General features: G+C 37.9%; 3 protein-coding genes and 1 long non-coding RNA gene across 5 annotated transcripts in view; 3 read left to right on the plus strand and 1 right to left on the minus strand.

The window, feature by feature from the left end:
* Positions 1 to 24,125: 24,125 nt before the first annotated feature.
* Positions 24,126 to 40,646, plus strand: lmo4b (LIM domain only 4b). Its single transcript, XM_083560532.1, has 5 exons — positions 24,126 to 24,650; positions 26,344 to 26,586; positions 32,230 to 32,326; positions 32,688 to 32,843; positions 39,702 to 40,646. The coding sequence occupies exons 2-5, from the start codon at positions 26,351 to 26,353 to the stop codon at positions 39,708 to 39,710; spliced, it is 498 nt and encodes a 165-aa protein (XP_083416658.1). The 5' UTR covers positions 24,126 to 24,650; positions 26,344 to 26,350; the 3' UTR covers positions 39,711 to 40,646.
* A 32,381-nt stretch (positions 40,647 to 73,027) lies between these two features.
* LOC310741811 (uncharacterized protein) lies at positions 73,028 to 217,664 on the minus strand. 2 transcript variants are annotated; one of them, XM_083570091.1, is made up of 5 exons: positions 217,369 to 217,664; positions 190,837 to 190,958; positions 185,954 to 186,001; positions 98,979 to 99,184; positions 73,028 to 73,842 (listed from the first exon to the last, which is right to left on the minus strand). In XM_083570091.1, the coding sequence occupies exons 1-5, from the start codon at positions 217,412 to 217,414 to the stop codon at positions 73,653 to 73,655; spliced, it is 612 nt and encodes a 203-aa protein (XP_083426217.1). In that variant the 5' UTR covers positions 217,415 to 217,664; the 3' UTR covers positions 73,028 to 73,652. The 2 variants fall into 2 exon arrangements, with proteins under 2 accessions (XP_083426217.1, XP_083426218.1); XM_083570092.1 differs by lacking the exon at positions 217,369 to 217,664 and adding an exon at positions 203,099 to 203,445.
* On the plus strand, positions 121,676 to 127,479 carry LOC310718571. The gene is made up of 3 exons (XR_014531186.1): positions 121,676 to 124,280; positions 124,330 to 126,579; positions 126,735 to 127,479. It is a non-coding gene; the product is annotated as an uncharacterized lncRNA (long non-coding RNA).
* Positions 217,665 to 248,889: 31,225 nt separating the features above from the next.
* Positions 248,890 to 288,358, plus strand: part of lrrc8c (leucine rich repeat containing 8 VRAC subunit C) — a 182,906-nt gene continuing 143,437 nt past the window's right edge. Inside the window, exon 1 of the mRNA XM_083569027.1 lies at positions 248,890 to 248,908. The gene's annotated coding sequence lies outside the window, so the exon portion shown is untranslated. The remainder of the gene's footprint in view (positions 248,909 to 288,358) is intronic.

Below are 288,358 nucleotides of genomic sequence, written 5' to 3' on the forward strand. Positions count from 1 at the left end.
TTGGCTTCAAGATGCATGTTATTCTATTAAAACAAACTCTTTTTTCTCTGTATGTATTTACATTTAAGATTTTATGTATTTCATTCTTATGAATAATATTAAATATTTATATTAGTATGAAAAGCCAATAATATTTTGTATTAGTGTGTAATGAGTAAGCAAGAGGAAATAAGTCAGTCTTAAACCATGTCTCAGCATGCAGTGACCTGATGCAAGTTTGTACTAACAGTACAAATGGACAACATACATAAAGTAGATTTAAATATACAAAACTAATTCAGTTCAATGCAATACATTTTTTACACACAATTCACAATTTAAATACTTTTCTATGTTTGCAGACGCATGGATGAATGCCAGGATCTTTTGCTACTCAGTGTTTGTTGGATGCACAACACAGTGATCAGTTTGTATTGCTAGGTATTATATACACATAAATAACCTTGAAGACTTCCTGCTCATAGCTACAGTATACTTTGCTGACACTATAGCGAGAGGAATGTGTGCCAATGCATCCCTTAAAAATGTATTTTGGAATTCATTGTTTCAAGATGAAATAACAGCGTCCTTGTCCTGTTGGCAGCCATCTTTGATTTTCCTCATTCCACAATCTTACTGTTTTCAGCAATGTGAAGAAAAAAAAAACCTGACAGGGACATAAATTCTTTCTGGGCAGGATCTCTCTGTCTCTCTCCCTCAAACACACATGCGTGCACACACACACACACACACACACACACACACACACACACACACACACACACACACACACACACACAGTTTTTTCATTCTCTTTCTCTGTCTGTTGCACACAATTTCCTTTTCTCAGTCTATTTCTCTCACAAACATCTATAAATATCTATATCTATATCTATAATATTTATAAATCAAATATTTGTTCTCTCTCTAAACATTTACTAATTGTTTTCTACTTCTAAAAAGGTTCCAATGTCATCTTTTTTTTTTATTTTATAAATTGTGGGGTATCATTATTATATATATAGTTTAATTCTGTCTGGTTATGCATGTCTGTTCATTATGTGTTGAATGTATTGGATAAAGTTCTTATCAGGACAGAAAGAAGTGTGCATCTGTCAGGAAGGAGGCTTTGAAGTACCACTAGTACCACTAGTACCACTAATAATAATAATATTAATAATAATAATAATAATAATAATAATAATAATAATAATAATAATAATAATGATAATAATAATAGTCTATGGTAGACTGCTAATGATCTCCAGAAAAAAATAAGCTTTTTTTAGCTATATTTATTTTAATAAATGTTTATGTATTTATTTTTTACTATTTATGTATTGCTGATACACATATACAAATACCCAAACTATCTGTCTTTCTCTTCCTCTTCTTTCTTTCCTTCTCTCTCATTCGCTCTCATGCTCTCTCTCATTTTCTCTCTCATTTTCTCTCTCATTTTCTCTCTTTCTCTTTCCCTCTCCCTCTCTCTCTCTCTCTCTCTCTCTCTCTCTCTCTCTCTCTCTCTCTCTCTCTCTCTCTCTCTCTCTTTCTCTCTCTCTCTCTCTCTCTCTCTCTCTCTTTCTCTTACACACACACACACACATGGACGCACACACACACACTCTCTCTGCTTTTCCCAAATGTAGACAGCAAAAGCATTTATCACAGCCACAGTTCCAGACCAACAAGGAAACTTGCTTTCCAGCTACTGGACAGGCCCCAGTGCCCTCTGCTCCATCCTTAATGAAAGCTTTATCTTGTTTAACAAGCAGAAAAAAAAAACTCCTCCTCAGATCAATCAGCCTCCCTTTCCTCTCTGAAAGCTCCCAAAGCTCACAATGCTCAAAGAAAACATTCTGTAGTACTGTTGGGAAAAGTAGTCCTCATTTTCAATCAGCCCCCGTATCCCCTTCCTAAAAAGGTCCTGCTGAATCCTGGCCTTGTCCTACTGACTCTGTGGTCAACAGCCGGGGTTAGAGGCCATTTTCCCATGCTATCCGAAAAAGTCATCATGAAAGAGACACACCATATCGAGAGAAGAAAGGACATCAGAGTTGGCCCTGTTGTCAGCAAGCACCAGCCTGATCCCAATTTGCCTTTCTCCGACTGATCCGTCAGCGAGCCCTGATCAAAAAGGGATCCTGAATCTCCCAGCATTCCTTCAATCCAGGAGATGAGTGTCCCTCGCTGTCCCTCTGCCACCACTTCCTGTCAGCCTGACTTGAAACAAAGACCCACTCATTCCTGCTTCAGCCTAGGAACCAGTGCTAAAATGCAACACAGATGAGCTTATCTTCTCACTCAAGTTTCATTTTGACATATTTAATAAGGAATAAATGAGCTTTATTATTCTGAGGAGGTCTGAAGGAGAACATTGCCATACTGCACTTATTGTCCCTTTGAAAAAATGTCACTGGGCCAAAACAAACAACCAAAACAAATCCTTCAAAAAGATGGTTATTAAGATTGCGTCCATAATGAGAATCAGGTTTGAATATTGTTTGGCAAAATGTTCATGTAAGCAAAATCTAGCACAAAACTCTTCATATCCCAAACACATCTACATGTGAGGGCAGTGAAAAATGAGAGAAAGAAAGAGAGAGAAAGAGTTGCGATTAGAATACTGTGTTATGTAGAAGAATGTATGTACTGTATGAGTGTTGGTGTAGTCTAAACCAAGACATTTCTCTGGGCTCTACGTAAAAACATGTGGTTCAGAGCTAACCATGAAAACAATCGTCTGCATTCATGAGCGTTTCTCCATTTGTTTCCTCTGGCAGGCTGTTTACCCATGCACTACGTAAAGAAGGATTTTCAAAGGGAAAACAAGCAATTATCATGTTAAACAGACTTTAATAAGGGATAAAATATTGTATATTTTAAGAAGGCAGATGTGTCTCTGTCCTACAATTAGAGACAGGTTTTGGGGTTTGAATCACCCTGAAATATCTCACGCCAGGGCAAAATGGTTAGTCGTGGGAGGTTAATATAACACACATGCAAAGCAGCTGATTATTTGTGTCAAGTAACATGTTTTGGACAGTAATTGCACTCTAATGATGAAGACATTCCAGATTCAACCATAAACAAACATCTCTCTTAGTTTGTTTAAACACATTTTATTGGCTACCAGCTGCTGTGGTGAGAAACTGAGTTAACCAATCATAATCCTGCATATTTCTGTTTGAAAAGCTACTATTCAGAAAATTTTTTTTTTATTTTAATGTGCAACTTCATTTTCTATGACTGATCAATAAAAATGTCTTAAAATGATTAAATGGCATTGTAGTTCTTCACCCAAACCCCTAATAGCAACTCTGTTTAATTCAATTACATTTGTTAAAAGCATTTTTAACACTAGACACAGTGCAGCTTCACAGAAATCCAAATTTTTGTAATATGTGCTTTCAAAACATAACTTAAACTAAAGTATCAAGCAGTAGATGAGAGAATGGAGATAATTTCGTTACTTAATCGAAGTTAAGTGTTTGGTGATGTGCAGAAAGTGTCGTAGAGTTCAGACCTAAAGTCTGGCACAGAGCACTATGGGTAATAAGGTTTTCAGAGGGCAAATGCAGGCAGAAGAAAAGCAACATACTGTACAGTATATCCAGACTGATCTTATCAGCAACACACTAAAAGGTCTGCATTATTCAGTCTACACCGATCAGCCATAACATTAAAACCACCTGTCTAATATTTTGTAAGTCCCCCCTGTGCCTCATAATCAGTTCTGACCCTTCAAGGCCTGGACTCCACAAGACTTCTGAAAGGGGTTTTGTGATATCTGGTGCCAAGACGTTAGTAGCAGCAGATCCTATAGGTTTTGCAAGTTGTAAGATGGAGCCTTCATTGATTGGACATTGATTGGGTGTTTTTGTCCAAAACTTCTCAAAAGATGCTTAATCAAACTAAGGCCTGGAAAAAGTAAACACTTTATGTGTATATTATGGGTATGTGGTGAATGTCAGAGGAACATCTATGAATGATATTATAATGAATGCAAAGTCCCAAGGTTGCCCAGCAGATCATCACATTGCTTCTGTAAGCTTATTTCTTTCCAAAGTGCATGTTGATGTAATCTCTTCCCTATGTAAGGCTGATTGTAGGTGCTTTTGGTGATGGACAGGAGTCAGTATGGGCCTTTCTAGCATAGCCAGCACAAACATTTTCAGTAATTTGTGCTACAGTGTTCTGTTCTGTGGGGTTGGACCAGACAGTAAGCCTTCATTCTCCATGTGAATCAATTAGTTTAATTTGCCCACAATCACAATTTGACTTTTGCCAAAGTCCCTCTGATCTTCCAACACTTCAATTTCAAGAACTGACTACTGCATAACATATCTAAACTCTTGACAGGTACCACTGTAACACTCTATTCAAGGTTCCTGTTAGTGGTTTTAAATTAATTTATGTTGTTCATGCCAGCTTTCAGTGGTTTTTATGGATTATCTGTAGCCATATGTTTTGTATATGTTCCATTTTATTTATTTGGCCATTGGTTCCTGTACTGGTTGATCTGTTCTCTATTTGTTAATAGTTTCCTGTCGTACTTGTTATTGATAGAAATCCTAATTTAGCAATTACAGTTCATTCTATTAATACACCTTTATATTACCTTTTGTTATTTATTCATCAACAATCTTTTTTATTAGTCTGTTAATTTTCTTCTTCTAGCTGTATCATCTGTTTTGCTGTAACATGCCCTGTTCCCTCTACAGGGTCTGTCTCTGTTCCTGACCTCTGAACTCTCACAGCATTGTTTTTTATGTGTTTAAAGCCCTAGTCTTGCATCTGACTTGGTTTCAAATAAAAAAAAAATCCCTGTAAAAAACATAAGTACATCCATAGACTACATTCATGGTTCTGTCATGCTTTTTATTTACTTTAGGCCATACCTAGAACCCTGGCCCTAGTCCCCCCTTAGGTAGTGCAGGGGCGGTCCGGAGGATCAGTCATAGTCATGCCCTTTTAATTGTACACAATGGGAGCTGCTCAACAAGGTCAGGCAAGAGGAAGTAAGGGGTTGACCTCTATGTCTTAACATACTATGTACTCCGGTGTGACCTTTTCCAGCTTTCTGGAAATGTAATTATTGTTTGCTACTGTGATACCATCTAGGATTGAATGGGTTGTGTGTAGAAAGGGATGCATGAATGTTGTATTGACTTGATGGAGGGTTAAATGTCTGCTGACTATTTGTGTGCCAAATATACTTTCTCTGTAAACTGTACATTTAATAAATGAAAATCTAATTTTATACAGTGCCTTTTTGTTAAAGTTTCAGAAGCTTTGATAGTTACTGTATCAGTGACTATTCTGCATCAGTGACTATACTGATACAGTATCGAAGAGGAAGAAGACTGTTTCAAACACAAGTTTCAAACACCGGTCAGATGTTTCACATGGATTTAATAGTTTCTTATCCATCAACACATTGGATGTGCTTATTTCACAGTTCACTGTGATACTCACAATCAATTCTGCTCATTTAAAATCCTTGAACATAAATGCTGATGGCTTTGTGGAGCTCTTGCTTAATCAAGATTATGCTATATCAGTGTTTACATTATGCGCTGTACATGGACTTCAATAAAACACTAATGAATATGCATAGTGAAAGCAGCACATATATGGAAAGACTAATATATGCAGTCTAAAAGGCAAAATATAGGGTCTGTTGAATAATCCAGATTACAAAGGACAGGCTTTCACTGCACTAATGCAACAGATAAGATCTCCATTTCCTGCAATCAGAGGCTCTTACTCTGCATAAGCCATTATAAAAATGGTACTTACAGTCCTATTTTCGCTCTCTTATCCTATTAGATATACAAGTCTTATTTATTTCCATTACCTCATTGTACACCGGAAAAAGCCCTCGTCGAAATTGAACCAAACCATTTTGAAAAGGAAAGACGAGGAGTGATTTTTAGTTTGAAATCACAGACCATAATTGACATGTAACAATCACAATTTGTCATTGTGACATGAGATTATGTGAAGCACCTCAATTAGGTGTTCCCAGGATTTTCAGTTTCTTTCTGTTTTGTTCATTGTGTTTCTTTTAGAATAGAAACACTGAAGAGCAAAGCGTAGCTGATATCTCCTGTACTTTTCCTGTATCTGGCACAATGGTTCACTGGCACCAAACTGTTTGTCAAATAAATGCATACTGTATGTGCATATCTGTATTTATGGCTGCAACTGAGTTTAAATATTTTTGTTGTTTCATGAAAAATGTGGAGTCATTTTAATATTAATCCACATACAGCCCTTAGTACTGCAATATATAAAAATCCATAGATCTAAATTTAAGAGCGATTCCATGTTTGGTTTGCCATTTGTGTCTTGTTGATATTACCTTTGCATACATATGTAAATGTGGATATTAAACAACAACCTATTTGCATATATACGTTGCATACCTTGAATCATTAACAAAGCCTAAATAAAATATACAATTTGTAAAATATAAGTACATTTTACCTTGTAATATAATCATGGAAATACTTTAAAATGTATTATTCTCATTAAACATCCTTTTCTAATAGTCATTGTTTATAAGCTATAGAAAATTACATTTTAATTGGGTCAATACATTCTACCCTGAACACCACTGCTCACTATGGATATTCCCCACTATGAATATTAATATTATATTATTTTAGTTTGAATATTCTAAAAGTGAGTTTAGCAAGAAGTTAACCATAAAGTAACCATTTATTTCTGCATATTTTCCACAATATTGTAACTGACTGCGTGACTGAAGTCACTTTGAATAGTTTCCAAAATTATTGACTGAAACTGAATTATTAATAAAATATTAGTAAATATGATTAAACCATTTAAAAGGCCATAATATTCTGATGGCATTAGCACAAATGGTTGATAACCACATTTTGCGTATTTGTAAAGATATTCAATGCAGTCATTGAATAAAATGGTTCAAAGTAACAGACACATTTGAAGTCTATCTTTACAAATACGCATTTTCAAAGAAATATTGAAGTATTAAGACTAACAAGGAATAGATTGCACTACAGATATAGTATAACCCTTTAATCTCATTCAATCCAGTCCTTTAATTTATTTCATTTTTTTTATTTTTAATGACATTGTTCAGTATTTGCCATTTTTGTTCAAGAAAATATTCTAAGATGTTACTGTGTATGTAATTTCAGTTTAAAACGCATGAAATGCATCATTGCGACTTATCAGATTCTATGGTAATTTCTTGGCATGAGATTTGCAGTGTATCAGAATGTTATGGATTCAGGAGGATCTTTTTCAAACACAGGAAATCTGACCCTTGATCTGCTCTAATATACATAAGGTTCCTATTGTTAATGTTTTATGCAATTCCATGATAAAGCTATTGCCATTCGTGAATGCTGCTTAAGAGTTCAAGCTTGTTTACCATCAACCCATTGATGCTTTCCATATCTGATAGCAGTCTGACTGCCAGTAATTAACTGCACATTAATCAGCGAGTGCATCATCTGCTAGCAAATTAAAAATGCAAATGAAATATGAAGCAAATATCAAAACATGTTAGACGATGGCGATGACAAATGATCTACAACTTTCCCCTCCATTATTTCTTCTGCTTTTCATGTTTTAAATAAGCATTGTCCTGGTAATTCAACCAGAGTAATTTGTTAACCTGACATCTCCCATATATCTTATGAACATTCACCTGAGTGCACTGTGGATCAAATGTGCATCTGTTTTCTTCCCTCTTTTGTTTCCAAGCTGTCTTTGTGGATAATTTAAATGTATACATGGATTTGACTTAGCAAATCAGAGCAAGCACATTCATCATATGTGCTACATCATGCGACCCAGACATACACACATTTAGCTCTTCTATTTTCTAGCGCTAATGCATCAGTCTATATTGATTATATCTGCAATTTCTCTTCTGTTGTTGATTCCAGCATGCCCAGCCTAGAAGAAGAAAGGCCCCTCCTCGAATTGCCCTTTTAAATGCATCCTTTTTTGGTCCTAGATGACTTTTAGAGAATGATTGTTTCTGTTAAATAAGGGGTTCAAATTGGACTTAACTGTTAATTAAATACTTTTGGTAAAAACCGAAACAAAAGAAAATTACTCTTTTCACTTGTCAAATGTGGTTAAATAAATTCAGCTATGTTTGCATGTTTGCTTTAATATTTACTGAGGCTACAAGGAAATAAAACTAGCAGATCTAACTGATCTAGAAATCTAACAAAAAATAATCTCATCAAATTTCTTATTAACATATGTTGAATGTGTGAATAAACATGTGAATATCAGCATTAAGTCCCGAACATCATTTAGGGCACAGTCCTGTATTGGGCAGCATGTAAAACTCAACAAGGCACCTATATTATAAGTCAAAGTCTCTTGGACAATGGTACATGGCCTATCTGATCCAAGTACATGATCCAGTTATATGCTCAAGGCACTTTGCTTTGCTTGCTATTGCTTGCTATGCATAAACATATTGCTGTAACAACCATGTTTGGAGCCAAACAAATTATAGCATGCATCATTTCATTACATTTACATTTTTTGAATTGTCTCTCCACATGCTGGTGGATCACAGACTAATCTTGAATGACTGAAAAGATTACAGAAGTGTCCACACTAAAAAGCTTCGTTACATATTTTTCTCTCCATTTTGACCTTCCGTCCACACTGAGACGGCATCAACAAAAATGTAGCTTTTAAAAAGATAATAAAAGATAAGCTCTCCAAAGATAATAAATTAAAAAATTCAGTTTTCTCGTATCAGTGTGGAATGTGAAAATGGAGGCTTTAGTCATACAGTGGAACCCACTTATTTCGACCTCGGTTAACTCGCTAACCCTATTAAGTCGACGTTTTTGAAGAGGAACCGCCAAATTCTCACTTTGTCTTAGCATTTTTTACTCGGGTATGTCGATTCTTTTATGTCAACGAACCCTAATATCTTGAGCACGACGGGGGGGGGCAAATTTGCCACTTAACGTCGGTTATCTCGATCCGCATGACCAATCGCCGGCTTTTGCCACGTCACCATCTCACTACCGTATTTACGCGTATATAAGACGCGTCTTATAGAAAGTTTTACATACCCCTCACCCAGGGTGCATCTTATATACGCGAAAATACGGTAGTGAGACGGCACTGTGCAGCCGCAGAAGAACTCGTGGAAGTGGCGAAAAAATCAAGCCTTACAGATGCTACAGGTGTAGGATACTTTTCAGAGCTGTGTGTCAGAGTGAAATGACTCGAGAATTAAATTTTGACACTGGTTAGCTTTTTGTAAAAACGAACTACATCCCGCACATTTTGTGAATGATCTTTGTGTTTGCAATGTTGGAGAATATAATAAAGGTTTGTTTTAAGAATCAACGGTGGTTCGTATTGTATACTAGTAAATCCCTGCTGTTAGTTGGTGTACATATGCCTTTTGGTGTAAACAAACATGTATGTAAATTTTTATAGCATGCCTTCATCAAACAAATCGCGGCAAAACGCTGTTGTGTAAAAAAAACCTCCAAAAACACGTGCATGTACATTCTCATTTGTTAACGCACATCATGTACATAAAGAAATTTCAAGCAGGTTAACATATTGCCACCATATTGGTTTTCGTTTATCTCGATCATCGGTTATCTCAACGCTTTTTGGCAACCCCCTAGGACATCGACATAACCGGGTTCCACTGTATTTAGTCATGTGATGGTGTATTTCCGCACAATTACGTTTCAAGGAGCCGTAAATAAGTAAAGTAAATAAACGGCAGCTGGAATTGACGCAGGTTGAAGCACCAACATTTCGCCCATGCACAGAACAGGGACTCAAATGTTTTCAGATGTTTCAGTGTGGATGAGCAACTTTTGGAAAATTATAAAAAATGATAGTGTGGACATCATATTTAGACGAACACGCCCAAAATGTCTGTTGTGTGGACAGGTTATACTGAAAGGTATTTGGTATTCATTTAATGTATGAAAAAATATACAGTTGATCTGAAATCTGTATTAAAACATAATTTTCATGCCATTCACTTGTCTCAAATAAAGCTGCTTTAATGATTTAATTAAATTTACGCAGGGCATGTAAAGGCCACTGGGTTTTGCTTGGGTTTTCTTTAAAGGAACTTAATATTACATGCAATGTCTCATAATGTAAATAGACACGAGTATTTCTGCAAGTGGTAGAAAGGAATTGGTCTGCTGCATAGTTGAAATAGCAGAAGTTGAAAATAGGAACACACCTTATGCAAGCCACCTGCACACACAACTATCTGTAGTTTTGTTTCTTGACAGATTTGCACTCAGTTTTCATTTTTCATCTGGCGGAAGATAAGTTATTAGGCTGAATGCTGAGGGTTATGTGAGCAATGAGCTCGAAATTCAGGTTGCGACACTGCTGTTGGTGGGCGACGCCAGCCAGTGGTGCTTTACAGAAGTAAATAGGATGGCTGATTGAAAGATTGGCACGTCTGGCCATGAGTGGCAGAGCTGCCCCAAAGTCAGGCATCCAAAAAGGTTTTAGACTCCCCTGATCATCCAAATGACCATGAAAAGCACCCATATCCATTCAAGCCTGAAGAGAGAGAGAGAGAGAGAGAGAGAGAGAGAGAGAAAAAGAGAGAGAGAGAGAGAGAGAGAGAGAGAGAGAGAGAGAGAGAGAGAGAGAGAGAGAGAGAGAGAGAGAAACACTTATCTTTGGGCAATTACCCTCCCACATGCACACAATGAATAAAATGAAAGATAGCCCAATGATCTGAGGTCTGGAAAATTATAGATAAGAGTCAGGGGATCAGATACTAGCACAGATAGATCTATTGGCAAATATATAAGAAATATTAGGTGTGTAATATTTAACTCAGTTTTAGGCTAGATGAAATGAATGATGCTTCGGCTTCCTCTGTAAAGTCTGCATTTAATTATGTGCTAGAACCACCACTGGAACTATCAGCACCAGTCCTCCTACATGCGATCAGGACAGCAGAAACTATTCTCTCTCTTCAGCCTTTTCATTATGGCTATGTTACTATCTTGTCTGCGGTTTCTAATGGACAATTGTGGAATTGAGAGCAACTTAACTCTCAATTACTGAGCATTGTTATTGACTGTTGGTCTCGCGTAAAGACGGCGGAAGTAGAGGGGCTCAAACAAGAAACTGTTGTGACCTGAGTGTTGAGTTTCAGGAAGGGCTTAATTAGAATCATGGCAAAATTCCCCCAAGAGTTGATGAAAGGCTCATTTCTTTCTCCTTTCTGTTGTTGTTGCTTTTGTTATGTTCATATTGTTTTGTTTTATTATTTTCAGAGCCACTCTAAATGGTGATAATGGTAGTGTGTGTCCATTGAGAGGAATGGCAGTTCAGTTCAAAATATCATCCACTCTGCTTGAAAAGGGCAACAAAAAGACATCCAGTTGATTGACTGTGGCTTTTTTTGTATACTTTTTGCAGAAAGAGATGAGTTGGAAATTACGTATGATAGAGCTCCTGGGAAAAGACTGTCATTTGATGCAGTATTGTTATCAATGTATTGTGTACAGCTGCTGGAAAAAAAACGATGTTTATCACTCAGTCAGTGATCTCAGGATCCTAATTCAAATCATTACCAAGGCATTTAGATTCATGAACAATAATTAGATCATGATTAGACCAAAGCCTAATGTATCTATTAATTCCCATATCATGACATTAAAGTGCAGTGTTATTTGTTTATCCATTAAATCAGTTTTTTTTTCTATGTGACATTTAGACTTTAAATTAGGCATATTTGATATGTGTTATTCGTTTTAAAATGTATCTGCATGTTTTTCAATGAAGCAATGTTAACTACACTATAATAAACAATACAAACTAAATCAGTTGGGTTTTTTCCAAGCCCAGAACTGTCACATGAAATTTATTACAGTATGCTGATGATGTATTGCAATCTCTAAATAGAATATATCATAATATATTTTCAATATATTTCATTTTTCTATGGTTGCCTAAGCAGCTGCTGTGGCATATATGAGATGGCGGTTCCTCCGCCTGCAGTGGAAGGGGGGCTTTCTCCATGGGAAGTTCCTGCAAACAGAGCGCACCCACTTTTTAAACCCCATTTATCTTGTTAATGTGCCCCACTGATTACCTGATTGCACTGGATGACTGTGGAGAAATCTGATTGCGTGAAATTATACAGAGCAGAAACTTTTGATTGGGAGGAATGGCTCTGGGATGCTCATTGCCACCGTTTGACGGGGGCCCCCATAAAATTTGGCCTCATTGATTTCAAATCAGCAAAGTGCCACGTGTAATTGTAATCAGAGCCAGTGTTCGGTGTTGCTGAGCAGCTCTATTTTAAAAACCTGACTTCCTTGCTGTGCAAACTTTTGAGCTTTACCAGCAGAGAAGTGGCATTATACTTCCTGTTAATTGCATGGCTCTGGATGAGCTGAGGTCTGAGGTGAGGTCTTCAGTCTTGCTTCGTATGATAACATGAAAAATTAAAAAGCTCCTGCCTGCACAATGTGCATTCATTAGTAATCAATCAGACACATGCTTGAAGTGCAATTACCAGTGGTCTAATCAGAGCAGTGCACTGGTCAAGTCCTTTCAATCGAGATTCATTTGCAATTTTTGGAGATGAAGTTCAAGATTGCAAAATCTTACAATGTTACTGAGACCCATGACTATGACCAAATTGAGTTTGTACAATGCCTTAAATTATTAGACTGTAAAACAGTATGTAACAGAAATGCTCCATTTTGTATGCAGTATGCACGATGCAGACCAAACCACAAAAGATTATTCTTCATGCAATACTAATATGCAATGATATTTGATAATTCAAGCAAACAAAAATGTGATCAACTTCACAATCCTTATTGTGAGAGTCAGATACAAACCTTATTATGTATAGCCTTGGTTTTATTACTAAGGCAATATTTTTTACATTCATTTTAGAACCCAGATAGAATCTTATAAAATTAAGCACATTGAATCTCCTGATTTGGACATATTTGAGATTCCTAAAACAAATCCATGAGCCGATCAAAAATTCAGATGAGAAAATTCTAAATTAATCGGTCAAGAGTCGGTGGTGAAAACCAGAAAGTGGTGATGATTAAAGAAATTTTAATGCATTTAAAATGGATAAAAAACATAAAGTATTAAACCTCGATAACTTTCAAAACTAAAAATGCTCACAGAATGTAAACTTACATTCTAAACAGACAGTTGTTTATATTTGTCTTCATAATATTATATTATAGTCACTAAAACATGCCATTTCTTTATTCTCCATGTTGAAATTCCTTTCCATTACACACAAGCGGTTCGGGCCTGAAAATGATGGGTTTTGCTATTCATGAGTAAGAATGATGGTCATCGATTTTCATTCGTTAATTTACTTAAAATAAACATAATCATCAGCAGAGGACACAAAATCCTTTACGACATTCAGTGTAGCAGTGACAATTGTGTGCTTGGAGCTCTGTCATGTGTCCCATTGAAATCTATAGCAACCAGGCATCCTACTCACTTCATTAATTACCTTTCTATTGATCATGCTCTGTGCGCTTTTGTTTTTCAGCTCAGTGCCTTCAGTGCTCTTCTCTCAATGTAGTAATTCCACTACAGGGACTGCATTATTGCAAGGAACACTTGTATTTGGAAAAAGGCTGACCTGACTGACATTCCATCAAGTTTAACCCATTTAACATTTTAAATCAGTAAATGCACAAATGTTTTCATCCTGAAATTTTTTTCCCACAAGAATAGTAATGCTTTCTATATTCAATTAAATAAGGAATGTCTCATATGTTTATATTCCACACATGGTCTGGGTCCAGTTTGGTCCTGCTTCTCTTTGATTGATGAAGCACAAATATGCAGTCTCTCTGACCTGTGAAACTATAAATAATAGTGCAATTCCAAATATCTGATTTGATATGTGAAGGTTAATTTTCAATAATAGCACGTCCCGGAGTGTTATACATTATAGTTTAGCAGCTGTAAACATCAGTTTCTTCACCAGCTTCTCCTTTTTTCTTGTACATTAAGTTGATAAGACAGAAATATCACAGATTGTTACATTACGCAGTCTTTAAGCCGCTCTATTTTAGGAAAACTCTGTAACCGATACAAAGCACTGATTATGGAAAGTCCTTCCATTATTGTTAAATAAAACTTGCTAACATTTTATTTGTAAGTAATACATTATAATACTATAATATTTTGTTATATGTATTATAACATGCTATTACATTTAGAATAAGTGGATTAATATGAACCTAGTCAGAGTTGCTATTATGGAAATTGTTCAACACCTTCTGACTATTCATATTTAAAAAACTTTATCTGTTGACTTAAATAAAGATTTAAATAAACAAGTAAATAAGATTTTATGTACAATAATAGTCATTTGAATAATCAGTCTTTTAAAAAAAGGTCTCATACTAAGGTCAGTTCTCCTCTTTTGTCTATATTACGGTGTGCATTAGGATGTCAGAGGCAACAACATGATCCTAGTGGGATATGAGAGCAGGTTTTTCTTTATGAGGAAACCTTCAGTCCAACTGAACTGCTGAACTTTCAGCCACCTGTGACAACTTCTAATAAAACCATCATGGATGAGGGAAACTTTGGCAGGGGAAGGAGAAGGAGGAGGGGGAGAAAAAGTTAACACAGATGTCCAAATAAGAGTGTGAATGATTCATTCTGTCGAGATTAGTGTCCGTCTCCAGAGGCAACTTTCCCAAGACTCTGGAACTCTGAGCCTTTCATTTCGGCGTCCGGGATTGTCATCAGAAATTGATTTTCTCTCTGAAAGACAAATTGAATCACATATGAAATACAACAGGACGGACAAGAAAGCGCCTGTCTTAGCATTCTTTCCGCCCTCTCCATCCCTCGTTCCCATTACTGCTAGCCTCCCCGTGCCTCTCTCATGTTCGTTTCCATGCATTCACCCTCTTGTCTGTTGTATCTGAATGATCTGAAGTGTTCAAACTCAAATTAAGATCTGTGGCAAGATACACGCTTAAGACCGGTTCCCATAGCTACCTCTCACACTGTGTTGTGATTGCATTATAATCCGTCAGTAATCAAATCTAAATGAAACAGGGATGATAAGGCTGCTATTTTCAGGTTGTGCGTGTGTGTGTGTGTGTGTGTGTGTGTGTGTGTGTGTGTGTGTGTGTGTGTGTGTGTGTGTGTGTGTGTGTGTGTGCGTGTGTGTGTGTGTGAGAGAGAGAGAGAGAGAGAGAGAGAGAGAGAGAGAGAGAGAGAGAGAGAGAGCGATAGTGATAGAGGGAGAATACACTTGTGTGTGTATGTGTGTCATGCCATTTTCACTCTTCCCTGATTTTTTATTACCTTCCAATCAGCTCAGGCTCCCAGCAGTCTTTTTCATTACTTTGAGCCATTGTTTTGGACAAACACAGTTGTAATGAGCTGTAAGAAGAGGAGATTAGCCTGGTCAAATGACACGGTCTGATTGAAGAGATTTTAAGCACACACACACACACACACACACACACACACACACACACACACACACACACACACACACACACACACACACACACACACACACACACACACACATACTGCAGTGCTGCTCAGTATGACTAGGCCTGGCTTCATCCTCCTCCTCAGCACCTCTCCAATCTTCTAGCTCATTAAACATTTAATGTTTGTTGGAAATTACAGGGCTATAAAACTAGGAGAAACCTGATAAATAAATATTTGGATGACCTTTATTTAATAGTGTGTGGCCTCACTGTAAGTTGCTTTTGTCAAAAGTTTAAAGAAAGTAAAACTCCTCTGGTCCTTTTGTTACCTGATACCTGATTGCAAATCAGCATGAGAGTTTGAACCGAGTTCATATTCAGTGTTAAGTGTCCATCAAGAATAAAATAGGGCAGGATTAGATGGCACTTTATATCATGGCTGTGAGGTGTTTGCCATCTTCGTATTCTTTTTGGCTTGTTAGCAGGATCAAGTTCGTACAATCATCTCGAACTCTTGTTTGAGCTGCAGTGTAACTAGAGCCCATTAGCGCTCAGACCACATTGTTTCTTATGAACTCACTTGTCCAAACAGGTCAGGTCATTAGCTTCGATCATTTTTTCTCCTCTCAGAGTAATGACAAATTATGACATATTAAAAAAAAAAAAATGAAGGGGGTAAACACAGACAAACTTTTTAGGCCTCTGCATTAGCTAGGAATGAAACTTCATTGCAATGTTATAAACGGAGTTAAATATTATTGTATCTAGTTTGAGGACTACAAATACATTCAGAAATTGAATCATTCAATCATGTCTAATGCTTACTAAATAATTTCTGTATACTAGCATCCTTTTATATACACTGACAATATTCTATTAATATGCTAGTCATTGTTATCTATGTGTTATAAACATGTTCATAGACAATTCAAATCAACTGCTATTTAATCACTGGTGTCTCCTGTAGTTTTTACATGATTCATATACTTTAACACTTATATATATTTAGATATCACACAATGTTTTTAGCATTTGCATGCACTTTCATAGGTCAAATACCTTCAGATTTCATGTATAAAATATATATGATCTTTTTACAGTCAGAGGAAATAATGTTCTCACTTTGTATAATCTCTTTAATCTGCTGATGATTAGTTTCCTATATTAGTGGACAAATGCATAAATCATTTACATTAGAAAGTTCTGGTGTAGATTTTATTTCACTTTAATGTCAGGGACCAAAACATTTAAAATTGATGAGCTTGATAATGCAGATGTGTGGTGATAAAGTAGGAACAAGTATTCTTAAATGTCTTCAAAAGGTGAAAATAACTAAAAATTATTTAAAGACATTAGATTGACCTTGTAGTGTTGTGCTCTACAAAGTTATTTAATCAATTATTTATAATGCCACACAAAAACTAGGTAACATGTATTTTGAAGAAAAATGTCACAGGACCTTCGGGCAGATTTTTTCCCCCAGTTGTCCCATTATAATCTGATGTATAAATCCAATGGTTATAAGCGTCTCTCCCACCCATGCTTATAGTAAGTATGGGTTTTTTTTCCAGATTTGCTGATTGACTCAAGATTTCTTGCTGTGATTAAAGTCACTCATGTCAGCAAGTCCGATGATCTGTCATGTCCACAGATTGTATGAGACAGACACAAAGAGAGTCACACAACTAAAGACACCCTGAAGCAGTCACAGGACAAACAAGGACTGTGTGTGAGGGGGCACTGAGCGTCTATCATCCTTTCGAAATGATCTCCTCGGCCTTCAGCCACCGAGCTACAGCCGCAGCGACGCTCAGAGCAAACCCCCTCTCCTGACGAGACAATGCACCTCTTTCATTCCTCCCTCATGTGATGGACATTAAAGAGTTGAGCAAGTCATATTTCCTCATCCTTTCCTGCTGTTGAGGCTCTTGGTGACAGGACGGAGGCGAAGAAAGGAAGAGAGGAGATGAGAGGAGGTAGTCAGCATGGAGTCTCTCCGGCTGAAGTCCTTAGGCCTTGTTAACAAAAAGACTTAAGCTGGCGCAAAACAATCGCATACCTTAGTCTAAGCTGATTTTTGCAAACGTGAACATTTATTGAAACTGCATCAGCTCTTCGCATGCTGGCAAAGATGAGGCTATGCTTTTTGTCAGACATTTCTGTTATGCGAGGCAAACACACAACACACCGAGCACAGACTTGTATGTATGTGGTACCATAAATCATAAGTCTCTGGATGAATTACGATCACACATCTGCGGAAAAGTGTCTTTAAAATGAATAGTATTTTAAAGTCATTGACATTTGATATTAAAGTGCGCCTGGTGATACAGATGTGCACTGATCCGCAATCATTTCGATTTTGTTCCTGTCGATATGAAAAGAAAATAGAATTTTTTGTCCATCAATGCTTTTCCCAGTTTGTTTGACAGTTTTTGCTCTGGTTTCTAAGGCAGCAGAGCACCCTGGAAGGCGTCAGGGTGAATAAAACAGATAAAAGCAGTCCTTGAATGAAGTGGGTCCACAGCCAAGTGAAATATGCCCCCAATTATAGAGATGGGTGTACAGGCCTAATAATGCGAGCGTCGCTGCAAGATGCCGCTGCTCTGTAATGGAGCTGGGATAATTTGCTTTGACTGATGAATTTTAGTCTCCCGTTGTGCTGGGTTGAATAATTATGAAATTTTTTTACAAGACGTAGTGACTCATTAAGGATTGGTATGCTTTCATTAGAGCGATGCTGTTTCAGAGGCTGCACCTTTTCTGATCAACATAATTAGAGGGGATTCAGCAGTGTGTGTGTGTGTGTGTGTGTGTGTGTGTGTGTGTGTGCATGTGTTTAATGCAACACAAAACAGCTGTACAGTTAAAGCATTGCGTTTCATAAGAATAATTTTTGTTTTTCAGATTTGTATTACTTATTGCTTATTACTTATATAGCCATCTCTATCTATCTATCTATCTATCTATCTATCTATCTATCTATCTATCTATCTATCTATCTATCTATCTATCTATCTATCTATCTATCTATCTATCTATCTATCTATCTATCTATCTATCTATCTATCTATCTATCTATCATGTGCATTATGTAAAATTTATTATGTTATTTAACAGTTTATTCTTTGTCAGATGGGTTCAGACAGCTAGTACAAAGTAATAAAAATAGTTATGACTGTGGGGGACAAACCATTACCTTCTACATTAATTACACATAAATAACAGAGCCAGACATTTTAATAAGCAGGTCATTAACAGCTACTAGCCAGAGATTGCTCACATTTTCCATACCACCTCACTGAACACGAATTCTACTGCCATGCATGCTGAGCAACACGTACCACAAATTATCCAGATTTTTTATATGATCTAATATAAGGTCTCCTTGTCTATCGCTGTACATTGCTGATCATACAGCATGCTCTCATGCATGTACATCCATAATAAAGTTACATAATTAATTCATATTCATTGTTAGGAAGGGTAAGGTTAGGTTCTGTTTTTATAATTCAGTAGCGTTTTGTTTATGTTAATTCTAATACCTAATCATGATAGAAAATTAGCTGGTAGTAAATATGGTTATAAACAATGCAACAAGCACTCAAAACACCAGCCACTGCCTTTTAAGTTAGCCCCAAAATATACATCAAGCACCATCATCAAGTATTATTAAATCACTTACATTCCATTAATAATTTATATAAGCGCCTTCTTTATTTGTTTGTATTGTCTTTCTGTGCCTGTATAGACTTCCTCTGAGTTCCTCGGTTTCTTCCCAGCTCCTGAAAGAATTGTCCTATGTGTGTGAGTGAAAGAGTACATGCATGCCATATAAGAAACCTGCTATCCAACCAAAGGTGCCCTGATCTGCAACCCTGACCAGGAGAAACTAGTTACTGAAAATGAATAATTGCTTGAACCTATTTATTTATTGTAATAATAAACAATCATAATGCAAGTGGTTTTATAGATTAGATAAGAATTTCCCTATGCACCTGGGGATCCGGATACCCGGGTTTTGGGAAAAAAATAAACACTGAATATGAATATTTGCAGTGTAGCTTAACAAATTAATCTGCAGTGTTGTGAGTAGCCAATTATCCAACTGCATGCACGAAAACACAGTTTTATCATTGTTTACAACAATCTAATTACAAACAAGCTTTTTTCACCCCCAAATAAATGGACTGATAGAGTAACGTACGAGAAAGCCTAATTGTGCTTTAATGACATGCGTAATGTATAATTGCACACCGTGGATGCAGAGCTCAGTTCTTGATGATGTCTCTCCTGAATGTGTAACTTTGCAAACGCTGCCTGATTCATCCTGGTCCTTCATCTGTTTTTCTGTCTGGCTTTGCTATTTATAAGGCCGTTATCTATTAGTATTTAATTAAGCTCACTTATTTGCTCTCAGCTGACAGCAGATTGATCAAAGCGATCGATAACAGCCTATTACACAAATGACTTCAGTTTTTTTTTTTCAGCCTGGTGAGCTGAGAAACAACTGATCCATCTTGCCGTAAGTTTTTTTTTGTGTGTGTGTGTGTGTCGCACTGCACATTGAGATGGTGTAAGAAAAGCTGTTTCACCTGCAAGGAGCAGCTCCTCTGTGTATAATTGAAAGCAAAAGAAAACAAGTTTAACAGCAAGTGATCTGGAAGCATGTTCTATAATGGATAAATTCATTGCTGGAAAAAATCTTTGAAAGCCATCATTCTCAGGTTCATAGATGCTTTTCAGTCTCGTTGTTTCAAATGTTCCTGGCTGGACACCGTCACTGATGTGGAAATCTATAATTTGGCCAAGCGCGGCATCCAATATATTTTAATATGCTACAATATATTTCGGTTACGAATGTGACATAGAAAAGATTTTAGATTCTTTATATGAAGAAAGACACTGTGCCTCAATGAGGTTAAAATCTTGAATTATTTACAAAGGAACATGATTACACGAGGAGAACTGTGACACATTTTGTTTAAAGTTTTCTTCTCGATTCCAACTAAGGCCACAAACTTCATTTCAATGTCACCCCTCTTGGGTACGAGTACAGCTTGATGTGTTTTAATTCAGGTCAGTTGAATCATTTAAACTGTAATATTGCATAGTGTTGCACTTTCTTTTCCCGTCTGCTCTAAGAGTCGCTATAGTACAGGGAATCAAAAGATTGTGTGTGTTTGTGTGTGTGCGTGTATATGAGATGAGGGGGTCTGCTTTCCCTGGGGATCTCCACAACACCCTCTCTTCCTCCTTTATCTAGTGAATATCATATTTCAAAAAAAAGAGAGTAATTTTTCCTTCCCCATCTATGAAAAGCTCATTAAAAACTGCTAAAGAACAAAGAATGCTTTTCCTTCGAGGCACCCATTCAGAGATGTCTCCTAATTTCCCTCTAGTTTTAATAGTTGAGATAAATTAATTATTGTTCTAGCAGGAGAGAATGGGGCCTAATCCTAGGTGGAATAGAGTTACCTTACCAGCAGGGAAATCAAACAGAGCTCTGCAATCAACTAGGACTGGGCACAATTAAACCATTAAGACGTGCTGCAGGAGACTCTTTACACACTGTATGTCTTACTAATGAAGCCAGAAGCAACTCATAATTATGTGGTTTTGTTCCCGAACTGATTAAGTGCCCACTGAAACTTCAACTCATTGCTGAATGTCACAAAACTTTTCTCACTTCCTGCAGCGTCAAAAATGTTTCTCTGAGAGCTCGTAGATTCCCAGACACAATTCAGGTGGAAGTAAAAACCATCAATGGAAGAAAATGTCTGTGATTTTAAGTGGTCGCATCTAACAGCTCCAACGCTCTCTTTAGATGTCTGCTCTCTTTTTACTTTGCACAAACATGAGAAATAACTTGCAGTGATATATGAGTGGTTGCTTCAGCAGATTTATTTTTTTGTGCGTACTGCGTTCTAGAACAATAAGCAGATCCTCTTCTTTTAAGGTAGATCAAAGACCTTGGAAAGCTAAATGGTGCTTAAAATAGCAGCATTTCTACATGACAAATAGTTTTCACAGTTATTTCAGTATCGGTGCTTAATATCCAGAACAATACACTGCTTACTGCACACAATTCACACATATGGGATAAATACATCAGTTATACTGGAAAGTAGATTTTTTAAATCTGATTTTCACTCATTCTTACTTTAACATTGCTTTAATTCATAATAAAAGGTTTTTTATTCTGCCTTGAGTCAATGTCTCCTCGTGTAATCACGTTTTAATCACATCTGTCTAATTACAGGAGTCTGGGAGTTTTCATATTTTATCACAATGTCACAAATGATTTTAAGTTGGTATTTTTTAAAGCAATTGGACAGATAGAACTCACTTGAAAGAAATATACAGAGAAAGAACGAAGCTATAATCTGTTGTAAACATTGAATTTCCTGTTTGTCAGATTGTATTTCTGATTGGCTGGTGAAAGCAAAACATTGTTTGTGCAGAAAAGTTTTGATTGCAAACGCTTTACACATTTATGATGAACCTTAAGTGGCTTACCATCAGACTGTTGTATAGCTGATGCAACTCCTGGTGTCTGGAGGGTTAAGGCTCTTGATTACTAAGCAGAAGGCAGGAGTTCAAGCCCTAGCAATGCTAAACTGCCACTGTTGAGCCCTTGAGCAAGCTCCAGGGGCACCATATAATGGCTGACCCTGTGCTCTGACCCCGACTTCCTAACAAGCCTGGATATGTGAAGAAAAGTATTTTACTGTAATATATATGACAAAGGCCTATTCAGTCCTGTTTCTGTAGTCTTAGTGCCCTCTGTATTTTAGTGGTCTGCTATGACATTCATCAAGAGGTTATTAATATTGAGATCATTCAGACAAGATGTATCAGGAAAACAGATGAAAATGTGAATTGCATGTCAAGTCCAGGTGTAAGACTTGTGTATGACCTGGATGATTACCTGCGTTGTTTCCCCTGTAATTCCTTTTGTAGACAGATGATGGTGCCACTGTGTAAGCACATCTGCGTGAAAGCTTCAATCTGTATTCACATGCAGTCAAAAATGGGGCCGCACCAGGCTTGAGTTTGTGTTTTCACTTTAACCAAAGAAAGAAAAAAAAATATTTAAATATATTTAAGTTTAGGAAAATACTGCTCAGTCAAGAAATATAAAAAGGTTTTCGTAGGTCAAACTTCGTCCAGACATAAGCGGCAACATTTTTATTTCCATTTATATACACCCTTATCCAGAGAGACCTCCAGAAGTGTTTGGTAGTCTGTTTTGGAAACCATATCCTCACACTAGCACAAAAAGATCAGTGTTCAGGAATATTATAAGACGAAAACACTGTTACGTAGCTGCGGAGAAAACAGGGAAAGTGTTTTTTATTTAAACAAGCAGGGAAGAGTTAGTGCTTGTTTAAGTGTTTAGAGAAGAGGCAGGACTTTGGGTTTTGTTTGACGATACTCGGTGACTCAGCTCTTTAGACAGATAAGTGTGCAGGTTTTCATGACCTTATGGAATGTGTTGCAATCCCCTGGTGTCTCATCTAGGATGTGTCCTGACAATGCATCCTGGGTTCATGCAGTGGAATAATTACAACTCTGATCAGGGCAAATGAATGAATTAATCAATCAAATTACAATTGGAATTGGACTTTAAGCGGGTGTAGTCATGTCAGTGTTTAGGTCTGATAAAGATGGTTTGTGTGTATCAGCATCAGCGTTAGTCCTTCACTTATTTACTCGGATTAACTGTAAAAATAACCCCATGAAAAACACTTTAAAGATATACTTTTTATCTCACACAGTCAAGATGTCAGCAGTGCTAATGTTATATGCATTACATTTAAAAAAATAACAGCATGGCTGCATGATTAAAGGGGTTGTCGGGGGTATTTTTAATCATATTCTTCTGGATAATTTTGTTTGGCTATAATATAAAGTTTGGCCTTGTTTTAGGTTGCATTTGGACGACTATAACTCGTATTTTGGTTGGAAAATTGGCAGTCGTGCGTAGCAATTCATTTAAAATGGTCATTGCAGTTTGGCAGAGTGCTGACAGAAACGTGTTCACACACTGGGCATCTTTTGAGTTTTGGTTCTAAAACAAAGAACTGTTCATAATTATAGTATGCAATAAAAAAAAGTATAAATCATGGGAAAAAATACAAAGTATAATAAAATCAACACTCCAAAGTAAACATTTTCTCAACTGCCAGGTTTCTTTTTCTTTAAATATTTTTTTTTTTTTTTTTTTTTACATCGTTTACTCGGTGCTCCTGGAGAGTCAACTTCACTGCACTCTGATTTGTTATTGCACTCGAAGACAAACTCGCGCTGTGATTGGCTGACGCGGATTGGCGTCATAATGAGAGGTGGGCCGCTTTGGTTTTATGTTGCCAGATTGTTTATTTTGAACGATTTATAAATAAATACAATTCGCGTCAATAAAATTAACAAGTTTTTGTTTTATAATTTTATTCTATTCAATGTGAAGTATAGAATATTACATAATACATCATCAGCAATTTATTGATGTCTTCGATTGAATCAACGACATTTGAAGGAAGGATGGTTCTTCCACAATCTGGCAACCAAGGTTTAGATTTGAGTTCTTTTTTTCCCCCTCCTGTCAGTGACACATGTAGAGCAAAAGCGCAGCCGGATCGCTGAGCAGGACAGAGAGGTGGAGAAGACAGAGCAGTGCGAGACGCAGGCATATACACACACAGACACACACACAGACACGCAGCGTCGCGCGGAATGATCTCGTCTTTCCTGGATCGTGTTTAACGACACCAAGGACATTTTTTAACACATCGAGAGGAAAGAATCCACGAATAAAACGTGACGGCACCAGTGGAAATACAATCTGAAAACTCCATTTGGTCCTCTGCGCGAGCGTGCGTGCCTGCGTGCGAGTTTTTTTTTGTGCGCGCGTTGGCGCGCGCCTGAATGAGTGTGAGTGTGTGTGAGCGTGTGCTTGCACAGAAAAGCTGATTGCACTGCATTGGACTTTAAAACCGCGCTGATCTCGGACTTTTCTCTCCTCCAGTGCTGTCTGAGATTGTATTATTATTATTATTATTATTATTATTATTATTATTATTATTATTATTATTATTATTATTTTGAAACACATTTTAATATCCCCGGAGGGAAAGATCAGCCTTTTGCATCTGAAAGAGATTAAAAAAAGAGGTGAGTTTGGCTTTTTTTCCTCGTTGGTAACTCATACAGCACTTGTCCCGAGGCAGAGAAACTGTAACTGGATACATTAGTTAGGATTAAAGCAGAATAAGATTCAGGTCGCAGATGGCTGCTTCATGTCCACTGATTAGAGTTCCAGTAAGACACACTTAACTTGTCTTTCCTCTGCAATGACATAAAACAATGCACATTCAATGCGTTGATTCGGTTGTGTGATTTCCATCTTTATTTATTTTCTTATACACGCGTGCTGCTTCTTACTGTATCATTCCCATGTGCGGAAGTGCTGTATGCAACTTTGGGTTTGAACCAATAGCAGGATCTGAGTGTCCTTTATTTTGGATTAAAATTCCCTCCTCCCTCTTCCTCCAAGGCGAAATGAAAGTTGACTGTGGTCTGATCTGTTTTATCTTCCTCCCCTCCTTCCCATTCATCTGCTCTTAGATGTGATCAGCACTGAGGTATTGCTAAAAGAGCCTCCACTAATGGGCTTTAGACTGAATGCACCTCTCTCTCTCTCTGTCTCTCTCTCTCTCTCTCTCTCTCTCTCTCTCTCTCTCTCTCTCTCTCTCTCTCTCTCTCTCTCTCATTACCTTTCAGTGCATAGTTGCTCTCAGACTGGAGAATGAAATCGGAGAAGATTAAAGTGAATGAAAATTGCGCCGATTAGTTGGGACCGAGGTGAAGGCAAAAGAAAGCGCGCGCGTCGGGTGCGAGCACAGCGCGCACGCGCGGAGGATCGCTGGCGCGAGCGCGATCGCCTCCGATAGGGTATTCATGCACTTAAAAAAAAAAAAACTTTGCGTGATGTACAGGCACATAATTAGTTTATTGATTACACACCATCAGTTAAAAAAAACAAAAAACAAAATAATCTAAACTCCCAGAGTGGTGCATTAATTCTCGGTGTGTCTGCACTGTTTTTATTTCGCTTTTTTTCTGTGTTCACATGGACTTTTATGAACACTGCAGATTTTGATACAACAGAAATTTGTTCTCATACTCTACTAAACAATCAAAACATCCAATCCAATATGTGCACTTGTGAACGGCTCATGCAACTTTAATAATGGCCATGATCTGCTCTGACTCCTTTCGCAATAACACTCTTAGCCAGAGAGAAAACATTGACCCGGCATGAAGAATGGCTGGGCTCAGGGTAATGTGCTATTTAAAAGCAATTTAAGGAGCTCGACAAAAGCCATGCAGCGCCTCTTTAATTGTTCCAGCAGCCCCAATGTTATCAGGCGGGCAGACATTCATCACCAAAGAGCCGACCTCAGCATTTAGATAAGGATCAAGGGCAGATTAGTGCTTCAAACGAGCCTGAAATACGGACGTGCGTTATGACTTCCAAAAAAGGTCCTTATAATCCAAATGATCTTTGAGGAAGCATCATTTTGGATCCAATTTATAGTGAAAAGTAAACTAGTTCTGAAAATGAAGCCTCAATAAAGAATATTTTTTTATTACTCTTAAAGAAAACTTTTTTTTGAGGATGGTTTAATTGTTGTGACTTATTTTTCACAGTTTTGCTATGAATAACAGTTGAGTTATTGAGTTCCTCAATGTCACCGAAAAAAGTTTTGCCCTCTTATCAACAACTGATCATGTCTTTAGCTGCAATGTAGATTAAAAAGGGCTGAAAATAAGCATTAACATATGTGTGTTTGTGTTTTATCAGAGAAACGATGGTGAACCCAGGAGGCAGTGCTCAGTCTGCACCAGTTGGAGCTGGTACCATGTCGTGGAAGCGCTGTGCGGGCTGTGGAGGGAAGATCGCCGACCGTTTTCTCCTTTACGCCATGGACAGCTACTGGCACAGCCGCTGCCTTAAATGCTCATGCTGCCAAGCGCAGCTCGGAGAGATCGGTACCTCATGCTACACCAAGAGCGGCATGATCCTGTGCAGAAATGACTACATCAGGTCAGACCTTGATTAATGTGTGTTTGTGTACATGTGTGTGGGCTGTGTTGAGATCTCAAGATATAAGATCCTAGAACTCATGGAGATGTTTGAGTAGAACGCATGACAGGATGTGTATCGTTTCATCTGATGAAGAGTAGCAAATGTTTGCATGTCGGAAGCATATAAGATATTATATTGCAGCGTAATGGACTGAGTGCCTCTTAATCTAAGTGTGTCTTAGATCTCTGAAGACGTCTGTCTGGGTGTTTGATTGCCATGTGAAATAACATTTGGAATGTAATGACGAGAAGGAGTGCGGGATATTATGGGAAAAGTCTTGAAGTGTTGGGCGTCCCAGGGAGGGCAAGCTCGGTGGAGTTTCCATTGAGAACATGTGCCTTGGATTCGGCCACAGCGGCACTTGTTAAAGCGTTATGGGTAAAGTCCTCTCGCTGAAAGAGGTCAAGCAATTGACATGCTGGCTGAGCCTGAGACGAAAGGGATTCTTTCTGCAGAACATCTGCGCTGCTGGTTTTTATTATAGAATAAAAGAAACCACAGCAGCACTTGCTTTGCAAGACATTAGAAAACTCAAGTGTGAGGCAGAGTTTGACGCATGCAGGAATTTAAAGGGGTTTATGTGTCCTGTCCGGCGTGTTTGCGAACCAGAAGGAGACAATTTAATTAGTGAAAAGAGCCTTTTTAAATATTTACATAAGGCTGTCTGACACTTGGAGTGAAGGCTCGGTCACTGTAGTCTCACTCACCTGGTGTTGCCTGATTTGACAGGGCAATCATTCAACAGTTTGACCTCAGCAAGGGCAAGCGAAGTGCTTGAACTCAGAAAGTTTAGCCTTTTTGATTTCTGGAAATGTTCATAGAATTGTTTCGATTAGGACAAGTAGGTCTTATATCTAACTGATTATAAAGTTATGTTGATAATGCGGCATATCGGAATGCAAATATTTTTTTTAATTCTTACTTAAGCTTAGGAGCATTTATTTTTCCCAGATTCTGATTTAGACATTTCGTGCAGAATTTCGTGAATGCACAAAAGTAACATTGACACATCATCTCTGATGGGCACTGATCTTCCAGGCTGTTGTTGAGTGAGAGAGTGTCTTTAGCAATCTAGTCATTAGCGAGTTTACCTTGGCTCATGATGTGAGCTGGATCAAGTGCCGCTTCCTGAGAAAGGCTAGGCCGTGACGAGCAGGTGTGCGCCAGGGGCAAAAAAAAAAAAGTGAGAGGATGAGTGCAAATGGGCGAGAGCCTCCACTCTTTCCACTGCACCTGATCTGGAGGGATCGAGTGCTAGCCGACCCCGGCCTCCAGCCCTAATTAAAAAGAACAGGGAGGGGAAAAAGTGCCTGCACCTTTCTCTTTGTAATTAGTGTGCAGCTCACACAGGCCTGTGATGATCTGAGGCGAGATAAGAGGAAAGGACAAGAGAGGGTGGGAGAGAGAGAGAAAAAACATCTGACAGCGAGTGCACACAATTAAAAGCTTTAATTAGAGTCCCCCTCCATTTTCCTTTAGTCCTGATGGGTTTTATCTAATGAGATCTAGTCCCTGGCTCCGATCCTCTCCCAATGACGTGTCCGAAATGAACGAGAGCCGCATCGCAAACAAAACATTTAATTAACCAAATTGGCTTTTGAGAGAGACAGAGAGAGAGAGAGAGAGAAAGAGAGAGAGAGAGAGAGAGAGAGAGAGAGAGAGAGAGAAGTGAAGGGGGGATTATTACGAAGGCCAATCCCCTTTGGGAGGGAGGGGGATTTAAAGGGGCCTGTCTTATTTTTGTAATGGATTATTAAATTGGCCTTGCAGTGTAAATAATGGAGTTATATATCCCGACTGACTTATATTAATGCCGCCTACGCAGGAACACTCAACCAATTGATTGGGACACTGCAAGTGAAAATGCATCACATTTCCTCTAATGGGAGATGAGGTGGATGGCCTGGGATGATGGCCATCTAATTTCAGTCAGGCAGATGAAACAAACGGGCGTCTTCGCTACACATTTAGCCCAGTCAGACTTTACTTTACATAATGTAAACACCTGGAACCGAATGAGTTCAGTATTTCGCTCGGCGTTAATACGGTTCACTTCTTACAGGATAATAATGGAAAGTGGGGCGCGGAAAGCAATTCAAAGTAATAACACTCACAATTTGAGCAATAATGTTATCCATTTGCAATTTAAGAAATAGCGTTAATATTTTCCATTTGCACATCGCTACTTATGTTTGCAGTTCTTACAGTCCCGGATGTTCCTCTAAGCTTTGGGTGTGGGTTATTTGTATAGGCAACAGAGTATAAAGTGATAGAGGGAGAATTAATTTTGCTAGTGAATAATCACATGACCATAAGGGGTGGGTGAAGGGAGAGGGGGCACTGTCTCTTTAATTGAATAGGCCTAGGTAATTAAATGGCACTTTTCCAATAGAACGTGCTAGGTAAATCTAATAGTTGGTTATTTAATATCACTTTGAAGTTAGCCCACTCGAGCACAGTGACAGCACATGAGCATGTGAACTATTAGGCTGTGAGGGGAAAAAAAATCCTAGGATCTCAGAAATTAATTAAATCGCATGCAATTTAGGGGAAACGTTTATCTTGATTTGTCATAACAGAATTAATTCAAGGACTTCAATCCACCAGGGACTAGATCTGTTACTCTGAATTAACCAAGTGTAATTTGGCTGCGCTTTTTTCCTTGCCCCCTCCCTTCTCTTCTCTTCCCTTTCTTTCCCATCCCTTTCCTTCCCTTCCTTTCCTGTCTCTCTCATTTTCTCTCTCCGTTTTCAATCCCCCCCACCACCTCTTCCTCTAATGTAGGCTTGCCATTATGCAAAGCCAGGCTTAAGTATCAAGCCCGGTGCTTTTAAGGTTCTTTGGCTGCTAATGTTGAGAGGCATTTTTATAATGGACTGTGATGCCGAAATCATTGTTGTACTACCTTACATCACTCTGCTCAAAAAGGTTCTGCCTAAGAGGCCAGCATTTGCCAGATGGCCCTAAATTGCTCCACTAGGTTGTAATTCACCTCACAGCCAGCGTCCAAATTAAATCCAGTAGACATCGTTCGATGGAGTGTAGACAGCTCCAAATATTTCTCTTATGAAAGACAGACGTGGTTGGGATCGTCTGTTTTTATCCTTCTGCTCCGCAATGGAAAACGTTAATAAATCAACATTTCGTGATGTCTCGTTGACAAGACCATCTTTTCGTTATGTGTGATTGATCGCCAAGGCGAATAGCCTAGAGGAAAAAAAAAGAAAGAGAACAACAACTAAGGCAGAGAATGGCACGGTTCGGAGAGAAGGAGGTGAAAACCAGCGGTGTCACTGCAATTAAAGAGTCCCTAGGCTTTAATTATACTGACCCAGGCTCGCTCTACTTTCCTCTGCCTAACACTGCAGCTCAATGGTGAGAGAGACCATTAGAGGCCAAGGGCAGACTGATAGCGACTTAATTGAGCACCTTACGCCTTCAGGCCCTTAAATCAAATACTATCAGGAGCCAACCCCTGGTCAAATCATTAACCCACCACATATAGCTCACACTGATAAAATGAAAATCCTGCTTCCCTATGTCTTCTCAGTTTTTCCTAAAGATGTCCACACGGGGAAAAAAAACACAACAACAAAAACAACCCTGCCCAAATAGTTGAATGTGTGTTTGAGTGCTGAAGGGTAGAGTGTGCGAAAAAAGCTTTTCCGAGCTGAAGCACTATCGGAAGATTAAGGTAGATGTCATTTGGCAGTTGAGGAGAATGGCATCATTTAAAGATATCCCTCTGACATTTTCCATGGATCGTCCGTTCAATTTACGCCGTCAAAGGCGCGCCGTTGTCACAGGCCTGGAGCTAATTACTTTTGAAATTGAGTTTTGATTGAGCCTCCCCAATCGATGCCACAGCAAAATTTGTTTCTGTGCTTGCCTATGAGCAGCTATCAGAGCGCCAATATTAAAGCGACACGCCGCTTTATTTTTTATTTTTTTCGTGTCACTTGAACACACAGCTGCAAAACATGCTGCAAATCGCAGAGAGATTTCCAGAAACATGAGAGTTGTGAAATCACACTGGTTTTCTCACATTAGGAATGCGCATACTAAGATTATATGGAATTAAATTACAGTCAGGTGGCAAAATGGATCTGCGCTTATAACGCAGTTTTTTTTATTTAACCATTTTCCACAATTTTTTTCAGAGCAAGTTTTGCGAGAGCAAGTTTTGCTATCCTGTTTTTGCACCTCTTCCTTCTCGCTCTTCCACGGAAAAATCCCACTTCCGCTCGTTCTTCCTTTCCACATTTTCTATCTCGCCCTCTCCCTCATTCCCTCCCACCAGAGCTTGTCAGATGCTGTGGTCTTATTTGATTGCATAGGAAAAGTGCACTGATAGAGCAAACACCAGTGAGATATGATGACAAATGGGTCCAGATCCCAGTAAATTACTTTCGGCTCAAATCGAAATTTCATTCAGTTTGTTGCTCAGCGAGATGAAGTAATCTAAATTGTGGACTCTGAAGGCAGATAGAAGAGAAGCAGGAGCAAGCATTTCATTATCAAGAGGCCGAGAGAGAGAGGGAGAGAGGGTTAGGGATGAAAGAGATGAGCGCCAGCAAATCTAAAGTGTTGACACCGTGATTGAAAAGGTTAACCCATGCACATTATATATCAAGCTAGGCTAGCCGAGGGTTTCTAATGGAAACGGAGCACGCGCAGTTCTCCTAATGGCTAAAGCACTACGTCTCCCCCTAGATGTACAATCAAATGCTCTTAGGTCCTGATTGCTTATGTTCCAGGTTATTATAGGTAGTGAAAAAACGAGTGCTGAAGGTAATACGTAGGCAAGCAGTGGTGCTACAAGCTTTTTTTGGAGGACATGACAGGATTTTTTCATTTGGACTCCTGGCATTACAACGATTTTACATTTTCCAATATCAGAAAAATTGTAGATGCCATTTGTTTCCGTGTGTGTGTGTGTGTGTGTGTGTGTGTGTGTGTGTGTTTGTTGCCATTGCTGCAGGCACAGGATTGTTCTGATATAAGCTTAGCTTTACTGCAGGATTTTATTATCACAGTCAAATGTAAACAGACGTCAGACATATTAATTTTGCTTTATTCCTTCTCAAGTTATATTAAATAGTGTAATAAAGTTCAGTTCAATAAGAACGGTTTACATTTCAAACTGGAGACTGGAGATTTCAGGACTGTTTTTTGGACTGTGTAGCTACTTTTTCTTTCATTTGTTGCTTGTAGTATTTCTCTCTCACTCTCTCTTCTCTCTCTCTCTCTCTCTCTCTCTCTCTCTCTCTCTCTCTCTCTCTTTCTCTCTCTCTCTCGCTCTCTCTCACACTCTCTCTCACACACTCACACACACAAATATACACACACACACTATTCTCTCTCTCTCTCTCTCTCTCTCTCTCTCTCTCTCTCTCTCTCTCTCTCTCTCTCTCTTTTCTCTCTCACACACACACACACTCACTCAGTCTGTATGTGTGTTTATGTTTTGAATATCAGTATCTACAGGCCATAAGTGTATTCTTGGGTTAAATGTCCTGCCATTTGCCTCTGTCTTTACTGCACTCTAACGTTTTGTTTGTGTGTGTGTGTGTGTGTGTGTGTGTGTGTGTGTGTGTGAAGGTTATTTGGGAACAGTGGGGCATGCAGTGCCTGCGGCCAGTCCATCCCAGCCAGTGAACTGGTCATGAGGGCACAGGGCAACGTGTACCACCTCAAGGTAATGCATCTCTCAATTTACACCCTCTACATGGCGATTATTACATTAATATTCATCCGAATGAACAGCAGAGCGTGAAATATTTTTATTTGCTGAGGTTTATAATCATCTACCGTGTTAATACCATCACAAATATAATTAATATAGTAAGTAACATGACACATTCGTTCTTATATTTCGAGGATGCCTAAAGTGTGTGTGTAGTTCTAACAGTTAAAAATTACACTAAAAATGATTTTATTCTATTTAGAAACTTTTCCCAAACAGACGTAGATGTGGTGTTTGTGTGTGTGTGAGTGTGAGTGAAAGTTAAACCTTTGCATTGTGGGTAATGAGAGCCTATTGTCACACTCTCTGGCAGTGTTTCACATGTTCTACCTGCCGGAACCGGCTGGTCCCCGGAGACCGGTTCCACTACATCAACGGCAGCTTGTTCTGTGAACACGATAGACCCACAGCGCTCATGAACGGCCACTTGAGTTCACTGCAGACGAACCCACTACTTCCTGATCAGAAGGTAAACATCAGCTGCTCTGCTCTACATGTTCATAAACATATTATTTAGATTCTTAGATTCGTCTAGGAAGCAGAAAGTTGGAATGTTGGAATGGAACTACTTTTCTCACAACTAAAATCAAACATGTGATATGGATATTGCAGTATTGGGGTCATTACACTCGCATATCACTGACAAACCGTTTTTACTCACAGTAACCAGACATGTGATAGCTCAGGCAAGGAATGGCGTTTACACGAGTCTACTTCTCTGAAATGTAGCAGATCAAATGACATATTTAAGGATTCAAAGCTTTGTCAGCTGTAGTACACAGTAAAATTCTTGCTTGGATGACTCTAATCCTCAATTAACCAACACGACCAGACAATCAACATACAATAACAATTAACAAAGATAGATTACTTTTTACCTTTGCATTTAATTAAATATTAATTACTGCAAAATTATTAACATTAAAAGAGCAGCAAATCTGCCTATATATATATATATAGATATATAGATAGATAGATAGATAGATAGATAGATAGATAGATAGATAGATAGATAGATAGATAGATAGATAGATAGATAGATAGATAGAAATCTAAATATATAAATCTAAATATATAAATCTAAATATGTACCCAAAGTCTTATGAATCTTAAAACGCATGTGCTGATTTCTTATTATCAAAAGTATGCTTTTGATGCTGGAGGCTAATGTTGCTAATAAGAAAACTTAATTTGCATGCACTGCTTATGTAAAGCATTACACACTTGCCTTGGACCATGATATTTCTGACACTGTGTAACAAACCTCTTCATAAAGGTATACCAAAGCAACAGTCAGTTCAGCAGTCATGAAGCCTGAATTTAATTTACTTCAGGTTTAATTGTGTAGTGCTTTTAACAATGAATAAATAGATAAATAGGTTGTAAAATATATGTTAGTGCCTATAAGTTTAATGTCCAAAAGTTTATCCTTTTAGAAACCTTGAGAGAAACCAGACTCAGAAGGAAACTCATACTCATCTGGGTGGCACCTAATAATCATTCATTATAGTTTTATATCATTTTTTAGATGTACCGTTCAGTGAACTGTTCACAGATGGGTGATTAAATGCAGAACTGTTTATGTAAGTTGAAGTCCTTGAATCCTTTTTATTGCTTAGCAGGCTGTTTGTGATCACTTTGTACAAATATTACACTGCAACCCAATGTGAAAGTGTAATAATAATATTGTAAAACATCATTAAGTCACGATAAGTTTTTCCAAAATTGTTACTACCCACGTCAGTTATGTAACTATGAAACAAAAGCAACAAAATTAACTTCAGGCAGTAAACATGTCTTGGCTGTGTGTTGACGTTTAGGTTAAAATTTGATGCCAATTTTGAAGAAAGTGTTACTTTTAAAACATTCTATTTTAAAAACGCACAAAGAGAGATAGACAAACATAGACAGCCGGATGTACAGACAGATTTTCTTGATCCCATGAGGGAAATTGCTATTTATAAATTTTTTTGAAATAGATATAATTTTATGTAATAAACAAGTTTATTAAATAGATTATGTCTAAAAAAAAAAAAAAAAGGATATAACAAATCATTTTAATTTAATATGATTTATTTTTTTGGTTGAAATTAAAGATATTTTTCATTTTGAAAAAATGTCCTCATGTATCATACTGTTATATTTCTTGGCACCCTGCCCACATCTGACATCTGGCGCTCATTAAAAAGCTATAATTTATCATTTCATTTGAAACTGCAGGTTGCAAACTTACACAACAGATTTCTTATCAGTCACATTTCTTATTAGTTTTCCCCGGTGCGAGCGTTCTGGAATATGCGCTCTTTTCTGTCGTCCACTTGCTCACCGCACCCGTCTCTGTCTGTGTCTTGTGTTGTTCATAGGAATGTAATCGATTTACATCCCCAACATACGCTCGCTCGCTGCATATGGACCCGACTGCTGTTTGTCACTAAACCCTTAGCTTAGCATGTATATTTATCTACAGTCACTGTGAGTAACTAAACGTCTGGTTGTTATCCGGAGAGGACGACACAGGAAGCGTGACAGCAGCAGAATTGCTTTTTAAAGGGGGAAAAATGACAGCGGATCTAAAAGCACTTTAACTCGCTTGCCGAAAGCCCCTCAGGCCCAAGGTCAGGCCTGCAAGACAAGAGCAATTCAGTCTCGGTGAAAGCTAATTTGTCACAATTAATGTCAGCTCCATAAAATGAGAGGACTGCTAACGCAAGCTCGGCGCTGGTTAAGTGAGAGAAAGGAGGGGTGATTGGAGGGAGGGTGTGTGTGTGTGTGTGTGTGTGTGTGTGTGTGTGTGTGTGTGTGTGTGTGAAAGAGAAATGTAAAAAGTTTTCCTACGTAATCCTGCTGCCTTCATATTTCAGACTGATTATGTATTGATGACATTGATTCATTTGCGCTTTGCCTCAAGAGCCGCGATAGATATTAAATCCTATTGACTGAAGACAAATTGTAATTTTGCACAGCGGATGGATCGGCCCTCGTTTCTGATGACACAGGTTTGAATTTTTAGAGCTCACCGATGCCAAACAGTAGATCCGGACGTATTGCCTTGTGGTCAGAATAATACCTGGCCTCCGCTGCGTTGCTGTTTTACATCCCTTGATTCAATATGTATCACATTTTTTAAAACAAAGGCCAAAAGAACAAGTCTTTACTTTATGTTAGGCAAAATGATCTTATAAACAGGAGCACAAGGTTTTTTTTTTGTTGATTTTGTAGGTGTTCTTACTGTCGAACTTAAATAAGACAAAAAGTGTTGGCATAGAAACTGTTGTTTGTGTTGTGGAAACAACAACAAATATTTTTGTAATTAACCCTTTAATATCTCTCCTAATCCTGTTTGATATCTAAATTCAGAAAAATAAGGAAAGTTCCGATGCAAGAATTGTTTAATATTAAACTATTGTTAAAGTCACAAATCTATGAAATTTGGGAAAATATGTGCACTTTTTGTATGAATTTGTAACATAATTTCTGAATATTGTACACAGCAGTCACTAGACTTCAACATACCCCCCCCCCACCCCCCAAAAAAAGGAGTTTTACAATAGGCTTCCATAAATCGAGAGAAATGTCAAATCTTATTCCATTCAATTTCACCAAATTTTAACAAACCAGTAATCATGAACTCATCACTGAATAATTATGATTTCAGCTAAATGAAATGTATTTATAATTTTTTATTAAATATAAACTTTTCTCAACCTACTGCTGATGCTGCAGTGCCTCTACACCAGTGTCTTCTCCAACGTTTTTTTTTTTTTTCTGTTATTGGAAGTATTATTTGTAATCTCACTGTAATGACCTCGGTTTTCGGTCCTTCCAGGCAGCATGCTAAGCTAGTAATAAATAAAATGAGAGATTTATTTATGTAATTCCTGCTCTGGCCTTTGGGACAGTGTGTAACCACAGAGTTCATCGCCATCCGACTGTATCAGCAGCAGCTTAGTGACACATAATGAGTATTGATACGCAGACGGCGCAGATGTGTGGGTGGGTGCGAGTCTGTGTGTGTTTCTGTGTGTGGATTTCACCTTCCAGAAAGAGAAAGAAAAAGGAGGGAGGACTGTGAACAAGGGCAGCCTGAGGGAGCAGAAAGCTTTGAAAAAGGAGTCCAGAAAAAAACTGGACTAGTGAGGAAGAAGAGAGCGAGATGACAAGAGATGAAGAGTGCACGAAGGAAAGAGCTCCATTAAGCTCGGTGTTCCGTCAGAAGGCTTTTAAGAGCTCATCACTTTTACAAATCAGTGCTAAGAGGGCGGCGTGTCTCAAATTGAATGCCTTTGCATTATCTAGCTTAATTTGAAATGTCTGCTTAAGCCGTTGGTCCCTCCCTCACTCGTCTCGCTCGACGGCTGCGGTGATAAATATGAGGCCTCATTGTTTATTTATGGCGCAACATCAATTGTAGTGAAAACAGCTGAATTATTAATGCTAAAATGCAATCTGAATATTGGCTGTGCTGCTTTAATTATAGCAAGAAGAGAAGTCTTAAATACACTCGGGCACCTCTCCCTGCTCACCAGAGACGTGCGTCGTGTCCAAGTGTCTTCAGCAGATGCTTGAGATGAATAATGCTGTAGAGTATTGAGTTATTACAGGCTTTGGCACGGCAATACAGTTCTTGATAGTAGAGATACAGTGAAGTGTGTAAGTCTGAGCCCTCCGGTACTACACTCGTGCACTAAGAACAAAATCGTGAGCACAATGTGATCAGCTTGGCTCCTAACAATTGCGCAAACTATGGCATGATGTTCTATGCAAAAGCGCTCTAACTGAAGAGCCGGAGAGGAGCTGAAAGCCTCCCATACTTCACTGGATATGAGGTCCCTTCTGGCCTCCAATGTTTTTATTATTTGCGATTTCATGGCGACATAATTGGCGTCGTGCATGTCGGCAGCTCAGGACATTTGATGCTCATTTATTAAGTGGGCTTCCTGGCTTCTCCCTAATCTCTTTGTTCAGGACAGACAAATTACCTTTCTCATGCTGAGGCCAAGCCCGAGGGAGCCAAACCTTCCCTGCCTTCTCCTTAATTAGCCCCCCGAAAGTGTGTGTGTGTGTGTGTGTGTGTGTGTGTCTGTTCAAGTCTGTGTGTGTGTGTGTATATATATATATATATATGTGTTGGAGGGGTTTGCAATTACTAATAGACTGAAACCCTCCTAGTAACTTGAGGAAGAAAGGGAGAAGTAAATTGCCCCTAGAATGTTTAAAACAAAAGGATCGGCAAAGAGAGAACGAAGTTGGGTTCGACTGTCTGTGAAAGCAGAGCGCCGTTGCTTAGACGTGCCTCTAATTGTCCCTGTTGCTCTGCTCCACAGAAGCCGTGCACCCTGGGGGCTGTGCTGAAGCGCTGCTCAAAACCAGACAAAAAGAGACTAACTTCATAAAACGTTCTTTTGGGTTAATGCGGAGGAAATAGGGCAGCAGATGGTTTCCAAAGGCGCGCCGATCAATAAATTAAGCGGGTGCTTTAGCAGAGCTGCCAGTACAGAACACCACCTTTATTTGACACAGAAATTTCTACAAAGATATTTTGGAGCATAAGTGACTTCAAGCATCTTCTACTTCTTCTCCTTTCTTTAATTGATTGATTGATTGATTTATTTATAGTTTTGTTACGTACACACAAAATATATACATATATATAAGGGGTGTAACTGTAAACAAAATTCACGGTTCGGTACGTACCTCAGATTTTAAGTCACGGTTTAGTTGAATTTTGGTACGGTGAGGGGGAAGAAATGCAAAACATAAAATTGCATGTCATTTTTTATTAACGCAGTTTATTATTGTTAACATTTGTGATCATTAACATTTAAACAGTTTACATTTATAAAACAATTTTAAGTCAAATGCCTGTTTGGTTAAATAATATATAAAATAATATTTTTTACATTATTTTATAAGAAATTTAATAGAATACATAAAAATTATTGCAATACACTTTTTATTATATTGATTAAATTGAGTAATCAAATAAATTGGCACAAATTTAATTGATTAAATACAATTAAATAAGTGTAAACATTTAATTAAATAGATTTGTACATAACAAATTGCATTTGTTTGACTCCATTTGGGTAATACATAATGTGTGTGTGTGTGTGTGTGTGTGTGTGTGTGTGTTTTACATTTAATATTCAATTTTCTAAAGATATGATTCACCTAACCTACTTATTTCAGCATACTTTAACAAATGTCTTCATTCCTTGCATCTTTCATTCATTCACTTCAATATGTGAAATTGTCGGGATTTTCTTGGGGAAAAAAAGCTAGACAGAAACTCTAAAGGATCAATAGGGATAGTTTAACTAATAATTTGTATAAAAAAAATAAAATAAAATAAAATAAATGCATTTAAAGTGCGAGGCAGAGACTAAACAAACTTGCGGTACGCCGCTTACATTCCTGAAGATTTTATCTTCTGCACGTAAAAAGTACTGCATTCAGTATATATATATATATATATCTTTTTGTTTTTGCTGGAAGCATTATTTTTATTATAATTTATTTATTACATTTATTATTAAGCCTAATTGCCTAAATACAGCAAGAATTAGGGACTAATTTAGCCCTTTGTTTTCATGTGTTACTTAAATGCCTGACATTTACATTTCAATTAAAATCCTCCAGACAATGAAACATGCAACAGAGCTATTTTAGTATATATTATTAATTATATAACAAAATTATATATATATTATAAGCTAAAAATATTTTTAGTCTTTGCAAACTCATCTAACAGCCCATCCAACAAAAAAACCATGTAGTAAATTTTCTTTCTAAAAGGTGGCATTTAAAGTTGCCTTTAAAAGTTACATCTCAAAGCACTTAACAGGCATAAAAATAGAGAATTAAAATAAAAATAAAAATTCAGTTTCAAGAGCAGATTTAAAAACACTAAAAGTTTTAGCCTAACTAAACTGATATGATCTATCTGATAATTCCAAAGTTTTGGTGCAGAATACAAAATATATATAGAATACTCATTCTTATGTAGAATATATAGAACACATTCCTTTAAGTGAAAGTTATGTAAATACACTGAATATTTAATCCATGCCAGCACCATAATATGATTTAAGTGTGTGTTATGATTATGAGTATAAAGCTCTAAAAGTATACAAGACCAAACAATATTGAAAATATAAAATATCCAACCTGTAAAGCTGAAAGGTTGCTGTTTAATCTAGAGCAGTTATAAGGCTGCCTGGTTGTAATTTAGCCCATCTGCTGCACACTGGCCTACTTTGGAATAATGGTCGCCCTGTTCTGAGTGAGTCTAATACGTTATGATCTCTTTCTCTCTCTGTCTTCTCAGGTGTGTTAGGAGGGAGGAGTTGCTCAAAGCGGGATGTGTGCCTTCATTCCAGCCCTCGCTCATTGTCACTGAAGATCTCTCAGTCCTGACCTGACCGCCGCCCACACCCTCCTTTCCTATTCACTTCCGGAGTTGCAGCACTACCCCAGTTTCCCCTTATGATATCCTAGAATTCCTCTCTAAACCCCCTCCTTACCTGACCTCTGATCATAGGCGGATTCCCAGCGTTGCGGCGCTTCCAATGGAAATTTGAGGACTCCATGACTTACAGGAGACCGATCAGACCCTGTGGGACTCAAAGACAGTGAAAGAGAGAAAGCGAGAGAGAAAAAAGAGAGAGAGGGATGCAGAGAAAAGAGAACTAGACCAAGCAGTAGGACATTTTGCATAAGCGAAAGAAAGAGAAAAGGAGAGCGTCAGACAAATGAAGCTAATCAGCTGCAGCTTTTCCAATCGCAGTTCCTACATTTGTTTGATAAATAACAGGGGCAAAACAGACTGTGTATTTTTTTTCCTTTTTAATTATTTTTTTTCTCCTTACTTCCTTATCTATTCTCTTTTTCTTCAATGCTCTGTCTCCGCTTTCTATATTTTAAATGTTGTAAAGGGAATGTGTTTCGTTTTTTTGGGTGATTCAAGAATCAAAAAGACTGGGTTCCAAGAAGTATCTGTGGCTTTTTTTGTGCAAATTGAATCATGAACACTCTTGGTGTATTTGTAAAACTATTCAAGTATGTATGCATGTAAATGTTTTTGTCCCAACGTGGCTACCGTACATCTTCCACGTGACCCCGCCCCTTTCTTCCGGAACCTGAAACCATGGCAACGAAGCTCATAGCTGTCCACTTGTAAATGCTGAATGAGAGAGAAATCTATTTGTGATATTTTCAGAGACATTGGCTCTAGTATGGTGTATTTAATTAATAAAAAACTTAAGATCTAAAAGCACATCTTATTTATTATTATTATTTATTATTATTATTTTTTTTTTTTTTCTAGATACACCCCACAAATTCTTGCCGGCAATTGCATCATGTCAGTTTTGAAATGTTTAATGGGGCGTGTAAATGTGTTTTATACACTTGCATAGCAATCATGTTTATCCAGGCAGCACACAATATAAGCATGGAGCTAGTAATTGAGGTTTGAGGGTCCTGCTCAGGAGTTCAACAGTATTTCTTTAGCAGTCCTGGGATTTGAGCTCACAGTTTTCTGATCGCAAGCTCTCTAGCTCTACAAATTCAATTTTTTTTTCCCATCAGGAGAGCTGAGTGCTTTGTATTATCACAGCGATTTATCTCTGAGTTTCTCTCGAGAAAAGGGCTCATTAGCAAAACTATGCTTTTCCATTAACCTTCCTGAATGCGGTGCCATCTCTGAGCATCCATCCAGCCCTCCATTATGTCTCCTCAGCTTTTCTCCACAGTAATTATGAATGCACATGATAGGGTGGCTAATTGGAAACAGATAAACATGTATCCTTGGTCCTTCTTTTCAGACGTACATGCTATTTAGTGTTGCGGACGCAGGGCCAAATGCCCCTTTGAAGATTCAATTACCGCTGGGAGAGAGAAAGGTGTTTCAGCGCAGCCTGAATGGACTATTTACAGAACAAATCGCCGTTTGAAGCTGTTGCGCGACCTAATGGGTATGAAGGGGATCTGATTAGCATAATACCCAGAAAAGCCTGGCCTGTTCTGCCTCGCTCATTAGACAGGTGGATCTTAACAACACATGAACCAAATCTGACCGTGTATTTTGCACGTTTGATCCTGGTCATAACACGGTCACCGTTACAATCCATGTTCTTCTGGAAATTTGCCAAGTAGCGTTCTCCCAGTTTTTTTTCCTTAGTCATCTCCAAAAAATTGGCACAAGCAAAAAAGAGTAACACTTAAAAAAAAAAAAAAAAAAGCACAAGTTTCTGAAAATCAGCATTTGTATCTACAGTTTTGATAAAGTGTATCTATTGAGACAATACCAGACCAGCCTTGTGTAACATCTCGCAAGGTTGGAGATACTCATAAAGGGTTTTTTGTTCATTCAAATCCTGTCCACTATAATTCAGACTACTTTTCTCTTAGTAAAGTTCAAACCCCACTGACTGAGACAGCTAATGCAAAATATTTTTTTTGGTCCATAAATCGTTTCTAAGTTGATTTGGGTCAGTGGGGTTATGATTGTGACCAAACTATGGCTGTGTTTTAACCTCTTGGCAGAAAAAAATCAGGTTCTAGGCTAAATATTTCTGGTACTTTGTGAAATACAAATACCAACTATAAAAAATGGACAACAAATAAAATATGGGATGTATTGATGGTTTAACTTTGAGGAAGGAAAGTTCCATAGTTGGAGAGTTTAGATAGACACATCGTAAGTATTTCTGACCAAAATCTGACAATCAGGGAAATAAGAAAACGCTGGGATTGCATAGGCTTTGGTAACTGATATAAAAAAAACCCACTATTAATACAGATCATGGACATGTATTTAATTAACAAAACTTGACAGATTCATTTATCCAGTGTGACTTACATTTATCTCATTTAAGACAGAGAACTTGAGGGGTAAGGTCCTTACTTAAGGGCCCAGCAGTGGCAGCTCTGGAATTAAAACTCACAACCTTCCAATGAAAAATCCAGTATTCTAACCACTGAGCCACATCCCCACATACTCTTAAATCCTATGGTAGTTTACAGTATGCCATATATACAATGCTGTAACATTTTTCAAATTAAAAATATTATCCCTGCTGAGTCCTAGGCAGCTTTCGATGGCAAAAGGATGACAACAGATGAGAGTGAGGTAAATTAGGAGAAAATTCTATCATGGTCCTAGCGTGGAAATGGGCTCTTTTTTGAGTCTTAATTAGAGAGATGTGAATTCTGTATGCCTACGCAGCAGGTGTAGCCGTTAGCAGTTACATGAGGAAATGAAATCAGTTTTAACACACACCCTGCTTCCTAAGTGCTTTAACAGTTTGCTTTAGCTGTAAAGCTCAAAAAATGCATCCCTTTTTCACACACTGAGTGGGAAGTGAAAGTACATTTTGACTCGCAGACTGCGGAAATATCCTTCCAAAAGACCATAATGTGTGTGTTTTGTATGATGGTTTAGGCAAATGCTTTGTTAAACTTTCATAACCTCTGTAAATAGGCTATTTTTACCATGTCCCCCCAAGCATTATGTGTAATGGATACAGTGTGGATTTCAAAATAATTTGATGAGCAACAGGTGATATAGTAGACAACAACAGCTGGAGCTGGGACTGAAAAACAGTATTAATCATACGAGCAATGATAATCACTCTGATGATAAGGATTAGGAAAAGGATGAGGATCGTTTAATCTGTTAAATACATTAGATCTGGACAAAAAAATTTAATATAATATAATTAAATTCTGAACCAAATAGCTTTTATTTTGAATGAAAATGGCATGTTGGTTCTACTTCTGTTAATTAAATACAGCTAAAATGAACAGGGACACTTGTGCTTGACATAATGCTGACAGGACAGTTAGGAGGCAGGTTTAGTCTTAATCAGAAGCCGATGGATTTAAGACTTATATAGGGCAAAATAAGGTCTTTCATTTTGTTTAATTGATTTTTCTCAACCTTGCAAATGCAATAAAGACAACTTACTACAACTCAGAAAATTATCCCTGGCCAGTTTGGCTTTTAGCTATCGTGTAATATAATAGGGCATGAGTCGTAACAGGTCATTAACAGGTCTATTAATCAGAGCGAAATCCATATTTGATACTAATAGAGACATTTTAAAAAGTTACTTGTGAACTCATAATCTTTAAGATGCAGCTAACAAAGATTTAGTAACAGAGGCCAAGCAAATAGCAGCTCCACTGTACCCTATGGCAAACAATCCTTCTATTCAATTATCTTTTGTTATCACCAAGTGCATGTGTGGATGTGAGGTTTAAATCAGATCTAACTGGAACACTTGCTGATAAGGAAACATACCTTAAGGGTTCAAAGAGACAACCAAAAAAACAACTTTATTTTTTTAAGTTTGCGACTCACAATATCTCTTATTCTCTCTTTGCTGTTATAATAACCTCTATTCTTCTGGTAAGGCTTCATGTTAGATTTTGAAAGGTATGTTTAGCTATAGGAATTTGCTTATTCTGAAACAAAAGCATTAGCGAAGTCAATTATTGATGTCAGGTGAGGAAGCCAGTGTTCCAGTTCATTCCCAAAGTGCTCAATAGGGTTGAGGTCAGGGCTCTGAACAGGCCACTAGCTTTGTGTACAGTTAAATTATAATTCTGCAGCATGCAAAGACATAAAATAAAATTTCATTCTTGCAATTTTGTGAAAAAAAAAAAAAAAGATATATGTCATATAGATGTCTGGCCAGGTAGTGCATCCCTGAGTAAAAAGCAGAAAAAGCATACAAACAAGTAATGCCTTAGAAGGTAACATTTCCAAGGATGTAGATCAGCCTGAAACACTGCACCAAAATAAGTCCTGTATCTTGAGCTAACACACACAAAACAAGAGACGGGTTTCATTATATGAGTAACTGAAATGTTCTGAAGATGAAGCATTAGTAATGAGGACAAAGATAATGTAATGGTGTGCTCGGTTAAATGTAATGTATTTGGACAAAAGCCATGAATAACAAATAAAATATTGAATCATATCCTATTACATTTAATTGAACAAAATGATTTTAGAGATTAGTGCTATATGTATTAAGCTGAGATTGTTTGACGTTATGATAATGATAACAATAATGGTTCAGTTGATTTATTTCTAATAAAAATGAAATTAGGTATATATATATATATATATATATATATATATATATATATATATATATATATATATATATATATATATATATAATTTATTTATTTATTTATTTATTAATTTTTTTTAAGGGGGAGTGGTGGCTCCAGCGGTTAAGGCGCTGGGTTGCCGATCGGAGGGTCTTGGGTTCAAGCCCCAGTATCGCCAAGCTGCCACTCTTGGGCCCTTGAGCAAGGCCCTTAACGCTCTATGCGCTGGGGGTCCCTTACGAAGGAAATATCAAGGTCCGTGACGTTGGAGTGACGTGGGGCGCCTTCCCGTGGGCATACCACCTGCAGGAGGGACCGTAAGGGACGGTGCTGTGAGGATTGGGCAGCAATCGAAGGCGGGGGCCTGCTTAGACTGCTGCCCCCGCGACCCGAATTACTGATAAGCGGGAGAAAATGAATTAATATATATATATATATATATATATATATATATATATATATATATATATATATATATTTTTACAAAGTACAAAATAATTACAACAGATAGTACAGTGGATTACTTTTAGGTTTCAAATGTGTGGAGGAGGGAGAAGGTAGGAGAGAGAGAGAGAGAGAGAGAGAGAGAGAGAGAGAGAGAGAGAGAGAGAGAGTCCCCCTAGGAGCAGTTGCGAATGCCATTGCATGTTTGGGCCTGTTGCTGTGTGATATTTAAACAGATTACTGCCTGCCTGCTTACAGTCATATAGATAAAGATAGAACATATAGAGTGATTAAATAAAATGGAAGAGACAGCTTGGTTAAGTGTTAAGTGTTTTTTTATAAAGTAAAAAATCTATTCAGCTTCAGTTCCTCATTTGATCTTAAAGTTAATACATTAAAGCATAAAGAAGCATTTATTTATGATCTTTTTTTTCAGCTCCTTTGAATTGCTGGCTGTTTGGCCAGGTGGTAAGGGCGTTGTGCAAAAGTGTGCGAGTGGGTGTAAACACTGAGCACTTAGCTCTGTCATTATGTAGGTCAACATTTCATCACTTTCAGTCTCTTCATCAGACAGGAATGTGACACATTTCAGCCCTGTTTCAGAGATATGCACTTAAAGCCTTTACGCACAGTGGAACGGTATGTCTCATGACACCTGCAAGATGAGACCCCTTTATTCTTTCTTTTTTCTTCCCATATATATCATTCGTTACTGATAAAGAAAAGGTTTAATGGATTACATTCATCTACAGTCTTAAAGATGTTGGCTTAATAAGTTGACACATGCGGCAATAAAAAAGACACTGCAGGAGAAAAGACTAAAACAAGGAATCCATGTAGGAAAGAAAAAAAAACACCACCACCAGGAAACATGAAACTAGGAAAGACTGTTAGCCTTCACTGCAGGAGTCCTAGTCTCTCATTACACAAAGAGCAACAGAGAGTTTTACCAGAATCATGTAAAGACGTCTCGTCAAAAATGCTTTTCCCCCTTCCAGTTAATATCTAAGCCAGGACCTTTTTTTCTTTTACACTGGACATGCATTTACCATTATGTCTGCCTGTGCTCATCTAAACACACTCCCGGTCATTAATAGTGCTACTGTGAGATGCCATGTGCTCTTAAAACACTCTCTGGAAAAGATTATCTCTCCAGTTTATTCCCATCCTCATATTATACACATTAATAATTAACTCAAAGTTTCAATAATTAAAGGCCCTGAACATTGTCTTCTCTTTTACCTACTCTAATGATGTCTGAAACATGCGACCTCCTGCATGGCAGCAACACTGAATTGGCTTACTAATAAACACTTGTGTTTAACCAAAAAGTTCTTATTAGCATTTATTCTTGAAACAAAGTGCGAATTCATGTTGGACAAAGCTTCTTTACGTTGGTTAGATTAATCATGCTAGTGGACAGCTAGCTGTTGAGGCAAGGTAGTTTAACCTTATGCCTTTCTACTTTTCACTGGATAGTGTACATTATACATTCCAAACAAGAATTCATGCTATTGAGCCTATTAATTATTAACAGTCTGCTAGATATCGAGCTAATTAGCAGTTAGCGATGACTGTACAGACAAAGGTCTTATTAAATGTCTTGTAAGCTAATTTTTAATACTAGAAATGAAGCTATGCCAGCTAATAATCTGTTTAATTAGTAATGAGCAGTAATAATAATAATAATAATAATATATATATATATATATATATATATATATATATATATATATATATATATATATATATATATATATATATATATATATATATATATATATATATATATATATATACTAATGCAAGAAAATATTAATTAGAAAAAAAATCATAAAAAGATAATAAATCAAAAAATAGTTTTGTGAACGTTGGCTTAAAGATGATGCATCAGGAAATTCCAGAAGAGACCTTCAGACTGGCATTTAGTCAAACAGGTGGGCTAAAGTTATTTCAGAACTGAGGGTATATAATGAGGGAAGTTTATGTAAAGTTTTTATATTCTACTACAGGAAATAATTCCTCTAAAACAGCTAACTTTTACTAGCAAGATACAATTTGTATAACCTGACTAGCAAGAACATCAGAAGTTAGGTACTAATAGCAAGTTTCTACTTTTGCCAAGACAGGCACATCTTTTACATAAAAATGATATTTTTATTTTTCAAGGTTTTGTTTTTTGGAAAATATCTGAACCACAACATGTAATTTGGAATTATATTGTGTTTGTAAAAACATGTAATAACCTTAGAAAAAAAAAAATGCTAAATACACTACTGTATAATTCCAATAATCACAATTCTTATTCAAATATTTAGTTTTATACTTGTTTTAACTTTTAACCATAATAAAGACCATGAAGAAGTTGAATTTTATGCAACCTAGTGTTCGACATTTTTCTTCAATTTGATTAAACAAACAAACAAATTGTAGCATTTAGGACAGATTCGTGATAAGCAGATTTTGAGGTCACGGCCTCTGTGCGTATTCACTGTGCGCCTGTGCCAGGAAATAAGCCTGGGGAAATGGAGAAAGCATTCATCCTTCCATTATGGTGTGAAATCTGGTTAGTAATTGTTCTGTTTTAACAGCCTTCTCCGTGGCATGTGCAAACAAACTAGAAATAGCACCTGGGCAGAGGTACTCAGTTACTTAGCATGGTGTTCGATAACATGAAGAGGGACATGCAAATATTGGTAAGGCAATTAAGGCCAGTCCTGTTCTCTTTAAAGTAAAGGGGTAACCCAATCCCAGGCCATTATGAGCATACAGCTAACGCAGTTGTGAGTGGCACCAGAAAGCCAGTGCTTCTTCCAGCTAAAAGGGTTAGCTAGCGACGACTAGAAGGCTCACTTTTCGCCAACGGCCATCTTCGCCCGTCGTGTAAATGCACTTGTAATGTGATGAGATTGAAAACACCACCCATCTCTGTTTCTCTCTCCCTTTCTCCCTTCGTTCACTCCTCCTTTTCCCCTGGGGGCTACAATGGACTTCTGGAAGGGAGGCGTTTACGGGATACTTCATTCTTTTTTCATCAAACAAAAAGAGGAAGACTCAGCCCCATTAGTAACTCTACTCCCATTTACTCTGAGCTCACCTGGGTGTACGAGCCTAACTACACGCACACATACGCACGCACACAAACACTCAGCTAGGTTTTATCTTTCTAAGTGCAAAAGCATTAAAACAAAAGGTTAATGGTGTCATCTGAAAATAACTCACTCCAGTGTGATGCATCACCTTCCATTAGTGTTACATACATTGCTGTTCATAATAATTGTTAATTTAACATTAAAGATAAATAAACACATGCTATATTTAGGCAGAGACATGCCTTATGTATGGACACACATATCTTCTCACACTGTCGATACAAATCAATGTTCAAGAATAAAAATTCAATTTAAAGCCAAAGATCAAAGACTGGGCTATTGAAGGCTGACCACATATACGTCACACGTCCTCTTAAAGATCGGTTCGACTCGCCTTCCTTTTACTACCTCAGGGGGGCACTGATGAAAGAATAAAAACATAACCAATCCATACCAAAGCCATATACTGTATAACTATTTCTGGTAGTAGGTTCACACTGAAAGGCCTTTTGAAAGACATTTCTAAGCCTCTTCCCCCTTCCGGAGCGTGCATTGAGGGAATGCAGTAACAATAATAATCCATTAAGTCAGCCACAACTTGCGACATGGCGTGTGTGTCTCCTCTTAAGTGCTGGCCTGAAAGCACGCCCGAGTGTGGATGGACTCCTGCAGTGAGGCCAAACTCACAGAATACACTGGATAGAAAAAGCTCTTAAAAATGGTACGCACACACTCTGACTCACTGTGGGATGCATTTAAGAATTACTCTGGTCATTCCAAACCTGGCAATTCTACTCCAACCATCCTAAACCTGACAATTTTACTTCTGTCACCCTAAACTCACCAGTTCTACTCCTACCATCTAAAACTCAATAATTCTACTCATATTATTCCAAAGCTCATATTACCACCCTAAAACCTGCCTAAATTTTACTTTGGTCACCATAAAAGGCATACATGTTCTTACTCCTAAGTTTTACTCCAGTCATTCGCAAATCTGAAAAATCATACTGTACCTCTACTATCATAAATATTACACTTCGGCTCACAAGATTCTACTCCTACAATTCTAAAGCCAACAATACTACTTCAGCCATTTTGAAATCCAACCTTTACCACTCCTACCATCCTACTATAAACAATTAACTCCAGCCTTTTTTGTGACCCGTTAGCTCTTAGTCCTACAATAATAAATCTGACAAGTTTATCCTTCAACTGAACCCTACCCATTCTGAGGTTTACACACTATAATTTCTATGACCCCAAAGTTGACAATTTTCTACAGGAATCCTGAGGCCTCAATCTATTTAGTCTTGTCATTCTGAGCCTCACTAGATCCTAGACCAAAAATCTCTACCAGTCATTTTGAGGGCCACAAGATTCTACTCCTGTCATTCTGATGGCCACAATGTCTTGTTTCATCCAGATTCTTTTTATGCTATTGTTTTATCCTGTGACCAACAAGATCCTACGGTGAGCAAGCCGGTGGCGACTATGGCAAGGAAAAACTCCCCGAGATGGCATAAGGAAGAAACCTTGAGAGGAACCAGACTCAAGAGGGAAGTCCCAAGCTGCACAGAGTGGCCTCCAGCTGAAGAGAACACTATCCAGAGGCAGGCCTGGACGAAGTGGGAAGATCCACGGAGGGGAGAGGGGCTGGAACGGAGGTCACTTAAATAGATGAATTAGGCATTGAAATCTATTGTAACTTTGAGAATATTACAGCATTATTTGAGCAGATAAAGTATATTCTATTTATTAATTTCTAAATATTATGAAATCATGATTGAAAGGAGATATAGCAACTTTAATTGGATTATAATACAGATAAATATAAAATAATATTTACTTTTAGCCCACAATTAAGTTTGGATTTTTTGGCAAGTCACAAGAAAAGGTTTTGGAATCTCTACTCTACAGCCAATTTTCCTTGGTGTCCTTGATGTTCTCACTTGGGTGATATCTATAAGCTGTTTTGAAACCATCTGCATTGTCAAATTGCTCCACACTTATTTAATTCCTTATTTTGTGATTATTGAGTGTAATGGCTATGGTGTATATAAGTGGTAGAAGAGGGAATAGGGCATATTGGGCTGAGTATGTGCCAATGATAACCAGGCTAAGATGCCCATTGTGAAGGCCTCAGCAGCAGGGCTGGCACTCATTCCGTTTGCTCAGGATCACTCCATCATCTGCCTCCTACTGCTCTTGATGCCATGTGAGAGAATGCCTGAAAAATTAGGACATCATGCAACCACAAGAAACACATGACAGTTGAACAACTTTGTTCAGTTAATCCAACCTAAAAGTCCAAACAAATTAGTAGAACTGCATCTTTATTTTCCTTGTGTCCTAGGTTTTTGGGAAGGAATCAGTTTTTTTTTAGCAAACAAAATAGGTAAAACAAGCCTTTAGAAAAAACTAAACAAAAAGGGAGTGGTTGACAAAATTAAAAAGTAAAGTTCATGAAAGTGAGTGGGAATGTACAGTAGTAGTAATGCAGCAGCGAGCATGATCTTGTCTGAGCTTGGAAAGGAATTGGAGAGGGCTGAACACTCCATAAGAACAGGGAAAGGTCACCAAATGCTTTCATTAATCAGCCAAACCAGGGCGAGACGTCGAGAAGAGAGCTCATTAAAAAATCTGCAAATCTCCTTCTCTGTGCTGGAGGAACCACATCAAGAGCAAGAAAAGCCGCCACTTCACCCCTGTTTGATTTCTTTGTGATTTGCTTAATGATTTAAGTTTTGAATAATGTCCTGCCGATCCCCAGATGGATTAATCGGGTATTGTGTGGATTACAGCTTTTCATACAAAATGATCTTTTTTTTTCAGTGGACAAATGGGCTATAAAAATGTTTAAAACTTATATTGCAGACAGAATATGTTATTATGAATTATAATAAATTGAAAAAATTATCAGTGACCTTCTCTGTTCAATTAGATATTGTTCTGATGAACAAAAGCAAAGAAGAAGAAAACGCAGCAGCAGTAGAAGAGTTATCTCATTACCTATTAATAAAGTATTTGAAATCAGTTCTTCAAGGCACTCTATCACTCTCTCTTTCAAGCACTGCTGCAAAAGAGAATGTGTTGGCAATGACTAATGTTTCACATTGTTAAATATATCTATTAATGATTATTTCGGCGAGACTTTGAAGCATTAGTGAGCTGTAAATCACAAAGTAGCCTGCTGTCTTTCCGTAGAGAGGCAGTGTGAGTTCCCCTTATCTGAGCAATTACATCCAGGGGAGTGGATCTATCTGTTCATTCTCAGCCCATCCCACACATGCACACATTTACTTTAGAGCGATTACTTGTAGTCATTTCTTATTTGCTTTAGTTGCCCATGCTTACACTTCATACCAGAATTTGACCCTGCCAGAATTCCCCAACCGGTAATGTTTTTACCCAGCTATTACTGATATAAATATTCAATGTAGTAATAGAGATAAACATCTATGATTCCTGGAAACATTTTTAGTTACAGTACATTAGATTTGTAATTTATTTGATTTAACGCACCCTGCAATAAAGGCAGTATGTAGTTCAAACACAGAGCCATTTCAGATACACATCATGCAAATTTCCACCAACTGGCTAAATACATTTTTTGAACAACAGATAGAGTCACATAGATTTGAGTGACTATATTCAGAAATGCTAGACACACTAGTCTTAAATCAGTCAGTCGAACTGCATATAAATGATCCAAGTAGACTATTGTGCCATAGGCATTTTTTTTACATATCATTCTTCCTTGACAGAGTCTGCTATAGGATAATGCTATAGAAAACCACTAGTAATGCACTGATAAGTGTTGAAGTGCTGAAGTGTATTAGGTAGAGGTCATGGGGTTAGGGGATTGGCTTCGGATTAAAATCCTGAACATTCTTGCAGGAACAGCAGTACAGACATATGCATAACAGTGCCTCCAATAGGCATGGTGAACTTCTAATCGCAGAGCAAGATAAGGTCATCTTTCTTCAATTAAATTCATTTATCTCTAGTAAGTGCTACACCCTCAATGGAATGCCAGTCCTGCTCAACACACACACACACACACACACACACACACACACACACACACACACACACACACACACACACACACACACACACACACACACATTGGAGACAATTTAGAGTCTCTAGTTAATCTTGGACAGTGAGATTGTGGGAGAAACAGTGACAGTGGGAGGAAACCAGAGAACCCAAAAGAACACAGGGAAACTTGATAACATGTGAAACACCCAAGCTCAGTTTCAAACCAGGGACAATGAAGCTGCAGCACCATATCTCAATTCAATTCTACGAGATAAATAATTTCTAAGTACTTTCTGGGACAGATGTTCTTGCCCGCTCACTTCAGTCTTATCTTGGCATGACTGTCAGTACATATTAGCTGCTGCTTTTAATTCTTTGGGATGGGCTGAGGATGATGGATGGGAAAGCAGTGTATGTGCTAAAGGTGGAATATGCTTTTAGGCACAAAACAGAGCCTTAACCAGTGACCCTTTCCCTGGCATTTCTTCCCTCTATCTACTATTGACCTTTACATATAATTAAGCAAGTAGTTCAAGCAGCTCCAAATGGACCCCAAAGAGCTTTCACTTTTTACCCATGGTTCATCCCGCTTAGTGCACCGATTTCTATATTTATGTTCCTCTGTCGGTCGTGTACGTTCAGTGCTCCCGCATTGCAGAAGCTCAGGTTTGTTTTTATAACATATAGTATATCTAATGTTCCTCTCCGTTGTTAGCAAAGTAAAGAAATATGTATGGAAATAGACAGCTCGTCTCATACCGGTGGCAGGTGTGTGAACAGATGGAGTGTAAATAAGTAATGGAGGGGAAGAGACAGCATTTACTGCATTATTTTAGATTTACAAACACCAGTCATTAAAGCTTTTCTTTCCAGATGCTCCTGCTGATCTCTGGACATACTAGAGCAGTTCTAATGAAACTGCCTGAAACCATGTAGACAGTTATCAGCTTTTAAACTCTGGCTAATTTGTAATTAAAATCTTGCTTGACTGTTGATTTCTACATGAAACTGTATATTTTGTGTCAAACATACATTGACAAACATACATTGACATCTTTGTGTATACTTTTGTTTGTCAAATGTTTGATGGACTTTTAATCCTAATCATTGCTCTCTGTCTGATCCGAGTAACTCTGTTCAATTCATCTGTGCTCATCTTACTCTAATTTCACTATCTATGTCTACCAGAAGAGTATAGGTTCCAAAGGTTCCGCTTTTTGAGACTCCTTCTCAAGATTTATATCGTTAAAGACCACCACTGCCAAAAACAAGAAAAGGACTAGCAGAGATTTTGCCCAGACAAACTTTTAGGGCTTTCAAGGGCAAGTCAAAACAAAGTTCACTTAAAGAAAGACTGAGCTGAGATTGAGACAAAAAAACATAAAATCTTTTTTAAGGCAATCTTTTATTTTCATTGCTAAATTTGTGCATTTCACCAACTAATGCAAATTAGGGTGCATTTTCTTGATTTAATTACTTCTCATTGTACTTTGTGCATGTGAAAAGAAAAGACATCACAAGCATTTTTTTCTCACAAATTCACAACCAACACTATATTTATTAAGACCAATGCCCAGATGAAAAAGCCAATAAGACGAGACTTGAATAGAAAATTGGACTAAAGTCTTGCAGCCCTACAGGGAAACATTATAACTGAATATCATTTAAAATTTCACTTTGTATGTCTCAGCATGAAATTTTAACTTCAGTCTAATGTCTATAATATAAATATGATTTTTTTTTTTTTTTTACAGTGAGCAGGTTTTTTTTGTTGGAGGAAAAATTAACATTGTTCTGCTTTTAGTACAAAAAAAATGTAATGGGCTCTTTTATGTTGAACAGAACATGAGGCTTAATGAGCACAGTCATAAATAAATGCATGGAGCTAATTAACCTCTTTGAGATATAGAGTAAGAGGAGGGGGAGGCGGAGGAATGGAATTAGCAAGTGGCCCAGGACGAAAGCTCAAAGTCTGGGTTTCTTTGGTGATTTTGGCCCATGATAGAGAAAGGTGGCCTTTGAGCAGATGCCCCTCCTGGTGTCAACTAGCTGGGGCCTTAGTTATGGCCTTCTGTTAGTTAATCTATTAAGCTCCCTCTCAGTGGGGCATGCAGGACAGATAGAACACAAGGAGAGACTTGAAGCTGCTTCAAAACTGGGATTAACACGATGGATCCCTTCTAGACTAGCTTGTCATCATGTGCCCTTTCGCAGAATTATTTAAAGGCACATATGACCTTATGTTGAGCTTTATTATTTACTAGGAACATGAAAGCCATGCTACAAATAGACCATATGAAAATATAGCTAGTGTTGATATTAGCTTGCTTATGTATGTCAGGGTTTTTTTTTGTTTACAGGCAACGGGATGTACTACTGGTGTTCTGATATTATTTGGACATGATTACTTACATCTGAACAGAGATTTATAATGTTCCTTTGTCAACTTGCAACAAAATCACATTCAAAATGCATTTCCAGGCTCTCACTGAAACATTATGTATTTTTCTGACTGATTTATTTAATACATTTTTCTAAAGGTTTTTTTTTTATTTTTTATTTATAAACTGGAATCAAAAGGCTAAATTCCATAGCAACATCTGTTTGTATTGTTTACAATATCATGCATTACCATTATTTTTGTGTTTTATTCACAATATTATGCATTACCAATATTTTTGGTAACTGTATTTCATTGGCTCTGTACATGTACCTTGCACAATGACAAAGTTAAATCTAATCTAATCTAATTTTTATTAGGTCAAGACATTATCTTCTTACCAGTTGAAAGACATAGACATATAACAATGCATAGTTTGTCTTAAATGATTTGGCTGAGTCAAAAGTGGTGCTCTTAAATAGCTTAATGTCATTGTCTCACTTCAGCTAATTTACTTTCATTGCAAGTAAATAAAAGTTCTGGCAAGTTCAAAATCTCAGCTCATGTAACTTCAGCTCATGTGTGAAGCATGTGTAAAGGATACCATTTGGAGGATGGCATTGAGTTATTTAAAACTCTCAGAAATCTTCCTGAACAGTGACAAATATGGTCAAGGCATCGAGAAAATGTAAATTAAGCATTCTAAGAAACACATATGACCCAGTTTTCTACATCTGCCCAAATCATCCTTGTTGATAATGTAAGCAAAACAAGTTTATCCCTAAAGGATGTTATGATTATATACTCTGACATGAACATGTTACTGTGTGATTATGTTATTCAACCAATAGTATGGTAAAATCATCTCAGTAGTAAAGTGCTTCATATTTGTCCCATGTACTTTTACAGTGACATTCTTTCTTTGCATATCCCAGTGATTTTGAGAAGCTGGGGTGAGTGCAGGGTCAGCCACATTACAGTGTCCCTGGAGCACAGAAGGTTGAACCCTGTCCTTCCGATCAGGAACCGAAAGCCTTAACCATTTAGCTACAACCTCCTCAACATGCAAAAGAGTAATAAACAGTATATAGTTAAAACTTTAAGATCAGACACTTTAGATTATTTAAATGGAGAGATTTGAATTAAGTTCAATAAAACTTTCAATAATTAGGTACTTATTGCTCACAACATATATTTTATTTTTCTACTGGATATAAGCGCCCTAAGTTTTTGACGGTTTTGGGTGAAAAGGGCATTTGAAGCTATAATTTGTTTATTTTCCATTTGCAGTGCTTGTGTTTTTGTGGCTATTACAGTAATAAATAAAGAACATGTAGGTTATTTAGCTGCCAGTGTTAATGGATACAAAACAATTGAGAGAAAATAACAAACCAACAAACAAATAAATTAATTTGTAAGCTGGTTTTTCAGACAGATTTACATTTTTGACATTTCTCAAATTTCAAAATAACCTTTATTCGTTTAATTAAATGAAATAATTAAAGAAACGAAAAGTAAATTTTTTTGAAAAAATTGGAAATATTTTTAGATTTTAGATTGTCGTTTACATTTATTTTATGGTCTATAAAGATACATAAAGGATGAGCAATGCTTCCGTCAGTATGCTTACAGAGAAATCACAGGACATGGTTATGAATGAGGCAGGAAATACATTAGCAACTAACATTACCTCTTTTATCCATTAGCCTGGGCCACTCGGTGGGAGTCAGACTCGCTTAGGTCACCTGGCAATCAAGGTCACCTTTTCCAGATGAAATTATGAAGTGGTTCCCCTTTAATCGAATGAGATGCAACACACACTTCCCGTGTCTCATGGCAACAGGCTTTATTTATAGCCCCCAAACCCAAATGACCAGTTGGTTTAATTTAATAGCAGGCAATGGGATTATACACAGAAACAAATTACCTAAGTGGGCAGACTGTGGCTACCAAAATCTTTAACCATAATGGAGACCACTGACATGATGTCTGGGTGTGTTATTTCATTAAGCCACTCCGCCCCTGCATATGTCAGTGGACAGGACCTTGTGTGTGTTGCCATTGCAGGACGGCACACAGCTGCTGCTTTTGAGCTGGCTTAGTGGAATAAACCGATACACACATCTCCTCCCTGATCTTCCGTCAGGTCTAAACAGGGTGTGAGCACCATCCTGGTGTGTGAGTGAAAACAAGGATGCACCTCTGCCTTATAGGTCTGTACTGTGTCAGGTTTAGTAACTAATCACGACTGAAATAGCAAGGCTTTAGTAAAGGGAACCTACATGAGCCCAAAAAAGTTCCAAGGACTTTTAAACATCTACACTCATTGTCAATTTTAATAGGAATAACCAACTCCTGATTTTCCCCTTATAATCATCGCCTTTCTTCTCTTGGGGAGTCTGTGCCTATTGCAGGATCAGTTTCCTGTTTTTGGTTGAAATAATGTGGCTTTTGGCCGTTGTAGCATATTTACCTCAGAGTTGCTTTTCTGCTCAACATGACTATAAAAAGTAAATAAGTTACTGTAGCCTTCCTGTCAGTTCGAACTAGTGTGGCTATTCCTCTCTGACCTCTCTCATCAACAAGGTATTTCTAAACATAGTACTGCTGCTCGTTGGATGTTTTTTTGTTTTTCCGATCATTCTGGGTAAACCCGAGAGACTGCTGAGTGTGAAACTCCATGGACATCATCATTCTGAAATACTTAATACAGCTCAACAACCAAGCCGCAATCATTCACTGAGATTTGTTCCTCACTCTGATGTTTGATGTGAACATTAACTAAACCTCTTGGCCTCAATTAATGATTTTATTCATTGCGCTGCTGCCACATGATTGGCGAATTGGATAATTGCATGAATGTGCAGGTGTGCAGGTGTTCCTGGTAAAGTCTAGTTTATACACACTTACATTATCATGGAAGTGACCCAATATAAAGGTTTTGCAATATTTGAATACAGTATATAAATATGGTAATAAGCAATAATGAGCACAATGCTGGAATCTTATGTCACTTTTAACATATTGCTGGACAGCAAGTCAGGAGACAGAAATCACAGGAGAGCTTTGTTATTTGAAGGTCCATGACACACCATATAAATTTACATGAGTGGATTTAATAAAGTTTAATCTCAAAGCTCTGTATGTGTCACTACATGCGCAATAGATCACAGGCTGAGGGGACTGCAAGGCCGGCGGGGTGAGAGAGAGAGAGAGAGAGAGAGAGAGAGAGAGAGAGAGAGAGAGAGAGAGAAAGAAAAGAGAAATAGAGAGAGAGATGGTGAGAAGGAGATGGAGAAGGGCTTCTCTCACTTGACTGAACCTGCCGTACCATTTAATCAGATAGAGCCCTGGACCAGCACACACAGTCCTACAGAATGTTAATAGCTTGAGCTCTAAATTTAAAAGAGTTGTGTTTGTGACATGTTTTTATCAAGGAATGCAATTACGATGCATCCGTAATATCTCCAAGTCTGTTGGAGTGCCACACAGCTTGCCAGCTGCAGTCAGAAATAACTGTCCCTTCAACTTAATAAAAAACAAGTAGTAGGCTATAAACTTGTAGTCGTCGTCTATCCAATCACAATGTCTTGAGTAATTAAAATGATTAGCTTAATTAGCTTAATTAACTAAATTTTACTACAGGACATGGCCATATGGCAGAGCAAAACAAAGATGGGAACTAATTAAAGTTAAAATAATGCAGGTTTTAATTAACTCAACCCTCAGGCATCAACATTTTCAAATTTATCCAAGCTGATAATTAAAAAGTCCTCTTTACCCAAGCAACATTTCTTCTCAGAGCTAATTAAATCTGGAAATGAATTAGTGGCACGACGCTCCAAATATTAATTCCTGCTAGAAGATGACTTCACTTTCTAATGAAATTAATTAGGTGCACTGGACTCTCAATCAGACCCAGGCTGTGTCCGTGAGCACAGACCTCATGTAATCTAACACTGGGCTGGAGGCCCTGGGGCAGAAATTTACAATTGTAATGAAGACTCTTCAGCTGTGTGCCTCTCTTAATATACCAAATGAACATGCACATGCATTTGTGCCAAGGGCATTCTCATCCTAAAACCCTAACGCTAAAAGAAAACCAGTTAAGGTATATACGGTTTAGTGGCTCTTTTCCTTCTCCTAGTGTGTGAGGTTTATTAAACACCTTGCTCCTGATTACAGACACACTGGTGTTTGAAGATCAATGGTCTGAATGTCTCGGGTGTTGAATGTGTGTGTTGTATTAGCGCTAATGGCTATTGGGGGAGAAAGCATCAAGCTATAAGTCGATACACCTTTTTTATTTGTATTTTTGCTTATCCACATCCTCTCCACCACTGCCTTGTCTGTAATTTATATAGTCTGGTCTATTTGTGAAATAAACTTCATTAGCTAATACCGTGTCACATAGTTAGGACTCTTTATTGTACCCATCACATTTCAGATATCTCCTTTGGAGAGACATCGTCAAATGCAAATGCTTGTAGACCAACACCCATTAAGAGATGACTTTACAAGATAGCTTATGACAAGTGGTGCAGCGGTGCCACGGCAGTTAAAGGCTCTAGGCTACTAATTGCAAGGTTGTGAGCTCAAACCTTGGGACTGCCAGCTAGGCCCTTGAGTAAAGCACATAACCTTCAACTTAAAGTCACTCTGGAAAAAAGTGTCTTCCAAATGAATAAATGTAAGCCCTCCAGATTTTTACACCTCTTTTGTTTCCAGAGACTCCAGATCTACATAGATAGCATCTTGAAATACAATATAGATCCATTCCAGAGAACCTGAGATTATCTGCTTTTTGGGTCTTAGACAGAGGACAAAGTGTGTTTCTCTCAGACATTCTTTTAAATCTATCACCATTCAGAGCACCGTTTTATTACATTTACCATTAGCTGAACTGTGAATGAATTGGACGAAACAATGCGACATGCACACCCAGCTGCCGAGCAAACAGATAAATGACAAGGCAGTATTTACTCAAGATTGTGTTTGATGTATTGAAGGCCCATGTGTGCTCATCTAAGCCTTATGGCTAATAATTGTCCATGCTCTCTGCCAATTGAAAGCCGTCTCGTCCCAGTTCACTGCTATCCATCAATGTGGCAGGCACACAACTGCTGCGAATGACACAAAGAGCACAGCCCAACTAATGTGGTTTGTCAAAGGAATCAGGTTTGGTCTAATGGAGACCTGCTGCATTGTCCTGTGAAATGTTATTTAGTTACGATTACTGTTTGTGGAGCTTATTTTCAGATTTCATTGACCATAGACTAACATTTTAGAAAGTTTAAATGCTTAGATTTTGTGCACATGTATTTTATTTTATTAAATTTTTACAAAGGGATAAAATATGATTTATGTGACAATCCTTTTTTCGTTTATTCTTGTTTATGGATCTTTGTATTGCAGAAAATGTTCAGAATTGAAATAATTGTGTTCATAGCATCACCCAACGCTTCCCTGTCAACAGGGACATCAAACTGCAATTTGAAAAAGCTCAGTCTTTTTGATTTTTGCGCCATTTCAATTATTAATGCTCGCTGGTGCCGAATGATTCCAATATGTAAATAGTTTCCGATCTCATTACATTGTGCACTGGTAAATATGACAACTCTTAGAGGGCTGATGGTCAAGCTGAGCACAGTGAACCGAAGAATGAGTAAAGAAAGGGAGGATCTACAACAAACTAATGGGCTCTTTTTTTTTAACAGCGAACCACACTGAGAAATTAGAGAATATCAAATTAAAGGTATAGAAGACACAACTACCGAGAGCGTCTCATGCAGATGGAATACTCATTTCAGTCGGGCTGGGTTTGATATGCTGCACAGTCGAGTGCCAAGCTTGTTAGGGCTCACATCAAAGCCATGTCAACGTGCCCAACAGCCACACATGCCATCGAAGGTCCCACTGAAGCTCTTTTATGTAGCGCCTCTCACTTAAATGACATTAAAATGGGAAGCATAATGTGTTTTGCTCTTTGTTTCATTATTCAAGTCCCTCCCTGTTTAAAAAGAATAAAAAAAGAAGGATGGCTTTACTACAACAATAAATAAACATGCTCTTCAGATTTCAGATTTTTTTGTTTTATTTCTTTTGTTTTATTTTTATTTCAGCTACAGTAATTAGTAAGGTCAGATGGCTTGAAATTTCAGTAATACTTTTTTTTCTGAGATAAAATCTTTTGAGAAATGCCAAAACGATCTTTAAATATTCTACAAAACACCATGTCTACTAGTTGGGCTGAAGTTAAGATGATTTTCATGAAACCAGGCAAGGCACAAAGCTAATCAGAAAGAATGTGAGCCTGAGCGGGGATGCTTGCAGTGCGAGAGCAAAGGCAACTCACACATTAATGTGATAAGAGTAAGAAATATAGATTAGAGGCATCCAAGCCTCGCTCATTCGATCAAATATTTAGCTTTGCTTAAGTTCAACAGGCACAAAAAATAACATCTTAGGAAATCTTGGACTGAGCATTACGACTAATTGATCGCTGTTTGAGGAGATACCAGACGGGAAAACTCTGATCTGCTGGTTAAAGTAATGATATCTGTTTGATATCTAGTTCTATGTGATCAGGTGGAATGTGTTTCCTTTGCCACGTTCTGCAGCGATCCTATTTTAAGACAGCCTGCTTGTGCTGAACTTGAAAAGGGCATTTTAAATATCTCGGGGCTGTCCTACACTGAAGCCTTGTTGAATATTTCTAAGTGATGCTCTCAAGCACGGAAGAGCTACAGTGTTCACTGACCCCAAAGATCCATTGTGCGCTTTAATAAGAGCGCCTGGAAGAAAGCACACGTCGGACGGAGCACCCTCATCACATTTACCTGAAGGGAGAGGAGAAAAAAGAAAGAGTGTGTCTCGTGGGAGTCTCTCCATGCTTTCTTTTGTGTAAATGAGTTCTAGAATTTGTCTTTGCCCACCCCTTCGGTTATAAAGGTCAGCGTGTGACAGGGTTAAAACCCCTATCAGTTGATTTTGACCACATAGCCCCCTAATTACTGCAGGGAGGGAAGGAGGAGGAGAGAAGAAGGGGGAAGAGAAAAAGAAAGAAAAAAAAACAAAACACATAAAATTCTGTCTCGAAGCAGAAGATAAGTTCTTATCTTAATCTACTGACTCCACTTGCTTCATTTGTCAGGCTGGGGAGAAAAAACAGATTTCTCCTTGCCAGTGTTAATAGGAACATCTTTCAAGTGTTGGAACAGGGAAGGAGGAGAGAGGAGGAAGGGTGAGGAAGGGAGGGGGTTTGGTATGATCATTCGGTGACAACGCCAACATGAGCTGCGTTCCTCACAAGTGGTATTCCTGCTAAGAGCCACTAATTAGCGCCTTATCACCCGCCAAATGGCGGCATGCTGCACACCGAGCCGCCCAGTTCAAGTATTTATAGCGTGGCTCCTGTGCCTGAGCGGCCTAAGGCCTCTTCTTTAGCCTAATGAGAGGTAAAGTCATGAGCACACTGTACAAATATTTCATGGCACTGCCAGCCCTGAGAAAAAGGAAAGTCCCCCACTTTGAGAGAAAACATTTAACAGAAGTTTTTGAGTTGCATGCGGATGCAGATGGACTGCCACGGTACAAACGCACACACAGAGTGAATTGAAATGTAAATGTATTTTCACCACACAGAGAAAAAGGTAGACCGATGAGGGAGAAACACACGCTTCACAGGTTTTTCTTTGTTTGTGTCATGCCTATCTCAGCATTTTAACAGACAGCAGATTTTTCTGACCTCAAGATTTGCTTTATGGCACACCCAATTAACATCACACTAAAAACATGCTTCCTTCTGACACATATCCTCATTCTAAGCAATTTCATCCTTAAAAGTAAATAATGCAACATTACAACTCCTGGAGGCATGGCACACAAATGTTACTCTGTCTGTCGAGCTTCTGTGTTTCCTCATGAACCAACAGCCCCCTCCCACTCTGAATAACACACACACACACACACACACACACACACACACACACACACACACACACACACACACACACACACACACACACACACACACATTTATGTCGTACTCATAATCAGATGTAGCACGTAGGTGACATGATGAGACAAGCTGTGTTATAGTATATATAGGCAAGACCAATGCCATACCTCAACTCCAGAAATAGCGCTAGAGAAGAAGAAAAAGATCATCATGATGATGAACTGTAATTTCCGCCATGCCCTAGATGTGAAAAACACCGTCAAATGTGTAAAAGAAAGTCTCCAAAGATTAATTTGAGCTGCTCACTGGATTGTGATTCCTTTAATTAATTACAGAATTAACCGCTCTGTTAAAACATTCCTGGTGGAATTGAGCAACTGGCAAGTTTTTTTTTTTTTTTAGCTGGGAACAAAAGAATTACACATCTCTTCTGACTTTCACACAACTCAAAATTTGCTGGTGTTGGCACACAATTGCTCATGTCAGGTGAAATTTGTCTCACTAGAACATTGTGTTACTTGGAGATGATTTCTGTGTTTGGGCGTGACAACCTGACAGAAAATCGTTGACATTTCTAGAATAGTAATGATGGAAGTGGAATTAAGTGTGCGTGCTGAAAGCTACATCTAGCCACTTGGAGGTACTTTTAACATATAAATTGCTGTTTCGTCCATTCACTCACTTGGAGCAAATCCATCAACGCTAGCTGCAAAATGACAGAGCTTGTGAAGCACCCGAGACACCACAATTTACAATCTGCTTATTTTATTTATTTATTTTTTTTATTTGTCCAGCAGATGAAGCATTTTCTCATTGACATTGGACATGATGCCCTCAACAGTGATATAACAGCACACATGGAATGTCTTTAGTCGACACGAGTGTAAAAGCTTTTCTTCTGTGGCCTGCACCCTCCATGTTTCACTGTCAGTGGGAATGCAGGGGAAAGAGCTGCAGGAACAAAGACACCTCACTTCAGCTAATGTGTTTCGAAAGGTCAGATGAGGTCCATGCTGGAGAGACATTTAGCCTCGGTCCTTCACACACACACTTTTTCGTTTTACGCTGCTTGAGCACTGAAGCCTTTTTTTCGAAAAAAAATAAAGAAAGAACGGTGTTAAAAAAAAGAGGCATATTTGCTATACTTTTCAGGCAATAACTTCATTAAAAAGATACTCCACCCTCAATTCTTGGTAAAAAATGTAGCTTGATAAGTGTACTCTAAAATAGCACTATTACATCAGTCAATGAAATTCTCACAAAATCATTATTAGCACTGTTTATAGTTACAAATCCAGTTTGTTATCTAATAGACACTTAGAACACTAAAAAAAAAAACACACAATACAGTATAATGTCATAAAAATCAACTTCAGGGTGATGTTATGTGGCCTGATGTTACAGTAAGTATATTTAAGGTTACCACCTGGGAGTTTTAACCCTGAAGTGTCATTGACATACCACAGCATCTTTGCCTGTAGGTAGATTTTTATTATTTAAAAAAGTCAAAAATTTTGTGTATTATTTTGTATTTATTCTGTTTTTCTGAATTAGGATGATAAAGGTAGCTTTTTAAAGTACATGGAAAGCATAATACAAAGAGATTCATTGTTAACAAAGTGAAGGCTCTGTCAAAAAACTCTAAGATTTTTAATAAATTTAAATAGAATATCCAATATACAAGTAAATATGTAAGCTGTTTCTATAGAAACACTAACATGTTAGAATAAGAGCATTAAAATAAACCTTGCAGTCAACACTTTTTCTAGTACAGAAAATTAAACAACAATCAGAACTGAGCTGTGGTGTAATCTGTGGTTAAATGATCCCAATTTGCAAAAAAAAAAAAAAAAAAAAAAAAATGGAAAGAGTACAGAACAGTAAACAACACAAGAAAAAAAAGGAAAAACTCCACACACCCAAATACTGATATACACACACTGTTTAAAATGGAAGAGAGGACACACATGAGGACAGGCGTCTTTTTACCAGCTCACTGCTCTTCCACAGCCTGGCCTTTCTGTCTTGCATGATGTACGTAACACTTTGGTATCTTTTCCCAGCAGAGCTCCGATTGTTCTGATATTTTATGAACATGTCCTCAATCATAAATCATGAGCAGAAGCTCCAGCCGGTTCTCGCTCCTCTACGTATCACTGCATCAGATTACAGGTGAAAGACGAAGCTGAAGAAGAGGTCACTTACGCATGACTCGCACACAAATATGGTACGATTATAAGGATCTACAAAGTGTCCCAATTTATTATTATTTTTTTTTTAATCAACTTGGATTGTGATGTTAAATAGACAGACATTAAAAGGAAGTGTACATCAACAGGATCCTGTTAAATCTTCTTAAATAAGCTCTGGATGACACTTGATTATTTTACACTTTTCCTATTATACCTAAGCAAGTTATTGTGGTGTGATGCTATTCAATTATTACTCAGGTAAACTCAATGCCCAGCTCACACAGATTGCAGCTAGGACAGTGTTACTGTCTCGGCTTTATTTGACAGGTGATCAGGTGAGTCAGCCCTTAAGTACTTCAACATTGTTGTGTGTCATGACAAATCAGTACAGAGCACAAGACTGTCAGCTTGTATCTCAAAGACCTCTGACGCTATGCATAATTCCCTTAAATCAAGGTCAGACACGTCTTTTTCAGCGTATAGCCGTGCTGCTGTGTCACTGTGTATCAGGGAGCGTAATACTGGCTAAGCATAATTTATTTAATCAAACCACAGTGGTCTTTAAAGCAACATGTTTGGATGTTTGCACCTGTCACCAAGTAACACTTTGCTTTTGTCAGGAGAATGGTTATTAATGACTTTTGTTGAGTGTGAACATATTTAAATCCGGAGTAAACTGATATTAACATCTGGTGGTAGTAAATAAATAAATGACGGGGGTTTTTTTTGCTCCTGATTTATTTATATCTGTCTGTCTGTCTTTCTAGCTATTTCTTTGCTGGAGCTGCAGCACTAATGATGTGGAATATCTGTTAACACCCTGAAAATCAATATTTTTCAAAACAGCATGTCCTGAAATGCTGCAGTCCACTTATATCAAACTAATTTGTCAAGACATTAAAAAAACAGTTTTTTATGCATTAACGAACATTTCATCCTTTTTTTTCAGCCATTTATGTACAGTTGCATTTAATACTATAGAATGTTCAGTTCCTGCTACCACTTATGCTATAACAGCTAAACATCTGCTTTATCGACAGGTTCTTCGTGCTGCTTTCTTAAACACAGCTTATAATTTTACAGATCCTGGTCCAAGAATTACATTTATATTTACGCCATTTTGAATATTTAGCATATATTGAGCCATTATCCAGTATCTATGAAGTCTCTATCAATGAATACATTTAAGACTGTTTCAGTAATTTGTAGAATTAAACTTTCATTAAGCTAAAACTCTGTTGGAAGGGATCATAGCACATTTCTTTTTTAAATACATAAAACAAAGTAAATAAGCACTAGTTTAAGTGTTTCAGAAAAAGGGTTGTTTGTAGATAGCCAGTGACTCAGCTGTTCGGATATCTAGGAAAAGATTTCATTCCACCACCTCGGTGCCAGTACAGAGAATTGCCAGAGCTGCTGTTCTTGAAATTTAATGAACAGCTTCTAAACAATCAGATTTGAAAATGTTAAAGTGCTGTGGTAGAAAAATAAATAACTAAATAAAACACAAAAAAAATATCATGTGTTCTAAAACTTTTTTTTTGGCAATAAATCTGTGAATATAGAGCTTTACAGAAAAGTCTGAACTCTTAACTGACCTCAGTGCTTTCATGACATTCATCGCTGATATTTGTTTGGCAAGCATTCTCTGATATCATGGAAAAGATTTAATGAGAGGTGACCTCTGTTCTAAATTAACACATTATCATGTACAAGCTAATCGTGTCAATGCATTTTTTAAGAAATGTTTTTATATAAAACACTTCTGCTTTGAATAAAAAATGATGCTGTTGCTATTCAAGTGGTTAAGCCAAAATAAACAGCCTGTTCTTTTCCCTGTTTATGTATTCTAATCATCTGTTTTAGCTGGAACTGGAGGTTAGCTATATATAAGAGTTTGGAGTGATGTCATATTAATACCTGTGGCATTAACAGCATGATGTGATTTTAATCGTTTAGGACACAATGCTCAGAGCTGAGCAAGCTATTAGAGTTCAGAGTAGATAAATGTCTTTGTAAGGCATGGAAATAGATTGAAATATTCTGCATTTTGGAAGACTTCAGTCAGGCGATAACAGCGGACAATAAACATGACTGCCATGGCAAAGAAGTCTCTGTAAGCAAACTCTGCGCATAAACTCCACACTAATGTGCTTCATAGATACTACAGTAATACATGTTTTTCCTTCAACAAAGTGTGCTAAACATACTGGTAAGTAGTAAGTAATCAGACGTGATTTACATGGGAATTTTACACACTATGTACATACAAAAATACTTTTGTAGAAGATTATTATCATTACAAATTTTAAGGGTAATATAGTTTATATTTTGTTCTTAATATTGACAGTAATAGGTTTCTAACTTGCAACATCAGATCACACATAACACCACATTTTGTGCATATTGATATTTTATATTACACCACACTGCAAGGTTTTTTATATTTAACCTAAATGATTCCAGGGTTCAGTTAATCCATGTGCTCAGATCTCTGTGCTGAGTTACAGATCAAAAGTCCCCCATGGTATAAGGTACCGGACATTTGGCACGGACACCTGTACTTCCAGGCCTGCTGTAGTGCTTCAAAGCCATGCACTGTTCCACCTGCAGTTAAAACCCAGCATGTTGTTCTTACCTGGAGAATCCATGTAGAGGAATGAGACATCTGTTTGACTCCTGGGTTACATTAATACTTTATACTGCCCTATTAGCACAGTGACAAATGGAAATAATCTGATGTTCTCTTCATTTAATCAAAAAGCAAGAAAATGTATATGGTTTTAACTTATATTGTGTTTCTGCTAATGTTAGTATATACCTTTTGTTAGTTTTAATCCGTGTCCATGTAAGTTTATTCAGGGTTCTATGGTTTTATTTTATCTTTTAAAAACATGCTGCTATGTGGACTGGAGACTTTATGTTTCCTGTATATTGTATTAGACTGGTGTTTTATCCAAAATGTATTCAAACCTTGCATGTTCTTGAGATAGACTCCAGATCCAACATGACATTGACCAGGATAAAATGTTTACTGGAGATGAATGAGAAGTAGTATTATGCAAATAAACAATAGATGAAATAAAAAATTACCCTCATGCAATCGTAATATGGTGGATGCAAGTGCAATGAATAAAGTCATGCAAACAGATACTGCACATTAAACCCTAGAATGGAGAGAAAATATGATCCGTGTATAATATTTATACAATATGTTCTACTAAACAAACATATTTAATGTAAAACAAAATTTAAAATAGAAATAAAAATTATTTTTTACAAATATTGGAGAAAAAAAAAGGAATATAACATTGACTCCAAGAAAAATGGACAGACGTGTGAAAGCTTTTAAGACACACATAATGCATTCTGAGTACTGTGAACACAGTCACCTCTGCTCAATAGTGCACTTATGTTCTATAGATTTTACTGTAGCTGCGGTCCCCATTGGCCATGAGTAATGTGACATGAAGAGTGCAAAACTAGACCGAAGCAAACCATTCAGCATGAATGAGAGCCTTGTTAAGTTCATGTTAGGTGTGTCATTAAGTCATACCTGAAGTAAGAATATAAAAATGCACTGGACTTCATCTTACTCCACAGAACCATAATTGTAAGCAATGTGGCATAATGGTTTATGTTAGTACAGCATAATTATGTGATATTAAGTGTTTGTGGGGGAAAAACTGGCCAACCTACTGTGCTTGTTAGTAGAATATACTACACTCATTCACAATGCAATGTGATTCTATTTTGTTTTGACACTATCTATTCCTGGATTTTACTTCAACTTTATCAGAGTGTAGCATTAGAAAAGTGTAATGAGGAAGCATGACACATTTAATGTAATTGAGTGGGTGTATGTGTATGAGGGTTAGAGGGTTAGAGGGTAGAGAGGACAGAAACAAGAACTGTTCTGTTTCTTGTGAGATTGTGAGATTGTGGGTTAACAGCTAGTTATGATGTGTGTGTTCATCTAATGGTAGGCAAAGCAGATTACTTATCTGAACAGCCGTTACACAATAAGAGCATTTTTTGTTCGTTTGGTTTCCAGGAAGTAAGTCGAGAATCTGTTCTTCATGAAAATTGAAAAGCACTTTAGCTACATGATCAGTCTACCTCATCCGTAATGGAGTGGAATGGCATGGTGGGCCATCCTACAGAGTTAGACGACACCTACTTAAAGTCAAACAAGTTTAATGATACATGATCATTAACTTGTAGATAAATTGTACTGTTACATGGTTCCTACACACTGCACTCATCAATTCACCCAAGAACAACTGCAAATCGTTTATCAAACATCACATGCCTCTCAGTTAATTTCAGCTGAAATAGCATATGAGATACACAATTCTCTTTTCCACCAAAACACCGTCAATGCTTTTTGACCCTATCATATAGTATTGGATCAACTTGGATTAAAACAGTATTCAAAAAGCACTAAGAATAGCAGTGGTGATTTAACTAAGAGCTAATGCTAAAGAGAAGTCAAGGACTGCATTTTAAAATAGTACTGAAATGTAGCATTGGTCTTTGCTTGTCTTTGCTATATTTGAATGTACTGATTAACACACATTTCTAATAATAAATTAAAGACCAAATATATCCAAATGGTTTAAGAAGCTACCTTCAGAAACAGTCAAGAGATATTTCCTATATATTTACACAAAGACCCAACACCGCAAGGATGATTCTGCATGATTTGGTGCGAGTCTTCTATTAATGCCGTGGCTGCAATTCGGGCATGTGACCTTTTCGGGTGGCATTTGTGCCAGCGCCATGTCGGCGAGCATGGACGTCAGCAAGGCCGCGGTCTGCTGTGCCATGTGGAGGCCCAGATGTAGCAAGCAGAGTAATCCACACTCACACACTCATAAAAATGCCCATCTGGCCCCATGTGCACACACTAAGCCTAGAGAACACACTCTCTATGCCTGGCATGAACTCACTGGAGACTCGCACTCTATAGCAGGAGACTCTTACTCTCCTTCTGATGCTCACTGCTGCTGTTTTTGTTGTGGCATTACCCAACCTCAGCGGCCAACTGGCACTTGATCCACACCCACACACACACACACACACTTGCCATGGAAAGACAGTGAGCCACAGTGCAGGATATCATAGAGGTCTGGCACAGGAGGAAGCCCACTGAGACAGGAAGTGCCACTGAGATACCAAATAAAAAGGATCCATTTATATCGCAGCTGCTGTGAGTGCACACAGATAAAGTCAAGGGCTCGCTGACTGCCCTCAGGCCGCTCTCTCCCTGCCCTCTTATCGCTCTGCTGAAGGATGGTATTACTCGAGTCTGAAATGAAACAAAACACAGAGAAATATATCCTCTGTCCTCTTTTTGCCATGTGCCAATTAACCACCTGACTTAGCTTTTTGATGTATAAACCTCACCTTGCATGGCCATTTACTTTCCTGGTGTTTGATGAATAGTTTAACTCTGTGTACTTTTGTGCATGGACATGTCCTAGTTGCTGTGAAACAGAAATAAAAGCCATGAAATCTAAAATAATAATACTTTCTTCCCCAATATCACAGTCAAATAAGAGAAGTATCCCAAATAAATACCAGGTAAGCAACATCAAAGTGAAAACATATGACTTTACAAACTTACATTGTATATTTTATGATAATTTTATTTCCATTGTTGTCAATAGCAGATAATTAAATTTACATGAGTGCATTTATGGACTCATGTAAATTATGGAAATTTATTTATAATCACTGTTTATAAAAGAAAGACAAAATCTGAAACCAGCTCTTGACAGTAAACAGCTGGCTATTGCAGGCATACTGCATATAATTTTACATTCCATGCTAAGTGTAAAAAGATATTATCTTACAAAGACTGTTTACCAATAAACAAAAGCAGTTCTTTATAAAAAGGCATAAAATACTGGAAATATTAATATCAAAATTGGAAATAACACAACACTTAATTTACTATTATTCTCAACAAATGTATTTAAAAGTAAAGATCCAAGTTTAGAAGCAAATCACAGATAAAACAACCCTATTCGATTCTTTTTTTTTTCTTATGCAGAGTCTATTGCTTTCAATTGTGCATGCAAAGAGTTGTAATGTCCAGTACTACACTGTACTACTATATAATACACTATACTAGAAGAGGACAGCAATTACATAGTAATCATGAGACCTGAATGATGAGACTGACCTGAAGTCCTTTTTTGGGGGCTTGTTTAAATATAAGTTTTGTGTTAGAGTAGGCAGGTAGGACCAAATGGACAAAGAGGAAGCTTGCAAAAAGAGAAAGGAATTAAATGGTTACTGTCTGTGTGGAATTTCTGTGCATATTCTCCTCTGGGTCAGAATGGGTTTCTTCCCACCTACCAAAAACATGCCTGAAGGTTGACTGCCTAATGTAAACAGGCCCTAGGTATAAATTTGTGTTGCCCTGTGATGAACCGTTCTCCCATGTCAGGTTTATTCCTGCTTTATGCCATGTTCCCAGGTTCTATTAGAACCATAATCAGACTGACTTTGTTACTGACAGTGAAAATCTAATGTAATAAATAGAAAGTTGCCTTGCAAATAGCACCTCATGGTGCAATACAGAAGCCTGAAAGTGCCAGCTTTGACTTGTGCCAGTAGTTTAGGGAATGTAGCGTGACCATAGATCTTATAACCCAGGGTTATAAGATTACACCTCCCACCCCCAAATAATTCCCCAATGCATGCACAGTTTCCTTTGTTTGTAAAAAATTGTGTTCAGTGTTATTTAAAACATTGCATCACTTATTGTCCTAAATGGATTTTTAGCTTCTGAATTAACCACTGAGCACTTAGTCCACATGCCCATTGTATATTCTTTTATTTTAAACTGTAGTTTAAAATCTAGTCAGATCTGTGCTTTTTCTTTTTCACTTTTCAAAACCAACATTCCAGCTACAGTGCTATGAAAAAGTGTTTGCCCCCTTCCCAATTTCTTGTATTTTTTTGCATGTTTGTCACACTTTAAAGTTTCAGATCATTAAACTAATTTAAATATTAGTAAAAGATAACACAAGAGAACACAACATGCAGTTTTTAAATGAAGGTTTTTATTATTGACTTTGTCAACAATAAAAACATGGAACAGTGGAGAACCTTCCCAGGAAAATTACCACAGGAGCACAGGGATGACTCATCCAAGAGGTCACAAAAGACCCCACAACAACATCCAAAGAACTGGTCAGTGTTCACGACTCCACCATAAGAAAGAGACTAGGCAAAAATGGTCTGCATGGCAAATTTCCAAGATGAAAACTGATGCTAAAGAAAAAAGAACATAAAGGCTCATTTTAGCCAGAAAACATCTTGATGATCCCCAAGACTTTTGGGAAAATACTCTGTGGACTAAGGAGACAAAAGTTTAACTTTTTGGTAGGTGTGTGTCCCATTACGTCTGGCGTAAAAGTAAGACCGCATTTCAGAAAAAAAACATCATACCAACAGTAAAATATGGTGGTGGTAGTGTGATGGTCTGGGGCTGTTTTGCTGCTTCAGGACCTGGAAGATTTGCTGTGATAAATGGAACCATGAATTCTGCTGTTTACCAAAAAATCATGAAGGAGAATGTCCGGCCATCAGTTCGTGACCTCCAGCTGAAGCGAACTTGGGTTCTGCAGCAGGCCAATGATCCAAAATACACAAGCAAGTCCACCTCTGAATGGATGAAGAAAAATGACCTTAAAAAGGTGTGATTGAAAACCTCACAATGTGGATGAATTACAACAATTCTGCATAGATGAGTGGAGCAAAATTACTCCACGGCGCTGTAACAGACTCATTGCAAACGCTTGATTACAGTTGTTGCTGCTAAGGGTGGCCAAACCAGTTATTAGGTTTAGGGGCGAACACTTTTTCACACAGGGCCATGTAGTTTTAGATTGTGTTTTCCCTCAACAATAAAAACCTTAAATTAAAAACTGCATGTTGTGTTCACTTGTATTATCTTTTACTAATATTTACATTTGTTTGATGATCTGGAACATTGAAGTGTGACAAACATGTAAAAAAAAAATTAAATCGGGAAGGGGGCAAACACTTTTTTCACACCACTATATGTTCTTTTTCACACTGTATATGTTCTGCTTATTTATAGTCAGGGAAGTAATGGCGTTTCACTGAATTTTACTGGGAAGCTGTCTCCGTTTGTCTCACAAACTGTATAGCTGAGCACCCATGCTCTCCTTCATGAGAATGAATAAATAATGCGAGATACATGTCCATATGAATACTACACAATTATTACTGTAACATCAGGTCAAAGTTTTTACAAACACAAATTAAACTGACAGAAATGTAAATTGGTTTACATCTTACTAATATTCAGAGAATAAAGAGTTAGAATTCATTCTCATTCATTCATTTCCTCCCGCTTATACGTAAAGTTAGAATTCAAGAAATTTTAAAATCATTAGTGGAGAACTACATGAATTCCTGCTCATGCTAAACTTTAGCTACACTTATATGGCAAGTCTAGAGTTCAAAGTAACTAAAAAAAGTGACAAGTGCAATCACATACTGTGCGAATACAGCAAGTGAATCAGCGCATGCTTTCTACAAGTTAGAATACATCATCAACTCGACTGATCAAGCAATAATGACTCATTAAGCAAGAGTTTGCTCAGCCAAATCAGGTGTGCTTCTGGTTGGAATGAAATTCTGGACCTACACCAGCCATGTTTGGACAGCATCGGACTTTGGCTAAAACCCAATTCAAGTGCAACAAGAGGGGAAATAGACAAACAACAAAGCCAGAAACATCTTATATCATTCCACACACAGGCTATTATAGCAATGTTATCAACACATATACCACAGTTTGAATGGTTAAGGCTCAGGGTAAGGGTTAAAAGAAAGCCAATAATACTATTCTCAATCAATATTCACATTTCATATTCAATTCCATGTGAGACAGGGTAGGTGATGCTCGGCTGCTTGCACCAGGTTGGTACTGCTGACACGTAGCCATCAGGGCAGCAGGCAGACGCTCCATCCTGTCCAGAAATTAAATGAATCACTGTGACTCAATCTGCTTTGCCTTTTCCACCACAGGACTGCTTTTCCAATGCCAGAGGGCATCTGCCTTGTGGTTGAGACGTATGACCCCAGCCTCCTGCTCCTCCCCCTCCAGGTTCCGAGGTTGAAGACTGAAGGATGCTTGCTGTGCTTTCCAGAAATTGTTGGTGACATACCAGTGTATAAACCTTAGGAGAGGAAAAAAGGAAAATAATGTCAAAAAATAACTAAAGGAACTTTACCTAACATAAATGACAGAAAACAATAGGGGGCATATAAAAGATTTTAAATGCAGTGTTTCATAAAAGCAAAGAAAGCAAAAGATACTCTTCTTAAACATTAGTACACCTCTTTTCTATATGGCTTCATGTAAAAAAGTTGTATTTATAAATGCATTTCCTCAAACACTCCATGGAGATTTTGATCAGGGCGATCGAGCTGAAGGAGCTTTTTTTCTTTTGGAAAGCAGATCTGTTTGAAATGCCACACACACTGTCACCTTGACACATTTAATTGGTTAAAATAATTAAAGAAAATGGAAGGTGTTTGAGATAATAAGAAAAGTAGCAAATTGAAACTGAATCTGATTAAAATACATTTTAAGGTGAGGTGTTCATTTATGAGGTGATATTAAAGTGTAAACTTTGAACCTAGCACGTTTCCCCTACAAAGGCAAACACTTGGAAAAATATTACTTTGTTAAAAATTATTATATGCATACTTGGAAGTGTAAGTCATATTTAACTAATATTTATATGAATCCTATTTATTTGCATGTATTGTATATGTATATATATATATGTCATATCTCATGATTTTAGTTCCATTAGCAAACAACATACTGTAGCAATTAGAACATTACAGAGTCATTGTTTTTAGTAATTAGAAAGTATTAATTAATTAGGTGGTATATTTGTAATTGTCACGCCGCTTGCCTTTGTGTGAGAGATGGTGTTCCCTGGCAAAGGCTTCAAAGTTGTGCAAAAACAAACAAAACAAAAAAGCTTGTGCCTTGTATTTTTATATATTTATTTACTTAATTAAACATAGATGCTATTTAAGGCTTTTGGAATTACCACAGATATGATATGTTTGATTGATCACAAACAATTGACACATTTCTCTGATCAGAAAAAAAGTATTATAATAATGTATAATAGTCAATAGTAGTAACTCTCATGTAACACTGTGCAGAAATGTAGTTACTTTCCCACATCTGAGCACTATATATATATATATATATATATATATATATATATATATATATATATATATATATATATATATATATATATATATATATATATATTAAGGTGAATATATATATTGGTTTTGGTATAGTGGTTTTGGCAAAGCAAGTTGATTTACAAAGCAACAATCTAAGCAGGCTAAATGATGAGACATGATATAATAATGAAAAGGCAGATAAGAATTAAAATTACATAAGCAAAAAAGTGCATCAAATACATGAAAAACAGAATAAGCACAGCTTTGTATCTTCATAACACCACACATTTAGGCATAGGCTAAAGAGAAATAAGTTTGCTGATTTGATTAATTTATTATGTAAATGAAGTATCATTTATAGTAATAATGTCAACTGAATAGACAATGTATGGTAGAAGCACAGATGGATTCTTTACTAGTTTTATTATCCTTATTCTCCTTTGAAATCTTGAATGATATTTTCTTTGCTTTCTCAGTTTTTTTTCGGTCTCCCACCCTCAGCTGGTCCAGTGCACTAGTGAGGTCATGTACAGACTTGCCATGTCATCAGTTATAGTGACACGTGTCACCTTGGTGTCTCATGAGGGCACTGATATCGAAGTATTTTTCAGATCGAGATACAACAGTCATTCACTTTGGCAATCAAGAACATCTTTGGTTTTAGAGAGCTGGGCCACTACCTGTTGCCAGGCAACCTGAAACAAAGAAATAGAGATGTAGAGATGGAGGGGTGTCATTTGGACGTGATCGCTCTTAGGTTACAGTTCAATCTGAGCACTCTGATGAAGCATTTACCCCCAGCAGGACACACACTGATGGGGAAAGAACACCATGGCACCTTATTGAGCAATGACTATCCAGTGGATGTTCTCGGTCATAGAGGTGCAGTGGCTTGTGACAATTGATTCTCACTTGATTAAGTAAGACATTTTCTGATACTACTGAAGAGCGTTCAACAGTGACATGGCGTCACATTTTGGGGTTCAAAAATATTCTTTTCTGCCACTGGAATGTGTTTTTATACCACTAATAGTAATCGTCCATATAAAAACACATTAAAAGACTTTCTACAGAGCAGATCATCAAAATACAAAGTCATCTGTCCTTCAGAAGAGGGTGCCAATTGACAGAAATTTCTCACATTTCTGTTTGGAAAGTGTTTGCCGAAGTAAACAGCCAATATAATCGGAATCACCGACCAAATCAGGCAATGTTCTGAAGTTATTTTTAAGCTGTTATTTGCAGCTATCTGGTCTGATCGTGCAGTTCTGTAATGAAGGTCTGCAGGGACAAAGCAGAACTCCATTTGTGCTGAATTGAAAAACACATTTCGTGTTCTTAACGGTAACCAAGCTGTCAGCAGATAAGAAAGTTCACAGTATCGCCTCACTGGTAATCCATCTTGCCATCTCACCATCGCTCCCCTTGTATTTTCTTTTTCCAAACAGCTTTAAAATATGGCTCAGGGCCTTTGCCCGAATGCCACTCCCGATGATTTCTCTAAATGTTTCTGCCTTTAAAGATTTGAACGAAATGAAAACTAAAGTAGACACATGGAACAGTGGGATATGTTGTGTTAAAAGTCAAATTTCAAGTGCCTCATACTGTAAGTTTTTATGTACTTCTGTGTGCAATACTATAAACAGTTAATTTACTACTACATGTGGTTTTTTTCTCAAGTGTGAACATATATAGGTAATGTACATTGCACAATTATTTTAGATTAAAATGTAAGGATTCACATAGAAGGCAATATTTTTCCAAGTTTAATATGACACTTAAGCATGTCTTTCTTTTGTTCAATAACTCCTGCAAGCCTGAACTGGATTCACTCTGACAGCGAACCTTGTGCATGCAGCATTCCGTCTCTAGTGATCTTTTGTGTTATGACCTCACACATGCAAGATGCTTGTTGACTTCTTGTTTTTTTCCCCCTATATGTGTCATACAAAATTGTTTACAACGGGTTGTTCAGCCTTCATATCCTGCACTGTTTACACAAACTCAAGTAGCATTATCAAACAGCAGCTGTGATGGCACTTGATGTGGCAGAACATCCAAGACTGGAAAGCATAGAATAGGAGATGCCTGACTCCCTGACGAACGAAGACAGAAAACTGCCAAGGGATGTTCATTGTGCATCACCAGCAAGTCCAGTGACATTTGTCAGGGTCGGGATCTCTTCGCAACTGCCATCATCGGTGTTTCATCCCTCTTTGCACCCCCCCCCCCCTTTTTTTTTTTCCACACTGTCACAGTGAGTCAAAACTTACAAAGATGAGCTCTTAAACCCCACACCCACTCCCCTTTCTCTACCCATCCCAACTGAGCAGCATTCCAGTGCACACTGTCATTGCCCAGAGCTTGGAATATCTCATTATGCCGCATGAGATTTATTAAAATAGATTATGAAAATGTTAATTAACTCATTAATTACATTATTTAAGCAGCAGTGACAGATAAGGCGGTGAGCATTATTGCGTGGGGTGGGGGGGGTGTAAATGAAACAAGAAGAAGGCAATGATGTGGAGCATCTGTGTGCATTGGGGTCTAGAATGGATGTTGTTGTAAAAGAGCTGATTTCTGATGAGATGCACTAATAAGGGGCTATTGGTGCTCATACATTTTAACCTGGAATCATGCTGCCCTCTATATGGCTTACTTCTAACACTAGGGTAAAACAAAAAACTTAAACAGTACACCTTCTGCAAATAACATCAGCAACAATGGAAAAACTTGAGAAGCAAAAATTCACCTCAGGCAGTCATAAATGTAAAGCCTTAAAAATGGGTATAATTGACAATTTTTGTAGAATATTTATCAGTCACCAGATTCTAGAAGATGCCTATATATTTTTTTAAATAATTTTTAATATTTGTAAAAAAATCTATAAAAAAATCAATGAGTTAAAGAAAAGGTGGAAACAACAAGGTAATATGACATCACAGGGGCAACAATAGGACTAGAACAGAAACAAAGGTACAATGGCAATGTAATCCTAATCCCATATCGTAAGTATCCAAAACAAAACTATGGAAAAACAAGAATGAGCATGTGACACATCAATGGGACTGAAGAACCCTTGTTTTGGAAGGCATGATTTTGGAAAAAATATATAAGGTTTATATTCTGTATAAGGTTGTAAGTTCTGTATAAAGTTTCAAATGATAAAAGAACCCAAACGAGCTGATTTGTCTGTCCTCAGAAAGCTGGCCATATCACACTATCGTTAGTTAGAGGTAAAATCTATAATTGCCCTTATCAACTAGAAACAAGGTAAGTTTTAACAGTAGAGCTTCTAACAGAATGATCACAAGGCCTAAGGATGTCTGTCTCTTGGTTATTTAGTGATAACAAGACAACAGTTATACTACACACAAGTCTAAAGACCAAAACAACACTAACACTGTCTAACTTGTGGCAGTGCTAAAGATAAAGGAGATTTCGCTAGAACATGCTCATTAAGGAAAAAGTGGGGACACAATATCAGTGAGGGAAGTGAATAAAAGATATCTCCAACGTTTTACAGCCACAATTTTAATATCTCCCTCCTAGAGACAAAAGCTGTGCTCTATTGTATTTTCCTCAATTAATAACCTGTCACAATAAATTAATAAGCATCTCCACTTCCTAAAAGAAACTGAATAAGAATACACAGCATGGAAAGGTCAGGAGGGAAGCTGTTTTCGTGTTTTCTCTTAAATGCTTGTCTGCGAGCATTTTTCCAAAGGTTAAGACGTCATAAGCATGGAAGGATGCTGTGCTAAGGAAGAGGGGTGGTGTGTGTGTGTCACAATGATTGAGACACGCTGTGACAATGGGCAGCACAGCACAGGAAAGCTTGACCGGAAAATACCTGACAAAGCTTCCTTTCTTGGGTACACAAAAGTTCAAATAAACACTTAGAAAAGTAGAAAATCCTAGTAGGCAGAGAGAGGAACCAGAATTTTACCATGGCTTGGTGAATACATGATTAAATCTATTTACATGGCATATATTTCTCACAACATAGTATTTGAGTTTTAAGGATCTAACCTCTCCATTTTCTTTTTCAAATACATTGTTTTATGTTTTAAAAGCTTGTCAAAAGGTTATAGGATGGTGTAAGCGAAGACTGGGATTCTACAGGATGTAACACAAACATTATGTGAACAGTTTTAACATCCATGCATTCCATTCTAATTGAGGTAAATAATGACCCAGAGTGATGTAGTTTACAAATTCAAAATTTTGAGAAAATGCTGACAGCACTGATATCTCTACCTTTTTGGGTTTCTGGGGCCATGATGGTAGGGTTTGTATTGAATTATTTAAAGGGAAATGATCAACAATTGTTTTCCACCAAAGCAGTAATACAGATCAGCTCAATATGCAAAAGTTACACCTGTATGATACATGGTGTGCCAAAAGGAAAATTACCTGACTTTAAATTACTTTATTTTGTTACTGGCCTATCTATATATATATTATATAGATGCATATTCACATAATTGAAAAAATACTCATCCTTTTGTTTTCTACTGTCCAACAAGACCAACATTCATGTGCTCACAGAAAAAAACCCCATCTAGGCACAAAGCCAAGGTAACAACAAATTGACTTTCCTTCAGAGTGAATATTATTTGCTCTTGGTCTGACTGTTGTTTTAACTGAAAAAGCAGAATGACTATTGCCATGTCAAGATGGTCAAGAATTAAAATGCTGAAAATAAACCGTATATTTTTGCCACCTATGCAAATGTAAGTATGTATGTATGTATGTAGGGCAGATATAAGTATATATTAGAAAGGCAAAATGATTTAGGAAGTTTTGATGACCTACTTTTGACCTAGGTCTCTCTCACACTCCATTTTTTGGTTTTATTAAGGTAATCAAATCAGAACTTCAGGAGAGGTTTTGCTGATTCCACACAGGATTTTCACCTTACTAGATTTTTGCTTGGTGATGTAAAAGTCAGGTGTAATAATAGAGTACAGTAATTCCGCGTTTATCGCGAGATTTGAACCATGGTAAAGCGAGGGATCACTGTAAATATCTATCTAGTTTGAATGTCTTTTGTTTTCTTCAAGTGTGAGTGACATTTTTACCTTTTGTTTATTTTTTCAGAAAGACTAAAGACCATATTCTTCACTCATTTTTACTTTTGCCTGAGAATTTTAAGTTTCTAAAATTTTATGAAAGAATTCAACAAAAAAACTTAATTAACTTTGAAGATTCCAAGTTAATTTATTTATTGAAGTCTTCTACCACCTGATGTTTTTTTAGTTGGGCAAATTAATTTTCATTCTGCACCGACTTGTCACATTCAGAACACCACATACTGTACATTGGCAGCCATGTGAAGACATCAACTAATTCCAATGTTCACATGGACAAGGAGGGAAAAACATATTTACTTGCATGTAAATAACTCTCTTGCGATTAATTAGGAGAGGTAAAATAAGCTTTTTGCACACACTATAGTGGCTGTTAATTTGCATCAAGTGTCTCTGGGGAACAATGCATCAGATAGTACTCACTGCACTCCGTCAAACAAGCAGCACATACAGAGCAAACAGAACTGTATGCAACGAGGACTGTGATATATGTTCCTTTATAGTTGGTTCTAATTAACCGTGTAACTGTAATGTTGTACCACAAAAACACTGCCTATGGGAGGTATTTGGTCATAGGCCTCCCCCCACCCCACACAAGCTTCTGCATGTGAGTGTCTCTGTCTATTCTGTGTGCTCAGCCATGACACATTCTCAGACTTTGCTATCACTTGCTCATGAGGTTACACTCTGCCTGTGAGTCAAGATCAATTTTGAGACTTTGGGATGGAAATAAGACAAACAATACTGCTGTTAAATCAATTCTCTTTCTTTTAAAAACAAACAGTGATCTCATTTAGTTTTTAACCTCCCAAAAGTCAGTTTTTAGCTATATGTTCTCATCTGATCAAAATTAAAAATCTACTTCCTGGTAACATGACTCATTCAAAATAACTAAGTAACTAAATAAATATGTTTTGTAATTCACTGAGAGTTTATGTAAAAGATTATTTTGTATTTATAGTGATCCTGCAGTCAAATACATCTTACTTTGCATTTACTTCAGTAGCATCTCATCATTGAACACAAACAATATGTATTATAAGTGGTAGGCTGACTATGCATATGTTTAACTCTAGTGTGTACCAATGACCAGTAATAACAATGAGGTATTTAAGAACCCTGCAGCAAAACTGCCTGACACACTCATACCAACATCGCACACTACCATGTCAGTAGAACTGCATTCTACAATGCAATGTAACAGATGTTAAAAAAATGTGAGTAAGTATAGTTTTAAGTCTTCAGAATCACTAATGTAATGTAGTCAAAATACACAGTAAAGATAAAACACGTACAGTAGAATTTTGTCATTTATTATATTCTGAAGTATTCTAAATACATAATTGAGTACTCTGAACTATTTCTATATGCATGCAAAGCCTCACATCTTCAATAATTAAATTTCATATCTAAAAAGAAACAGAAAACAAGACAAAAGTATTAGGACATTTTACTTTTCCAGCCATATGTGATTATTTTTCAAATTGTTATCACAAAGTTGGAGGCATGAATTTTCCCTTCATTTGAACTAAGAGATCCAAACCTTTTCCAGTTTGACAATGCCCCTGTGTGCAAAGCCTGTTTCATGAAGATATGCTTTTGGAGTGGAAGTGGAAGCTCTCCTGCTATAGAGCTGCTATAGAGCTCTGACCTCAATCCTATTAAACAGATTTGGGATGAATCTGAACGCTGACTGCACCCCAGGCCTCCTCACCTCACCTGACTTTACTAACACCTTTGTAGCTGAATGAATCTTTACAAATCTCCACAAGCACATTAAAATCTTAGTCAGGGGTGTCCACATTATTTTGTTCATATAGTGTATATATATTACAGGTTTAACAGTATACAAATTCATACCGAAATTCCAAATTCAATATTAATTGGTGGACCCCAAGTTTGCTTATTTATTGTTTTTATTATTATTATTACATTTGAAAGCAAATGTCATCGGCCAGGCCATGTTAGCCAAGGCCAGCATCAGCACTGAGACCTTTCGACCACGTTTTGTCGTGTCCATTCATACACAACAATGCCAGGGGTATATAAAAAAAAAAAATAGAGTTAGCGCAGAGTAACTGTACCGGAAATAAGATTTGCACATGCATGAAAACGCTAAAAATCCATAGCTCTAGCTTTAGCCATTAACCAGGAAGTGGCTAGCAGCTAATAAATTATTTAGCATTCCATGTCCAGCTTCAGGAAGTTCTCTTAAAAGAAAAAAATCTTGACAATTCCACATATAGCAGGAGTGAATGAATGAAGGATGAAAGGAATTAAGACATTTGTTAATGTATGCTGAAATATATAGAACAGTTAAATACATGCTAACATATGTGTAATGTGAAATAGGATTATAATTTGAATATATAATTGTAATGAATTATAATAGATTTATTTGCACTGAAGTAGGAATGGGTTCAAGGCATTACAGAATATACTTTAATGTCTTTCATGGGCATGCTTTCTTTATAGATGAGAACAATATTAACCAAAACATTAGTAAATTTATTCGACAACTCAAAATAATGAAATAATACTGTTAAATGTACCCAAATCTTGCAAACATAATGGCTTTATGACCTACGTTAGGTACATTAAGTTGTGTGCACAATTGGTTGTCAGCACACAAAAAAAATTTAATTGAATAAATGAAAAATACAGTACAAGGATGTGTGAGATGTGTTAAAAACAACAACAACAACAACAAAAAAAAAACATAAAATGAATATAAAACCAATGTTTTGCTCTGCAAAAATCTGGCAATCTTGTAGGCATTATCTTCACACAGGTAAGATGAATAATTTAAATGAGACACACAGACAATCAGTTAAGTTCCTGTGTTTCCAACTTTGAATACTTTCTGAGCAAGTACTGAGTAACTTACATTATTACTCGAGTCGTAAAATGTTGAAAAAGTCCCAAGATAATTTTGTTGTGAGTTTTGCTGATGGTTTAGGCTTGAGTTTGTCCCTGCTAAGAAGTAAACACTGGATATCTGGTAATCAGAGCCTATAAACGTACATACATTATATGCTTTAGGATTATCTATAGTATCAGAATAAACGTAATTACTCATTTTGTTCTCTGGTTGCTTTATTTTTCTCTCATGAGTAATTTTAAACAAGGCTAGCGCTATGCAATGCTTATTATTCAAAAGTCCTCACTGATGACATTAGACTTTGGCTGAAAACTGCAGAGTAATGTCAGGCCTCCTGCAGGTCTTCTGCACTAAAACTGCAAAGCATGCTGGACACTTCTTTGAGCACAATATCCTTAGTACTCTACTTGGCCTGAAACCCATCGTAGGCAATTACAAAATGAAGTCACTTCTAAATTGAATGTGCTATAACCCATGCACATTTCGCTTTGCCCCTGGAGGTAGATCTGTATACCGATTTACAAGTCCTCATTGACCACAACATTGTGCAATCATGTACTATTTAAAGTGTTGCTTAAACATAAACCAATTTCCTGACGTAAAATTACAGCTCACTAATGTGAGCACAATGAGGGCTAGAACAGCAGCAGATTAGCAGCACAGCCATGATATTAATTACCAGCTCATAAGGTACATTCTTTACCCAAAGAAAATGTTTAATAGGAGCATTTTGCCTTAATTACAAACAGCCCCCATGTTTGTTTTCTCATAAACACTGAAACAAGTTGAGAGCAGTGGAAAAAACACACGCACACACAAACCTACATGTCAAATTTTAATTTCCCCTGTTAGCAGGGAAGGACACCCCAGGGTGATTTTGTATTTGTATTACTATTTGTGTAAAGATCAACTTTCACATTGAACAAGTCGAACAACATTCTGTTTCCATCGTGAACATGTCGAGCAGTTGATCATGTTTACACCAAGAATTTAATGCATTATTTACAAGTCGGAGGCTAATAAAAGCAGACTGCTCATTTGTTAATGATGCAGAGCACCCGAAGCGTTATTCCAATTACTTATATTGCAAAAGACAAAAAACCAACAAGAGAGGCAGGGTGTGTGTGTGTATGTACCCAATTTTCAGTTTCATTGAAATGATTCAGAGATTACTTTTTTTATTTTTTGCACGGATATGTGTTTCTGTGAAAAAATTAACTGCATATTAGAATCAGTAACTTGGAGTTTGTCATTATAAAAAGTCACCCTGAACATGCACACTGAAACTGAGAATTAGGAAAAGTCAATTTTCTGCAAAACTATCAAGCACAACATCTTATTTTAAATCATTATATGTTGTGAGAGTAATTTGGTGTTAAAATTGAATGCATTGATGGATTCATTCTCAGAAGAAACCAATCTCTCAGGAGAAACCAATGAACCAGATCATTTCTTCAAATTCCTTAAAAAAAAAAAAAACTGTGGACAGAAAAAAAAAAATCAAGCAATAAAGCTGCTCTCATATTGATGTATTAAAAATAATTACATATAATACAACAAATATTATATAACCTTATGTAAAGTATATTGCAAAATGTATAAATTGTTGTATGTAAATGTGCAAAATAACATTCACTGTCCTAGTTACCGGTATATAGTTTATGTTGTACATAAACAAAAGGAACATGCGCATGTTTAAAAAACAGTGTTTTATATATATATATATATATTCCTTTTATTTTTTTTCTTTTATTTTTTTTTACATATTTTAATATATAAACTGTACACGTGTTCATACTGAAATTTTTCAGCACAGGGCTTTCGGTTTAGTACCGCTTTACTTCTGATTTTTACGGCAGTCTAGTGATATTAATCTGCGTTTGCTTCAAGAATTTCACTTAAAAGGAGAAAATCATGTAAATTCCACATATTAAGGGAGTGAACGAATAAAGGATGGAATGAATAAAGCGGATTGTTAAAGTATGCTGAAATAAGTAGAACGGTTAAGTGGTAAGTTAAGTATTATATATTTCTGTAACTCTCTCTTTCTGTAATGCTGCGCGTTGTTATATTGCGTTTTTGTATAGTATTCATAGTTTCTATAATCGTGATGTGATAGTGGTTGTATTAAGAGGTGGATTAAGTCGGGTAAATCCCAAGGCCCAGGTACCAAATGCACGGCCTGTCACTGATTTTATATATATATATATATATATATATACGTATACGTATTACAATATTTATATATATATATATATATATATATATATATATATATATATATATATATATATATATATATATATATATTTATATTTATATATATATTTATATATATATATATATATCGTAATTTCCGGACTATTATGCGCACCCAAATATAAGCTGCACCCACAGAATTTAACAAAGGCCTCACCTGTCTATAAGCTGCAGGTGTCTACATTGAAACTAATGAACTTTACACAGGATTTAATGAAAGACAGTGTCTGTTACATGGCTTGTATCTAAACAGTAGCTGACCAAGAAAGTAATTGTTCACTGTCTTCCTCCTTCCTTTCACAACTATTTCTCTCGAGAGTTTATCTTTTGGCATCGTCGTGCATTTAAAAATCACCATCGGTGCAGCTTTTCTCCCGATGCTGTGCAGCTCAGAACACAGGTGAAGTGTGTTTTTTCATGCCCGGTTGTTTTCAGCGTGACGAATGATTCGCATTTCCTGTTGACAGTCCGAGTGAGCGGCAGGTCAAACGTCCAAACATAATCCATATTTATGATGTGGTGCGGCCCGATTCAGTGGGAGCGCATCTGATTTAATATAAAGAGTTTCATTGGTTCACCTTAACTAGATCGGCAATTTCATTGGTCTAATGTTATGGGGCTCAGGCCTATAGTTGGGAAAAAATAAATACATTTTATATATACTGTATATATATAAAAAATTAAATTTTTTCCCCCGACTATAGGCCGCTACTTTTTTCCCTCTGAACCCCGCTTTGAACCCCGCGGCTTAAACAATGAAGCGGCTAATTTATGGATTTTTCCTGGGTTTTTCCCGATTTCACAAGATTCAAGCTGAATCTTTCAAAAGATTAAAAAAACTGAGCCCCATATATATATATATATATATATATATATATATATATGCCGCGGCGTACGACAGTGCGTACCAGCTTCCGGCATAATTTCAAAGTACTGCACATATAGCCTACTCTACTTATGACCAAATCGTGTTATGACTGTCTTACGCCGCTAGCCGCGGCGTACGACAGTGCGTACCAGCTTCCGGCATCATTTCACAGTATTGTATATATAACCTACTCTACTTACGACCAGATCGTGTTACGACCGGTCTGTCGGTCCCAATCGTGGTCGTAAGTCGATGACTACCTGTATACTTTTTTTCAATGGACATTCAAAGCAGATTTATAGAATTTAAGAATTAAGGTGAATGATGTGTGTTTATTCCTGATGAGCAGCCTGGGGCGAATGGGGCAAGGAAAACTCCCTTAGATGTTAAGAGGAAGAAACCTTGAGAGGAACCAAACTCAAAAGGGGAACCATCCTCATTTGGGTGATATCAAGAGTGTGCATCCTGTTTCCACTGATCATCCTTGAGATGTTTCTACAATTTGATTGGAGTCCACCTGTGGCAAATTCAGTTGATTGGAAATAATTTGGAAAGGCACACACCTTCCTATATAAGGTCCCACAGTTAAAGTGCATGTCAGAGCACAAACCATGCCATGAAGTGCAAGGAATTTTCTGTAGACCTCCGAGGCAAAATTGTATCAAATAAGACAGTCAGATATGATGTCTAAATTGTGTCTAATACAGGATACTAACTACTCAACTACTAAGGTCTTCCGAACTTTGCCATATTTTTTGTCTTACGTATGATGTGCCAATTTTTTTTCAATGGTAAAAGGTCTGGCCTGCAGTCAAGTCAAGTCAAGTCAATCAGGATTTTATTCTCATTCCAGTAGGGTTGTAGGTATAGATTAATTTAGTAATCGAGTATTCTACAGATTATTCCAACGATTATTTGAGTAATCGGATAAGAAGTACTTTTTATTTATTAGAGAGCAATACTAAATACAACGACGAGTAAAATAAACAAGTAATTTTTTTCTTTTTAGAATAAATTACATTTTACTGCTTAAATTGTATACAAGAATATCTGTGAAAACTAAACCCATTTAATAGCCATATTACATCAAAATGCAAATAAAAAAATATAAATAAAAATATACAAATAAATTCCAGATTATTCTAAAAAAGTAAATGCTTTATACAGTGTTTTCTTTGTTTTAGTTTGAAATGATCCCAAACTATGAAACCTTCGTTTTCTTTGGCCTGAATCCTATGGAAGCCTGTTTCCACCCCATAAAAAAAAAAAAAAGGTTTGCATAATTTCTTGCAAAAGTTTATTTCTCTTATTCTGACTTTTTTTCCCCACAATTTTATTTCTCATAAACATCCGTGAGAGTAGGGAGCAGGTGGAGAAGAGAGGTGGAGGTATGCGCTGAAGATAAGAGGAATGAAGGTCCCACATGTGTGTGAATAAGAGGGAGGGCAGTGGAGGGGTGCGGTTGCAGGGAGAAGAGGTGGAGAAGGTGGAGGAGTTCAGGTACCTGGGGTCAACAGTGCAAAGTAATGGAGAGTGTGTAAGAAAAGTGAAGAAAAGAGTGCAGGCAGGGTGGAGTGAGTGGAGAAGAGTGACAGGAGTGATTTGTGATAGAAGGGTATCTGCGAGAGTGAAAGGGAAAGTTTATAGGACTGTGGTGAGACCTGCGATGTTGTATGGTTTAGAGACAGTGGCATTGAGTAAAAGACAGGAGGTGGAGCTGGAGGTAGCAGAGCTGAAGATGTTGAGGTTTTCGTTGGGAGTGACGAGGATGGACAGGATAAGAAATTAGTTTATTAGAGGGACAGCGCATGTAGGATGTTTTGGAGACAAAGGAGGAAAGATTGGGATGGTTTGGACATGTGCAGAGGAGGGACATGGGGTATATCGGTGGAAGAATGCTGAGGATTAAGCCGCCAGGAAGGGGGAAAAGAGGAAGACCAAGGAGGAGGTTTATGGATGTGGTGAGGCAAGACATGCAGGTAGTTGGGTTGAAAGAGGCCGATGTAGAGGACAAAGCAGTATGGAGACGGATGGTGCCCTGTGGTAACCCCTAATGGGAGAAGCCGAAAGAAGAAGAAGAAGATTTCTCATAAACATCCAACATTTCTGGTGCATTCACTGGTAACCATGTTGTGGGGATGAAGTTTGAAGCTGTTTGTGTATGAACAAGGCTCCTTTGCTTCATCTGTCTTTATCCATCTCCTACATAGCCGATTGTTCCCTCCAGGGCTCGGAGGCTTAGTCTGATACTATGCAATTCTACTGATTGTAGCCTATTTAATTTTTAATGTGCACAGATTTCTGGCAATACAGAGTGGGGATGCGGGCTGATTGGCTAAAAAAGTTGGAATGGACAGGGGGGTATGTCGAATTAGGCAAACTGAATCTTCTCCTCTCCCCTGCTGTTATCTCCCCGTTCCTTCATTTTTTCATTCTACAGCGCATTTTGTGGTTACCTGTCCAGAGTGCTCCTGAGTTTAGCAGGTGATGCGTCAGTAATAATGGTCCGTGGGAAAACACTGCTTTCTGTGTAGTAAAAAAATGCTATGTGTGTAGTTAAAAGGTCTAAACGACGCATCAAGGCAAATGATTTGCCTCCATAATTATTTTTTGCATTCTAATTACTTAAGTCCTCAAGAAATCATTTCAGCCCTATATTCCAGTCATACACAGTGCAATACCCAGTGAAAGGAAACAACGTTCACCCAGGACTAAGGTGCTACATACAGTAAGACAACATAAATTAACAAAAAAGAACACGAAACCACAAATCTCAAAACTAACGACATAAAATATACATGTGCAACATTTAGTGCAATAGGAGAATGCTTTGCACCAGTCCATTAACCTGCACTACAGTTGCTGGCTGACCTCAGCTGCTGACACTTTGGTGCTGGACAGGTGGTGTTGTTAAACCGTGTAGCAGATTTGTTTGCCGCAAATTTTGTGTTTATGTCGGTGATTACATTTTTACAGTTTTCTCTAGCTCTTATTCCTTAGATAATATAAAATTATTGTTTTGAGATCCTGTATTCTCTACTTTGCGCCGGTTAGGTTTCTCTTTTTTCTTTTCTTTTGGAGGAGCGCTTTATTCCCTTTTTTAATGCAGTGTGTGTTTTAAACTGCGAACAAACCCTACAGTAAACACATTATGGTATGTAATTTCTCTGATATGGCTAGCATCCAGCTCATTCAGTGGGTGAAGTGTGACATGTATAGTCAGTCTTTCTCTGTCACTATAATTTTATCTGTGTGAAGTGTAGGTTAGTTAGCTCTCTAAAGGAGAAGATCCTAGCATTAGAGGAGCTCATCTAGAAGGAATTAGTGATTTTAAGAGCACTCCAAGTTCTGCAGGGGAAAGTCTGCATGCCCTAGGTGGAGTTAGCATTCCCCCGATTTCGGCATTAGAGCCCTCACAGCAAGGTGAGTGAGTGACAACTCCACGGTAAACTTGCAAAGCCAAAGCTAACGCGTTGGCTTGCCCATGGGAGCACAATTCCTCTCCGCTTCACGTGTCCAACAGGTTTGCACTGCTCAGTGAAGCACCCGTTGTGATGCAGCTTACAGCAGGTTATGGTCGCTGAACTGCTGGATGTCCGAGTGGTGCTCCGAAAACAATGTAGGCTTCAGAGATAATTAGAGCAATTTTGCGGGCAAGGCTGGCCTGTTAGGGCGGGACAGTATACATCCCACTCGGGATGGTGCTGCTCTCATTTCTTGTAGTATAGGTCATAGTCTCAGAACAGCACTAGTTAACCAGTGACTGTCCAGAGCCAAGTAGGGAGCAGACAAACAGGCAACTGAACGTCTGCTTGATGCACGGGGCTGTCACTCAGGGTCCACCAAATTCGGACTGTGTCTGTCTCCCGAGAGAAATCAAAATGCAAAAATTCTCAGAAAGTCTTAGTCTGACCCCACAGAGCTCAACTGGGCCACTGAATGTCTAGAATCAACGTTCCGTTACACGCTAGATGATGTAGCTCCCCTTAAAAACAAAATGTTTATGGAGAAAAAAAAGCACTGTGTTAAAATGATCATACACGCTCCTTATAAAAGACCACTCTGAAATAAGAATGTAAATTGCGTCAAAAACAAATTGACAGCATTTTAAATTACAGGGAAGGAGAACCTCCCGATTTATAGAAAAGCTCTTAGTGCTGCTACAGTAGATCAGCATATTTCTTTACCCTCATAGAAAATAAGCATAATCCTAGATTTTTATTTAGTACAGTAGCAGAATTAAGAGGAAATAAAAGCATTGCATTAACATGCACACAATCAATAGGTAGTAATGATTTAAGAACTTTTTCAATAATAAAGTTGAAAACATCAGGCAAAAAATCCAGACGATTAATATAAATCAAAACTATTTTATAAGTAACCCTGTAGCTAGCACTGTAATTATCAGACATTCAATTACAAAGTTTTACTTCTATTCAAGAGAATGAATGAATTTCATTTATTTCCACATTAAAATCAACTTCAAACTAGTAGTTATAAACCTATTTATTTAAGAAACCTGTCTTTGACCCTTGTCAGCTGTCCAACTATAGGCCAATATCAAACCTCCACTTTATCTCCAAGATTTTAGATTTCAAAGTTTGTAGCACAGCAGTTATGATTACATCTACTTAGGAATAAAAAAATGTTAAATGTATGAGTCAGGATTTAGGCCTCATCAGAGTACAGAGACAGCGCTAGTTAAACTGGGGAAAGTTGTAGCTCATTGGTTCAGGCATTAGACTCAGAAGGTCATAGCTTCAAATACCAGAACCATTAACCTGCTACTGCTGGTCCCTGTAAATGTAAATGTGGTAAATGACCTGTGATTGGCCTCTGATCAGGGTTTTTTCTCCTTACTTGTTTTGCTCGACCTTAGTGCAACTTTTGACAGCATTGATCATACTATCTTTCTTGCTAGACTAGAGAATGTTGTTGGAATAAAGGGAACAGCTCTCTCCTGGCTTAGATCTTATCTGACTGATTGCTATCAGTTTGTTTATGTAAATGGTGAGTTCTCCACACTCTGAGGTAACATTTGGTGTTCCGCAAGGACCTGTCTTAGACCCACTACTTTTCTCTTTATATATGCTGCCTCTGGGTGAACCTATTCATAAACATGGTATTTGCATCTATTGCTATGCTAATGATACACAGTTGGATGTTTCACCAAAGCCAGATGAGAGGGATCAGCTTAAAAATGTTGAGTGTGCAAAGAACATTAGACAGTGAATGCTTTATATCCTTCTGCTAAACTCAGATAAGATGGAAGTACTTTTACTAGGAGCACATGCAGCTAGAAGTAAACTGTTAGATTATGTAGCATCTCTGGATGGTGTTTCTGTCTCAAAGTTACAGCAGTTAAAGACCTTGGTATGATTATTGACCCTAGTCTGTCCTTTGATGCTCATTTGAATATCGTTACCAGGATTGCCTTCTTTCAACTTAGAAATATTGCTAAAATTAGAAATCTAAAGTTTCAGGATGCAGAAAAACTAGTTTATGCTATTGTTACATCTAGATTAGACTACTGTAACACTTTACTGTCAGGGTAAGTGCATAAATAAGCTTTAGTTACTTCAGAATTCAGCAGCAAGAGTACTTACTAGATCTAGAAAATACGACACATCAACCGTGTTTTAATCAGTCTACACTGGCTCCCAATTAAAATCTCGCATTGATTATAAAATAATACTTACTAACGTAGAAAGCACTTACTGGTCTCACGCCACAATATATGAGTTAACTTCTGTACCATTATGATCCCCCATGCCTTCATCTATCAAAAGCTGCAGGCTATTTGTTGGTACCTCAAATAATGAAGACTACAGCAGGGGACAGATCTTTCTCTTTTAAAGCCCAACAGTTATGGAACAGCCTTCCAATTAGTGTTGGGGACTCAGGCACAGTCTTAGTGTTCAAGTCGAGGCAAAAAAATAAAAATAAATTATTTAGTCAAGCCTTTTATCGTTAGATTTTTCGTAGGTAAGGGAGCAGATCTGGACGAATCACGGATATAGAGTGTTTGGTGAAGTGGGATATTGTATGCTGTCGTCCCCTCACTCCCACGTGTTCACTCAGGTTTCTTGACGGTGGTGTGGTGGGCCATCTCTTACCCCAGACATCCCTCATGTTTGTGTTTCCTCCTAGTTCTCCCTTTTAGTTATGCTGCCATAGCGAGTCTTGACGGAGTCACCAACTGCACACTGTCCTTAACTTTTATACAACAATAAGGATATTCAATAATCCTTAAATTACTCTCTCTTTCTCTCTCTGTTGAGTTAAACATACCAGTGACCACTGCTCCTGCCCCTCTCCTCTCCTCATATCTGCCAGCTTCGTCCTGGCCTGCCTCTGGTTTTCTCTTCGATTGGAGGCCACTCTGTGCAGCTGGGGATGTTTCTCATCAATGGCCTAGGGATCCATGAATTTACAGAGTAACACAGGAGCTTTGAGGATGGATTTGGACTGTAGTTAATGTCAACAGTCTGCTACACTTACACAGGACTACAGTTTGCATCTGATCACCATCATTGCACACCTCATCGTTTAGCTGTAATGGGGACAAACTTCCACTTAAAAAAAAAAAAAACTTTCTTATTCATTCTTTTTCACCGCATTATCTGTGTAAAGCTGCTTTAAGACAATATTCATTGTTAAAAATGCTATACAAATAAAAATTCATTGAACTGAATTGAACTTCATCGCTGTATGCTGACTCTTCATTCTTGCGGATGAGACCGATCATGGTCGTGATGTTGGCAAATCTGATAGTGGTTCATCTTGTGCATTGCTCATGAGTCAGCAAAGTGAAAAGCAGTGGACTGAGCACACAGCCCTGTGGTGCCCGAGTGCTTAGTGGGATTGTGTTGGAGGTGCTGTTCATGAGCCAGACTGCCTAAGGTCCAGTTACAGAGGGAGGTGCTCCGGCCCAAGAGCTTCCCAATTAGATGTTGAGGAATAATAGTGTTGAATGCTGAACTGAAGTCTATGAACAGCATTCATATGTATAAGTCCTTGTTTTCCACGTGAATGGGGGCTAGGTGGAGTGTGGTGGAGATATGCAAACTGCAGTGGGTCCAGTAAGTGGGGCAACAACATGCTGAGCCTCTTGAAGTGCTTCATGATGATAGGAGTGAGTGCAATGGGAAAGTAACTGTTGAGGCAAGACACAGATGACTCCTTTGGCATGGGGTCATGGTAGTTGTCAGTGAGCAGGGGTGGGACACGATGCATGGTCAGATTATTTTGTCAGGGCTCTTGTTGTTGAGTCTGGGTGAGTGAAGATTGGGTAAGTGAGGACCCAAATGCAGGACACTGAGCAATGGGGCAAGGCAAAAACACAGTCCAAAAAACAGTCCAGAGTCTAAAACACAGGCAAATAGGGCAATGCATGTACAAAACCAAAAACAGTCCAAGATTCAGAGAGGCGGCAAACAGAGCAACATAGGCAGAGCAAAAACAAAAACCGAAAACCAGTCCAGAGTCCAAACCAGAAGCAATGCAGAATAGGGGTCAGGAACAGGATAAGGAACAGGAGCAGGTGCAGGCGGGGTGGCAAGAATAATCTCAGTGCCTAGGGAGGTGGTAAAATAATCTGGACCCAAGATAAAGTCTTGGGTGTTCTTTAAAACCGGGAGGCGCGGAAAAAACAGCAAAATGGCCACCGAACCGGAAGTGCACTGCTTAAAGAGATGTTGCAGATGTCATCAAGAACATCCGCAAGCTGGTCTGCACATCTTGTAACCACTCTGCCAGGAATGTTATCTGGTACCGTAGCTTTCCGTAAAGAGCAGCGATGGCTTCTGCTGGCCAGGTTTTTTGTCTGCTTCAGAACTAATTTAGAATGCCTAATGAGTGGAGTGTATGCTAGGATTACATAACAGAGATGCGGTCTGAGCAGCTGAAGTAAGGGTGCGGCTTTATCTGGTATGCACCAGGAATGTTTGTGTACAACATGTAGAGTGTTTTCCCCTTTTGTTCCAAAGTCCACATGCTGTTGGAATTTTGGGAGCACAGTCCTGATATTTGCATGGTTGAAATATTTGGAAACAAATAACAGTCTGTCAGGGTGTTCTGCAGATAATTTATAGTCTGTAGAGTACACAGAGTGCCTCCTTAGCTTTAGCACTAGGTGGAATGTACACTCAGAGTACTATACCGGTGGTGAATTCCTAGGGTAAATAAAATGGTTTGCATCTGACAATCACAAACTTCACCAGTGATTAGCAGTGGGTGAAAATAAGGTCAAAATGGAGTGCTTGCACAATTCCGTGTTGCTGTAAACATACAGGCCGCCGCTACGAGCCTTACTGGGCTAGCTTCATTTTGTTTTGACAGAAATGCAGCTCTGTACAGTAAGGCTCGTAGCGGCGGCCTGTATGTTTACAGTAACATGGAATTGTGCAAGCACTCCATTTTGATCCATGCCAGCTAAATGGCGGCATCCGTCACTGAGCCACCATGCTCTTGAAATAGATCCAGTGAGCTGTTTAGCATTATTTTGCTAAAATATGATATATAATCCTTCCGTGAAAAAAACTTGTCATTTGGATTGTAGCATACAGTATGTTGCGCTAAACCTGTATATACCTTTTAGCATTGATTGTGCCTTTCCAGATGTGCAAGCTGCTCATTCCATATGCACTAATGCACCTCGATACCATCAGAGATGCAGGTATTTGAACTGAGCACTGATAACAACAGATGATCCTTTTCCTCCTTAGTCTGGAGGATTTCCCCCCAAAAAATTTAAATTTTAAACTGGTCTGACCAAAAACAATTTTCCACTTTGCCTCAGTTCATTTGATGAGCTTTGGCTCAGAAAAGACAGTGAACACTACAAATGTATATATTAGTTGACTGATGTGTACAATGAATGATATCCTTTTGCAATCATTCTACCAAAGTTTCAGTTTGGCTCCGGTTTTTATAATTTCTGACTAGGGATGGTAACTACAGTCTATTTTGTGGTGATTTGAACCTTCTTTCCAACAGAAAGGAAATCTCTGAGCCTTGTATAAGACCTGACACACTCATGAGAACTTCTATCTTACTCAGAGCATTGAGCCGGTTAACTGCCTAATATGGGAATCTTAATATAGCCCTTGTCCCCTCATTACCTCAGCACAATTCTCATTAAACAGAGTGTCCATGCATGGCCACATGGGAAAAGTATTAGAGAATTTTTTTTTTTTTTTTTACGTTTTTCCACAGTGTACCACTGCTTTCCTTGCTCTTTAAAACACATCTGTGAAGTGAGCAGATCAATTTATCTTAATGTTTTTACATTTAAGATAACTTTTTACAGCCTTCTCTACATGGTTCTTTTCTACACTGTAAGGAAAAGGTCATCGTTTGGAATGTTGGTTTTGTATAGATGAATACCATTGGGATAAATTGGAACACTAATTATGCACCAGACTTTCTAGCTTAACATTAGTGTCCAAACTTACTCATAGTCTTGTGGCTGAATGGGCACAAATACCAACATCTACAGAAGTGGAATGCCTTCCTAGAAGAATGGAGTCTATTATCCCAGCGAAGCAGAGACTAAATTTGGAATTTGGATTTTCAGCAAGTGCATTTAGGTCTGGTGTTCACACAGTCAGCCATGTACATTTATATAGACTTTGCTGCTCTCTTACTAGACCACATTATTATGCTCCCTTCAGTCTTCCAATGCTGCCTACTGATTTTAAATGTATATTCTGTTGCCTGCTATTGAGCTCTTCTGAACCTTTGCTTCACACCACGCACCTCATAATATCCTGTAAACAGCACGCTTGCCCGAATAATGACATCTCAATCACGTAGTAGGTTAAATTTCTATTTTAAATGCCACATTACACTGGAAAATGCAAAAGAAATTGTTATGCATGAAAATTGGTGCCACAGAATCACAGAGGTTGAAATAGAAAAGAAAAAAATAAAGGGAGATCAATACAGCTTTTAATTTTACCCCTCATTGATTATGTCAATAGCGCACACACCTTTCACAACTGGCAGAAATAGCGACTCATATTTCTGGTGGCGATGTGGCTGTAATGACTTGTCTGTGAGTGTGACGTGTATTCCTGGAAGGAAAATTAATATCTGTTCCGTTTTGGACAAAGAATTATTGTATAAATATGAAGCCAAGACATTTGATGCTTTTAAAATCATAATCATACTCACACTCACCCCCCCTCACCCCCCCCCTCTCTCTCTCTTTCTCTTTCTCTCTCTCCCTCTCTCTTTTTCTCACATGCATACATACACTTACACACACAGAGGGTCTGCGGGGTGTGTATTTCAAAGTGCTTTTGTTTCCTTGTGGTTGGCTCATTGTTTTGGTGATTGCAATGGCGAAAGCAGCGAGGTAAACTGAGCCGTTGAGAGGAAAGGGTGTTTATTGAAATCTAATGAAATTTAGCTCAACTTAATCAAACTTTAGCAAATACTTCAAGCAGCAGGGGTCTGTAATGAATACAGCACACAAGCACACAAAAATACATGCACACACACACACACGCACACGGTCAAGAGATTGTTAAAAAAAATTATTTTGAAAAGCCTAGAATCACATGTGCACGCATGAGCGCACACACACACACACACACACACACACACACACACACACACACACACACACACACACACATGCCTTATACAAGGACCTTCCTTTGACATGATTATTAATGTAGCTAATTAATTCTATTCCTACACCAACATCTCACCCTTACCTTAACCTCAGGGAACAAAAAACTTTTTGCCACATTCAGACTTTTTTTTTATTTAAGTATAAAACAAATTATTGCAAAAGGCTGCTTTCTTGTCCTTACAAGGACAAAATGATCTGCTGACTAACAGAGCAACCAAGTTCAAACTTGAATAAAAAACATTACTACAAGAATTTACCTAACACAACCCAACTCCTGGCTACTAGATTTTATTATCTGGTTTACTAGCAAACTAGGATCATGCTTATAATTACACAATGTAATCCTTTGTGCCATGTTGCTTGCTATTAAACCAGGCATCAAGTTTTAATTGCACAATACAGTAATTAATGTAACTGTAGCTAGATAACTGGGAAGCTAGCTACTTATTGGAAAAGGGATGTTACTGTAATATAAGCTGAATACATAGATGGCTAGCCTTGCTTCATTTAGGTAGCTGGGCTTAGTTAATGTTGCTAAACTTTTTCAATAATATTGTTTGAAATGTTCCATGAACTTACATTATTTACCGCTTTTGTTAACATTATTAAACACTGAACTGCAGCATTTATATCTACAGCATTTAAAATGGTTATGTTCCCAAACAAGCTACATATTTTTCTATTTTTACTTTCAAGATGTAAATACTGGAACTTTCTATTCAGCTTCAACATGTAAATTGTTTTTTTTTTTGTTCATTATTTGGTTTATCCATATGTCTATAATTAGCACAAATTTTAGTTTCTTTACTATTGACATTGTAGTATGTTAAATAATACAATAAATAGCCATATTTATGCACAATGTCTTTCTAGTAGCACAGGATTTTAGTCTATATATATATATATATATATATATATATATATATATATATATATATATATATATATATATATATATATATATATATATATATATATATATATATATAATTGCTTGTCATTTTATATTATTTTAGTTTATTATTATTAACATTTGTGAACAATGTGAACAATTTGGTTACATTTTGAAAACAATTTTACATTAAATGCCTGCTTTGTTCTATTATATTCAATATTTAATAAAATGTTAAAAGTAGAATTAATAAAATTAATGAAAAACACTTTACTATTTTGATTCAATTGGGTAATCAATTAAATTGACACAAATTAATTTGATTAATTAATTAATGTAATTATATAGTTTACATTTGTAAGACCCCATTTGGGTAATACAGTTCAACTTATTTTAGTATACTTTAACAAATGTCTCCATTGCTTCTATCCTTCATTCATTCACTCCCTTGATATGTGAAATTGTCAGGATTTTCTCCTTTTAAAAAAATTTTTGAAGCTGGACATAAAACTTTGAAGAATCCATAGTGCTATCATTAGCCACTAGCCACTTTCTGGTTAGCAGAACCTACATGTAGACACTGATATTTTAGCTACTTAACTCACTGTGTACCTCTATATTATATTATATCAGACAAATCATGGATTCTGATTAGAAGTTCATATATAAAAGGATTACTCAATCAATCAAGCTCTCTCTCTCTCTCTCTCTCTCTCTCTCTCTCTCTCTCTCTCTCTCTCTCTCGCTCTCTGATGGAGCAGTGTGGTGGATGCTTGTGGATGGTGTGAGTCACATGGTTTATTGTCATCTCTGCAATTAGACAGCCACAGATGTGCATACCTTCTGGCAACCACAAAGCCCCCAACCAACAAATTAATTTTAGATCGCCCGACCCCCCCTCCCTTTCACTCAAACAGGTCTAGCAGGGAACAAGGCTTCTTTACTCAACCCTGGGGCTTTACCCCCATTTAGGTGGCTTGCTGTAAAAGAGACCCAGTCGGTTTCTTACTATCAAAAAGGCATTTGTACCCTTTTTGCACATTGTGTAGCTGTCATGTCCCATTTTGCACATTTAGCTTTATTCATAGAATTCAGTAATGCTCATTAATTAGCTTCTAAACAGATTGTTTGCACATTTGCGCATTTTACACCCATATCACACCAATGCCAATAGCGTGAATATTCACAGTTCTAGTATGTACATTTTTCTTTATTTGATTTGACTGTAATTTGTATCCATACTTCTCTTTGAATTTTACTATATTTTATATACTTCTAGAACTAAATGTATATGAATACAGGTTTGAATTATATATCAATACATTAATGCACTTTTTTTTTACTTTGTGAAATAAATTTTGATTAATGCGTTTGGATTTCTTAACTCGCCATTATTCCAATTTCTTCCCCACAGTAAAACTGAATCATCACTATGAAGTCTACGATTATCACCACTCACCTGAGCAGCAGGATTTCAGAAAGGATTCCAAAGCAGATGGCAGCCATTTTGAAAAACATATGTGGAGAAGGGTTGTTGAAGGCTGTCAGCATGCGGTACACAGCATAGGGAACCAGGGCCACCAACACCATTACCACCACCACCATGGGCCACACACGCCAATGAGACACCACGACCTGCCATGATGTAACTTTCTGCTGCTGGTACTGAAAAAACAGATTGAGAACACAAAGGGTGAACACTCCATGGCTCATGCAACTAAACTTCCACAGACTGGTGCATAAAAAACTTTTTCTAATAGACTTTCTAAACCATAGATTCATGGTATTTCTTTTAAAGATGAACCAATTTGAGTATAGTATTACATTTTTGACATTATTTTCTTCAGTACCACCAATGTTCATAAGAAAAATACACAAAATGCTCTGAAGAAGCAATGCTAGAGTTGATTTAATTGTAGCCCAGACTGTAGATTAATGCATCCAGGTGGTGACAGATGACTACACAGATTGAAACAGTCCCTAGATTTAGAAATTAAAAGGGTTCACAGCTACTTTAATTCCTTTCCATAAATCTAGCATATCTAGCAAATAGTAAATATACAGGACATTCATCAAGTTGATTTGGGATGTAGATGGAAACTAAAGAACCTGAAGGTTCTGCTTCCACTCCAACCCATAAAAACTATATCTTTTTGGAGCTCGCTCGAGAGAAACATATATGGCTGGAAAAGTCAGGTTCCCCAATACTTTTGTCAATATAGTGAATAAACAATTGTAAATGCTGTAATTAAACTTTGATTTAACTGACAGACAGGTCTTGTACCAAATAGATGAAATGTTTGTTTTATGCTAGATTGTAGCTCTGGTTGGTTGCTGATGGTAAAACACATACCTGAAGAAGAATTTGTCTGATTTATAGCCTGATTCATGAAAATGTATATACATTTGGCAGGTAGCATAAAATGTTGTGAAAGCATATGATACCTTGTATGGTGTGGTTGTCATAACATGTTTTTATAATTTAATTCATATAACATTCGATAAAGCTGCTTTTATTTCTTCAACATTCCTATACTGTAAGTTTTGATGCCAATGCTTTCGAAAGGCATCAAGTTTTACGTTTTAAGTTTTATGTTTCACCAAGTCCTGCACAGAATCTGCGTCTCTAACCCATGTTTCAAATACTGCTTTTTTGTTCTTAGGCCAAGTCATTAGGTTTTTTGATTGGTAAAAAAAAAATGAACAAAGGCCCCTTTGTGAGGTCCAAACACTCCTCTGATGAGAGCAGCTTCACACCTGTTCTTTTAAATTACTCTTGCTCGCTCCCTCTCTCTTGCTCTCTCTCTCTCTTTTCTCCCTTCAGGCGTAGAGTGCTCTGTTGTTACAACACATACAGGTCTCCACTTAACATCAGCTCTAGCACCAGAGGGGATTATAAAAGCAGGGCAGGTTAGGCAGGTCTGTAGGTGTGTTTGTAGTGTGTATGTGTGTGTGAGTGTAAATGTGGATGAAGCTGAGTGTGTGTTCTTTATCAGTACACCCCTGAGGTGTTTCATTTCTGATATACCTGACTCAACTTACAGGTGAACAGTTTTAATGCAAAATTAGAGGCTATTAAAATGTGTAGAAAGAAATGTGGCTCGGGATTATATACGCTTAATGCTTCAGACCTGCAATTATAGCTTAGAGTTAACACAGTGTTAATAAAGATTAGCTGTTCAGTGTTCAGGTTTTTTTGGATGAAGGGCATTGAGACCTGTGGCTGGACAGAAAACAAAAAACACAGGCATTAAAGTTGTGGCATGATATTTGAACATATTTTAATTAGCGACTGGGTTTCATGTACAAATGCACAGTGCATCACCCTCTTTAGATTCACTATTCATTAATTAGATTCTTTGCGGCGACCGCCATCAAGCCAACCGCAATGTTTAAGGTTACATCAAACCGCAGTAAGTGGCTTCCTGATAGCAGGCCACATCTGTCTTCATTACTCAGACCGCTGTCAGGCTGTGCTCTTCAGCCAGAAACAAAGAGAGAGAGAGAGAGAGAGAGAGAGAGAGAGAGAGAGAGAGAGAGAGAGAGAGAGAGAGAGAGAGAGAGAGAGAGAGAGAGAGAGAGAGAGAGAAAGAGAGAGAGAGAGAGAGAGAGGGGTAGGGGTTGATAGGACCCAACTCAGACACTCTCTAAATGTTGCCTGCTTTTATTTCCACATGAAGCTTATTAGTTTTTCAAAGAGCAAGCAGGAACCTACTAATGGATAATTTCTTAAAAAGGAAAATCACAAGAAATGAAATCATAAAAAAATATAAATTACATACCAACCAACCCTTAGTAGGTGCTGTTTTCTGATAAAAAAAAATAAAAAAAAGAACATGCTTTATGACTAGTGTGCATGTCTATAAGCCTTAATACACTGTTTTGTTTGTATTTTTTTTAAAGGAGGATAATTATTTCTTTATGGTGAAAGTTTCATGGTTTCAGATCACCAGGTCACACACTCATGGAATACAGTACATGCAATGTCTTTTACTGTATATATACAAGAGGGATCCTGTTACTTGACTGTTTGCATTATTCTACATGTTTACTTTAAGATCATTGTGAGCACGTGTGAAAAATACTTAGTGATGTGAGAAAATCACGTGAAAAAATTAAACAACATGCCCTATATCGAAATGATTGATTAAATGCAAAATGAATAAAGCTACAAAAGCACATGCCATGCATGGGGGAAATTAATGTGTGAAAGTAAACAAATCGGAGGGGGAAAAAAGGCATACATTTCAAATGCTAATCATGTGTCTTCATGTGAAGTTCACATGACTCAAATAAGTGCATAAAAGGTCTAATAATTTAAAAGCTGAAGCATCAACAATTGACTTAACATACAACAATTACCAAAAACTTCCCACAGTGCTGGCATATGTTTGAATATGCATTCATGAAGACTTCTGTGTGTCCACACAGCAAGGGGCACAGTTATTCTCTATAGCACTTCAGAAATCCACACATCAAAACAAAACAGACATAAATGGACCAAAAAACAGTTAAGCTGTTCTTCTAGGAAACGATGCTCCCTGGGCTTTAGGCCTGTCCCAAAACCCACTCGTACTTCCTGAATGCCCTTCTCAGTCTCTGATTAGTTCCTCGGTACTATGTTTATCTACACCAACCCCCATTCCTTATCCAAACAAGCTCTCTTCATCTCAGCGCAGACACTAAATACACTGTACATCAGGGCTGCCCGCCTACATTTCTCATGAAATATTTTTGAGGGCCAACATTGGCTTTAAATACACTTGAGCAGCAAATAAATTGGCTAGTGGATGAAAGTTCAACTATTAATAGCACGGAATGTCCGGTTTTTAGTGCTGCATAGGTAATAGGAATTCAATTTGCCATGTAAGCGAGATTTAATGACAAGCCAAGCCACCGATTTCAATGGACTCTGTGTATTGGGTACATTTCAAGAAAATATTTACACACTGGCAATGGGGCCACTTAAAAGGATATGGGGCTCTTTGGACCGTTACGCTCACTAATCCCTTTTATCTAGACTTCTGATTTTGGTGATTTTGATCTCTCTACTCTACTGGAATTTAAAAAGCAGGCCCAAATTCAATCCCTCCATATCACAGTTTGTTCCCTAGACTGGAGTACTTATAGGTTTTCTGCTTGTGTAGACTTGTCTTTATTGGCTTTCTTAAATGTGTGGTTGTTCAAGGTTCTTGGCAAGGTGTTTTTTTTTTCCTCGTGAGGAGTGCATATTTCTAAGGAATCCTCTCTGAGAGTGCTATGTGGTCCTATGAGAATTCTCCTAGCCAAAGAAAACACATTTTAAAAACAGATGGAGCTTGATACTTATCGTGCAAGTAATTAGATACACATTGGCCCCTTTTGTCTTCTTTATGGACTCTTATGGACCAGGGGTCAAAGATCAGTGGCATTAGTATCTTGAAAAGAAAAGAGATGGACTTGTGCAAGTGGACCCCACACAGTTTTCTCCCCAATAATGCATCATCAGCGGTTTGAACAGTCAGGAGCAGTAACATATGGGGCTAACATTAATGTAATTTTTGCCCATGGTATAATATGACTATTGCTAGCAATAGAGTTAAGCCCTCTGTAAATACGCATAGACCGAGATAATCAGATATTAGAAAAATGGAGAGATCATAAGAGATTATTTTTCTGCTTTTATATTGCACAGCTGGTTTACCTAATGAATGCCTTTCAGTTCGCCCCATTCTACTGAAATGAAAGCAAAAGCGAACGGAATTTCAAACAAATAAATAAATAAACAACCAAACAAATAAATAAATAAATGAAACGCCACAATCGTGAGCGTCTCCAAGCTTATCGGACCAATTTCCGCTGTTGTCTCCTTGCTGAATAGACACAAGCGCAAGAGATATTGCTTTGTTAAAAGTAACATACTTTTCCATCTCACTAGATAATGGGCTCGACTCCCAAGGTAAAAACTCTGGAGGACGGACGTGTTGTCGAACAATGTCGCTCTGTCTTCTGATGGAAAACGCTAAAGGAGGAGACAAGCAGGGAGAGGAAGATAAGGATGTGAAGAGGAGGTCAGTCTCCAAGTCTTAAATAATCAGGGGAGAGATAACAGGGGCTGGTTAAAAGTTTTTTTAATGGCCATGTGCCGAATGGAAACAGTGCTGTTCCTGGAAGCCTCCTCAACCCAGTTTTTCAGCAGGCCCCTGCTATATTTATATTTAAAAATGAGGGCCCTACAAAGGCCAAGGCGACTCTGGTCAGGTTAAAAGCATCACAAAGAGGGTCATCACATATACCCAGGAAATCTAATTATCTTGTTAGACTCTGAGGAAAGCAGCTACATTATTGAGCCAAGAAAGAGAAGAAAAAGAAAGGGTTTTTTTCACTTATTTTTCTTGTTGTCTGAAAATGCAGGCAGCCTTGAACGTGCATTTGGAATATTGAAGACGAAAGCACTTTAATAAAGAAGATCCCATAATAGCTTGTTTCATCAAGTGAGTCAAAAGCAGTACAGCAAGGAGATTAGTAAAGTGTATCTGGATGAACCTGTTTGCACCTAAGGTTGCAAGACAAGCTGGTGGAAGAAAAGCAAATTAGACAGAATGTTACAAACTAACTACAACATGCAGCAAGTATCACAGTCAACTTAACAGTCAAAAAAGGTAAAAGCTAATTATAAGCTGCAAAGTATAATTTGATTAAGTGAAGGCACATCACAGAGTTGCTGTACATGGAGAGCTCAGAGACCCCAATTAATCGCTTTGTTCGTGTAATATATGATGCGTTCACAACAACTATATATAGCATTAAATTATCTCTCTTAATAAGCAATGGTTAAACATGAGCTAATGCCTCCATCAGCTTTAGATGCATGACCCCATTACATTTTTCCAACATGTTTGTGAAATCATATTTTAAATGATTAAAAAAATCCAACAGAAACCTGTTTTTGTTAAAGAAAAGAAGAAGAAAAGAAAAGTATTAGGTAAAACTTTATTTAGAAACATGCACTCGAAAACTTAAAAAATCTAGTACTAAGTAACCAGACCAAGAAAACACCATCTAACAACTGCCCCAATATATTAACTAGTGGTTAACAATTGCAGACAGCAATGTGTTTATCACTACCTAATGTTTTATGAATATGACCTTTAGGGGCCTCTCCAATCAATCAATATGCTGGCAAGAGGTCTGTTGGGATTATTTAAACCCCAAGATCCAAGAAGTAGGACACTGTGTACACCGGTGCAATCATTATTAATGAGCATTTGGTTAGCCCAAATACATTTTCTAGTTTTGTTCAGAGTTTTTTGTTTTTCCAGATGTACTTTTTGTCTGGTGGCTGAGGTACATGTGCATTATAAATTCTTTTCTGAATTTATGTAAATATACAGTATATGCAGACACACTTGCTGGTGCAGAGACGTGGTGCAGTTTTTATACACACTAAGACTCAAACTGTCCACAAGTAGGCCTTGGAAAGATTAGGAGAGTTGGAAAAATTGCAAGAATGTAATGTTTTTCTCAGAGGATCCCACAACTGCAGATTAAATCTACACGTTTATCTTTAACAAGTGGAGCCTAAATTACTTTCATGGGGGGGAAGAGAGAAGTGTCTTGGAGAAGAAGGATGATGGGTTTTAGTGAGAAATTTGAAAGAAGGAAAAACAAAGCGTTTTTCTCTTTCTTCTGCCCTGATTTTGCATAAATGGCTTCTTTAGAGTGGGAGGTCTAAGCAGATGCTGCTGTAAGCATAGCATTAGCATAGTCTGGCATGACCAAATAAAAGGCCTGAAGACTATATGCTGAGGGACTTTGTTTAAGAGAGATGTTTTTGAAGGAAGCAGGAAGAGAAGATGAAACCATTAAGCCTGACCAAAAAAAGTGGTACAAGGAAAAACTTAATGATTTTTTCTTTATAAGCATTGAAACATGCAGTAAGTGTGACTGGGTGGGAAATCAGGTTGCATTGTTGCCTCACACCTCCAAGTTTCATGGTTTGACCCTGATCTCAGGTTACATTTTCTCCATGTGTCCATGTGTATTTCCTCTATGTTCTCTGGTTTGTTTCACCTCCCAGAAGCATATCAGTAGGTGGCCATGTTCAACTGCTTTTAGATGTGAATGTGTATTTGTTTCCATATAGTGTTCTAAATATATTATAGATGCTAGGGCGTTTGTGGGACTGAGTTAAGGGCTTCTAATTTTATAAAATATTTGTAGATCGTTTCAATCGTCTGATTCAGTCACTGATGTGCTTTTATTTTCCTTTTTTTTTTTGTTTGGTCAAAAGACGATTCTGAGCAATTGGCTCCCATAATGAGCCATGGTTCGTTAGTCAACTTAATTTATAATTGAATGAAATGGATGTGGCTCTGTGCATCTGCAAAGTCTCACAGGGATGCAAATTTACTGCAAAGTTTGGAATCTTTCTTTAAAACACATAAAAAAAAAAAAAACTGTGCTCAAAAATAAAACATCAATAAAATTAATTTAACAGGCCATGCTGTGCAATGCCACTCCACAAATGCTGACCTCCTCCCTTTGGTGATGTGAAAAAAAAATGTCCCAGAAATTGTACATAAAAACTAATTGAGTTAAATATATCCTGAAAGAGTAAAATGTTTATGGAAAAAAGAGAGGTTTTTACAGCCCAGTGACTAATCTGAGAGCATTTATTTAGCCACAGCATTGCTGCTATTTGGAGGGTTTGGCCAGAATGAAACACAGAGACTCGTTTTTTTGTGTCGTGCTGTGTTTGCAGACGAGCAGGCTAAAGTTCCTGTTGCCCGAGAGGAGAGTCCATTAACTAATAGAGATTAAAAGCCTGATGCCTTTCGCCCCCTCCCTTGGATTACGCTTCCAAAGTGCGCCGGCTGATTGATGAGAACCAGCAGACTGACTGAAATCTACTCTTTCATTAAAGCCTCCTTCCCCCAGTCTGTTCATCCATCGCTCCGTCCTCTTTACTCTAGGTCTGTCACAGTAGGGAAGAACGAGGTAAACACACCGAGAGGTCTGGAGGAGATAAGTGGAAGCACTTTAGCATGAGCTGCAAAAGCGGACACCATGTGCTTTAGCTTCCTAAAGTTGTTTAGAATGGCACTACCTTTTCAGTATTACATATTCGTAAAACTTGAATTCTAGCAGGTAGCAATTTTATTTCCCTGATAATAGAGGGTGATAAAGCTTCATGTGACTTCTATTTCAGAGCAAGCTACAGGCTAGAGAGGAATTGTGGAAGCACAGAGTTTCTGAAGAGCATGCCAGTATAGCAATAGCAGCCACGTTATAATACTTCAGCTCGGAACGTGATTGTATGTGTTGTGTCAATCCCAGGTGGATAAGCACATCCTGACAAGGCAATCAGGTACAGAGCAATCCAGAGGCCATGTGGCCTCGGCGCTCTCACCCCTCACTCTGATAAGCTTTTCACAAATGGGGGTGTGACCGAAATTGGTTTTGTATGAGCGCTTTCACATCTGCCTCTTAGCAGGATTATTGCCACCTGTCTTCACTGGCTACACTGGGTCCATCTATTCATCTGCCTGTAGCCTCGTGCATGCACTACTTCAGGGACTTTCATTCTCTCACTTTCATTTTCAACACACATCGAACCCAATCCGGGTCAACAGTGCCACCCCAAACAAATCTGCTCAGCACATATCCACCAAATGTCAGCCTGCAGCAGAGACAGGAGGCGAAAGGCGTATTGCAAACCCCTCTTCTGTTCCCCCTGCCTTTTAAATTAACGGCAGATAGCGCTCGGCAATCGAGTGAACCTCCGTAATCGGATAAGTTACTCAATTCAGATAATGAAAGCTGGGAGACCCTTTGTCCTGGGCACGGCAATATCTCTCATGATCAATCACAAAGCGGCCAGGCGCCTTGAAAATTTTCTCCTGTCTGTCTGATCATTAATACAGCAATAAAAGAGAAATGGTTATGTTAAGCCTGGGAAGCAGGAGTCGTGATCAATAGGAAGAATGTTGGAGTGTGTCACATTTACAAAAGGAAATGCTAGGAGTGCTGGGTTTCAGATGGTAATTATACTCTCCATGTATTATTAGCACTTAGTGGCTGAGTGCAAAAGCAAAGTGCATGGTTGAAAGTAGACACTAAACAGAAATTGGTTTGTGATAATCAACTGACCCTAACACAAAACCTACATAAGGGGAAAAAAAAAGAGAAAGAATGAATAAATAAATAAAAATAAAAGAATCCTCGTTTACTGAACGGAACAACTCTTGCACAAGGTCGATGTGAAACTCATATTAGTCACACATGTAAGCGTGGGGCCTTTTTTTTTTAATTAAAAAGGAATGCCCTCGCAACAAATGGCACAGGACAGATCCATCAGACACAAAATTAATTAATACATGTCAATGAGCGATGTTTGGCACCCACTGTGCTTATCAAGAGTGCAGAGCTGTTACACAACCTTCAGCTGTGGTAAAAAAATAACAGACTGCTAACAGTGAGATGAGAGGCAAGGAGTGTGTGTGTGTGTGTGTGTGTGTGTGTGTGTGTGTGTGTGTGTGTGTTGTAGGCGTAGGTTGCCTTTGGTCAGTGCACCAGCTGCCCACACACAAACTGTTTTATTCCATCTATTTTCCTGACTGTTCTTTGCAAAAACACTTACGCTGTAAGTTGTCGTTACCTAAGATTTGTCTTGATAATGAATGCCCTTTACACCTGATTGGATAAGAAGTAATAAGTGACAAAGATATTTATACATGCAACCAGTTGCAAAAACTGAACAGTCTGTCATAGTCTAAGTTATATTTCGGTTACAACATAGCTATAGGTCACAACTTGAAATCTATACCAACCCTATAACAGTTGCAAAGTTTATACATACACCTATGCAATGTTCAGAGTAAACAATGCTTTTAGAATGTAGAAAACCATTTACAACAAAAAATAAATAGTAATTCTCTCTCTCTCTCTCTCTCTCTCTCTCTCTCTCTCTCTCTCTCTCTATATATATATATATATATATATATATATATATATATATATATATGTATATATATATATATATATATATGTATATATATATATATATATATACATACACATATACACACACGTATACATATACACAATAACCACACATTTATGTATAAATCGCAAACACAAGAGACAGATGAATTAATCATAACTTTGTTGTAAAGCACACCCTTTTTAGATTTTGTTCACTTATCTAGTTTTAAAATATCAAGACAGGCATAAACTGCTTCCCGTGTCTTGAGTCATCTCAGGCATGGACATAGGTCTAAACATGAAATACAGAAAGTGATTACTGTTTGGCTACTAGTGCATCACAAGTTTTACGGTCTGCACCCGGAAATCGGCACCTTGGTAGTTTTGAACAAAGTACTCCTTACTTGTAGCTTAAAAACAACTTAATAGCCTGACTTATGACTAACATTCAACTGGTGGGTTTTTTAATGCATCATTGATTATTACATTGCAATTTAATTTCATGACTAGGAATATTTGAGAAATATTCCTATTCCTATTATTCTATAATAATAATTAAACAATATTCCACTTCAAAAGCATCCTAAAAACTACTTTTCCAAATAGCAAATATGCAAGTTTTTTTTATTCTTCCCACTCCATAAGGCGCATTGTGCAGCAAGGGTCGGATCACTTACTTGCCATTTCCATAGCAGTTTTGTTACGGGGTTGGGATGCTAGCCCAATGCCCACCCTTCTCTATTCTCAGCCAGCCTTGGGACTGTCCACGGTGGAGTACTTTATTCCCAATCCCACAACCGAGCACCCATAGGAAGTTAAGGGCCTTGCTCAAGTGCCCAACAGTGGCAGCCTGATATGGCCATACTCTAACCCAAAACCCTGGATCCAAAGTCCAATGCCTTGAAATTCAGATATTTTTTCTTCTCACTGCGTGCCGTTTTCAGCCAATCAACCTATTTCTTGTCTTTGCATGTCCTTTTCAATCTACCACTGGTGTATCATTTCCTGGTTATCACACAGACAGAGGGAGTCAGTGATGTAAACACTGGGAACAGAGACATTTTTGATTACCTGATTACTTTCCTCTGCTTGTGTTCTATAGGGTGGATGTTCAGCCTGGATACATTCAATAGGTAACAAAATGTATTGTTTGTTCATATATTAATTAAGGCTGTCTAAATTAGCGCGTTAATGCAAATACATTTTAACAGCACTAATTTTTATTAACATGCATTTCTGTTTGACAATCTTTATAAAAAAATAGAAATAAATAAATATCATAGAGGCAAAATTAAAACCTTCAATGCAACACACGTTTATTCATGATGTCCTTTCTTTACTATATATAAAAAAGTAAATAACTTTAATGAAAAAAAAATTTTCATCGGTAAACATTTGTTTTACTGATGCTCCAAATCTCAAATCAGCACCAAAATCCAGCATGATGCACACATCTGGCAATTAACTCTCTGGGGTCAACAAATTTACCGGTTTGTGGAATCTTTTCCTCATAACGTCGAAATGAAATGAAATTACTGTCTTTTTTGATTCAACAGATAAGAGCAATACATCATTAATATCTATAAAGGTCAAAATATTATTTGTTTACACTCATAATAAGCTTTTGTAAAATAAAGAAAACAGGCAGGGGGTGCTTTCTCCTGTCTCTGTCATCTCTCTTCGCAGACATAAATAAAACTGAATCTCTGTGAATATTTGCCTTACAGGCAATAAATATTAATAAATAAATATATGAGTAGAGATCCCGATTGTCTACTTTTAAATGAACCAATTCACATCGAAAAAAAAATATTCTCCGATTATGTAATCCGTATGAAATTTCTCCAGTATCAGTTCCGTTTGGTGTTCTGCTGATTTACGTAATGTAAATCACAATAATTACTTTAAAACAATTGAAAGAATATTTTGTCTTCATGCTCCATGTTGAGCATTGTTTCATTTAATAATTACCATACATTTGCATAAAACATCCAAAGTTGTCCATGCCCATGTTGATTAGAGTATTAAAAACATTACAATTATTAATTTAAGGTACATTTAGAACAGATAGAACATGTGCAATTGAGTTATTCTTGAGTTAGCTAATAAAAATCATGTTATCAATTGTGATTAAATATTTTATATTGACGATTGACATTGCTACTATTAATTTGACGTGGGGTCCAGTTATCAGCGTGACACTAAAACAGGTAGTAGTAATGGCTACCTTTTACTTAAGTACATGTTGGAGCCCAAAGTTCTTTACTTTAACTTGAATAAAAAAGTATAATCAGTACTTCAACTTTTACCAGAGTCTTTTAAAACATGAGCATTTGTACTTCTACGTAAGTGAAGGATGTGTGTGCTTTCACCACCTCTGCTGGAGTGGATATCTTCGATTACTAGACTAACTGGTTAGTATTAGCTAAAATATGCTAATCAATGCTGATTTTGGTATAAAAAAAAAAAAAAAAATCCAGCTTCTATAGGGCTGTTAGATAAATCTAAAGTTTCATATACATTCTGCAACATACAACACCGATATTTCTTTCTGTAGGTTTTTGGCAATTTCTAGCTAGACATGATTAACTGTCATTTTTAATGTCACTAAATAATATTGTTATAGCATTACATTAATCATAATATTAAAAGGTTAATTAGCAAAACTGCATCATAGCCCCAAACCTCCAGTGCACTTTACATGGTGTCTAATAGTGACAGGAAAAAAAACTGTTTTTCAAAGCTTAGTTTTCTATCTCTTATCCAGACATTTATCCTAGTAACTATTAATAGCACAATACTAGAAAATTCCCTTGTGTATTATTGCAGAGTTACATGTACAGAATATACAGTAAGTCAAATGAACAACTACACTAACATGTCTACTTCAGCGAAGTCTATGCAATTTAACAGCACTGTGAACAGTAGTTATTTATTTACAAAAAAATATTTTCCCACAAACAATTCAGTTGAGCAATCGCATTAATAAATAACAAAGCAAGTAATGTTAAGGGCTACGTTATTTTTATTTCACTAAATTTCCCTAAAGAACTTCAGCATTCATAATCAGCTCTTTTAAGTGTGAGTTGATTAAAGTAAAAATGAGTTCTGTCCTCAGGGATGTCTTGTGATTCTCTCTCTCTCTCTCTCTCTCTCTCTCTCTCTCTCTCTCTCTCTCTCTCTCTCTCTCTCTCTCTCTCTCTCTCTCTCTCTCTCTCTTTCTCTTTCTCTCTCTCTCTTCTGCCAAGTCTTGTACACACCCACAGGTAAACTCATCCAGAAAATTAATAATAATTTTCCAAGACCATAAGACCATGATAAATCATAATGCTTTGGACAATTAATAATGGTGGAAAAGACCAAGCTCTATAATTAAAATACTTATGATGCATATAATCAAAATTTAAATCCTCCATTCCCATGTTTAATTTAATCCAGGTTGTTGGCCATTAGTGACTCTTCCACTTGACTTGCATGCGTTTCAATCAGATAGATTATTGCTTACTTTAAAGCATGTGATTCATTTTGTCAAAATAAGCCAAATGGAACAAGCTTGTTTTTTTCCCTCCTCAAACAGTCATGGAGAACATAGGAAAGCTTATAGGGGAAGTAACAACAAAAAATCATCATCTTTAGATAGACCTATTATAAGCCTTCATGATGATGCGCTGATGCTTATATTTGTGGTTATCTTTTATCAAGGCCATTCATTAGATGTTATTGTAGATCATTTCTGTTCAGCATTAACATGAGCTCAAGAATAGTTGAAAACATTGTAAACATATATATATATATATATATATATATATATATATATATATATATATATATATATATATATATATATATATATGTATATATATATATATATATATAAAATTACTTGTATAACTATCACTATCTTATCAAGATACATATACACACAAAACTCAAATTTATTAGCATAAATTAAATACTGTATATCAAGAAAACTGACAAAAGAAAAATGACCAAATAATCTTAATAAATGGATTGAATAATGAGGGTTTTTTTTCAGGGCTTTAGCATGGCATAATCGTGTGGTTATGCTGTTGATATTTATTTTACGTTTGACCACAAAATTATTTTCTTAACCATCTCTCAATAGCATGTTCTGTGTCAGCTTTGGTCTTGTGTCAGCTGTCTATTGTCCCATACAGAAACATCGTCTCACAGCACCGCTCAACAAATTGATTTCCATCTTTTTATGGTATTTGGTTAATGTCTTCACTTTGTTTTAGACCAAGAATGCATTTTCCCTGCTCTAAGTGTCCCTCTGCACCTCCATATAGTCCACACACACACACACACACACACACACACACACACACACACACACACACACACACACTTTCTCCTCTTTTTCTCAATCAAGTGTCTCAGAACAGGATGGGAACAGCACAAGTCAACGGGTCAACAAGGAGAAGGCCTCTGAGATGCTGAGTAGTTTCGATAAAGTCGAGAGCAGGCCCTCACACTGAGTGGCTATCTGTCCACCTCCAAACGGTAGCACAATCACAAGCTTAACAAACTCATTTTCTCACTGATCATGAGAGTACCAGAGAAGCTCACCACTCAGGTTCACAAAAATCCACCGTGATTACGTATTGTTCTTCAATCACTCCCTTCATCTTGATTGCAACCTTATACAACTGCTAATATGGCACTCCTGCAGCTTTAAGGGCTTATTTTGAAGAAAAAAAAGTTAAACTGACCTTAGGTTAGACCACCTATTTAGGATTTAAAGACTTAGCAATGCAATTAAAAAGAATATTCAATGCTTATATCCTCTGTGGGGAGTGCAGTTTTGCAATGTCATAATTATTTTTATTCTACATATTAAATAATGGCTCTTTTTGCTAATCTGCTTTCTAATTTTCCTATTGACTCTAAAATTCAAATAATAATAAAACATATTGTACAAAAAGCAGTACATATACAGAATGGTTGTTATGATAAAGTCAGCATGTATATCAGGTTTTGAAGTGCTGAAAACATCAGGAATTAAAGTGATACAAAAAAACATCCTTGAGATTGGGTCCATGTGAATAGTGCATTATGCCAATGAGTGGAGGGTGTCATTAAAAGACTTTGTGCAGGGTCTTTTAACATTCTCCAAAGAAAAGATATCTCTGGTTCAGGCAAATGGTGAGCCCTCCACTTTCAAAAGATCTATCTTACTGTTTTTTGTTTGTTTTTTTTCCTGGAAAGTATTACGGTTCTATTAAAGTTCCAGAAAGAATGACAAGGTAATTTTCTTAATTCTAATGTTACAGAAAAGTGATCCAAAAATTAAACTAAAAGATGTCTCTGTGGCTTTTATTTCTGTAGAAACCTTGATGCATTCCGAAAGCAACACCCACTGGCATTCAAAAGCACTATTCATGTGCTGGAAATCAGAGCCTTAAAATTGAGTTCCATCAATGTAAACATCAGTCAGTTGATACAGGCCAAATCTATTAGTCGATTCAATCCTCTTCACTTGATGAATAGATGTTGTGTGCCTAAGTGAAGGTTAATGGAGGAAGGTGAGCACATCTCATAGCTTTAAACATCTTAGCAAAGCTAAGGCAGTTTGGCTGTTAGTGTCCTCATGTATTTTCATCGGTTTCTGAAAGTGGGTAAAGATTCCAGTAAGGAGGGTGTGTTGTGTGTGTGTGTGTGTGTGTTTTTGTGGGGTTAGTGTAGTTAAGGGGTTGGTGTATTAGAGGGGCTGGAAGCCTTTCCTTTGCTTTGTGAGTCTGGCTTGTTTTACAATCACCGAGAGATCATGACAAGTGAAAGCGAAGTTGACGCCAACTATTAAAACAACTTTTCATTAGACCTGCCTTTGCTAGAATCAATCAGCAGTGGGCCAAGGGCTGAGAATGCCTGTGTAAAGGCAGAAACATCAAACAGAGATGCCGTCCTGATGCCCACGCCTTTGGGGAACATGTTTACCCTCTCTGAGCCATTCAAAATGTCAAACTTATTTATTCGAACATCAAGAGGGCTCTGCGGCCTTCCCGCTCTTTTCATTTTTTTATTTTTTATATTTGTCAGCATGGAGAGTCACTGAAGCGTTATTCAAAGACAGAGAAGAAAAAAAAAAGAAGGCATTCCAGATAAATCCCCTTTTTTCTTTCCATTTCACTGTGGGGAGAAACCACTCTGACCACTTCAGAGGTCGCATAATGCCCTGTAGGAGGAGAGAGCACCCCTAAAAGGCTCCGAAATACCACCCCAAACCCTGACCACACAATAGCACCGTCTGAGTCACTAACCATAGCGTACTTCTCGCAAGTCCATCTTCTGTAGACTACCTCCTGCTAGAACTTCCCCAACACATTACAGTTGCCACAATTGTGACTTTCTCATTTTCCTCTTTAAACCCCATGGCTATAATGGAGTGGATGAAGAATGCCGGCTCAATTGGCTCGGTAACTGTATTCATTTTTCTGTACACAGTTTTTCCTAAAGGTTTTGTCAGATTAAAGAAGAGTTGACAACCAAATCCAGTTCAGATATAAAACATTACACTTCTCACTTGCAGTGCCTTGGACATGCATTTGCCCTGCTTGACTTTTTTCAGATTTCCTAATGTTAAAACCTGAAATAAAATTGGATTTCTGTAGGGACTATATTTAATGAATCTACACATAATAGGTTGCAATATTAAACTGGGGAAAAGTAATGTAATTTGCAGAAAATAAACTAGGCATTAGTGGTAGCAGTAGTAGTGAGAGTAGTAGGAATCAGAAGTATTGAACAGAATTCAATACTTACATGATGCGGTAACATCATGCTGTGGGGGTTATTTTTCATTAGCAGAGACCAGGAGATTGTGGGTTGTGGGCAAGATGGATGAAGTCAAACATGGGTCAATAATAGAAGAAAACCTGTTCCAATCTGCCAAAATATTGAGCTTGAGGTGGAGGTTCTCCTTTCCACAGTCATAGCCATGTATAACAAGATTTGAAAGTAGGTCTCCATTTGACAGGGGTTGAGTAATTATACAGAGAAAGGACATAAATATCAGGATCCAGATGTGTAAAGCTAATGGAGACATATCCCGAAAGACTTGCAGCTGTAATTGCAGCCAAAGGTGATTATACCAAGTATTGCCCCAGGGGGTGAATACATATGCAACTATGTTTTTCTTTTTTTTAACATATCGGTCACAATGAAAAATCTTCTTTACCCTCAAATGTGAGATATGAACTAATTTAAAAAAATAAGACAAAAGGTGAAAAGATTAAGGGGGCAGATACTTATTCAAGGCATTGTACATCTAGGGCTAAACAGTGATTCATAATGTTAGCATCCTGCTAGCAGCACTGACTCCAGGCTTGGCACAAAGTGCAAATGGCAAGCACAGGAAAGAGAACATGCAGAACCAAAACAACAGGCCATATGTCACAACATATGCAGGAGGAGCAGCAGGAAGTATGAAGAAGGAGAGGAGGGGGTCAGATTGGAAAAGAGAGACAGAGCATTCTAGAGTAATTGAATAAATTAATGAAAAAGAAAGTGTAATACATGAAAGGGAAAGGTATAAGTAGAATAAATGAAGCAGGTAAAAGAGAAAAAAGAAAGAGGTGGAGGTGTGATACACTCTCCCAACCCTGCCACAGGCCCAGGCTTCTAGCAGGCAACTGAACAAACTCTGCATCATGATTTATTCGTCTGCAGAGTGTCGCAAGGCAGTCGGAGTTTGTCACGTTAGGATCCTAATTAAAACTGTTAATCACAGATTCCTGTTTGTTCAGCGCCGCGTGCGAAATGAAAAATGCGACCGAATTATTCACTAATGCTTCCTTTTAGACAGGTAAGCCCGCACACCCCGGAGCATCAATATGCGCAGCGAGTCTGCAAAGTTTTCTAGCTGAGCTTATGAACACCTTGGGGCTCAGCTTTGGAGCTTTTCTTTCTTGCTCCTTTTACATGCACATCTGCAGAGCTTAAATGACTTCCAACCAAGAGGACTAATTTGGTTTCTTATTTCACATGTCATTAAATGATGGGTCCTGTGTGATCCAAGGGAAGATTTTGTTACTTTTCCTTTAAAACAATGCAAAAGATTATTTCACATTTTTGGTATGCCAGCTGCAAAATAATTAGCTTCTCATAGTTCACATGACAAAGTGTATACATGGGTAAAAAAAAAATCACTATCCATATGTTCTTAAAAGCAATTTTAGCATCTAAGCTATTAGGTTTTTATTTTTAGTTCCCCTATGGACAAGTAGGTTCAAATTAAAAATTCCTACTCCCAATCGACTTAAAAAATTTTTTTACTTAGAACATAAAGTATGTTTTAACCTAATGTACTTTATGGTGCTTCACATCCATGCTAAAACTATACGGTATAGTTCGAAATTACACTGCCCGCTGCACTACACACATTGTACAGCCAAATAATGCACACAAAAGCTTAGCAAATAAAGCACCTTTATGTCTAAGATTAACCAGTTGTGTAATTATTGTAGAGTAATTTTAAGTAATAAAGTGATTTCTATATGAATGTATGTTTGTTTATGGGTTATATTTATTAAGATTGCTCTCCTGATCTTGATCAGAGCAGGACACAAATAATGGTAATAGAAAGGCAAAGCTCACAGTGGAGCTTTATTAGTATAGATTCCTTTTCTAAAACTACAGAATACATATCCTCAAAATGGCTTTGTAGTTGCTGTTAGCTGAGCCCAAATAGCAAACTGAATCAGTACAAATAAAGTACAGGAATAGTGACAGTGGAAGATTAACTACTGCGAAAGATAAAGTTGTCTTTGTCTCTATTTAATTTTTTTAAGAAAAGGACAGGAGTAAAAGGAGATAGCGGTACTGTATGTTTGATTTTCATCTTAAACAGCAGCAGTTATGATAACCTGTGTAAGAAAGCAAAAAAAAATTTTTTATAAAATGTGAGATAAAAAAAAAGAAATTCAGGAACTGGTCAAAAACAACTGTATAAAACCATAGAGAGGAAAGGTCTCGGAGTAAAAGTCATAGAAGTTAGCATACCACACCAAACAAAAAACTGCTACTAGAAAATGTCTGTCAAAAATGTGTTGATAAGCAGATGCTAAACACAAAAGTTCCAATCGTGGATCAATTTCTCATTTCAAGCATCTCTCTAATAGGTCAGAGTGGCATTCTCAGCATCCCGCCAAGTGACACAGAAGAAAAGAGGATGAGAAAGAGAGGGAAAGATAGAGAGGCACTTGGAAAACACAAATGGGTCTACACTGTCCTGCTGTGAGGGAATGAGGGACACAGCAGGCAGTCGATCGCCACACTGCTGCATGACCGTTTGATGCAGCTGACCGATAACTCTGAAGGAATATCATAAAGACATTCGACTGGGCAAGCACTTTGAATAGACAGAGGGGATGTTGATTGGCATTTGGAGCCCCATCATGTTGTTCCCTTCATTCTTTTGTTGTTGTATGTCATAGAAATCCTAACCTAATCCAAGCATCTGTATCATTCACTTTAATTTAGCTTTGCAGATCATGAAAGCCAATGGCTCTTATGCTGAAACTTCTATTAAAATTCTGCCCCCACCTGCTTCTCCCACCAACTTTTCCTTCTGTAATCCACACTCTCACAGCAGCACACCAATTCCATCCAGTCATATACACTAAGAACAAAAAACAGCTGAAGCTTAAAAACTTAAACCAGGCCAACGGGACAGACTTAAGCCTCTCCTCTCCCAGAAGACTTACATAATAGGTTACTAGGGCCCATAGCATATGCAAGACTCCAGCAGCCTTAATTTTTTTTTTTACTTACCAAAGGTTGGCACTGAAGAGTGATTACATACTGGTCTGTATTCTGTAATATGGAAGTCTTTTCACTGGTATAGACTGACACCACAAATACATCCTTTATACTGTGAAACAGGGTAAATACATCCACTGATTTCTTACTTTTAAATGACAGTGTTATAAGTTATAAGATTATTTCTCAATACACAGATAAGATCAAGAAGTTGTGTTTTGAAACATGAGCCAATTCCTTAATTCTTACAGATGAACCATGCAAAAAAAACAATCTAACAAATAATCAAATTCAAATATTCCTTTAAAACCTTATATGTCCTCAATGATGTATGTACAGTATAAAGCATCATTTGTAATTATATTGTAGTTTAAGCAGTATTTGCTTTTTATTGTATAGTCTTGTATAGTCTGACAGACAAGCAGATTTGTGAGACAGCAAATGTAGTTCCTCCAAAGAATGAATTTCACAAATATGAAAAAAGATAAAACTCATAATGTCTATAAAATTACAGTTATTATTATATATTACATTTCTTTCCTCTGAAAGAGCAATATTTGTTAATTAGTAATATTCTAGCATTTTTCCTAAACATATGATTGAAACTGAAATTTTGCAATGCTGCATTAATGAACATCACACTCTGTTTTTAATTATTATTATTATTTTAAAATAGATTTATTAACTTGCATACTTTATATCTGTACACAAATACACTGCCTCAGTGTATGATGGGACTAATCTTTGCTTATTTAAGCTTTATTGCTGTACTAATAGCCTTAATTAAAAGACAAATGGTTTCCGAGTACCGATGGTTCGACTTATGATTTTTCGATCTTTTGATGACGATAACGATACAACAAAATTGTAAAAATATTTAAAATTTCTCACAACAGGCACAGGCAGCAGCGTACGATGTACGATATGTTGGACATGCAGCTGGGATCTCTCGCCCTGTGAGATGCCCCACTCTCGCTAGCGGTAGGTGGAGTAAAGTTGTCATAGTGTGTATTCTTTTCTGTTTCAAACGATTCAAACAGCAATTTTAGTGATTATAGAATGTCCTCCAAGAGCCTAAGTATGTCTCCTGCTTGTAGTAAGAAAGAAGAAGAGGAAAGCCATTAGTTTGGAACAGAAAAAAAAAATTATAAATCAGCATGAAGCAGGAAAGACAGTCACAGTCATAGTACCATCTTCGACTTACGATATTTTTGACTTACGATGGGGTCACAATATCGTATCTTCATCGTGAGTAGAGGACTACCTATATATATATATATATATATATATATATATATATATATATATATATATATATATATATATATATATATATATATATATATATATAATGCTTGTGCAACTTAAAAAAATAAGCTAAAAGTTAAGAAGGTGGGTGCTGTTGAATTATGCCTGAAGTGAGCACTCGTGATGAAATAAATGGCAACCGTGGCTTTAAAGTCGGAGCAGGTGCAAGCAAGGCCCTGGCATGATTCATTTGTCTGCCTAATTATTTCAACTCTGGTCCTAGAGTTTAACCTACAGCCAGCTCTAATGAGCAACTAATTCATTCTGGTTAATGTACCCCAGTGCTTCTCTCAAACGAACCCCGGTCTTGTCAGTGGGTCAGTAATTGGCAGGGTTACTAGCCTTCTGTAATGGCCACACTGACCTCGAACTTAGCTCGAGTTTTGACAGAGCTGCTTTCCTGATGGCTGTCGAGGAGCTTGCTAATGGAGGAGGATAAATCAAAACATACTCTGTTCAAAGAGACAGCTTTTCAGGAGGCAGGACGTCAAGACTTCTGTCTCTGTGTAAGGACATTTGCAGGTGGACACGTTAACTCAGACCAGATCAAGTGGTTTTTAGAATTTGCATTCTTCCATGAAATCAGAAATGAGATTGGGTGACTATTTGATTTGGCTTATTGATGCAACTGATGAAGCTAGCAAGCTATAGCACCTGTGGTGCAGAACCATCATGTATAGCTGTACAGTAGCTATAGTAGGCCTGTTTTATTTTATTTCATTGGTATGTTTTGTCTCATTAAGAGTTTGACTGCTTATGCTTATGTCTGCAACCAGTTTTTACATTTAGCCACTACGCCCAGTTGCACCTAGACATAAATACAGTGGCGGACGGTCAGGGCCAGCAAAGCCTTCTCTGCTGGCTTAAACACTATCAGAAGCTACATTTACAACCTAAATTCTAATATTTGTTAATTCATAAAATTGTATTAATTTATTCCTAACAGTTTATTCTCTTTATTTCGTTGCATTTCTTTTGCTGCTCTGCTTCCAGTATGTGTATGTGGATGTTAGATTTTTTGTCTAATCAGATTTCAGCCTCTATGTCCTGCCATGTCAATCTAATCTGCCCAGGGCCTTCTAAGTCTGTACTGCTGGCATTTTGACCATAGTCTCCTTAAAATTTAGCTCTGTTTCTTAAACCAATCAGATTTCAAATTCGCCTCACAGGGCAGCCAGCTGGCCCACAATAGCGTCAGCATTTTTCCGTCCCCTGATTGGTTGGTCAGAGGGAAACTGTTACAGCCAAGTTTGACTGGCAAAATGTGTGTAGCACTCTGTACACATTAATACATCTGAGTTAAACATTTTTATGCCCACGGAGGAAGAGAAATTGTTTTGGACATACTTAAAAATACATATCCAAGATAGCTGGACATCGTGAGAAGAGGTCGGCCAACCCTGAAGCTAGCTAGATTGTCTCAGCCCGGAAAAGGGTTCTCCACTTCCAGACCAGTGAATATGAGCGGTACCACTGGCTTACATCCTCTGAGGAGCGGTGCAAATTATGAGAATACATCTCTGGAGAGTAGGTTGTATTTGATTTAATGTTTTTGTCATGTTATTAGACAAATATTCATTCTGAACTGCTCCAGATGATGTAGCTGGGACAGTTGCGGTTGTAGTGTGAAGGTTTGGAGTTTTCTTAACTGGGTTTCTTGCTTTAGTAAAATGGTATTCACCCTCCATATGTGAAACTCCTCTCTCTCTGTAATGCCACACATTGTTATATTGCCTTTTTGTATAGTATTAATTGCTTCTATAATTGCGACTTGATAGTGGTAGTATTGAGAGGTGGATTAAGTCAGGTAAGTCCCCACTGAAGGCCCAGGTACCAAATGCACAGCCCGCCACTGCATAAATATCATGTCACCTCATGTGCAGTTGCAAGCAATATTAGGCAGTTAAATCAAAAGTATTTGATTTAATCAAAGGGGGAGTATATGATGATGATGTTTATTATTATTATTATTAAATTGATTCTAATTCTGAATTTAGCGTATTCCTATAGTAATCGAGTGGGAGAAGAAGACAAACAAGCGCAAGCTGTGTATCTCAGTGGGTGATCATAATAAATGGCTAGTTTATGATTTGGCAGAGGCCGTATTCGAACTAAAATATTCACAGGGCCAAATAATAACCTGGAGCTCCAATTTAGGAGCCTGTCTAGTTTACAAGAATTACACTTGAGTTCAATTACTTTATTCTGATCGGCTTTGAGAAGACTGCAGTACTTGAATTTGTGCATGTTGAGGTGTTTAGTTTGTTTTACTGTTACTATGTTACAGAGTAACTTTTCACAATATGGTACACTTGTGTATGTGTGTAATTGCACAAAACAACAAGATGTAGATTAGATTGTGGAAAAGTGAATTAAAGATGTAAACTGGGTTTTAATACAGATTATGTTGAATATGAAAATCTGATACTTTGTGTTATGTATGGTAGAAGTGCTAATGTTCTTGAATGACTAAGAGTCATATAATCCAACAGTCAACATCTTCTGACAAATCATATTAAAAAACATAATGCTTTAAATGTGAAATGCTCTCGTTGAATATAGTCTTTATTTTGAATATTTTATATTCATTATATGTATGTTAATTATTGTATATAGAAAGTGTTAGTATATCTGTTTATGGCCTTTTTATCCTGCTCCTGCCTACAAGTTCTTCCCTTAATCAGCTGTTGCTTGCCTCACCCGTGCTTAGCTCTGCAAACTGACCTTTAATTCTACTCACACTGTATACAAATGATTTCAGCCTGCTTCACACAAACACACAAATATACACAAACACAAGCATGCACACACACACACACACACACACACACACACACACACACACACACACACACAGAAAGATACTTAGGCTCAGTTGTTGGCCTTCCACACTCCAGCATTATCTCCTCTCCTCCTCTCTAATGACTTCCCAGCGAGCGAGAGAGGCCGCTCCAGAGTTAGCATTAGACACAAGGTTATCTGGGCATTACACTCACCGTAACATGCAATTAGCTTGCCCCCTCCATTCCCATTACACAATTATTCATTAATGTCAATTTAATTTTATGCATTGTTCTACATGACCGAAGGCTGATTACGGGGCCCCTGCACTCCAATATCCCAAGTTAACCGGTGCCAGACTCACTCGCCGCGCCACTAATTGCAATTTAGCCCCAGACAGCAGCTCTGGCCTTAATGGAGGAACTGATTCCCAGACAGGTAACGATTGGCAAGACAAAGTGCCTTCCTAGCTGAATAGAAAACAAATGCCCTGCACTGCTAAGCTGTTTGCTTTGCGATAGCACATGAGGCAGAGCTTTTGTATTCAGACAGGAAGGACAAGTGGTAATACACTCCATGTTTCTGCCCGTTTGATATCCTATTCGTCTCCCCATTCCCTCCATCCTCCTTATAATAGGGAGATTGCAATATGACTCAAAATGGGAAAGTCGGCACTGAGTTATTATTGTAATCAGGAAAGGGCATATTGCTGTGTGTCAACTACTTAGAGTCATAAATAAAGCAGTTGGTATTGTATGGAAGTGTCTGCATGTTCCAGAGTGATTGTGTGTATCCACTGGTAGCTCGAAATGAGAAAATGTAGGCTGTAATATTGCAAAATCAGATTCGTGTATTGTGCCTGGAGCTGAACTATATGGACTTTCAGTATTGGATATCGCCCCTTCAATATCTTGGAAACCCACCAAGATACGATTCTGATTGGTTAACTTTAGATCCCAATAGAAAAACAAGTCAGATTGTTCAACAAAGTGTCTCATGATATTTAGTAACACATCAGTAAAACCAGGCCTAAAAAAGAGTTATAATGTACTTCATCTATGAGTGTGTAAATGCTATGATCTCACATCTCATGCATCTGCATAATCATATTAAATTCCATCACATAATTAAGCTGAGTGGCAAACTACAGTCTCAATTTGGAATAGAGTGCAGAAAATATCAGCACATCCCCATGAAGCTTGATGAAAAGTAGATCAAACAGCATGATCCTTTGTGTGCCTGTGGTCCAGTGGCGTTTTGACAGTCCCTCTCTCTGTTCTCGTTTTGATTTATCTCACTAATTTAGTCTGCAAGAGCGCTCCAACTGACATAAACAACACTCTCTTTCATACACCAAAGAGAGTTTCACCTGCCATAATGAACTAAAGCAGAGCATATCCAGCAACTGTGGCATTGCCTTAGGTGTGGCATGCAGATAAAGGTAAATCTTATCAGTTACAGACAGATGCATGCTTTTTTCCTGCCTCTCTTTCCTCTATTTCCTCAATCACTTTGTATCTCTCTTTGAAATTATCCTTATACTTCTCTCCAGCTGATGGCAATCAGATGATGCCATCTTTTCTATTATTAAAACATTAAAACAATCATTAACCTCCTCCCCTTTTCACTCGTTCCACCTTTTCTATGGTTTTACTCATCTCCACACTCATACCTGCACCAGAAGGCGAGAAGGGTGTGTCATGCTGATAATGAAATCTTGTTTCTAGAGCGGGAAATTATTTCACACCTTTCGGTTGCGCCAAGTTAGGAACCACCTCATGGTAAAACTGATGATCTGAAGGAGGTGTTCCATGCTACACACACACACCCACCCACCCAACACACACACACACACACACACACACACACACACACACACACACACACACACACCTGGGGAAAGGATGCATGTGCATAAATAGAAACCGTATAAATAAATAAAAAAAGACCAGCCAGACTGTTTTTCATGAGTTAAGAGGCAGAGCAAAGTAAAGCTTAGGTCTACAGATCAATGTGTTTGCAGGAAAGATATACAGAACATATGATTTTTGTATTAAAGAAAAAAAATAGCACATATTTCCTAAGTAAGTAAAAGACCATGGGACACATACATGTAAGGCAAAGATAGTATAAATAATTTTTGTGCAAATACAAAAAAATATATATAAATACAGAAATTTTGATAAATGTAATAAGAAAATGTGATAAACGAGGGTGCATATGCATTGATTTCTTATCAATGTTGCAAATATCCACATCTATGCGCATGACATGAACCAAAAAAAAAAAAGCTCCAGCTCAGCTACATGTCCCACATTTATTATTTTTGTTTCTACAAGCTTGTAATTTTTTTCAACAAATTTATTTGGTTTTATTTTCTAAATTTATAAGCAAATTAAAACCCTAAATGAAACCACCAGAATACAGAGTATGCAGTTACTAAAAATGCTGTAAATGCATTATGTAATTCTGCACTTTCATATCCAACCCCTTTTGTGCACCTACAGTATGTGAAAGTAAAAACCTCCCACTCCCAATGATTTTTTGATGTGTCCTTTGGGATCCCATTCCCAATGCACACCTTTAGTCTGAACAAGATGCCCTCTGAACCTTTCTGCCAGATTAGCCCATCCTCCATTTGTATTTGTGTTTGGACTGTGCATACAGTAAATGATGCCTACTGTAAAAATGTTCTGTGTCAGAGCAGGAATATAGCATATGTGCATACAGTATGTGATTCCTGTGTATAAAAGAGAATAGAGAATGTATAAACCCCATGTACAGAGAGACTAATAAGGTTGTAATCCATTTGAGAGATTTCCTGTATAAAAGGAGACGTCTGGAAATAGAAAGCGTGAATCATTTGCCCTCTTTGTTGTCAGGTGAATAAGAATGATTTTTCCCCTCTTTGAAACAGACCTTTTGTATGCAGTGGGGCAGTAATTATTGTCCATTTTTTAGATGAGGGATAATCAAGGCCTCAGAAGCAAAAAGAAACAGATAATAAGTAGCAAATATGAAAAGGAGCGGAATAGAGAGAAAACTAGAATCTTAATTTGGAATAAAAGGAGATTTGATTAGCGTGACCAAAGGTTTACAACATCGTGTTTGAATATAATAGGCCGTAATTACTTTCGCATTGAATCAAGTTCACTTCAGAGCAAATTATTTAAATGAGAAGATGAATTGTATCTGGGCTCCAAATGAGTACTGCAGTCATGCTCTTTCAAGTCTTTCTTTTTGTCCTCGAGCTTGACTAAATAAGACTCATTTGCAGATTGCATACATTATAATATATCAGCTTTATTCACACATCTAATCTTAACATATCAACATTGAAAAGGAGCACTGGGAAAACAATATAATGTATTTTATTACCAATCAAAGAAGAGAGCTCTGTTTTTGTTGTAATGAATACTTAAGAAATTCGAGGGATTCTGCCCAAAAGGAAACCCAAACAGCAAGGATGTGGTTGTCTTTAAAAACAAATATTGGAAACTTATGATGTTCTCTGTAGGGAAGCTCTTGGAGCTCAGAGCTTCCCAAATACTTTCATCCAAAGCTATTTAGCTTAGCAAGGACAAAGTACTCAAAAACACTTAAATAGGCTGACCTGTTTAAAAGTCTCCAGAGAGCAAACGGTATCCCAAAAAGCCTTGAAGAATAAACGCAGGTTAAATAGATTAAATGGGATGGTTGTAATCTCTGGCCCACCTTAGACTCAAATTTCCATAAATTATCCAATAAAGACACAATTATTGATGTCATAATCATCAGGACTTAATTGACTTGCATCTGGGTCTTATGAATAATAAAATAAGATGATGAAATGATGAATATTCTAATCTGAAAGGTTGTCTTTAGAAAGGGAGCATTAGAATAGCAGTATGTCTGCTCTGAAAACTATACAATATGTATCTAAATATGTTACTAATTAAATAAGAATGATAAACCACTGGCCAATAATTTATAAATTGTTTCCATTATGAGGCAAGTCTGGCCTTACTTTAAATCCATCCAGAAAAAGGTATTGATTCTGGCCTATTTTAAGGTGCTTTTGATTCACCTTGATTTGTAAAAAAAAATAGTTTACAATAGTTTGTTTCACATTAATAATCTTATTTGTCAACAGTAGAAATAGTAGTTCAGTAAAAAAATTTTTTTTTTTGGCCACTCATTCAAATTTATAACAAATATAAACTTTCTTTCGGCTTCTCCCGTTAGGGGTCGCCACAGCGGATCCTCCGCACGTTTGATTTGGCACATGTTTTACGCTGGATGCCCTTCCTAACGCAACCCTCCCCAATTTATCCGTGCTTGGGACCGGCACTAAGAGTGGCTGGGGATGGTTCCCTGACCGGGGATCGAACCCGGGTCGCAGCGGTGAGAGCGCTGCATCTTAACCACTAGACCACCAGGGGACCAAATTTATAACAAATATAATATTTATTAATATTATATTTATTTAATTTAGCAACCAATTACACCAGTATGATTTAGAAGCCATACTATATAATGTAATTCATGCTTTCTTCACTAGAGTTCAACATGTTTACTGAGAATGAGAAACGCAGAGTCCACAGAAGCCACACCTTCTTCTTTTACACGGAACTATAGAGAGACCACAACTCCTTTCTTTTTACACAGTAAGACACAAGGCTACACCTTCTTCATTTACAGAAACAGACACGGAGGTAACACCTTATCTACTCAGACAGACAGACACAGAAGCCATATTTCCCTCATTCAGACAGACAGAGACAAATACTTCCTTCTAGGACTGACAGGATCAGAGGCCATACTGTTTCCCTTTCCAGGGAAATCCATGCTTCTTTCCATGGAACTGACAGCAAACTAGCATGGCAATAACTAGAGAAGATGATACAAAAGTGTGGACCTTGATGTTTTGTTTTTTTTTTTCCTTTTACGTACCACATATCTCCTGTCAAATTCAATATGGTGACAACTACATTCTGATATTTTGGTGGCAAAATGGAAACTGCAAGCTATGCTATGCATAAACGTGTATTCCAATGCCTAAATATTAGAAATGACTGGATGATAGGAATGTATACTGTTCAGAACAGTGCTAGCCAAATCAGCTTGCTAGTTTGTGTCAACATTAGCCATTAGGGTACATTCCTTTTCTATTGTGCGTGTCTTCAGTATTCAGTGGTAAGAAATAAGAGGAAAAAAGGGGAAAAACACAGTGAAGTAGTATGAGCTAAATTTTAACTAAAATATTTATATTAATAACATTTACTTAAATGGCCTAACTAAAGTCAAGTTTATTTGTTAATATAAGTATAACAGATAATAGTACACATTAGGTATCATGATATTATAATTAACTATAAACTGGGTCAGTGTATGTGGTATTGGGTTGCTAAATTTGAAAGGGGAATGTTTAAATCTCTGGCACAAAATTGCTATAGATCATTAAAGCCCATACACTACTCATGTTTACTTTAGGAGGCCATGGATACGTGACAAAATCTTTGGTGTATTACTGAATGCAGTTCCTCAACAGACACAACACCTTAGGAATGTTAATGCCTAGTGTATAACATCTTTACTATTACAAGTGTATTACACAAAGTGTATTAAAGACCACCAAGTATACCCAATGAAACTGCAAGCGTCCTGCCAATTTACACATATTAAGCTATTGGTAAAATAATCATAGACCAGAAACCTAAAAAAAATGCATTCAAATACAGAGACAACTGTGAAAGAAACCAATTATGGTATGTCATTGTAAAAATCTATAATTTGTTAGCTGCTTATCTAAGATACACCTTACTATAAGCAACTGGTTATTTTTCAATTTCATTCAGAAATTGCCATGTTAAAAAACATGATTTCTTATTTGCAGAATTTTAGTTTGGAAGTTTTAAAGCTATAAGCCTGCAAAATGTACAGATTGTTTGAATGTACTTGGATAAAATTCTGCATGGCAAAGAAATGCAACTTAAAACTAAGGACTTCGCTTTTCTCCTCAGTTTGCCTCACCAGTCATCTCTGATTTTGATTCCAGTTGATTTGATTGTGCATCATTCCCTTACAGTGATGTCCTTAAAGTTCAGGACAGATGAGAAATAACAGAGGAATGCACAGTGCTATGGAAGCATTGTGTGCTTCAGGGTAGATCTAGCTTGTTCGGCAGGCAACGAGCTTAAAATCATCATTAACTCCAACTTTTCTTCCTGCTTGAGGAGAGGCCAGGCTGCATGATGGACCACAGTTAGCAGCCTGCGGTAGGCTAATCGGAGGGCAGAATGAGCATCCATCTCCTGAATTCGAGTTGTTGCCCGAGTCATTGCTGGAAGGGTCAAATTAGAGCAGCAAAACAACAAAAATCTTCTACTCCAATTATGAGGTGCAGTATTCCTTAATTGTAACTGCCATGACCAATTGACAGCTTTATGCTGTCTTCATATCACTGTCCTATCCCTCTAATTTTAATTTCTGTTCTCTGTTTTAATTAAAAGCTAGTTATGTTCACCTACCGGCTGCATGGAGCTGCTGTGCATTGAAATGAACATAGGCTAGCCTAAGGGAAATATCCAACAAAGAATAATAGGCAAGTAGCTTTGCTAATCATGAATTTATGGAGTTTCATTGTCAGGTTATTGCAGTTCTATACTACCTTACTGCATTTCTGGACAATCTAGAAAGAAATGTTCTTTAAAGCTGATTAAAGTGAATTCCCTATTGATTTATTATTAACTTGAATACATAATTTCCTATAATTTCTCAAAACTCAAAACTATATTAGGCTACTTTGCAATGTTGATTTTGCTGAATATTACCGACATATTTATTACATTTGTATAGACTTTTTGCTTTTTGATATTTATTACATTTGTATAGTCCACTAAAAAAAATATTGGCAAATCTACAGTATCATTTAAACTCTAACACTTGCTATTGGACAAATTACCACTTTTAATTTGTGTTTTTGTCATTGTTGTCATACTGCTTTTAGGCAGAAAATATTTGATAACATATTACAAATACAATTTAAGAAAAAAAATCTGCAAAAGTTTACTTTTTACAACCTCATGGACCTACACATGCACTCGCACTTACTCACTTATATTACCTTACTCATTCTTCCTTACCTATCATTTCCTTCACCCACTCATTTACTCACTTACTCACTCACCCAATTACAATCAAGCTTAAACAACTAACCCAAGATACCCACATGGTCATTCACTCTCTCACTGACTCATGACAATACACCAAAAAAAGTTATGCTATCACAACAAGTCAAGTACACATCCTACCCAAATGTAAACTAAACTTGGTTCACTTACCATTTCTGTACAAAAGCTGTTCTTAATTTTCAAGTCATAGTGGCGTAAAGTGTTCAATTAGTTTTATACTTTACATGTTGAATGCTAAACTAAATCACTGTTGAACATCTTTCACAGTTTTATCACTCTGACACTGTTGATATATTGCACTCATTAACCAAATGCCTACAGGCAAAATAGTTTCTTATATTAAAAATCCAGAGTTGTCAGACGTCTATAAACAGAAATATAGAACAGCCTCTTTTATTGTATTCACTTTTATTACAACACAGCTGTCAAGAGCGGAACAACTTTTGCACAAGGACATGCTTTAATTATAATTATTATTATTATTGCATCAAGACCTAGTCTGTTTAGACTTTAGATATTCCAAACTAGACCTGAATAATTTAACCAGACTGTGGAGATCAGAAAAAGGAAGAAAAAAAAAAACACCTGAATGGTCTGTAAAAGTGCTGATCCATATCTACACCAATGCAGTGAAATAAAAACAAATCTTGCTAGTTCTATATATTTCCAGTAATAAAGTCTTTCATGAACCACAGTCAACTGGCTGGAAAATTAATGTCCTCACTAATGGATGCCATTACAGCAGATGTAGTATGAGTCATGTCTTGTGCAGTGCTGCCTGTTTAGTAAAATAAAGCTCTTGCAGTGTATGGCTGAGCTCTATAGTAACATTCAAAAGCAAAGGAAATGAGTGAAGGACCCACACCTCGCACCTGCAATGCCTAACTTGAAGCTATTGGCAAAGGGACAGCGGAACATGAAGTTATGCCACATACTTTAATCAGGCATTACAGAGTGTAACAGGAAGGAAGTTGAAAAAGATTACAAGAGCTATAATTTTACCTACCACAGATTTAGTACGTAGCATTTTTCTTAAGGAACCAGGTGAGGAGTAGGAATGCGCTGCACATATTTTTGTAGAAAACTTGTAAAAGACCTGTCTGGGGTTTTTACAGTCAGATACTTATTCGTTTTCATTCATTGTTTAAAAACATAATAAATAAATAATATGAATTCCCCACACAGATATATTTTGGAAATATACATTAAATAATTTGTTTAATAATTAATTTTTTGTGATCTTTTTTAAATAACATTATTAAAATGAATCTAAAGAGCCCATACATTTCACATCTCTTATTTACAATTTATAAATTAATATTAAATTGCTGTTGATACAATATATGGACAAAGGTTGGAGGAAACCTGATCATTTATACATTTTATAAATGTATCATATATAGTTATATAAATTTGATGACTAATTTGACAAAAACACTTAATGTTATATGATCTATCGACATTCCAAACCAGCCCAAGTCTGTCAGCTCATTTGTAGATATGTGTTTGGGACTGTTGGAGTCAGTGGTTAGCATTGAAAATGGAAACATACACACCAGAGCATAGACTGTGGTGTTCAGCCAGTCAAACCAAGATGGCAAGTATTAAACATGACTACATGGATGTAAGAAAATTCAGAGTGCAATAAAAGTAATACACACAGCAATATGGAAACAACTCACCAGACATTTGTGGCTGAGCTAATCAGTGGGTAATAATAAATAAATTAAAAGAGTCATGGCTACTGAACAAGTATGATTTAAAGCACGATACAAAAGACATAGAAAAATGCTGGATTGCATTTGATAAACAGAATTGCCAGAATTCTAGGGTGTTTTCCACCTGTGTCCCCAGGAAAGCTTTGCATGCATGGTGACCCTGACTAGGACAAAGTGCTTAGTAAATATAAACAAATGAACGAATTTAGGTATAGCTTCTAGTATTGGGAACATTATTAGGTCCTGCCTAATTTAACAGAAAGAGGCTGTTCTCCTGACCTTGTAAATAACCACAGGGCATCTTTGACTCCAGTTGGAAAATGTGAGCCCTCATGTACTTGCCACCAACTAGGAAAATATTGGTGCATGAAATACACTAACTATGTACTTTAGTTAAAGTAGATACAGTATGTAAAATATTTCTCCAGTAAAAGTAATATTGAAATCAACATACTAATAAAATATTATGAGTACTAATAAAAGTATTGGCCTTCAAACCTACTTAAGTTTCCAAAGAACTATAATTTATTATGTCTATAATATCCCATTATCATTTTTGTCACAAGACTCTTGCTTAATTAACTCAGTTTATGTCAAAAGACTCTCATGCAAAACTCTTAACACTCCAATCTAAAATAATAATATTAACCAGTTAAATTAATCTATTAAAATTATCACGAGCCTAAACCCTTCTTTTCAAAAATTGCACAAATAAGGCGTCAGGAGTTTCTTCCATTATTTATTACTCTCAAAGTGTTCTGCTTACTGTTGAACTGATTCTGAAGTGTATTTTCATGCTAAGTAGATACCACCAAGCAGCAATCAAAACCAGTGTAAAACAGAGCACACACTCTACCCTGATTGGTGGCTTGCTGTGTGTTTGGCCAGTTAAGTTTTTATCCACTCATAAATAAAAATGAATGACTGATTTCGCAAAATGTAGTTGAGTAAAAAGTACGATACTTAACTTTGAAATGTAGTGACGTTAAAGTATGTCTACCCAAATGGAAATATTTCAGTAAAGTACAGATACACGAAAAAGCTACTTAAGTACAGTAATTAATTACATTTACTTATTTACTTTTACTGTTACTGTCCACCACTGGTTTGTAGTGTGTATAGTCTCCAGTCACATTGCCCTGGATTTTCACATTTTTAAGGGTTTGAAAGCAATTCAGTGCATCGGACGATCAAACCTGGCTTGTTTGTTTTAATTTATCATTCATAATGAGTGAATAAACCCCACTTTAATGTACATGTGAGAAGAAAACTATTCAGGAATGTTGTTGACAAATTAGAAACCCCTGAAACAATGCCTTTTTGATCATTAAAAATCAGAAGGGTCTGTATCACACAGAGTGATGATACATTTGTCTGAAAAAGAAAAAAATTTAATAACAACATGACAGATGGCAAAAAGACCGATGTAGCAAAAAGATTGACAGTCTTCCCAGAGTGAAAACGAGTGATGAGTGATGAAATGGAGCCGTATAAAGCACTTTGAGAGCCTTTTTTGTTGAACAGCAGGCCTGAACTCCTCCCCTGCGTTTAGGCCTGAGGACGCACCAATCGTCCGCTGAGGCTTGTTTACATTTCTTCAAATGCCCCATTTAGTTTCCTCTGACAAGGTGGAGTAAGTGAGGGAGGCAGAGATGGATGGAAACACCTGCACTAATGGAGGCTCAAACTGTGCCCACTAGTGCACGTTACATTGATAAATTGACAACAGTTGGGACATGCTCTGCTAGCATGGAGAATGAGGCTACTAGGACACACTGGTCTCTCTCTCTCTCTCTCTCTCTCTCTCTCTCTCTTTCTTTCTCTCTCTCCCCCTCCCTCTCACCATTTTCATCTTTGTGTTCCACAGGGCTTTATTTTACCATAGCACACCAAACCAACCTTTCCCAGTGCACCATGGAAAATAAGATGTTGCTCCACATTTGCCACAATTAATGCATACCTGATACATATATCTAGGTGTAAAGAATGGGACACACCAGAACTCAGGGCTGAAAGTAAGAATGAGCCATGAATCTTTAACAATTCAAAAAAAGAAAATCGAGGCCAAAAGCATCTGTGATGAATTAAGAAAGGGAAATATGTATAGTCAAAACAGTGCTGGATAATTTCCTCCGTTAAAGGGCAACAGGCTGTAAATAATAAGCACAATAATTTTTGTAACAAATGGAAACAGGAGTCCGTATGGTCTCTGATGAGAACACAGGTCAAAGGTCAGGAAACTGCTAAAGCCCGGAGCAGACGTGACAGAGACCGATAAACACACAGCTAAATGTTTTCTCTGATTAAAATGCTGCAGCCCTGTGTGATACAAGATCCTCAAGCCACAACCATCTCTCATTAGAGACTTTATTCTATGCCATTCCACAGAGCCACAGCTCCAAATCTGCAAGGAAAAAAGAACAAAAGAGCGAGAGAGAGAGAAAGAGAGAGAGAGAGAGAGAGAGAGAGAGAGAGAGAGAGAGAGAGAGAGAGAGAGAGAGAGAGAGAAAGAGAGCGTATGTGTAAATCACATATGCTCAGATTAAAGAGATCTGAAATGAGGGTTTTTTTGTGCTGGTGCACCACATATTGTCAAAGCAAGCCTTGTTGTGAAGTTCTTACCCAATAAGGCTCATTTTGTTTTTGCTCCCCAGCTGAGACATTGTAGAGCAGTTCCTGGCTCGGCCCCTCTCTAACTCTTGTCTGGTTTGCTTTAGCGCACTTTGGGTTTCTAAACAATCAGCAACGGTCTAATTAGTTTTGGCACTTGTGCCATTCTCTGAAGGAGAGAAGACCAATTTGAGGACCTTAAAAATGCCTTAGCCTTTTTGAAAGAGCCAATTAGTTAGAATATTCTACCATGTAGCCTGGTATGACTTGGCATCCGTGTCACTTCTTCGTGAAGCAACCAATTATTTACAATTACTGAAAATACCCTTGAACATGCACAGGCTAAATCCAACTGTCTCTCTCTCTTCCTCTCTATGTCGTTTTTCCTTCCTGATTATATTGATTCTTCCTCCCCTCCAGTCATACACTGTTAAAGCATGACCACAAAAATGGCTCTTAGCCTCTCAGAGATGTGCGTGTGTGAATGTTAGTGAGCCAAAAGACGACTATTTTCTCGGGGGCAAAAAAAAAAAAGGTAATTGGAGAGAAAGTAATTGCTGGATCCAAACATGATTCATAGAAAAAAAAAAAAAACATTTTTATTTCCTCAGCACCTGTTTCTGTTCTGAGCCTTGAGTTTTTGCCCTCTTCTCCTCATTTAATAACACAGTGGAAGCTGTTCAGGGCAAATAAATACATAAAACTTTTACAGCACCTTGTGCAAATTATCATATTTTATAGTGGGATACATACTGGTTGATTTTTCTAAAAAAAATGCTGTTAAGAGTGGGTCCAAAACACTGCTATGCATGCGTGCATAAGTAGGATTTCTAGCCAGTATGTAGACCATAGTACCCTAGGTGTAGTATGTAAGGTGCAGTATATACTTTTTTTTTATACAGATTTTATTAGGTTTGGTATGCAAGTTGCAGAATGTTAGCTCAATTAATATTTGGTGAATTAAATATGCTGCAGTATGTAGGCCACAGTTTCCTGGGTGTCGCATATGAAGTGCAACATGTAGGCCAATATATCCTGGAAGTAGTTTGTAAGGTGCAGAATGTAGGCCACAGTATCCTGGGAGTAGTTTGTAAGGTGCAGTATGTAGGCCACAGTATCCTAGGAGTAGTTTGTAAGGTGCAGTATGTAGGCCACAGTTTTACGGGAGTAGTTTGTAAGGTGCAGTATGTAGGCCACAGTATATTGGGTGTAGCTTGTAAAGTGCAGTATGTAGGCCACAGTACACTGGGGGTCGCAAGTAAGGTGCAGTATGTCAGGTTATCTATGTAAATCTTAAATTATAAGCCAAAGCTGATGCATAAGTAGAGCAGTAGGATGAATGAGGCAGGTTCAGATGGTAAAAAAAAGAGTATCAGAAAAATCCCCTTTCTCCATCGATTACTATTTTCTAGTGAAAGATCTAGATTCAAGAAAAGGTCTGCAAATTCTTATAGAAATTTAGAATCATTCCCTGGTGATAATAATTTAATTAGTTCAATCCATGCCCAGATTTCTTTGGATAATGCCTAGCATATCACTATATATAGTTAAAAATATATTACTAATAGACAAGGGTGGTGTATATAATTCAATCCAAGATTGCTAGCTTAATATAAAGCTACAATACATGTAATGTGATACAATATACAATGCTCATGTGTTTTGAATCTGAAGTTGGTAAAAATAAGTCATATTTTACACACTACACCATAGATACACTTTATCAGTGTTCTCATTATTGCAATTTTGAAAGAAAAATAGAAGGCTCCTCCTCAAATATTTTGATTCTAAAAAAAAATAAATATATAAATAAATAAATATATATATATATATATATATATATATATATATATATATATATATATATATATATATATATATATATATATATATATATATGCAAAACAAATAAAGAGAGGCAAGAAAAAAAAATCTATTAGTTCAATTAGGTCTTTATTTATAGCAGTTTGAACTGAATTGGTCTTTTCTGTTTAAAGTTTCAGTGAACAAAAATAGACATGACCAACACTTATGACCTTAAACACGTTAAACTTCCTCTCAGGAATTAAAGAAAAAAATTAGCTGAGCACAAAGAGCTATTTATTAAAAGCCCTTAGTCAAGTTCCTCCTTTAGTGTTCCTTATGAAGCTCTAGTGATGTGGAAGCTGTAAGGGTTGTGACTTCCCCATGAATTATATTGTTTTGAGAGCGAACTCTTCGCAATTATCTCACATCTGTGATAGTTTACCTGAGTTACTCTGGGCCGATGATGGTGGGTCCTGCGGCTTTACACTGATCAGATCCAGATGGAACCGCTCGCCTTTAGTTGAGGAGCTACAGCCACGGTTTCAACACCCACATCTAAGCTATCAACGCCACCTTTATTAGGTGTAATCCACTCCTCTCACCATGATTGATGACCAAAACAACTGAACTAGCTAGTGCTGCTGCTAGCTGAATCAGGGAAGCATGCTTCTTAAAACTTTTCACACACAAAATCATCGATGTATGAATTTTATAATGCGATCATTATATTATGCGATTTTCAACTTCAGAAGTTGAAGGTGGTGGGCAAAAAAAAAAAAATGCAAAAATACTGACACTTTGGACACAGTTTTGACATGTTCACTTGAGAGTGTACTCTTTGTTCCCAGTTATTTATACAATAATGGCTGTAAATTTGTACTGCTATACAAGCTGCACATTGACTACTCTAAAATATATCCAAGTTTAATTTCTATAGTATTGTCCCTTGAGAACATATAATAAATTGATGCTGAAATGTGATGGGTGTACTCACTTTCGTGAGATACTGTATGTTAAAGTATGGCTACTCTAGTCACAGGCCATCAGAGCCAGCAAGGCCATCTCTTCTGGCCTAAACACGAAGAATCACTGACTTATGTTTAAAAACAGTTTTCTATGAATATTTATCAAATTATTCGCAATAGAACATTCACTTCATTTTATAGTTTTTTTCTCTTTTGTGCCACTTCCAGTAAACCTGGGATCATTTTATGAGGTTAATTGTATGCTTTTGCTAGAGATGATGTATGCAGTTGGTGCAGCTGTGGCTACAGTGAAAGGGGACTTGCTGAATTATGTTAATTGGTTTTCCTGCTTTAGTAATGCCATGCATTCGTGCTGTTTCAAATATCTGTCTATGAAGCAGCGCTCCGATTTCTGTATAATATTGATTGTTTCTCTAGCCGTGGTGTCATAATGAAGGTATTAAGATGTGGATTGATTCAGGCAGGACACAACTGAAGGCTCAGATACACAGATTCAATATGAATGATAAGGTATGAGATATTAAACATTAGATTGTTGAAGTAATTTCATAAGAGCATAAGGTCACCATACTGAAAAAAATTTGGTTGTCAATATAAGCAATGTAAACAACCCCATAACAAAACATCCAACAAAATATTTTTTACTACTTTTTATTTCACATTAACTATTATGTACTGTATTTCCCAGCATTGCTATCTAGGTCAGCTAGGAAGCACGTGGGAAACATAGACAAATGTTTTGTTTTATTTTATTTAAATAATGCAGAAAGTCAGTATGAGTCAGTATACTATTGGAAAATATCAGACAGAAGCCTGAAAGGTTCAGTGATGAGCCCTGAATCTAGAGTCCTATGTGGTGTATTCTTATTTTATCTCTTCCAAGTCATTCAAAATCACACCTCATAAACCAGAGCTAATATAAAGGTATCCTCTCTATCTTTGTTTTTTCTCTTTCTTTCTGTCTTCAATCAAAGTGATGTTAGCCAAACTGATTAATCACAAACCTTCTGAACCCCAGACAGGTCCATTTGTCGCAAGCATGTACCAATTGCAGAGAGAATATTTATCTTTCTTACATGCCTCTAATATCCTTAAAGGCACACTGATTGAAAATAAGTCACACACATTATCAGGTAATTTACAATAAAGGCCTGTAAAATGTGATAAGAGGAAACATAAAAAAAAATAATTTAAACAATACAATTTTATATATATATATATATATATATATATATATATATATATATATATATATATATATATATATATATATATATATATATATATCAATCACAGTATAATATTTATCTATTCAGTTGCACTAACAAGTATTGTTTTAAGTGTAGGGTTCTAGTATTGAAATTAAATAGCACATTATATACACACTTAAATTGTCAGCGTAATTCAGAAACTATTACACTCCCATTTTCTCAGCATCCATCTAAATCTGATAACAGATACAAATTACTTTTTCAGATCCAGATGATTTAAACTATTCTGTGTAGCAAAAAAAAGGACTACCATGGCAGTTTCTAGTCTCAAACATAGTCGCCTGTATAAACTGCCCTTTGATCCTACACAATATGCCTTTATGTTTTGTTTTTTTTTCATAGACAATGCAATTTATTACACTTGACAGAAACAAAAAAATATCAGTTAACCTGGAAAATGAAGGCTGTTGATATAATCCGAGATCAATAAGCTGCACTCTAATAGTGTGGCATTAGATTAGAGCTGAATTTCAATGGCGTTGAAATGCGTTTCATTTACTGCTAAAACAGAGTAACTGGTGTAAATTAAATAAGCACAGTTTATTCTTAAACTGCGATCATTTCCGAAAGATCCCATTTTTACTTTCCTACCAAAATTTCAATCATTCACAGCATCATTAAAAAAAGATGAAACCAACAACAAAAGCAGATGAATGCAAAATGCAAGCAGGCAAAACCCTGAAAGCGTTTATATTATTAAAAATTTGCTACCTTAGCACGGGAGAATCTTGCCATTCCATGACTTAATTTATTATATCGTGCTTTATGTGACCACACACATAATGTAAACTGTATACACACACATTCCAAGCTGCATTAACCTCCATGTCTGAGGCAGGACCATAATGTTTAACATTTTGCTTAGTAGTGAACATATTGGATAAGAGCATTTAATCTGTATTCGAATAGCATGGATAGGTTTCATTTAAACAAAAAAAAAGACAAGGGGAAATGTTCAGCCACAGTTGACCCTTATTTAAGCAAGGCAAAAGAAGGAGAGACTGAATTTCAATTAGCTGCTGTGATTTCTCATATATTTATAACACCATCTTGACTATTTCGATAATTGTTATTTTTTTCCTGTTGAATATTTTAGCTGGGGTTTTAATATATATAAATAAGATGTTACAATATTATCCAGTGTGCAAATGAAGCAAGAGTGTGAGAGATTTTATACACAATATACATAATTAATACAGTTAGAACAGTCAGTTCAGTATATAGGTATAAGGAGGCACATTTTTGAGCTGTGACCTTTTTTTAAGGTGTAGTCTGCCAATCATGTCCATTAGTCAGCCCTGTTAAAGCAGAGAGAGCGAGCTGCAGGCTACTAATAAGCCACAGAGGAATTTCGAGTCATGAGGTCCCTGACAGTAATAATTTGACATGTCAAAGGGAGGCAAGTCTTTTTCATGAGGAGTCTTCTTCTCTTTGTTGTTGAGAGACAATTGAAACTTTTCGCACAGTGGCTCAAGTTCACATTCTGAGTGACAACACAGATGAATTTGGGCTTTTCTCTCATTCTATCATAGAATCAGAAATGAAATGTAAAACTACTAATGAATTGGTTGCACATGGAGGGCAATATTATGACCAGCTGAGTATTGAGCAGCAGCAACATCATTCCAGATGTAGCCAATTAAACCAAATTAGGACCAATACCATTCTGATTCAGCAAAGCATCTAAAATTCAGTCCGATAATAAAAATATATTCACACACAAACAATGGCTGGTTTACGTTCCATAATGCAATTTCAGCCCATGACCTGAAATCGATTGGACTGAAGCAGTTACACTCCCTGTAGTGGCGATATATTGATCATAAATCCTTCAAGCCAGCTGTTAGTGCAACAGTTTTGGTCATTCTGTTAATAATGGCATCTAAAAAAAGGCCTAAAAAGCCTCCTGGCATGTACACAGGCCATCCAATTAATGGTATTCACCAAAAGCTTCTAGTTAGAGATTGACTGAGATGTGGGCTTCCTGCTGAAAAGTGAAAAGCCCCCTATCATGAGAGCTAAAAAGCATTCAGCTAAGCTTAGAGTCACCCAGCACTAGTTAGGTCTAATAGTGATAAACATGATTGCGGTGACTGCTCTGCAACATAAATGGTACATATGGCTAAGGCAGAGGCTTTGGCAGTGGTGTGTGACTTCAAATCCCAGGATGGACAAAAATCCACAGTTAGATGACTCACTTTAAAAAAAACATTAAATATAATATTGTTTAGCCATATAGATTTGGCTGTAATAGCACTGCAGTTAAAATTCTAGGGAGCAGCAGGTTGTGAGTTATAGTCAAACTGCGAAAAAACGAATCATATGAAAAGGAAGAAAGTGCTTTATTGCCAAGTATGTTTGTTTTGGTGATAGAAAAAAGATTGCTCTTCCTTCTCTCATTTGTTCTTTTTCTAATCTTAATGAACCAAACTTAGACACTGAATTCAAAGAATGAGGATGCATGTGCAAAGTTTGTTTAGCTTACCAATTGTCAAATACAGTAATGGCATTAATCATCAAACCAAGACACCATTCCAAAGAGTAAAAAAAATGGAAGGCTAAATTAGACAGAATACAAAAGATGCAACTGGGGATAAACACAACTCAAAAAATTGGCAAGACTTTACACAGATAAACTGAAAGATATATACTTATATAGTGCAAGCAAGAAGTAAAAAAATTTATTGAACATCTAATTAAACTTTCTTTCGGCTTCTCCCGTTAGGGGTCGCCACAGCGGATCCTCCGCACGTTTGATTTGGCACATGTTTTACGCTGGATGCCCTTCCTAACGCAACCCTCCCCAATTTATCCGGGCTTGGGACCGGCACTAAGAGTGGCTGGGGATGGTTCCCTGACCGGGGATCGAACCCGGGTCGCAGCGGTGAGAGCGCTGCATCTTAACCACTAGACCACCAGGGGACCTTATTGAACATCTAATTAGTAATCTGAATATGTTGACCTCTACTGGCAGGGAGGAGTACTGTTTTGGGATGTTGTGACACCAGTGTTGGGGCCTTCCTCAGTTCTTTGATTTTCTCATTTGTTGCTTGGAGTGTAAGACAAGTGAGCTAAATGCTAGAATGCACATTAACAAACAACCTGTTTTACTATAACTGTACTTTTCTGATTAACTTAATTAGTATTTTTTTTTTTTATATAAAACATTTAATGTCCAAACTTCCAAACAAACTAAAACAGTATCCTGCCAAAAGTGTACACTTCAGGCACAAAAAGCTTTGACAGTGAAAACAAGTGAATATCTATGACCCATTTGTATATGATATCTTTAGATTCAAATGCATCAAAGGAAACAGCATAATAATGATCTGCAAATTACTAAGTGGAGATATCAACTGTTTACAGCTCAAAATTCTACCCGCAGTAACATGTATGGATAAGCTGTTAGCTAACTGACTGGGGAAAATTAGCTAGCCAGATCTTTCAGTCTTTTACATTGTAAAAGCTCTGTATTAAACATAAGATATTAATTTGATGTCCTGTAGAGTCTGCATATATATAATGCATATTAGGCATGTTCACTATATACCAGACTATAACTTGAAAACAGGTAATTATCATGAACTAGCTTACTACCCAATTAACCTAGCAGGCTACTAAAAACAGTATTTAACTAGGGAATCTAGCATTGCCTTCCTCTGGATACATATATTGGACAGTGACAGGCCGTGCATTTGGTACCTGGGCCTATAGTGAGGACTTACCCGACTTAATCCACCTCTTAATACCACCACTATCACGTCGCGGTTATAGAAACCATCAATACTATACAAAAACACAATATAACAACGCGTGACATTACAGAGAGAGAGACATTTTGCATATGGAGGGTAAATACCATTTTACTAAAGCAAGAAACCCAGTTAAGAAAACTCCAAACATCTACACTACAACTGCAACTGTGCCACCTACATCATCTGGAGCAGTTCAGAATCAATATTTGTCTAATAACATGACAAAAACATTAAAAATGTAAATAAAATACAACCTACTCACAGAGATGCAGACTCATAATTTGCACCGCTTCTTAGAGGCAGTAAGCCAGTGGTACCGCTCATATCTACTGGTCTCTGAAATCTACATACACGTACTGGAAGCAGTGCAGCTAAGAGAAATGCTACGAAATGAAGAGAATAGACTGTTGGGAATAAATTAATACAATGTCATGGAACAAATTTAGGATTTAGGTTGTAAATGTAGGTCAGTGCTTCTGATAGTGTTTAGGCCAGCATGGAAGGCTTTGCTGGCCCTGACCGCCCGCCACTGATATTGGATTGGAACATTTTCAGGTAGTAGTTAAAAGTAGCAATGTCAAATGCATAAGAGTAATAGTTTTAAATCAGACAATTTATTTACTTATCTTTTTGTCAATTTCTTGATATATTTTTACGAGTTAATGTTCCCTTCAGTAGAAGGTTTTTCAGTCAGGTCAGTGGATTTTGTGCTTTTATTTTACCACTGGTTCAATAATGTCTTTTTATCCAAAGACACTGAATATAAACCAGTTAACTGAAAACCATAAAAATAGGATCAGATTGTATTAGAGCATGTGAAACAAGTGTTGGTTCATTTGAATACACACACAGACACACAGATGGGCTCATCAGGGAATGACTAATGCCTCCATGTATTCTGAATTTGAATTTTTGTCCCTTCTTCATATATAATGGGCTTTAATAACCTTAATTTCCAAACTACATCATTATTATCTTTTGATATGCAGGTGCCATCTGTTCGATGTTTGACTGAGAGGAGATAAGAATACATAATGAGGGCAAGGTTGATTCTCTCTTAGTGGTCTGTGCTTACAGTGATAGGATACGCTAATTAGCACAGGGAGACCACAGAGTGAAGACTTATTCAATTCACTTCATCCACAGCTTAGCTTATTTACACTTACATTTGCGGCATTTAGTGGACCTGAGGCATGAGACACGAAGTGTCTCAGGAGGAGGAAGGTCTTCACCCTTCATGTCTGTAGCTGGGGTACGGCGAGTGAAAAACATTTTCTGGGGACATCCAGGTCTCAGTGAGTGCCAGAAAGTCTAAGGCATAGTGGGAAGCTAAGGCTGTGATAAAGTCAGCTTTTCTTACAGCAGACTGGCAATTCCAGAGCCCACCTACAGTTCAACCACTGTTTGAGATTGAGACAACAGAGGAGGGTAGATGAGGTTACTGGCAATGTGTCCTCTGTTCTGTGGATGAGAATGTCTGGGTCTGTAAGAGGTGACTACAGAGATGGGTTTAAGACACATGACTAATCTGCCAATTTGAGATCAATGTATGAATTTTAAAAATACAAAAGAACAATATATGTACTAATAAATATACGCTACGCAGTACTGTACTTCGTAGGTAAATAAGTAAGCCATGGCCAAAATTAACACCTCGAATGAGACTGGAACTACCCTTGATTAATCACCCAAAAGAACTAATAAGCACAACCAACAGTTAAGTAGATATACAAAAGTCAGGATCCTTCTTTGTGTATATGTATGTATGTGTGTGTGTATATATATATATATATATATATATATATATATATATATATATATATATATATATATATATACAGTGAGGAAAATAAGTATTTGAACACCCTGCTATTTTGCAAGTTCTCCCACTTAGAAATCATGGAGGGGTCTGAAATTGTCATCGTAGGTGCATGTCCACTGTGAGAGACATAATCTAAAAAAAAAAATCCAGAAATCACAATGTATGATTTTTAAACTATTTATTTGTATGATACAGCTGCAAATAAGTATTTGAACACCTGAGAAAGTCAATGTTAATATTTGGTACAGTAGCCTTTGTTTGCAATTACAGAGGTCAAACGTTTCCTGTAGTTTTTCACCAAGTTTGCACACACTGCAGGAGGGATTTTTGCCCACTCCTCCACACAGATCTTCTCTAGATCAGTCAGGTTTCTGGCCTGTCGCTGAGAAACACGGAGTTTGAGCTCCCTCCAAAGATTCTCTATTGGGTTTAGGTCTGGAGACTGGCTAGGCCACGCCAGAACCTTGATATGCTTCTTACAGAGCCACTCCTTGGTTATCGTGGCTGTGTGCTTCGGGTCATTGTCATGTTGGAAGACCCAGCCTCGACCCATCTTCAATGCTCTAACTGAGGGAAGGAGGTTGTTCCCCAAAATCTCGCAATACATGGCCCCGGTCATCCTCTCCTAAATACAGTGCAGTCGCCCTGTCCCATGTGCAGAAAAACACCCCCAAAGCATGATGCTACCACCCCCATGCTTTACAGTAGGGATGGTGTTCTTGGGATGGTACTCATCATTCTTCTTCCTCCAAACACATTTAGTGGAATTATGACCCAAAAGTTCTATTTTGGTCTCATCTGACCACATGACTTTCTCCCATGACTCCTCTGGATCATCCAAATGGTCATTGGCAAACTTAAGACGTGCCTGGACATGTGCTGGTTTAAGCAGGGGAACCTTCCGTGCCATGCATGATTTCAAACCATGACGTCTTAGTGTATTACCAACAGTAACCTTGGAAACGGTGGTCCCAGCTCATTTCAGGTCATTGACCAGCTCCTCCCGTGTAGTTCTGGGCTGATTTCTCACCTTCCTTAGGATCATTGAGACCCCACGAGGTGAGATCTTGCATGAAGCCCCAGTCCGAGGGAGATTGACAGTCATGTTTAGCTTCTTCCATTTTCTAATGATTGCTCCAACAGTGGATCTTTTTTCACCAAGCTGCTTGGCAATTTCCCCGTAGCCCTTTCCAGCCTTGTGGAGGTGTACAATTTTGTCTCTAGTGTCTTTGGACAGCTCTTTGGTCTTGGCCATGTTAGTAGTTGGATTCTTACTGATTGTATGGGGTGGACAGGTGTCTTTATGCAGCTAACGACCTCAAACAGGTGCATCTAATTTAGGATAATAAATGTAGTGGAGGTGGACATTTTAAAGGCAGACTAACAGGTCTTTGAGGTTCAGAATTCTAGCTGATAGACAGGTGTTCAAATACTTATTTGCAGCTGTATCATACAAATAAATAGTTAAAAAATCATACATTGTGATTTCTGGATTTTTTTTTTTTAGATTATGTCTCTCACAGTGGACATGCACCTACGATGACAATTTCAGACCCCTCCATGATTTCTAAGTGGGAGAACTTGCAAAATAGCAGGGTGTTCAAATACTTATTTTCCTCACTGTATATATATATATATATATATATATATATATATATATATATATATATATATATATATATATATATATACACACACACACACACACACACACACACACACACATATAAATATGTAATTGTTATATTTTTAAATCACCTATTTTGCCCCTTCCTTCCCTCATATCACATCTGTCAATGCAAGACACTTTTGAATCATATTGAATCATATTTTAAAAAAATTTTTAAATTACAAGTCATCATCACCAGTTGATTGCTTAATACTTTATCTTAACCAATTTATATTTATTCGTGTAAATAAGGCATCATCTGATTAACCATGCATCAATTTGCATACTTAATTAAAACAAAAAATCTAGTCTTTGGTTGATGTTAGAACTCAATATTTACTTTGGTCTAAAGATGCTCTCAAGTGAAAGTGAAAGAACAGTGTGTTGGAAAATAATTTCTTTATTGTTTAATCATCCAAGTGCTATAAGAATTTTATAAAAACTACAGTTCAGGGCCTCCTGTGTCATAGTTTTCATTACAAAATGCTAAGTTTTTTAAACGGTGACAGTTTTAAACTGTGGGCAGGCCTATGTGGCTCATTTACTCTGGAGCAATGCTGTTGAAATACATGCAGAAAGTGGATTGGCTTAGCCTTACTGTAAAAGGCAAATAAGGCCCTTAAAAATACATTGTCTGGTTGGCAGCATACATTTCATGTTGTACATTGCATTGTATGTTGCTCTAAAACCTGTATATGTTGTTATGCATTAATGCAGCCTTCACAGATGTGAAATTTACTTATCCCATGTGCACTGAAACACCTCCATACCATCACCAATGATGAATTTTGAACTGTGTGTAAGAAAAAGCTAGACTATCCCTCACCTCTTGTGCGGATACATCATGGTTACATCATGATACATCCATGATTTCTGAAAAGGATTACATTTTTTGATTTGTCAGATCACAGGAGAGTTTTCCACAGTACATCTGAAATGATCCCAGGCGTAAAAGATGGCAATGTTTCTGGAGGTTGTTGACGTATGCCTATTTCTTTAGATGGTAGCTTTAATTTGCATTTGTGGAGGCAGTGACAAACTATGTTAATGTTCAGTAGATTTTGGAAGTTGACTTGAGCCTATGCAGTGATTGCCACTACAGAATCATGTCTGTTTGTACATATGCTGCCTGAGGGCCAGAGTATAAGGGCTATTCACAATTGTATATTGGCCATTTTCCCTTGTTTAAAGAGATTACTCAGGATTCTATAAATCTTTTAAAGATACTATGTACCCTAGGTGATAAAATTCTTTGCAATCTTACATTGAGAATATAATATTCTTAAATAATGAACTATTTGTCTTATACAGTGTGTTGAACCTTTCTCCATATTTGCTTCTAAAATACTCAGCCTTACTGGGATGCTCTTTTTTATTCCCAATCACCTAATTAGATGTGAGATGTTGCACCAGGTGGGTTTTTTTTAAAGGAATTGCACAACTTTTTCAGTCGTTTGTTGTCCCTTTTTAACTTTTAAAAATGTTACTAGACTATTTGGGTACTAGACTACTTACATTCAAAATAACCATGCATTTCTGAGAAAAAACTATGAAAAGTTCATATTTTTAACATTTAATATGTTGTCTTTGTACTTTAAAAATAAGGTTTAAATAAATTCTATGTTTATTGACATTTTTCCACACCATCCCAACTTTTTTTTTTTTTTAACCTAGTTCAGTTTTTATTACAGTAGTCAAAGTCCCAAAATTAATGAGTGTTGCAATTAAAAGGGCACTTTAATTTACACAATTCTTTTTTAAATTATTTTAAAAACTAAAAAAAAAAAAAATTATAAACTCAATTAATTGATGAGTAGGGAGGCATAATGGCCAGACTCTTTTGCAGGTAAAAGAGATAAAGATACGTTCAACTTAATTACTTTGAAATGTTTGTTCAGAAATGTTTCGGCTTGTGGTACAAAAAAAAAAAAAAAACAGTTACAAGTCTAAAGACCAAAACTTGCACATATTAGGTAGAAGCTCAAAAGTTGTCAAAGATGAGTGCCTGAGATCTGAAAAAATTCAGAACAAATGTTCTGGAGCCATACATCTTTCTGGCTGGTAATGGTAGACACCCTGCAGTTTGATGTAATTTGCCCACATCCAGATGTTTAAAACACTCTAGGCTGTAATCATATGTTGGACTAATTTTTAATGTAGAGCATCTCTTTGTAAATATTATACATGTACCAATGCATCTGTAGTCAGTAACAGGCTCTAATAGGTGGTCAAATGTTAATGATTTGATTGACCAATTTTTTTTTTTACTTAAAACTATACGATATGTGTAATATATATATATATGACACATATCACATATTTTTTTTTTACATGTTTGTCACACTTTATTGTTTCTGCTCATCATAAAAGTAATTTAATTATTAGTTAAAGATAGCACAAGTCAACACAACATGCAGTTTTTAAATGAATGTTTTTATTATTGAAAAAACTACATGGCCCCGTGGGAAAGTGTTAGCTGTAAAACTGTGGTTTATCACACCCAAGATTAATTTCTCTAGCCACATGCAGGCCTGATTACCGCCACACCTGTTTGCAATCATGAAAAAATCTCTTAAATAGGACCTGCCTAAAGACCCTCAAAATCTATACATCATGCCGAAATCCAAAAAAATTTCAAAACAAATGAGAAAAAAAATTGTGATCTATCAGTCTGGAAAAGGTTATAAAGCCATTTCTAAAGCTTTGGAACTCCAGCAAACTACAGTAAGAGCCATTATTCACAAATAGCAAAAACATGGAACAGTGGAGGTTATGGTTATGATGTCATGCCACAGGTAGAAGAGACGCTAGCACGCTATCACTCCCTGGGTGTGGCATCTTGCTTGGCGGGCGCAGCCCCAACCCCAACCCAGCACTTCATACCACGAAGTGCAGAGACAGAGCATCGCAAAGCGCTCTCCCCCTGTGCGGGATCCCTGGGCGGGGCGCCCTGGGTCAAAGCCCCGTGAGGTGACAGATCTGAGGACTGGAAAGAGGGCTCCAGGAAGAGGGCTTTGGCTTAAAAGGTCCTGACCTGACCAGTGGAGGGATGACCCCTTCAGGGACCTGGTTTGTTAACCCTGCCATGAAATGTGCTTCAGGGCAAGCTCCACCGAGCTCCCTCCTTTGGTTCTGCCTGGCATCATTGCTGACCAGGGGTTCTTGTTTCCAGAGTCGTGTTTGGGCACTGCCCCAGCTCTAGACACACCGGAGATCAGTCTTGAGAGACTGATACCCTTAAGGGAGAACCTGGCAGCTTGGAGGGCTTTGCCAGATGTGTCCCTGCGGATCCTGCTTACTGTAGAGCCAGACTATGCAATTAAGTTCGGGTCTCGCCCGCCCCGGTTCAACTGGCTCTCTCTTACCTTGGTGAGAAGCGAGCAGGCTCTGGTTCTGGAACGAAAAGTAGATACTCTCCTAAGAAAGGAGGCCATCGAGGTGGACTCTCTGTCAGACAGAGAGTCCGGGTTCTACAGCCGGTACTTCATAGTTTCCAAAAAGGACGGTAGGTTGCGTCCTATCCTAGATCTATTTCAGCTGAACCGCTCTTTGAGGAGGCTCAGGATGCTGACCCTCAAGCAGGTCGTGTCTCAGATCAGATCTGAGGATTGGTTTGTCACAGTAGATCTAAATGATGCTTACTTTCACGTACCCATCCTCCCTTCTCACAGGAAGTTCCTGAGGTTTGCTTTGGAGTAAAAGCATTTCAATATCAGGTCTTTCCATTTGGCCTTGCCCTGTCACCCCGCACCTTCACAAAGGGTGTTGATGCGGCTCTGGCTTCCCTGAGACTTCAAGGCATCCGTATCCTCAATTATATCGACGATTGGTTGATATTCGCTCAATCAGAGCAGTTAGCGGTCTGGCATCGAGATGTCGTTCTCGTTTACATGAAGTCTCTGGGGTTTCGGGTGAATACTGGGAAGAGTGCGCTTGCTCCGTCACAGAGAAACACCTATTTCGGCATCATTTGGGATTTGGCGACTATGTGCACGCAGCTGTCCTCTGCCCACATAGCGTCCATCCTCACGGCGGTCAGGAAGGTCAGAGAAGGGCAGTCACTCACTGTCAAGCAGTTCCAGAGACTGTTCAGGCTCATGGGAGCAGTGTCAAGTGTCATTCCACTTGGCCTTCTGTACATGAGACCCCTTCAGTGGTGGCTCAGAGCCCGGGGTTCTCTCAGAAGGGCAATCCCCTCCGCACGATTAAGGTCACACGACGATGCCTATGTGCCTTAGTTGCTTGGAGAGATCCCGTGTTCCTACTCCAAGGCCCTGTGTTGGGAGTTCCCGGTCGTCACATTGTTTTAATGACGATGTGTCCCTCACGGGATGCGGAGCGGTCATTGGTGGCCGCTCTGCACAAGGTCTATAAGACAGTGCCAGTCTGTGCTGGCGCATCAACTGCCTAGAAATGCTGCCGGTGCTTTTGGATTTGAAGCACTTCCCCCACGGACCTCAGAGGCCATCACGTGTTCAACACCTCGGTGGTCTTGTATATCAACCACCAGGGGGTCTGTGTTCGCAGCTTATATCCCAGGCCACTTGAATGAAGCAGCAGACACCCTGTCGAGACAGAGGTCCAAGCCTCCGACCGCAGGTAGTGGAGCAGATTTGGGAAAAATTCGGCACAGCCCAAGTAGCCCTGTTCATGTATTTAGAGACATCGCACTGTCCACTATGGTTCTCCCTAGATCCACCCCCTTATTGGGACTGGATACTATGGCGCCAACCGTGGCTGAGGCTGCGTCTTTACGTCTCACCAGCCCCTCCTCCACAGAGTGGTAGAGACCATTCTCCAATCCAGAGCTCCCTCCACGAGCAGGTCATATGCCGCTAGATGACGTCTGTTTACTGCGTGGTGCTCTCGGCACCAATTGGACCCAGTCCACTGCCCAGTTGGTTCAGTACTGGAGTTTCTGCAGGAGCAGTTTGCAAAAGGATTGGCTCCGTCCACCATTAAAGTCTATGCGTCCGCCGTTTCAGCGTATAACGGCCCAATGTCCGGGCATTCACTGGGCAGAGACCCACTCCTGATGCGTTTTCTCCCAGCGGCACCAGGAGGCTGAGGCATCCGGTGAGCATCCCAGAGTGCCTGGTTGGGACCTGGCCGAGACTTTGTGGAGGCACTTGTCCATCAAGACCACTTTCTTGCTGGCCATTTGCTCTATGAGGAGAGTAGGTGATTTACAGGCCTTCTTTGTGGCCCCCTCTTTTCTGGAGTTTTCTCCAGATATGACCAGTGCCTTCCTGCACCCTAGAGCGGGTTACTTTACTAAGGTGCTCTCGGTCATCCCACGACCTGTCAGGCTCCAGGCATTCAACCCTCCTTCATTCCTGACCCCAGACCAGGAGGGATTTAACCAGCTGTGCCAAGTCCGAGTGCTGGGCTGTTATGTCCACTGTACATGTCTCTGGAGAAAGTCAGAACAATCTGCTACAGCCCTCCGTGGAGAGGCCTTCCGGCTCATAAGCAAACGCTCAGCAGGTGGATTATTGACGCTATCGCGTCTTCTTGCGGGTCTTTGGTCTCCCCACTGCATTCGGGTTCAGAGCTCACTCGACCCGGAGTGAAGCAGCCTCTAAAGGCTTGGTCCTCTGCGTTGCTGCGGGTGGTCCACCCCATTAACCTTTGCTAGGTTTTCAACCTTGACCTCTATGCCACTCCTGGCACCTCTGTCCTTCGACTTAGCTGTGCTCATTCACACTAAATGTAAATTTGGAGTTGCCTAATCAAAGTCCTGACCTGAATCCTATTGAGATACTGTGGCATGACCTTAAATAGGCAGTTAATGCTTGAAAACCCTCCAATGTGGCTAAATTACGACAATTCTGCATAGATGAGCGGACCAAAATTCCTCCACAGCACTGTAACAGACTCATTGCAAGTTATTGCAAATGCTTGATTGCAATTGTTGCTGCTAAGAGTGGCCCAACCAGTTATTAGGTTTAGGGGGAAAACACTTTTTCACACAGGGCCATGTAGTTTTGTTTGGTTTTTCCCTCAATAATAAAAACCTTTATTTAAAAACTGCATGTTGTGTTCACTTCTTATCTTTTACTAATATTTAAATTAGTTTGATGATCTGAAACAAAGTAAAATAAAGCAAAAAAATAAGAAATCAGGCCTTTTTCACACCACTGTGTGTGTATGTGTATGTATGTGTATGTGTATATATATATGTGTATATATATAACTCTAAGAGTTATTTCACCACTGACATTTATGTATGAATTAAAAAATAAAGTGACATGAATCCTCTGGATGTGTAGCTCATTGACAGTTGTAGCTTTTCTCCAGCTCAGCCTGTCGCTGGCAGGATGTTCACTGTTATCAGAGGAAACACTCATGAGACGGCGAGGGCTTTGTGCTTTCATCAACTTTTTTTAATTAAATCTACCCATCTCCAGGCACTTCTGTGCTCTTTGCAAAAAGACCAAAAACTGAGCACACCTCATAAAAAAAGTGACAGTTGAAATGACCACACAAGCGTCAGTCTAAAAAGTCTCTGCGATATGATGGCAGAGGTTTTCTTCTCCCGGTGTGGAAATTTGAGCCGCTATCTCTCACTCTGCTTTACAGTTGGTTCATGCTAAAATTATGTGTCATTAGCAAATTACACAGGTGCCAGAACAAGTTTATCATCTTGAGCATGGAAATCTAGGCTGTATCCGGAGGTGCTGCTTATAAAAGCTTGCCTATCTCTTAAGCCAAATGAGAATGCCACACTGATAGCAGATTAGCATGCTGCTGCTGCCCTGCAGGCTTGAGGAAGTGAGTTAGTACTCACTCGTTCCCTTAATCTTTATGCAGCTCTAACGAGGAGAGACACAGAGCTAAACCAGGAGCTGCAGGAACAAGAAAATTGCGTTTAGTCAATGTTGTTATTATGATGACATACTTTTACTGTGTAAAAACATTCAGTTCATGTTCTTTCATTTACATTTATTCATTGCGCAAAAGAGTATTTTATCCAGTGTAGATTACTAACAATGTACCAATTTCAAGCACAGAAACAAGTACATAAACTCATAACCTCTTAGAAGCATACAGACCTATGACCACTGAACTGTAAACTCTGCTTACACAGAAAAACATATTACTCAGAATCTAGTTTAATCAGTAGCTACTGGCCTGGCTTTCACCATCACCTCATTTTTAAATTATGTCTAAACTTTTTGGGCATTACTGATGATGGCTGTTTTACTCTCTGAGGTCAGGTGTAAATAAACACACTGTACAGATGTAGATGTTCTTTTGTGCTGGCTATAAGAAATTCATGCTGTGAGCATCTCTGTGAATAAAAAAAATTTGCACAGCTGGTCATTTGTACATTTATTCACTTAAACAGAAGCAGTTTGTTTCCTCCTTCTCTTAATTTCTTCAGAAAGCAATAACCAATGACCATATACTGTATATAAACAGATGTGGAAAAAAAATGTACAAGGTTGCTGAAATAACTTGAAACTGACAAAAGTAATAAATAAAAAAAAATGACTGAAAATTAACTAATGAAATTCAGATGTTGCTTTTGAATTGTGGTTCAACAGAAACATAAAAAAAAACAAAAAAAAAAAACAATGAAAAAGGCCTGGAAAAAAATTAAAGTACCACTAGAAAAGCTAAAAAAAAATTATTTGACCATATTTTGACCACACGTTTAACTAAAGTGTGCCCTTTAATTAGCATCACAGGTGTCTTCAAACTTCAGTCAATCAGTCAGTCTGCCTATTTAAAGGGTGAAAAGTATTCACTGTGCTGTTTGTTATCATTGTTATCATGGTGTGCACCACACTGAACATGGCTCACAGAACACTAAGGTGAAAGTTGTCTCAGGAGATTAAGAAGAAAAGACCAGCATCCAAAGGTAAAGGCTATAAAACCATCTTCTAGCAGCTTGATGTTCCTGTGACTACAGTTGCACATATTATTCAGAAGTTTAAGGTCAACAGGATTGTAGCCAACCTCCATGGATGTGGCCGCTAGAAATTTTTTTATGACAAATTAAAGATTAGGGGTGGACGCCAAGCTCAATTTACATCAGTGTTAGATCGTACCATCAGTCACTGTTTGAGCCAAAGTGGACTTAATGGAGGGGTCCACTGTTAAAAACAAATTATATAAAGTAAGACTAGAATTTGCAAAAATGCATATTCACAAGCCACAAAGCTTCTGGGAGAATGTCTTTTGGGCAGATGAGACAAAACTGGAGCTTTTTGGCAAGTCACATCAGCTCTATGTTCACAGATGCAAAAAATTAGGCATACAAAGAAATGAATACTGTACCTGAAACATGGAGGAGGATTTGTTCTGGGGCTGTTTTGCTGCATCTCGCACAGGGTGTCTTAAATCTGTGCAGGGTACTATGAAATCTCAAGACGATCAAGGCATTCTTGAGCGAAATGTGCTGCCCAATGTCAGAAAGATTCGTTTCCATTGCAGGTCATGGGTTCTTCAACAGGATAATGACCCAAAACACACAGCTAAAAACACCCAAGAATGGCTAAGAACAAAACAGTGGACTACTGATGTGGCATTCTATGAGCCATGATCTAAATCCTAAAAAAAGCTGAAATATGCAGTCTGGAGAAGGCACCCTTCAAACCTAAGACAGCTAGAGCAGCTTGCTCATGAGGAGTGGGCCAAAAAAATTCCTGTGGACAGGTACAGAAGTATCATTGGGAGTTGCAGAAAGTGATGGCCTCAAAAGGCTGTGCAACAAATATTAAGTTAAGGGTACTATTATTTTTGTCTAGGGCAATTTCATTAGTTTTTTTTTTTTTTTTTTTAAATGCTTGTGTTGAACCACAATTTAAAAGCAATGTCTGATTTTCAGCAACCTTTGGGTTTTTCTTTCTACCTTAAATTTTCCATGTCTGTATATAAGTGTGTGTGTTTAACATTTAAATGTAAAATTTTCTAAAGATATGATCTACTTAACTGTTCTACTTATTTCAGCATAACAAATGTCTTTATTCTTTCATACTTCATTCATTCACTCACTCTATATGTGGAAATTTTCTTCTTTTTAAGAGAAATTCTTGAAGCTGGACATAAAATGTAAAAGAATCAATATCGCTAGCATTAGTTGCTAGCCAGAAAGTAAAAATACTCTGCTAGTTTTATAGTGCATATTACTGTTTGTGACAAACTTTGGGAACGCCTCACATTGTTCACACTCTGAATCATGTGTAAAATCCGGCCAATAGGCAGTCATGACGTCATTGGCGGGCGAGGTCGTGCAAACCAGAATGCTACAAAATGGAAGCGTGATGGCTTCTGAAAAAGGAGAAGGAATGCGCTGCAGTTTTGCAGGGAGTTTGGCCCATTGACGCATTTGGGAATGAGTGTCCAATCACACCATACTGACCAGTCCCTGCCTAGTGTGTCTGAGCACCGGCATGCAGTCAAGTCAAGTCAAGTCAAGTTTATTTGTATAGCGCTTTTCACAACAGACATTGTCTCAAAGCAGCTTTACAGAAAACAACAGTGAAGGTGAATGGTGTGCGTTTGTCCCTGATGAGCAGCCGTGGCGACAGTGGCAAGGAAAAACTCCCTTAGATGATATGAGGAAGAAACCTTGAGAGGAACCAGACTCAAAGGGGAACCCATCCTCATATGGGTGACATCAAAAGTTTGGTCATAAATCTTTCAACAATACAGAACAATTTGTGATCATCATAGATCCAGCATCAGCTTCTCCATGCCAGGGCCTTTAAACACTCGGCATCTACTTCTCCATGATCATCCATAGGTCCATAATCTTCACGAAGTGGGACGTGACTGGAGCTGGCCAAACCTCAGGAAGCCTCGGGATGGGGAGAGAAAGAGAAGCAGTGGAGAGGAATTAGCGTAGCTGCTGTTCATGATATTAACAGCACAAGTTGATAATGTGCATGTGATCAGATGTTCTGGAGCACAAGGTTGTGATGTGATGTGTGTGATGTGTGTTATGTGTAGGCTTTGCTAAAAAGATATGTTTTTAATCTGCACTTAAACTGGGAGAGTGTATCTGAACCCCGAACACTGTCAGGAAGATTATTCCAGAGTTTAGGAGCTAAATGTGAAAATGCTCTACCGCCTTTAGTGGACTTTGCTATTCTAGGAACTACTAGAAGCCCAGAGTTTTGAGATCTCAGGGAGCGTGACGGATTGTAGCGTGTTAAGAGACTGGATAGATACATGGGAGCCAAACCATTTAGTGCTTTATAAGTGAGTAGCAGTAGTTTGTAGTCTATTCGAAACTTAATAGGAAGCCAATGTAGGGACGATAAGATTGGGGTTATATGATCGTATTTTCTTGACCTAGTAAGAACTCTTGCTGTGGCATTCTGAACTAACTGAAGCTTGTTTATTAATGATGCAGGACATCCACCTAGTAATGCATTACAGTAGTCTATTCTAGAGGTCATAAATGCATGGACGAGCTTCTCTGCATCAGATATAGATAACATATTTCTTAGCTTAGAAATATTTCTAAGGTGAAAGAAGGCTGTTTTTGTAACTTGATTGATGTGATTTTTAAAAGATAAGTTGCTGTCTAAAATAACTCCCAGGTCTTTTACCGTTGAACTAGTAGTTACAGAACAACCGTCTAAATGCAGGCTGAGATGCTGGAGCTTCTGTGTACTATTTTTTGGGCCGATGAGCAAAATCTCCGTTTTATCAGAATTTAATAGCAGAAAGTTATGGGTCATCCAATCTCTTATTTCTTCAACACACTCAGTTATGCGAGCTAATTGAGCTGTATCGCCTGGTTTGGATGAAATATATAGCTGGGTATCATCAGCATAACAATTGAAGCTAATTCCATGCCTTCTAATAATATTTCCTAATGGAAGCATGTATATTGTAAAAAGCAGGGGTCCCAGAACTGACCCTTGTGGCACGCCATAATTTACTAGCATTATCCTGGATAGCTCTCCATTTAAATCTACGAAATGGTAACGATTGCAGGACAGAGGAGCCGGGAGTGGCTCTAATGTCAAGGTCATAAAACCTTACAATGGTCAGGGGGTGGACCAGCTCGCAGTGTTACAAATGTCCTGGAGCGAAACTCCAGTGGTGGAAAAAACCTTAAATCCGGAAGAGTGGGACGACCAGAGAACTCATAACACAGACAAATGGCATTCACAATGCATCTACTGAGCATCTGCTTATTAGCCGGGAAACCTTTCCTATGAGTGCCATAGCAGACAAACAGCTGCTCCGACTTCCTCCAAAGGCTCGTCACAGTCGATTTTGCTTTTCCTGGTTAGGGGCTAGGATAGGAGGAGGGCAGAATGCCTGCAAAACTACAGGTCCTGAGGAAGCCACAGGCACCTTAGGCACATACAGGCCATGCCAGAGGCAAACTCCAGGAGAGACGGGGCCAAGGAAAGAGCCTGAAGGTCCCCGACCCCCTTAAGGGGGGAAATTGCCAGGAGAAACGCGGCTTAACTGACAGATACCTAAGGGCCACCTCAGCCAAAGGGGTCGAAGGGGGCTCAGATAGAGCCACCAGCACAACGGCCAAGTCCCGCACAGGCACTCTGGGTCGTGTCCCGGTCCTCAGCCTCCGGGTGTCGTGTAGGAAATGTGTCATTTCCCCAGTGACTGCCATGGTAGCGGGGTACAATAAGCTGCGATAGCGGACATGTAAACCTTCAGGGTTGATGGAGCGAATCCTGTGGCAAACTGTTCCTGCAGGAACTCCAGAACAGAACCAACCGGGCAGTTAACTGGGTCCAACTGGTGGTGCTTACAGTACTTGGTGAACAGATGCCATTTAGCGACATACAACCTCCTCGTGGAGGGAGCTCTGGAATGGAGAATGGTCTCTACTACCTCAGTAGAGAGACCAGCTGCTAGGAACTGCACCACCACTGGAGGGGTCTTTAATGGAGGAGGCCAAGTGGGATCACACTGGACGCTGCCGACCATGAGACTGAGCAGTCACTGGAACTGCTTCACAGTAAGTGACTGGCCTGCTTTTACTCTCTTGAATGCAGTGAGGATGACTTCGACAGGAGGAGACAATTGTGCCCGCAACATGGTCTAGTCCCACACTATGCCCAAGAAGGTGGTTCTCTGTACAGGAGAAAGCACACTCTTCTTTGCGTTTAGTCTTAACCCCAATTCCCCTCATGTGTGCAAGAACGACATCTCGATGCCAGACCTCCTGAAGCTCTTATCAAGCTAATACCAACCAATCGTCGATATAATTTAGAATGTGGATGCCCTGAAGTTGCAGCAGGGCTAGAGCCACATTCATGCACTTGGCAAAGGCACAGGGATAGAGTGCTAGGCCGAATTGGAGGACCAGATATTGGTAAGCTTTACGATTTAGAAATCATCAGCATAGAAATGAAATTTCTCCAGATCTATCTTCCTGTGATTCTGAGTAATCGTTCTGCATTGGACCCTCTCCATAATTGCCTTCAGGATATCAAACAGTGGCTTTCTCGAAGCTTCCTTCATCTGAATGAAGAAAAGACTGAGTACATCCGGATTCACCCAGCAGTTCTCCTAGTTTTGGTCCTCTAACACCTCAGTTTGCACCTATCGTGCGTAACCTGGGTGTTATTTTTGACAAAAGTATGTACTTCGATAAACAGATCAGTGCAGTAGTAAAGGCAAGCGTTTACCAGCTAAGACTACTTAGTAAGGTCAAATCATTCTTGTCTCGAGCTGACCTTGAAAAAGCTATTCATGCCTTCATCAGTTCGAGGATAGACTACTGTAATGCTCTCTACACTGGACTTAATCAATCACTTCAATTGGTACAAAACGCGGCAGCACGTCTTCTCTCTAACACCTCCAAACACTCACACATCACCCCTGTCCTCCCCTCGCTTTACTGGCTTCCGGTGTGGCTTAGGGTGGAGTATAAGGTTCTGCTGTTCGTGTTCAAGGCCATTAATGGTCTGGCCCCGGCCTACCTCTCTGAACTTCTGAACGGTCTACAACCAGCCAGAACTCTCCGCTTCTCGCCCAAGTACAAATATAAAAAGTTTGGAGGCCGGTCATTTGCCGTCCAGGGAGCATCACTGTGCTGAGTGTTTTTAAATCGCAGTTGAAAACACATTTATTTATACAAGCTTTTAACACTTAGCCTCTGATTCAACTTTTATTTTATAGTGGTGTTATATTTTGTTGTCTTTTATTGTTTTTACTGGAAAGCGCCTTGTGCTCCTTTTGGCTGTTGTAAGACGCTCTATAAAAAAATTTTTATTATTATTATTATTATTATTATTATTATTATTATTATTATTATTATTATTATTATTAAGCTTCACACCCGAAAGCAAACCTCAGGAACCTCCTGTGAGAAGGATGGATGGCTATGTGGAAATAGACATTCCCTTAGATCTTAGAACTTCCTGATCCAGGACCGGAGCCTGCTTGTGTCCCACCATGGTAGGACACAACCCCTTGAACCGGGGTGGAGTGGACCGGAACTGAATCGAGTAGCCCTTCTCTACTACCCACCAAGATACGTCTGGCAGGCATTCCCAAGCTGCCAGGAAATTTTTTTAGGGGAACCAGCCTCTTGAGGGAGTCTATACTCTAAGGCACATCTTGTGGGAGAGTCTTGTGTCGACTACCGCCCCTACCACGTTGCCGAACAGGCCAGAAGTAGCTATCGGGCTTTCAGCAGGAAAACCCTGTCCCTGTCAGGAATTTCCGACAGGGTGAGCCACAGATGCCTTTCTGTGGCTACTAAGGCTAACATGGAGCGACCAACGGGCCATTTCCTTGGTGGCTCTAAGGGTTAGGTCGGCAGCACGATGTAACTCCTTGATGTCCTCGTCCAACTCTTGCAGCAGTTTGGCCTGGTATGCCTGCAACACACATACCTGCCGCGTCCTGACCTGCTGCTGCGTAAGCCCTGCCCACTAGAGCCGAAGTAGATTTCAACGGCTTAGTAGGCAATACCATAGCCTTCAGCGATGCAATACCTGGGGAGAGATAGCCAGCTAGCGTCTCTTCAAGCCGCGAATAGCGAATGCTGGGGAAATGTACGGGCCGCATACGGGGTTTCCCAGGACCTAAACACCTCAGTGTCTCAGGGTCGGAGGCTTTTCCAGCTTGCTGGGAACACATTGCTTCTGCTGATGTCGCTGCCATTGCACTCCCATTTTGTAGCTTCCTGGCTTGCGTGACGTCACCTGCCAATGATATTGGCCAGATTTTTTTACGCAGCTCCAGTTCCTGAAAGGGAACTTAAATCCATAGCGCTAGCGCTATTCATTTTTTTAGCATTTTTAGGTATATGCAAAACAAATCTTATTTCCGGTATGGAGTGAGTAGCCACAGTGACGCTACACTAACTATAGTTTATTTTCTATACCCCTGACATTGTTGTGTATGTTTAAAAGTTAAAATATTATGATAAAAAACAAAACAACTAAACCAACTTGCAGTTTGCTAATATATAAATCTATATATTTATTATTTTATATTAGATATAGAGAGATTTTATATTTATATATATATATATATATATATATATATATATATATATATATATATATATATATATGAGAGAGAAAGAGAGAGAGAGAGACAGAGAGAGAGAGAGAGAGAGAGAGAGAGAGAGAGAGAGAGAGAGAGAGAGAGAGAGAGAGACTAATTTATAACATTATTAACCTGACCAAATAGTTGCTATGATTTATTGAATTCTTCTTCTTCTTCTTCTTCTTTCGGCTGCTCCCATTAGGGGTCGCCACAGCGGATCATCCGTCTCCATACCACCCTGTTCTCTATATCTGCCTCTTTTACACCAACTACCTGCATGTCTTCCCTCACCACATCCATGAACCTCCTCCTTGGCCTTCCTCTTTTCCTCCTACCTGGTGGCTCCATCTTCAGCATTTTTCTACCAATATAATTCATGTCCCTTCTCTGCACATGTCCAAACCATCTCAATCTCGCCTCCCTCACCTTGTCACCAAAACATCCTACATGTGCTGTCCCTCTAATAAACTCATTTCTAATCTTGTCCATCCTCGTCACTCCCAATGAAAACCTTAACATCTTCAGCTCTGCTACCTCCAGCTCCACCTCCTGTCTTTTACTCAATGCCACTGTCTCTAATCCATACAACATCGCAGGTCTCACCACAGTCCTATAAACTTTCCCTTTCATTCTTGCAGATACTCTTCTATCACAAATCACTCCTGTCACTCTTCTCCACCCACTCCACCCTGCCTGCACTCTTTTCTTTACTTCCCTAACACACTCTCCATTACTTTGCACTGTTGACCCCAGGTACCTGAACTCCTCCACCTTCTCCACCTCTTCTCCCTGCAACCGCATCACTCCACTGCCCTCCCTCTCATTCACACACATGTACTCTGTCTTACTCCTACTGACTTTCATTCCCCTTCTCTCCAGCGCATATCTCCACCTCTCCAGGCTCTTCTCAACCTGCTCTCTACTCTCACCACAAATCACAATATCCTCTGCAAACATCATAGTCCAGGGAGACTCCTGTCTGACCTCGTCCGTCAACCTGTCCATCACCACTGCAAACAGGAAAGGGCTCAGGGCCGATCCTTGATGCAGTCCAACCTTCACCCTGAACCAGTCTGTCGTACCTACTGCACACTTTACTGCCGTCACACTGTCCTCATACATGTCCTGCACCACCCTCACATACTTCTCTGACACACCTGACTTCCTCATACAATACCACAACTCCTCTCTCGGCACCCTGTCGTACGCTTTCTCTAAATCCACAAATACACAATGCAGCTCCTTCTGTCCTTCTCTATACTTCTCCATCAACATCCTTAAAGCAAATAAGGCATCTGTGGTGCTCTTCCTCGGCATGAAACCATACTGTTGCTCACAGATGGTCACCTCTTCTCTCAACCTGGCTTCCACTACTCTTTCCCATAACTTCATGGTGTGACTGATCAACTTAATTCCCCTGTAGTTACTGCAGGTCTGCACATCTCCCTTATGCTTAAAGATCGGTACCAGCACACTCCTTCTCCATTCCTCAGGCATCCTCTCCCCTTCCAGAATCCTGTTAAACAATCTGGTTAAAAACTCCACTGCCATCTCTCCTAAACATCTCAACGCTTCTACCGGTATGTCATCTGGTCCAACCGACTTTCCATTCTTCATCCTCTTAATCGCTGCTCTCACTTCCTCCTTACTAATCCTATCTACATCCTGCTTCACCAACTCCACATCCTCCAACCTTCTCTCTCTCTGATTTTCCTCATTCATCAGCTGCTCAAAATACTCCCTCCATCTTCTCAACACACTCTCCTCACTAGTCAACACATTTCCCTCTCCATCCTTTATTGCTCTAACTTGCAGTACATCCTTCCCAGCTCGGTCCCTCTGCTTGGCCAATCGGTATAAATCCTTTTCTCCTTCCTTAGTGTCCAACCTCTTATACAGTTCCTCATATGCCTTTTCCTTGGCTTTCGCCACATCCCTTTTAACCTGCTGCCGCATCTCCTTGTACTCCTGCCCACTTTTCTCATCACTCTGTCGATCCCACTTCTGTTTTGCCAACCTCTTTCCCCTAATGCTCTCCTGCACTTCCTCATTCCACCACCACGTCTCCTTGTCTTGCTTTCTATTTCCAGATGTTACACCAAGTACTTTTCTAGCTGCCTCCCTCATCACTCCTGCAGTAGTTGCCCAATCATCCGGCACCTCTTCACCACCACCGAGCCCCTGTCTGACCTCTTCCCTGAACCTCACACTACACTCTTCCTCCTTCAGTTTCCACCATCTTATTCTTCTTTCAAACCTTACTTTCCTCCTCTTCTTCTTCGCCTCCAAAACCATCCTACAGACCACCATCCGATGCTGTCTAGCTACACTGTCCCCCGCCAACACCTTACAGTCTCCAATCTCCTTCAGGTTGCATCTCCTACACAGAAGATAATCCACCTGTGTGCACCTTCCTCCACTCTTATACGTCACCCTATGATCCTCCTTCTTCTTAAAATACGTGTTCACCACTGCCATTTCCATCCTTTTAGCAAAATCTACCACCATCTGCCCTTCCACATTCCTCTCCTTAAAACCATACCTACCCATTACCTCCTCATCACCTCTGTTCCCTTCACCTACATGCCCATTAAAGTCTGCCCCAATCACCAATCGTTCTTTCCTAGGTACACCATCTACCACTTCATCTAATTCACTCCAGAATCTTTCTCTCTCCTCCATCTCACAGCCAACTTGTGGAGCATAGGCACTGATGACATTTATCATCCCTTCAACTTCCACCTTCACGATCATCCCCCTTTTAGAAACTCTCTTCACCTCCACTACACTCTTACTGTACGCTTCCTTCAGAATCACCCCTACACCATTTCTCTTCCCATCCACACCATGATAAAACAGTTTAAACCCACCTCCAATGTTCCTGGCCTTACTCCCGTTCCACTTGGTCTCCTGAACACACAACACATCTACCTTTCTCCTCTCCATCATATCAGCTATCTCTCTCCCTTTACCCGTCATAGTACCAACATTTAAAGTACCAACCCGAACCTCTACTCTCCTACACTGCTCCTTTTCCTGCCGTCTTTGTAGACGTCTTCCTCCTCTCCTTCTCCTCCTTCGGCTATGATTTATTGAATAAACATTGTAAATGCATTGTTCACAGTCATGTTACTGAACTTATTGGTCTTTCTATGTTCTGCAAGCTCCATGTCTGCCGGCTTAGTCCTTCCACTTTTTTGTCAATGTTCAATGTATATTTGAGGGTTCCTATCTTTGTAACTTGGTTATGAACATGACTGGGAACGATGCATTTACAAAGTTTTAACCTTAATGTTGCAACCCAATGATATATCCTTAGTAACTACCTGCTCAGATTAACAGTGCTATGAATTAGGCTTCTACTTTGTTTTGATCTATATTTTGGAGAAAGAATTGAAGGAAATACAAGAAAAAATTAATAACTGACTGGGTGGGATTTATCATTTTGCACTGTCTGGGTGGAAGTGTAAAACTGTAGTGTAAGATTTACATTGTATATAGATAATTAAAGCATTATTTATGTGCATGATGATAAACTTAAAAGTATAAACCGTCCTGTGTACAACCCACATTGAAAGCAAAACCATTCCAATTAGGCAATGTCACATAAAGGTAACCTGAATTTAAAATACACTTAAATCTAGCTCGCTTAGCTATTAGTGTGAACAAAGCATTACATAGGGTCTTTGAGTACTTTGGGCTCAGGTCTGTGACCTGTGCAGATCTGTCTAAAGTAGCTCTTTATTCACTTTGCCGTCATTGTTTTCGAATAGCAAGAGTAAAAAAAAAAAACCACAACGACCTAAAGCAGTGAACAGCAGCATCAGCATTGACCTTGAAAACATGTAGAGTAGCGGCCGATACGATTTAAGCCCGCTGTCACATTCTCATGCAAATAGAGTGGCGAGTGTCCCTTTCGCTCCCATAAACACTCCTATTGCTATTACCCATGTTTATATGCAGAGATAACGTGTTTAGAGCAGCATATCAATACCCAATATGAAAGGAGATTATGAGCGGCGTTTAAAAGGACATCAGTCACAAAAGAATGCATTAAGCAAAGGGCCTGGTGTAATGGATGTCTACGGATTGCCCTTGCTTTAGTGAGAGGATTCAGAGCATTCAGAAGCCACTCAGTGACCACTGAGAGCTGGAGAATGTGCTTCATAAATCAAGGAAAGGTAAAAAGAATACAAATAGGATTCCACTTGAAAAACTTTAACATTGCAAGTGCAGAGATTGAACACAGCTATTAGAGTATCCATCTACTTTCTATTTAAGGCAACAGAATGAACCTTCATCACTGGTTAGCTTTTCTCAAGGATTAACAACTACAAACCCGATTCCAAAAAAGTTGGGACATTGTACAAATTGTGAATAAAAAAGGAATGTTTAATAATTTACAAATCTCATAAACTTATATTTTCTTCACAATAGAAGATAGATAAAATATAAAATGTTGAAAGTGATACATTTTGAAATGTCATGCCAAATATTGGCTCATTTTGGATTTCATGAGAGCTACACATTCCAAAAAAGTTGGGACAGGTAGCAATAAGAGGCCGGAAAAGTTAAATGTACATGTAAGAAACAGCTGGAGGACCAATCTGCAACTTATTAGGTCAATTAGCAACGTGATTGTGTATAAAAAGAGCCTCTCAGAGTGGCAGTGTCTCTCAGAAGTGAAGATGTGCAGAGGATCACCAATTCCCCCAATGCTGCAGCAAAAAATAGTGGAGCAATATCAGAAACGAGTTTCTCAGAGAAAAATTGCAAAGAGTTTGAAGTTATCATCATCTACAGTGCATAATATCATCCAAAGATTCAGAGAATCTGGAACAATCTTTGTGCATAAGTGTCAAGGCCGGAAAACCATACTGGATGCCCGTGATCTTCGGACCCTTAGACGGCACTGCATCACATACAGGAATGCTACTGTAATGGAAATCACAACATGGGCTCTTAAATACTTCCAGAACACATTGTCTGTGAACACAATCCACTGTGCCATTCGCCGTTGCAGGCTAAAACTCTATAGGTCAAAAAACAAGCCATATCTGAACATGATCCAGAAGCACAGGCGTTTTCTCTGGGCCAAGGCTCATTTAAAATGGACTGTGGCAAAGTTGAAAACTGTTCTGTGGTCAGGCTAATCAAAATTTGTAGTTCTTTTTGGAAAACTGGGATGCCATGTCATCTGGACTAAAGAGGATAAGGACAACCCAAGTTGTTATCAGCGCTCAGTTCAGAAGCCTGCATCTCTGATGGTATGGAGTTGCATGAGTGCGTGTGGCATGGGCAGCTTACACACCTGGAAAGCCACCATCAATGCTGAAAGGTATATCCAAGTTCTAGAACAACATATGCTCCCATCCAGACATCCTCTCTTTCAGGGAAAACCTTGCATTTTAGAACATGACAATGCCAGATCACATACTGCATCAACTACAACATCAGGGCTGCATAGAAGAAGGATCCGGGTACTGAAATGGCCAGCCTACTGTCCAGATCTTTCACTCATAGAAAACATTTGGTGCATCATAAAGAGGAAGATGTGACAAAGAAGACCTACGACAGTTGAGCAACTAGAAGCCTGTATTAGACTAGAATGGGACAACATTCCTTTTCCTATACTTGAGCAACTTGTCTTCTCAGTCCCCAGAAATTTGCAGACTGTTATAAATAGAAAAGAGGGGATGCCACACAGTGGTAAACATGGCCTTGTCCCAACTTTTCCAATGTGTTGATGCCATGAAATTTAAAATCAACTTATTTTTCCCTTAAAATTATACATTTTCGCAGTTTAAACATTTGAAATGTCATCCATGTTGTATTCTGAATAAAATATTGAAATTTGAAACTTCCACATCATTGCATTTGCATTGAATTTGTACAGTGTCCCAACTTTTTTGGAATTGGGTTTGTACATGAGAAGCCACACATCCAATGTACCACTGGAATTCTTCGATAGAAAACTGTTGTAATTTATAGATGTTGTAGTATGTAAACCAAATTTCTAAACAAAACATAAAAATACGTAAGATGCTGATATTATTTAATTAATGCTGCGTTCTTGACTGTAAGTCCTGTGACATAAAAACTGTAATAGTTCATGGCTTTATTGATTTAAATCATTTCTGGGATCAGAATATATCTCAGCACTTAATAAATAACACATATGGCTTTATGGAATGTCAAGGGTTTGCAATATGGCATTAGTCTCATTAGGCCTAATGAAAAATGTGGCTTAGATTGGCAGTTTATGCTGGTTAGTGCTGGCGAGAGAAATCTGACCACTCTGGTTGACCAGCAAAAGTGTGCTGTTAAAACTGATGCTACTCACACCCTTATTTTTTTAATTGTGCAAGATGCATGGCATGCATTATGATAAATAAAAACACTTGGAAAACTTAACTACAGTTTTCGCAATGTTGTTAAAAAGTTAAAAAGAAAGATTAAATGCTGATTGGTATATTTGGTACACGTGTTCACAGAAGACAAGTAGTGATAATTAGCAAGGCTATTTGATGAGAGTGCCAGAACATGGCTAAGGCAAGAGCAATGCTTGAGAGTTAATGATGAGGGTCCACTCATGTAGAGCTGCTGCAGCCTCTGGGCCTGCTGAGAATTGGGTGGCCCATTAGCTTAAGCCCTGAGGCTAACAACACACACACACACACACACACACACACACACACACACACACACACACACACTCACAAAAAAAAGTCAGACCCAACATTTCACTGTTAAGCCTTCCTCTTCCATGTTAGGAATGTAGTTAAAGTGGATAAAAAGCTTGATTTAATTAACTCTAAAATATTTTAACAAAAATCTAATTCATACAGTACATTTACACCCTTACCCCAAAAAACTGCTGGGTCAAGTTTAATGCTTCTACACCAAATAAATTATCATATATATGTTTTTTACACAGACTGCTGTATATGAATAATATGTGATCCTATGTAAAAACTGTTATAAAATTGTTAACATGAATACAAGTTAATACAAGTTTTCTGTAAAGCTGCTGTTTTCTGTAAAGCTGCTTTGAGACAATGTCTGTTGTGAAAAGCGCTATACAAATAAACTTGACTTGACTTGACTTGACAAGTGACATTATATGAATGATTGTGTGATCCCATGAATGCGTGAGTCATGGGGGAGTTTACCACTAAGCTGCCACTGCGGTGCTCTTGAGTAAGGCCCTTAACCCTCAACTGCTCAGTTGTATGAATTAGATCATTTTCATTCTGTATAAGGGTGTCTGCCAAGATGATGCAAATGTAAATGTAAAGAGGGGGGGGGGGCTTGTGTTAAATTCACAAGTCAATCATTCAAAGTTTGTGTGAATTTTCTATTAGGGTATGTCACTGAAAATTTTCTAGAAGCTTACAATACAGAAAAACAAAAACACCCCAAAATCATCACTGTATGTTTTCATAAAACGAGTGTAAAACGTATGTTTTAACAGTCTTTCTGTCTTACTATCTGTATAATTCTCAAATATTCATCATAATTTTGCAAACTTTGTCTGTTGCATGTCTGTTGTGTAAAATGATACCACACTACACTAAACTGACTCCAGTTGTCCGAAATGTAAAGCTTTATATGTAATTCACAGTACAGGATACCTCATGTTTACAACTTTATATATACATACATTCATAGATACATACATACATACATACATACATACATACATACATACATACATACATACATACATACATACTATCAATGGCATATTTCTGAAAATTGATAAGCTAACTTGATAGCTAAAGTGGCAATATAACAATAAACCCCAAACATGTCTCTAATGATTAGGTTCAGTACATTCTGAAAAATAATTATTTGATTTTAACATAGTTTGAGCCTTTTAGTCAATGCAGATTAAAACTTAACTTAAACTTAAAATAAAATCTAAAATATATTATTAATAGCTACCTTTTTTTTCAAAGTCATAGAATGCTTTGTGTAAATATGATATTTTACTGAAAAAAAACTATTCCTTTATGGTGTGTTAAAGTGGACACGTTGAAGTGGCTGATTGTGTTTCATCCTTTTTTACTCTTGTGTCAGATGAGGCCTATCTGTTTGCTATCCTTTTACCCTAAATTACCTGAAACCCATGCAGTAATGGAGGGAAACACACCTTGATGTTTGAAAAACACACACAATGAAGGGAAGTCATATGTTGACATACAGTAATCCCTTAATTGAAGGCAGATCCACACTGGTCCTGTGGGAAGAGGAGCAGATCTCCCAGAGGACTGAGACACGATACACAGAGAAAACTTAGGACCAAAGAGAGGAGTCAATAGGATCAACATGTGAAACAGTATCCATGCTAAAGAGAGTCACATCAAATGCCTGGAGTGTTTCCATCAGCTGCTTCTCTCCACTTAATGTCTCTAACACTGATGTCTCACAGCTTTGTAGCTGCACTTTCTGTCACATTAGATGCTTTGTTAGCAGCTTACAGATTTACATCTAGATACCTGCAAAAGTTACAATCCTGTGATATTCTGCTTCCAAAATCTAAAATATAGAAATAATGCACAGTACAATGAAAGCATGGTGCAGATAGTTTTCATTAAAAGGTTATACTGTCAAAATATAAAGTTTACATTGTGAATATCTTTCATTGGATCAAGTATAAAAGTCCAGGAGCTCAAGGTTATACTGTCAGGAATGAATCCCTATTCAAAGCCAGTGAATAAGATGAATCGAAATCAGCCAATATTGCTATAGGTAGTGAGGCTCTATAGATCAGAAAACATTAGGAACATGCTATAGGACTCAAAAAGAAGAATATCAAAGGCCAAAGCAACTATAACCCACGAGTTATAGACTACCTCATTCCTTTCCCCAGCACTTTTATTGGGATAAAATGCACAGAATAAGCCACAAGGACTATGTGAAATATTTAACATATTTACGTGATTCGTTGCTTTAAAGGATCATTGTGTCAGGAAAGTACATTGCATCTCTGTCAGAAGATTTTGCTGATAAAATGGCCTCGTCTATTATCTTGACATCTGGAGATTCAGACTTCTTTTTCAAATTTAAAGCTCTTTGGAAGCCAATTAAACTAATCTCTAGATAAAGAAATTACCATTCTTTTGAAGGTCAGGGTTTGTTTGTGATTTACAGAAATAGATTATTATTATTTGGAATATTATAATATTTAGAAATTTGTGGGAAAAAAGTTAGATTTTACTGTTGTTTTTGTTATTTTTTATATATCACAGTCATATTTATGCAAATAATTTGTCATTTAATAAAATATGCTGTTATATTGTTGGTTTTCTTTTCCTGAAAATACACACCCAAGAGAAAATATTCTATAGAAAAATTGTTTTATTAACAAACGATTCTCTTTTTTTTATAGCAATTTTTTAAGTAGCTTCAACAATAATCCACATGTATCTAGTAGGACATAGGACCATTTTTATCACAGCAAATCATCTACAAACAAAAATATTTGGTTCTAAATAAAAAAATTTTAATAAATAAAAAAATTAAGATTTTGAGGAAAAACTGTTCACCCAAATACACAATGTGTTTGTGCTATATACAAGGTTTATAATGATAAATTGGCACATCAGAAATCAAGCTTCATAAGTATTTATGGCATGATGGGTACCAAGTGGGTGAGACTAAAACCTTTAGTATTGCTGGCCAGGACTGAACAAAAAAAAAAAAATGCAAAAATCTAATTATATATTTATTATTACAATTTGATGGAAGACCTTATGTTATCATTTCTACTTTAGTGTCATGCCTTGACATTTTAAAGGAAAGATTATTTAAACATCACTATAGAATCACTTAAAGGAGTAGCAACCAAAAACTTGCACAAAGATGTCGCTTTATGTCTGCATTTTATGATACAATAAACCTCCATGATTTACATGTACATGTGTTTAAGAGGCATGGAGAATGTGAAGGATTAGAATCCTGTTGGAAAGCTGACGTATTTAAAGCAGAGGTGGTATAAACCAACCTGGGGCATCAGCTGAGCTTATAAATGAATGTCGATTAGCCGATTCCAAAATGTTAAACATGCCAAAAGACTGTATATCTTTTGACATGGGTCAGAAACTCAAGCCATTGCAAGCGGTCATCTAATCCTCCTACTCTTGAAAATAAAGGATGGACTACATAAGCTACTTCTGTTCTGCACAGGAACGTCTCAGTCTGTGAAGGAGGAGAGAAAATATATATCAAAAGGACATTAACCTTTACCGCCCATGCAAATGTGGGACCTCAATTAACAGAAGTAAATAATCCTTGTAATTACTCATGGCCTAAACTCATCAGGCATAAACCATAGTAAATGGACCATTACAACATAAAATGGGTATCTAATTGAAAAAAAGTGCAGGGAGGACACTAGGGACTGTCAAATAAGCCAATCAGTTTGGGCGCTTCAGCTGTGATTGAGTAAATCATTAGCTATCAATATGTGCTGCTCATAACACACTTCAATGCACATTTGCACCAACATTATCCCCCACATTAGATTGCAGTGAGGGTCACCCATATTTGCTGTAAATTGCCTTTTTTATTTTTGCTCTTACATGCTTAGAAAATTAGTTGATTTTGAATGAAATAAGGTCATTTGGTCATTACTTTTTAAAGTACACTTAAATGTACCTAGGTAAAATATACTCAGTATTTAACAATATTATATAATAATATTAACAATATTTACTACTGCATAGAAAGTAACGTTTCCTAACATTTTTGTCAGAGTGTCCTGCTAAATTAGTTTACTGTTTTTGGAGAGCAACAAAAATGACCTTTTTAAAAAAAAACAAAAAAACAATTATTTATATATATATATATATATATATATATATATATATATATATATATATATATATATATATATATTTATATATATATAGCCATGTCAATGCAAATGAAGTATAACATTCAAGTAAGGGACTGGAAAAGAACTGGCAGGTAAAAGCTAAAACAGAATCACAAGCCGAGCTGCAGAGCTTGCTTTCTGCTCTATGACTCTCACTTGAGTCAGTGAAACACTAACCTTATGAAACTACAACTTAATCAGACACATAATCACTGACGCAGCCTGGCCTTGCACACAAACAAATTAGGGGGGGTTGCTTCATTCAAAAGGAAATTGTTTTACACGGGGATTTATGCCGTTTTCCAAGGATACGAGGATAAAATGTTTTTACTACTCTCAGACAGCAATGTGTTCATTTCCCTTCATTATTTCTATGAGTTAATGGCAATATACTTGTGTAATAAGCATGGCATTGCTAAAATTGGAGCAGAAGAGAAAGGCTTTAATTTACTTGGTGCCACAGGGCAGAAGGGTGAGGCACCAAATGGAGACAATGCACTAGCCAGTAGTCAGGCATTCATGCCCCATGTCTTCCTCAGTGCTGCAGATAGGCTTTCTCCCTTATAATCCAAGCCTTCAGTGGTCAGTTAAATGGCACTGATATAAAACCAGGCCTGTAGATTTACCCTCCCTCTTTACTAGGTCACCATTGTTCATTCTTCACAAAGGCTCATAAAACTATCAAACGTCACTGAATACCATAAGACACACACTTATACTGGGAATGTCACAACCGTAAACAGCAAGCCTCTCTCCCACCCCCAGTAGCATTTTTTTCCAGCTCTGATATTAACATTTCGCTTGTGGCAAGTGCCACTAATTTGGATTGGTATTTTCATTATAATACAGCCCATAGCCATACTCAGCTGGATCTGTGGCCACCAAATTGAGCTGTAAATTTTGAGACCATCTGACACCACGCCTCAGGCTTACATCAGGAGGCTAACAAGATGACGACGACATTTCTGTCTGGGGTAACGCGAGCCTCATCACACATCGGGTCAGCCGAGGACATCGGCCATTTCGGACAAGAAGCTTCCTAAGTGTCTCACTAATAATGAGCTAAGCTGAGCTGTGTTCAGATCAGATCTCTCAGAATTCAGAATTATTCATAAGTCTTTGCTGCTTCGCTGTGAATGGACATGTTCTGCATAGTTTATCGTATAAAACTCAAATTTATCAACCCAAGGAATGTAGATCCACAAAGCTTTACACTTGTGTATCAATCTAGTCATTTATTATAGATGCTATTACTAATATTATCTCAGTTGTTTGAAGGACAATAAATCCTAAAGGGGAGACATGATTCAAAGTACATCATGTACATGTTTGGTTGTAAGGTGTCACCAACCAATCACACATACAGTACAGACTCACAGACAGACCGTGTTGCATTTTATAGAATTGAGGCCACCTTCTGTTGCTTTGTGAAAATATTAATGCAAAACTTTAAAAACTATAATCTTACAGTTTTACATTGCTTAAAATCTCATTGTGAGACTATTGTGGGTAATGTGAGGTAAATAATGCCAAGATCACCAAACAGCTCCTTCATGCATACAGTGATGGTGGTTTTTCCAGATGCAAAGCCATGTAAACTAAGATATATATATTTTTTATTAAATATTTCTGAAGAAACCACAGCACTTGTTCGCACAAAGTTATGTAAAAGAGTTTGGTTAAATTGAGGAATATTAGCTAATATACCAAACCAAACATGCAAACATCAGAAACGGCTTGACTGATCTATTGTATATTTACATAAAATATTATTTTTTATTCCACCAAGCTATTCCTTTCAAACTGAATCGAATCGCATTCCTGATTCATGTCATGTTTTAAAATTAGCCATTATGCTGAGTGATGAGGCTGAAAAAGAGCCACCAGATGCAGACGCTTTGCCCCACCCCCAAACTAAATGTCAGCAGTGTAAGCTCCAGACATGTCCCAAACATGCTGACAGCATGAGGTCCCTCATGGTCGATTAAGTTTTGTCTGCGCCCATGTCTTGAAATGAATCTAATATTATTAAACTGTATAATAAAGCATTGATACCTTATATAGATCAAAATCCTATTCTGCAATCCTCCAAAATAAGCAACAACACCCCAATTTACAATACAATAATATTTTTACCTGTGTTTCAGATGAAGGAATTTTTCTGCTTAGAGCTGCATATACAGGATGTGGTAAGAAACTATAGCTTTTTAAGCTAATTATGCTCTAACTATCATCTTTAAAAGGGAAAGCACAGGTCATCAATCTGCTTAAAAAAATTGCCCTTTATTTCAAGACTCCCTGTAACTGATTACATTAAGCACAGTCTTCCATAGAATCAAAGCATCAAAACAAGCCTTAATAAATGGTCTGGCATATTGTTCCTTCCAGCTAGGTGCTAAATAAGGTCTGTTGTGCACTAAGGGAATATTAGTATCTTCATTGGCCTGTACTGTTTGGATTAATGCTCAGTGACCTCAGTATATGAAGGATGCGATTGCTATGACTATTCAGGCATGTCCACAATGACAAACATTGACTGGTCTCTCTCACACACACACACACACACACACACACACACACACACACACACACACACACACACACACATACATCAGAAAACACAAACATCCTGCGGGTCCCTGCCTGTAATCTGTCAGGTGAGGTTAGCACATCACAACGAAGAATTAAGTCAGAAGGTACAAGCTTCAGATGAGATACATATGGAGTTTATGAAACAGTACCATTATATCATGCATAAAAGTTACCTTCTAACTAAAATAAAGATTTAATAATACCAATTTTTTTTCTAAGGTATGTAAAATATTTTATACTTTGATTTTTGTTATTATATTCTAAAAAAAACTGTTGCACTTTGTAAGGTGGATAAGAAAAAAATTCTGTTGCCTGGAATTAGCTTTAGAGATTGACGGTTTGAGCTTTCTTTGAGTTCTTCCATCTGGCCTGGAGGTCAGAGGTCAGCGCCAGCATTTAGTAAGAATGTTTCAGTTATAAAAGCCTCATCTTGCTCTCACCTGTGCCGTCCTTTCATCCACAGTTGTCAAAACACACATGGCAAGAAAGCCTTGCACAACTCAGCAGGTTTTCAGTAAACATGTGCAGCACTGGGACATGCCTGAGCTATGTGCACACATGTGTGCGTCTGTGTATGTTTAGGATAAAGATCCACTTCCACAGCTGAACACCTGGCCCTTTGTGTATCTGTGTATGTGTGTATATGTGTGTCTGCACGAGGGAAAGGTGGAGGGTGATGACAGGGGGAATAAGCTTCATGGAAGCACACACACATTAATACACACACTGGACCACTAGAGAAAGAGAAAGGTGCTCTAAGAGATTGTATGTGTGTTTATATGTGACAGCGCTCTCTATTAACTCTACCATCATCCTGTTTGCAATCAAAAAGTGGCCAGGACCAGTACCTTCATCCAATTTCTCCAATCCATTTTCAGGGCTACAAACCTGCAAGACAACCAGTTGTGGCTGTTATTAATCCTCCATCGGTTTCAATCTGAATGCCTGAGAGCCAATTAAAGGCGCATCTGATTGAGTGCACCACAGGACCTTCACAAGGCCGAGCTCAAATGAGCTGAGCCTGGTGTGCAGACATGGAGAGAGTGAAGGAGGAGGGCAAAGGGGTTAAAGAAATGGAGTTCAATTAGCTTTAGCTGTATGCCAGGCTGCAATTGCTTGACTATTGATGTAAATTAAAACTGCTGTTTTAACATATTAATTCTGACCAGCTGCTTCATGGAGGCAATTTCACTCCTGACCCCAGATCCCCCCTTTAAGCTGGACTTGGTCCATACAAATGCGACTGTCCAAGTGAGTTAAGTAGCCCAGTAGACTCATTTGCCAATAATAGAGACTGGAGATGTAACCAAATGTTAATAAATTATTTGGACTGAACAGATAAATATTCCACATGGATATAAGAATAGATATGCAGACAATATGCCATTCCCAGTGTAAAAAACAGCACAGTGTGATGCATTTTCAGCATCCTTAGTAACTGCCTGGTCAGGTTTGTAATGGTTTGAATTTGCTGTTAGCTTTTCTATATATTAGAAAATAGAACCAACTAAATTCTACAAAAATATCATAAATAATTGCATGAGCAAGATGGAAGAGTTTACTTATGTAAAAGAAAAATACAGTTTAGATTACACCATTTTATGTTTTTTTACAAGTATTTTGTAGAAATATACAGATATAGAAAATGCCAATGCCTTAACAGATAAAATAGTGGTAGCTCAGTGGTTAAGGTGCTGGGTTGCTGATCGGAAGGTTGGGGGTTCAAGCCCCGATATCACCAAGCTGCCACTCTTGGGCCCTTGAGCAAGGCCCTTAACCCTCTATGCTCCAGGGGCACCATATCATGGCTGACCCCAGCTTCTGAGCAAGCTGGGATATGCGAAGAACAAATTTCACTGTGCTCTAATGTATATGTGACACGTAAAGTCTATTCTTTTCTATTAAAATATGGAGAAGTGGTAGCTCAGTAGTTAAGGCACTCAATTACTATTCAAAGTTTGGTGGTTCAAGCCCCAGTACTGCCAAGCTGCCACTGTTGGGCACTTTAACAAGGCACTTAACCTTAATTTGCTCCGCTGTACCATGGCTGACCCTGCACTCTGACCCCGGCTTTCTGGTATATGCGAAGAAAGAATTTCACTGTGCTGTGAAAATGTACATGTGACAATAAATGCATCTATATTTTTTTTTATATAGACATGGATAAGAATATATGTTGCTATTTTATTCTTTTGTAAACAGCTGAGACCTACAGTATAAATTAAATATCATATACAGAACAAATAAATAAATAAATAAATAAATACATGCAAGCACTTAATTAAATATTATAAAAACACATCAAGGCTAAATCCTGTTTAGACAATATACAGTGAGAACCTGTTTATATGTCATCGTCTCCTGCAGTACATCTTAAAGTCGTGAGGAAGACAGACTATCAAAACGACACCCACTTTCAGTGCAGCGGTGAACCTAGTATCTGCTCTTCCAAATAAAGCTTTCATTTGGAATCAAGCCATGATTAATATGTTTTATTTCCTAGAGTGTTTGATGGAGAGGAGCAAATATGGGCTTGTTCACCTCAAGGAGGCACTTGAGAGATGGAAGGAAGCAAGGCTTTGAGAGGGCGTTAGTGAATTAAGAAAAGGGTAGAATGGTAGTCGAAGATTTATAGTTTAAGTGTCGAGGATGGATGCCAACTTCCTCTCCAAAGAGACAGCAGTCCATCTGAGGAAGATGTGCTATCTTTCGTAAAGCATTTGGTGGGTTTCTTTGACTGAGATTTTGGCTTTCCTCTACAGAAGTTCAGAGACTTGTTACCTCAGCTTGGTTATTACTTGGTCATTTGTATAAAATATGGTATACCGAGATCTCTATAATAGATGTCTATATAACACACATATCCAAAATAATAAACGCATAAATACAACATTATCAATGCACTGGAAATAAGGAACAACACAGTGAGTACAATGAGAAGATATGCATAATGTCTAAAATCAGATATCTTTAAAAGTAAATTTTCATAGGTTTACATTGTATAGCCTAAACAATACTATGCAAAACACAGACAGGTAACGACAGGTATGACTTTGTAAAACAATCCAGAAATGTGAGACAAGAGCAAAATAAAAAAAAAATAGGCAATAGTCAGGTGATCCACAAACAAACTAGATGAGATCAAAAACGTGAGCAAACAAGGTCAGCAATAAAGTATTAAAAAAAAAGAAATAGCTCAGTAAACATCATGGCACTAGGTACCAGGCAGCGCATACTTTGCATTGATTTTGTAATTGAGCTGCTTTATAAAAACATGTTCGCGTTTGTTGGAATGCAACTGGGTGATTAAGAATGGGAGATTGTGTGAGTGATCTGGGAGTTGGAGCCAGAGTTGGCCAAAAAGGTCCACAGTGGCTGCTGGGAACTGGTGCAACAGCGGCGCTAAGGTGAAGCTACAGAAAGAATCTTACATAGTTTATCATAGTTACAGGGTGGCAACTTAGTGAACAAACTGATTGGTTGATTGGTTATTTTATTGGTCCCTATTATAAGACAATTCTGGAATTCTGGTGTCTTTTGGCCAACCACATACAGCTCATTAACATTATATTGTATTATTATCTCTAGATCATGGGATTTTCATTAAAAACTACTGTAGGGTTTTTTCATTCTGGTCCAGGAGTAACTGTTAGTAATTTTTTGTGTCAATTCTTCTCTAACCTCCTACAGGTTAAAGGCACTATCAAATACATGCTACATACTGATTACAGGAACACAAATCTGACTTTTACTCCTCTCAGGATGCATTAAAAAGTTGGACAAATTATAAATTCATTAGCTAGCCCACCAGGCAAGTAAATTATCCACTGTGCTACCAAGTCTCATGTTTTGATTTCCCAGAAACCTAAGTGAAAAGCTTAAACCTGTAGCTAATGTACTGTAATAACATATGCCCAGCATGACAAGTGCTGCTTTTATGTCATGTGGTTTGTTTTTTGTTCTCCATGTGCTTTTGTTTATTATGCACCATGCCTTTGTTTCTATTCTAGCCCTGTCTCTGCCTCTATCCTGGCATAAACGTGTTACTTATTGTGTTCATCTGTTCTGTGTTCATGATTAGTTGCCTCCTTATATCCTCTCTCTGTTACTGTTAATCAAATGCTGCATATGTTACCCAGCTATTGTTTCTAGGTCACTGGCATCATTGTTTTGACCTGTATCTGTTTACTTGTTTTTATAATTATATATTTATTTGCATCCAGCCTCCAGTAATAAATCATCAATCATGTTAATGCATTTAACAGAAATTCAGTCGGTCACCATTGGCATTCTGTTTCTTACTTCACTTGATAAGTAACACCTCATGGTTTTGCCTATGACATGAGATTTATATAACACAATTGTGCTGGATATTCTTTTTTTCACTCACCTACTGTACAAATTCCTGAATTTAAAAATATATTTTCTCATCCATGCACACTGATTAGTGTCTAAAAATAATAAAAATGTTCCACTGACAACAGATCACACCTTGGCCAATACTGTACTTGTAGTTAGCAGTTAATGGCATTGATGTGATAAAGAAAATTTTTTTATGTTATGCTTAAACATAAATAAAACAATAACAATGACAAATTATTTTGTCAAGGTCAATAAGTATTACAATGTTTTTTTTCTTGAACAATGAATTAAAGAATGAAAATAAATGAATGAATAACTCTGACACAAAAAGTGATTCTTTAAAGAGCCCGGCCTACTGATTTGTCCAGCCATGAATTACCCACCATTCTTGTCACCTGACCTTCTCCGACAGGAAGAGCAACAGAAAAGAGTCAGAAGCTTGAAACAATGTGAGCACAGGACAGCACACTGGCTCCCATGAGCATACATTACCCAGCATTCTTAGGGCACTTCACCCCTTTAGTCTGGTAGAGCATCATCTATCACAACAGCACCTCCTATCATGAGTCCTTGTGTCCTTTCTCAGCCTCTGCTAGTTAAGGCATAAGGCAATGGCCAGCCTATGCCCTCCTTTCTCTTCTAATTACACCCCACTGGATTCAGAGAGCAAGAGCAAGCCTGCTGCTATTTGTGGTAATTAGTGCACAATGTGTGCTGTCGACATGCAAAAAAAAAGAAAAGAAAAAAGAAACCTCCCTGCCTTTCTGCTCCGGAGGCCAACAAAACAACAAGCACCTTGCAGCGGGCCACAAGAACGTTAGATCAATGCTCCACCCTACCTCTCTACTTCTCTCTCTCTCTCTCGCTCTCTCTCTCCTTCAGCTATTCATGTCAAATCTCGGTCCCTCCAAACAAAATCTTAATAATTAACTGGCAAATTTTTAACATGATTGCTTGTGACACACCTACTCTGGTAATTATTGCTTTGAGGCCATGTGCTGATGAAATTAATGCATTCGTTGCCCTAACAAATTAGCATAACTCATGCAAATGGCCCACATTTTGGAGCCACTTGTTAAGATCAGAGGAAAAAAAAAATAGGGAAAAAACAACAACGGCAGTGACAACAAGAAAAAATGGCATTAATAAAATGTTTTTTGTTAATTGCTAAAGCCATAATGGCTGAAGGCTCTTAATTTTAACCACCGGTGAATAGAGCAGAGCACTGTATTGGTTAATAGCTTAGCACTGCATGATTATCATTACTATCATAGCCATCGTAGCTGATCTACAAGTGCATCGTTCTAAGAGTGAATATTAAATGGGCACCATAATGCAGACATTAAAAGGTTATTACACTGATGCATTAGTTGATGTTGAGTGCTGCTGAAACATCATCATTTTGATGAGGGCACAAACGACGCTCACATGGCCGCTGTGCTGTATGCCAGACTTGGAAGAAAACAAACAAACTCTGATTTTACACAATGACTGATTTAAATAATCGAACTCACTTCAAAGTGGAAAAAAATAAACCACACAATGTTCATATCTATAGTTACAATCAGATTTTAAACCTGATTACAGTATAACTGCATCAGGTATCAGAAACAAATACTAAATATGAAAAAATAATACTTTCTTAACAACTGAGATACAAAATCATTTTTTAGCTCTTGCAGAAATCTTTGCTGAAAATTGAAATCTATTTAAATATGCCATAGACACATTGCTTGCTTCACCTTGGCTGGTGTTTATTTTATAATGTCATACACATCTGTGATAACTGAACAAAACAACAGCAATCAACATTTGTATATTACATGGTTACTGTTATGCTTGATGTCACCCATATGAGGATGGGTTCCCCTTTGAGTCTGGTTCCTTTCAAGGTTTCTTCCTCATATCATCTAAGGGAGTTTTTCCTTGCCACTGTCGCCACGGCTTGCTCATCAGGGACAAACGCACACCATTCACCTTCACTGTTGTTTTCTGTAAAGCTGCTTTGAGACAATGTCTGTTGTGAAAAGCGCTATACAAATAAACTTGACTTGACTTGACTTGACTTGACTTGACTTGCTCCACACATAATATGGGCTTAAATAAAGTGTATATTTGTGTAAGTCTTTTTAGCATAACTTTCTATTATTGTTCTATTATTGTATTAATAATATTAAATTAATATAATATATAATATATTATAATATAATATTATATAATATAATATTATATAATATAATATATTTTAGTTATTATAGTATATTATATTATATGCATTATTAGTTATTATAAAAATAATTAACTTTTAATGAAGGATATATATATTTATATATATATATATATATATATATATATATATATATATATATATATATATATATATATACACACACACAATAAAAAAAAAATGTAAATATACCAAACAAACAAACAAAGAACATTTCAGTCACACATCAGTTTTAATCTACATTGCTGTTTTTCTATAATTTAAATAAAAAAAAACAGTTTTAAGTAATGAAAAGCATCCAAAAAGTCCGTTTTGGGAAAAAAAACACATGCATGAATGAGTTAATGTAGTATTTCAGAAAACAGCTGCACAGTAGATCTCTAGTGCTACAGTAGATTGTACATGATTTTCACCTTCTAATGTTAAATGTAGCTAGGGACCATGTGCAATGATGGGGCCAATATTACTGAATTTAATCCAGTACACATCAAATGTTCCCTTATTTGGGTTGAGTTTTATGCCAAAAGGTTACTATTTTCATTCTCACTTACTCACACCTAACAACGGCTCTGCAGAGCAAATGGAATATTAGGTCAGATGATGTGGTATGTGTATTATGAGTTAGAAAGCGGCTCTTGCACAAGCAGAGGCATATTGTGAAGTTTTTTTTGTAACTGGGCTATATTATGTGTGAAATCACACATTTTTTGTAACACAGCCAATTGTCAAAGTAGGGTGGCAACCGAGGTTAATGAAGAGGAGGAGGTAGTCAACATCTTCCAAACTGTCGACCTGCCCTGTGTGTGTGTGTGTGTGTGTGTGTGTGTGTGTGTGTGTGTGTGTGTGTGTGTGTGTGTGTGTGTGTGTGTGTGTCACAGCAGTAGATAAGGCAGTGAAAGCATTTAGTTGTGGCTCTAACAACGTTTTTAATGTTAACTGGATGGCCTAGCACATGTAACGCGTAGACCTTGCTCATAAGACCACTTGTCCTCTCACTGTTTTTTTGTGATATATTATTTAGACATTATGTTATTTACACATTACTATAAGATATTAAATATAAATTCATTTGAAATCCATTACTGTATTATTTGGTAAGATAGAGGAAAAAATGCTTCTTAAATAGGCTATTGTTTAATAAAAAAAAAATAATTTTCAAGAGCCATTTATTTATCATTAGTAACCACTTTATCCTGGTGTCATGATGGATCTAAAAGAAAGCATCTTTAATAATCTGCCTTTTTTTTACATAATTGACTAGCAATGATAATATTATTGAAGAAAACAAGATGAGAAATCGATTCATTTCAATGTTTGCACAGGCTAAAAGCAAATGCAGATTATTTTAAAGCCTGCTGCTGTTATCTATGACTTCTAAAGGAAATTAGCTTGTTAACTAGAATGCTCAGTAATTGTTATTCTTGCTACATACCTTTCAGTTAAACAAATTAGATTTCAGCCTCTGGAAAAACTTTGATAGTTTGATAGTTTACCACTACAAAAGCATGTCCTGGATCTGATACTAGTTAAGAAGTTGTGAAATAATGCGTGTAAAAATCCAGTGCTGTGTATGTAGTGATGAACAATATCACATGAACAAGAATTTGGTTACATTTAATGAAAGCTGTGATATGGCTAAATTCAAATGTATGGTAATTATTATTATTATTATTATTATTATTATTATTATTATTATTATTATTGTGTTTTATACAACAATTCTGTAAAAAGAAAGGAATATTGTATAAGTAACTATGCTATTTTAAACTATGAAGTGGAATTGTACACTGTGAACAAAGACAAGTAAAGTGATACACACAATGAAACAGTTATAGTGCGGGTATTCTAAATACTCTTGGAATGCCTCTCAACTAATCAAATTAGCGGGCCAGAACTAAGTGCTGTATAAACTGGCAATATACTACACTCCTATTAGATGTTATTTCAGTGCTTGACATCTTCACATCCATATATCACCATATAAGTAGGTTTAATTTTCATTTCTATTATTTTTTCTTGCTTTTATGTTACAGTGTAACAACAGCAAACAAAAGCTGTTGCTGTATTTTGACACTTTCTATTCTATTCTATTCTATTCTATTCTATTCTATTCTATTTTTTCTCTTTCTTTCTTTCTTTCTTTCTTTCTTTCTTTCTTTCTTTCTTTCTTTCTTTCTTTCTTTCTTTCTTTGTTTTTTGTTTAATTTTTGCAGTTAACGGTGACAGCCTATATTTTGATGAAAAACAATGGCGCTGTTATTATTTTATATATATATTATTAAATATTTGTATACCTGTATGGAAAGCCCAGAAAAACAACTTAAGCAGGCGCACAACCAGTTTAAATATTAACATAAGTTTTGGACTTTAGCTCACCAACTCTATATACAGCCCAAAATGATTATTCGTGCTGTATATAGGGTAGGATTTTGATTCACATCAAATTGTCCAGATAAATAAACCACTAGGATCAACAAAAGGAGATCTTGAGGCACAAAAAAAAAAAAACTAAATCAGAGCACAAAATGATAATCCAAAGATTGGAATTGAAAGTTCCCTAAAATGTCCCGAAACTCAAAAAACATTTTGGAGACATGGATACAAAAGATGATTATGGTGGTCATTGGGGTTGGGGGTGTGTCCCTTAAAAAAAAAAAAAAAAAAAGAATGAAAAAAATCAGTGAATGATACTACTGATTGAAGACTGACTCTGTGTGTGTGTGTGTGTGTGTGTGTGTGTGTGTGTGTGTGTGTGTGTGTGTGTGTGTGTGTGTGTGTGTGTGTGTGTGTGTGTGTGTTCACTCAAGAGTAAGGTGAAGGGAAGAGTGCTGCTCACTTTGCTCGAAATTGTTTTGCACGCTCAGTGTCCCCGGCCTGCCTCGCTCAGCTGCCCCAAAGGCTCTGCGAGGCAACAAAAGCTGAAAATGACTCCCATTTAAAGGGTATTGGGTTGCATTACCCTGGTCAGGTGGGAGAGTCTGCAAGCCATTATGGAGGGTTGTGGAGGCCACTTGGTGCTGCAAGGCGCAAAATAAGACAAAAATGAAAAAAAAAAAAAAAAAAAAAAACAGCGACAGAGAGGAAGGGCAATAAAGACAGAGAGATTCCCATGATCAGTCATGCTGGTGATATTACCGTTTTATGGCTCTTGAAATATGAGAAGACATATCTTAATATTTAGATATATCATTTAGCTGAGCCAAGTTTTACACACAAAAAACAACACAATAGGAACTCTAATGTCCCAGGGCAACAGGGCCTAAATGGAGTCATTATTTGTTTTGGCACGATAATCATCAGATGGCAGCTAATGCACACTAACGTTAAGTGGGCACATAATCTATTGCAAAATCTATACTGAAGTGTAGTCAGGCCAGACAAGACAGAGACCCATGGTCTTCTAAATGCTATTTTCTACATTATATAATGCTCCTAATGTTAGGGTTAGGTCTTCTTTTTCATCTTAAAAATAAAAATAAACATGTGGCATGTTAAAATGAGCTAGTAGTCAAAGTAGTCTCTATGTCACTCAATAAAGATAATAGCCATAGGGATGAGAGATTGTAAAGGACATATGGGCTATAATGAAATAAAGCTTATTTTTTATTTTGTTCCAATAGACATAGAAGCCAGATGAAGGAGTTAAGAGCTGGCAGGTGCATTAAATGGCATGTTTTTATATATATAAAAAAAAAAAATTATTTTGTCCGTCTTTTAAATTAATGTGTATTGTTAAATGTAAAGTGTTTGATTATTTTTAAAGAGCATGTATAAAATAAGATATACCTTTATTTAAAAATATGTTCCCATTATTGCACAATGGGAACATTTCTGTGGTACAGCAGCAAAGAAAAGAAATGTGCAAATATTTAAAATGTAGAGACATAATGCAAGTATATACATCACAGTATATAAATACAAAAAAACAAAGAGACCACCAATAAAATAGTTATACATATACTGTATGTTGCCATTTATATACTGGTGTGTTTTTTCTCGGAGTTAATGTTTTGTGGTTTTTATTGCTTTATTCACTGGATTCCAGTTGAGGTGGTTACAGGTCCAATCTAAAGTGATGGGTTTCCCCAGGCCTTGATCCACTATATGTGATGTGTGTCTCCCTGTTCTCTATGAACTACTGTGTGTATGTTGTTATTATTGATTGTGAAGAGTTTGGATGATTAATGTAAAAATGGAGCATCTTGTGCAATATACTGTGTATAAAATATGTATACACAATTAGTGTGTTCAGTATCCTGACTTAAAGCGTTTTTGTTCTTATAAGACATTTTGTATTGTTTTTCAACTTAGGTGCATGACTTGATCTGTTTATCAGTTCTGAAAAAGTACCTCAAAACGAAACTTGAAACTTTGGAATCTTTAAACACATTCAAATGAAGTAAAAAAGTTTAATAATTCAAAGGGTCTTTGACTCACATAGTTTTGAGGAGAAAATTAGGAAAAAATAACAGAACAACTTTTACAAAAGCAAGTTGAAACACAACAAAACGGTTAATCCTTAAGCATTTCATCCTCTATGTCAGTTGACATAAAAGAAAACCTTCTTCCTGTGATAACTCATACATTTCATTTTAATGTAGTCACTAGTGTTTACCACCTTTCTCAGAGTTCAGCTGAAACGTTAGTATGAATACACACCTAAAATCATAACATGGGCAAGCAGAAAAGTAGGACGCTGCGCCCCAAACATGTGCCGTACCACAGTGCTGACCTCCTGTGTGTCCCGACATCAACATCTGTCATTTTCCACAAATGAGTTCCTGCAGTGCCGCGTGATACATCCTCATGGAATTAGCATCATGGAGGTATTGGGGGACTGAGTGCTAAATTTCAGCTCACACACTGAATATGCATTGGGAAATTACATCCCTAACCTTCCGCGCCAAATATTATGATCATTTATTTCTCCCACCCCCCCCTACTGTGAGTGTCCTGGAACATTATTAGCAGATAATCCTAAGGCATATAAAACGCATAACCAACATGGCCGCTGTTAGACTTAGACTCTTAACCGGAGTCGGGGAGAGAGAGCTGATTGCTCATTAGTTCTATTAGTGGGCTGAATCGTCGGGTTTCGCTCTGTTCCAGAAAACAATGTCCTATTGATGATTTACATATTCTTTGCTGTACAGGATTTGTGACAGTGGCCTTGTCCTTCAATGCAACTGGCAGAGTTAAGAACATTTTGGCTCTGGCAAATTCTAATTAATTTCTTTGTCTTTTCTATACATTTAACTGCATTGAACTTGCTGACTATAAGATGAATGAAGGTGCCCATGCATGAATGAATGCAAAGACATTGACAAATACATTTCCAGCATATAAAATGTGGCCTAAAATACTGGCCTAATAAATAAATAAAATCATTCAAGGTTTGTTGTTTAAGGAAAAACAAATAAACAATGAAGTGTGTTGTATATTTTCTTAGTCCTAAGCTTATACTAAAAGCAGTTGGAATTCTAATTGCATTTTATTTTATTGTAAAAAAAAAAAAAGGTTTGTTTTTATGTTTATGGTTACATTTCATATTGTGAAACATTATATTCCATTACCACATATGATACAAACAATTGTAAACAGCTGGTGTTTCACCAGCTGCTCGCTTTCCTACTTTTAAAATAAATATGACAAAAAAAAGTGCAACTTGTCATTTTTACAAAACAAAAATAACTAAAAACTCTTTAGTAGCAGAAAGACTTTAATTCAGTACTGTTCAATTCAAAGCAGTTGTACTGAAGTAAATAGATTACTGTCGTTTCTGCCCTATTGAGTGAGCCATTGCAGACAGTAGCAAAGAAAGACTTCCTGAGATGGCATGAGGAAGAAACCTTGAGAAAAAAACTGACTCAGAAAGGAACTCATCCCCATCTATGTGACAACAAATGACCATAAGGAAAGACGTATTGGCTGACACATAGGACTACTTGTAAAAATGTTCAATAAAGTCAATGATTCAATGTTTTTCTCTGGCAAATATCAACCTTATTCATGGTTATTGTATTCTTAGATTTTGTGAAGTAACAATTAACTACTCAAAAAGCTGTTACTATAGCAACAATAGCATTTTAAAAACAAGTGTAATTCATATAAAGTTGTGATTTGAATTATTTCCAGGACTCCTTTCAAAGCTGCTTTTATAGAATAATAAACATTATCTGCCCAATCAGATTTTCAGAAATCAAGTGCATTGTGTGTATATTGGCCTTACCTCTGCATTACAAATGCGACACCTCAGCTGCTCCTCTCGCTTCAGTCCCTAAAATAAAAGTACAGTAAACTGAAATGCATGTAGCACAGTATTAAATGCTTACAGACTCTTTTACCTAGACTTATCTAGCTAACGTTTACATTTCTGTGATCGTGCACTAGCGGAAAAATGTATGCATAATTTAGGAGGAAAGATATATAGTGTACTTTATGCACTATGTGTAATTTAATTACCTAAATAATTAAGGACCTCATAGTATAAAAGCTACTCATTAGCAATTAGCCAGATTTATCCTTCTAAACGTTAGACGTGGTAATGGAAAGACGTGCAGAGAGAGTGACTGAGAGAAAGAGAGAGATGGTTAAATCTAGAGCTTATATGCCTGACATGCGGGAGCTCATTTTGATAGATGTTAATGGCATATAATTATGGAACAGTGCTATTAAGCGATGTGATTTTATAAGGGGCCCATTGCCCCCTGGCGCACTGGCCTGATTGCTGAGAGTGTTTGGCTAATGAATGGAAATGCATGTGTGTTTGCAATGCTGAGAATTATCAAGCCACAAGAGAGCGAGAGAGAGATATGACATCTAAACCCGTCCACTTAGGATTACTCTCAGCACACAGAGTCCACTTAACCGCACACATTCTTCATACGCCCACCAAGGCACGGCTGCATTCGTCACAAACGCAACACACACGCCTCGAGCACTGAATACACTGTTTAGTTTGATCACAAGAGCTTCTTGTATGAGAATAGACAAATAAAAAAAAACATTGTATGATTCTTTTTCAACAAATGAAATACAAAAGCATGATGTTCTGAACCCTGTAATTAAGCGACATTAAAATAAACCTCTCCAGAATTTCCATCCTCCTGTTTATTTACAGAGAGGAAATAAAAGACTTAGACTTTGAGAACACAAATTTATAATGTATTATGTTACTCCAAAATCTCTAAATGCAATATGCAGCATGCAGGGAGCTTAAGGAACTGTGGTTAAGCTCCTTTTACTGAATCCAGCATATAAAACCGTTTTATACTTGCGAGCAGGTCTTTGAAAAATCCTAAACATCATTTAGCCAAGGCCACTTCTCAGAAGCCAGCGCCGGGCGCGGGCTAAATTTAGGCAGTTGTTAGCATTTTACAGACTGTGCTGCATCTGGCCAACCATAATCATATCCACTATTTTTCCCTTGTCATTTGCTCCATAACTCTGAGGTCTATTTCATATGGATTGAATTACATATTTTGAAAAGAGTATTATTTTTCACGTAAGATCACTTCCATTAACTGCGGCAGACTGAAAACAGATGTCAGCCCTTTCATACAAGAATGGAAAACATATTCATATGTCGGTATATGGAGCGAATGATTGCGGTGGTTTTGACTTGAGCCTTACGCTGAGCAGTAATGGATGATATTGTTCTTGTTCTGGGGTATCTCAATTCTGTACCAACCCCTTTTGTCTCACAGGGATAAAAAATGAAAGGTTTTAGTAAAACTTAGCAGTTTAGCAGTTTTAATTTCATGTAATGCTTCAACATGAACTGCATGTGTTCGTCTCAGATTCTCTAGTAAATATGATGAATCCAACAATAATAATAATAAAAAAAACCTAATTAATTTTTTTTTCATGTATTCATTTATTTGTTTATTCGTTCATTTATTAGTTTTGTCTTAGTGAATTATAATGATTTTCAAAAAGAAAAATTGTGCCTTATTTCTACACTGAAAAGAGACCACTTACTGTTACAGAGGTAAGTTGCTTCTGCAGTGCTACAACAGCCCTACACTACGAGCCTGATCCTGATTTCAGTTGTTCTAATGCCTCCTACGTCCTTGTACTCTGTCGAGAGTCTTTCTCTGCCAGGAGCAGCCTGCTCCTAATGAGGGCCAAAGGTCACTGAGCTGTGTGCCTAGAGGAGGCAGGATCTCCCAGGCCCACTCAGTCACTGACTCGGGCCCTATATTTAAATCAGGCCTCTGGCGCTCGGCTGCATCTCTTAACTACTTCCTTGTTGTTAATTAGTTTTCGTGTCGCACTATTTGTCTTTGTGAGCCAGGGTGGGATTTTGGGATGGGGGGATGCTCTGGCCTAAAAAAAGATGGCAAGTGCATGCAATATTTTCTTTACTATGACAAAGACGCACAATGTATTTTTCCAAGGCTACAACAGTACAAATTCTGTAAGGATTGTTTTTTTTTTTTTATTTGGGATCATGACAAAGATTTGTAGTTACTAACCAGTCAGTAAATGTTCTTAGTGATCTGAGAAAAGGACATGGACTTTGCTTTATTGTCTCTTTTATTTTCTTCACCCAGGCTGCTTTTAAGAGTAGTATCAGTAGGTCTACATGTTCTCATTGGAAGCTTCATGGCACAAAGCACTCACGAGTCAAATGGTTATTGGATTACATGTTCTGGCTTCATAAAATGCGGTTAAGAGGCACTTTAGGTGGACGCGGCTGACCTGCTTTTCGGAGAGATATCTATCAGACGAGAAGTGACAGGTCAATCACCGAGTTCAGTTTGACTGTCGGAGGCACACAGCTCCTTCTACTTTCCTCTGCTCTTTTCTCTTCTGTCTCCACACTTCTCATTTCCTCTCCACTCTTACAGTAGTCTCTTTACTGCTCCGCTCTCCACCCCTTTCTGTTTTTTTTTATTATTATTATCTTCACTCTCATATTTATTCAATTTTCAATTACTTTTTTCCTTTACATAATTTTTAATTACACAGTGCAAGAAATGCTCCCTGAGTGATGAGTATTCAATACAAGTAACTATCCGCTATCTATTCACTTATTTATTCATATTCAGTAAATGCTTTAACTGGTCATGGTGGTTCTATAGAGTATCCCAAGAACAGGGTTTGAGAAACTCTCAGTCAGATGCCAATCCAGCACCATGCACACACATTTAAACACTTGTTCATCACTTGTAGGAAACTCCCAGCATGTTTTAGCCACATGGAAGGAAAGCAAAGAACCTACAGACCGCTTAGAGAATTTAGATACGTTTTTACATGGACATGGGGAGAATATTTAAAACTAGATCATAACCCAAACTTTGCCACACACAATTCCACCCAAATCAACGATTGTCATTTATTAGGAGTCCCAATAAGCAGAAATTATCAACAACTGAGTTGGGTTAAAGTAAAGCACGTTCCTACTTTCACTGAAACATCATACATCAAATATAAAATCATATAAATATTTAGTGGATGTACAAAAATTGACAAAATATCTCCTCCCCTTTTTTCTCTTTTCTCCCTTCCTTGCTTTTTTCCTATTCTTTTTTTCTTTCATTTTTCTCTATTGTCTCATTTAATTGAGAATTTAAAGAGTTCAGCTATAGGACAGATGACTTTTGTATCATGCCAACACTCACTATTGTTACACACACACACGAGCTGTGCAGCACTTAGACTCTCTAATGTGTCTTTCAGCTGCACACATCAAGTTTTACTCTGGCTTTGTCAAATCCAGGCAAATGGCTTAACCAAACACTGGAAAATTCATGGGGCAGATTTTAAAAGTTTATAATTATGTGTGCACAGTATAAGTGATATATAATTTCTTTTCATGCGATAATGAAAACCTATTCATTATTTAGTGAGAAGAACAAAACGATTCAGTTTTGTTCTCCCAGCATGAGCTAAGCAGGATATAAAACAAAGACAAATCCTTTGTCACTTTGGAAAAATGTGTCTTTTGATCATCATAATCTCGCTGCGGATTTGAGTGCTCTATTTTGGAATAGTTTCGGCATGATGATGAAGGAGATCCGCTGGTTTCAATTTCATGTGGAAAACAACAGACGAGTCCTCTGCGTGTATATATACGCATGTGTGTGTGTCTGTGTGAGACTGTTTTTGAAAAAAGCATGCTGGGATTTGTGGCGGTCTTCAAATCAGAGTGCCTGTGTTTATGAAACGGCAACTGCATAAACAGGATTTAGCAAGACTTTCATCAAAAGACGCAAAACCCATAAAGCAGTATTAACTGTTGGGACAAGCGATCGCTGTGTTGGCAGATTTCTGTCACAAACTAAACAACCAGGCCCAATCAAAAAGAGATTTTGCCTTCATTTTATTCTTCTTTATATACTTGCAAACTGGGAGGTCCTGTTAATTACTGCCATTACTTAACCATACTGAAGTACCATTTTTTTTTTTAGCTCTGGCCTGCACATTGCTTGTCAGATGGAGATGCATGATTTGTGCTTAAGTCACTTTTCTATTGTGGCAATAAAAAATAAAAAATAAAAAAAACGCTGCCGCTAGGAAGGAAGAACCGCTGTTACATCCATTTTCTGTAATATTTTAGAGAATGTTTGAGACAACCTCCATTAGGGATGTCTTTCTTCCCTTTTTTCATGGTTGAAATCCATTTGTTTGCACTGAGCATGGAGTTTAATTAAACAGAACTAACTACAACACCTATTGGCTGCAGTTAATCACGGCGAAGGGCTATCGATGGCCAATGTGCAGCGTTGATGAACGACACTGTGTGTATATTCATCACATGTCCTGGGGTGAGAACAGCTCCCCTACCACCTCCACCTACAGAACTTTACACAGCCTCGACTACAAGATAAAAAACAGGCATGCCACCAACTTACACACCCAACAAGCCTTTCAGAAGCCTTAATTAAAAAAGAAAAATTGCAAAGGTGAAAAGAATGTGTAGGCTAACATTCTACTTGCTATCTTTTACTTCTTATACATGCTGATTAGACCAAACTGTGCACAGAAAATGCATGGCTAAGTATTGCACTAAGACCAGGTGTGCATTTGCCTGGATATACAGCACATTTGGTCAGCACAGGTGTGCAAAATAAAAGAAAGTTGGTGTGCAAAATAAACAATGCATACCGTCCTGATCCAAGTAAGCAGGCAGCCATGGTGTGCCATGAGGTTCTTGCAGTCACAAAACCTTTTCAGTTGTTCGCTGTCCACAAGCTGGACATCTTTGCAGATGAAGCACTCAGGAGTTTCTACAATAAAAAATAAAAAAAAAGAACAGAAACTAAATAAATAAATGCAAGCAGGTGAAGAGATTTAGATACATTTCATTCCAGAACCAGAATCAGAATCGTCTTTATTGACAAGTATCATAGATTGCACGTACCAGAAATTTGTCATGGTTTGCTGGTGCTATAACAATATGAAAAACTACGAAAATAAAATAAAAAATAATAATAAAGACATTAACTATACAGTTTTTGGAGGGTATGTGAAGTGCAGCAGTGCAAATAATAATGTAAGTAAAGCAGTGCAATGATAATTTTCCAGAATAAATCCAAGATGTACGTTGCAATCAAACCTACATATGAAGACAATATGATCTCAGTAAATCTGACCATGACATAGTTTTTCAGACTGATTGACTTGTGTTATTCAGAAACTTCTGACCTCCTGTGATTGTTATACACTATATTCTGTAGAGTTTACACAAAGTGGAGCATTAATAACATTGTGAGGCATAAAAAACTTTGTGCAGGCAGAAAGGTCTCAATAATGAGAGCAACAAGCCAGTCTGCTCCGATCTGACATGCCATCAGTACAGTAACAGGACAGTACAGATTCTTTTCATACCCATGGTGAGCAGAACTGTATCTTAGAGCACAAACATTAGAGCAAATAAACTATGACTTTAGACCACATTGGTTTTACTTTAGTATTGCCCATGATGAATATAACTATGCAGATTTGTTATTTGTTTAATAATAATAATTAATGTATAATTAAAAGTTAATTAAGCTATATCTTTGTTGATAAAGGAGAAGTTGTAATGTAGCATTATTAACCTTGTTTTGCGTGCGGAATATAGTTAAAAACTTCCCTCACGAACACATTAAGTGGTGGACCGCAAGTTTGTTTAGTCTCTGTCTTGCACTCAATCTGTACCGGAAACACGATTTGTACTGCACATGTGTGAAAACCTGGAATTTGTTCTGCGCATATGCAAAATCTCTGCCCCCTCCTGTCATCACCAATGTTTTTATGACCTCTAGTGATATGGATTCTTTTGCATTTTATTTACAGCTTCAAGAGTTCCTCTTTAAAGGAGAAATTCCTGATAATTCCGTATATCAAGTGATTGAATAAATGAATGAATGAAGAAAGGAAGGAATTAATTCATTTATAAAAAAATGTATTAAATAATTAAATAAATACCATTTATCTTGTCTGGTTCTTAAATGCAGACATTTGTTGAAGTATGCTGAAATAAATAGAACAGTTAAATAGACCACATCTTTAGAAAATTAAATATTTAATGTTAAAAAAGAAAAGAAAAATACACAGACATATACACATCAGTATTACCCAAATAGGGTCTAACAAATGTATACTATTTAATTTAACATTTTCATTTATTTAATTTGATTAAATCAATTTAATTCCTGCCTATTTAATCACTTACTCAATTTATTCAATATAATAAAAAGTGTACTGTAAAGCATTTAGTTAATTTATTTTATTTTAATATATAATTTCTTATTTACACCAAGCAGGCATTTTATTTAAAATTATATAAAAAAAAAATGTAAACTGTTAATGTTAATAATAAACAATATTAATAAAAAAACAACTAGCAATTTTATGTTTTTCAATTCTTCTCTCTAACTGTACTGAAATTGAACAAACCGTGATTTAAAAACCAAGGTATATGTACCAAACCCTGAATTTTGTGTACTGTTACACCCCTAATCATTATAGTAAATCAATCAATACATTTGATTATATAAAATGTCTTCTCGGTATGCTCGAACAGAACCTCCTTTCAGCCCACTTAATACTGTTTTCCATCACTGTTTTACACTCATCTAGAAGAGGAAAAGTTTCCTTTTGGGGTCTGGATCCTCTCGAGGTTTCTTCCTCATGTCGTCTCAGGGAGGTTTTCTTCGACACTGTCGCCCCTGGCTTGCTCATTAAGGATCTAGATCTGTATTCAGACTTCTGCATAGCTGCTTCGTGACAATGCCTATTGTTAAAACCTTACGGAAATCAGATTGAATTAAATACCAGTGATTTGTATTGACTGTTTGTAACTATTTGCAGTTTACAGTTGTAAACAGTGAGACCGGCTAGAATAAGAATATACTGATCACAAAAAGCATACAACTCAACTTTCAAGCTCTTGCTACTTTTTTTCCCAATGGCTTTCTGTCTGAACTCACAGTGATCCAGTGAACAGGCTAGACACTTAGATTGGCGAGCAAGGCAGAGAAATTCCAAGACACCAGAATGAGGTGACAGTGAGACGGCAGATCCCATTAAAGTACTGGAGAAGTTTGCTAACTACTATTTAGCCAGGCATCATTTCAGGCATACGAAGCATGGTGTGGGTGAGAGCTTTGATCACTTTTGTGCATGGTTTGTGACTCCTACTTTGAGACTGGGAGTATGCTGACCCAGATGACATGTTGATAAACTCCATAATTGCAGAAGTGTGGGAAAAGAAAGTACATGAAAGGTTAGATAAGAGTGAAGACCTGGCAGTTGAAATTTCTCAGCTGTATGAAATGAAAAAAATTAAAAATCAAAATAGCCAGAGTAACAGTGCAAAAGAGTCCGCTGTGTCTACGAGAACTAATCAGCCACAGTGTAAAAGGGTAAAAACCACAAATCAGGACACAAGCTTAGAACCTGTCTGAACTGCACAAATTCCTGCTAAAGACTCTTTATATACTTACCAAATCACTGGATCGCTGGTTGCTTTAAACATGAAATAAAACACTTGGGAATCACTATAAATTTTCTAGATAACGAAATTATGGACTTAATGCGGCACAGACAGGTGACTTGGCAGCAATAGGTGAAAGAGATAAACGGACAGTGAAAGTCAAAACTCAGGATGTGCAATTCAGAGTAGACACATGTGCAAAGTGCAGCAGACGTATTGTGGACTGCCATGGTAAGTTGAAGTACTCAGTCAAAGCATCATGAGAATGTGCTCTAGGTCTAGTTATTAGTTTCCACACAGCATGACACTAAAAAAGACAAGATAGCCAGTGCTGGCAAGGTCTCATTAGTGCAAAATTTACCACTGAACTGGATGTCTTTTCTGAACTGGCACTGAAATGAAACTTTACCAGGCAAGTGTGCAGTTCATCCTGTCTGTTGATGGATGGCACCACTCAAAAGTAAGACGATAGAGTAGAGAGTAGTATATGTAATGGAATTAAACCAACCTCCACAATTGGTTAGTTCTAATGGCCAGTGGATGTGTCAGAAACTGTTTAGACCCAAATAGCCCAAATAAAGACATAATTAGCTGGTGGTATTATCCCATGTGTGCCTCAGAAGATACTCTGTCCACCATGCCGGCTGCTGGGTTACTTAAATTTGATCCATATGAGGCATTGTTGAATGTCAATACCTTTAATATGCCAGATGGGAGATTCAGTTTAATAGATGTTACCCTTCATGCCTCATAGATATACTTCAACAATCAACTTGGATTGCAGGATGAAAGGTTTTTGTTAGTGCTACATGGATTATGGATAGAGAATCCATAATACAACTGCAATTCACTGTTAAGTGATTTGGCAATACAAGTTTTCTATTTGTCAATTAGCAGTTCCAGATGTGGGCTCATTCATAATAGCTGATAGTCGAGATTAAAAGCTGAAAGTAGACATTTCAAAAGTCTGGGCATGCCATAGGGTACACATTCATCTACGACAGTCTGTTTAGCAATGCAGAATTTGAAACACAGATTCACCAGCAGGTACAGTGAGGAAAATAAGTATTTGAACACCCTGCTATTTTGCAAGTTCTCCCACTTAGAAATCATGGAGGGGTCTGAAATTGTCATCGTAGGTGCATGTCCACTGTGAGAGACATAATCTCAAAAAAAAAATCCAGAAATCACAATATATGATTTTTAAACTATTTATTTGTATGATACAACTGCAAATAAGTATTTGAACACCTGTCTATCAGCTAGAATTCTGACCCTCAAAGACCTGTTAGTCTGCCTTTAAAATGTCCACCTCCACTACATTTATTATACTAAATTAGATGCACCTGTTTGAGGTCGTTAGCTGCATAAAGACACCTGTCCGCCCCATACAATCAGTAAGAATCCAACTACTAACATGGCCAGGACCAAAGAGCTGTCCAAAGACACTAGAGACAAAATTGTACACCTCCACAAGGCTGGAAAGGGCTACGGGGAAATTGCCAAGCAGCTTGGGGAAAAAAGGTCCACTGTTGGAGCAATCATTAGAAAATGGAAGAAGCTAAACATGACTGTCAATCTCCATCGGACTGGGGCTCCATGCAAGATCTCACCTCATGGGGTCTCAATGATCCTAAGGAAGGTGAGAAATCAGCCCAGAACTGCATGGGAGGAGCTGGTCAATGACCTGTAAAGAGCTGGGACCACCGTTTCCAAGGTTACTGTTGGTAATACACTAAGACGTCATGGTTTGAAATCATGCATGGCACTGAAGGTTCCCCTGCTTAAACCAGCACATGTCCAGGCACGTCTTAAGTTTGCAAATGACCATTTAGATAATCCAGAGGAGTCATGGGAGAAAGTCATGTGGTCAGATGAGACCAAAATAGAACTTTTGGGTCATAATTCCACTAAACGTGTTTGGAGGAAGAAGAATGATGAGTACCATCCCAAGAACACCATCCCTACTGTGAAGCATGGGGGTGGTAGCATCATGCTTTGGGGGTGTTTTTCTGCACATGGGACAGGGCGACTGCACTGTATTCAGGAGAGTATGACCGGGGCCATGTATTGCGAGATTTTGGGGAACAACCTCCTTCCCTCAGTAAGAGCATTGAAGATGGGTCGAGGCTGGGACTTCCAACATGACAATGACCCGAAGCACACAGCCAGGATAACCAAGGAGTGGCTCTGTAAGAAGCATATCAAGGTTCTGGCGTGGCCTAGCCAGTCTTCAGACCTAAACCCAATAGAGAATCCTTGAAGGGAGCTCAAACTCCGTGTTTCTCAGCGACAGGCCAGAAACCTAACTGATCTAGAGAAGATCTGTGTGGAGGAGTGGGCCAAAATCCCTCCTGCAGTGTGTGCAAACCTGGTGAAAAACTCCAGGAAATGTTTGACCTCTGTAATTGCAAACAAAGGCTACTGTACCAAATATTAACATTAACTTTCTCAGGTGTTTAAATACTTATTTGCAGCTGTATCATACAAATAAATAGTTAAAAAATCATACATTGTGATTTCTGGATTTTTTTTTTTAGATTATGTCTCTCACAGTGGACATGCACATACGATGACAATTTCAGACCCCTCCATGATTTCTAATTGGGAGAACTTGCAAAATAGCAGGGTGTTTAAATACTTATTTTCCTCACTGTATATGACAAGCTACTCATGTCCTCCAAGTTACTCATGTGATCAAGTTCCTTGATCGAGCAACTCATAATGATGCCAGCAATGGTAGGTTTGGAACCATTCTTCTTCAAGATGACCAGTTCATTGACATCTCAGATCATTTACAGTTACATATCTGTTAATTCTGACAGTCTGAAAAGAATTGCTTTATCATTTATGGCTTATATTGTAGTGGCCATGAGTTCTGGTGTCAAAGTAAGTGGCAGTATCGTAGTTGCCAAGTGGCCTTGCGCTGAACCTTTAGACTTGTTACCTGAGAAAGTGATACAACCACTAACTCTTCCAGAGCCCTTAATCAAGGTGTAACAAGACCAAGTGCCAGTCAGGCACAGTCTGATAGACAGTACACTATCAGATTGGTTGGATTATAAAACATCCAGTGAGAATGAATTTGAGCTGCATTCTGTTCTTCCAAGTTTGTTTTTTAGCTCATTGGCTTTTCAGTTGATTATAAAACCCCATCTGTTTCACATCTACAGAAAACTTTAGTTTAACACCAAAGAAAGAATGATGAAGACTGATAAAAGAAGAAGAAATTATCATTATTTGCAGCTGAACGCAGTCTCTAGTGTGTGTCCATTACTGGGTTAATGCAGGCATAATTTGTGCAACATTAACCATGCGCTGGGCAATTATTTGATTAGGGCACGCCAAGAGAGATGTGGGAGTAAATCTTCTACGGCTTGCCTCACACGCGTTGCTTATTACCTTGTCAATTTGTCATTTTGTCACACCTAACAGCGATTGATGTGAATCTGTTTTTGTCAAGTCATTAACAGGCTCATTCACTCGAGGTGCCGCCTCAGATAGGATCTAAACGAAAAATTATACGGGAACTGCCGTAAACAGAGAACAAATTAACTATCTGCGGCAAAAAAAAACCCAATTACATCATGCAATGGCTGCCCCTTAATGAACACTCCATCAGCCATGAACACCTAAGTGCTTTCAGGGAAAAAAAAATCATTATCTCATTTTAATTTGCTGTGTAAATATTATGGACTATAAGAGGAATTAGTAGTGGTACTCCTAAATAAGTCAGACATTTTAAGGGCTTCTGAGTTGGTTAGGACAGCAAGTTAAGCAAAAGTTGCTAGACATAAAATATTTAAACTAATAGAATGATCATTTCTATTATGTCAATACGTCAGGGAGACAGAAGTATCAAACACAGATCACATTTTACATTCTTGATAGTTGCAATATTACTATAAGTGACTTTTCTCTAATTGCACAAGACTTGAATGCACTGTTTTTCATATTTCTTTGCAAGGAATAAAGAAGAGCTTTATTAGTTAAGTCATGTGTTTTCTATTACAAAACTAAAGCCTAAGGGGGCAGTGTAAGAGGAGACAGGAGAGCGGTTCACATGCACACTGCCATGGAGGAGTGTGTGCAAGTGTCTGTTTCTCGTCACCTTGTCAGGCACGTCTTCAGGCTGTCCCCAGACTGCACGGCTGCCCAACACATGCCGCCATATACATCATATGTGGAGCTTAACGTCTATGTGGAATGCAAAAGAGGCCTTCACCTAAAAGGGCACGTCATGCATCGGATCCTTAGACTCCGTAATTGCATTCATATCTGCAGCATGGACTGTTCTTTTAGTAAGGGTGCCCATTACTAACTTTCTAAATACAATTACCTGAGGGATCATTTGCCTCCTCAATGTTCAGCTTTACCACAAGTGCTCAGACAGAGGAGGAAAACGTGTCTGAATGTATGACATCAGTGATGGTCTTATCTTTTAAGGGGATGTCGAGAGCATATGGTTATAATCAAGGCAATCCTAAGAGAGAGATGTAAAGACAGAGCTGATTATTAAGGCCTTATTCTCAGAGGACACTGGCAATTAGAGGCAAACGGATCAGATAGTCTGGGGTCCTGCCTGTGCGTCTCATTAGCGGGAAAACTGTTACAGTGCTCACCTTAACCACTTAAAAACAGCTTTATGGCAGCCTGAATAGCTTGCAGTATTAAAATACTAGATTTTTGCATCATTCCAGACATTTTTATTTAAAGCTGTCCTTTTCAAAAATTAATGTTGTAAAAAATTTAATTTGTAAGATGTGAAAAACGTCAAATGCAATTTCACAATATTCGCTTACAGAATTACATTTTTGAAGAGGACAACATTAAAAAACTAAGAAATACGAAATATGATGTTCTGTTATTCTATTAGACTACTAGGCTTTTTAAATAGACTGCGTTTTAGCGTCCAATAGTTCAAAGTAAGTATCAAAGTAAGACTGTAAGTCTTATTTGTCAAATTAGTGCCCTTTGAATTTCTATTTTTTAAATAAATCACACAAAGCAGTGCATATTAATTCCTTTAAGTGCAGGTTTAATATTCTGTTACTGTAATCATAAAAAAAAAAAAAGGACATATAGTGTATGCATATGGATAAGAGTTTAAAGAGTTCACATATGAATAATCACATGGAAATACACTTCACAATAATTTAATTATCATTTATCTTCAGAAACCAAAAACTTAAACAACAGAAAATCATAAATGAAAATTCAAACAGAATTCACAAAACAAACATGAACCCTACAAGAACACAATGAGAATAATGTCTGTACACCCAGCCAGTAACCTGAGCTCAGAATCGAACCGGCAATCAGGTTGTTTTCCTTTGATACTTCCTGACTAAACAGCGAGATTCTTCAAGCCAAGTCGTGTCACAGATGCTCAAACACATTTTACGAGTGAGTTCAAACTGAGTTCAAGGGGCTGTATCTTGAAGTACACACTGGTACATTTGATTATCTTAGGGTTGTGGCATTTGTTGTTATGTTGAACATGGTTTTTTTTTTTATTCCATGTAAGGCATTCTAACTTACCATACAGCTTAGCATCGTCAATGCACATGTGTGTGCAAGGGCCTACTGCTGCGAGACAGGAAGTGTATGTGGGTCAAGCTGTGCAGTAATGAGAAGACACACACACACACACACACACACACACACACACACACACACACGCACGTCTCATCTCATGACTAAGAAATGACCCCTATCTCACTCACTTTCTCCTTCTTTTTCTCACTTGCCCTTTCCCTCTTTTTCTCATCAGATCCTCCCTCTCTTGCAGAGGTGTTTATTTAATGGCACTGTGACTGAAGGTTTTCATAATTATGTTAAATACTGTCAGCCTTGATCAGACTCCACACCCAGCAATCACAGGTCCTCTTCTTACCCCTATCAGTGAGGGTCCATGCGTTCTCTCTCACACACACACACACACACACACACACACACACACACACACACACACACACACACACACTCGCTCACTAATGAGCACAGACTCAGAAGCGCTAATGAAGGCACTCAAATAACATGTTAACTGTGCACACACAAGTGCAGACACATTCACCATCTGACTAAGCCAAATAGCATTTAAAGTAACAATCCTCAGCCATCATATGTGCTGTGTGCAGATAAAAAAGCTCAGTCCCTTTAGGTTGCTCTCCAGAACTCTCTGCATGTGTGATATCTCTTTTTACTTCTCCTCTTTCTTTCTTTAATCCAATCCACTACAAGCTCCAATGAGAATGCTTATTTAATTTCATGCAAACACAATGACTCCTAATATTGCAGCAATCATTTAGATAAATAGTCAAAGTGACACAATTCTGTTTGCTTAGCACTACTAGTCGGCCCACCAAGACATGTTTGGAATCCAAAGCTTCTTCAGCTCTTCAGATTTGGACTGGGGCTATTAGGCTATATACAAACTTTCCTTCGGCTTCTACCATCACGGGTCGCCACAGCGGATCATCCGCATGTAGGATTTGGCACATGTTTTTACGCTGGATGCCCTTCCTAACGCAACCCTCCCCATTTATCCAAGCTTGGGACTGGCACTAGTGGCTGGGGTTGGGAGAGTGAGAGTGCCAAATCCTAACCACTAGACCACCAGGGAGGGAAATGCAAGATAGAAGTGAATCTGAAAAATCAGCAAGAACGAAACGATCAAATCATGTCAGCAAAGAACAGAATAAGACCTAAGTTAAATATCCTTAGCGTCTCTAGATTAGGTATGTAACCCTGGTGTGCTAAGGGAACATGAAGCTGCGACAACAACGCTTTGGGAATGCCTCTATGTGACCAGGCTCTGAACTCAGGTGTAATCTGTCCAACAGAAGGGCGTGATGTCACCGGCGGGGTGATGTTGCCACCACGAAGCTATTAAAGCACATGTGGTGATAACGGCTCTAGCTTCGGAGAGGGAAGGAAGCACTTGCATGGATTCAGGAAGTGTGGCACAGAGACGCAGTTGTTCCCTCAGGAAACCAGGGTTACATACGTAACCTAGAGATGTTACCCCTCAGGAACTTGAGCTGCGTCAACAACACTTTGCGAACGAAAGTACAACACCACCAGACTGACAAACCCCTGCCTTGTGTGAAAGGGCACAGCTTGGTCAAAAAACTGAGGGGCCAAGAGTGGCACTATGGTCAAGGCTGTAAGACCTAATAGAGGGGTGGACCAGCCCACAGTGTTGCAAATGTCCTGGAGAGGAACCCTAGAGAAAAAGGCCTCAGATGCCATTACACTTCTGGTTGAGTGAGCTCTGACCCCGAAAGAAGCGTGAAGACCAGATGACGCATAAGAAGAGGAGATAGAATTCACAATCCAACTGCTGAGGGTCTGCTTGTCCGCAGGAAGACCCCTCTTATATGAACAGCAGTAGACAAACAGCTAATGCAACTTTCTCCACTGGGCAGATCTGTGGAGGTATGTGTCCAGTGTTTGCACTGGACACACGCAAATAAGCTTCTCCTGGTCAGGGTCCAAAAAGGGAAGCAAGCGGAGCATGATATGGCGCATTTGCAGACATGTAAATCTGTAGAGTGGAGGGAGACAACCCTTTGGTGTACTGTTCTTGTAGGAATTCCAGCACTGAACCAACTGGGCAGTTAACGGGATTTAACTGATGGTTCTGACACCATATAATAAACAGCTGCCATTTCGTAGTATAGACCTCCTCGTGGAAGGAGCTCTGGACTGGAGAACAGTCATTTTAACCTCGGCTGAAAGATTAAAGGTCTTCAGGGGCCACAGCCCCCACAACTCTGGGTGCAGGTGAAATAGAGTACCTACTGCCTGAGAAAAGAGATCCCACCTGAGAGGAATCTCCCAGGGAGGGTGTTTAAAAAGGGCTACCAGGTCCACAAACCCTGGCAAGGGGCTACCAGAAGGAGACAGAATCTGTCCAGGGAAACTCTCTTCAGAACTCCCGAGAGCAGCAAAATAGGGGGTAGGCATACAGGCATGGCCATACTGGACTTCGAACAACTTGGACAACTCCACCCTTTCTCCAGACTCTATGACCTTGGTTTCCAAATGAAATACAAAACTGAAAAGAGGACTTTGGACACTCTTAAGCCTAGGTAAGACACCTCTGACGTTGACTGTGGTTTAATATTGGCTTAACAAGAGGAATACGACAACTGTAGCTAAATTCCTTGACACGTCTGTGTGTGGTGGCTCTTGATGCCTTGACCTCAGCCTCAGTCCATTCCTTGTGAAGGTCACCTAAATTTTTGAATCCATTTTGCTTGACAAGCCTCTCAAGGCTGCGGTTATCTTAGTTGGTTGTACGTCTTTTTCTTCCACACTTTTTCCCTCCACTCAACTTTCTGTTAGCATGCTTGGATACAGCATTCTGTAAACAGCAGCTTCTTTGGCAATGAATGTTTGTGGCTTACCCTCCTTGTGAAGGTTGTCAAGCTCAGTAGTGTTCCCCATAATTGTGTAGCTTAGCGAACTTAACTGAGTTGCCATTTTGAAGGCTCAGGAAACCTTTGCAGGTGTTTTGAGTTGATTAGCTAATTGGCATGTCACCATATTCAAATTTTTTGAGATTTGGTGGGTTTTTGTTAAATGTGAGCGAAAACCATCACAACTTAACTTTCTTTCGGCTTCTCCCATTAGGGGTCACCACAGCAGATCATGCGCATGTTTGATTTGGCACATGTTTTTACACTGGATGTTTTTACCCTTCTTAACACAACCCTTCCCATTTATCCGGGCTTGGGACTGGCACTAACGCTTCCCTGACCGGGGATCGAACCCGGGCCGAAGCGTTGTGAGTGCCGCATCCTAACCACTAGACCACCAGGGAACCTTTTATATGTATATTTAATGCAAAATTCCAGCTTTTCTTCCTCACAGAGTCTTTTGTTGTGTGATTCTGGATGTAGAATTACTGCTCACCAGTCCTGAGCCATTCAATTTATGTTTTAGTGTTAGACATTTCTAGCATTTAGCAAACATCCTTATCAAAAGAGACCTTTAGAAATACTTTAGTCTCTATTAAAAAAAATACAAAAATTTCTCATGCTAGTGCAAATAGGTCAGGGGCTAAGAATACATTTGAGCTGTTAGAAAGGATTTAGTATGGGTAAGAAATGAGAAACAAGAGTACAAGGTCAGTCAAGGTCAGCTAAGTCTACATGAGAAATTGAATATCTCAACATGGATTGTGACACAAAGTACATAATAATTTTAGACGTGCAGTTTGCTCAACACAAATCTGGCAGCTGTGTGATTTCCTAACTTGTTTCTAAATTCACGTTTAAAACTACAATTGCAAACTTCAGCAACAAAAATCTTTTGGACAATACATGTTGAATAAGAATTAAAATTTATTTTTGGCTGAAGAATCCGTTTCATTAATTCTAACTTTCCACTAGCCTGTGTGAATGTGCACTCATGAATAATCTGAGTTTGTTTTCTTACCTTTTGGCAGCATCTTGAAGGGACATTTCCAGTTTTGTTTTAATTGACTTATTTAGACTTATATGTGTGTGTGTGTGTGTGTGTGTGTGTGTGTGTGTGTGTGTGTGTGTGTGTGTGTGTGTGTGTGTGTGTGTGTGTGTTTGTTTCTGGAAAAATACTTGTTTAGGAAATAATGTAGTTTCCCTTTCTAACCTTGTGCAAGCCCTTACATGTACCGAGCAGGCCAGCTTTACTTCTTCACTACACATATTTTCCATGGTGGTGGTTCATTTCCTGTCTTGAAATGAGTGTGAGGGGAAAATGTTTTTCATATTAGTCCATTAAGTCTTAGTGTCAAATCTTTTTAAATAAGATGAGCCCTTCCTAAGTGAGTGAACATAAATCTTAGGTTTCAGGGGATTTAATTTATAAAAAAAATAAAGAAAAAGAAAAGAAAGAAAAAAAGAAGCAAAGCAGTTCTCCTCTTCTGCTGACTCTCAGAATGTAAATCTACAAATAATCTGAAATTTTGTTCAAGATGACCTGGACTCAGTTACCCACTGATTCAAGATGTACAGAATTCAAAAATGCAATAAAATATAATAAATGGAGAGACGCACCCCTCTAGGAATGCTAGTTGTGCGTGCACAAAACTCTTTCTGCTTTTGCCTAGCTGTCTTCCATCATCATGTTAATCCCTAGAATTACCAGCAAAGCCTGCTTTTTGAAAATCAAAATCATTCCCTGTGCTGTAATCACGCTATGTAGGGAAAATGCACAAATGAACGTGGTTAAGCTTTGAGTAAATATTTGAGGCATGTTTTTGGCCATGCTATAATGAGGAGTGTCACAAGAGAAGACAGTTTCTAATGGACAGGGCTTTCTGCCAGGAGTGTAAAGTTTGTAGATTTTCTATAACAGTGCAGATAAAAGAAGACACCCTTCGTAACTTGGCTTTTGACTTTAAAATGATGTGGTAGAGGAAAGCCTTCATTCCAAACCAAAAACTGTTTTAAATCTAAGTAAAGAGCTGGCAGAGGAGTTAAAACAGAGGAACGTCAGACACATACAGTATTCCAGCTTTTAGCCTGCCTTGTGCGATGACAATAAGCAGCCTTGCATAGATGTACATCTTACCCCAGAACTAAAGGGCCTTTTTTCATAGATTGAAAAAAACAACACTTTACACATGCATGTCCACACTCCTCAGTCAGTCTGAGGACTTCCAAAAATATGAAGAATTGTGTATGATCTGTATGATTCTGTATGAATTAATATGAAAATGCACTGCTATCTTGTTAGACCTTTTTGCACATTTGACATTAATATCTATGCTCACTGTACAAACCCGAATCCAAAAAAGGTCGGACACTGTACAAATTGTGAATAAAAAAGGAATGCAATAATTACAAATCTCATAAACTTATATTTTATTCACAATTGAATATATATATAACATATCAAATGTTGAAAGTGAGACAATTTCATGCCAAATACTGGCTCATTTTGGATTTCATGAGAGCTACACATTCCAAAAAATTTGGGACAGGTAGCAATAAGAGGCTGGAAAAGTTAAATATACATGTAAAGAACAGCTGGAGGACCAATTTACAACTTATTAGGTCAAATTAGGTGAAAAATATTGGAGCAATATCAGAAACGAGTTTCTCAGAGAAAAATTGCAAAGAGTTTGAAGTTATCATCATCTAAAGTGCATAATATCATCCAAAGATTCAGAGAATCTGGAACAATCTCTGAGCGTAAGGGTCAAGGCTGGAAAACCATATTGGATGCCTGTGATCTTTGGGCCCTTAGACGGCACTGCATCACATACAGGAATGCTATAGTAATGAAAATCACAACATGTTTACTTCCAGAAAACATTGTCGGTGAACACAATACACCGCGCCATTCGCCGTTGCAGGCTAAAACTGTAAAGGTAAAAAAAGAAGTCATATCTAAACATGATCCAGAAGCGAAGGAGTTTTCTTTGGGCCAAGGCTCATTTAAAATTGACTGTGGCAAAGTGGAAAACTGTTCTGTGGTCAGACAAATCAAAATTTTATGTTCTTTTTGGAAAACTGGGACGCCATGTCATCCGGACTAAAGAGGATAAGGACACACATACTGCATCAATGACAACATAATGGCTGCGTAGAAGAAGGATCCGGGTACTGAAATGGCCAGCCTGCAGTCCAGATCTTTTACCCATAGAAAACATTTGGCACATCATAAAGAGGAAGATGCAACAAAGAACACCTAAGACAGTAAGAACAACTAGAAGCCTGTATTAGACAAGAATGGGACAACATTCCTATTCCTATACTTGAGCAACTTGTCTCCTCAGTCCCCAGACGTTTGCAGACTGTTATAAAAAGAAAAGGGGATGCCACACAATGGTAAACATGGCCTTGTCCCAACCATTATGAGATGTGTATGAGATGCAATGAAATTAAAAAATCTTATATATTTTAATCTTATAAACTTATTTGTCCCTTAAAATTATATATTTTCTCAGTTTAAACATTCGATATGTCATCTATGTTGTATTCTGAATAAAATATTGAATTTTGAAACTTCCACATCATTGCATTCTGTTTTTATTTACAATTTGTACTGTGTCCCATCTTTTTTGGAATCGGGTTTGTACTATATTGTAAATATTTGTGTGTGTGTGTGTGTGTGTGTGTGTGTGTGTGTGTGTGTGTGTGTGTGTGTGTGTGTGTGTGTATATATATATATATATATATATATATATGGCATGATTGTCTTTAGTTAACTCACGATTAATCACAATTTAATCACACATTTTTTTATCTGTATCTTTAATATTTTCCAAGTATTTTTCAATACTCTAATGGATGGATGGATGGATGGATGGATGGATGGATGGATGGATCGATAGATCGATAGATAGATAGATAGATAGATAGATAGATAGATAGATAGATAGATAGATAGATAGATAGATAGATAGATAGATAGATAGATAGATAGATAGAACAATGGCTGCGTAACTTTGCTAACTGGTAACATGTAATTAGTAACTAATGCATTAGCTCATTAACTAAAGCATCTGCTGTCTTTTTAAATCCTCATTTGTTGTTGCTCAACAGAAGTTGCTCAACTTACTGTCAGCCTGTCAAATAAATTAGTCATGTTGCCTTTGTTATGAGCTGCTTGTTTGTTAAAGATTATATGTATCAATAGTGTTACTTCAGAGCATTATTGTGGCAATAAATTATTATATTAAATTAGATTCCAAAAATATATTTTATAATATATAATTATAAATACAATTAATTATGTGGATAAAATGCTAATTAACAGGATAAAAAAAATAAAAACTTCAAACTTCAGTTACTTCAAAAGCAACTATGTATTCAATGAAAATATAACAGTTGCCAACAACATAACTATTATTTAAATGTCTAATAAATTAAATAATGTCAGATTTGGGACCCTTAATATAAAATATTACCTCACACTGCAGTGTTCTGGACTGCTGATTGGAATGTATTGAGTTTAAATCCCAATACCTGCAAGTAGCAAGCTTCTGGACCTTTGAGCAAACCATTTAACACCTAAACTGCTTAGCTGAAATGCAAGTCACTTTGAATAAATTTGCCAAATGAGGAAAATGTAAACATCTAAATGTAAAAACTCAGCTAATTACTGGCATAAGGACAGACACTGACTTGCTACACTCAGCAGTAAAATGCCTTAGAATCATTTCAATTGATCAGACTTGCTAACTTTTATACTACACTTGGACAGCACTGAACAGAAAGACTGTGTAGGACTGTGTGTAAGACTGTGACCTGTAACATCTGACCTAAAGCAGTGGCGGGTGGTCAGGGCCAGCAAAGTATTCTCTATCAGAAGCACTGACCCACATTTCAACCTAAATTCTAATAATTGTTCCATGAAATTGTATTAATTTATACCCAACAGTTTATTCTCTTAATTCCGTTGTGTTTCTCTTGGCTGCACTGCTTTCAGTACTGTATGTGGATGTTAGATTTTTTTGTCCAATCAAATTTCAGCGTCTATGTGCTGCCATGTCAATCTAATATGCCCAGGACCTTCAAAGTCTGTTTTGCTGCCTTTTTACTATAGTCTCCTTAAGAAAAAGCTCTGTTTCTTTAACCAATCAGATTTCATATTCACCTCACAGGGCCAGCTAGCTAGCCCAGAATACGTCAGCATTTTTCTATCCTCTCAGAGGTCAGAGGGAAACTGTTACAGCCAAGTTTGACTGGCAAAACATGTGTGTGGTGCTTTAATACATCTGAGTTAGACTTTTTTAATGCCTATGGAGGAAGAGAAATTGATTTTGTCTGGGACATACTTAAAAATAAATTTACAAGAAAAGCTAGACATCGTGGGGAGAGGTCGGGCAACCCCGAAGCTAGCTAGCTTGGAAAGGGTTTGTTCGCCACTTACGGACCAGTGAATATGAGCGGTACCACTGGCTTACAGTCTCTGAGGAGCAGTGTAAATTATGACCATGCATCTTTGGTGAGTAGGTTGTATTTTATTTAAAATTTAATGCTTTTGTCATGTTATCTGAACTGCTCCAGATGATGGCACAGTTGGGTTGTAATGTAGAGGTTTGGAGTTGTCTTAACTGGGTTTCTTGCTTTAGTAATATGGTAGTCACCTTCCATATGAGAAATGCCTCTTTCTCTGTAATGCCACTCGTTTTTATATTGTGTTTTTGTATTTTGTAGTATATATTGATGGTTTTTATAATTGCGATGTGATAGTGGTGGTATTAAAAGGTTGATTAAGTCGGGGAAGTCCCCACTGAAGGCAATATGCACCCTTGAATCAAACATTCAATTGAACAAATTGAATATCTCTTTTTTTTTTTTATTGTCAAAATTAGGGTGGCTAAAGCTATAGCGATTTAGGAACCTTTCTGCATTTTTACTTTAGTAAGTCACAGGAGTTTACCTTCCTTCAGAGCTCTCAACTCCAGCTCTGATAAACTTGCTGCTTTAACCCTGCTGTCTCCTATAGCTCTTTTTTTAACAAGCTTTGTGTCCTCAGGTAACACAGATAGCTATTTACTGGCTCTAAAAGAAATTTACTTAGCTGTACTGGCTGTGATTAGAATCCAGTGTAGCCTCTATAAGCACTTATTGTAACAGGGCAGGCAAACAACACCATCCAGGCCTCATTAGATCTGTATGCCCTTGAAACATGATCCAGAGAGATCACAATGCATCCTTTGAGTCTTATTCTGTCAAACCACAATCAAGTCAGTGTGATAATAGGAATGGTGCATTGCAACTGACCAAAAAGGCCATTACATTCACTTTGTGCAACAGTTGCTACAGATAAGGCGTTGTACAGTTATTTTCAAAGATACATATCAAAGAGAGACACCAGAAAGACACATGAGAGAGACAACAGAGGGATTGGCCGAAAAGAAAAGAAAAGAAAAGAAAAGAAAAGAAAAGAAAAGAAAAGAAAAGAAAAGAAAAGAAAGGCACATTGGGGAAAAAGATACCAGAAATAAACACACAAAGGAGCGATAGCTGATGGGAGAAATAAAATAGCAAAGAAAGACACATAGAAAATAGATAGTAACACCTTACTGATAGAAGATACCAGAGAGAGAGATAGAGAGAGAGAGAGAGAGAGAGAGAGAGAGAGAGAGAGAGAGAGAGAGAGAGAGAGAGAGAGAGAGAGAATACTATGGAGACAACAGAAACAATAACAGAAGAAACACACAAGATCAAAGCTATTTGGGATACAACAAACAGATACAGATACTATGCAAAGATACTGTACATAAAGATACAACAAAAATTTATTGAGAGGAATAATATTGACATCAGAAAGAGAGACACATTAGACAAACAATGCCAGAGAGAGGCACAATGGATTTTTTTTTTAAAGGTTAAATTTTCAATAAAACATTCCCAAATAATGTACATTAAATGTACATTGATTGTTAACAATTTGAAAGCCGTATATTAAAAATGTAAGCAATAAATTAATCTGAGCGAGTTGGTCTCAGTTTACTCTAATGTAGTTCTATTACAGTGAGAAAGCAGTTTGTCTTTGAATCAATCTAATTTTAGAAATGGAACCAAACGCGCCATGTATTTCGAGTTTTAGGATACAATTTTAATAGCAGAATCTGAAATGTGTTCTGTATATTTGGGCAGATTAACAAAAAGAGAGAAATAAATATTGAATGTGATACACAAAATGTTATAAACTTGTTATTTACTGTATGTTGCTTTTCTGATTTCTGACTATTTCAAGTCAAGTCAAGTCAAGAAGCTTTTATTGTCGTTTCAACCATATATAGCTGACGCAGTACACAGTTAAATTAAACAACGTTCCTTCTGAACCCTGGTGCTACATACAACAACAATCACAGAAAACACAGGGCTAAGGACTGTAAGTGTCCTCGCTACATAAAGTGCATCGTGTGCAACCTGGTGCAAACAGTGCAAAGACAACACAAGACAGTGCATGACAAATACACAAAACACAAAATACAAAATAGTTCCGCCAGTAAACCGGTGGTAAAGAGACATAAATTGAACAGTAACAAAAATGTAAACAAAATGTTGTGCAAAGAGCAATAGCAGCAGTCCAGAAAAGTGAAGTGATGTAATGTGAGTGGTACTCATGGGTGTGCGAAGTGAGTACGAGTGTGTGTTGAGTCCGGGTTGTAAAGATCAGTCACACAGTTTTGTGTGTGTGTGTGTGTGTGTGTGTGTGTGTGTGTGTGTGTGTGTGTGTGTGTGTCTGTGTGTGTCTGTGTGTCTGTGTGTCTGTGTGTGTGCTAAACTCAAGTAAATGAGTTTATTGCAGTTCTGTGTTGAAAAGCCGTCTGGATGTGGCGACCCGAATGCTTCGGAACCTCTTCCCTGATGGCAGCAGGGTGAAGAATGTGTGTGAGGGGTGTGTGGGGTCGTCCACAATTCTGTTGGCTTTGTGGATGCAGCGTGTGGTGTAAATGTCCATGATAGAGGGGAGAGAGACTCCAATGATCTTCTCAGCTGTCCTCACTATCCTCTGTAGGGTCTTGCGACCCGAGACAGAGCAGTTCCCAAACCAGGCAGTGATGCAGCTGCTCAAGATGCTCTCAATGGTCCCTCTGTAGAATGTGGTCAGGATAGGGGGATGGAGATGGGCTTTCCTCAGCCTTCTCAGGAAGTAGAGACTCTGCTGGGCTTTCTTGGTGATGGAGCTGGTGTTGAGTGACCAGGTGAGGTTATCCGCCAGATAAACACCAAGGAATTTGGTGCTCTTGATGATCTCCATGATCCATCGATGACCAGTGGAGAATGGTTGCTCTGTGCTCTCCTGAAGTCAACAACCATCTCATTCGTTTTGTCGACGTGCAGAGACAGGTTGTTGGCTCCACACCAGGCTGTTAACCGTTGCACTGCTTCTCTGTATGCTGACTCATCGTTTTTGCTGATGAGACCATGGTCGTGTCATCGGCGAACTTGATGATGTGATTTGATCTGTGCATTGCTAGACAGTCAGAAGTCAGCAGAGTGAACAGCAGGTTCCAGGTAAAGAGGGAGGTGTTCAGGCCCAGTAGGCTCAGCTTCATAATCAGGTGCTGAGGGATGATCGTGTTGAATGCTGAGTTGAAGTCTATGAACAGCATTCGTACATAAGAGTCCATGTTGTCTAGGTGGGTGAGGGCCAGATGGAGGGTCGTGGAGATTGCATCATTCGTGGAGCAGTTTGGAAGATACTCGAACTACATGGGGTCCAGTGCGGGTGGAAGCTGGTCTTGATGTGCCTCATGACGAGCCTACTTCTTTTATAACCATAATTCTGACCAATGAAAGGATGTGTATAGACAAAAAACAGTCTCACAGAATTTTGTGATATAGCCTCAGACTTTTGATCTATTGATTCGTGTTCATGGACACAAATTTTCCTCAGCAATTCATGTCACTCAGCACGACTGCCTCTGTCACGCTCCATAGCAACAGAGGCAGAGAAATGCTAAAGATAATCTTTTTCCCTAATTTATTTTATCAGAGAATAGGGCTGATAAATCAATAACAAACAAGAAAAAAACAATACATTGTTGTGGTGTCCAGTGGAAGAAAGAAAACTTTGAGTGAGGCAAAAAAAAATACTTCCTATTGAAATACATTACATAGAAATTTGTCCTAAGTGACACAAAAAAAGAGGGAAATTTGTGGCTATGAGCACAAATCAATAGATTCCGTTTTGTGACTATATCACAAAATGCCATGAGACTAGGCTGGTATGGATGTTATATGTGTATAACAAGCCTAAAACCTTCAGATTGTATCTGTCTTAATATAGCATAAACCAGTACCTTAATTTAAAATCTGAGAGTGGCCAGTCTGTCAATAAAAGAAAAAGGTTTTGGAGTAACATTATTTAATGCAGTGTGCTTTCTTGATTTATTTACATTGATAGTCTTATGTTTGGTCTGTAGCAGTTTAATGTTTGAACCTTAATAAAAGCACAACCACTATATTTTTAAAAGTGCTTGACTAGGAGTTTTCTTTTTTTTTTTTGTTTCTTTTTTACTATATCCTTTCAGTAGCAACCTAGTAAAAAATCAAATCCAGGCTAAGGGTCTTGCTGAAGGGCCCAGCAGTGGTTCTTTGGCAGGTCTGTGATTTGAACAAAACCTTAACTGCTCTGCTGCCACTGCCCACATCCAGGAAGTAATGATTTGTTTCTGGAAGCCAGTAAAGGCTTGTCTGTATGTGGGAGTGTGTCAGAGGAGTCACTGTACCAAAAGATGCAGTGTTTTCAAAGTAGTGTACATGTGTGTCATAGTAGTTGTAATGCCCCTTCTGTATCTTAATTGTTTTGTTTCATACTGATTCTGTGGCTGAAGTCTTGCCTCGCCAAGGTACACCATGTTCAGAGGTGAACACATGTTGTGTGTTACACAGAAACACAATAGCTAATTGCTAATTGCTATGGCTAATTGCTGTAAAGGCGGGGCAGCAGCTGGGGTTTGAGCCAATGGTAATAGAGTCATAAAAATGTCAACAAGGTCAACTCCACCAATTATTTCCCTTTTCACATATGTTACTGCTCTCTCTCTCTTTCTCACACTTACTCTCTCTCTCTTATTACCATCATTATGGCAAGCCCTCGGGGCCTTTCTCACATACAGCAAAATAGACTCATTTCAGCAGCTTGCGAAAACAATAGAATAACACTGGGAGAAAAAAAAACACAGTAAGCAAGTGGTGAGTGAAGCACAGCACAGCTGACGCACATTTCTACAGCGATCCATGGCTCCCATAATTAACTGTCAACCTTTCTCACTCTCTGAATGGGTAGCCTCCTAATACAGGGTTAGCAGTGAACTAACTGCACCAAGTCAGCCTGCAAACACCTTCTGACAGAACAAAATTTCCTGTGGATGTCAGGCGCGTTCCTCTGCTCCCATTGCACTGAGACATAGTAGGAAAAGAGACAGTACTGCCTTCAAACACGCCATTTTGATCATATCTCAGACATCTTCAGAGCTCTGCCATGTAAGTCAATATGCAGTTTGTCAGAATTACATTACATACATTGGTGTCTTGAAGTGACTTAAATTAGCATGTCTTGTAACCACTACATTTCCCATTGAAACGGCTGCACAAAAAAAATCACTTGGCAAATATGCAGTCTGTGTTTTCTTGACAGATAGCTGCATGTTTCGGCAATACAATCATAAAACCACCCAGCATGAACCTGTCAAGACTTCTTCCCCTTTTATATACAACTACAACATTGAAGGTTTTTTCTTTCGAAAGCTGAGATACAAAATAATAGCGATGTAACCCGAATGCCAACTATTATTTCCTATCGTTTTTTTTATTACAAATAAAAATACAGGTGCTAATAATAACTGCACTCATTTTCATTTTTGTTTTTTTTGTATTTGAGATTTGAAAGAGAGTGTAACAAAAAGGATAAGGTAAGCATTATGTTTTTATGTTCATTTGGCTATAGAAAGACCACATAAATTACAGCTATTTCAGCTTTTGTTTATTAATTGTTTAATAACTCCCTGGTCAGGGTGATGGGTTTAAAATAAGTTACCAAAATATAAAATATCATAAAAATTATTAGCGTTTTATTAATGAGTATAATTAATTTAAAATTATAATGGTACAAGCAAAGGTCAATTGTCCCACAAGGTCAATTATGAAATTGATGTGGCTAAAATTTATTTTATTTATTTATCTATATATATTATAAATATATTTAGATTCAAACCTGAAATAAATGTGGCATTGTAATATATTTTGTGAGTAAGAACCAGCAAATACTCTGAAGTTTGACAAGATAAGCTAAAATCAATTTCCTGAACATGCTGAGGCCAAACCTTGACCTCATATCCCACAGGACCTATCTTGAACCTGTCACATCAACACCCTTGTGAAGTAGGCCTGGCAGCTTCTTAGACGCCCAGGGGATTTTAAACTGCCCTCTTAGGTGCTGAAGACTTTCTACACCTGCACTATTGAGAGCATCCTGATGGGTTGCATCACTTCCTGGTTCAGGAACAGCATTATGCAGGACAAGCTAGCCCTCCAAAGGGTGGTGTGGTCAGCTGAACATACCATCCGCACCAAGCTCCCTGGCCTGCAGGACATCTACAGCAAGTGGTGCTGGACCAGGGCCTGGAGGATTGTGAAGGACCTTTTGCCATCCAAACAATGGACTCCTTTCTCTGTTACGTTCAGGAAAGCGCTTTTGCACTTTAAAAGCAAACGAGGAGGAATGAGGAGGAGCAGCTTCCCGCTAGCCATTCAGTGTCTAAACCAGGAGACACCCAGCAACTAGAACCTGGACTTCTTTCTCTGTCTCACTTCCTTCACTGCACAACTATTATTTACAATTATTCAGTATTATTTGCATTACTTTCACTAGTGAAAAAAACGTTAACTCTGGACCTAGGCACTCTAACTCTGGACTAGCAAAGCTTGACTTTTATACCGTTTCACTTTTACATTTTTTATACCAGCATATGGATACTTTATATATATATATATATATATATATATATATATATATATATATATATATATATATATATATATATATATTTTTTTTTTTTTTTTTTTTTTTTCTAACCGTTTCATACTTTATAGTCAGATTATAATTTTAATATACTTTCCTACTTGATTTTATTTATTATGTTACATTACTCTTTTTAATTTGTAATTTATTTATTTGTATTTTTTTTTTCATGTTTGCAAGTTGGACAATGATAAAAAGCATTTCACTATATGTCACACTCTGGATGAATGTGAATGTGTTAAATCAAATTTGAACTGAATTGAAACCTAAAAGCCCAGCTTGGAATTGATAAATAAGTTGCCAGTCTGCCACTACAGCTTCCAAAACAGCCTGATCGAAGTGGACTTAAAATTCAATTAGCAGTAATGCTGTTAATGAGCGCATTAAAAGAAGAATAATGGTGAATTAGGCCAATCTGGGTTAGGGATAGCTTATGTGACAGCCATCTGGCCAAAACAGGAGGCAAAAAAAATAATAAATAAATAAAACAGGATTGCACCACAGCCAAGGGAACCATCCAAATACATGTTTGGACCTCTGCCATTTGGCCTCATCTATCTTGTCTCTTAGAATGCGGTGTAGCTGTCAAAACGTCTCTAACATCTGGTAGAGCCCAAGAAAACTAACTACTGCTACACCTTAAAAGCGACATGTAGCTATTTTGTTATGCAGCAGCCGACATTAACCTCCATCCATTGTCTTTAATCTGAGGCAGCAGAGCGAGATGCTTTGGTTTGGTTTGTTCACACCACAAAAAAAGACTCTGGGGGTCAATACATTAGCAAACATTAGTGCACTTTCAATTTGCAAGGGAGGCATAAATTCACTTTAACTGCACTTGGCTCATGGCTCCACTGAAACAGCCCATTTTGTTAATTTGTTTCAATTTTCCAAGATGTAGCATAATGAATCAGGAGTGTACAGAGTGTGATAGGCATCTGAACGCCAAGGACAAGGTCGATCAGGAGCAGCCTTGAGAGTCAGCACAGAGAACTTTTCATCTGGCCATTTTCACAGTGTGCAGTCTCAGATACACAAGTTTAACTCGAGTCGACAGATAAGAGCAGCCGCCTGATTTTTTAAGAATTACAATCTTAGCTTAATATTTGTATTTAAATTAAACTCATTAGTATGATTTTAAAGGACAATGATCACGCTCTATGACTTGAACTATATTATATATTTCTATGTTTTTTTTTTATCAATTTAATTGATAACAACAGTTATTATGTATCACACTTTATAGAGCTGTGGGTCGAAATCAATTAATAAGCAAGCTAAAAAATCTATAAAATAAAGTTTTCTATGAAATAACCAATTCCCTTTTGGTTTATTCCAAATAATTGAGACAAACTAAAAAAAGTGTACAAATAGAATAAAAATTAAATTAAATGTTTAAACTCCCAGGACCCCTTAGCAAGTCCTGACTTATTTCTCACTTTTGCATATAACTCATATAAACTGACTGTAGTGACTGAATACTTAATAAAATTCAAAAATTCACGTGTATTTATAATTATTTATAATAAATATTATGGCATAAACTTTTGTCCTTCTTTGATAGTTCTAGTCTCAAATGATAAATGGCACCGTTCTATTTAACTGCAAGAATAACATTTGCTTTTAATTCACAAACCTGTTGAACAACAACGAACATAACATTGGGTTCATCATGGCGACATTTATTATTATGGATGCAATTATGATCTTCTTGTATAAAGTTTATACTGCCTTGGATATGTCTCAATTATTACTCTCATTACTATGTTTAGTAGCCATAATAATTAGAAATGTGATTTGATTTTGCGATTGATATGTTTTCATCTGGGTTTGCGAGAGGAGGCTCAGACAGGCAAATGCAATTACACTAAGCTTATAGCTTTTAATGAATATTCATTAGTGATGTTCACACTTGATTTTCTTTTCATCCATTTCTCACTTCCAAAAGCTGTCTAAGCTATATGAGCTTTTATTAATGAAAACGATTTGACTCAGAAACAAAGAGGAAATTTAAGCCAAGTTCTATGTGGAAATATTGAGAAGTTTAATATATTTTGCAACATTATGTTAGTTGAAGAATATTAGAATGAACCTTGAACAGTAACAGGAAAAGAAAATGGAAAAAAAAAATATTCAAGCTGAATGGAATGTAAAGTCTTATTAAATTATGGTACATTAGTCTGAATTACACCACTAACACCTGTGGTTCAATTCTAGGAAAGAAATTAAGGTTAGAGGTATTGCTAAATATTCGATATTTCTTTCTTTCAACAGATGGGATTTCTTTAAATCCTATTTCAGAAGCTGAAGAAAGCCAGTCAGCCAACTAATATAAAATCTAATTAAGATTACAACGATAATTAATAGATTAATAATTAATTTGTTTTATTCAGTCAAGAAAATACAGACTGAATAATCATAATTATCATTATTATTATTATTAATAGTAGTAGTAGTAGTAGTAGTAGTAGTAGTAGAAGAAGAAGTACTGTAGTAGTATTGCTGTTGTTTCTGTCTATTAAACAATCAATAGATTTTGTCATTGTATTTTCTTGGCTTTAGTTTCTTGGGTAAAGTTTACTCATAGCATCAATCATTAATCGAATTACAATTATTTAAATGGTGATGGTCTTCAAAAAGCAAGATGATATTTAAGCACAGGCACATGGCTTCCCCAAAGTCACCGAGTAGAAAATGTGATGTGTTTGCAGATTGAGTGCACTATACACACACTACAAATGTCCTTGTACTGTGTATGTGTGTATGTGTATGTGTATCTTTTATATCTTGGTGGGGTATCAATGTCCCACAATCCCATTTGAATAACAACCATTTCAAGACATGTGAGGACATTTAGTTGTTTTTTTGTTTTGTTTTTTAACAAAAACTGCTTATACTAATAGAACAGCCACAGGGTTTCCTAAGTTACTTCAGTTGTTAAGGTTAGCATTAGATTTAGCATAATTAGCTGCACTAATAATTATATGAGAGGAAGGACCTTGCAAGGATAGTAAGAAAAATGTGTATGTGCATGTTATAATAATATGTACAGATCAACTGAATTAAAAGTCTTTTATTATCTAGTCCAGATTTTAAGCAAACTGGAGAGAGACACTTTTTCAAACTTCTATTTGACCACAACAATAAAAAACTTACACCTACTTATTGATATGGCTTCTCCCCATGTTAATTACAACAACAACAAAAACTGTGCTGTCATTCAAACTTACCTGCGATCAGAACTTTGCAGGTATCTGCACAGCCATCGTTTGTCATGGCTCTGACACCTTCTTTAAAACCTACAAGTGCTTTTCAATGCTTTCACTTTACTATTTGCTGTCCTGCTGCCCGCCCCTCTCTTCTTGTGTACTAGATGTTCTCATTGACACGGCTAGCACTGATGCAAAATGCAATTCTTCAGACAACAGACATGCCAAGCATACATTCAGGGTTCTGTTGTCCTTAACTGACACAGGGCCCCAACTTTTCTAACATTTATGCCTCATTGTTTTTATTTTTCAGGAAATAAGCAAACAGGGAACCAATCAGATTGCTTCTTTTTTCTTCGCTGTGCCCATACAGGAAGTGAGTCTAGAAAAAACGGAGTCACCTTGTGTGCATGATGAGAAAAACATCTGCCTGCCCCAGCCAGTCTGCAGTCATCCACAGGATGGGGCTTGGCAGGTTTCCTAGCTGGTTATAGCAGAACCACAAAATAATGGCAGTAAATTGTTTCACATTTATTCAATAAATAATATAGTTTTTTTTATTATATTGCTCACACTGTTAGATAGTGTAATAGCATTATTTAATTCCCCAGTTAATATTGTCTTCCTTTTTGATTAAGTTAAAACTATATTAACCTAAACAAATAAAAAAAATCCCTAGGGTAAAAAAATATATTATAAATTAAGTTAGTAGTTAGTTACACCTGAAATCTAAAAGGTTTTAATGAGCTGATATAATTTCACATGTTTAGTTTACCACAGTGTATAGACTCTCTTTCTTTTTCATTACTATGACTGATACAAAGCATGCAAACTTCCTCCACAAATAAATAGTGGTTGCTAAGGGAAAACAAAGCCAATTCAGTGTATTAATTTTGCCTAATTAATCTTGCCTAACATGCAGAGGATATTTGACACAGAAAAAGTCACCCTTCATTTGCTTCATCTAAGCATGAACTCAAAATCATAATTTTAATAAAAAATTGCACATTGAGAGCTTTTCTTATTATTCTTTTACAAATATTTGGGCAGCATTTCATATGAAATGAATTTTAGTTCACATGAAATAGGCTTGTTTGTTTCCTAGTTCAAATAATACAGTTTGAACCTGGGTATTTTAAACTTTTAGTTTTAATAGTATAATGTGTTCAGCTAATCCATTTACCTTCAGTAACCTGTTTTTCTTAGTCAGGATAGTGGTGAATCTAAAATCTATCCTAGGACTACTGGGCAAGGACTTTTTTTTTCGAATTTCATCAAGGCAGGAATTCATACTAGATGTGATATCAGCGTGATATTAACAAGAAAAAGAAAATGAACAACAACAACAGCAACAACAACAGCAACCTAATTGGGATATAGATCTTAGTAACATTTCCCTACCAATTTTAACAGAGTTTATGATTGTCTATTCATATATATTTTCCACATCATGCAAACAGCCACAATAATCAGCTCCATAAAGGGTTCCATAAATCTCTGTTTGTACCCTTACTTGATAGGCTTAGGGGCAAGCACAATACTCAGGCTTCCCCTGCTCTACTTATTACAGTATAAATATGAGAGTTATAGAGATGTGGACATTAGAACATTTTTTTACAGCTAAACAAACAACTTAATTTCATAAATATGGAATTGGCTGAACAAGTTTTAGTGAGAGGCACATTACTGCAGTGGGTAGCATTGTTGCCTCACACCTCCAGGGTTTAATGCTGAGCTTGTGTGTCTGTTCCTTTCTGTGCATGTTGTCATCGTCTCTTTAAGGTTTTTCTCAGGGGTATCTGGTTTCTGCCCACTTCCATAAAAAAAAAATGCCAATTGTACTAATTTGCCTTAATTGTGTGTGTGTGTGTGTGTGTGTGTGTGTGTGTGTGTGTGTGTGTGTGTGTGTGTGTGTGTGTGTGTGTGCATGCATAGTGCCCTACAATGAACTGGTATCCCATTCACAATGTATCCACACCTCATATCCAGTCTTCCTCGGATCCTCAAAGACAAAGACTAGAAGTAACAGAGAGTGATCATTTTTGTTAACTAGCCCAGGAAACAAACTGCACTGCCACCATACATGCAGGAGCCAGGGTTCTCTCCTATTTTCAAGCTATTGTATGTGCAGAATTTTGCATGGTTTTCTATCCTCATTATGTAGCTGATTTAGATGCTCCAATTTTTATATTTCACAAAATTGGTTACTAAAGATAAATGAATGACTTCCAAATTCTATGGGTTGTGTATATAAGTAACACTAAAAATGTCAAAAGTGGATTATTGTATTAATGTGTGTCTGTGGTATGCTTTGATTGATTGACATCCCATCCATGGTGTATCCAGTGCCTCAGACTTACTGTTCCCTTGACTGGCAACAAATCAGTTACATTCATGACTAGGATAAGTTGAAGGATTAAGAAGAAGATTCACAGCCAGTTAGTTAGTCAGTTAGTTAATATAAACTCATGTTTGACTCATTACTTAACAGCTTAGCAAAGCTTGCTTATGAATATGGCATCATTACACATACTGTAGCTTAAGCTAACATACCATTTACATAGACTATTCTGCTGTTGCCAGTTGTCTTGGCCAGATTTGTTATACTGCTATCTCATTTAAACTTGTTTTATATCATGTTTTAGCTGTAAATTATGCACATTGAATATTTTATATAATCAGAAATGAACACTATTTTATATAAAAATTGCTAAACTGGTAAGAGGGACTCAGTGCCTAATAAATTAGACTATATAATTTTTGTTAGCAATTATTTAGCATAGATTGTATTCTCGATCCCTTGCCTACAAGTTTCTTCAATTATGAAACCAACTACATTTACATTTACATTTACATTTGCGGCGTTTAGCAGACGCCCTTATCCAGGTCCCCTGGTGGTCTAGGGGTTAAGATGCAGCGCTCCCACCGCTGCGACCCGGGTTCGATTCCCGGTCAGGGAACCATCCCCAGCCACTCTTAGTGCCGGTCCCAAGCCCGGATAAATTGGGGAGGGTTGCGTTAGGAAGGGCATCCAGCGTAAAACATGTGCCAAATCAAACGTGCGGAGGATCCGCTGTGGCGACCCCTAACGGGAGAAGCCGAAAAGAAACTTAACTTTTAGCAGACGCCCTTATCCAGAGCGACATACAAAAGTGCTTTGAGTCTCTAGCAATTAATAAATCTACACTGGTACGCAAAATTACAAACTTAATATAAATATAGCTCTCAAATTCTACAAAGCAAACTTGGAAAGTGTTAATTTAAGTGTTTCAGGAAGAGGTAGGTCTTCAATCGTCGTTTGAAGATAGTCAGGGACTCTGCTGTATGGACATCTAGGGGAAGTTCATTCCACCACCTCGGTGCCAGAACAGAGAAGAGCCTTGACGTATACTTACCTCTCATTTTGAGAGAAGGTGGTACCAATCGAGCAGTGCTGGAAGATCTCAGACAGCGTGGTGCAGTGCGAGATGTGATGAGTTCTCTGAGGTAAGATGGTGCTGGTCCATTTTTGGCCATGTAGGAAAGCATCAGTGTTTTAAATCTGATACATGCAGCTACTGGAAGGCAGTGAAGGGAGCACAGCAGTGGGGTGGTGTGGGAGAACTTGGGCAGATTGAACGCAAGTCGTGCAGCTGCGTTTTGGATCATTTGCAGTGGACGAGTAGTGTTCAGGGGAAGACCTGCCAGCAGAGAGTTGCAGTAGTCTAGTCTTGAAATGACAAGAGACTGAACAAGCACCTGGGCAGCCTGTGTGGACAGAAATGGTTGAATCTTTCAGATGTTGTAGAGAAGAAATCGACAGGAGCAAGCCACATCAGTGACATGTGGGAGGAAGGACAGTTCATTGTCTATAGTTACCCCAAGGTTACAAACAGTGGCTGCAGGGGAGAGCAGAGAGTCATTAACTGTTATTTGGAGATCTTGACCCGAAGGTGAATCACCTGGGATCACCAGCAGTTCTGTTTTGCTGGGGTTGAGTTTAAGTTGGTGAGCACTCATCCATGAAGATATGTCTGTCAAGCATGCCGAGATCCGAGTGGAAGCTGTGGTATCTGATGGAGGAAAAGAAAAGATTAGTTGAGTGTCATCTGCATAGCAGTGGTAAGAAAACCCATATATGGATATGACTTCACCAATGGAGCGGGTATAGAGTGTGGGACACCATTGGTGAGTCTGCACAGGGCAGATGTGGATCTTCTCTATGTTTCCTGGTATGAGCGACCTTCCAGGTAGGAAGCAAACTATGGACCAATATCAAACCTCCCCTTTTTTTCATAGATTTTAAGATAAGGTTGTAGCACTTAGTACTTAGAGATAAATATTTTTAAATGAATCAATGAGGATTTAGGCCTCATCATAGCACAGAAACAGCGCTAGTAGGTAAATGACTGGTTATTGCCCTCTTAACATGTTTGTGTCTCCTTACTTGTTTTTCTCGACCTTAGTGCAGCTTTTGACACCACTGATCATACTATCTTCCTTGCTAGACTAGATAATTTTGTTGAAATAAAGGGAACAGCTCTCTCCTGGCTTAGGTGTTATCGGACTAATCGCTATCAGTTTGTTGATGTAAGCGGTGAGTTCACCACACTCTCTGAGGTAACGTTTGGTATTCCGCAAGGATCTGTCTTAGACCCACTGCTTTTCTCTTTATATATGCCGCCTCTGGGTGAAATTATACATAAAAATTGTATTCGCTTCCATTGCTATGTTGATGATACACAGTTGTATATTTCAGCAAAGCCAGATGAGAGAGATCAGCTTAAAAATGTTCAAGAGTGTGTTAAGGACATTAGACAGTGAATGCTTGATAACTTCCTTCTGCTTAACTCAAATAGGACAGAAGTACTAGCACATGCAACTAGAAGTAAACTTTCAGATTTTGCAGCATCTCTGGATGGTGTTTCTGTCTCAGTGTGTACAGCAGTTAAAGACCTTGGTGTGATTATTGACTCTAGTCTTTCCTTTGAGGCTCATGTGAATAATATTATCAGGATCGCCTTTCACCTTAGAAATATTGCTAAGAATAAAAATATGATGTCATTACAGGATGCAGAAAACCTAGTTCATGCTTTTGTTACATCTAGATTAGACTACTTTAATGCTTTACTGTGTGGGTGTTCAAGTAAATGTATAAATAAACTTCAGTTAGTTCAGAATGCATCTAAAAAATATGACCACATGAGCCCTGTTTAATTCAGTCTACAGTGGCTCCCAATTAAATATCACATTAATTATAAAATACTACTACTGATGTATAAAGCACTTAACGGTCTTGCACCGCAGTATCTGAGTGAAATTCTGTAACAATATGATCCCTCATACCTACTTAGATCAAAGGTTGCAGGCTACAGCAGGGGGCAGATCATTTACTTATAAAACCCTACAGTTATGGAACAGCCTTCCAATCAGTGTTCGGGACAGTGTTCAAGTCAAGGCTAAAAAAATATTTATTTAGTCAAGCCTTTTATCAGTAGATTTTTTTTAGGTAAAGGGGCAGATCTGGGGAGGAGGATAGAATGCCTGAAGCATGACATGTCGTGGTGGAACCGAGGGGCCTTTAGGAACATAAAACGGTTTGGGGTAAAAAAAAAGGTACTGGTCATGCCTGGGGTAAACTACAGGAAAATAGGCCTAAAGGTCCCTGACCCTCTTTAGGGATGAGATAGCCAGAGAAATAACTTTTAACAAGGCCTCGAAAGGGATGCCTAGACAGAGCTATCAGAATAAAGGCAAGGTCCCACACAGGCACTCTAGGTCACACCCAAAGCCTTAGCCTCCGGGTACCAAAGAGGAAAAGTGTCACTAATGGGTGCTTGCCCAGTGACTGCTCAGCAAACGGAGCTGCAATAGCTGACATGTAACCTTTCAGGGTGGAGACGACCCTTTTGCGAACTGTTGCTGAAGGAACTCCAGCACTGGACCGCCTGGGCAGTTACCTGGATCCAGTTGGTGGTGCTCACACCACATTGTAAACAGGTGCCAATTTGCGGCATGTGACCTCCTTGAGAAAGAGAGATCAGCGGCTAAGAGTTATGCCCTCTGATGAGCCACAGCCACAGCCTCCACAACTCCAGGTGGGAGTTAACCAAGGTGCCCCCTGCCTGAGAGAGAAGATCCCTCCTGGGAAACAGGGGGAAAGGTGTCCAGCCCAAGCAATGTCTCTTGAGTCACAAACAGGTCCACTTGCGTTCTGTAACAATTCCTCCATATCTGCTCCACCACGTCTGGGTGAATCCTCTATTCCCCGGGCCTCAGCCCTTGCCTTGAAAGGGCATCTGCTCCCTTGTTTAGGCACCCTGGAATATATGCTGCCCTCATGGAGTGCAGCTTCCCTTGGGCCCACAGGAGGATCTGGCATGCCATCCTGTATAGAGGCAAGATCGCAGACCCCCCCTGATGGTTGATGTGTTGTCCGTATGGATCAGCACATGGTGGCCTCTCAGGTCTGGAAGGAACTGCTTCAGAGCCTGAAGCAGAGCTAGCATCTCTAGGCAGTTGATGTGCCAGGTGAGATGGGGCCTGCTTCACAGACCACTCCCCCATCCCATGTGGAAAGCATTCATTGTTAGCATTACACAATGACAAAAAGCTCCCAACGCGCTGAGACAGAAACCCGGGTTCTCTCCCCACATCTAAGGCCCATAGGGCTCGCCACATGACCCTGATTGTGCAGAGTTGGTGGCCCTTCTGGGAGAGACCTCTGTTCCTGAGCCACCAATAGAGGGGTCTCATGTGCAGGAGGCTAAGCGGAACTACGTTGGACAAGGCTGCCATCAGACCCAGCAGTCTTTAAAACTGCTTCACAGTGAGTGACTGGCATTCTCTCACTCTCTTGATGTCTATGAGGATAGACTTGATCCAAGCAGGGGACAGTTGTGCCCGCAAACAGTTGATACCCACACTACACCTAGATAGGTGGTCCTCTGTGGCGGAGAAAGCACACTCTTCTTGGTGTTTAGTCTTCCCCAGTTCCTTCATGTGAGCAAGAATGACATCTTGATGCTGGACAACCAAGAGCCCAGATTGAGCTAGTCTCAACCAATCGTCAATATAGTATAAAATGCGTTTGCCCTGGAGTCTCACCTGGGCCAGAAGGTGAACCCTTTGTGAAGGTGAGGGGTAAGCGTGCAAGGCCGAATGAAAGAATAGATACATGGATGTAAGCGTCTATTAGCTTTATTAAGATGATCAGATCTGATTTAATATATGACCTGTTTTAGGATAAGCATCTTGAACCTTAGTCTCAATAGTGAGCAGTTCAGCTGACGTAGATCCAAAATAGGACGCAACACCCCATCCTTCTTGGGAACTATGAAGTACCAGCTGTAAACCCCGGACTCTCTGTCTAGTAGAGGGACCATCTTGATGACCTCTTTCTCTAATCGATTGTGTACTTCTTGTTACATTACCAGAGCCTGCTTGGGTCTTACTAGAGTGGGACACACCCTGTTAAACCGGGGGAGGGGGGGAACAAGACCCAAACTTAATCAAGTAGCCCCTCTGTGTGCAGGATCCATTGAGACACGTCTGAAAGGTGTTTCCAGGCTGCCAGATGATCGTTAAAGGGAACCAGTCTCCCAAAACTGATCTCTGGTATTCCTAGAGTGGCTGGGGCGGTGCCTTGCAGCTGCTCTAGGGACCTCCTGAGAGGTGGCAAGCCCCCCCTGGTCCTGGGCAGAAGCTAAAACACGACCTCCTGGGAGCAAAGAAAGAACTGGCACTGTATACTGAGGTGCATGTCAGACATTGGGACTGAAGAGGTGGGCCGAGTATGGGCTGCTCCAAGACCTGGACACCTCAGTGTGCGAGTCCGGAAAGAAAGGCAGTGACTTGGTTGCAGAAAGTTTGGTGGACACTGTTTCTGCTTCTCATCTGGCCAAGCAACATCCAGCTTGGTGACAACATGAGTCACCACCTCCAAAAGCTCCTCAAACAGGATTCACTAGCATTCATTCCCTTCCCTTCCTTGGACAAATAGAGGTGGAGTGCAGTGCTCTCTCTACAGGTGTGTGTATCCCCCCTGTGATAAAGTGGGGGCAAGGAGAAACATTTGTATGTGCTTTTTTTAGCTTACTGGTCATGCCACGCTGCCAGAAACCGGTCCCACGCCTGGATTAATGGGGAGGGTTGTGTTAGGTAGGGCATCCAGCGTAAAACATGCCCAATTAAATATGAGATCATGAATCAGAAATTCATACTGGTCGGGTTACCATTGACCGCCACAGGTATTGTTAGCCAACAGTTTAACAGTGAAAATTAGGCTACTCTTGGCCAAAGGAGGAGAAGGAGAGGAGGAAGACATTTACAGAGACAGCAGTAAAAGAGGAAGTGGAGGAGATTGGATGTAAGGGTATTTTGGTATTTTAAATGTTATTACTATGACTGGTAGTGAGAGAGGTAGCTGATATGATGGAGTGTAGAAAGGTAGATATGTTGTGTGTTCAGGAGACCAAGTGAAAAGGGAGTAAGGCCAGGAACATTGGATATAGGTTTAAACTGTTCTTTAATGGTGTGGATGGAAAGAGAAATGGTGTAGGGGTGATTCTGAAAGCAAAGTTTAGTAAGAGTGTAGTGGAGGTAAAGAGAGAGTCTGATAGAGTTATGAACGTGAAGCTTGACCTTGAAGGGGCATTGATAAATGGCATCAGTGCATATGCTCCATAAGTGGGCTGTGAGATGGAGAAGAAAGGAAAAATTCTAGAGTTAGTTCAATGAAGTGGTGGAGAGTGTACCTAAGAATGAATGATTGGTGATTGGGGCAGACTTTAATGGGCATGTAGGTGAAGGGAACAGAGGTGATGGGTAGGTATGGCCTTAAGGAGAGGAATGTGGAAGTAGAGATGGTGGTAGATTTTGCTAAAAGGATGGAAATGGCAGTACTGAATTCTTTAAGAAGACAGAGGAGCATAGGTTAACATTTAAGAATGGAGGAAGGTGCACACAGGTGGACTATGCTCTATGTAGAAGATGCAGAGATTGGAGACTGTAAGGTGTTGGCAGGGGGACAGTGTAGCTACACAGCATTGGATGGTGGTCTGTAGAATGGTTTCAGAGGTGAAAAAGAATGAGTGAGGACTGAAAGAAGAAGATGGTGGAAACTGAAGGAGGAAGACTGAAGTGTGAGATTCAGGGAAGAAGTCAGACAGGGGCTCGGTGGTGGTGAAGAGGTGCTGGACGATTGGGTGACAACTGCAGAAGTGATTAGAGAGGCAGCTAGAAAGGTACTTGGTATGACATCTGGAAATAGAAAGAAAGACAAAGAGTCATGGTGGTGGAATGAGGAAGTGCAGGAAAGCATAAGGAGAAAGAGGTTGGCAAAATTGAATTGGGATCAACAGAGTGATGAGAAAAGTAGGCAAGAGTACAAGGAGATGCAGCAGGTAAAAAGGGATGTGGCGAAAGCCAAGGAAAAGGCATATGAGAAGCTGTATGAGAAGTTGGACACTAAGGAAGGAGAAAAGGATTTATATGGAGAATACAGAAGGAGTGTGCTGGTACCGGTTTTAAAGAATAAGGGAGATGTGCAGACCTGAAGTAACTGCATGGGAATAAAGTTGATCAGTCAAACCATGAAGTTAAGGGAAAGAGCAGTGGAAGGCTAGTCTGAGAGAAGAAGTGACCATCTGTGAGCAACAGTATGGCTTCATGCTGAGAAAGAGCACCATTCATTCATTCATTCATTCATTTTCTCCCGCTTATCCGTAATTTGGATCGCGGGGGCAGCAGTCTAAGCAGGCCCCTGCCTTCGACTGCTGCCCAATCCTCACAGCACCGTCCCTTACGGTCCCTTCTGCAGGTGATGAGCCCACGGGAAGGCGGCCCCATTTCACTCCGACGTCACGGACCTTGATATTTCCCTCGTAAGGTGGATTTAGATAAAGCGTATGACAGGGTGCTGAGAGAGGAGTTGTGGTATTGTATGAGGAAGTCAGGTGTGTCAGAGAAGTATGTGAGGGTGGTGCAGGACATGTATGAGGACAGTGTGAAAGCAGTGAAGTGTGCAGTAGGAACGATGGTTTAAGGTGAAGGTTGAACTGGATCAAGGATCAGCTCTGAGCCCTTTCCTGTTTGCAGAGGTGATGGACAGGTTGACAGATGAGGTCAGACAGGAGTCTCCGTGGTATATGATGTTTGCGGATGATATTGTGATTTGTGGTGAGAATAGGAAACAGGTTGAGAAGAGCCTGGAGACATGGAGATACGTGCTGGAGAGAAGGGGAATGAAAGTCAGTAGGAGTAAGACAGTACATGTGTGAATGAGAGGGACGGCAGTGGAGTGGTGCGGTTGCAGGGAGAAGAGGTGGTGAAGGTGGAGGAGTTAAGGTACATGGGGTCAACAGTGCAAAGTAATAAAGATTGTGATAGAGAAGTGAAGAAAAGTGTGCAGGCAGGGTGAAGTGGGTGAAGAAAAGTGACAGGAGTGATTTGTGATAAAAGGGTATCTAAATGAGTGAAAGGGAAAGTTTATAGGACTGTTGTGAGACCTGCTATGTGGTATAGTTTAGAGACATTGGAATTAAGTAAAAGACAGAAGGTGGAGCTGGAGGTAGCAGAGCTGAAGATGTTGAGGTTTTTGTTGGGAGTGATGAGGATGGACCAGATTAGAAATGAGTTTATTAGAGGGACAGCGCATGTAGGACGTTTTGGATACAAGGTGAGGGAGGCAAAATTGGGATGGTTTGGACAGGATGGTTTGGTGCAGAGGAGGGAAATGCGGTACATCGGTTGGAGAATGCTGAGGGATCAGCCACCAGGAAGGAGGAAAAGAGGAAGACCAAGGAGGAGGTTTATAGATGTGGTGAGGAAAGACATGCAGGTAGTTGGTTTGAAAGAGGCAGATGTAGCGGACAGGGTGGTATGGAGATGGATGATCCACTATGGCGACCCCTAATGGGAGAAGCCAAATGAAGAAGAAGAAGAAGAAGACTGATGTAGGGTGAGGAGGCCTGGGGTACAGTCAAAGTTTTATTAGTTTCAAAGGAGTTCAATAGGTTAAGGTCAGTGCTTACCATTTAAGATAGCAGAGCACTCAAGATTTTCCATGTACAGTAAATGGCTGGAAAAGTCAGGTTTCCCAATACCTTTGTGTATATATATATATATATATATATATATACACAGGATTTTGTACTGACACATGGTCTTGATAAACATTGGGATTTGAATGATGGTGCCTCTCGTCCAATTTCAAGGTTATATGGCAGATTGCATCTCCCAAAACATGAGCTGAAATTTGATTTAGGTGGACAGGTGTAGAATGAGTGGTCCGCAACAGAGCAATACCCTCTCACTCTATCAGGAAATCATAGTGGATATGTATCACACTGTACTAGTCGGTGGGAATAGGTAGCTTGTTTAAGTTTCATGTTTAGTTGTTTTTAATGGGGCCTGGCACATCACATTCTTTTCCAGTGGATCTTAAAAAAGGCTAAATATAGGCTAATTATATTTGTCCCTAAAAACAATAATAATTACATTTATTTTTTAATTATACAGAGTATTCTTTAATTTTATTTATACAACTGAGAACAAGTTACAGTAAGGGCTTTGCTCAATAATCAACTTAATTTGAAGTGTAATAGAATTGAAAGCTTCCATTCCTGTGAGATTGCAATCTCATTCCTTATGCTGATTAACATTTCAAGTTACCAGGTATTCTTAATATCTGTGTAGAATCAAGAGCACTACTGATTATATCTTACATTATATAAATGCATGATAATAAATTCATATTTAATAATGTTGGATGTGACAACCTTATCTGTCTGTGTTCTTACTAAAGCAAAGAAACATCACTACTACAGCAATTGAAAATCTCTTAATAATTATATTTTTTACCTAGAACTGTTTCAGGCTCCCAAGTCTTACTAAAACAACAGATTCCATAATCTAGGTCTACATGTCACGCTGCTGAAAATGTCCTGTTGGTCTTTAAAGCAAACAGAATACGTAGTATGCGTGCATAGATATTTTTTGGAAACTACTTTTCAATATGTGCATGATGGGAGATTATCCTGTCAAACTAAATACTTTTGGCATTTTGGAAAGAGTGATTCCTTCTTCCCTCAATTTAACAGTCATGCACATAGACAAGTTCAATCACATGACAGGCATCAAATGGAGGAACATCTGTATCGTGCCATCCATGGAATGTGTGCAGCCTAGCAACACACCTCACTCCCCTCATGTAATCAGCCGTGATGTAAGAGGAGCCTGTCAGGTTTGTAGCTTTTAAAATGCGAGTGCTGGAACCAGTGCACCTCGTTAGATAGGAGATAGCAAGCAAGCTCTTCCAAGGTAGGAGAGAAGGCCAGAGAGCATGTCAGTGGAAAAATTCCTGGAAAATGCTTGATCAAGGAGTAAGTTCGGCCTTCCCTTTGGCTAATTAAATGGCAAGTCTTGCTTCTTTTTATAAAGTGCCCTCTTATAAAAACAAGCATCTTTAGTCATTTTATTAGATAAATGACTCAACACCATTTGCCACAGACCCCATTAAGTTGCTTCTTTAGAGATGGATCACGTCCAAACACACAATCAAAGGATTTGACCGGGATTATCTCTGATTAGAAACACTCAAAGACAAATGAGGAGATGACAGGATATCATACATTGAAAAGATAAATTAACAGTTACATACCAGCCCCAAAATTTGTGATGATTGTTATAGGGAAAAAAAAGAGGTACAAAATTAGAGGGAGAAATCTAGTTGCATCCAGTTGAATAGCCTTATGAAACTGGAGTGTTTAAAACCTGCGCAGAGCTTTATTTTTTTACCATTCTCATTTTCTTTGTTTGGCAAATTGTAAACAAAGAGTTCATCTGTTCCTGGGGCAAAGGGACCAAGAAAAAGCCATGAAGCAAAACAAGACCTAACCTTTTAAAAAGGTCAGCTAGCTTAGCCACTCTCTCTTTAGAGTCATGTGTGTACTGAGAATTGTCTTTAAAGGCAAGTTGTGACCATGTAAGCCATAATGAAATAAAAGGCAGATAGGTTATCAGCAGACAGCTTAGCTTTATAATACTTCATTATAGTGCCATATCATCTCCTTTGAAGTGTGTGTGTGTGTGGATCTTATCACAAGCAGAGGACCAGAGAAGTGAAAAGGAGGGGGACTCATTAACTTCTGTACAGGCACACCAACTCATCTCTACAGACTTTCTGCATACATGCATTATATCATAGTGTAGCATTTTTCCCTAGCCTAAGCACCACTACTGTATGTCTTGTAGTGTTTGGCACTAAATACCAGATACAAACTTATTGAGAACATGTTATTACAGTATTTGGTGGTTTCAATCCAACCTCTGCCCAAAGTGCTAAGATTTTGAATGTGCTTCGAGGGTTCCCCCTTGGTATTCCATTTTCATCCCCCAGTGTAATGTCATGCATTAATAGGCTGATTGGCATTTGGTTGCATTACATGAGTTCCCTCACACAGGCTCCAAGGCTCTCCTTGACCCAATCTAAGGTAAACTTTTAACACAGGAAACCCATTAAAATTTCATTAAAAGGTGTCATTTAATGAGAATTTTTTTTTTGTTGTTCATCAATTTTCAACTATCCAAATTCAAATATCCAATTACAACATCACACTGTTTGTTCATTAACTTCAAACCTGTTTAGCAAAATCTACTGTAAAACTTCATAGCACCCACAAACACCAAAGCCCATACATCAGCTAGAATTTGTTGCACAGCTAAACAACCTAGATACCTACATATTTAAATTGAGCTATTTGTTTGTGCACTTGCTGTTTTAATGAGACAGAAGATTATCATTTATTGGGCACCGGATTTTAACATGTCATTTTAAATCCTGTCTGGACGCACAGCTTCACTGGAAGTGAATGAAGTGTGGTTGGGTGCCTTCTGCACAATCTTGATTATTGGACAGTGCACTTTTCATTTGTCCCAGCTGGATGCATGGCTTCTCCTTATAATGATTGGTAGATATTTTAAAGTGTTGGACTTTATAATCAGCTGCAGGTCAGTAAATTGTGAATCAGAATGACTTAAGCGCTTAATTGATGTCAAACTTATGCGTATCTGTGTCCACTGGAATTGCATAGAGCCTGTATTAAGTTCTGTTCGATTATGTGATATATCTAAAATTTGTTTTATAAGCCTAGCTACTAGCTGTCACTATAAAAAAGTGACAAAAAAACTAAAATGCTTTTTGGGACAAAGAAGAGACTCTGCTAATGTGTACCTGATTATAAAAAAAAATTAAAACCCATACTTATAAGGAGAGGTGGAAAAATAAAAGAGAATAGGGCTGGACCACCATCCAAGAGTTTCTTTCAAAGGGAAGCAAAAAAACTCCTTCTAGCTGTCTTGATGCAGTGAAATCAATTGGCTTTGTTTCTCAGGAGGTTTACATTCTACATACCTGTGAATAATCAATGTCATGTTATTACACTCAACACATTTATGGTACACAGCTAATATAATATTCTTTGACATTCTCTTTCCTAATTTAAAACAAAAACCCAAACCAAAATTTTGTTTCTTTTATAAATACCCTGTTGTATTTTGCTGGTCACATTAACTAAGCACCTAACAATGTGGGACTTTACATACATTAAAACCCCCCAAAATGTGCTTTGCAACCGCATTAAACTAGGCTTTTACCGGTTTAAAGAGGGTCTCATTCTCCTAGAGCATTCTGTGCTAAATACTTGACCCGTGTGCTCAAGTTCCAGCTCAGCTCCCATCTCGTCTGCTGTTTTATCATAACAGTATCAAGTAAGACTCTGGAGGCATGTGCAGATTCAAATGCAGAATTTTTTTAAGTTTCAAGTTTATCAAGGTACACTGCCAATGTTCACAGTCAGATTTAGGGAACAGATTTAGCAAGTATAATCCAGGCAAATACATAAGGTTCAAAACCAGGGACACCATACAAATTGAACTGGAAAAGCATTCCATGAAGCTACTTAACCCCACTAAACACCAATTGTATTATAATTCTTTTTACACACTAGGCCTTCTGTAAAGGACATCTGTACTTTAGTGCATTAATCCTCTTGTGGCTGAATGAGCAGAAATCCCCACAGCCATACTGATTATTATGATGGTTAGATGTCCAAATGCTATTAGCCACATATTGTATGTAATGAAACATTCATTACAGCCATAATTGTCTAGAAATGTATGCATTTTAGACAGGTTTTTATTAATTTTTTTCAGTCATGAAAAAAAAAAAATGAGTTGAGCTCCTGGCCCGATTATCTGACCGCCAAGATATTTTAAGGATAACTAAGCAGCCCTAAGACATCCACCTCAGTATTTCATTACAATCCCTAGACAAAGAGTAACAGGCAAAATAGTTTCTAAATTTCAAGGCCACTCCTGCAGTAATTTTTTTCCAAAACAAAAAGATTAGAGCAAAGAATAAATAAAAGTCATCCTTCTCAGTTCATATCAACCTTGCACAGAATGATGTAAGATAGCTTTGTAGCAGGTAGGTGATACAGAAGGCATATGCAATGAAAATATTTGCCCTAAAAGTTAGGTCCTTGGTGGGAATATGTGGTGGGTATACGAGTGTTTAATACATCCAGCAAGTGCAATACGGACCAAATATAGTTATTATGTACATTTTCCATCCCATAAGCCAAAGCCAACCTTTGCTGCGTTTTAATTCCAATTTTCATCATCTGCCTCCTTCACCCTGTCTGTTGACTATCACTGGAACACAATCAAATCAACTCCTATACAATGTGGTTAAGGTCTGGCAGATGGTCATTATACCATGCAAGAATGAAATCCTCATCACCCATTCGATTACAACAGAGATGGTTACTGGAAGAGATGGCTATCTGAGTGGACATAGCTGGAATTCAGAGTAAGACCTTTATTTTACTTTAAGTAAATATCCTGCCTCTTTGGCACAAAAGCAGACACTGTTGGATTAACTATATGGATGAAAAGAACAAGCTTTCAGGGGAAATCCATTCACCAAATTCATCATGTAGAAATTTACATTTATGGCATTTGAAACCAAAGCCAGTAGCAAAGTTTTTAAATACTGTACATCCAGCATAACTTGACCTTTTGTGCAATAATTTAAATGAACATTATCCACCAGGACACCACCTAGGAGCCACCATGCTTTAAGTACTTCTGGACTCACCCCCTGGTCATCAGCAGTGATACAGAGAATACACTTAATCAAGTTTGTCTGCCTCCCTGCGGAAGGACTCTCCTGTGATTTCTGTGGCATAACTGAAACATAATGGTCTGCTATCATCCATAGGTAGTCACTCTATGTTAATAGCATAATGGCAGAGATGCTGTATTCTGACAGCTGCTGAGATTCACTTGGCCAAGTTGTTCTGACTCACAAGCTGTCTGGACATTTGAGAAGTCATTCACAGCACTGCAGCAACCATAGCAAAACAGTAGAACTTGAGAACCATCACACTATTTTTTGGTCTGAAAGTGTTATCCGACAAATAAACCTTTGCTGGATATTTGTCTCAGCATGTTCTCTATGGACATTCAATTGGTTTCACTTCACTGTTGTATCCAATCTTACAGTATATCCTGCTTGTGTGTCTGTTTGTATGGGTTCTTTTTTTGTGTCTTTGTTCTGTGTGAAAGATACACATACTGTACAGCTAAACAACCTAGATACCTACATATTTAAATTGAGCTATTTGTTTGTGCTACTGCAGAATCCCTTTAAAATTGAGTTGGTGGATTTAGATTACTTTTTAACATTTAACCTGTACATTGTTTTATCCAGTTTAGAACATAATTAGATTAATGTTGTTTGATGAAAATTATTAATTTTCATAAAACATTTCCAGAATTATATCTATCTAATTATATTCATTTATGACTTCATTTAATAACTTAAGCTGTTTAGGAAACACTTGGATTATTAAACATTTGGTACCCTTTTTGGATTTCCAATCATGTCCGTCATTATGAGAATGTCTTCTTTTTGTCTTCTCTCTTTTCTCTTTAACAGAGCAGCTATGTGAATTTCTAATGAAGGTGAATGTGTTAAGCTTTATTAGGTATCAGATCCCACTCACACCATCTGAGGTGATGCTTTCCTCCCATGTTTTTCCAGGAATTATATATATAGCTTGGCTTATGCCACCAACATTAGCATCAAGCTGTCACATACATTCAGTGTCAAGTTTGAGCATTTTATGTCACCCAAGCCAAGTTTTGGGGGCTTGAATCCAAATGATTCTTCACACCCAGAACATTGGCAAAAAAAAAAAAAAATTTTTTTTTTTTTTAAATAAACATCCAATTAATGAAATTATTCATGCCTCCTGGGTTTTTTTTCTTTTCTTTTTAACATTTATCAAATACATTAATTCTATAATTCATGCACTGCCACACAGTATGTTTATTTAATGAAAATAAAAATGTTTTCAGTCTATTTAAAGATCGTCCTTGAAGCTATATTTAAAAAAAAACTATACTCTATACTCTAACCTACTATACTAAACATAACATAAAAACAGCCGAAAATAGAGTCTAATGGAAAATACCTAAATGATTTAAATACCTTTTTAAACAAGATAAATGTAATTTTGTCAATTTTATTAGTTTACCAAAAAAAATAAAAATAATCTTCAAGCACCAAAAGATCTTACAAAAGACATTTGTAAAAAGCATGTTTTAAAAAATGTATAAGAACTTACACAAGTCAAAATATAAGGGTGTATATAGCTTAGGTCAGGGTACATAAGTTCCAAGGTAGTGATTATTTAATAAATGTAAAATGTAAATGTACTTACATCTAGGCTAAAGACATTTAACTTTAATGCCACACATGTCAGTGGCAGGCGGTCAGGGCCAGCAAAGCCTTCTCTGCTGGCCTAAACACTATCAGAAGCACTGACCTACATTTACAACCTAAATTCTAATATTTGTTCTATGAAATTGTATGAATTTATTCCCAACTGTTTATTATCTTCATTCCATAGTGTTTCTCTTGGCTGCACTGCTTCCAGTATGTGTTTGTGGATGTTAGATTTTTTTGTCCAATCAGATTTCAGCCTCTTTGTGCTGCTATGTCAATCTAATCTGCCCAGGGCCTTCAAAGTCTGTACTGCTGGCGTTTTTACCACTGTCTCCTTAAGAAATAGCGATGTTTCTTTAACCAATCAGATTTCATATTTGCCTCACAGAGCCAGCTAACACATGTAATGTTACTGTATAGAGAAAGAAACATACAGTAACATAAAATGTGTGGTGTACTGAAACTTGAGATTGATTTTTTTCAGTTTAGGTGTACATAAAGTGTTGGCCTCAACTGCAAAGTTGTGAATTTTAATCCCAGGTCTTGCATTGAGCAGTTGTTGTCCCCTAAAGCAAAGCTATTAACCCTCAGCTCAGTAGCTGGGTGCTTGGATTATAATTCTGCCCTAAATAAAAAACATTTATAAATGTGACTGCTGAAAAGCAAATATAAATATTATTCATTTACAAATAAGACTGGGGTTAGCAGTTGTAGCATTATTTACAACCAATCGAAACAGCTAAATTAGTCCCAATCATTGTAATTTTTAAGTGTATTGGGTAATTGGGTTGGAGAAATAATTTTCACATCCAAAGAGCATGGAGTGTTAAGGACATCTACATCACAGAATTCAGATAGCCTTTTTTCCCTATCAAATTAACGTCATGGGGCATGTCACTCCGCATTAGCCTCATTAATGTCCTCACAGATCTTCCAAAATTAATGTCTTCTATTAAGAAATTAAATATTTAGACTTCAATGGAAGCCATTTTAATCCTTCCTCCTGGTGCGGAGTGCTTTTCGAGCGGCAAGCATGCACTCTCAGCTGTCTCTTGCTTACTGAATGTGAACGTTGGATGTCATAAATCAAGAGAACTTTAGTGCAGATCTCTCTGCCTTTAGCCCACTCTAAATAGTTTACAGTTCTCTCGACATATATTAGAAAGCACCTAATTAATTGGCACATAAAATTCAAACATAAAGCTGCCTTAACTGTAAAACAAGTCTGTTGGCAGAGGGATCAGAGTCATCAGCGGGTCTGGTGAGGCTGGCCTGACGAAGGCCTTTGATCAGCTCCTCTAATGCAGTCCTGACAACTTCACTGCTCCTAAATTTCACCTCCTTGGTTACTCAGGTTAGCAAGTGAACTTTCAAGAAATTAGCCACACGCCATGTCCTCATACATCCGATCTCTGAATGCTACAGGCAGCCATCTTAAATTATGTTATGTAGAATTCAGATGACTTGCAGAACCTTGACAGTTTGGCAAGCTTTTGTCCTCTTTTTCCATCTCAAACATATCTAATAAGGTGTGAAAGTACTGTTAGGAGCAAATGCTCTCCATGTTAGGAGATTTTAGCCCTTGTTGAAGGTCGCTGGAGAGTGATTTGTGCATGAATTAAATAAAAACAGCATAATGCTGAATGATGAATAGCACTCTGTCGCTTTCTGCTCTGCTGGGCTTTTTCTTCTACTTTCATAAATTGGCGCCGAGACACTAATGCACTCTGCCATGTTGAGCTTAACTGCATCATCTGACTTCACTTCCAAATGCATGCACTCTTAGTGACACATCCAGACCTCTTTCGGAAACATGATTAGGCCATGATGGAACAAACACAAACAACAGCCACACAGCAAGATTATGCAGCACTCATCAAAGAAATGTTTCTACTCGTGTTTGTGAGCTGAACACTGTCCATGTAACTCTCCAAAATAAGGTGAGATCCTTTTATTCCCACTTAACTGAACATCCAAAATGCAACAAAATATCTAAAACCGCCTGAGCCTGCGGAACATAGAGAACTGTGTGTGTGTGTGTGTGTGTGTGTGTGTGTGTGTGTGTGTGTGTGTGTGTGTGTGTGTGTGTGTGTGTCCTTGTGCATGTCAATAAGTGTAAGAACAATGGCAATTATGAAAATTGAAACAAGAATAAATGAAAGGAGAAGAAAGCTCCATGGCCAAACCTACCCAGAGGGTGATTGATTCTGAGCATGGAGGCCCACAGCTACGCTACCGGCAGACGCATGTCTGTGCCATAATGATAGCTTTATAATTAAGATTAAATACCAGCGAACACTTGGAAGACACTGTAAAGGGGCAGAGGGTTTCCACTGTCACATTCAAAATAATTATGAAGAGGAGCTAAAATCCAGGTTAAGCACACACACACACACACGCACACACAGTCTGTGTGTGAGAGGGCCAAGCACAATGACAACGAATTGATTTAAACAGAATGAAATGTGATATGTTGTTATGTAACAGAGTGTCAAAACAAATGGACTGGATGCAACAATGCTAGTTTTGTCTGAATCATAAACAGAGGAAATAGGACGTTAAAGTGCAATGTTTTTGAAGCCGTAATAATTCAGTGGCTTGAATCATTAGCTGAGTCACTCACAGAATGAGCTATTTGGATGGAAAATAAAGAAGAAAGCAACATTTCTGTTATTAGAATAGTCACATTTACAATGCATTAAATATTCTTTTCAGATAACAAGGTTAACTTTGGACATGTTGAGCATGCCTATGGAAAATTATTGCACCATTAAAAAAATACTAAAGCTTTAGTCTTTATGCGCATGGTCTTTGAGCAATAAAAGCCTGAAGTAGTACTGTGCTGCTGTGTTCATCAGCTCCTGGAAATCTTTGTTCAGAACTGTCTGAATTCCTCTCCATTTCCTGCGGCATGCTAATAATCATATCAAAGGTGTCATGTCACTCAGCAGATTTAAGTAAGAAGGGCTTTCAAAGCTGCATTTGCATGTGCCTAGCTGCCTGGGCTAAGAGGCTAATGCCATAAAGCACTGCAACGATGTGATTTAATGTAATCTGTCATGTCATATGCTAATCTTCAGCCACTTCTGGCCCACTGTAAGCAAAGGAGAGAAAGAAGGAGGGGGTGGTGAAGAGAGAAAGCTGTCCTTTTACCTCCCCACGATGTACCCGCTGCGTTTGGTCAGCTCAAATTGGTTCTGGGCAATAAGCAAAGGACTCCAGTCACTTTGATAAGGTCATGTCTGGACATGCATCGCTTTCTCGGCTTCATACGTTATCTTTCTCCCCGCCCCTTCACCCCTCACACCATCCTTTATTTCTGCAGTATTAAAACAGCTGTTTTTGCCTGGATATTGCGTTTTAGATCGAAACAGGCTCTGTGGAACTCAAACACCCCCCTATCAAAGACAACACTGGCCTGATAGTCTGCGATTTATGGTTATACATAGCTTGTACAAATTGCTAATCCACCTTTCAGGCTCCTAAGTGCCTTTTCCTTTCAGAATTGCATTATTGCACAACACTTTCTCATCAAAAAGTCAAACAGAGAGGCAGGAGATTTATTTCCAAGGCTTACTGAGGGGAAAAGAATCTGTCACCTCTTCACCATCCACCCTCCCTTTTCACCCCTTTTCCATAACTGTGTTCAGCGTTAAACAGACTGCATTAGGACTTGGCTCAACTTGAAAGGATGAGACACTTATTCAAACCTAGAAAGAGGACAAATCTGCTCAGGATGAAGCAGGTGTGAAGTGAGCTTTTTGGGTTCCATATGCTGTATGACGTTTTACCCTCAAGCCTTAGTTAAAGGTTTGTTTTATAAATTTAGATTATGCATGATGTCAACGGATATTATACAAATATTATTCTGATTAAATCTATTAACAATTTATTTTATTATTATTTTTATTTTGGGGAGATGGTGGCTCAGTGGTTGCTGGTACTCTTGGGACTCTTGAGCAACTCTTAACCCTCTGTACTCAAGGGGTGCTGTAACCTGCTTTCTGACCCCAGCTTCCTAACATCGCTTTTATAGGTGAAGAAAGAACTCCACTGCAATACCAATGAAAACTGTGTCTGTCCACAGCCTCTTTTTGTTCAGTGACTGTGGACTTTAGACTAATAATAACGAAGAAGATATGGCCAATAAATTAATGATAAACATAATACTGATATTAACTGATAGAAAAATATTTGAAGTTGAATGAAACAGATGAGTGATGAACACTGTTGAGTTCTTTGATTGCAAAAATTCCCGAGGCATACCGCTACATTTTCTTTCAAATCAAGCCTGGAATAGAAATATTTTGTTAATTTAAAATAACTATGATTGTTGAACAAATAGAAAAAAAAATCAATAACCAAATCTGTCTTTTACAATAAACCCTAAGAATAAAACTATTAACTGAAAGGAATCTATTAATATTTTTGGATCCTAGCAACACTGCATATGAAGAAATTAAAGTGCATGTGTGCAAGTAAACTTGCACGTGCCTTGCTTTAGTCTTCTAGGTCGAGCCACGGAGTCACAGCAGGGCTAGTTAATAAAAACAGACATCTATGAACAGTGTTTTATATGAGAAGTGTTTGGCTTGTGCGCCTCACTTCTCTTCATTGCCTCTGGCCTCCTCCTTAATGAGTCTGACTGCCTTAATTGTGAAATATGTTTTCACATCTGAGTTGTCCTCATGTCCCAATAAAAAGATTAATAAGAGAATGGAAATTAGGCTGGGTGAAAGTTAATCTTTAAATACCTTTGATAAAGTTTAGGTCAGGTTCATATAAGCTTCTATTACTGTTAGTGAAAACCCTTTATGACCTTGTAGTGAACTTTTAATTTGTGGAGGTTTTGCTTAAGGTCAGGAAGAATATTTTTATTCGCCATGCCTTTTCACACATTCTATTTATTGTATGTTTCACCATCAATTTATGTTCAGCTTCTACTCAAGGCCTTTTTCTAGTGCAGAATATATTATTCTGGGTTAATACAGAAACAAAAGGTAATGGTACCTGTGACAAATATACAGAATTACTGGCAAATAAACTTTAATGAGTTTAGTGTTTAATGAAAAATTGTTCCAGCACTATATGCTTCAAATACATTTCATATTATATACAAAATATTTATTATATCTTCATAAAACCACTACAGATACCTGTAATGACAAGACTGTTTTAGATATTAATATATGTACTTGGCTAGTATTATAACCTTTTTGTACATTTAAATCTTAGACTTTTCAAGACAGTTTTAAGAAATAATTAACTACTCAATTCACAATTGTATATAATAAAATATTTGTATTTTTTTCGCTTTCAATTGATGAGGAATGCTAAAATAATTATTTCCCTCTTAACTGAACAGGTTTAATTCCTGTAATCAAACACTTTCTTTCTCTGCAACGGTGTTCCCCTGCATCTTTATTAAAGTCAGACATGTACAAATGGTCACAGAGATGAAGGGAAATCTGTCTGGAGCGACCCTGTAACCCAAATACTAGTAAATGAAAAAGCCATATGTAGAGGACAGCTGAAGAGACAAAATTATACACACATTCCCCGCTGGGCTAAAGGAGGAGGTGTTTCACACTGGTGGTCCTCATTGAAAACTCAGTGAGTGGCTGCAATGTTCTGATCTTTGCACAAAAAAACAACAGATGACACTGGAGTGGATATAAGAGAGCAACCATGTAAGGTGATGATTATCTGATCTAAACAACAAAAGTGTGAAGAAAAAAAAGCCACTGTAAAATGTAGAATATGGAAAATGTGTCTGGCTAGTTGTTCTAACATTAGTAAGTTCTGAAAAATCTGTGAAGAAAGAAATTTTGGAATTAGTGCCATCTCAATTATGAAAATCACACTTGGTTCCTAGAACTTTTGAAAGTAAACCTATTAATTATAAAAACTAGAAGATTTAACAATTGAGTAAATTTCACATCTTTTGTTTGTTTTTTTAGTAGGACATCTTAGTTGTTTTAGCTCCTTTTCATGAATTACATTGATAAGAGTCCACAATTTACACATTCCTGAATTTGGTACATCATCAGATCTGATGAACACGAACAAGTCCTTATTATTACATCTGATGGATATAAAAAGTAAAAGAAGAAGCTTCATCAGGCATCTTCACCTCTACATTACATTTAATTCAGTGGGAGACAGTAAAAAAATATTTATACTATTTTACTCTATTTAACTACATTTTTCATTATGTGTTGTTACGACCCAGTCTAGGGTTAGGCCGGACAGAGTATTTAGCTCGGGATTCAAAAGCATGGATCTTATAAATTGACAACCCAACAAACCACAAACCACAAACACACACAAAAAGGTTTGCTACACAGGTGCTGGTATATTGTAACAGAAATATATGTACACAGACTCACAGGCTTGTCTTCAGGGTGGGCCAAGGCCAAAACAATAAACAAAAAGGACTGTTTTGGGAAAGCTACCCTTCCTGAAAACAAAGAAAAGGAAAACACAAACAGCTTCCCTAACTCCCTGCTACAAAAACAAAGACAAAACAATCCCTCACCCAAAGCAAATGGCAGCCACACCCCTAATGCCAGTGAAATAAATATGTACAGTGCCCAAAGATATTAAAATATAATACAAAAGAAATATATACAAACAACAGTAGTCCAAGGGGCTAAACAGGCTCAAAGTCAGTAAACAGTCAGAGGTCAAAATCACGAACATCAACAACCAAGCTATACCCCGAACACCAAAACAAACAGTCAGGACACCACTACAACAACTCTCCCCGATTGCTTCGCCCCATCCTTCTTAAATAGGAAACAGGTGGATGATGTCATCATGAAGGAGGTGGGATCAGCCAGGGTAGGGCAGGCCTCAAACTCTGGAGTGGATCGGACCTGCACACAAAGCACACATACAGAACACCAGTATTGACATGGGGCTACCTAGGGTTGTAACAGTGTACTTGATCTGAGTATTTTCATTTTATGAAACTTTTACTTTCCTACTATTGGAGAAAAAAAAAAACATTTCATTCCTCATTATTTTGAAGTAAATATATACATTTTGGTAAATGATAACTTAAGATTCCAGCTGTAACTGAATGGGCCATATGCTTGTCTCTGTATCCGTAAGTATAGAAAACTCTCTCCTTAAAAAAAAAAGATGTGCGGGGAACATTAAACTGCATAAATGAGTCAAAACAATTCTTAAAGATATAGTATTCTATTCTATTATTATAGTATTATATATTTGATGCTTAAGATTGGCAGCCAGTCCCACAGACACTTCCAGGGTTGCCACGTCCACTTCCAAATCAGCACCATCTTGCAGTCGCCAGTACCGGGACGGTGGCCATCTTTCTTACATATAAATAAATGCCGGTCGCATGCTCTTGTCACCAATTTGTCTAGTTAAACTCCATGCTTTGTTTGAGACCTTTCAGCTTGTCTTTTCCCCTCGTGGAAAGTTAATTTTCAGTTTCCCGGATTCTCTGACTCTTGCTTTCAGTCTGCCTTGGCTTAGCTTTTTTACTTTTTGTTCTGTTTGCCAGCTCAGACAGAGGGCCCAGGAGTGGCACTAAGGTGAAGGCTATAAAACTTGACAAAGGTTAGCAGGGTCGACCAGCGTGCAGTGTTGCAGATGTTTTGGAGGGGAACTCCAAAGGACAAAGCCTTAGAGGTCCGAATCGAGTAATCTTTAACCTCGAAAGGATTGAGGAGACCAGAGGACTCATAAGAGGATGAAATAGCATCTACAATCCATCTTCCGAGCGTCTGCTTGTTCGCAGGGAGACCTTTCTTCGGAGGGCCATAGCAGATAAACAGCTGCTCCGACTTCCTCCACAGTTCCGTTTTGTGGATGTATATATGTCCAGTACTCGCACTAGAAACAGTCGGTTAAACTTGTCCTGGTCTGGGGCCTGAAAAGCAGGAGGAAAGAATGCCTGGAGCATAACAGGTCATGGGATGACCAAGGGTACCTTGGGAACAAACCCTGACTTAGAGTAGAGGACGGCATTGGCCATGCCTGGAGTAAACTCCAGGAAAGAAGGTGCCACAGGGAGAGCCTGAATATCCCCTACTTTCTTGATAGAGGAGCTGGCCAAAAGGAAGACAGTCTTGACTCTGAGAAACCTCAAATGCACCTTGGTCAATGGCTCAAAGGGAGGCTCCGAACAAGTCCCATGCAGGCACTCTAGCATGGAGGACATAACTCATCAATGGGTTTTTGTCCAGCGACTGTCCCGTGAGGCTGCAATGGCTGATATGTAAACTTTCAGGGTGGAAGGAGCTAACCCTTTAGCAAATTCGATATGAGCAAGGGACAACTGCGCACACATAAAGGTTGAATCCCATACTACGTCTAAATAGGTGGTTCTCTGTGATGAAGAAATCACACTCTTTTTGGTGTTGGCATTGCTGCAGCCGCAGCACTCCCCGTTGACCTGGTCCCATTCCCCCTTAATGGCGTAGTCTCCCTGGCGTCATACCCCTCTTTCAGCACAGGGTTTCGGCACCACTGTAACAAACTCATTGGTACTGCACTGGAAGAAAGACAGACAGGCAAAAGTTCACCAAGCAGTGAACTTTTGTTTTTACCCTGGCGCTTTGCTCTCCAGTACTCGCGCCAGGGCTTACCCACACACTCGTGGTTCGGGACACCTTTTGTCCTCAACGTTCGCCGGCAGTAGTCCCTCCCGGACCGGAACGCAATCCTTCGCACAGACCATATTCACAGCATCGCGAAACAGGAAGTCAGCACAAGAGCGACATCCAGCAACACACCCTATCCATGTCGGAAAGATGAGCCATAGATGCCTTTTCATAGACACTAGGGTGGCCATGGACCAGGCAAGGGCCCTAGCAGTCTCTTTTGTTGCCCTGAGTGCTAAAACTGTTGCACAGCGAACCTCCCAGACTTCTTGGCCGCCCAAAGTGTCCCATACGTCTAAATCTCTTTCCTGCAGCCTCTCCTCAGGCTTCCATCCTCCAAACCAATTGCCAGACAGAAAGGCTTTATCAGGAACTACAGACTAGCCTCCACATCCTTTGCGCTCAAGACTCCTCCATCTGATCTGAAAAACTTCTCTGGGCTGAATATGCCCATAATAGTCTGCCCACTGCTGCCACAGGCCTCTCGCCCGATGTGCCCTTGCCCTGTTCAGCTGTTGTCGACAAGGGTGGAAGAAAGCCCACGAGGCCCTCCTCAAGTCCTCTTGGAGCTAATAACAATAGGCTAACCGCAGACGCCTTTTTGCCACCAGTTATTGGATCGGCCAAAGGGTCTTGCTTTTCGTGACCTGTCACTCAAATACATGTGCAAGAAGCTCGCCCCTCATTTCATTGGCCAATTCCCCATCTTCAAAGTCATAAACCCTACAGCTTTATGTTTCAAACTCAGACTGTTTTCGGACGTGCTTTCTGTCTCTGTCCTGCCCCTTGCTTTGCGCTCCCAGCATTTCAGATTGTCGATATTAACCCTGTGTGTACAAGGACCTGGTGTTCATAAATAATCGGACATTTTTTCTGCCTGTATGTTTTCACTATTGAATTTACATTGTTCTCCCAGTGGTGTACTGCTTTTGGGTCCTTCCTGTCAGCCATCCTAGACAAGATGTTGGAGTTCTAATCAGAAGGTCTTGAGTTTAAATCTCAGCAACACCATCTGAATCTAAAAGTATAGTCAGTTCTTCACAGCATCAGCAAGCAGATGGATGTTATCACTCTGTGCAATCGCACACATGTTTATAAGCCTAATAATGCACAGCTTAATGTTTTTAATTCTCTGAATGAAATAAACATGTTGAGCTCAACAAAGATCAGGCAGTTCTTATGAGGGTTTAAGAGTGATGGCGCTTCATTTCTACCCCTTTTAAACTTTCCTCTCTCTCGGCTTTCCGGCAGATTTATTCCCGATTTTATTTTAATGCAGAAATTTAAAGTCATTATAGAATAAATACGAGTGGATGGGGTTTGGAAGCCATTAGCATACATTTCCCTCACATGAGCAGGAAAGATATAAGACTTTGGCATAAAGGGGTGATCTGTCTCCCATTAGTGACATAGGAAAATTGTGTTAAAGCTATCCCCGCCTTATCATCCGTGACTGGCCTTCTCCATCGGCCATGTGCGTTTTCAGGCATACGTCAGATAAACCACAGCTCGTAACATCCACTTTTCTTATTTATTGCCCTGTTTTTTGTATATTTACACCCTGCTATTAGATGAATAAGTGACATAAATTTGATTAGAAAGGAATATGTCTATGAAAATAATTTCCCTCTCATATCGGTTGGCTGAGCATGAGGATAAGTTTTTTTCTATTATGACATTTACATGTCAAGCTATAAATGCATTTTAAAAGAGTTCATTTTTTGAGAACACCTGAGCCACCTGAGGATTTTTTTTTTTTTACAGAATGAAAAATGTATATTGATTTTCTGAGAAATAATAAATAAAGCCAAGATCTACAGAGCTCATTTGTATTGGAAAGTACAAGAACAGTTTGCATTTTATATATTTTAATAATTATTGTCCTTTTTTTTTTTAGAAGTGTACAAGCCAACAAGAAACACCTGCCCAATCCGTCAGTTCTTTCTCTGTAAAGATCTGTAGCTATGTAGGCCACATTTTTACTTCTGTGGCCAGTCAGTTATGTCCTGTTCTTATCAGTCAGCTCAGGGTGGTAATGAAAAGTGCTGTGTCCTGCTCCGCTCTTGTCCTGTCCTGTGTTTGACATGCTGGTTTGGAGCTCAAGCTGTCCCAGCCATCACGGGCAATCGGCAAGCCATGCAGGAAGTCAATCCTAATGTCTCCCAACATGGCCAATGTGCACGTGAGTCACTCAAATGTTCAATCGCATCCAACAAATTCTGTGCTTGGGAGCACCCCCTCATCCAAATGCGATTTGAGATGATTGAAAGCTTTTTGATTTGGAAGTGTATTCTTTTAAGCTAAGTGCTCCCAGAGACCATCAAGGAAATTTGATTGCTTCATTGAGAGCAGGAGAAAAAAAGAAAAAAGGACGTTTTTCAGCCCAAAATTATATCAGATCTTAATGCCTCAATAGAAACACATGGGATTGGATGGTGCCTAATTTCATTTAGAATGCAATTTTCTGATGGCATTTCCGTACTCTGCTGCACAGTAGGATAAGATTGATCAACATCAGCATTAGATTGATCAAAATCTTAATGAGTCATTTTTAGAAGTGGGCATTGGCTTCCTTCTTCATGGATAATGGAGAGCCAAAGGGTGCTCTTTGTTGTTAACCTTAAACAGAAAGCCTGTGTTCAAGCATCATTGTAGTGATGTTTCAGAGCAACTGGGTCTTTATAGAAGTAAGACAAATCAATGAAGAGTAGATCCGTTTTCTTTGCTCTGGCGTCCCCATGATGGCCGCCTCTCAGTCTTTTGCTTTTGCTTATTGATGTGAGAATGTTTCCAGGTCAAAAGAGAGGCTGTGAAGAGCATGATAAGACACTTTCTGTTGATCAAATACCATTTGGTTGTGGCACACCACACCCAGCAGTTGAACGATCTTAATGTAGTATTGATTTGGTTCTGGCATGGATGGTTCCACTCCATCCACTCTGTGTTCATTGGTAGAGTGGATTCCCTGAGCCAAGCAGCAACACTGTCAAATCTCACATGCAACAAAAAATGACTGAATAGACTGGCAAGACATTATGTTATCAGAGTAATGTAGACTACATATTGGAAATGTCTGCAAATCCCCACATATTGCAAAATGAGCCTATTCATACAGTACTTTAGAATATAAATCTAGTGCTTTGTAATCATGCTCTCCAAAAGACACACTCTTTTCGTGCAGTAAATTGTCCTTGCTAGGAGGATCAATACAGAAAATCTCCTATGTTTGCTATAATGTTTTATATGTTGACCTATGTGCTGTATACCTAAGTACATTCCATATATTCAGTATTCCTCTTATTTCTAAACCTGAGGACAAAACATGACCTACCCTTTTGTATAGGAAAAGCCCAGTTTTCAGGTGTATAAATACATATACATTATATGACCAACATTCTTTCCTTCAAGGTTACATGCATTTTCATTGAAGCGCAGCAGCACAGTCAGTGAAGTGCAATGGGATAAAACCTATACTGATCTTTAAACCCTTTAAAATTTTTAACCCTGGGATTTGTATATGCCATCAAGATAATAAATAATAATAATAATAATAATAATAATAATAATAATAATAATAATAATAATAATAATAATAATAATAATAATAATAAAAATCATACCATGTGACGGGACCATAATGCATATAATAGAAGGTATTGAGCACCAAGACTTCAAATATTAGCAATCATAATCATAAACAATAGCTTGTTTTTCAAATTTTTCTTAATGCCACAAATTTTTCTTTCAACAGTTCAATAGGAAATTAAATAATTCAGCAGTTTTTACCCAGTCACTTGACTATTTTGCTTTGAATGTAAGATTTTTAACAACTCATCGATTTTAAGCTTAAACAAAGACATTTAAGGGTTAGTTGAATTAATTACCTTCTCAAAGTTACCCCCAAAAAAGAAATGAAGTGCATTTCATCCCACAGTTGCCTGAAACACCTTGATTTATTTAATACTTTTTTCTTGATCCTTTGATGGAATGAATTTAATTAGATAGAGTACACTACAAAGATGAGTAGAGGAATCCAGTCCTTATTATGAAAAAAGCCTTGCAGATAATGATCCACTTAAAGAGGGCGTATTAACATAATTTGATGCAGATTGCTGATTGTAATTTAATTTAGGAGATAGCAAACCCAATTATTCAAAGGAAAACTTTGGGAGGAGAGTGAGGGGAAATGTCACGATGGTAGATTGACAAATTTCTGATATTTTACTCGAGTGAATCCGAAACAGTAAACACAGTTGCCAATTTAGTGGACTAAGTTGAGGACAAATGCTTTCTAATCAAAGCCTATTAGGATTGGAAATTAAATTGTGGTGTGTAAATTAAAGTCCTTTGCTCTGGATGGACAGAAAGTTGGTTATTTGATTATTGAGTGATTTAAGCTATTAACTATAAAAAGGAACATAGGGCCCTAAAACATACCTCTTTTCAGAACTATATTACTAGATACTGGAAATTTATTTTTATTTTTTTCATTTTTTAACTGAAGCACTTTCATGAGGATCTAATAGAGGTCCATATTGAACTTCACTCAAAAGATGTACTTGAAGCCCTTGGTGCTCTATAAAGGAGCTAAAAAGCACGATGGGCAAGATATTAAGCAATATGATCGGCGGGTAATAACCTTTCTCCGCGTCCTCTTACTGCAGCCACTGCAACACCGAAGGCTAAGTAATAAAATCCTCACCTTACCATGTGACAAATAATATCTAACTTTTATTAAGAAAAGGAAGCCAAGGCCTTTCGCCTCTTATTGATTTTCTACAGGCTTCCCCGTGCGCCCTCAGCTAAGCAATCACGCAGTGCCGAAGAGAGCTGCAGGCCGAGAGGGACAGCGACTGTAGCAGGCTCAAAACATCAATACAGAGAGCAACACCAACTCCTACTAAGAAAGGAGCTAGTGTCAGGACATGGACACGACCAACCTAAATATACATCTGTAACAGAAAGGGAGCGACAAAAGAGAGAGAGTAAGACAGTAAGAGAAAGACAGAAGGGGAATGTGGAAAGAGGTATGAAGAGGGGATGAAATGGCCAGAGGGGAAAATAAAAGGGAAAGAGTGAAGGGAAATGAGAGAGAGTGAGAGAGAGAGAGAGAGAGAGAGAGAGAGAGAGAGAGAGAGAGAGAGAGAGAGCGAGTTCATATGGGAAGTTGTCAGCTCTCTAGTGATAAAACAATATATATGACCATTCCACGTTCACCATGGCACAGTGTGTGTCTAAATGTGTGTGTAGTAAAGGGGGACATGTTTTGCTATCTTGTTAAAGATAAAGATATAAAAATTAAGACCTTCTGAATGTTTTGAAAAGTTGGACATTTGTCAAGTTTCCTTAAGGAAAAACGAGAGCTTGTGTTTTAAAAACCAAAGGAGCACAAAGGTTTCCTTTAAAGATTTCTTCACCCGAGTTTTGGGATATATTTAAGTGTTAATTAATCATTAATCAACAAAGAGAGTAAGATGTGTGTGTGTGTGTGTGTGTGTGTGTGTGTGTGTGTGTGACACGGACAGGCAGCACTTAATGGTGAGGGAGTAGTACACTGCTGTAAGGACATGGCTTCATTAATGTTGCTCCTGTCCAGCTAGGGAAGGAAGGACAGTGGGAAAGGAGAATGAGTGAAGGGAAAGAGAAAGAGCGGGAAGGAACTCCTCTGTCGGAGATGATAGTCTTTACCGGTTGGCAGTTCATAAGATGTATCGCCTACTTCATAATGTGACTTCTTATTCTCAAAGTAAGCCACTGAAGAAACTGAAAGCAATGTGCCAACTTAAAAAATATGCAGCTGGTGCATTTCTTATGTCACATTTATCATGTTTGTTTACATACATTCCAGAAATTATGATTATTTAATCAAGGAGACATGGTGGATCAAATGAGAAGCAAACAAAAAAAATAAAAGAACACAAAATCTTGTGTGAATGAAATTATGATTCACATATGATTCTCAGTCTTACTTGTGAATTACCACACACAGAATTCTTTCTTCATTAATACTTTCTTCTTTTCTCACCACTCCACTTCAAGGAGATCGAACTCTACAAATTGAAAGCAAGAGAAAGTTGAAGTCTAGGCCCTGACTGGGCCATTCCAAAACCAAGACTTGGGTTTGTGCCTTGGATAACACATTACACATGAGAACAAACATGGCTTTAAATAAAGTCTATAATTCTTAATGTATTTAATGTGTGTATGCACCTAAACTAAAAAAAAAAAAAAAAAAAAAAAAAAACAGGCATGATGTAACCAGCCAGAACAAAAAGATTTTAAAACAGTCAGTGGTACATACTAGCAAATTTTGGTAAGAATATGTGTACCGTTTAGTAAGGGTTTCCATCCAGCAAGCCTAACCCCAACGCCCAGATGTGGGGAATACATTTTATATTTTATAATGTTATGCATTTATACATATAAATGTATAAAATAAATTTTAAATGTACATACATTTAATACATTTTGTAATTGTTTCCTGATACATTTTCATTTTGTCCTTTTATCAGCTTTGGGTTGGGGAAGGCTTTTCTTAGAGATTGCTTCTTGAGTTTCATCCACTTGATGATGGCTTGAAAAGTGTCTAGTGTTGTTTCTAATGTTTTGACAATTCTTTTGTACTCGTTCTTATGTCAATTCAGAAGCTAGAGGTAAACAGATCCAATATTGAGTGTCACTGCTAAAAGGTTATGGGATTAGATTTGATATATATATATATATATATATATATATATATATATATATATATATATATATATATATTATACATATATATTATAACTTACTGACGTGTTTCTAAATTCATATCGTGAGCATGCCATGTTTGTTATTTGATTGTTGGACAAAAAAGTAAAAAAAAAACCTGTTCATGCCTGTGATTTTGTAAAAGTTGGCAACAGAAATGCTTCCATTACTTTAAGGAAGTCAGAATAGAATCAGTGAAAGGTGTCAGAACCAATGTTCTTGTATTATAAATTAGAAAATGGGATCAGTGCATCATTACAAGGAGCACAAAAAAATATTCTGGTGCAGAATTCAGATTATATTCAAAATCAGATATATAAAATGAAAATAAATATTACCAAATATAACTTTCTTTTAAACATGTTATATAACTCTATACAGTACCTGAAAGTCATATTTTCCACAGAATAGCTGTGAATAAGAGAATACTGTATATCTGCTGGGTGTCTATAAATTAGCAAGAACTTGCATTAGCGCAAATTGCTGAGATGTGGATTGAAATGGACTACGACGAACAAAAATCTGTTCATTAAATGGAGAGAGGTTGCATCCACTCTACCTCAGCCCCTCAATTAAGATAATGCTTTGAGTATGGTCTTAAATAGATTCTGCATTGTACTGCGCTGTCGAGGATATATATTACAGACCCATTAAGTGCCTCTCTGTGACGGAGAACATCCATTTCTTGAATAAAACCCCTTTGCCGGTAAGTGACTGATGTCAGGGTCACTTTGCAAGAGCTTCGCCAGTCTTTCTCGAGGTTTGGAAATGGATGCTGTCAGTCACATAAGTTAGCAGAAGATTTTGGCAGATGCCCCCTTTTTGCTCAAAGTGCCTCTTCACTAAGTAGTGAGTGAGTGGTTGTGCAGAAAAAAAAGTGTTCAATAGTGGATAAGTACAAGAGAATCATAGCGGGTCAGAAAGTAGTGTAAAAAAGAATAAAACTCATATAGGTCTGTAACAACTGTAAACTAGCAAAGATTTGTATTCCAGCACAATGGATTTGAGAATTAACAATCAGAAAGGCTTAAAATCACAGCTCTTTATATTCTGTACACTGTGTTTGCTTTGTTTGTGTACTAAAAATCATTGAACGTTTAAGTAAATTAACATAATTCTGAAAAGTCCAAATAAATGAATCAGATTCAGAGACAATACCTGGCATACTTACCTGATGTACAGTTTAAAAAAAAATAATAATAAAAATGGATGACTGGCATGTATTTAAAAAAAGGAAAAAGATAAACAACTTTCTCAACAAAGATAAAATGTCATTACCAGCCACTGTTCATTTTTCTGTACAACTATAAACGCTGCACCTGCACCACTTAAAAATTTTATTTCAGCATTTAGAAAGCATCCTTTTGCCTGTCACAGCCCACTATATTTATTTTACCTTCAACTATAATTATTAAAATACTCCAATTTGTGAATTCATCTAGCATCTCATGTGTAAATCAGCTTTGTCCATGAGTTAATCCATTATAGGTTATAAAATTTACATTTTAGTGTACTAGAACATTCACTCAGCATTCACTGTTGACTGAACTCCTTCAGCCACATGAAATATTTATTATATTTTACATGTTAGGCAGAAAGATGAAAAGGAGGAAGAAAAAGAAATAGAAAAAGAGGAATGATTATATAGTGTTCTTGTGCAGTTTACATGGATACTAGGTTCTCATAGTCGTTGTGTTGTTTACTGTCTACACTTACTTATATATAAATATATGAATTATAGAAACATATACATACATTTACACATACATGCATTTGTGAAAGCACAGAATAGCATTGAAATATTGGAACCCCTTATTAGATTATGTTGATTCCAAAGATAGACTATATGTACATAAGTATTGTGCCATATCTGGTTATTTCCAGAACAGCTACCACAAATTTGGCGGAACACAATTGTATAATTATTGTAATTGGATGTCTTTAAATGTGGTAGCATTTTTTTTTTTTTTCACTTAAACGAGGAGATGATATGGTTTACATGAAGAACATGAAAACCCCAAACCTACTGAACATCTGAATTGGAATGCTAACTGCGCCCAATGCCTCATTACCCTGCATCAGCATTTGGTCTTGCTACCAACCTTGTGACTGAATGAGCACAAATCTTCAGAAGCATACTTCAGAAGCATGTGACTGAATGAGCACAAATCTTTAGAAGCATACTTTAAAATCTGGTGGAAAAACTGGTGGGACATAAGGTATATCGGTAGGAGAATGCTGAGGATGGAGCCACCAGGAGGGAGGAAAAGAGGAAGGCCAAAGAGGAGGTTTATTGATGTGGTGAGGGAAGACATGCAGGTGGTTGGGGTGAAATAGGCAGATGTACAGGACAGGGGGGGGGTATGGGGACGAAGGATCTGCTGTGGTGACCCCGAATGGGGGAAGCCAAAAGAAGAAGGAGAAGAAGAAGAAGAAGAAGAAGAAGAAGAAGAAGAAAACAATATGTACAAACCAGGATAGCTAGCTATTATGCACAATTAAGGTTAATTATTGTGATATAGCACAATTACATCAGTCAAACATGATTAAAAACCCAATTTATTCCATAACATTTCACTGTTGGTTGTAAAGAATATCCAGAGAGCATTTGACAATGCTCATTCCATTTTGCATTTCTGGATTTGCAAGTGCTACATCAGAAAATGTTTGCCTTACCTTTGTTTAGAGACCGAATGCACAAATCCCAAGAAAGTCACAGAAAAGTAAACAAATTGGCAAGTACATAGTGTGCATTTTTTTTTTTTTTGTTAAATATTTGGAGTAGAAGAAGAAAAAGGAAATCTGCTTTTTTTTTAATGTTTTCATGAAATGCATTTGCTTTTTTTTAACCCTGACTAAATGGGTTTATTCTACATTATTTATCTTCAAATAAATGAAATTCCTCTCTATATAAAACTCGAATTACTATATTGTATAACGCAAGTGAAAAAAGTATATGGCATCTGATCAAAAGATTGTGCTTTTTGAACATCCCATTCCACATTTAGTCCCCATTAGCTGTTATAGTAAACTCTGCTCTTTTGGGAAGATGCTCCACAAGATTTCAGATTGTGGTTGCAGAGATTTGCTCATTCAGCCACAAGGGGATTAGTAAAGTCAGGTACTGATGTAGGGTGAGAAGGCCTGGGGTGCAGTCAATGTTCCAATTCATTCCAAAGGTGTTCAATAATGTTGAGGTCATAGCAGAGCTTTATAGCAGGCCGCTCGAGATCTTCCACTTCAACCCATGTAAAACAAATGCCTATGAACTTGCTTTGCTGGAGCAAGTTTAGGTAGAGAATGTAATGCTACCACATCCAAAGACATCCTAAACAATTGTGTTCCTCTAACTTTGTGGTAACAGTTTAAGGAAAAATTTCTCATGGCTGGGAAAGTCATGTGTCTCAATACATTTGCACATTTAGTGTATCTATACATACAATTAAAATACACCAATAATCTGAAACAAACATATTTAATAAATAATTATTATATTTTACAGGTCATTATTCGTTATAGTGGAAATGTCACTCACCAGACCTAATTGTATAAAACAAACACACCTGAAATTGGGCTGAGGCAATCAGAAGCACCATTTCGGGTCATAAATTGTGCCCATTAATTATAGTCAATTTAGTATTTAATACATACAATTTTTACTCAGGATTATCTTAATTTATTAAAATGATCTCACATAATTAGGACCAGTTTTACTGTAATATGTATGTATATCTACAAAAAAGTTGGGACACTGTGTAAAATGTAAATAAAAACAGAATGCAATGATTTGCAAATCTCATAAACAAATATTTTATACACATTTTAAATTCACAATAAAACACAAAAACATATCTAATATTTTAATATTCTAATATTAAATATAGTTTAAAATGAGAATATATAGTATTTTAAAGAACAAAAAAAGTTGGGACGGGGCCATGTTTAAAACTATGTAGCATGACATCTTCTGTCCGTATACGTCTGGGAACTGAGGAGACCAGTTGCTAAAGTGTTGAGAAAGGAATGTTGTACCATATGTGTCTGATACAGAATTTAAACTGCTTAACAGTTCTGAGTGTCCTTTGTTCTATTTTTTAAATGTTTACAAACATGAAGTCATGTTATTGTAATAGATGCAGTATGTACTTAGCATTGTCTTGCTCAAATATGTAACGCCTTTCCTGAAAAAGATGTTTTCTGGATGAAAGAATTTGTTGCTCTCTTCTTCTTCTTCTTCTTTCGGCTGCTCCCATTAGGGGTCGCCACAGCGGATCATCCGTTTTCATACCCCCCTGTCCTCTTCATCCGCCTCTTTCAAACCAACTACCTGCATGTCTTCCCTTACCACATCCATGAACCTCCTCCTTGGCCTTCCTCTTTTCCTCCTTCCTGGTGGCTCCATCCTCAGCATTCTCCTACTGATATACCCCATGTACCTCCTCTGCACATGTCCAAACCATCTCAATCTCGCCTCCCTCACCTTGTTTTCAAAACGTGATACATGCGATGTCCCTCTAATAAACTAATTTATAATCCTGTCCATTCCCGTCACCCCTAATGAAAACCTCAACATCTTCAGCTCTGCTACCTCCAGCTCCACCTCCTGTCTTTTACTCAATGCCACTGTCTCTAATCCATACAAAATCGCAGGTCTCACCACAGTCCTATAAACTTTCCCTTTCACTCTTGCAGATACCCTTCTATCACAAATCACTCCTGCCACTCTTCTCCACCCACTCCACCCTGCCTGCACTCTTTTCTTCACTTCTCTAACAAATCTTCCATTACTTTGCACTGTTGAACCCAGGTACCTGGTACTCCTCTATCTTCTTCGCCTCTTCACCCTGCAACCGCACCACTCCACTGCCCTCCCTCTTATTCACACACATGTACTTTGTCTTATTCCTACTGACTTTCATTCCCATTCTCTCCAGCACGTACCTCTACCTCTCCAGTCTCTTCTCAACCTGCTCACTACTCTCACCACAAATCACAATATCATCCGAAACATCATCATTCGTCAACCTGTCCATCACCACTGCAAACAGGACTCAGAGCCGATCCTTGATGCAGTCCAACCTTCACCTTGAACCAGTCAGCCGTTCCTACTGCACACTATACTTCTGTCACGCTCTCCTCATACATGTCGTGCACCACCCTCACATACTTCTCTGACACACCTGACATTCAATACCACAACTCCTATCTCTGCACCCTGTTGTACACTTTCTCTAAATCCACAAACACACAATGCAACTCCTTCTGACCATCTCTATACTTCTTAATCAACATTCTCAAAGCAAATAATGTGTCTGTATTGCTCTTCCTCTGCATGAAATCAAACTGTTGCACACAGATGGTCACCTCTTCTCTCAGCCTGGCTTTCAATACTCTTTCCCATAACTTCATGGTGTGTCTGATCAACTTTATTCCTCTGTAGTTACTCCAAGTCTGCACATCTTCCTTATTCTTAAAAACCGATACCAGCACACTCCTTCTCCATTCCTTAGGCATTGTCTCACCTTCCAAAATCTTGTTAAACAATCTGGTGAAAAACTCCACTGCCATCTCTCCTAAACATCTCCATGCTTCTAATGGTATGCCATCTGGTCCAACCAACTTTCAACTCTTCATCCTCTTAATCACTGCTCTAACTTCCTCCTTACTAATCCTATCCACTTCCTGCTTCATCTTCTCCATGCCATCCAACCTTCTCTCTTTCTCATTTTCATCAGCTGCCCAAAATACTCCCTCCATCTTCCAAACACACTCTAAAACCTGTATAAACGATTCAGCATTGATGGAGCCTGTCCAAATGTGCAAGCTACCTATCCCACTGTCAGTAATGCACTCTCGTACCATCAGAGATGTGGCTTTTTAAACTGTCCCTCTCCTCTTCAGTCTGGAGCACATGGTGTCCATTGTCTCCAAAAAGAAAAGAAAATTGCGAACAGTTTGGCTGCAGAACAGATTTTCACTTTGCTTCATTGTACATTTTAAATTAGCTATGGGCCAGAGAGGATTGAGGTGTTTCTGTATTATGTTTTCACATACTTTCTACTTTGCATAATAGAGATTTAATTTGCATTTGTAGATGATATGGCAAAACTGTGTTCACATACAATGATTTCTGGAGGTGTTAATGAGACCATGCAGTAATTTTCATTACAGAATCATGACTGTCAATTAACCTAGGTAGTTGCAAAGTACTATTTCCAGACTTTTATTTGCCCATCCCAATTTTTTGACACGTGTTTCAGTTATCCAATTTAAAATTACTTATTTTTTTCTTTCCTCAGTTTAAACTTTTGATATATTTACTATGATCTATTGTGAATAAAGGTTTATTCGATTTGCAAATCATTGCATTGTTTTTATTTATATTTTACACTGTGTAGCAACTATTATATATATACACTGAGGCCTAAACTCTATTAGAATCACTGACTGCCATTTTAATATGTTTGTCCATGTATATGTATAAAATTATTCCCAATAGTACATTCTCTTCATTTTATAGCAATTATCTCATAAGCAGTGCAGCAATTTTACGTTGTAGTTTCTATCCAATCAGATTTCAGCCATCACATCAGATTTTGCAATAAGGCCTGCAAAATTGAACAGCGCAGGCTGTTGGTAGATTTAAATCCATGTTGCTTGAATCTGTTGTTTTAACCAATCAGACTGCGATTTGGTCGCTCCGAGGCCCATTAGCAGGTGTCCAGTCATGTCGGCAGTTTCACGTCCTTTAAATGGATGGTCAGAAAGCACACTTGTCAGCTTGCAAACTGCATATTTAATAGCTGTTTTTAATCACAATAACTGATTTTTTTTCACAGATATACTTACAAAAACATTTACAAGACTTTTCAAGAAAACTGGACATTGTGAGGAAAGGTCAGCCAACACAGTTCAAAACAGTTCTTAAGCTTTTTTATGAACCATTTCTTCCTTTGTGTTTTTTTTCCTGTATAATTTTTGCAAAAATACACAATTTGCCTTAATTTCAAATTCCCAGGAAAACCATAATGCACTAAATAAATGTACAAAATCTCATGTAAAACCCAGGTAAATTACTGAGGTTAATATTGATGCTTGTGATTTGGGAACCCTTACTTGTTTTTATTTTATTTGTATGAAATGTTTTGTGTGTTTACTTTGATTCTCACTGTAGTATACTTGTCTGTGATGCAGAGCTCTGTTTTACTGCATTTCTGTATAATATTGATGGTTTCTTCAGCTGTGGTGTCATAATGATGGTATTAAAAGTAGGACTGATTCAGGTAGGACACTATTAAAGGCCTACATGTGAAATGCACAGCATGCCATGGATATGTTAATTTCACTATCTATATTTCATCAAAAAGATTCCCTTAATTAAAAGTTGACATTTTGCTTTATCCTGATTGATATTACTTCATTCCAAATCCAATATACACAATATGCTCCATTCTCCAATTGCATAAATTGCACCACATCCAAGATAATGTTTCAAATAATAAACCCTCATCGCAGATTTAAATCTGTGTTATAAAAATTGTATCACAATTGGGGCTGAAATTGGAGCATTATTTCCTGTATAAGTAATTATGAAAGGGCTCAAAGTTAATTAATCTCATATCCAAGAAGCCATTAAGACTTTATTAAGTTAGCAGAGTTTTTATTTGCCTGTTGCTAATGAGCTCACATGTCTCCATCACAAAAGGATATTTTTGGGTGTGAGCTGCTGCTGCTTTTTAACAGACAGAGAGAAAGAGAAAGAACAACTTCTCCATGTCCTGTCATTGCATATACACAAAGCCAATCACTAGTGGTAACATTAAAATAAAACTCGAAGCCAACAGCAGCAGTTATTATAGAGAGAGCTACATTAGCTAAATGAATCATCCTTTTTGGCTAATAGCATCAATAAACATCAGTCTTCCTTCCTTTGCTTGCTAAAAGCGATGGCAGAGGGATCATAAGGCTTGTGGATTCACCCTGTCCTTAATCTTAATAATATTACTGGCACCCTGAAATGTTTTAATGCATTCATGAGCATGGTGGATATATTTGGGGCCAGCCTGACCACGCATGTCCTAATGCCGGGATGTGAAATACACAGGAAGAAGAAAATATCGCCTGCTAGGAGATAATTAGCTCGCCTAGTTTGACAAATGGGATGATACCTATGTGCATGCATGCTTTAGAAAGCTGCATATGGCGTTGTCTTTAATGGCCTTGATGTGGCATATCTCTTTATAATATATATAAATATTTATTGCAGCAACTCCTTAACTGAGGCGATGCGATCGCAGCGAACAGAGCACACATGCTAATAGCACCCCGGTGGAAAGAAAGAGCAGTGCTGATAGGAGTTTCAGATTAGTGGCGATGTTCTCCAACCTAGAGTAGCAGGCCTCAGTGCCCCTTACATGCCCCCTAAATTTAGAGAAAAATAAATCACAAAAAGAACAAACAATAAAAAACAGGTAGACATTAATTTTTAAATGTTGCACGTCATTGGCTAACCTCCTGCCGATGTGTTCGAAATCACACAATGTTTTTTTTTTTTATTCCTAACTCATTGTATAATGAATATTCTGTACCTGCTCACCTGCAGCATACAAAAACTGTGCAATGCACCTTCAGTACGAAAATGATGTCCTACAATATATTTACAAATGTGCCTGAGTGCACTTGATGCAAAGCATGATTGGGAAATTTAGAAAAACCACACCTAAATCAAACCACATTAAGACATGCAGAGTTTGATAGCTACCACAAATCATTAATTTCTGGTGCATTTATTGGAATATTTGCCATTACATGTGCTATTAATAAGACAGCAATAAACAGTATATTGACTTAGGTTGAAATAATGCAGGAAAAAAATAGCATTTGTTTGTTGCTTTGTTTATTGTAATATTACCCTGCATTGTTTAAAAAGCTAGTGTAACTATTGAAAGACAATGTGATTTAGGTCTGATTGCCAAGACATGTAACCAAGAGACATTAGGGTGCAGTGGCTGCTGGGAACTGTAGTCTTTATCCATAATCCTGACACAATTTGATAACTATACTTTTATCTGGCTTAATTTCTTTGACAGAACTTAACACACACACACACACACACACACACGAAAAAAAAATCTAACACAAAAATATAAAAGATTAAACCTTAAGTATTTACATCGAGTGATACTTTATTGTATAAAAAATAATAACCTACAGGGCAAAAATACGTTTTCTGTAAAAGCTTATATACTATTATCTACCATGAGCTACTATACCTACCCATGAATAATTACACTAGAGTAATTTCCCTTTGAAGCAACTCTTTTTTTAATTACATTTATAAATTAAATTTGATTATAAAAAAGAGTAGCCATTTCACTACCTAGTCTATTAGGTGTGTAATAAAACTCTGTCTTTCAATTAAAACAAAATGTATAATAATATCATACTATCAAACCTGTATTTGATTTCAGAATCAATTTAGAGACATTTTCTATCTATGACATTTGCCAGCCACCTACAATAATCTAAACCTTTGAGAGTTATGGGTCTTGCTCAAGGGTCAAACAGGGAAGCTTTGAAGTGCTGGTGTTGCTCTAAAACAGAATATATGCAATGAAAGGTAAACTACACTACAGTGTATTTAAAGAAGCTTACAGCTGTGATGAGTTGAGTAGTCAATAATGAAAACTTTTGCTTAAGAGACCAACATCTCCTTTTATCTAGGGCTGTACCATAACCACTGACCATCTCTATCCAGCAACAGGGTGCACAGATAGATTTACATTTATGCCATTTTAAACATTAACACTTTATCCAGCAACTTACAGTTATCTCATTAATACAACTGAACAGTTAAGGGTTAAGGGTCTTGCTTAAGAGTCAGGATCTAAGGTCATTATCTCAGGTTTAGAGGAATATACACCAGGTTAATCACACAAGGATTATAACAGACTAACCAGGCTGCATAGAACTAATCACTAAGAAATTAGTGATTTTAGAGATAATAAATTAAATTGTTTAGCTGAAAATTAAATAGTATTGAATACATTCCTACTTTACCAGACTCTCATAGATGTAGACTGAAGTTTGATGGCATTTAGAAATCATTAAAATAGTAATAAATCTCTTGTTAGAGTTGCTATTCATTTTGATTTATTTTGAGGCCTGGGAAATGCTTAACCAGTGTCCTGAAGCTTTTCTTACCTACAGTACCTACTAGATCAACAACTTTTGGTGTAAATGTAATTCTTGGCTAAGTTGTACCTTTTACACTGATCATGGAAAATAGGTTACGTAGATCTGGTCCAAGATTTGGAAAAACCAGGAAGAGCAAAACAGAAGGTAGAGTAGAAAGATGTTTGACATTTACATTCTATCCATCTGGAGTGAAAAGGGTGTGAGGCACACATTAAATCAAATTTGATGTAGTGCTTTGTGAATTTGTAATTATTCCTCCTTAGGCATGTCTAAAGGGGTGAGAATTGTAACACTATGTACATAGGGACAACCAGACTTTTGGCAAATAAATAAAACTTGTTTTGTTTAGTTTTTTGTTTTTTGTATTAGATCTGAGATTGAATCATTTAATAGAAATAATAAGAAACGTGAAGGTCTGTTACAAATCTTCATTCATGGAATCAAAGTAAGAGATGAACAAAAAGAGAGAGAGAAAGTGAGAGAGAGGGAAAAAGATGGAGAAAGAGAATAGATGAGGCTGTAGCCTATCACACTCTGCATCAAGGATAAGTGATTCTATTTAGATGCTTTATAATAATATGGTTTATGGGGATTCTTATCGTAAACCACCATAATCACTCTTTTTCTCCTGTAGCTCAGTGTGTGTGTGTGTGTGTGTTTGTGTGTGTGTGTGTGTGTGTGTGTGTGTGTGTGTGTGTGTGTGTGTGTGTGTGTGTGTGTGTGTGTGTGTGTGTGTGTTAGTGAGGAGTGGAAGGTTGCAAAAGCATAAATATTACAATCTTTAGCCTAATCTTTTTATTTGATGGTTGATTATAGTCTTGTTTTGAAAGTGAAGTCTCCACTCCCTAATAGTGGCAAGATTTATCAACACCAGAGATTGTTTTATGTGTCTATAAAAGAGAGAATGCATGGTATTGTTTAATTCCTATTCGCTGCTTTGTGCTCTACATAATCTGATAAACCTCAGGCAAGACACTGTGTAAAAAAAAAGTAAAATGTTTTAAAACAGCCTAAAACCACAGACATGAGGCCTGATAAATCTAAAAGGTTAAGTATGTGAGATACATTATTGCACTGATATTTTTCTTCCTTAATGAAGCACCCAGTTGGAGCTGGTGTGAAGGCTGTCTTAGGTAATAAAAGTAGATCATGCTTAAATTAGATTCAATTATCTTTGATCATCCACAAATGAAAGGTAAGAAAAATTACCTTGGATTCATCACCTTGGTATATTTTTTTAAAGTACAACCAATTAATTAGTCACACTCCTGAAACTCAGAAGTCAAGTCTCATTAAAATGAACGTGTGTGTGTGTGTGTGTGTGTGTGTGTGTGTGTGTGTGTGTGTGTGTGTGTGTGTGTGTGTGTGTGTGTGTGTGTGTGTGTGTGTGTGTGTGTGTGTGTGTGGAGAGAGAAAATAAAATTTTTGACCATAATCACTTTTACTCAAAAAAACTTTAACAAATTCTGTCCTTTTAAGTATGTTTCTTTTACCTCTGCGTGCTGTCGCACTCGTGTCCTCTTTTTCTATCCGCTTCACTTGGTCTCATTTATTTAGCTGGGCATAATTCTATTTATAAATGAGCATCTTATTAAAAGAAGACAAGAGAAATTAGCTGGTGGGCCTCGGATTGGTGGTGAGGAAGCAGAATGAGCCGTTTAACCTGAAGTGACATTTACAAATTACCTGTTAATTTCAACTGGGGTGAGGGATGACAGAGCTGAGCTACCGTGACAGAAGGGGGACTCGGCAAATGACAGGCGTTTGTGACTCCCCGATGCCTGGCCATGCCAACTCCTCACTTGCCCATCTATGCCAGGGTTTCAGTGCCTGCTGGCTGCTGCCCCTCTCCTCTGCCCACCAATGCACCAAAGGTACCACATGTTAAACCTTATGCTCTGTTCGGCACAAAATGACCCATTTAAAATGTTCTACTTAAAGTAGAGCATCAGTGATGGGGGTTTCTAAATAGGAAATAATGAAATGTTTAGGCTTTCCAATTTCTTCTTCCTGTTATATACATACATACAATACACAGCAATAGAGTGCAAATAAATAATATTAGTTAACCCTTATAGCAAAAAAGTTGGAGCAAATGCAAAAAACTGTAAATCTGACATTTTATTCACAGTGGAACATAAAAACACATCAAATGTTGATACTGAGGAAATGTAAAATTTTTAAGGGAAAAAAACTAATTTAAAATTGGATGGCTGCAACACATCTCAAAAAAATTACAATTATGTAGCATCCCCTCTTCTTTTAACAACAGTGCATATACATTTGGCAACTGAGGAGACTAGTTGCTGGAGAATTGTATCTGCTTAACAGTCCTGCTTCTTCTTGGTCATATTTTTTCATTTCATTATGTACCAGGCCAGTTCAGCACCCGGGCTTAAAGCCATGCTATTGTAATAGATGTGGTATGCATTTACTATTGCCTTGGTGGAATATGGAAGACCTTGTCTGTAAAAGATCTCATCTGGATGGAAACACATGTTGCTCTTAAACCTGTATATACCTTTCAGCATTGATGGTGCCTTTTCAGATGTGAAAGCTGCCCATGGGCACTAATGCACCCTCATACCATCAGAGATGCAGGCTTTTGACTGAGGGCTGATAACTAGCCAGATGGTCTCTCTCTCCTCTTTAGTCTAGATGTTGCAGCGACCATGCACAGTTTTCTCCAGACTTTTGGAATCTTTTAAAGATATTATGTCATGTAGATAATGAGATTTTTAAAATCTTCACAATTTTATATTGAGGAACATTGTTCTTTAATTGTTCCACAATTTGTAGACAGTTTTTTCAGATTGCTGAAACTCTCTCTGCCTTACTAAGATACACTTTTCATATCCAGTAATTTTACTGAACTGGTGCCAGTTAATCTAATTAGTTGCATATATATATATATATATATATATATATATATATATATATATATATATATATATATATATATATATATATATATATATATATATATATATATATATATACAGTACAGACCAAAAGTTTGGACACACCTTCTCATTCAAAGAGTTTTCTTTATTTTCATGACTATGAAAATTGTAGAGTCACACTGAAGGCATCAAGGGCTATTTGACCAAGAAAAAAAGTGATGGGGTGCTGCGCCAGATGACCTGGCCTCCACAGTCACCGGACCTGAACCCAATCGAGATGGTTTAGGGGTGAGCTGGACCGCAGAGTGAAGGCAAAAGGGCCAACAAGTGCCAAGCATCTCTCGGGGAACTCCTTCAAGACTGTTGGAAGACCATTTCAGGTGACTACCTATTGAAGATCATCAAGAGAATGCCAAGAGTGTGCAAAGCAGTAATCAAAGCAAAAGGTGGCTACTTTGAAGAACCTAGAATATGACATTTTTCAGTTGTTTCACACTTTTTTGTTATGTATATAATTCCATATATAATTCCACATATGTTAATTCATAGTTTTGATGCCTTCAGTGTGAATCTACGATTTTCATAGTCATGAAAATAAAGAAAACTCTTTGAATGAGAAGGTGTGTCCAAACTTTTGGTCTGTACTGTATATACATTTATGGAAGGAGTCTCCAGTGTCAGAGCTTAGAACAGGCAATAGACAGTAAAGTGTTTGTGCTTTCAACAAACAAAAATGAACTAATTTTATGCCAGTTCTACAAGAATAAATGTAACTATAAAGTATAAAAGCATAAAAAATAAACTGTTTTTATATCACTGTGGTGTAGGAGAAATTAAAATAAAAGTGTATCACCACTGTGAACTGTACGTCCAGTAGTGTTTTGTTTTTTCCTTATTTATTTCTCAACTGTGATCAAGTTTCACCTTCACATCCTATCCTAGGCACATTTATGCTTACACTATTGATTAATAATTGCTGCTCTAGGGGTATGCTTGACAGTTGACAACTGACTTATTTTTTCACCTTGTAGGTGAAAAAAGCCTGGCACTGGTGTGTGCTCTCCATGCTACATGTCCTCAGGTATGTCCATTTTTGCACGTTCCTGTTCCTGTAGTGCTCAGGCAAGATGATGAATAGTAACAATCAGTCTTGTTTTAGCAGCTGGTGCTCTAGAGGATAACGGTCTCTCAACAAGAGAGCGAGAGAGAAAGCAAGAGAAATAGAATGTGTACAGGAGAACAGCGTCATTCCCAAATCCAAGGTGAAGCTTGCTGCCTCAGCGTGGTGTCACCTTGCATCCATGCCCGCCTGTGCCCCCCCTCCATCTCTATTGATGAATAGCCCACCACCCCACACTGGCCCACCGGGCAGGGTCACCCAAACCCATTTCAAATTAGCTATTTAAAAAATGCATCAGGCGCTGAGACAAAACACATGATCCGAGAGTGGGCCCACCCTATGACGCCCCCCACCCATGCCTGAGAACACACACATTAGGGAAAAGCAGCGCATACAAGGCAGTGTGACATTTGAATCAAATGCCTCCGTAATGGATGCCATCTTCGGCTGACCTCCATTTAGCTGCAGGAGACAAAACTCCTCGGGTCACAGCCGAACAGAGGACATCGCTTAATGACACCCACATTAGCACTCTTTGTTCAGGATAATTTCAATGCCTAGTAGATTTTTTTTTAAGGGGGCAGGAGGAAATCTGAGAAACTGGAAAGCAGTGGTCACGGCATCATTTGACAGTTAGTCCTTTGATCAATTCCATTTGCTTTTTCTTAATGAAATCCCAATGTGGGCTGTATGCATGTGTTTGTGTGTGTGTGTGTGTGTGTGTGTGTGTGTGTGTGTGTGTGTGTGTGTGTGTGTGTGTGTGTGTGTGTGTGTGTGTGTGTGTGTGTGTGTGTGTCCTTGTGAGTGGTGCTGGTTTGGCTGATCATGGGTCATTTATTGATGTTTGCTGTGATGTGACTTGTTTCTACTCAGGCTTTCAGATTTAGAAAGACAGTAAGAAGCAAGAAGGTGGCCTGGCCTGGTCATTAGGTTTTGTGCTGCTCTGGCCTAGGAGGTCATTCTGCTTCGATTCTCTAATGATATGTACGGGACAGCACAGGGATAGTGATGTGCTTGTGATCTAGGCAGTCACTTCCCAAAGCCCGTCCTGGACATTTTCCTCTTTCTGACTCTCACTGGTGAAGCTAATGAGAAACTCAGTGTTCTAGCTGCAGGCAACCCTACTGCAAATGACCATTTAACCATGGCCTGGGTAATTGAAAAAAATGATGATATGCGCAAACACTGCACAGAACAAGGCCACAGAGCCGTGCACATTCACAGGACAAGGCCGCAAATTATTCTGATGATTACTCTGCTTTGATTGTTTTGCTTGTCTCCTCCACTCTTACTCTCTTCATATATTGCTGCGCTATCCAATCTACATTTGCATAACAATGAAAAGAAGTACAGAGAGATTATTAAAATCAAAAGGAATAAATAGAAAATGAAACAACTCTTTAACAAACAAAGAGAACATTATGCTGCTCTGCATCTTCTTGTGTTTTTATTACAATTTTAGGATATCCTGTTATTAATAAACCAAGAAGCAGAAAATAATACAACCCCAATTCCAAAAAAAGTTGGGAAATTTTTTAAATGTAAGTTGTATTGATTTGCAAATATTATAAACCCACATTTTATTCACAATAGAACATATAAAATAGAAATTTTTTGGCACAATGAAAAATATGACAAAACAAACCCAGGACTGTTGAGCAACTAGAATCTTTTATCAGACACAAATACCAACATGCCTCTCGCAAAAATCTTCAGTTTCCAGCCATATACAGATTGTTGTTAAAAGAAGAGGCAGTGTTACACAATGGTAAACATGTCCCTGTCCCAACTTTTTCGAGACATGTTACAGCTATCAAATTCAAAATTACCTAATTGTTTTCCATAAATTGGTACATTTTTTCAGTTTACACATTTCATATGCTTTATTGTGAGTAAAATATAGGTTTGTGAAATTTGCTAATCATTGCATTCTGTTTTTATTTAATTTATATTTGACTTTAACAAGGTGGTATCAAAACGTTTCGAATAGACTTTGAGTCTAGCTCTGCTTACAAGAAAGTACTTTTAGTTATCCACATTTACACACTATCACCTTCAAAATAGTCCATTTGAACAGCAATACAGTGCTCCCAGAGTTCCTGCCACTTCTGGAATATGTCCTGGAGGACTTCTTTTCAAAGCGTAGTGGGTGCGAAAGTGAGATCATGTGGATTGTACTCAGACGATCGTTATGTATAAGTTACCGAATGGTTTTGACATTTTTGGGGGTTGAGCTTTTTGAAGGTCTTCTTGATTTCTTGTTGTCTTCCAGTAATGTTCTTTCACACTTGAACCGCACATGCCACTCAAAACACCTCGAAAGCCACATTGCAGCATTATTGTATGTAAAACCTATGTCATGTCAAACTTCTCTGTAGAATTTCACGTTTGCTAACTTGCTGTGTTCTAACTTGCTGTCCATGATGAAATTACAGACGTGGAAACACATGGTCAGTATAGCACCATTAGTCTCAAACGTTTTTGAAACCACAACTTTTTTGGAATTTGGGTTGTTTGGGTTTTATCTGAGATTTCAATCAAACTTTGAGTAAATTGTGCAAAAGGTAAAGACATTTCTGTTCTTTTAAAGGTAGTCATCCTTGGTATTTTAGATATATCCAATACATGTACAGCATGCTTTTTTGAGTGATGAGGCTATTCATTTATCTTCAGTCAGTCCCTTATTCTAGTGGGGACACACACACACACACACACACACACACACACACACACACACACACACACACACACACCAATGGAACAAGTTAAGAGTAGCTAATCCACCTACTGCCTTTCGTGGAGGTGAAGGAAACCTGGAGACATCCTACTGTACATAGGCATGGGGGAAAAATACTAAACTCCTACACAGCCAGAAACCTGAGCTCAGGATCAAACCAGAGACTCTAGCTTCCCACTGTGCCAGCATGCCACCTGTTAAAATGAATTATAAATATGGATCTTAATATGCAAAGTGCTTGTTTGATATAATATCTCTCGTAAACATTGGTTTATTGATTGCATGAATTCATTACTTTGTTTATGAGTTATAGTGAATATGTTATTGTTACACGGGGATTCATCAGCTCTGAAATACAATGCTGTAATGTTTAACGTGACTCACATCTAACACAGCAAGTGGTTACTTATATAAGTGGTTACAAATTTACTTCCAGATCACTAAGGGGCACTCCCACCTGTCTTTCTCTCTCTCTCTCTCTCTCTCTCTCTCTCTCTCTCTCTCTCTCTCTCTCTCTCTCTCTCTCTCTCTCTCTCTCTCTATTTCTGTATTTCTCTCTCAGTCTGTGTAACAAATGGCCTTATGCTATTGTAGTGTTTTCCAGAGGTTTAACTTTGCACACAGCTCCACCTGCCTGTCAAATCTTGATAGTGACTCCCTCACCACCCACCCAAGTACCTCACACAGTCACGTGTTGTTTTTCAGATCAACAGTGTGAAAGTCAAGAGAAATCTGAAGTGTGCCAAATCATGATCAGATGTTTATTTATAAGATTATTGAACAGATAAAATATTAGGGGAAAAAAACTAGTTAAAAAAAAAGTGTTTCATGGGCTGAAAAGATCTTAGGTGCCCATAAGACGTTACATTCAGCGTTGTGTTTAACGACCCAGTTTCCAGTTGTCTCCATTTTCCCTCAGGACATTACGCAGAGGTCTGTTTAGCAACACAGTACCCAGCCAAATCATCTTTTGCTGATACTGCAGGGAGACACAACCGTCCTCGATCAAGGACACTGACACAGCAAGTGGAGTAGAGGTGGGGGAGGGGGGCAAAAGTTCTATAGTTAACAAAATCATTTAGGAAATGACTGGAAAGCCACTGACAATGCTTAATAAGGCTTTGATAGTTCCACAGGGTCTATATCTCTAAAATAGTGCACCTTGCCAGGCATTAGGTCATTTCCTGACATGCAGGAGAAAAGCGATAACACAAATTGAAATCGTTTTGACCAATGGTGACCTTTTGATTTTTTCTGCTGTGGAATTAAAAAATGTTTCTGAAAATAATAACTACATTTATACATTATACATTTGGGAGATGTCGGGAAAGTCGATGCAAGTTTACATTAAAGGAGTGAGCTGGAGGTAAAAAGAGCTTGTTAGGACTTTCTCAGTTATTCACATAATCATACTGCTGAACTGCAGCTGCCGAGCCAGAGTACACAGTGTGCATAATATTAGAAAAGCAATAACCTTAGCAGTTAATGTGCTACCTTCACATTTCACGCCTCGCTCCAAATCCTTCCTTTCAAGACTCTGCTCTTTTTTTCTCACCAAGCCAAAAACAAAGAGCTCCTGTTCTCCGTGTCGAGGCTGCCAGACTGAAAGTTCCGTTTTCAATGAAGCAGGTGTAGTTTGCACATCTTCGTGATCCCTTTGTGTGTGTGCGTGTGTGTGTGTGTGTGTGTGTGTGTGTGTGTGTGTGTGTGTGTGTGTGTGTGTGTGTGTGTGTGTGTGTGTGTGTGTGCGTGCCTGTGCTGTACATTCATTAGTGGGACGCAGTGGTTCCCAGCATGCTGAGTGGGCCGTCTAATTTGAGCGTCTGAAACAGAATATGCTCAAATCTGATCTGGCTGGAGCAGGGGAAGAGTGTCGGCTGGGCTCTTAATTTGAAGCAGTCTGCAGATGTGAATTTGAATTAATAATCCAGAAAATTGATACTAGCACCACACTATTTCTTCTCCAGGCAGGTTCTCACTTTCCCTCCTCCTCCTCTCTCTCTCTCTCTCTCTTTCTCTCTCTCTCTCTCTTTCTCTCTCTCTCTCTCTCTCTCTCTCACATACACACACACACACACACACACACACACACACGCACACACACTGTCTCCTTGGCCTCATTGGGGTCTTCATTACCACAGGATATAGACATAGCTCAGCGAGGCCAAGCTCTAATGAGCTGAAGAGTTCACAGCACCTCCAACACAACTTAGAGCCACCAAAATTGTTTTAATATTCTAAAGAATGCTGAGTTGCCGGGGAAACCCAGGGTCATGTGAACACGTTTAGGTTGAGGGTCTGTCACTGAGTTGGGCACAATGGTCATGGTAAAAAGGTATTCTATAAAGCAATGTTTTAAATCGTTAACTTATTGTGTTTTTGTTGTTGTTTGCTAGTTGTTGTGTTTTTTTGACAGATTCCAAGCACCAAGATTGGTTAAATAAAGCTTTCTTATTCCTACCAAAATGTTCTTCTAAAAAAACAAACTAAAACATCCATATGAAATTGGGACAACACTATAATAATACAAATTCATTTTGTTTGTTTTACTTATATAACCTTTACTTTTATATATTTTATATTTATTTTAATATAAATAAATAAATTGACAATAAACAATTAAGCTAAATAGGGTGTCAATATCTGTTTATTTGGCATGGGCAATAAAAGTACCTTGGCAAGAACATTCTTTCCAGGAATACACATTAATTTATTTGTTTTCTGGGTACTTTAAAAACCTCTTCACTGCTTCTTTTCTCCTCCACCCCTGTTTTCAAACAGATGGGCTCTCATTTATAATTGTCAAGAAGCTATTCATCTAGCCTCTGGCTTATATAGCTGAAAATTACACATATAGCACATGAAGTTAGTTAAGTAGATGAGGGGATAAAGAAAGAGCAGGGGGGGGGGTGTTAATGTACTAGGGCAATGCTGTCTTGTCTTTAAATAGAGACATTTTCAAGATGAAACAGTAATGGTGATTTCTGAATGACTTTCATCACCAACAAGAAGCAGGCAAGAGTGATTTCTAAGCCACTATTGTAGTTTAGCAAGATGCAATGTTGTGCAATGCATGTAAAAACTTTGCTTATTGATTTTATTATCCAATCAACCAATCACATGGAAGCAGTGGCATTCAAAATAATCATGAACAATCAGGTAAACTTTTGAACATCAAAATGTGGAAAACTTGTGATAAATGTTGTTTTTGACTCTGGCATTGCTGTTAGTGCCAGATGGGCTGGTTAGAAAATTTGAAAAACTGCTGATCTCATGAGATTTTTAGACATAAATGTCTCCAGTGTTTACACAGAATAGTCCAATATCTTTTTTATCCAGTCTATGGCAATTCTGTTAGATGGTTTGTGTCAGTTGAGACTGGCAGGACTGGTTTCAACTGACCAAATGGCTAACAACATTTATGGAATTTCTGAGACTTATACAGATCAACTTACATCTATCTCATGTATAACCACCAAACAGGTGAGGGAACTGCTTAAGGGCTATGCTGGGACCTCCAAAAAGTTGTAGAAAACATTATAATTTAAATAAGCACTTTTTACAACTGTGGTGAGCAGAAATTAATCTCAGACCATGAATCAACTGAGCTAGGAAAACAGGAGACCAAATCAGGGTATTATTAGCCAAGAACAGGAGTATACGGCTAGTATCCCAGTCTTACATTAACTTGTAACAGTTGAAAGTTGGAAAACCTATGAGGTAGCATATGTAAATCATAAACCAAAAATAATATTGCATACTAATTCCAAATGTAACATGATTGTAATGACTTAAAGTATAATCTCAAGTCCCTCAAGATGTCAGGATGTTGAACAAACAACGTATCTAAATCACAGTAGACACACACTGATACATTCAGTATTGCACATTGCCAGTATTGGACATTGATATCCCTTCCATGAATTGTTATAGCTGCAGGCCTTCAATAATACAAAGTATCTGTTTCACAAAAATAAAAATCATATTTATAAAAGCATGTATATGTACTCCTGCATACTGTTTCCTCTATATAGCAAATCCTCCATCTCAAATAAATACCTAGATTTTAGAGATTAAACATGCTTTAAACATGCTTGAGTATTGGGAGAAAGAGGAAGTAATTACATCCCTGTCTGTATTTATGTAATTAATATTGAATTATCAGGGAATCAAAATAATATCTGTATGCAGTTTCTAATTTTCTCCTGCTTTCTCTGTGCAAAACTAGCATTTTTGCCAGAGTTACTCCAAACAGAACTTTTTACTACTTAGCTTTGAATGTTAGCTGGTCCACCTATACGACCTAACACACACACAGGGGCTCTGTGATTGACTTTGATCCAGGCCATTGAACAACTATATTGTTTAAAGCATAAATAGCACCATAGCTGACTTGGCTGTTAGTGGATTTCTTGCCTTTATTGCAATATAAGAGCAGTCAATTACACGTTCATGTTGTTCCACCACCGAACACAGAAACTAAGTGTACCGTCATGTTAATTTAATTACACAATTCAGTATTGCTTCCATGATGGAACTTGAGGCTGGCATAGCCTCAATCTGTCAGCTAATTCCCACAGGAAAGAACTGGTTGTCAGGAATTCAAGGGTCCTTTAAGATCTGAATGTGGACAGGTTTGCAAGGTCGGTCTTCCTAAAACTGGGCTAAACTAGCGCTTAGAGTTTTGAGAGTACGGTTCATGGATTCTCCTCCTGCCATTGGTTTTAACATGTGCCAGAAAAATCACTGCACCATAAACTGTGCCTCATCCATTGTAGCATTTAATAGATCACAAATAGACTAAACAACTTTGAGGCCTCGTTTAGCTTTTTGGAACTCCCAATGCTGCAAAATAGGCTAAACACATGTCTAAATAAAAATTTGTTCTAATGAAAGTTCTGTTTTATTTTAAAGCTGCAATTTGTAATTAAGGTGCATTTCTTATTATGCATTTCTTGTTAATCCTAATGTGTACATGTTTGAACATTTTGATATTTAAAGTGTAAATCGTATTCAGTGGGTCGAATCTCAGCACTCAGGGCACAAAATTCACTTAGAAAACACTTTGGCTACAAAAACAGGGTTTAAGGTTTATATTTTTCCTACATTCAAACAAATTGGCACAATGTCTCTGTGAATCTATGCAAGGTGAGAAGAAAGAGTCTGTATGAACTGAGTGTGTGCAAGTGAGAATGCCACTCCTGGGTGCATAAAATTAGAGCATCTGCCACTCTTTTGGAAGGTGTCCTAGGAAAGATAACTGTTATTCAGGAGAGACAAGAAGAGGACAAATGATGTATAATAAATGTTGACATAATAGTCAAATATAAAAAACATTGTTTAGTTATGTGATATAACTTCCCAGTTCTGTTTTCAAATGAATTGGGTCCATACTTAATGGGTCAATATACTATATGTACATGGGTTTTGAAGTTTGCACAGTGCTAAACTGGATTCTATAAGCTTTCTTTATCTGTTAGGTATAAATGCCTAATTGCAATATTCAGGAAATAAATAACAAACATCAACCATATAACTAATAAACTGCATTGAGGGGGATGAGAGGGAATTCATATAAAGTTAACTTTAAATATAAATGTAAGGCTTTATATATCTTGAGCATGTGTGTGTCATCTGAAGTACTTCAGCTAATGAAGAAAACTTTAATACCTGATACCTTTTTTCTTCTAGTTTCATTTCAGAAGCAAGCAGGAGCTGAACGTCCCACCCTCCGCATCCAGCAAAAAACGATCCTTTTCTCTGATTAAATCATTGGGCCATGAAACTGACAGGTGATCTGAAAGTGACTCCAGAGAGTCAGCCAAAACAGTGAAAGAATAAAGCGAGTGTGTGTGTGTGTGTGTGTGTGTGTGTGTGTGTGTGTGTGTGTGTGTGTGTGTGTGTGTGTGTGTGTGTGTGTGTGTGAGAGAGAGAGAGAGAGAGAGAGAGAGAAGAGAGATAGAGAGAGAGAAGAGAGAGAGAGAGAGAGAGAGAGAGAGAGAGAGAGAGAGAGAGAGAGAGAGAGAGAGAGAGAGAGAGAGAGAGAGAGAGAGAGAGAGAGAGAGAGAGAGAGAGATTTTTTTCTTTCCTGATTGGTGTATCTATAGACTGTTATTTTCAATACAGGAGTCCAGGTATGATAACCAATCAGCCATAACATTAAAACCACATAGTGAATAACATTTATGATCTAATTACAGTTGCACTTGTCAAGGTGTTGGATATACAGTATTAGGCAGAAAATAAAGTCACTTCTCAAAACAGATGTGCTGGAGGTTGGAAAAAATAGGTGAGTGTAAGGATCTGATCAGTGATCACAAGGGGCAGATTGTGAAGGCTAAACAAGTAGGTCAGAGTATATCCAAAACGGTAGGTCTTAAAGAATGTGTTGCTAATGTATTTATGCCAGGTGTCACAGCACATCTTCAGGGGTCTTGTGGAGTCCATACCCTGATGGGTCAGGGGTGTTTTGGCAAAACAGAAGGGACCAAGACAATGTTAGGCAGGTGATTTTGTTAAGGCTCATTATGACTATTAAGTAGTAACAAACAGAAAAAGTACATATGCACTCGCGGTGATATATATTGCTCTCAATTATGATGGTGATAATAATGTACTTGTATAGCAGGTACAATATAAGAACAGGTAAAATCATTACTGAAATTATTCATGCTGCTATGATGAGGGCAGTCATGATAAATGTTGTAAAAGCATTCGGATTACATTTTTGATTAGCCTTTATTTGATTAAAAACTTTTCTTCCACACCCCTTTTTAAATGCTGACTATTGCTATTTGTCTGCTTTAAAGAAACCTGCACTTCAGAATGGTAATTATGCAAATCGATGGCTAGAGGTAAAATAATCAAACCCCTTTTTGTAAATGAGATAATACATGGAAAATGGCTAATAAAAAGTCCTGAGGAGAAAACATGTGAAATTTGAATCTCCTGTAACAGTGGGTCCAGCCATTTGCAGGTTGTACCAGATTAAGCCTGAGCAAGGCTGCAGGGTATTCACATTTAAAATTTTGCAGATTTACAACTGTGTTTTATGGTGATTTTCAGATACTTTGGTATGCATACATTACTTTACCTGGCCGATGATCTCAGTGACATTAGGGCAAAAAAATTTTTTTTTTGAAGGCCAGGTTTGTGAATGCTCATGTTCTAGCATCTTTTTAATTTGTAGGTTAATGCCAGATGCAGTGGGGCAGATACAATAACACAAGGAAGAGAGGAAGGTAAAGCTATTACTGTATATTACACCAGCCACAGATTTGGCCCAACTGAAATGATTTGGTCTAGTTACATCTCTAAGATATAAGAACTTCACATTTTAAAATGAGCAATAACTAAAAAATTCTGCTAGTAACTGCAAAATGTACTGTCTGGATAGACAACAATCAATTTTGTCATTCAAATATTGTCAAGATATTACTGTGGAGCAGACTGTTGTCTATCTTAGATTACACCGGTTGTTGCCACAAAGGTACTTTGAATGGTTATGGTAATGCAGACTCTTTCTCTTTGCTGCACATTCCCATGATTCCTTCATTCCAACATATGCTTTCTAGGACAGATATTCCCTTGTCCATGTTGCAGTAGACAGTAGGTTTGGATTCAGTTCAAAAGGTAATTAAAGCTGTCATCTCTTTCTTACCATACTTTCACCTTGTAATATCAAGGTGCTGACCATGTCACCAGGGTGTTCTTGAAGTGCTGGCAGCAGAACAAGTCACCTGTCCAACCAGAGAAATGGAACTTGTATAAAACAGGTATTTTCACCTACATGGCTTCTTCTACCACTGACTATTTTCAGTCTGTTGCTGCTCTTTTTAAAATCTATGCAGGAGAATGTTACATCAAGGCCATTTTACATCAAACATATTTATCTTAAATAAAAGAGCAGATAAATGTGTATGTGAAGCTGCACCATGGCCAAAGTACCCATATCACATGCACAAGCACCAACAAGTCATTTCCCTAAATCTATGATTCATTCTATGACTATTGGTTTCACCCTATGAGAGCCCTCCCAAGACAGTTATGAAAAGGTTTTGTTAATAAGAGGGTTTTAAAAATTAACCCTGGAAAAAAGAAAAGATTTGCATACTAAATAGATGAGAAGTGTGTCCTGATAGCAAGTATCCTGTTCAAAGTATACCAATGGTTCCTGTCTGTTCCTGTATTAGATCAGGTTCAGACATTTAGGAGTGAGCCAAATACACCCAGTAGTACCTTAAGTAGTAAAAAAATTAGGTGGTTACAAGCCATCAACAAATATAAATAACCTGGCTACAGTTAGGCTACCTGTCAAACAATGCATGATTAAAGTAACTTTCATTTTTTGGCTGAAATGCTTTTTGAGTAGCACTAAAAAGACTGGCTACTTTGTCACAATAAGACTACAGACTGTTTCTAAAAGTTTCTAACATTCTCCAGGAAACAGGCGAACATTTAAAATAGTATCCACAATGTTAAATATAGTCTGTCTTCTATTGAAATTTGCTTAAGGCTAAATTAAATAAGTCATATTGAAATTGCATGAGTGCACTCATCCTGCCTCACCTCTGAAAGTCTACACAGGCAAAAGTAAATCTTTCTAAAGTTTACTTTTTATTACATCACTAAATACTGTGGCTTTTAATTAAGTTATTAGAACTAAACATTCTTGATGCTAATTATTATATTTAAAATGACTGTTTTACTATACACATTAAGCACACTTCTCAATAATAAGGTAGAGACTGTACATGCTAAATGAACGAATGGGACACCTGACTTTTTCACCCTTATGTGTTTTTTCCCCAAACTGTTACCACAAACTTGAAGGCACACAACTGTATAGAATGTCTTTAGACATAAAATCTTTCTTTTCACTTACATTAGTAAACCCAAACCAGAGGTGGGAAGTAACAAATACTTTATTACTTTATTTAAGTAGTTTACATTGGTTGAAGTGGATTTTGAGTGTACTGCTATAGAGCTGCAACCTCAACACTACTAATCATCTTTGGGATGAACTGGAACATTGACTGCACCCCAGGCCTCCTCAAATTAGTATCTGACTTTACTAATGCCTTTGTGGCTGAATCTCACAAATCACAAATCTCTGCAAACACACTCAAACATCTAATGGAACATCTTCCCAGAAGAGTGGAGGTTATTATAACAGCAAATGGAACTGAATGTGGAATTGGATGTTTAAAAAGCACATACAAATCTTATGGTCAGGTGTCCACAAACTTTTTTCATGTAGTGTATTTGTAACATAAAAAGAGAGAGCGAGAGAGAGAGAGTGAGTGAGTGAAAACATGTTTTCCAATATGTGTGATGGCCCAGGAAACCCTACTCATGGTAATAATGTTGACATTTTGTACAATTTGAAATCCTTAAATCATCTAATTTGAAAAAAATAATATTGGTGATATTTTATTAATGATTAGGAGTTTATGATGTAATAATTCTGATCATAAGCATGATCCATATCAATCTAACTAGTCACTTGAGGTAAATGTCAGCCACAAACAGCCATCTGATCATGATCAAGATCATCATCATCATCATCAGTATTCACTTTTCAAACTTTTATATTGGAGCTAAAACTATAGCTTTTGGTCAAAGCTTAAATTTGTGATTAGCATTCAACTATTATATTTACATCTATATAGTGAAACCAGTGTCATGGTTTCATCACAGACTACTGCTATTAATACTATGTAAAAAATAATCTATTAGATTTATGTCTGTTCCTCTATTGTGTTTAACCAACAACCTGATCAACAGTTGACTTTAATTGAGAAATTGTGTGAGAAAAAAGCAGTTTTGACTAACCGGCTATGCAATTAGAGCATTTTTTTTTTAGACAGATTTCCATCTTAACAGATTCATTTGTTAAACCAGTTTCTTATTCATATAGGTAAGAAGTAGTATATAAGTAGTCGTATATGCGGTGAGAATGTAAATAAAACATTTACATAGTTTTGGTAAAATATACTTAGGTTTGATTAGAGTCATTAAAGTTTACTTGTGGGTTTTCCCATCATGCAGCATGTATATAAATACCTTATTTTGTTTGTCAGCATGTTCTTGTGTGTGCAGGTGCAGGTGCATGTGTGCATGTGTGTGTTGTGTGTGTGTGTATATATATATATATATATATATATATATATATATATATATATATATATATATATATATATATATATATATATATATATATTATATTCATCGACAGAGCTTTAGTCTATGAATAATTCATGTCTTGGTCCAGCATACTAACATACTACTGCAACTACATACAATACATACATTATATATGAACAAACCTATCGGGTCACCTGACTGTTCCAGCCATATGTTGTTCTTCCCCAAACTGTTACCATAAGGCCTGTTATAGAGCTCCGATCATAACTTTTTTGATAACTTTTGGGATGAATTGAAATGCTGACTGCACTGAAGATCTCCTCACCCTACACCAGCACTTGATTTACTAACACTCTTATGGCTGAATGTGGACAAATCTCCACAAGCACACACCAAAATCTAGTGGAACATCTTCCCAGAGGAGTGGAGGTTATTATAACAGCAAAAAGGAACTAAATGTGGAATGGGATGTTTAAAAGGCACCTACAAATCTTATGGCTGGTTGTTCACAAACTTTTGTTCATATAATGTATTTTAAGCCACTTTGAAGATAAATCGTTTTTATTCATCATTAACAGCTTCCCGTGGGCTCACCACCTGCAGGAGGGACCGTAAGGGACCGGTGCTGAGAGGATTGGGCAGCAGTCGAAGGCGGGGGTCTTGACAGCCCGATCCCTGGACTTGGAGAAGTGTCTGGGGAATCTGCTTAGACTGCTGCCCCTGCGACCCGAATTACGGATAAGCGGGAGAAGATGAAATGAAAATGAATCATTAACAGATGATATTTTTCTTCCTCTAGAAGAAAATAATTTTTAAGAGGCTTCTCAGTAATCAGCATAGATTACAATATCAGACACTAGACACTATTACACTGACCCAACAAATCATGGGAAAATAAACTGGAAGCTAAGTCAAGGCAAATGTGGACAAGACAAGAGAAGCATTTTTTCATTAACAGGCATAGTATAGGGGTCTGTTTTCAATTCTTTTCCTCATATGGTTCCACACCCCCTACTCCCTTGTCCCGCGGGCATATAATCATTTGGAACACGTGCAGGGTTTCCTGCTTCTCTTTAGATCCAGTGTGAACTATTTAGTTCTTATAATTCCCAGGATTTACTTAAATACTAAAAGGCAAACTCTGCAACATGTTCTGAAATGCTGAAATCATCAGCAGGGATTTTTTGCAGCTGAAGGAAATGATTGCCCCTGCTTTTGCATGAGGGTCAGGTTGTTGTCATTTCATTTTGTAAAAATCACCTTCTCTGCTTGAGCTGAAGTCCTAGACAGCGTGTGTGTTTGGCTTTGATAGCCATCTCCTGAGGAATGAGTTTTAATAGAAGAGGCGGACCTGTTCAGATGTGTGCCACAGTATTCCTTACTAATCGAGTGCACACAAAGGGAAGGCCTGTCGACAAAAAAACAAGGAAGAATGTCCCTTTGTTTTGGGACGGGATGGGAGGTGGAGAGTTGAGCACGAATATATTGGGTGATTGAAGAGAATGAGAAAGAATGAGAGAGTAAGAGCGAGAAGATTTAGCTCTCTATGTGTTGTTGCTGTTTTATGGGGGTTTTTCTTTCCTCCTCCTTTTCTCTACTGTTTGATCCATAGGCCATGCTAAAGTGCTTACCATACCCGAATGCAGATCTTTTAGCACGCGAGTGGATTTTATGACATTCGTCTGGCTGTCATTTCATTTCACAGGCCCCTCTCTTTCACTCTCAGCCTTTTCCCCTTCACACTCCCTCTCTCCTCTTTTAGCAAATTCCATTTGCTAAAAGCTTCCTCATTGCTACCTGCCATAACCCTTCATTTCAAAAGGCCACGTTTGATCATAATTAGCCTCAAGAAATTGAATTGTAGTGTGGTGCTACTTAAAACATCTAAATCCACTCGCAAACCCCGCCTTTCCTATTCGTGTGGAAAAGAGCAGCTCTTCTTTGTAAATAGAAATCATCATATATTGTCATGATTGCATTACAGTGCTATTAGGGGTGGGCATGCTCTTGATAAAGGATGAAAGTAGCTGGAACTCTAAACAGCAAAACAAAATGCGAGGCCAACACTTATAGGGACATATGTGAATCATCACACTCGCACTCACTAATTCCCTAAAGTTTCATTCATTAAGGCTTATTGTGTGTCACCACAGCTAAGCCCTTATTACTGTGCATTTAGGAAATGAGGCAAAGAGTGGAGGAATAAGAGACCAATCAATAGCTCTTTTCATTTTGCCTCTAATGGGTCGCCTCCACTACGATACCCCCCTCTTCTCCCAAGACGGCAAAGAAAAAAAGGAAAGAAAACACAGTAAGGATCGGTGTAACGACCATAAAATGTAATTTCTCTACAGAAACACAGACAATAATGCTTTCTACTTCTCTCCAACCTCCCTCCCCAGCCCTGCATATTTTAGTGGCATTTTGCTAAATTGAGTATGGATTTAACATCAAAGGTTTCATGAATTTTTCAAATGAGATATTAAAGTCAATATTTCACCAGACTGATGTTTCAATTCGGGACGCTTACACAATAATGCAGGGAGCATTTGTACCGAGAAAGAGCAGACAAAGGCACATTAGTGTGGCTCTGTATAATGAATTCAAGGAGAAGTAGAGGGAAAAAAATAAACCTAAAGGTTTTTGTTCCATGACAAATGGCAACCAATAGATCAGAGCAACTCCTGAAGCAGCCTATATAGAGAAAAAATCGGTGTATGCACTGCAGAACATGTTTGTGTGTCTGTGTGGACAACTTTCTTGTGTTCTTTGGAGAGTATGATCACCAAGAAACACTATGAAGTAGCCAGCATTGCTTTCCTGAGGTAAGGTGAGGTGAGGTGAGGTGAGGTGAGGTGAGGTGAGGTGAGGTGAGGTGACCCTAAATGTCATAGAGGTTTGATCTTTACACTGCCAGTGAATTTTGTTTCATTTTCACATGACTGCACTGTATTGATATGATGTCGATTGTATATGTGTGAGTGTAATTACAAGCTCGTAGTCAATAGCATGATACTGGCCATAATAACAAAGCATTTATCACAAGCGGAAGTGTGTCAATCAATTTTGCTTTGCAGGGACACAGAAATGCTGGTTTACTGTACATGCACCACAATGAAACCACCCTACTAGAATGACATACACTAAATCCATTTTTCACTCTCCTATAAGAATATGGTAAATGACCACCTCTGCCCCCACCCCTGCAAAAGACAACAGCGCATTATTCCATGGAAATTTTACATGAATAGTTATGAATGGTAAAATCAATAGCATATTTGTTGTTACAGTTTATCAACCAAGACATGTATGTCACGGTTTGATATAAAGTGTGTAATGTAGCTATGCAGCAAATATTATTATGCAATAGAATGCAATAGAAACTTAAATAATTGCGCACTTGACTCAAAAGGTATCGCTTTTTCAAGTGCGACTGTATATTTACTGTATGTAAAAGCAGCCTTAAGAATAAAAGGAAAAAATCTTACTTAAACCGTAATTTTATTCAACTCTCTTACACAATTCTTACTTCATACACTGGGCCTCACCTAGTAGCAAAGTTTGATAGAGGGATTTGGCACTAGCCAATGTTTAGAACATTTTACCATTAAGAAGCTTTATGGTCAAAAGATGCTCCCTGTGGAGCTGGCTTTATGTACAGGCTCATAGTCATGCTGAAACATGTTTGGGACTTCTAGGTCAAGTGATGGGAAAAGTGAATGGAAAATTCAGGTGTCTCAATACGTTTGTCTACGTTTGTACGTTTGATACAGTAACACAAAACAAAATAAAAATGCAAAGAAAATGGGAAAAATACATACAATTACAATGTCAGTACATAAATACATCCACACCATCCACAATTCAGTCAACCCACCATCAAAAACCCTCAACAAAAAAGGCCAAAAAGTGCATGATGGCTTCATTGTTTTCTTTTTTCTCTTGTTGGAAGCATGTGAAAAGGCTTTTTGATCGCACAAGAGCAACTCAACAAGCGGCTGCATGTTGATGATTATGATGATAAGCGCTTGATTGCTGGCAGTAGATTTTTGTTTCATTATAAAGATCGTTTTCCTTCTGTAATATGGCAGATTGAGAGACAGAATGAAGAACCCATGTGCGGCAGAATAAAAAAAAAACAACAAACATAGATCAAAAAAGCTGTCAATAAATGCAAGGGTCAAGGTAGATCAGTGAGCATGACCCATCAATATACTACGCTCACCGGCCACTTTATTAGGTACACCTGTCCAACTGCTCGTTAACGCAAATTTTTAATCAGCCAATCACATGGCAGCAACTCAATGCATTTAGGCATGTAGACATGGTCAAGACGATCTGCTGCAGTTCAAACCGAGCGTCAGAATAGGGAAGTAAGGTGATTTAAGTGTCTTTGAATGTGGCATGGTTGTTGGTGCCAGACGGGCTGGTCTGAGTATTTCAGAAACTGCTGATCTACTGGAATTTTCACGCACAACCATCTCTAGGGTTTACAGAGAATGGTCCGAAAAAGAGAAAATATCCAGTGAGCCGCAGTTCTGTGGGCTCAAATGCCTTGTTGATGCCAGAGGTCAGAGGAGAACGGCCAGACTGGTTCGAACTGATAGAAAGGCAACAGTAACTCAAATAACCACTCGTTACAACCAAGGTATGCAGAAGAGCATCTCTGAATGCACAAAACGTCGAACCTTGAGGCGGATGGGCTACAGACCACACCGGGTGCCACTCCTGACAGCTAAGAACAAGAAACTGAGGCTACAATTCGCACAGGCTCACCAAAATTGGACAATAGAAGATTGGAAAAACGTTGCCTGGTCTGATAAGTCTCGATTTCTGCTGCAACATTCGGATGGTAGGGTCAGAATTTGGTCAACAACATGAAAGCATGGATCCATCCTGCCTTGTATCAACGGTTCAGGCTGGGGGTGGTGGTGTAATGGTGTGGGGGATATTTTCTTGGCACACTTTGGGCCCATTAGTACCGATTGAGCATCGTGTCAATGCCACAGCCTACTTGAGTATTGTTGCTGATTATGTCCATCCCTTTATGACCACAGTGTACCCATCTTCTGATGGCTACTTCCAGCAGGATAACGCGTCATGTCATAAAGCGCAAATCATCTCAGACTGGTTTCTTGAACATGACAATGAGTTCACTGTACTCAAATGGCCTCCACAGTCACCAGATCACAATCCAATAGAGCACCTTTGGGATGTGGTGGAACGGGAGATTCGCATCATGGATGTGTGGCCGACAAATCTGCAGCAACTGCGTGATGCTATCGTGTCAATATGGACCAAAATCTCTGAGGAATGTTTCCAGTACCTTGTTAAATCTATGCCACGAAGGATTAAGGCAGTTTTGAAGGCAAAAGGGGGTCCAACCTGGTACTAGTAAGGTATACCTAATAAAGTGGCCGGTGAGTGTATATTGCCAAATGTTTGCAGACACCTGGTCATAGGTATTGTATGTGGCTTTTGAAAATTACATAATTCTGTTACATAATTACATAATAATGTTCTAATAATTCTTCTCACTCTTTTAGGAGTTTGCTCATCCAAAGGCAAGGTTGTTAGTATGGTTGAGTACTGATGAAGGTTGAGGAGGCCTGGTTTGCAGTCAGTGTTCTAATTTATCCCAAAGGTGTTCAGTTGGGTTGAGGTTAGAGCTTAATAGCAGGAGATCTTCCACCCTAACCTGTAAAAAGCATATCTTCATGGAGCTGACTTTATGCACAGGGGCACTGTCATGCTGGAACAGGTTTGGGTCTCCTAGTTAAAGTGAACTATCCAAAGACACCCTGTACACTTGTGCGCCTTACACTACCTTGGGGTAATAGTTTGAGAAGGAACCACATACTGCTGGAAAAGTCAGGTGTCCCAATACTTTTGTCCATATAGTGTACATGTTATTGGCAAGAAGTCACATTGAAACAATGTCCAAGGACTGTTTAGTGTAGGATGTATAAAGGAAGTGAGAGGGAAGTAAAAAATTACACTAGAATTCAGTATGACATCTGCTGGCAAGGAGGGGAAATGTCCTGGGTCCTTGTTACACCTTCATTTCCACCAGAGCCTTTGCAGTCCTCGATCTGACCCTAGAAATCAGCTGAGACATTGTTCTCATTTTTGAAACCCCCTGGCACCAATCTTCATATCATTTAACTTACAGATATTACACTTCTTTTAATCAAGATAAGTCCAATAGGTAATTTACTGCTTGAGCGAGCAGTTGGGGCACACACACACACACACACACACACACACACACACACACACACACGTACATAGTGTTCCTCCTAGGAGTAATGACGCAGACGTTCTGTAGGGAAAGGGGAATAAGAATGTCCAATTAGTGCTGTGAGACTTAGTCATTAGATACATATTCCCTATTTCAGTCGTACTCTGCGGCATAGCCAAATATAGTAATGCTGATTTAGCCTGAAAAGTCCTGTCAGTGCCAGAGGATATAGCCTAGATATTATCTGCAGCAAGAAATCAACCAGTACATCAAAGCGTATTGCTTTTATGGCATTAATAAAGAGTTAGCTTTCCCTCATCCCTCCTCTGAGGCTAGTTACGGTCTAGCATTATATACAGTATACAGTATATATCATTCACTCTTCTTATTCCCACTTCTTTCTCCCTCTGAGTGTATACTTACAGCAAATGTCTATCTAGATGTGTTTTAGTTTGCTCTGTGTTTTCTTTATTTAAATGTCTGCAATAATATTTTGCCTATTTATTTGAGGCATCAAATGGCCCTTCCTGAATTTTCTACTCACAGAGAATATTGCATACACATAAGTACACTATAGTATATTTAAAACACACCAAAGTCTACTGGAAAGAGTTTGATTGCGCACACACGAAGCAATTAAAGCTAGGCTTCAATAACACCCAGTAAAACTAAATGAAGCAAGTTTAAGTATAGTTTGATTTTGTAGCACATTTTAAATGAATCATCGACGTGAGTGTACCGAAGTGCACAAAAGTGTGCTGTACATAATCAACTTTAGTATATCTTTAGTGTGCTACAGGCCCCTGGCTTGCTCATTAGGGCCATAAATCTACATTGAGTTTTCTGTAGAGCTGCCTAGTGACAATGTTTATTGCTAAAAGCACTATACAAATAAAACCAAATAGTTTATAGTTTAGTTTCTAATATTCTGTCATGCACAGTTTGGTTTGTAGCACTTGAGCACTGTTCTAACCCTCACACACGGATTGTGAATGTGTTTGGTTCCAGCGCTCTCTGATCCTCATTGCTTCTATGTCACCTGTTTTTCTTTGAGTGGGCTCTGCCTTGTAGGATTATTATTTAGTTCGTATACACCTAGTAGTTTAAGAGTAACCTGTGGAATAATCTAGCAGTCATGATCTACTATTGAAGAGCAGTGCAGGCTAAGATGGTGAATTGAGACATGTCAAAAGGTCACTTTACCAAGCAAATAAGAATATCCTGAAAACCTAGAAAACCTAATAGACCCTAGAAAAAACTTTTCATGATTTCACCTTGAAAGTTCCAGAGCAATCGTGATGAGTTTAGCACAGCGAGAAGCTGCCATATTGGCTTCTGCAAGCCTTGCACTTTCATCAAGGCTGAAACGAGCTAATTAAGGCAGTGGCAAGTGATCACGCTATGATGCAGATTTCCACTGGAAGATTTTTTTCCCCTCTTTCTCCCTAATCGGCGGGTGGTGCTCTTGAGGGAGCGAGCAGTGGGGTGTCCCGCTCCCCGAAATTTTCTACGCCTCATCTTTCATCGGGCTTGGCTCGTCAGGTCCCATCGCCCAACCGGTTACACCTGAACACTCTGCTGCTGCCAAACACCTGGCTCCATCTCACTCTGTCCAAATGAAAAATAAGCATAATCTGCCTTCCTTGGGATCCAGCAAATGAGGGATTTCATGACAAATAGTGTGGAGGGGGTGGGAGTGATGGGGGGGGGGGGGGTTTGTATGCAGCAAAATAGAATGGTGCATAGGCTGGCAGAAAATGGGAAAATGAAAAAAAAAAGAGGAAAAAATTAAGCACAAAAGCATAATTGCACTAATGAGAGCATGTTCTGATGGTGTGAACTAACTCCTGTTAGCCCTTCTGGAAGAGCTGCAGTGCACATGAGAACCCCGGTGCGGGTAGAATTATTTGCAGAGCTGACATAACTCCAAACACAGGGAGGGAAAACAAACAATTGAGTTTTGTTTTGTTTTTGTTGGGGTTTTTTTTACCAGCTAATTATCTGAGTTTCAGAAGATTCATCATCAGAGGAATTTCTATTGTTTGATTAACACAAAAGGGGTTTATACAAATGCTCTTATGTTCCTGTTGGATTGTATCACTGTCTCACATGCTTGAGTAATTAAAAAATCATTCATCTTGTCTTGAGAACGGAGAACAATGACACTGTGTGGTCCGTGACTCCAAACACACTTTATGAGCTGTAGGAGTAAAAGTTCTATTGTGAAAAGTTTCACAATAATCAGGCTCGCTTGCTTAATAAGGACAGAGAGTAGTAATTGTGCTGATTATTATGTAGATGTACTCTCACTGATACCTCTGTGAAAATTACAGAAAAAAAAGAGATTAAATTAGTCGTTTTCATCCGTACAGTGGATGAGAATACCAAATTGATTGCCAATTAGATGGTGCAGCTAATTTTCCATTCAGGCTACCTACTGCTAATATCCATGTTTTTAATTGGCACACAGATGCAGTGTACTATAATTAAAATACCCATAGGTCCTTATTAGCTCATTGGTATCCTTCCAACACTGAGGATTATTAAGATTATTTGTATTGTTTTGCAAAAGTAGATAAATTGCAATCTGCATTTTTGATTTCTTTTTAGCTACTCAAACAAATAGCAATCAAGGAGAGCAATGTAAGATGAAAAATATAGAAGAGGTTATTTTAAAATAATAGACATCTCAACTACCTCAAAATGTACATTTTGTATTTGTTTAACATCTTCTTTTTCTACGGTGAAAAAAATAATAATCTGGTAACACTTTATTTTAGGCCAGTAAGTAATGATTAATAACTGCTTTAGTTAATGACTAGTTATGGACGTGAATGCTATTACAAACTATTTATAAGGCCTTAATTTGTTCTTATTTTTGTCTTATAGCCCATTTACACTTGTTTCTGTCATAACGATGACCTTGTTAGCTACGAATAAAAGGTACTAATAGCTTGTAAATGGCAAATATAAAACATTATCTGTTCTAAAGTAAACATTTGTTGTTTTCCAATATTAAACAAATGCTGTAAATGCAATAAAAAAAGAGACATAAAATAAAGCAAAAGCAGTTATTAGTCATTAATAACTGGCTGATTTTTGATCCCTAAAATAAAGTGTTACCAATAATCCTCCTATCAACTTGCAGGTGTACTTTAAGTACACTGTACATTTCATTTGTAATTTTCAAGTAAACTATATTTAGCACTAAACTTAATGTTCATGAAGAAATTAAGTTAATATTATAGATGTTGATTGGCCGATTGGTAAATAATATGCACACTTTTTCACAAAAAGGTCTGTACCAAACACTTGAAAGTCATATTATTTGCAAAAGAAATGTTAACTCCATCTTGGCAATGTAAAACAAAACAAATTAGTCACTATGGCTGTAATTTTCGGGCATTTCTCGAAGCAACATAGTGAACAAAAGAGTTTCTGCTTCAAATCACAATTGGTGCATTAAAGTTGTTTTGCTTTTTATTAAAAAAGAACATTTTAGGCAAGAGCCAAATTTTTTTCTTCTCTTTAAAATGCACAATATAAAGTTCATTAAATGTAATATGTTGACTATAAAATGACAAAAACAATGCAGCAATTTATTGTTGATCATCAACATATCGTTCCAACAATGTCGTCAGACGAGCCTTTTCAGTTTTAAACAGCTCCAGCCAGTGCAAAGACAAAACAAAACTCAAAAAAGTGAACAGATATTAAGAATAAACAGATCCTCTGATTAGATTAGCAGTGGGTTATACAGTAGGGTACATAGGGTACTTTCAGTGTTTGAATCGAATCATGGTGTGTTTTTGTCCTTTGGATGTGGATATGTTGACCAACAACAAACAAATAAATAAACAAATAGAGGAATCCTACAGACAATGATTTAAACTAGTTATTTATATATCTAATTCCCTAACAGACAAAGACAAGCTCCAAAGCACATTCTTTCACAATTGCTCACAATGGACAATTGTATTTTCTGGAAGTGTGTTTAATAGAACGGGGGTGAACATTATTACGAAATGGCCATACCAGCTGCAGCCCAGCAAGTGAAGAGATTCGTACAATGGCGATGAGATGGCGCCCGTGTGAATTTCAGAGATTTGGGAAGGGAGCACGGATCCAGGAGGCAATGGCAAATTAACTGCCTCAATAGCTTGATGGATGTGGTTCTTGAAACTTAATTAGACTGAAGTTCACTTGGGATAAGTGGGCGTTCAATAAATGTCTGGCATTTCAATACAAATTAAATATCTGAAAGCTCTTCAAATCACAGCCAGTCAAAAGCAAGCAACTGTCAAAGAAACATTATGGTGCTGGAACTGGACTTGGTGACTACTGTCTAGAGACTAAAACAACAGAAGTTATCATTAGCATACAGTAATATTAATGTATAAAGTTTATTTATGGAATGCTTTTTAATATCTTTTGATTATTTGTTTTGTATGTGCAATTGTGTAACCTCATTTGAATATTCAGGTGCAGCAACTTAACTCTGAAATTTACGT

This window comes from Silurus aristotelis (genome assembly GCF_946808225.1).
Source record: "Silurus aristotelis genome assembly, chromosome: 2".
NCBI lineage: Eukaryota > Metazoa > Chordata > Actinopteri > Siluriformes > Siluridae > Silurus > Silurus aristotelis.

Excerpts from the sequence above, each read along its gene's own strand:
- lmo4b (XM_083560532.1), top strand. The coding sequence starts at position 26,351 with ATGGTGAACCCAGGAGGCAGTGCTCAGTCTGCACCAGTTGGAGCTGGT. Across the intron at positions 26,587-32,229 it reads TGCAGAAATGACTACATCAG|GTTATTTGGGAACAGTGGGG; the intron begins GTCAGACCTTGA and ends GTGTGTGTGAAG. Across the intron at positions 32,327-32,687 it reads GCAACGTGTACCACCTCAAG|TGTTTCACATGTTCTACCTG; the intron begins GTAATGCATCTC and ends ACTCTCTGGCAG.
- LOC310741811 (XM_083570091.1), bottom strand. The coding sequence starts at position 217,414 with ATGACAAACGATGGCTGTGCAGATACCTGCAAAGTTCTGATCGCAG. Across the intron at positions 190,959-217,368 it reads CTGCAAAGTTCTGATCGCAG|AAACTCCTGAGTGCTTCATC; the intron begins GTAAGTTTGAAT and ends TTTTTATTGTAG. Across the intron at positions 186,002-190,836 it reads TGCTTACTTGGATCAGGACG|GGACTGAAGCGAGAGGAGCA; the intron begins GTATGCATTGTT and ends CTTTTATTTTAG.